This window comes from Engystomops pustulosus, chromosome 2 (assembly GCF_040894005.1).
Source record: "Engystomops pustulosus chromosome 2, aEngPut4.maternal, whole genome shotgun sequence".
Taxonomy (NCBI): Eukaryota; Metazoa; Chordata; class Amphibia; order Anura; family Leptodactylidae; genus Engystomops; species Engystomops pustulosus.
Window position 1 is genome coordinate 62,299,254 of NC_092412.1, and position 287,064 is coordinate 62,586,317.

Below are 287,064 nucleotides of genomic sequence, written 5' to 3' on the forward strand. Positions count from 1 at the left end.
CCAGTGAATAAATACGCTTCATATACGATCTGTCACGAAGCAGAAGACATTTTATTCCCTAGTGATGTGACATTTGGAGAACAAACTGTACTTCCCATGATAGACTAAAACAATTTGTGACTGATCCCAATAATAGGATAGTGTTGTGCTTCATTACAAATAAATAAGTCAATATGAATGTCTGGGGCCGAGATGTGAGGTGTAGAAAGTGCTGCTCAAAATGTCTAGACGATTCTAGTGATCAATTACAAGAGGATTAATCCCCATAATCCTTGTAATAAGTATTAATTACTGCAGTGCCTAACTGCTGCAAAAACTACAACTCCCAGCATACCCTCACAGTCAGCATCTTTCAAAGCATGCTGGGAATTGTAGTATTGCAGAATCTAATAAGCCACAGACTGGATATTTTTAAGAGAAGCTATATATTTGTAATTTTAGCGCTTCCATATCTGCAATCTGCTGTATAGTTTACATTATGTGCAAGGTTGCAGGGAATATATATGTATAATTTTATATATATATATATATATATATATATATATATATATATATATATATATATTCAGCTCTCTCTGAAGTCAGAATGTAAAGTTTACATTTACAAGCACTATATCTCATGAGAGAATCTTATCATAGGAAAGCCGTGTGACTGCAGGTAAACAAATATGTACCAACAGTCCCCGAGTAACTAGCAAGCAGGGCTGCATCTGCCCTGGGATGGAATGAGAATCTCGCCTCAGGCGGCAGATGTCCGATGTCAGATATATGGATGAATTGGTAATATAACGGCGAGGGGGGCTGCACATAAATATAATATATATGGATGTATGGATAATATAAGTGGGGAATGTAAATTATGTAATATATATGGCTGTATATATAACTGTATGAATAACTGGGGGGGCCATACATAATATAATGTATATGGATAATATAACTGGGGGACTGTATATAATATAATGTATATGTATAATATGACTGGGGGACTCTATATAATTTCCAGTATGTGGGATGCATGGGTATATATATATATATATATATATATATATATATATATATCCAAGAAAAAAATGAGACTGCACTCCAAGGTAAAATGTGAAAAAACGGATGGGAGCTTTATTAGCCCAAGTGCAACGTTTCAGACCCTGTTCAGGAAAAAGGATCCTGAACAGGGTCTGAAACGTTGCACTTGGGCTAATAAAGCTCCCATCCGTTTTTTCACATTTTACATTGGAGTGCAGTCTCATTTTTTTCTTGGATATATTCGTCTGGTGTGTCAAGACCAGGATATCGGGGTTTGCACCCACAAAGTTACTTGGCAATCTTGGTGCTGCTGGACTTTTCAAATGTTGTATATATATATATATATATATATATATATATATATACATATACATATGGTGCTGTACATACCATCATTTATTTTTGGGGGCTATATATGCATATATGTATTCATTTAGTCAATGTAATATATGATAATTTAATTAGGGGGGGACGAAGTACATATTCTAATATATTAGGAGGGTCAAACAGTGAATACTTTTAAAATGTGGGGTGTATATGATTTAGGAGCACTGTTATTTAGATTATTCTGTACATTAATGTGTTATATTATGGGCGCAATGCTGAGATTTGGTGTCTGGAGATGATGACACCTAGTGGCAAATTCAACAGTCATGGCCTGGAGAAGACACAATGCAGTTTTCTTCCTGATGGAGGAGATCTTCACCTGTGAGGTACTAGAGGCCACTGATGTCTGTGTCTAATGACTGGCTACTTTCTCTTAGCATGTGTAGTGCCTTCTGAAAGTGATGTGTTGTCAGCATTTTTTGATAATTTTTTCCTTGATTTGTAAATTCATTAGGCCGAAACCAGGGGTTGCCTGGTAAAGTTGGGGGGAGCAGCATTTAAATGTTCACCTCAGGCAGCAGAAAGGCTTGAATCTTTAGGTTTGTTCTTCAACTGAATTTGTATTTAAGTCGGAGCTGGTTAATTTTTAGAATTCTAGCTCCAAACAAAGGCTGTTTTTTTTCCCAGTGACAATTGGATTTTCAAATTTTGTGCTGTCATGGGATTAAGGATTATTAATTAAATTTACACCTTACAGCTGATTTTTGCAGTCTTGGACATCCAGAGAGCTTCTGCAGGGAGCACTGTGGGCAGAGAGGTCCATCTGTAAGTAGGGGTTGTCTGTAAGTTGGGTGTCCTTAAGTCAAGGACCGACTGTATATCTCTTATGCTAGGTATATTGAGGCTAATATATCACTCTGTCTGCGCCAGTTTTTTGGTGTGCAAGTAATAAATAAAAATCGATTTCTGGCACACACCATTACATTTGCAACTTTTTGGCCTTTATGTACTTACTGTTTGTTTGGGTTTGACAAGGTGGGGGACAATGTGGGTCACCACAGGAAGTCATGGCCAGCTTAAAGGGTTTGGTCACTTTACCTGTTTTTTTTGTAATGTGTGTGTGTAAGTGTGGGGGCTGGATATTAGATAGTTTACCAATATACATGTATTAGTAGTTCTGCACCACTTTCTTAAAATATGAAGTGAAGCCTCCTGTCTTTCACCTCATCAGCCAGAGATTCCTGTCCATAAAATATCCATGAGCAATCGCCAGTAAGAGATCACATGACCCTCCATCTGTGGCCATTTTATGTGTAGGAATGTCTGACTGATGAGGTAAAAGACAGGAGACTTTACTGAAATTTACGTTAGCTTGCAATTCTGGCAATCACCAGTCTCAACACTTTAGCCAGAGTGTTGCTCAGGGCTGTGGAGAGGATGGCAACCATTATGGTCACTATTGCAACACCTACGGATTTAGTAATTCAGTTTTTTAGGAGTATAAAGCTGGACTATAACGGCTGTGAGAACAGTAACAAGTGCCATATAGTTTGCCACCCAGATACAAATAAAAGTTATAATTACATAAAAATGGCAGTGTGACAACAGCCAACAGGCAAACCCACTAATTAGTTGCTTTGCAGTAATCACAGCACACCAGTAAATTGGGCTGGGATACACATGGTATACTAAGCCCAGCATCATACATTGGATAGTGGCAGTGCTTGGTATACCATGAAGTAGCCACAACCTGCAACTGAACGCTACAGTCTCCCTAAGTGCAGGTGTTTGGGTTCAGACATCTACTAGATGATCAATTAAAAACCCTCTGGAATACCCCTTTAAGGACTATCAAAATTTGTTGCCACAGTTCCTGTGTATGTAAAGTTTAGTAAAGGGTGCATGCTATAAACTAATACATGGCAAGGCATGAGTTAAAGAAAGACTGTGAGCTGTTTGTAAAATTCTAAGGACCTTGAGGACCTCTAAGCAGCTGGCCATGTTTGGAGCAAAAAGCTCAAGCCAGGAGGAGAGCTAAATACACTCTTAGCAGAGGAGAGGTTTGTGACACTGAGCAGATGGTGAAAATCCTTGAAACGCGCCTCCTTGCATGCTAGTGATGACTGGGGACAGCGCTCCTCCTCACCCTTCTTGCCTTTTTATAGTGATAAAGCTATTATTGGGTTGATATATGGAAGTGGAAGTCCATCATTAGCCATTGTAGGAGCTGTACCACATCATGGGATAATTCCCAGTGGTGGTAAGGGCCCTTCACCAAGCACATTTATGGCCTACATAAAAATATGTTCTGTTTCTAATGGGATAGCTCTGACAGATAATATCTGCGAGAAACCTAACTCTGAATGAAACACCTTCATAATATCAATAAAACAGATTTTTTTTTCAAAAGGTAGGCCTTCCCTGCCTGAGAGGTGTACATTTCCATTTTATTTTTCACTACCCACCTTCAAAAAACTGTAACTTTTTTTTTTAATCAAAAAGTGTATAGAGCTGTTTGGGGCTTGGAAATTGGGAACAGGACCCTCAGTTTACACAGAACATTGGGGCACATTTACTAAGGGCTTTGCGACGCACTTTAGTCGGACTGTTCACGTTCTTCATTACTAAAATGGCTTGCACAGGTATTTGAGAAGTGTCTGCGATGTAATTATGTCGCACCTGCAATGGCTTCCATGAGTCACAAATTAGGGTGGGTGCCGTCATTTGGTCTGACTGATTCGGACTGAGCGCCGTATTTAACTTGAAAATTGTGTCGCACTCCCTATGGTAAAGATGCACCACAAAAAAGATGGCTAACTCTGTCGGACCGGAGCGGGGAAGCGCCATGATTTCAGGCGCACAATCTTAGTGAACCCTCACACGCAGCATTATAGGCGGACAATGCACTTTCAGTGAGGTAAATTTGCCCCATTATGTTCAATGACGAGACAAACTTTTTTGTGAATGGTGAAGTTAACAAACAAAACCACTGCTATTGGTCTGACACTAACCCACAGTGGATAGATTCATGGTATGTTGTGGTATGTGTGTTACACAGATAGAGGGGCCATTCTCCATCAATGGAAACCTCAATGCCACTGGATATCTAAAATTGCGACATGATGATGTGTTTCAGTCTTTATGCACTGAAGATGGCACGGTCCCTGAGTTTTTCCAGCAAGATGGTGCCCCACCACATTATGGGTGTCAGGTCCGACCATTCCTACCTGAAGTTTCCTGGAAAGTGGATTGGTCGTTGTGGGACAGTTGAATGGTCACCAAGGTCTCCCGACCTGACCTCTTTACATTTTTATCTTTTGGGATCATCTGAAGGCAATTGTCTATGCTGTGAAGATACTAGATGTGCAGCATCTGAAACAATGGAAACTGAAAGCATGTGCTAGCATTTCTTCTGCGGTGTTGCTCTCAGTGTGTCAAGAGTGCTAATAAACTTATAATCACTCATGAAAGAATTAAGTCACACCGTTGTTTTTCTTGTGAAATTCTTAATAAGTTTGATATGGAACACTACCCACTTTGTATTGGAAAAAATAAAGTTTCCCCCCTCCCATATACTAATGTTCCACAAACAGGAAGTTGATATCACCAGCCATTCCCATTTTCTTTAGGTGTATCCATATAAATGGCCCAGCCTGTATAATGGTATAAGGGATAAATGGGTACATTGCTATCAAATGGATGATTATTAGTATTCTGCAGTTCACATCCTCATGGTTATATCAGCAGATAATCTGGACTTCGGCCCCTTACCCGGGCCATAACCAGGTCACAAGTTTTTATTTCTATGCCAGGTAGGACCTGGAGGCCTAAGTGGGGATTTCATCATAAGCCACTGCCACGTACGCTCAGCCTAGTCACTGCTGCAAAGTAGAATTAATTATGATCCCCAAGTATGGACTCTTCTAGGAAGATATGATCAGGATTGTCAGTCCCTTCTGATCAATGATTTCATTTTTTTCTCTCCACGTTGAATACATTTGCCCCCTATTCAACCTTACATCCCGCACTCCCTGAAACCACTAATTACTATGATTAATGTTGCTATTGAGCTGAATGGAATAAACCAATGATTAGAAGTGTTAGCCCCCACAGGAGATCAATATCGCTGGGATATTACCAGGATTAATCTTAAATTGAGAGCTATAATCAGGCAGCAATTATTGGACTATATTCAATTAACCCCTTCTAATTTGAAATCAAAATATATCTGTTCTCTTATACATCATTCAAAGGATGTCTCTGAGACCTGCACATAAAAGTACAGAGGGTCACTTCTTGAGCCCCTTCCTGTAATGTGAGATCATTCTCTCCCGGTATATCGGCATTACACAATGTACACAATATTTTGCTGAGCAATGCTGCTGTCCACAATTAAAGCATATTAGGTTATATATTACATTGTTCTTTGCAATCTAGGAAACAAAACAATGTAAGGAATGTACTCTCAAGAGCATGGACTCGCATTACAACCACATTTGGTGGCCATATCCATTTTGCAGTGGGCTAGTTGCATATATTTATCATAAAAGAGGTTTTGTAACAGAATGGAGGCAGCAGCCTATCCTTGGCCCCTTCTGACTTACCTCATGGGATAAGAGGTCATACAAAAACTCATACGACTGGATAAACTGATAAATATTTGGCACAGCATTTATTTATTACCCTACCATAACAAAACTTTGTAAAAAACCTCAATACATAAATCTTCATTAAAACCTCAGATAAAAAAAACAACAACTATTAAATTCAGCCATAAACGCAAAGCAATTTATTTATTTAAAGCATAATTGTAAAGTAAATTTACTGACAAAAAAATTGTATTGGCAAAGCTGGAGAGGGACTTTGATAACAATCCCAACAATGCCTGTATCATGCCGCTGGCTTCCTCCTATCCTGATATACAGCCTGGTTTATGTATCATCCCTTCTTATAAAATCATATTATATTCCTGAAGTGGGCACCGGTTCCTGGTTGTGATATCAACTAAGAGCAGTAAGTCCAGAGAACTGAGGGTATTCATATGAATCAGAACAGCATGTTTGTAATTAGATGACCTAAAGCATGTGATAAGTCACATACTTGTGACATCATTTAAGGTCCTCTTGGACTGCTCCACCCAACAAGCCTCTCCTCCTCCTATATGGTTTCCTCTGGTTACCAGAAAGCATGGCAAATGGAGAGCAGCCAGAGTGTGGGTGGGGACTCTCAAAGCAGAGTCATCACGATCTCTCTAGTGCTGTGTGCTTAGATAGATAACCAGATAAACACATAGATGAGACAGATCAGAGATGATGCAAGCACTTTCCTCTGCTAGTCTTAAAAACGCTGGGATCACCTAGAAAAGAAACTTATAATTAGCAGTACGGAGCACAGGGACAAGATGTCCAATGCTCCGGACTGCTAATTATGCACGCTCCCACACCTCCTTTCCCATGCTCCCAACACGGCCCTCGCATGAGAGGGAGGTCAAGCAAGGCGGAGGACAGCGCCGGGATCAACATCAAGAGGAGGTGAGTATTTGTGCATGTTTTCGATTTTTTTTTTTTATGGTAGACTTACTTTAAACTTAACTCCTCCCAATACATCATGAGGCTCCAGCCTCATGTTAAATCTGGCAGTCGGCTGTGCATTTCGTTCTTTGTAGTTATTGTGTGACCAAGAAAGAATGTTATTAAAACAATATCTTAAAAACTGTAAAAAAATAAATAAAAAATACAAAAATTAAAAAGTCCCAGAAAGTACTTTCTAAAACTGTATTTTTATTACACTATTTTTTTCCATTCAAAATACGACTGAGCCACCTCTATAGAAGAGGTCATCAGCTAACCCAAGTAAGGAAATGAAGATCATTAAGACAGTCTGACACATCCAGTAATCTATTATATTAACTTTTATTCACATGTTACAGGTCTTCTTATGCAACATGCAGTATAAAGTAAGGACAAATCCAACTCTTATACCACATCTACTGTGAATAGAAAATGTTCATGTTCACATGTCAGTCTTTACAATGGCTCTGAAAAATAGCATATTTTTCTGTTAGCATACCTGAATTATATTACGTAGAGAACACAGTGGAAATGTGGATTTCATGAGAACAAGGACTAAACACATGATGTAAGGGAAGAACCAAAACGCCTCAATTCTTCAGAGCACGTTGGTCTGATTTCCATTCCTGGAAGGAGAACCCTTCAAGCCCAGCTGAGCATTATACCGCTGCCCCCTCAAAGCAAAAAGGGTTAATAGCACAGAACTGTGGATGTCACTCCAGGCAGTGAGCAGATGGGAACATTACGCCAATACCCAGTCTCATTTCATTACATTTACTCCGTTTGTTTGTTAATCGATTCTAATTTGACCGCCGGGATCGTTTAAAAAACAAAAATGTGCGGAGTCTACTTCCCAAGCTGTTGCCTGCTCCTACCATGGACGAAACACAGCCACAGCCTCGGGGCAAATACAATTTCATCTAACAAATTGAATTTGCTTTGCGATAATAGTTCTCTGGCTGTGATGGGAAGTTATGGCTGTGAGCCCCGCATGAGGAGGAGAGAAACTCCACGTCACAGACCACGGCTCCAGACAGGAAAGACGCCTTTAAGATTAGTGTGAAGGTGGCATGCTGCCAAGGCAAGGGTTTACAAGTATTTTAATAATGATTTTGCTGCAAATGTGTTTCGCCTGCCAATATCATCAATTAAATTAGTATTTAGAAAGCGGCAAACAGATTGTTTTGCATTAGAATACACATGTGTATTAATTATTGCTCCATTCTTTATGCATATTATCTGGAAGGGAACAGATGACTTCATTCCCCATCTTCTAAAAAACACTACCGGGTTTTGCGTTGCGTTATCCTGCCTGGAAGCTTCACTTTATAAAAAGGTGTAGGATACATATAGAAGTCTGACAGATCTGAGAACACCATATAAAGAATAGCATCCCGGTCACTGTCAGGAGTTCTGTCACTTAAGGTGCCGAGACAAGAGAGGGTGAGAAGAGCAGGAATTCTTATATTAGCGAATTAGCACCCGCTGGTGCGTGTTAGCATAGCACTCTAGAGGTAATTATTAGCCAATTATTAAATCAGCTTCACATATACAGAAGTTGTCACATACAACACATAACATTGGCACTAGTTATATCTACTCTACTGTGACTGATTATACTCAAGAGAACAATAACCTGATTTAAAGCGTACCTCCAGGGATACCTTCGAAAAACCCTCTTAGTATATCCCATTAGGTTTAAATTGCAACTCAAAATTAGAGAAATTGAATAGTATGTTACAGTTAGTCCCGGGGTTATGTACAAGATAGGTTCCGTAGGTTTGTTTTTAAGTTGAATTTGTATGCAAGTCGAAACTGTATATTTTATAAAATTGTTTGCCCCAGTGACAATTGGAGTCTCAAAATTTTTGATGTAATGGGACTGAAGATTATCTATAAAGCTTCATTACAGACATCTTACAGCTGATCATTGCAGTCTGGGACTATAGTAAAGCATTCAGAGAGCTTCACCAGAGGTCACAACTAGGGGTCGTCTGTAAGTAGGGTGTCCGTAAGTAGGGGACTGCCGTTATTCGCTTATTCTGCTGAAGTTTCTGGAATGCCATACATTGACAAGTAATGGTATATAAAACACTTAGGGTATCACCACACACTGTGGATTATGACCAGATTTTAATGTGGAAAAATCATGTACATTAATAATCATAATGTACATTAAAGTGAGTGTGACTGGGAAAAGTCACGTATTCTGTAGAGCACTACAGGATTGTATGGCGCTATATAAAGATTATTAATTTAGACAATGCATATTTTTTCTGAGTGGAAATTGCTTCTCAATGCCGAAAACGAATAATGGTCTTATCACTTTTTTTTCATCCTTGTGGATTTTTACATGCATTCTATTTACATTGTAGTCTATTGGCAGGAGGACATCTTCATTAAAATCAGCATAAACTCTGGTGGGGCTTGGCCAGATTGTTTCTATGCTATGCTAGCAGTAACCAGCACCGGCTATTTAAGACAATACAAGACATGGTGCTGGTTGCTGATCATATGCGTTCCCATAGTAATACATATGCGATTGGCCCATGACACACACCTGCGCACTTTGATTCAGTCTCCAAACGGAGTTCAAGCACTCCGTCTGACAGCACCCTCAAGATACCTGCACAGAATTGTTGCAAAATTTGGTAGTGATAAATGGACATTAACATCTTTTTCGTTTTTTTCCCAGCCGACTTGCATCAGTTTTTCAAGGACCCTCATGAACTATATTCTACTTCATAGTCTATGGGTGATCCATTAAAAAAAGTTCTACTCATTAACAGATCTTTCACATGGTACTTTAAAATAACCGCTGTACTGTAGGTACTGATCCATTAACAGGTAGTGCAGCCATGTTCTGTCCATTCAAAAAACGGACTACACACGCTATGGCTTGTTTCACGCAAGTCAATGGAAGAAAATGCTTCAACCGCTTTTACTTTGTATATATCTTAACCAAACAGTGATTTACAAGTGGTTTGTGTCTCTATAGAGGCAACCCAATGGCAAATAAAGTGCTGTGATTACAGGAGCATTGGCGCCAATGGAGCAGGGAGCCTCTATATCAGTGATGGCGAACCTTTTAGAGACCGAGTGCCCAAAATGCAAACCAGACCCACTTTATTTATTGCAAAGTGTCATCACAGCAATTCTAGCATTAAATTATTAAAATCTGCTTGCTTCGTGCTATACCACAGCTTTTAACGGTCCTGAGAACACCAATATCATTGACAGAAGGTGGAAGAATTGCCATTGGAGCTTTCCTGAACAGGAAGAATTGTGGGGCCAAGAGCAGGAGCTTCAATGGCTCCAATGATAATCTGACCATGCCAACACCTTATCTTCCTGCAGTCTCAGGTAGATCCAGATGCTTCACGTCCTGGGCTACCTGGGTTTGCAGGAGGATCCGTCAAGTCCTGTCTGGTGAATTCTGTGCTGGGGCAACAGCCTGAGTGCCCACTGAGAGGGCTAAGAGTGCCAACTCTGGCACCCTTGCCATAGGTTCGCCAACACTGCTCTATATTATGGAAGGGTCAAGGTGGTGCCGAATTTGTTAAGGTAGAGGCCTTGAACACAGCACAAGCAGGACTGGGATAAAGCTTTATGGTAATATAGCATTCCTTTTTATCAAATTACATATTATACATTTAGAGAATAATGGCCAAGCTTTGAAGGAAAAGGCTTAAAGGTTATTGTACATGGGGAGTGAACTATACCTTGAAGGTTTTAAGTTTCACTGGAGGTACACTACGTTTTAGTCTACAAGACACAATAACAGAGGTCTATGCGATAAATGTTCTTCATGAATAATTATATAAAATAACTAAAAATACTGCAAAATGTCACAAACAAGAAGATGAGGTTGTTATGTTGTAGGTAGAAAAAAGTAACAAAATGACTGAGGTGGTACTTGCTAGTGAGTTCAAGATGGGAATGGAGTCCACACAATGGATGTTATTGCTTTTATTGACAGCCACTAGAAACGGAAGTCTACAGATGCCACCAAAACATTCTCCGCTGTGGCAACACTGTCTGTTTATATGGTCCTATATCCGGCTATCACACAGCAAAGTGAAACTGCTGGAAAGAGTCTGCATCAGACAAAAATAGAAGAGTAGAAAAAAGTTTGGAGAATGAGAAATGCATAGTAGGTAACGGAGAAGCATGTCCATAGTAAAAGATACAGACAGGATAAAGAGGGCAAAAGAAAGTAGCCTTCCTCTCAGAAAGTAACGATTTAACGTTCCTCAAACCCTGGCATAGGAAAGGCACGGGCAAATTTCTCGACACGCTGCCGGAGATCGGCAATACGCTGCACGGTTTCCTTGTCCTCCAGAAGGAAATTCTTGAAGTCTTGTAGTTTGGCTAAAAATATTAAAAAAAAGCAAGTGAATATAAATGTTAGTAGCTTTCACAAGTGAATAAACCTAGAACGCATCAACAATAAAACATCTCCAAATCAACAGATTTTGAGAAGGCCTCCCTGATCTACAGAGATTAGACTTTTTCCTTTTAGACTAACAAAATTTTTGCATGAATTTTCGGTGACTGCCTTCACATGCTAAAGTGCAGGAAATGAGTTGTAAGGATGGTAATTATCCCAAGACAAAGTATCACGTAGATACTGAGGAAAAACAGAAGAGGAGATTACAAGAGGCCAACCACTTCCGGAGCTCACGTGGAACATGCGTCAAGTTGTTTGGTTTCCCACAGAATAATTTGTTGTTCTAGGAGAACGTGGTTTCCAATGACCTGTAAGAGCCTAGAAACTACTGTACTTCTTGGCCGTATAAGTGTTTAGGTTTTCATCCAGTAATCACTCAATGAAATTGTTTTTCTTAATAGAATATTCTCACACGATTCCTTGTCTATGCAAAAACACCTCATAGCAGATTCTACTTCTAAATTGCAGCTTGGACTGGTTCATGGATTGTCTGCTCCTCAGATAGATAGGGACCTAGAAATGTCATGTGATGTTACTGAACCAGAAGCCTAGAAGTCAAAGGAGGCTGCAACGACTCTTAGCATAGGAATATGAGGGGCTGGGTGATGAAGACTACAAGTCATATAAGAAGTCCAGAAACAGTGATATGGAGTGGACTACAGATTAGTTGACAGTTTAAGTTCATGATTATTGTACACATTTGATTGCAATCAAAATATCTCTAAAATAGATGTCTCTATCATTTTGTTAAAGGGAACCTGTCACCAGGGACCTCATTTTCACTAAAGACAGATTGTAAAAGCCCATGACCATAACAATATAATTGTGTGTTATAGCTTACTCTTGCACGCTAACAAGATCCTGGGGTAGTCAAAGGGGTTGGGCTTTGGTTTGGATGCATTTCAAAAAACAACATGTGACTTGTCTGAACTGCAAGCTGCCTCCATCTTTTTGCTCCTGTACAGCCTGTCCATCCACCACTGATGTCAGGTTGACCAGGCTGTGACCTCTGAGAAGGAGCAGGAGGTGGAGCTATACAGGAGCACAAAGGTGGGGGCTAAGTTCTGACGAGTGAGTAGCACAGACAAGGCGCATGTTGTTTTTTGAAATGCATCCAAACCAAAGTTCAGCCCCTGTGCTTACCCCAGGATTTTGTGAGGGTGCAAGGTAAGTTATAACACACAATTATACTGTAATGCAAATGCTTAGAAAAGGCAGAAAGGCAGATTTGCACTGCAGTTGTGATGGGCTTATGTAACCTGTCTTTAGTGAAAATGAGATCCCTGGTGACAGGTTCCCTTTAAATGTCACTTTTAATTTTGACACAATCTATACAGTCTTCAGAAAGACAATAGTCCTATAGTTTCCAAGGACTATATAACCTGCTATTTATACACATTATCACCCACCTGTCTTGCTCTTCACATCAAGTCCAATCTGGATCCCTTCATCAATAAAATCAACCACTTTTTCAAAGTCAGGCTCTCTGAAATTGCGGGAGGTGAGGGCCGGGGCACCTTAAGAAAAGAAGGACAATGAGATAAATATTCCTAAGAGCTTCGTACAATATATATTCATTTGTATATATAAAGGATAGACTACCGCTGGAACACTACACTCTTAGGGCTCATTCACACGGCCGTTCATGATGACGTACATGCGGCAATGGCGGCCCGGCGGCAGTACGGTGCCACACATGTGGCACTGATCTGCACCACACACCGCAAAAAGATAGAGCATGCTCCATCATTCTGCGAATGTGCTGCCATGCGCCGCTGTTCTCTATGGAGGGAGGAGGTGTGAATGAACCCTTATCTATATAGTGTTAAGGCTGCACATCTGTACGCAGCTTTTCCCTACTAATATATAAGTAGGGGCAGATTTACCGATCAACCAATACAATTACTTGCTAACAGGAAGTCCTTGCATCATATTTATAAATTATGACTACCGTTCTGTACAAGGTGTGCAGGCCATGGTATCCACCCGACAGACATCCTGTTTCCACAGGCAGCAAACAATCGTGGCAAAACATGCAACATGGCTTACATGCTTTATTTTTCGGGTTGAAGATGTGCAATGTGGAGGGGGGTTTAAATAATTCAATATTAGCCAGTGTATACTGGGTCATGTATACAAAACAGATTAGTCATGTGACCACAATAGGACTTTATTTTACAGATGTCAGAATTAAGGAAAATGTAGTCAAAATCAGTATTGAATTCTTACATCAGTCTCACGAGACATCTAACAAAGGCTGGTAGATAAATCAACACTACAAGAGACTATAACACTAATCATGGGCTGATATATCCAGTGTTCCTGCACTAAAAACATATGGTTTAAATGAGAAGGGCCTTATGAATGCGTTTTAGGAGCTTGTGCTTGCGGTTCTTTCTGTAGCTAGAACACGGCCCCATTACTTTCATTGGGTTCATGCTGTGGGATCCTGTCTCTGTGCATGAACCAACAGTCTGGGCTGCAAAATATAGAGCAGGTCCTATTCCTGCCGGTCTTCTTCTTTTGTAATTAAGTGCTATTCACCCTCCAATGACAAACAGGCTGCAAACACCACACGTCTCCGTGCATAAAGCATAACTCTGTATAAAATGGTAAAAAAAAAGTTTGACAGATGGCGAAAGAATAGGCTTTTGGCATTTATTGAATGAATTTCACCTTATAAATACATTTGACATTTCGGCCAGGAACTTTCCCATTCTATAAGTCAATTGTAACACAATGTGAGCGGATTCTTACAAGGCCTTGTAGAGAGGAAAAGTTATCTCCAGCAACTATGACATATTTTATTATATTTATTTATTAATTCAATGGTGCTGTATAGAGATGAGCAAGCATACTAGTCCGAGCTTGATGCTCGTTCCAGTATTAGCGTACCCAAAACAGCTCGTTGCTCGGACGAGTATTTCGCCTGCTCGATAACGAGCTTTCACTTAAGGAAACACAGTGAAGAACACAGTGAACACAGGATCATTTAAGGATCATTAAGGATCATTTAAGTGAAGAACACAGTGAACACAGTGAAGAACACATTGCAGATGTTTCCGTACATCTGCGAACTTATCAGTAGACATTAGTGCAGAAAGGTGTTCTTCACAATAGTATGTGAAGAACAATATGTGTGAAGAACACATTGCAGATGTTTAACACGGGTCATTCTCCTTTTTGAAGTTCCACAAATATTCCATTTAAAAAAAAAAAAGGAAGAAACAGGACTAACTTCCTTATTTCTCAATAAAATTACACATTTTATTGGTCCCCTTGAAAAATGCTTGAGTCTCCCAAGTTTGACTTGAGTATTGAGCACTCGAGCATTTTAGTGCTCGCTCATCTCTAGTGCTGTACATTCAAGCATAACATCAAAAGCGCAAGTTTTTCCATCAATGTAGAACAACTTTGCCTATTCTCTTTGTTACCTATCCAGTAATTTCTTTTCTATCCCTCCTCAGTTTAGCCTGGCTCTATGATAGCTGGGTCTCCTGTCTGGTTACGCTTATGAACTTTACATGTATAAACAAGCTACAGAGTGAAAGAGGGGAGGGACTGCTGCTCCCTGCTCACAAAGGAGGGAGGAGGGAGAGATCATGTGACTGTGCTCTTCAGTGGCATAATTTGAAGCTACAAAGCCTCAGAGCAAAATGTATGCTAGGCCCCTAATAAAATGTATTGTTATAGTACAAGTCTCCTTATATAGGAAAGACACCAAATGGACCCAGTTGCAACTGCACCCTTTGCATCCCCGCAAGTTATGCCCCTTGTGCTCTCTGTGTATGTAGCAGAGCTGAATGTGTTAGGTGCTATGGATACAGAGGTCTCCTACACAGAATAGTGAGGTACAAGATCTCCCCCATTTCCTATCATTCCCTTTATCCCAGTCTGTGATTCTATAGAACTTTCCTAGTCTCTTTCTGCACCTCATGCTGCTCCCCTTCCCCACTATGAGCTCTGTGCAGAGATGATAACACTTAGATAACACTTAGTGCTCATGCAGCACAGACTATAAACTTCATTTAACTGTTTTACTTGTTTTACGATTTCTACTACAGGTGGTTCCCTACTTAATAAAACCCAACTTACAAACAACCACTAGTTAAAGATGAACTCCTCTGCCCACTCCAACCTCTAGTGAAGCGCTCCGAATGCTTTACTTTAGTCCCAGAATGCAACAATCAGCTGTAAAGTGTCTGTAATGAAGCTTAATTGATAAAAACAAACCTATAGAGCCTATCTTGTATGTAACCCAGGGACTGCCTGTACTTATTACATGTTCCTTGCTCCTCCATGTGATGGAAGCTACCAGGATGGTCACCTTATACATCCTGTGTGTTCACTATACAGTGTTCACTGGATTTACCTGTAGGAATATCACTGAATTTACTGCTCAATTACTTCATGAGAGAACACAAGATATCATGGGAACTGCGGGCAGACTGAATTGGACTCGGCTTCAGAGAAGGTTAGATTCTGTCCATTTCACCACCGGTGTGAAACATTTTTGTCAAACACTTTAACACTTTCAGAACAGAAAATATCATAACTTTGGAAAGATATAGGGTCAACAGCACTATATTGGAATCGTTCTGTTTGTTTTTGTAGGGCAAAATCACATATTCCAATTTGCTAATCTTTATAATTTAAGAGTTACGCTTTAAAGCCCACTCATGCCGCCAAAACAGCTCTGACCCATCAAGGCGTAGGCATTGGTAGTGTATGTGCACACATATTAGGATGCAACAAAGTTTTCTGATATCTACAGTATCATAACAAACATTAGCCTTCAACAATTTGTGCGATCTGTGGGATGGCACCGGACAGGCTAACCTTTGCTTAGCCCACACGATCAGTGCCAAAACCAATCATGGGTGTTAACAGGGGCTGTTTGTTATGCAACCAACTATGTATGAAGAGTGCTCAACCGTGAGACCTCTTCATACTCCCTTAATGGCATTGTGACGTACTATTACGTCACAGTTCGCTAAGGGGTTAAACAGGGGACAAAAAGGTTTTATGTCACCAATTCCCTACAAACACCTTTAGAAAACATTGTTTGTTTTCTAAATCCAGTATATAAGGCACATATATAGACATAAGGACATTTTACGTATACCCCAGCCACCTGTTAAGCAGGTGTCACATAAGTCAAGTGTTCCAGCACTCACTACGTAATTGTACCTTGTCTATGTTTCAAGGACTGCGCGTCTCCACTTTGCTGAGTTGGCTATGTGAAACCGTAATTGCTACTTGGATGAATTCAGCAGATGGATGATAACTGCAGCGTCTTATGAACAATTACAACTATTAAAAGCATGTACGAGATTTATGTTTAGATCGCCAAAATCCCCAGGGGAAAATTACAGAGACTGCTCCGTTTTGTAGTCTCTTTTTTTTCCTCTTGTTTGGTACAACAGTGACATCTGTCCAGATGCAAGTAATAATTACTTCTAATTTCGCTTTTATCATTTAAAATGTGTACAATGCAGAAAAGGCGTCCATTCAGTGAGACGACCATCATATTACTCATCTACTGAGCGACACCTGGAGACACTAGAGAGGTCGGGAGAGAGAAATCTAGGTTGGTAAAAAAAGGGCTTTAATATGGGAAATTCGTGGCCATCAGTCCCCCAAGATCATCTGCAGGAAAAATAAACCACAAAAATCAACAAGTGACAAAGTTATCGTTTAGAGAAACTGTCACTTATTCCGACTAATTGTATTTTCAAGTCTGACAAATTTCAAATATTTTTTCCTAAACCTCTTGTGTGATCCCTGCATTATTCCTTCTAGAGATGTATGAACAAATGGCCAACGTGCAATACCGCACGCCCCTACATATCCTGCTGTTGTCCAAAATGTGGCGACAATGACAGACTGTTTAGGGATCCCCTCTATATTCAAGATGTAACAACCAGGTGTCAGGTTATAAGTAAGTTTCCAGGATGGAAAAGAGGAATTGCACAATGCAGAGTTTTAAGAAACTGGATTCAGAATTCCTGTTTCATGGGTTATAAAAAATCTTTGACAGTCGTTACACCTTGCGCAAAAATGCCTTTTTATACACTTTGACATTTACATTTTTGCTGGTTTAGAAGCCAAAGTAAGAAGTGAAAAAATCTCTGAAAATATTAGTCGGAACTTAGTTGGATCTAAAAACAGCAAAAGTATAACATATGACCTATATAGTATAGTCTCCTTACTTCAAAATCAAGCACATCAGGGACACTTACTCATAGATCTGGGCACTGTAACTGTGGTAATCTCCTTATAGATTTGTTATCCATGGTCGTTCCTTCTAAAATCAACTTTCAAATTACACTAATGAGTCTGAGAGGCTACTGGGGCAGTTGCCAGCGCCCCTCCATGCTGCAGGTTCACAGGCTGTAAGACTGTTTCACCCTCCACCCTCTGTTCCTGTTTGAAACCTCCACCTCCCTAATGTTATCTCACTGCAGCACAGGAAGTTTCAGCTCACAGTGGGAGTGGGAAGTGCTCCTTGCACATTGTAGTAGGCTGTGAATCTTCAGCTTGGAGGGCCTCTGGTAATGCACTCTAGAGGCTCTCCTGCTCATTGGCATTATTTTAAGCTTTCATTTTAGAAGGAAGGACGCCGTGGATAACAAATATAGGAAGATTCCCCACAGTAACTGTGTCTGAATCTATTAGTAAATGTTCTTAGTTTATCAATGCTTGATTTTGATGGTTGCTTTGAGGTTGATTTCCTTGTATTTAAAACTTTTTAATGCGGTCAGTGGTACAGGGGTACCAATGTATGGACTTTATATCATGTTTCCTTAATGGCCAAGTGTGGCGACATCATCCAGAAAATGAACTTTAGACCGAGATGGAAATTCACTGTATAAAGTTGTGGAGAGCTCAGCACTGAAGTCAAGCTCTCCCCACCTACTGTGATTTAAATCATTCACCAAACTCCAGGCGAGTAAATTAATGTTTATCCTAGAGGGGGTATTCTGGTGTGAGGAGAGCTTGACTTCACTGCCACGCTCTCCTCCCACATAACTTATTACACTTTACTTATAATTTCAAAGTTCTCATTTCAAGTTCCCTTTAAAAGGTGCGTCAAATCTGTTGCATTTATTCAGGAATACACACAGCAGCACCGAGCGACAGAATGTGGGGGATTACAATGACGTACCCAGCCTTAGGCCACCAGGAGTGAGAGCGCTCTTATCTCCAGGACATGTGTTCTTGTTGGCAGTTATAGACACAAGTTCCAGCACCCTCTCTGCTCGGGCTCCATCCAGACCCTTGGGCCTCAGGTCTACTAAAACCAGATGGTTATCAGTACCACCTGTGGAGAAAAGAAAAATATAAGCAATTTTAAAAAATCCTTTTTTTTTAAAGCAAATTTATACCACAGAATTGATTGCCTCCCAACCCAGTCCAGATGCACGTCACTATAGATATGACACATTATAAAAGGAAACATAGGCTGATGGTCGCATTACCTGACACAAGCGTGTAACCCTTCTTGAGGAGGGAGGCCGCCATGGCCTTGGCATTTTTCAGGACCTGCCCAGCGTATTCACGGAACATTGGAGAACTGGCCTGAAGGTTCAAAAAGATTCAACTCAAGTTAATTCATCCCCAACATTATACAGAGAGAGAAACAAGACACAGAAATAGAGTTACACAAACTGCGTAAAAAATGTGAGCACAACATAAAAGCTTCAGAAATAGCAACCCATGGGAGGTCACCCATCCAACTTCATAGTCAGGGACACAAATGCTTCCTAGTTTTGAAGAAAAGTTGGAATTTGTGCAAATAAATAGTTAGAACCGCAACATCGTATCAGCACAATTCTGTAATTTTTATTTTATGCAGAATTGCATACATAGCCGATACACACATTTTTGAGTTCAGATTTTGTCATTTGTTCATCCCCCATGGATATCCAGAACGAGCAATACAATCATAGTTGGCATCACAACGTAGAAGCTTAAGATTCCTTCTTACTACATCTATTTATTATCTTAAAGAAAAATGGCCACTGCCTTTAAGACAAGGCTCCTAGTTGTACCTATAGTCAGCAATTAATAGTTTCTCAGGGTGAGGCGGTTGTTGTGGTTCTGCAGTATTCCCGGGCGCTGTCACAATGTGATTAATAACTGCATTTCCTATTGGAATCACCTGCTCTGTGGTTAGCGGCCAGCAGGTGCTTCACAATCTAGAAACTGCTACTCCATTTCACAAGGAAAAGGTTTATTAAAAAGAAAGGTCTACACTGTAAAACATCAGTATGGGCAAGTATTCACATAGCCCACATATACCAGGTCACTGCATATGGATCTGAAGGGGAATACTTAATGTAGATGGCAACTGCATCATAGAAAACATAAGAAAACTCAAAAATCATAAAACTGGCTCTAAAAAAATAGGAATTTACAAAGACATGACTTAGCAGGACCGCCCAATACACTCCACAATCAAAAATGTTAATGGCAGTTCTGAAGAGCTGTGTTAGTAGCAGCAGAACTGTGATAAATGCATTTGGGGGAGGGGTGGCTGTCTTGAAATAAAGAAGAAAATAATTAATATATGGATGGGGCACTGTAAATATAATAAGGGCTCTAAGGACCGATTTGGCAAGCTCTGTGCAGCGCTGCATAACCTGTGTTAATTATTATTAAGGGCGATGCCATACATGGCGTTTTTGGTCCGTTTTTAAGCATGAGTTTTCAGTCCGTTTAAAAACGCATCTGTTTTTGAGAACACATCCGTTTTTTTTACAGTTTTTGACCGTTTACCATGCTTTTGGCTGCTTACAACCTGTTTATTTATTAAGATAATTGGGAAAAGGGATCAAAAACAGATGCATTTTGAAAATGCACACATTTTTAGACGGACTAAAAACATGCTTAAAAACGGACCAAAAACGCCACGTGTGGAATCACCCTTATACTCCCCTCTAACTGGCAGTCACTACCAGACTTAGTATCTATACAGAGGCTGGTGGTGCAGTCCCAACCATAGATACGCGGCTTCTACAGCCCGAAACTCCTGCTGTAGTACATGTGCGGCGGTTGTTGGAGTGACAGCGCCGGTCTCTGTATTCAAACAAATGTTCGTAATGACGGCAGCAAATGGAGGGCCACGTGATCTCTGTCCATGTGCAATCATTATGTCACGTCCATTTTATGGACAGGAATGTTTGACTGATGATGTATAGGAAGTGAAGATAGCCCTTTTAAGGGCTAATACTCACGTCCCCGCAATATTTTACTAACTTTTATTTCATTAATATGTCAATTTTGTAAAGAGGCTACTGAGACGTTGAGTAACTGGAGTTGAGGCTACACGGCGCGGCTACTTCACGCCCCAGTAGCCTCTTTGACCCTCCTACCAGAAGTCTGCAGCTCTTCGTACAAGTGACTGCGGAGTCGCGGCGCGCCAAAGACTTCTGGTAGGAGGGTCAAAGAGGCTACTGGGGCGTGAAGTAGCCGCGCCGTGTAGCCTCAACTCCAGTTACTCCACATCTCAGTAGCCTCTTCACAAAATTGACATATTAGCAAAGTAAAAGTTGGTAAAATATTGCGGGGACGTGAGGATTAGCCCCCTAAAAGGGCTATCCTCACGTCCTATAGATGCACCTACCGACTGATCTACCTTTATAGGTAGATCCGTGATGGTAGGTTCCCTTTAACCTCCTAAAGTCTCACCTGCTTCAATGCTACAGCTACTGCGGCTATGGCATGGTTGTGGGGGCCGCCCTGGATTGAGGGGAAAACTGAAAAGTTGATTTTATCTTCATAGTTGTAGAGAATTTCTTTTCCAGTTTTCTTATCCACTGATTTTACACCTTTACGGTAAAATATCAGTCCAGATCTAATGTAAGAAAAAAAACATTGTTATTTGATTACTTTGTGAGTCTCATATGTGATAGTGATTTAGTTTAGTAAAACAATACAAATCATGAATATACTGTAATGATCAGAACTAGCAGTAAATTTATTATCAGAAGGTTATGTCACTCTTCTCCCACACCTCTACATCAGGCTCAGCCCCGCAGTCTGCTTTTCCACTTTCCTTGCTCGGCAGATATCAGGCATTTAGTAAGAGCAGTAGGTTGCATGCAGCAGATCTCAGGAGCGGAGAAAGGGTGAATGAAGCCCAGCGTGAGGACTGAGGAGTCCTGCTGCTCAGTTTCACACAGTTTCCAGCTTCGCGCTTCACTCCAGGGCGTGAAACTGACGGAAGCAAGAGAGGTGCCAAAAAATAATAATAAAGTAAACCTCCGAAGATCAGAAAAAACCAGGGGAGGTGAGGGCAGAGACATACGTGTGCTGAGACCTGTTTGTTAATTGCTTTGATTGGAAGGTGAAGAGACCAGCAGGAAGAAATGCTGCCAGTGTTCTCACCATCTCCTCCACATTATATCTGAACGTACCGGGTAGCACATCGCTGACAGCAAACTCCTGCTACCTTTTATTATTAGAATCCATTCTTGTTATAAGCCAGCAAATAAATAAAGATATTACTGCAGAAGAAGATCTACACCGAGGAGAGCTGCCAGGACTGCTCGCAGCTTCCAGGTAACAAGACAATGGATTTCGTCTTTGCTTCCCTGGGATAACATATAAAGAGGTTGTGCAGTTTCCAAAATAAATGTTTCTGATTTTATAATGAAAAGTATTTCAGGTCCACAAAAAAAAATAAAAAATTCAAAACTACTTCCTGCCCAGCTGGTTGCCCTGTAGCATTTGAGAAAAAATTAACCACATACGGGTGTCAATCGTTGTGCGATCAGTTAACTCGACAACCCCCTGTAAATCCCCTACATTATAGGGTTACTTCAACCAGTAGATTCTAAAGGTTGGGGGTGCGTCCACACATTCAGCTTTTCAGATGCAGTTTTTGAAGCCAAAAACAGGTGTGGATGATAATGGGTTGAGACAAATAATTTAAAGGTGCTGCTCCTCCTCTGACTTTTAGTCCATTCATTGTTTGGGCATCGAAAACGGCATCTAAAATAACTGAACGTGTGACTGCACCCTGAAGGACATCTACCACCAGATTACTGCCGGCACAAACAATATTATGGCTGACGTCGCACGGATCAGCCGCTGCTGGACGGATCGCAGAGATGACCTGTGGGCGGATGGTGGGGTGTTGGAAAGGGGCGCATTGACTTTTTTTTTTTTTTACTAGAATATAAGCCGAGTTTGGGCTTTTCAGCACATTTTTGCAAGTATATACGGCAAGTCTGTTTTACGAACACATAAATTGCTGGCTGTGTAGAGACAACAGGATGGACGTTAGGTCATCTCTACAGTTAGCGACTGGCACTAGACCATGGCCATGCAATGCACAAGACAGCATTTCACTTCATGTATATTCATGGCAGAACCACAACACAGACAGCAACTGAGCCCCAATTAAAGGAACAACTTCTTCTTGTGTTATAAATTATTACCTACCCAAAATATATGTGATAAGTGTATGATCACCAAGGTCCAGGCATTAGGAGCCCTACTGATCCCAAAACTCATAGAAGGGTCCTGCCACTTTACACAGCACCATCACCTAATTTTACTGGTAAACTTATCTAGATCCTTAACTTCACATTGTAATTGTCTTTACCTGGCTCCTCGGAGGGTCTTGTGAGTTGTTGTGGTGACCACATCAGAATAATCGAAAGGAGATGGAATAACGCCTGCAGCTACAAGACCACTGATGTGTGCCATATCAGCCAACAGGATAGCCTTCACCTCATCACATACCTGGAAGTAGGAAGAGATCATGAAAGGTCCATAAGAACTAAACTCCTGTCTTGAATTGCCATTTTGGTTAAAAAAACCCAATTACCCATGGTAAAAGGTATCTGCATTCCCTCCTGTATGGATGAGTGTATTATTGAAATCAAACCCTATGCACAGCATATATGGGCAGCGAAGAAGACTAGTCAGTCATCACAGACTAATGCATTGCATGGACCTTGACAGCAGTCTCCATGTAGTGCATTATGGTATTACCCCTTGGAGAGTGAAGGGAATATGGATAACTAATATAGAAGGATTGTGGCACTATACCACACTAGAACCTTTAAATCGTGGTGAATAATAGAACTATATTAACACAATCAACATACATAAAAAGTCATAAAAATGTAATAGCTGGACTTACAAAGGAACCTGGGTAAATGTGGCATCACATTCACAGTCATGTATAAGCGCAAAAAATAGAGCCCAAACAACTGCACAGGATAGCAGCAGTTAAAAACTCCTAAATAAAAATATTAGACTCAAATAGAAGTCAAAGTATGGCAGAAGGATAGCACTTGTAAAATGTTAGTGCATAGAAACAACATACAGACAATTTAAAAGCAATCGACCACATGGATTTATTGGTTTTAACCCAAGCTTACGTACACAATGGTGTCTGCCCCTTGAAGCAGTATCCATTCTTCATTCAGCTGATAATGTCTTATTTTTCATGAAAAAAGGACTTGCAAATGCACAAAGGACTTGTACATCACAGAAGCCCCTTATGGCCGCATTGAGTCACCGAATCTTTGATAGGGAAAGGGAGCCTGCCCCCAGTGGTATGCAGCCTGCCCCCAGTGGTATGCAGCCTGCCCCCAGTGGTATGCAGCCTGCCCCCAGTGGTATGCAGCCTGCCCCCAGTGGTATGCAGTTTGCCCCCAGCATTAAAAAAACTTATATACTCACCCTCCGGTGGCCCCGATGTGCAGCGCTGCTCCCCCGATGTCCGCACCGCTGCACATCGGGGCCACCAGAGGGGGAGTATATAAGTTTATTTTTTTTGAGTATTTTTTACTCTTGACTCGTGTATATTGACTCGTGTATAAGCCAAGGGGACATTTTTCAGCACATTTTTTGTGCTGAAAAACTCGGCTTATACACAAGTATATATGGTAAATAGAAGTTCAATTCTTTGTACATGTGTTATACGAGTGAAGAAAGCGTACAGTTAAAGTGTTCCAATTATATTCTCCTTCTTGCTCTATCAGTGGGCATGGAGAGATGGTTCAGCATGCTGGGCAGTACAGCTGATGAGGTAGCGTACAACACTCAGAGTACCTTTTCCAGTGTTGATCTAATTATAATTAAAATGCTACGAGTAAGAGCTGGGAACAGCTTGAAATGCGTCAGTGGAAGACTCCAACAATGACAAATTTATTACAGGACCTGATAAAGCTTCAGATTTTAAATTTTTGTGAAAACTGCCGCACATTACTCTAAAGGTGGATTTGGAGAGACACTAACCACAGCAACCAGTTCATTTTCTTATGCAAAATAAAGCGGACTAATTGGGCAACTTTGATAGACTTAACCCATTTTCATCATCAATTGCATGACACCCATAGTCTCAAGAATAATCATTATCAGTACCTTGAATCTCACTTAGCAATTGTCCCCGTTTTACCGCTGCAGAATTAAAACCAAAATTTACTTCCCTATATCAGCAGTAAACGTAATCTTAATTCAGTCTCCAGAGAGATGCAGTCTGGTGGCTCACAGGATGAGACTTCTCTGGTTTTTCTTATTTAAACTCCAGAGACCTTTGTGCCCAGACTGGCAATACTCTGCTTAAAATAACTAAAACATCCTTCTTCTGCCTTATGATTAATACCCAAAGGGTCTCAAGACAATGAAAGACTAACACAGCCAAGATGCTGTACCTTCTGTCGTCTCATTCAGATGAGAATTTCGGAGCAGCGGTCTACAAGCATGTATCAGGTCCCTCAGGTACTCGCTGCTGATAAACACACTATATTAGCCTAGATATCCAATCAACATGAGCCCGTCTTACTAATGTGCTCAGGAAGAGGATTTCCACAAAGGGTGAAGCGGAGGAGAAGAGCAGAAATAAACCATATTAGTGCTCCATCACTCTACATAATCATCCAGACATTGGAGACCATGAAAAAGTTACTCCAGGCAAAAAAAATGGAAATGTAGTTTCTGAATAAAAAGCCCTTCTCCTATATAAAGTCTTGCTTTCCAGGGAATGGAGCCCGGTTTGGGGTTATTTATGAGGTCTCCTTTCCAGTGACCAATCTGTGTGCTCATTACTGGATCTGTAATATCTCACAGATATTACAACTAGAGATAAGTAGACCCAACGTTCGGTTTGCAGGCCACGCGACCCAGACTTTTTTCAGATTGGCGGACAAACAGCCAGTCAAGCAAATTGACGCCCCTCGCAACTAGCCACGGCTATGATTGGCTAGCAAACATACGCAACCAGCATAAACGCAATCTCCCACAAATTTTTTGCAGCCTATGATATCCCTATGCCCCAAGATCTACTATTACAACTATGAGATCCTATAATATATTGTGGAATCATACTTTTAGACATATGTATCATCTTCTACACAAGCAGCATTACTATTCCCCAGGTCTCTCTGAGTGATATGTACTGTATCTAATGTTTGATTTTTTTTTATCCTAGGAAATTAATAATTTCCCCAGCAGAAAACTTTATAAAGTGCTACAAGAACATTGTAGACAAGAAAAAGGTCATGCACGTAATCACAAAAGAGCAATCAATACTAAAATAATAGAAGAGACTTCTGGTGGGCCTGCATCATTCCATAGATTCTTACAATGTGCTAGACCAAAAGAACTTATGACAATACAGCTATAAAGTACAAGGAAAACTATAGGTTAGGCATTACAATTACCTATAATTGTCAACCTTGCTCTGGGAGAGCACTGCAAGAATTTTTGGGCTGACCCCAACATATATTTTTTTCAAGGAGCTCCATATTCCCCCAAAACACAAACATACAATCTTGGATGTTCCCAGGTCACAGGCGGTTCATACGTTCAAATAGGAGATTCCTTGAGGCACTCGGGTGACGTAGCCCGAGCTCCCCAGACTAATTTGCATAAATTTTATAACTCTTTATTATATGAAAAGATGACTGAACGTCTTGCAAGGACACATCTACCATAATAAAACTGATGGTAGATGTCCTTTAAAGTAACGCACAATAGCACACAGAAGAAAACAACGGTTGTGTGCATGTATTTTAAAAATTTGGCAGATTCGGATGCATTCCACCAGCGTTGGGAAATTTACCCCATCTACTGGGACTTCAGGAGATTTCCCATTTTTCGTGAGCCGCCCAGAAGTTGCAATACAGTGGGCAAGTCTGTAATGGCCCAGACATAACTATAGGACACTGGCACATTAGAGCACGAGTTCTACCTACCTTCCTCATCCGGGCATAATCAATCAGTCTTGCATAGGCGCTCGTCCCGGCGATGATGAGTTTTGGACGGAAGAGTCGGGCTGTCACCTCCAGTTGGTCATAGTCAATCAATCCAGTAGTGGGCTTAAAAATAAAATAAGTATAAATAGAAGGATCATATAATTTTAACTGTTACTATACAAACGTTTGGAAAAACCTAAGGACAATAGTGTCCACTAATACCAATACTGACAACTTCATAAAACAAAAATTAAAATCAGCCGGGCAGTCACTTACAATACGACCAGCATAGGACATGGAAGGTGAGCAACGAGGCAGAGCAATACAATGACAATAAAATGAGTGTATGTGGCAGTCGGGAGTACTGCAGCCTCATAGCTGAAGCTCGGGAGGGCTAATGAACACACGGACAGGTAAGGTATGTCAGCTACTACTGAACCGAAATATTGGAAGCACAAAAAATACCAGGGAAAGAAATGACTGAACATTATGGCTGGGATGCTGCAAGTCACACACAATATCAGGAAGGAGTTGTGAATGACATCACGGAACAAAATTGATTTAATAGTCTTCCAGGTGACATATTTACAGCCTGAGAATACAGATCACTGATTTTGATGGGGGAAAAGTCGTAAGCAATAATAGCTTAGGTTTTCCAGACAGGTGCAGAGTTATATTATAAGAAATAAAATAGGTAAAAAAGTTCAGTGTTTTGATTTAAAAGTACTCCACATTAATCTGCAAAAAGGGCAATCCTATCATTGCAGAGGGAGCACAGTAATAGAATAGATCACAGGACCATTGTTTAATCAGCTCTTTAAATTGGTAAAGATGAGCAGACTCAACGTTCACATTTGGGTTCGGCCACAAGACCCGGACATATACCACGTGCCAAATTATTATGCAAATTATAATTTTCTCTGATTTTCCTTAATGTTTGATGCAAATGACAGTATAATAAAAGTAATCATCTGTTTCAGTATAAATGGAATTTTATTGAACAAAACTCCCAATGATAACAGTATATTCTTCAATATTAAAAAACTCAAAATGCAGTTCCAAATTATTCTGCACAGCAGAGTTTCAAAGCAGAGTTTCTATAGGTTGTAAAGAACTGAAAATATTGTTGAATTTGTTGAATGAGCAGCATTAGGAGGTCACATTCACTGAAATCAAAAAGTTATTTCAATCCAAAACATCCTAACAGGCCAAGTTACATGTAACATAGGACCCTTCTGTGAGATCACCTTTACAATTCTTCACATCTTGCATTGAACTTGTGAGTTTTTGGAAAGTTTTTGCTTGAATTTCTTTGATGTGAACTGCCTCCCACCATCATAGATCTTTTGCTTGATATTAGGGTTAGGAGGTTCAGACATATATGAAGACTCATTTGCAAACAGTCTTATTTACTGATGAGTGTCTTGCAATGGATGGTCTAGATGGAAGAAGTAGTGGATGGTTGGTGGGTCCATCTCATGCTGCAAAGAATACCTCTGTGTCATTGTCTGCTACAAGCATAACAATTGCCACCATCTTCCCCTGACATCAACCCTATAGAGACCCTTTGGAGTATCATCAAGCAAAATATCTATGAGGGAGGGATGCAAATCTAATCAAAACAGCAGCTGTGGGAGGCTTTTCTTAGATCATGCAAAGAAATTCAAGAAGAAATTCTCCAAAAACACATTAGTTCAATGGGTGCAAGAATTGTAAAGGTGATCTCACAGAAGGGTGTTAGATGTAACTTGGCCTGTTAAGATGTTTTGGATTGAAATAGCTTTTGATTTCAGTGAATGTGACCTCCTAATGCTGCACATTTAGTAAATGACCATTTTCAGTTCCTTACAACCTACACTCACCGGCCACTTTATTAGGTACACCATGCTAGTAACGGGTTGGACCCCCTTTTGCCTTCAGAACTGCCTCAATTCTTCGTGGCATAGATTCAACAAGGTGCTGGAAGCATTCCTCAGAGATTTTGGTCCATATTGACATGATGGCATCACACAGTTGCCGCAGATTTGTCGGCTGCACATCCATGATGCGAATCTCCCGTTCCACCACATCCCAAAGATGCTCTATTGGATTGAGATCTGGTGACTGTGGAGGCCATTTGAGTAGAGTGACCTCATTGTCATGTTCAAGAAACCAGTCTGAGATGATTCCAGCTTTATGACATGGCGCATTATCCTGCTGAAAGTAGCCATCAGATGTTGGGTACATTGTGGTCATAAAGGGATGGACATGGTCAGCAACAATACTCAGGTAGGCTGTGGCATTGCAATGATGCTCAATTGGTATCAAGGGGCCCAAAGAGTGGCAAGAAAATATTCCCCACACCATGACACCACCACCACCACTCATCAGACCAGGCAACGTTTTTCCAATCTTCTACTGTCCAATTTCGATGAGCTTCTGCAAATTGTAGCCTCAGTTTCCTGTTCTTAGCTGAAAGGAGTGGCACCCGGTGTGGTCTTCTGCTGCTGTAGCCCATCTGCCTCAAAGTTCGACGTACTGTGCGTTCAGAGATGCTCTTCTGCCTACCTTTGTTGTATCGGGTGGCGATTTGAGTCACTGTTGCCTTTCTATCAGCTCGAACCAGTCTGCCCATTCTCCTCTGACCTCAACAAGGCATTTCCGCCCACAGAACTGCCGCTCACTGGATGTTTTTTCTTTTTCGGACCATTCTCTGTAAACCCTAGAGATTGTTGTGCGTGAAAATCCCAGTAGATCAGCAGTTTCTGAAATACTCAGACCAGTCCTTCTGGCACCAACAACCATGCCACGTTCAAAGGCACTCAAATCACCTTTCTTCCCCATACTGATGCTCGGTTTGAACTGCAGGAGATTGTCTTGACCATGTCTAAATGCACTGAGTTGCTGCCATGTGATTGGCTGATTAGAAATTAAGTGTTAACGAGCAGTTGGACAGGTGTACCTAATAAAGTGGCCGGTGAGTGTATAAAATGTTTGGAAACTCTGCTGTGCAGAATAATTTTGAAGAATATACTATTATCATTGGGAGGTTTGTTCAATAAAATTTGAGCTACACTCTAATGGGTGATAACTTTTATTATACTGACGGTCATTTGCATCGACTATTTAGGAAAATATAATTTGCATGATAATTTGGAACGTGGTGTATTGCCGAACAAGCAATCCAGCAAACCACTAGCTAATCCGACAACCCTAGCCAGTCATAGCTATGGCTAGTCAATTTGCTGGATTGGCTCTTCGGCCGCCTATCTAGCAAGAAGTCTAGGTAGTCGAACCAACCGGATCCAAAAGGTCTGGTCTAGTAACAAGACGCCCTCTATTTACAGCACAAGAGATCCCAGTTGTGATAGGTAGCGGTCCAACTTTATCCAATCATAGAAACAAAACCCAGAATCTCCCAGGCTGCACTCACATGTTGTGTTCAATTTGCATTTTGAAACTCAATACAGCAGCTGAGAAGATATTTGCCTAATAATATTGCTGTTAACATTTGCATTTACAAAACTGAATTTTAACGTAATGTAAATGCACGCGTTAAAATAACTTTTTGTAAACACAGAGGTTAACAGCAATGTCATTAGGCAAATCTCCTCTCCTTAGTTGTATTGTTGTTGCAAGGTAAACCCCATGTGTGAATATAGCCTCAATATATGGAACAAAAATGTGTATATTTGCTGTATTAAATTCTATGAAACCAAAGGAGATAGCCAGGCACATAAAGGGATTTTCCAACAAACAAAAGTTAGGCCCTATCCACAGGATATGGCTTAAAGGGAACCTGTCACCAGGAGACCCATTTTTAGCACTCCCCCAGTCCCCAAAGAGCATAGTACATACACTGCCAAAGTGTATCCAGACCCTCCCATTTGGCAACTGCCTAGTCACACAGCAGATGCTAATGAAAAGGTACAATATAACATATCTTTTTTTCTGTAAAACCTATTTTTAATACAAACACTTTGGCAGTGTATGTACTATGCTCTGTGGGGACTGGGGGAGTGCTAAAAATGGGTCTCCTGGTGACAGGTTCCCTTTAACTTGCTGATCAGTGGGGATCTCCGTGCTGAGACCCCCACAGATCGCGAAAATGAGGGTTCCCACGTAACTCCGTCAGACTAATGGAGCAGACAGCCACGCATGACCGTTCCGCTTCATTCATCTCTATGGAGCTGATGGAGACTCCCACTGATCAGCAAGTTAGGCCCTATCCTGTGGATAGGGCCTAACTTTTGTTTGTGGGAAAACCCCTTTAAGGCAGAGGGGTATACGCCCCACCATGTAGCTTGCAGCCTGTGTAGGGTCTGATCACCCCACAGCAGGTCACTACATAACACAGGGGAACACTGCAGCGGTAGAGTCTGCCTGGTAAGGCAGGAGTTAATTGTTGAATGTGATGTAAAATGTGTTAACCAATCACAGCAGTTCATGTATTGCATCTGTAAGCTGGGATGCGATTGGAGGAGGAACCACCCCCTGACCAGTGGGAGTAATAAAACCCCTGGTCAGGAAAGTTCTAGAGTTCACTCTCAGATCAGAGTAGAGAGGAGACCAGAGTGCAGCCAGAGCTCAGCTCATTGCCTGAGAAGCTCTGAGGAGCTAGTTAGTGAGAGAAAGGGGTATCATCCTACCTTTAAGGGTGATATCTGAAGCACTCCAGGACAAGCTGAAGCATCCTACTAGGACACAGCTACCTCCCAGCCTGCCCTTTGCATCCATTCCTTTTGTTCCCTCTCCAACTGCAGTCCCAGCATTCTACCATTTGTCAAGGCACGTTGCTACTGTTCCTGTCGGTTCCAATAAAGAACTGCAAGTTATTTTTGTTCAACGTCTGCCTCCGTCTGGTCCCTGCTACTACGGCTGTCACCATCACGGGCACCCTATCCACCACACAGGGACTCATACTCCAGACACCAAAGGGTTGCCCCAGGGAGAACCGCTATAGCAGCCTCTCCCTCATCATTTCTTGCCAACACCACCTGCTGGAGACCTGCCAGGCTGTAGGGCAACCCACCGGTTTCCCATACCAAGCACCGTGACACTAGCGTGCATAGGCCGCAACCGCCAGCCACTCAGGTACTGCGGGCCCCGGCTGTCTCCAGGCCCCAAGAAAAAGGCTAGGCCCCGGTGGGGGATGTTGGAGGGATAACACCAATGATAGGCGTGTCACCCGTGGGTGATAGGTGCACAGTGTCCATGAGCCCGCTCCATGCATCCTTAACATATGTGACATGAAGATACGCCACATGTCATCAAGGTGGGGAGTTTCAGAGCTAAAAATATTAAGAAGTTACTCTGTGATGAGGGATGAGTTTCATTTGTGGGAAGACTTTAGAATTCAATGATGGAAAAAAGCAACATGTATTATAAACGGTTGGCAGCATGTTGCAGCGAAATGCACTGTGAATTACAACATAGCTTTTAATCCGCTTATAATAAGGCAGTAGGTGCACCCAGGAAGGAGAGCACATCCCAGGTGCATCACCTGCCTCATTAGCATACAGATTAAACTAGGAATTTCTGAGAAACACCACAATGGACAAAAATAATAAAATGTGTGTTAGAAATCACAGTGCATTTCTCTACCACATGCTACTAGTAGATTACAATACTTAGAGGAGGTGGTTAAATACAGATAATATTCCCCATAAACTAAATCTGCCACAGCCAGTTGTGCGGGATCTGCAGATGGTGCAGTATACTGGGTCACTAATCAATTCCTCCACTGACAAAATATAAAAATGTGAGAACAAAAAGCTACAATACACTTTCAAATGGAAGAAGTCCAAACCCACAGAATGACTATTGTACCCATCCTCATATTTTATTGTCTGCAATATAAAAAGAATTCATCAAATAAAGAGAAGACAGACAACAAGAGTCTGGAAAAGGCTCCCTCTCTGTAATGTAATGTGCAGATATTATTCTGTGTGTGCAAGCAGCTTCGCAGATAAAAAACTTATATACAGATGGATATCAATTGATACACAATAATAGATTTTCATCTTTTTTGCCAAGACAGATAAAAAAAAAATGTTGTTTATTTTAACATGATGGTTTTTGTATGACGTTTCACCTTCAGTTGCACACAAACTTCCATTGTCTGTGGAAACTCAAACCTGTGTGCAGGTCAGATCTCATGGATCGAAAACAGTGGGCAGGAGTCCTTGCATCACAGTGAAATATGATGAAAGGACTCCCCGTTAGCAGGCAGCAGCACCGATACAGTTATGATCCGGGTCAGCTGTTTGGCCAAGAGACAGGGACTTCTTGCATCAGATATTGCTATGACACAAGGACTCCCATCCACTCCACTTGGTCCGTGTCCATGGGATCTGTCCAACGCAGGGTCCTTTTCCACAGACTGACAAATTTGTGTGCAGAGGGCCTACCAAATATCCAGACGCAGCAGTTAACTGAGGGGTGCACAAAGCCCAAGACTGAAAACTTTTTTTTCATAGGATATATTTTTGAAGAGTTAATTTACAGAGTTATCCATAGCCTTTAACGAACAGAAACCCTGTCCCCCGGACATCAGGGCATGTGTTCTCCATGATGAAGAATACTGGTGCACAAAATTTGTTACAAAATGTCACAAAAGTGTAACAAAAATCCCTCTATTAGCATTTCCTCCCCCTTCAATGACACCTTTCATATATCAGTTTTCTATCTTTCTATTTTTTAGCTTTATTCATAAAGAACAGCTGGGGTGCTAGAACCTGTTCTTACCTGCCGGTGTCAGAACTGAATTACATAAACTTTTCAAGGCCATTGAAATAGTTTCAACATAATTTATAATCTGGATAAAACAAGTTTTTTTTCCCCAGTTGTCATCTTCAGTTTCAAAAGAAACTTTCTAAATACCTTGTATGTGTGTTCTGTAATAAAAGACTTAAAATAGCCCCGGGAAGCAAAAGCAGCGGGAAAACAAACGCTACATTATAAGCGCCAATAGAAGAATCCTGTTTACGATAGGAGATTGCAGAAAAGACGAGTATTTCTTTACACTTATTACAATGACGACAAATGATCCATCGCCACGAGATTCTATTCCTTTATTTTTCATAATAGTCCTTAAGTTGCCTTAGTGAACCTCTATTTTAGAAGTAAAGTGGCTATGCGGGGGAGGAGGAATGCAAACTAAAGACCGTTTTCTTCTGGTGCAGGTTACCGTATATATACTCGTGTATAAGCCGAGTTTTTCAGCACAAAAAATGTGCTGAAAAACGTCCCCTCGGCTTATACATGAGTCAATACACATATATATATAAAAATACTTAAAAAATAATAAACTTATATACTCACCCTCCGGTGGCCCCGATGTGCAGCGCGGCTAGTCTACTGGCTTCCGTGCCTTCTTTCTTCTCCAACATCATGCTGGGCGCCGCCATGATGAGACCTGCCAGGCTGTAGGGCAACCCACCGGTTTCCCATACCAAGCACCGTGACACTAGCGTGCATAGGCCGCAACCGCCAGCCACTCAGGTACTGCGGGCCCCGGCTGTCTCCAGGCCCCAAGAAAAAGGCTAGGCCCCGGTGGGGGATGTTGGAGGGATAACACCAATGATAGGCGTGTCACCCGTGGGTGATAGGTGCACAGTGTCCATGAGCCCGCTCCATGCATCCTTAACATATGTGACATGAAGATACGCCACATGTCATCAAGGTGGGGAGTTTCAGAGCTAAAAATATTAAGAAGTTACTCTGTGATGAGGGATGAGTTTCATTTGTGGGAAGACTTTAGAATTCAATGATGGAAAAAAGCAACATGTATTATAAACGGTTGGCAGCATGTTGCAGCGAAATGCACTGTGAATTACAACATAGCTTTTAATCCGCTTATAATAAGGCAGTAGGTGCACCCAGGAAGGAGAGCACATCCCAGGTGCATCACCTGCCTCATTAGCATACAGATTAAACTAGGAATTTCTGAGAAACACCACAATGGACAAAAATAATAAAATGTGTGTTAGAAATCACAGTGCATTTCTCTACCACATGCTACTAGTAGATTACAATACTTAGAGGAGGTGGTTAAATACAGATAATATTCCCCATAAACTAAATCTGCCACAGCCAGTTGTGCGGGATCTGCAGATGGTGCAGTATACTGGGTCACTAATCAATTCCTCCACTGACAAAATATAAAAATGTGAGAACAAAAAGCTACAATACACTTTCAAATGGAAGAAGTCCAAACCCACAGAATGACTATTGTACCCATCCTCATATTTTATTGTCTGCAATATAAAAAGAATTCATCAAATAAAGAGAAGACAGACAACAAGAGTCTGGAAAAGGCTCCCTCTCTGTAATGTAATGTGCAGATATTATTCTGTGTGTGCAAGCAGCTTCGCAGATAAAAAACTTATATACAGATGGATATCAATTGATACACAATAATAGATTTTCATCTTTTTTGCCAAGACAGATAAAAAAAAAATGTTGTTTATTTTAACATGATGGTTTTTGTATGACGTTTCACCTTCAGTTGCACACAAACTTCCATTGTCTGTGGAAACTCAAACCTGTGTGCAGGTCAGATCTCATGGATCGAAAACAGTGGGCAGGAGTCCTTGCATCACAGTGAAATATGATGAAAGGACTCCCCGTTAGCAGGCAGCAGCACCGATACAGTTATGATCCGGGTCAGCTGTTTGGCCAAGAGACAGGGACTTCTTGCATCAGATATTGCTATGACACAAGGACTCCCATCCACTCCACTTGGTCCGTGTCCATGGGATCTGTCCAACGCAGGGTCCTTTTCCACAGACTGACAAATTTGTGTGCAGAGGGCCTACCAAATATCCAGACGCAGCAGTTAACTGAGGGGTGCACAAAGCCCAAGACTGAAAACTTTTTTTTCATAGGATATATTTTTGAAGAGTTAATTTACAGAGTTATCCATAGCCTTTAACGAACAGAAACCCTGTCCCCCGGACATCAGGGCATGTGTTCTCCATGATGAAGAATACTGGTGCACAAAATTTGTTACAAAATGTCACAAAAGTGTAACAAAAATCCCTCTATTAGCATTTCCTCCCCCTTCAATGACACCTTTCATATATCAGTTTTCTATCTTTCTATTTTTTAGCTTTATTCATAAAGAACAGCTGGGGTGCTAGAACCTGTTCTTACCTGCCGGTGTCAGAACTGAATTACATAAACTTTTCAAGGCCATTGAAATAGTTTCAACATAATTTATAATCTGGATAAAACAAGTTTTTTTTCCCCAGTTGTCATCTTCAGTTTCAAAAGAAACTTTCTAAATACCTTGTATGTGTGTTCTGTAATAAAAGACTTAAAATAGCCCCGGGAAGCAAAAGCAGCGGGAAAACAAACGCTACATTATAAGCGCCAATAGAAGAATCCTGTTTACGATAGGAGATTGCAGAAAAGACGAGTATTTCTTTACACTTATTACAATGACGACAAATGATCCATCGCCACGAGATTCTATTCCTTTATTTTTCATAATAGTCCTTAAGTTGCCTTAGTGAACCTCTATTTTAGAAGTAAAGTGGCTATGCGGGGGAGGAGGAATGCAAACTAAAGACCGTTTTCTTCTGGTGCAGGTTACCGTATATATACTCGTGTATAAGCCGAGTTTTTCAGCACAAAAAATGTGCTGAAAAACGTCCCCTCGGCTTATACATGAGTCAATACACATATATATATAAAAATACTTAAAAAATAATAAACTTATATACTCACCCTCCGGTGGCCCCGATGTGCAGCGCGGCTAGTCTACTGGCTTCCGTGCCTTCTTTCTTCTCCAACATCATGCTGGGCGCCGCCATGTTTTTCTCCCGGGCAGTGCCTAGTATGACGTCAGCAGCGTCATACTATGCGGCTGCCGACCGGGAGAGAGCAATGTCAGCACCCAGCACGATGTTAGAGAAGAAAGAAGACCGGCACGGAAGCCAGTAGACGAGCCACGCTGACATCAGGGGAGCAGCGCTGCACATCGGGGCCACCGGAGGGTGAGTATATAAGTTTGTTGTTTTATTTTTTTTAATGCTGGGCTGGCGGTATACTGCTGGGGGCAGGCTGGGCTGGCGGTATACTGCTGGGGGCAGGCTGGGCTGGCGGTATACTGCTGGGGGCAGGCTGGGCTGGCGGTATACTGCTGGGGGCAGGCTGGGCTGGCGGTATACTGCTGGGGGCAGGCTGGGCTGGCGGTATACTGCTGGGGGCAGGCTGGGCTGGCGGTATACTGCTGGGGGCAGGCTGGGCTGGCGGTATACTGCTGGGGGCAGGCTGGGCTGGCGGTATACTGCTGGGGGCAGGCTGGGCTGGCGGTATACTGCTGGGGGCAGGCTGGGCTGGCGGTATACTGCTGGGAGCAAGCTGGGCTGGCGGTATACGGCTGGGGGCAAGCTGGGCTGGCGGTATACGGCTGGGGGCAAGCTGGGCTGGCGGTATACGGCTGGGGGCAAGCTGGGCTGGCGGTATACGGCTGGGGGCAAGCTGGGCTGGCGGTATACGGCTGGGGGCAAGCTGGGCTGGCTGTATACGGCTGGGGGCAAGCTGGGCTGGCTGTATACGGCTGGGGGCAAGCTGGGCTGGCTGTATACGGCTGGGGGCAAGCTGGGCTGGCTGTATACGGCTGGGGGCAAGCTGGGCTGGCTGTATACGGCTGGGGGCAAGCTGGGCTGGCGCTATACTGCTGGGGGCAAGCTGGGCTGGCGCTATACTGCTGGGCGCAAGCTGGGCTGGCGCTATACTGCTGGGGGCAAGCTGGGCTGGCTGTATACTGCTGGGGGCAAGCTGGGCTGGCTGTATACTGCTGGGGGCAAGCTGGGCTGGCTGTATACTGCTGGGGGCAAGCTGGGCTGGCTGTATACTGCTGGGGGCAAGCTGGGCTGGCTGTATACTGCTGGGGGCAAGCTGGGCTGGCTGTATACTGCTGGGGGCAAGCTGGGCTGGCTGTATACTGCTGGGGGCAAGCTGGGCTGGCTGTATACTGCTGGGGGCAAGCTGGGCTGGCTGTATACTGCTGGGGGCAAGCTGGGCTGGCTGTATACTGCTGGGGGCAAGCTGGGCTGGCTGTATACTGCTGGGGGCAAGCTGGGCTGGCTGTATACTGCTGGGGGCAAGCTGGGCTGGCTGTATACTACTGGGGGCAAGCTGGGCTGGCTGTATACTACTGGGGGCAAGCTGGGCTGGCTGTATACTACTGGGGGCAAGCTGGGCTGGCTGTATACTACTGGGGGCAAGCTGGGCTGGCTGTATACTACTGGGGGCAAGCTGGGCTGGCTGTATACTACTGGGGGCAAGCTGGGCTGGCTGTATACTACTGGGGGCAAGCTGGGCTGGCTGTATACTACTGGGGGCAAGCTGGGCTGGCTGTATACTACTGGTGGCAAGCTGGGCTGGCTGTATACTACTGGGGGCAAGCTGGGCTGGCTGTATACTACTGGGGGCAGACCTTGTTTCTGAGGAATATTGTGATCAGGAACTCCCTACCAACTAACTTACAAAAAGGGACTTTCCCCCATAATGTCCGGAGCTGCAGAACCTCCTCTCTGATTCTGACCACAGACAAGATACAGATCTCTAACACACAGCAGAAATATAACATCCCGAGGAACTTCTCATATTCCACTTCTAATATGGGCTACCTGATTGTGTGCACAAAATATCCTGTGGGCCTTTATGTTGGAGAGACAGGAGAAAAACTTAGAGCCCGGATGAAGTCATCACAACACAATAAAAGATGAGCAGAAACATCTACCTGTGGTCAAAAACTTCTGCAATCCTGGCCATAATACCATGGATATGAAGGCGAATTTGGGAATACACCCTCCACACAGGACTCAATTTATCAAAGGGATTCATCACCCCCTACATCTAACAAATGTTATCCTGAGATAATGGGTCACCAGAGACTCCAGAGTCATCAACTTAGAGGCAATAAACCATCGCACTGCCCAAGTCATCTAATTAAGGACCTGTTGTCTCAACTTTGTTATTACTATTGTCTTTTTGTTTATATTTTTTGCATCACTTTTCTATTCAATGTTTGTAAAATCTGTGCGACTTCAGTAATCCTGTTATACCATGTCTGATGAAGGGACCCAAGATGTCCCAAAAGCTTGTAACAGCTTATATTTCAGTAAGCCATTAAAAGGTATCACAATATCAAGAAGGTTACTATATTTGACCTATCAAAAGCAAAAGGAATATGTTTCTTGCCATTGACACTTTACTACTATTAACCGGTTGACACTTTTCCATACAAATGTCTAGACAGCGGTCAACTTCAAATGGTTATATCTCCTGAGCCCTGACACCTAGGATGATATCTGGATGCTTTACAGAACCAGAGATATTTTTTTCATTAAAGAAAAATTTAGATTTTTATATACAGCTTTCTATTTCCAAGATTTCTGACTGTAAGGCTGCTCTCACATCACCATCTCTCAGAGCGCTCTCAGGGAGGTGCTAGTCGCCTGGGGCGTGAATAGATTATGCTACCGCGGAGCCCGGTGGTGCTCTGCTCTGGAGCTAATTTGCATATATAAACAAAATAAAAAAAAACATTTTAAATTGTACATTTTTGCATATATAAACAAAAATATATATATAAAAAAATGTGAATGTATAAATGATAAATTTTTCTCATAAATGCGGCCATACAAAGTTATAGGAAATGAAGCTTGCTACACACGGGACATGGGAAAGGGAGGTAAGTAATCTACCATCAGGGAATCTGTAGCTACTTTTAACATGTCAAAAATGAAGAGAGATTGCAGGAACTCCAACAACCTGAAAAAAGCTGTCAATATATTCTATTCATTCATTGACTCGACTAGATGCAGGGAAGTTGTGGCTATTCATGTTCCTGATGTTATCCTTGCAGTACCCAGAGTAGAACTGAAGTGGCTTTCAATCCTTGGTACTTACATTTAACTTGTAAGGCATAGATTCAAAGTAAATGGAGGTAGCAGATATGCGTTTCACATCAGACATGTACCCATGGGTCAAGCTTGGAAAAATAAGACGAATGTGGTTAAAATAAAACCGTGGAAAAGCAAAGCAGTCTGAAGACATTGGGATAGTCAAAACAGCAGAAAAACATGTGACATCTATAATGCTATTAAAAAGGCATAAGAATAAAAGTCACACGTGTCCATAAATCTTTCATCTTTTAAAACCTAAAACTTTTAAAGGTAACCTGTTGCCACACTGGGGCACTGGAGTTGCCCGACATCGTACAAAAGAATAAAAGATGATTTTTCTTTTATTCTGAAACCTAGAAATATGCTAAAAAGACCTCCAGGGGACATGCACATTACAGAAGATGTAGTGTGTGTTGGCTCCAGGGGTTAGTGTAGTGACAGGTTCCCTTTAAAAGAAATCTACTATGTGGAATCTACTTGCTCAAAGGGAACCCATCATCGGCAACTGACCGAATAAACCACTACCAGAATATTGTCAAATAACCTAACACCTTTTAGTTTTAGTTTCTTCCATTACCTTGTGTGGTAGCATCATCCAGAAAATCAGCTTTGAAGTGAGATGTTAATTGGTTGTATAAAGTCACTGCAGTCAAGAGGGGGATCTCTGAACGCCTTCTCCTGATTGAGAACATGCATTGGACATCAGGAGATCTGATTAGTGAGGTCTCTGTATGCAGGACCATCAACTGCAGTGAAGGCGGCTTTCTGCGGAAGAGAGAGCTTGACTTCAGTGTTAAAATTTCCGCCTCCTTGACTTTATGCAACCAATTTACATCTCACTTCAAAGGAAATTTTCTGGATGATGTCACCACACTGGGTCACGAAAGGCAAATTTCTCATGACAGGTTCTCTTTAAGTAGATCCAGTGGTAGATTTCCCAAGGTACTGTAAAGCTGGCAGTAATATTGAGAAGTACAATTCTGGGCTACTTTAGGTGCAAAAAATATATTTTTTTAAATATGCCAATTACAAGTGCACCTTCATCTCTGTGAGCTCCAGGGGCCATGCACAGTCATGAAGTCTGTATAAAAATGGTACAATTGTGTTTTTGTAAATTTGAAAAAAAAAAATTAGTACATTGCATGGTATATTAGATTGCGTCACAAAGTACATTTTATCCTGCAGTAAAGAAGCCCTACAGCTCTGTAAATAGAAAAATAAAAAGTTCTTTGGTAGGTGGAGAGGAAAAATGGAAAAGGGCATTAATGGGCATCTAACTGATGAGACCCAAGACATGAATAGGATCTAATAGACGCCTCTAGAAAATAGCAGCGGTCAAGAATGCCAAAGTTAGCCAATGCCCTGCTGCCCAAGGGTCACGTGACCTGGGGCACCTGGCAAATTACACCTGGGTAAGTATAGCATGGATGTTACTGGATGATTACATGGATGATACTACCCTGTTAAAGTTTTATTTAATTGGCCAACCCCTTTAAGCTTTAGGCTTCTGACCACCAATGCAATGCTAATATTTAAAAAAAAAAATGTGCACCCAGAAGTGGAATCTCTGATGCAGGAACAATGACAAAATAGTTTTTCTTAAATCGCTGGTTTGATCATTGAATAGAAAATGTACTATTGACAATGTAGTACAGGATACTTACTGCCCTCCATCTGGAAGATCCAGTCCCATTAGACGGTCATGTGGTTGCAGTAGAGCAGTGTATGCTGCAAAATTTGCAGGAGACCCAGAATAAGGCTGTACATTCACACCCCACTTTTCTGGGTCCAATCTAAAGGCATCCAATGCTCGTCGCTGACACAGTAGCTCTATCTGATCCACCACCTCAGCCCCTCCATAGTATCTGAAGATAGAAAGAATCACAAGCAATGAATATTCACAGTACTGTCAGTGGTGAACGCAATAAGACTTAATATTTCCACATTAAAGGAATTTAAAGCCTTAGTTTAGCACTTTATGCCGTGGACATAAGAAAACACTGATTAAATCTACCATGAAAATCCATCATGATAGACCAGGGACACTTACTCATAGATCCAGGTACTGTGATAATATTCTTCTTTCTAAAATCAACCTGTATAATTATGTTAATTATTGGGTGTTTAGAGAGCCCCTCCGTGCTCTAGTTTCACCGGCTGTTACAATGGGAAGAGCAGTTTCCCCCTTCCCCTGCACTCCCTACTGCTGCTAGATTACACAGACAGAGGGAGGAGGGAGAGAGCAGCGGGTGGCGAGACATGCTAATGATTGCAAAGGGGGCAATGAGTAGAATATAACTTTACATTTGATTTTAGAAGGAAGGAGACTATGGATAGCAAACATAAGTAGAGTAATCACAGTCACGGTGCCTGGATCTACTAGTAAGTGTCCCTGGTATATCATGCCTGATTTTGATAGGTAGGTTTTCTTCGCACATTTCCATTTTCTCTCTCAGAATATATACATAATTTTCAAGGATCGTATACTCAGCCTATCCCATTTTCTTCAGGTTTGGAAAACCCAAATGGCAATAAAGTCAGCAAAAAAAAAGGGGGAAAAAAGGATTTTGGGGTAACCAGTGTTTTTCCTTCAAATGTTAAAACTTTTTTTCAGTGTGTCAGCGTTTCATGTGCTATTTTAATCAGTTTTTAATACGTTTTTCAAAAACACCTGATGAATGCAGTCTATGTTTTTCTATAGCAATGGATCAGTGAAAAATGAATTGCGCCCACATTGTGTTAGAGTGCAATGATGATTTTTTTTATGTGTACCCATAAACTTGTAGCGGTCACTTTTCAAACGTGCCACTAGCAAAAGTGCTGAGAGTTTCACTTGCATAGAGGCAAAAAATAAATAAATGTCCGTCAAATGCAAGTCCCAAGCGTGAAAAGGCCCCAAGAATTCAATGAACATTGAAAATATATTTCTACATCTCTTTTGATCGGGAATACTTGCTTTTAGTGTAAGACTAGCTTTAACTTGGCTAAAATTTGACTAGACACTGGCTAAAGATCACCAGTTTTAATAAATGTAGGCCAATTACCTTGGTGGCTTGACCTACATTCTCACACCTGATATCACTCTTTACCGTGCACATAATAAAACGAGGTGTGAAAAACTTCAGTGCATGTCCAGCGCCAGTCATGCCAAGAGAAGAATGGATCAGCTGAAAATGAACATCTGGCACAATCTGCTGGCATCCTCACAAATTATGCTGTTGGCAGCTCCTGGTGACATTGTAAGGGATCTGCTTACAAAATGTACACAAACAACTCAACAAGTGAGATTATTAAAGGGGGTTGGCCACTTTTCAATAACTCTGTCCCATTAGACAAGTCTCTGCATGTACAGTTTATGTCCCTGTACCTCTGCCTCCTTTGAGAGCTTTAGCCTTTCCCTATTGTGACCATGCTGCCCTCTGCATATACACTCACCGGCCACTTTATTAGGTACACCATGCTAGTAACGGGATGGACCCCCTTTTGCCTTCAGAACTGCCTCAATTCTTCGTGGCATAGATTCAACAAGGTGCTGGAAGCATTCCTCAGAGATTTTGGTCCATATAGACATGATGGCATCACACAGTTGCTGCAGATTTGTCGGCTGCACATCCATGATGCGAATCTCCCGTTCCACCACATCCCAAAGATGCTCTATTGGATTGAGATCTGGTGACTGTGGAGGCCATTTGAGTACAGTGAACTCATTGTCATGTTCAAGAAACCAGTCTGAGATGATTCCAGCTTTATGACATGGCGCATTAACCTGCTGAAAGTAGCCATCAGATGTTGGGTACATTGTGGTCATAAAGGGATGGACATGGTCAGCAACAATACTCAGGTAGGCTGTGGCGTTGCAATGATGCTCAATTGGTACCAAGGGGCCCAAAGAGTGCCAAGAAAATATTCCCCACACCATGACACCACCACCACCAGCCTGAACCGTTGATACAAGGCAGGATGGATCCATGCTTTCATGTTGTTGACGCCAAATTCTGACAATACCATCCGAATGTTGCAGCAGAAATCGAGACTCATCAGACCAGGCAACGTTTTTCCAATCTTCTACTGTCCAATTTCGATGAGCTTGTGAAAATTGTAGCCTCAGTTTCCTGTTCTTATCTGAAAGGAGTGGCACCCGGGGTGGTCTTCTGCTGCTGTAGCCCATCTGCCTCAAAGTTCGACGTACTGTGCATTCAGAGATGCTCCTCTGCCTACCTTGGTTGTAACGGGTGGCGATTTGAGTCACTGTTGCCTATCAGCTCGAACCAGTCTGCCCATTCTCCTCTGACCTCTGGCATCAACAAGGCATTTCCGCCCACAGAACTGTCGCTCACTGGATGTTTTTTCTTTTTTGGACCATTCTCTGTAAACCCTAGAGATGGTTGTGCGTGAAAATCCCAGTAGATCAGCAGTTTCTGAAATACTCAGACCAGCCCTTCTGGCACCAACAACCATGCCACGTTCAAAGGCACTCAAATCACCTTTCTTCCCCATACTGATGCTCGGTTTGAACTGCAGGAGATTGTCTTGACCATGTCTACATGCCTAAATGCACTGAGTTGCCGCCATGTGATTGGCTGATTAGAAATTAAGTGTTAACGAGCAGTTGGACAGGTGTACCTAATAAAGTGGCCGGTGAGTGTATACACTACTTCCTGTTTCTCACTGCTCCAGGCCATCCTCATGGCGTCTCCCACTGTGCCTTTTTCTCTAACAGTGCATCATCACTTCTAATCATGAGACCTCACACAGGTAATCAAAGATCCACAGAGAGTTTGCAGATAGCACTAAAATAAGCAGCAGGTATGCTGAATCACTTGATGAACATTCAGGGATTATTATTAAAGTTGTAAAAGTACATGTGCAACTTATTCAAGAGTGTCCAACCCCTTTAAAGGGGTTATCCGGGTTTTAAAAACTAGTGAGGGCCAGGCTGGGGAGGGCTAATTAAAAATAATAAACATCCACTTACCTCCCCGGGAGCCGCTGATGTCCCGCGCCGCGGTCCCTTCGCCCAGGGAGCTTCCCTTCGCACAGGGAGCTTCCCTTCGCACAGGGAGCTTCCTGTCCACGATGTGGCCGGGTCCTCCCATCCGTCCCCATCTCTCAGCGTTGTAAGCGCTGGGAGATGGTGTCGGATGGGAGCTTCCGGCCGCCCGGAAGCTCCCTGTGCGCCCTTTGTAATGAAACCGGCGAACAGAGAAGACCGGCCGTGGCGCAGGACATCAGCAGCGCCGGACGAGGTGAGTACATGTTTATTATGTTTAAATTGCCCGCTCCAGCACTGCCCTCAGTAATTTTTAAAACATGGACAACCCCTTTAATGTCCGCTCTGACCAGTTTGATTTTGCAGATTGGATACATATTATAGTAAAATCTGTTATTGTATAATGAAACGTTATAGAAATGATATAGTTTCATAGTAAACAGCTGACACTACCACTATCAACACCCGCTAGTCTATTTCCTTCTGTACTGAAGCACTTCTATTTACCCTTTGCATCTTTTATAGCTGCTGAAATAGCGCAGCAGCCAGAGTTATTTTTGCGGTTACAAATAACAAAAAAATAGCACTGGGTATGAGTAAAATCAAAGCCCAATGTTGACACTTTCTACCGTATATAAATAATTTTTACTCCTTGATAAGAGGCATTGATCACATATAAGAGCATGGCCAAGATGTGCAAAACATTTACTCATAGTACACCAACCAATAGACAACTATATAAAGGTGCCACACAAGAAATAGATCCTAAATATTAATGACACAGGGACATGTACAGACATTATATTTGTCACAGCAGAAGTGCAGAAACGTTTGTATTCAGCCTACACAATCCCTTGTGACCCAAAAGATGCTTATTTACCACTCTGCACTTCCAAAAAAATATTATAACTTTGCAACTAAAAAGTTGTAAATCTTTCTAAACATAATCTATCAGTACATCATATATATATAACATAAAGAAAAAAATACATAAAGAGAAAACTATTGTTGGAACTCATGGCTTACCTCTTCCCAGGGTAGCCCTCCGAGTATTTGTTGTTGAGACAAGATCCAAGAGCTTCCAAAGCGGCTCGACTGCAGAAATTCTATTCAAAAGATAAAAACCTAAGTATCGGTGTCATGGGGTTAATGTACAACAATTAATGTATAATTAACTTTCCTCTTTTATAATGCTGTAGAGGGCATCGCAATTAGCTCATAAGAAATAATGTGAATTTTAAAGGAAAACTACCACTTGAAGTGGCAGGTGTAAGATGGTGTAAGATGGGAATGCTGAGCACCAGCCCAGCTCATGTGCGCGCCGAAGCAGCTTCGGCCATAAAGTGTAAAAAGTGTTTTAAACCGCGATACGGTGGTTTAAAACACTAACAAAAATAAGCTCTGGCACCAGCTCACCCTGAGAAGGTGCTCGGCATGTCCATCTTACACCTACCACTTCAAGTGGTAGGTTTCCTTTAAAATGTGTGCCCTGGAGATCCGCCACCCCCATGTCCTCTGAAAAGCCCACCTTTGGTTAAAAGGCAACTGGCTCCAGCAGCAGCCCCCCAGCTAAACAACTTGAGTTTATATTGTTGGGTTTAGAGGAAAGCCATTTCTTTTAATCTACTATAAGCACTCCCCTGTTGTTCAGTTCTTATGAAAGCCCAAAAAGTGTAAAATTTCTAGAACTCAAAAGGTACACAACAAGAACCTGGGACACAAAAACCATAGGAGGCTTACCTCAGAGGCAATCATCTCCAGGCCACGGCACTGCCTGTCCTTCTCCTTCTGAACAAGGTCCCACATTTCAGGGTCGTTCTCGGCCAAGCTTTCCTGTCCATTCCACTGGTTCCCAATTTGAGATGCTGGTTTTGTATGCTGGGCTCGAATATGGCAACATCTTCTTAAAGGCTAGAAGAGATAGTATAATGATTAATCTGTTAACTATTTACTGTCATTTTAGGAGAATTATACTTTTCTATATCAACAATTTAGGAAAAAGAGGGATTTCAATTAGAATAAAAATAATAAGTAAACTTTAACAACAAATAACAATTTTCCCCCGGGGAAATAGCTGATGTCATCATAATTTTAATGGTATTGTTCAAGGTTGGACAAATTGTAGAAGCCAAAAAGACAAAGCATCAAAATATAGTTACCAAATTAGTTTTTGAACCGATTTAACTGGATCCCAATTTCTCCAGATCCTCCTTAGCATCATTAAAGGGATATTCCCATGAAGGAGATATTAATTGTGAATATATAAGATTGGTTTAACTATAGGGTAATTACAAACTTTGTTTAAATACATGGCATCTACTGCAGCGTCCAAGCAGCTTTTATGACATCCTGGAGCTTTAACACCCTGATAACCTCTGAACTGAAGACTGGTTTGTTCAGACCCCAAAGGACATTTGGTCTCCCTAGCCCCCCTCTTCTGCATCAGGATTTTGAAACAAAAGACTGTTTAAATATTCCTGGACTCATTAACACTTTGCCCAATCCTGAATGACCCTCTGGACTAATTAATGAATGGGGAGGTTCTGAAACCAGAACTAAGCAGAGATCTTATAAAACAATACGAAATACAGGAAATGGTGTTCACATTTTGGGGGCTGCTTGACAAGCTGATGAGTTCCATATTTCTCCCACCTCCAGGGATTCAGGATTTACTTTAAGTTGTAAGTTTCTGTTATTTTTCTCCCTTTTTATTTTATAACTGTTTTGCCGTGTTGTGTCATTTAATTTTGTAATTCTTTTGTTTTTAATATCTTTTTTATGCACTGATCAACTTTTTTGTAATTAAAGATTTTCACTTTAATTTTGGTCCCTGTATGCTCTGCGAACTCATAGCCTTGTAAAGTGTGGTTAGCGGTGTGCCAAGTGTGCATGTCTAGTGGTGTGACAAGGTGACTGCTTGAGAAGCAAGTGTTGATGTAGAGTGGGATACTTATTGGTCCCAGTATAAATGCAATAAGTGGTGGCAGCGGGTCTGGTGCTGGATCTGTATGAGGTGTGATTTATGCTCAATTTGTGTCCTGAGTGAAAGGTGAGCGTAAGTAGGCTAAATTAACCGTACAGTTGCACCCCACGTCACGTGACGAGGCGGCGGCGTCCTCGCCATGACAACAAGTTTCTTATATGTACTTAGGATAGCAAAATAACACACAATCTCTAATTCACTCTAATTTCACAGATACAAGTCCAACCTGTCTCTATCAGTCCTGCGGTACACAATTTCAGTTCCTCCTAGAGACGACCCTGTAACATCTGACTTTAGGGTCGGGGGCCATCTTGGATTTATGTGTGATAGCTGTGCTTGCTGAATTTCTGGGTCTTTCTGCTCTGAGCCTGTAGCCATGCCCCCTGCCCGGAGCTCACACTGACACAAACACTCATTCACTTCCTGCCAGCACATCGTGGGGATAGAAAAGCTACTAACTACAAGGAGATAAGTGATCCGAGGGAAGGGGGAGGCAAGCACATATCCGCGAGAATGGAGATGTAGCAGAGCTGACAGTGTAAAAGTCTGTCAGCCTCTGTCTGTCCTACCTCTGTGTAATAGGCATCTCATGCATCTCTGATCTGTCTCATCTCCCTTTCTATGTGTCAGTGTGTTAGTACAATGTCAGAAACCAGATGGAAGTGCATATACACCTTGTACCCTGATAATCTAACCACATTGTCACCCCACAGAACTAGATGGATCAGAATGTGTCTGCTTAGAGAGGCCCTGCCCCCCTGGGATTTTGAGCTGACCAGCCTAGGAAGTGATAGCAGCTGAAAGAGCAATAATACTGAGTATAATTGTAAAGTAAGGGGTTAAAATGATCTTTATTGTGTTAACATCACTAGGGGATTGAGATGTGAGAATTTTCTTTCGTGGGAAAACTGTACTCTGTATAAATGCATTATTTGTGCTCTTTGGTACCAAGTCTCGAGATGGTGGGATTATCATCAGTATAGATTCCTTACACATAATGCAAGGAGGAAGTAAACAATGCCTACCGAAATACAGACCAGGTAACCAAGATACATTTTTTAACTAAAGAATGATTTATTGTGTAGTTTTTTTAAGTTTCAAAATAATAAACTAGTGACATGCAGATGAGAACAACTTAAAAAGAAAATTACTTTGGCTCTACAAGGGTCCAGTAAAATATTAAAACATCACTTACTGCTCCATCATCTCCTTGCCCAATTACCACTATACTCTACTCTACTCTACAGGGGTTGAACCAAGTTTGCATATTATCCCCAATCCACAGGATTATGAGGGTCTCGCTAACTGATGGGACGGCAGGTTGAGCATGTATTCATCTGCTTCATTCAATAATGCTGAAGCATGGGAGATTGTGGTGCTCAGCTATCTCCATCACTTACATACACAGTGAATGAGAGTGCTAGAGATAGTCAAGCGCTGTGCTTAGCAATTTCTGACCTTCCAATCCAAATTAATAGAGTGGCAGAACACATGATGGACCTGCCATTTATCAAATAATCAGAATCGGTTTGCTTGGGTGTCTATTCTGGTTATCAGTTTTGGGAGTTTGGGTCCCAGCAGTTAGACCGTCACAGATCAAATTGTTATTCCCTATCCTATGTAAAGAGGATACCTTGGTACAAAGTAATCTCCCATCTCCCATGCATGACATATTTAATACACTCTATTAAACCTCTTTCCCACGACATATTTATCAGTCAGCTCATGCTGGTCTATAACATGCTACCTTCAGATAGGACACTGGAAATCTACATGCAGCATGATATACAGTATAGCAGAAGGACAATAACCCCTGTCCTATTGGCAGGCATCAAGCCATAAAGCAGAGCAAATGAGCAGATTGGACTTAATATTCTATCTATTCACCTGTTGCTGCTCTATAACATACTGTCCTTAAAGGTATTAAAACAGATCATTGTTCTAAACCCCAGAATTACTGCAGCCTGTGCTTGTATATGGAAAAGCTGTTCAGGTACATGGAGACCCCTGGATTGTTAGTTGCACATATAACGTTGCCTGAGTTTTCAAAAATAACTCTGGCGATCAAAACTGTAAGGGGAAAATAACAAAAAGTTCAAGACACAAGAACTTTTCAAAACGTTATTTTTGGCAAGTGCCTGCAGGACGTCATCTAGAATCCTGAAACAAAAAGCTTTATGTAACATGCCAGGCACGTGCTCGCTCTGTAATCTCCTCAGCTTCCTCCCCAGCCTAAAGGATCTGGACTGGTGATGAAACCAGCATCGTATATTGCATCAGCTGCATAAGGTCTATACAGGACTCCTCGCTTTACACTACATTCCTCCCCATATAAAGTGATCAAACACTACAGAAGTGATATTAGCAGCGCCACTATTACATAACAAGCGATTAGCAGCTGCAAAGAGTAGAGATAAGAGAAAAACAAAGTTCAACAAGAAGGCTCATAATATTTAACCTGAAGTGGAAAAGCAAACCAAACAAAAATGTTACAAAGTTACATAACAAAATAATAAGTAATACAGCAAGGTCAGTATAGCTAGAAAGATATGACAAACCAGACGCCGAACATGACAGAACACAGAGGGTGTAGTATTCACACCATCAAGACTGTACGGAGGAAGAATGACTGCTCTGCTATTGTAACCTGTCACCAGGTTGTACCCCACTAATCTACTAGCCCCCCTCAGGTAGGGTATGATGAGTCCTTTCTAGAATTCCTTCTTATGTGAAATCAGTTTACCTATAAAAAATTTTTACCCTACCCTACTAAACTACTAGAAGGGTATGAAAGAGGACCTGTCACCAGGTATTATCCCACTACTAGTATTTTAGAATTCACTCTTTTATGTGAAATCTCACCAGTTTACTGGCAAATATGACTCTTCTCACCCCTTCTAACCTCTACCAGCATAATGAATACTTGTAGATCCCATGATCAGAGAATCACGGGACATCTATTCTTATGACTTTACAATTGCCATTTTTTAGATATTCCTTAAAGTACTTTTTGAGTTGTTAACCGAGTGGGCGTTACCGTGTTGGGGGATCTGTCCCTCCACTGACAGATATCGTCCACTCAGTGTAATTATGTCGGAAAGTGCAGGGGACACGCTCCCAACTCCTAACACTTCACTCACTACCAGCAAGTTGTCATTTACCAGTCTGCACTTTATATCAACTATGAGTGAGCCAAGTGTCCACGGCCCGATACTGTCCAACCACTGCTGCCTGTATCACACATTGCTGGGACATCCCTTTCCGCCCTTGCTGAATGATAACCAATAACTTACTGGTAGTCAGCCAAGTACCAGCCAATGAGGGAATCCTGCCAATCCTGAGGGAATAATGTTAGTACTGCAGAGATTTTAGTTAAAAGATCATTAAAAGGGTTGTACAAACTATTTAAGTTATCTGCTATCCATGGGACATGAGAGTGTCAGAGAAAACCAAGTGCTGTGCCCATCAATTTCCTGCACGCCCATACTATTGAATGAGCAGCAGGACATAAACTCGACCTGCTGCTCCACCCATTTCTGAGAACTGGACCCCCTTTTCGGGATCGCTGTTGCTCCCAGACCCTTAGCAATCAGCTTGTTTTTTCTCTATCTTACATATGGGGGTGCTGTCCGTTTTTCATAGTGGTGTGAATGAGCCCTTAGTCTTTGAGATGTTTAATCTCCACTATTACATTGCATTTTATATGTATTTTAAAAAACTATAGTTTTTAGATCCAATTGTTTAGACCGATGGAATGGATTGCAAAGTGCCAAATAATGGATGATGGAACGCAGAACTCCCACAGTGCCATCCAATTACATAGAGCTTGTATGTCACACACCGCCATCGATGGCTACTTATTGACAGAGCGCCTCTACAAACAGGGCACGTTTCAACATCAGCAAATCCTTTCACTTGAGCTGTAACAGAGTTCAAGTCCAAAGAATAATAGCGAACCCGGTGTTTACTTCTTCAGCTCAATGACTGGGTGCAGCGTCTGCGCCGCTATTTCCCCCCTCCCACCCAGGGACCATGTACTAACAATCAAGGTCCAGCGCTTCGAGATAATAAGAAAATACACACTTGGAGCAGTTACACTGCGGCCGGCCAGCTGTGGCTGCTGGAAAATGACTTTTATGCAAGAGATGTGCAGACATACACACACAGCTGCAAGGTACAAAGCCAGCAAAATTGGGCTATAAAGTCAACGGAGCGTGGCATGTCTCTGAAGAGATCATAATAAACCCATTTCCAACCACTTACTCCAGCACATAACACTATGCCAATTCTGCCTGTACGTGCCACTCAGGTATCATTATTATCATTATTAACCCTTTACCAATGGAACACCAGACGCTGCGGATGCCGTGTAACATGCAGGGTGTGGAGGAAATACGAAATGGAAAGCTCATCATCACATGTGCCCCATGTTACTTATGGAGCGTTTTTTTAGATCATTTAATTTAGGGGCGGGGCTACACGTGCCGTTTACAAACGCAATGACAACGCCCGGGCCAGGCCTATTCGAATCTGTGTTTCCAGTGAAACGCATGCGATTGGTAACCAGCACCCAGTATTTTGTGGACACACACACAGAATGGAAGAACACTGGATGCTTGTTGCCGATCACATGCATTTTACTGGAAACACAGATCGTCCGGTGTCCCACCACAAGCGTTTGCATCGCATTTGCAAACGGCACATGTGGCCAGAAGGAAGATGTACAACGTACGACCAAAAGTCTCAATTAGACGCAAAAAAATCCCTAAGATACGCATCCCAAAGGAGTCCCTTCTTCTCCTCCGTTATCATGATCATAGTTTAACACTGCTGCTTAGCAGGGACGCTGTCCATCATATTTCACTATGATGCTTGGAGTCCCTGGACTGTGATCTACAGCCACCGCAAGTCCTGGACTGACTAGGTTGTCTGAAAAATTCCAAAACCATAAGATGCAGATTCCAAACCCCCAGCGTCAGCAATTCTATGATGCAGATTTAACACAGAAAATAGATGGAATTTCACAGGCTGTTAAACTGCTGGAGTATCTCCCCCTGCAACTGTGTGCTGAAACTTTTTCTACTGCAGAGAGAATTAGGGCGCAGTCACAAGTACCGCTAGCAATGCGTTTACAAATGTAGCGCTAGCATACAGGGCTGGACATCAGCCCAATCACATATGCAATCAGTAACCAGAACCCAGTGTCTTGCATTAAAACAACGCAAGACACTAGGTTCTGGTTACCAAATGTTTACATTTCCATATAAATGCATACGTTTGTAAATGCAGCAACAGTGGTATGTGTGACTACACCCTAAGGGTGATGTCACACATGGCGTTTTTTTACGATCAGAAACCGCACTAACTAAAAAAGGCCTAAAAACTTCATGTGTGACATCACCCTAAATCAGGCAGATGGAGGGGGTAGGGAAGTGCAGAGGGAGAGGGGGAGACTCACACACTGCATAATGAAACAGCCTGTGAAGCCAAATCATGGAGGGGCTCAAGAAACAACCTCGCAGTCCCTTCAGGCTCTTTAGCATAATATTGAAAGTTGATTTTAGAAGGAAGGAGGCCATGGATTACAAGTATAAAAAGATTAGCACAGTCAGACTGCCTGGATCTATGAGGAAGTGACCATGCTTTTGATAGATTTCCTTTCATGGATCATGTGATTGACCCTTTTAAGAGTAGACCATGTCCTAGTTAGAACATTTTTCACAGACTATAGTTTATGAGGATCCGTGAAAAGAAATGGATGCCTAGAAGCTGCAAATCAGCCAAGGTAGACAGAAGAAAATGTCAAGTTTTCAGAGGCAAGATTTGGCAGGTTTTACTTCTTTTGCACTTTTCCCTTCATTTTTGCCTTTCTTTCGGTTAAATAGACTCATGCACTGCTTTATTAGACCATGTTCACATAGATCTGTACGGTACATTCTTCTGCAAATGCAGATGAGTAACAAAATGTGGACCAACTCAGCCTAAACATCCAAATTATTCTAATGGGGTGCACTGGGCTTCTGTTGAGGATTCATTTACCTCATAGCAACTAATCAGAGCTCAGTTCTCTATTAATTTAAGTTCATTGGTAGATGAATTTTAAATTGGTTGCATTGGAAATTAAAGACGGCTACAAATAAATAAAAACAGGTTTAGCAGAAAATATTCCAGCAATTGAAGGAGAGGGAAGTTTTGTTTCTGTGGAGAGAAGAATGTTACTGTAACAAGGGATAAATGTAAGACAAGTAGTGACCCTTTTTCTTATTATTTATGTATATACACAATCCCATTATACTATAATTACATTGGTTCTTTATGTATATTTCATGCCATCATAGGATCACCCTTAGCATACATTGTATTAATGTTTTGTTGCCCTGTCATGTATACTTACCTTTAGCGATCTTCAATATATCCTGTTTCCACACTCTATGGCAGCACCTAAGATGGCGGGCGATGCGCATCTCTCCGGCGCACGCGCGGATTCCGGCGACGGACCCGGACTTCCGGTCAGCGATGACGCGCATGTATGCGTGTCACTCGCTCTCCGGAACTAGGGCCCGTCTTCCGGTGGCGTGCCTGTGGACCGGAGCGATGTGCCACTAATACACACCTGCCTTATTTATTCATCTTAGGTAAGCGACTCCATCATTGGTTTATACCGGTCAGCTGGCCATGAGTGTGAGGGTAGATATATCCTCCCCCCGCCTTGCCACAGCACACACCCCCTTGAGGAAGCGACGGCGAAACGCGCGTCGGGGTGCTGTGGTGGTGGTCTGGGGCTAACCTGGTCTGAGGCACAGGTATACTACTTTGACATTGTGTCTGATTTGATATTGAGTTGACATTTTCTGTGCCCGGTATAGCCCTTGTTTTCATACTTATGAATTGATGTTGTATACTATTATGACGTGGTATTTTTTATTATGGTTAATAGACTGACCACCACCATGCTGTTTGTTTTTGTGGTTTTAATGTGTATGTTTTTAATGTCCAATTTTTGATTGTCTATATGAATTAATAAAGGTGTATATTTTGAATTTATTTTTGGTACTTGGAGTATGACGTGTGATCTCATATGTTTCTTGTTGGTATTTATTGCTTGAATTACATAGGGATCGGTTACCAGAGAAGTGGGCACACTCATTGGTATTTATTATTTTTTATAAATGTAAGACTGTAACAATGTAACTACTTCCTAACCGCGTGTTATCTACTTGTTACATTATAAAGTGTAAGGGTACATTCACACGCAGTACGCCTGCCGTGCGGGCATACCGCCGTGTGCTGGAGAGGAGGAGGAGGTGACCCCTCCTCACTCCATAGAGAATAGCGGCGCACGGCCGCACCCACACGCCAAAAGATAGAGCATGCTCTATCTTTTTGCGGTGTGCGGCCCGGATCGGTGCCACACATGTGTGGCACCGTATCTGCGCAGTGCCGCTATTGCCGTCTATGGGGACATACATGCGGCCGCAGACGGCCCTGCAGACGGCCATGTGAATGTGCCCTAAACCTTTAGGTATATGGCTGTAGTTTATGAGCGAGTGAAGTCTATGGTCACTATCTTGCAGATCGGACAATCGGAACTGTTTACATGGACCAATTCACCCATTGGAATAAATGGGTCAGTAAACCATTACTGAGGGTGCGTTCACACAATCAGCTTTTCAGATGCAATTTTAAAGCCAAAAGTAGGTTGGGATCATAATGGGTGAGAACATATTATTGAGAAATGCAGCTCTGTGCCATTTCTGCACCCAATCCGTGGTTGAGTCCGGATGCAAATTTGGTACTGAATCAGCATGTAATACATTCAGATCTTGAGTGTTTTCTGCAGAAAGGAGAAATCCGCAGAAGAACACTGATAAGTTATCTTCTTTTTGGTAGCATTTATGCTGCTTTTATACCAACCCTTTCCCTTATCCTTGATGCTTTGTACCATTATCATAGCAGAGATGATCACTGGGTACATAGTATTACCAGGGGGTCCACCATACCTCCATCCAGCAAAGTGTCATTAGACTTCTAGTGCATGGCAGTAAAAATGCTACAAACAATAGTGTCACATCTGCCACAGCAAAGTGACAAAACTTATCCATATGGGTGCACTATAAATATCTCTCACTTTTATAGCACCAACAGAATCTGCAGATGTGTGCACAGAACCCATCACATCACTGCATTCTAGATATAATTATTTTCTAAATAACTGCAAAGAATTAAAATCACACAAAAGCACAAATAAAAATTATATAAATGCATTATAGGCCTGTTGTGTTCTGTGGTCAGAAGACTGAATGTATACTGAATACACACTGACAGCCTGGCACTGTATATAAACATAGGCTGGCACTGTATACTGAATATAGACATGATAGCCTGCCACTATATGCCGTATATAGACATATAGACATGACAGCCTGCCACTATATACAGTATATAGACATGCCAGCCTGCCACTGAACACTGTATGTACACATAGCCTGCCACTGAACACTGTATGTACACATAGCCTGCCACTGAACACTGTATGTACACATAGCCTGCCACTGAACACTGTATGTACACATAGCCTGCCACTGAACACTGTATGTACACATAGCCTGCCACTGAACACTGTATGTACAGACATGACAGCCTGGCACTATATAGTGTATATAGACCCGACAGCCTTGCACTGAACACTGTATCTGCACACATGACAGCCTGGCACTATATACTGTATATATACACACACACACACGACAGCCTGGCACTATATACTGCATACACACATGACAGCCTGGCACTATATACTGTATACACACACGCCACCCTGGCACTATATACTGTATACACACACGCCACCCTGGCACTATATACTGTATATACACACACAATAGCCTTGCACTATATACTGTATACACACACGCCAGCCTGGCACTATATATATATACACACACACATACACAACAGCCTTGGACGGTATACTGTATATACACAAATGCCACCCTGGCACTATATACACACACAACAGCCTGGCACTATGTACTGTATATAGTCACATGACAGCGTATACTATATGCGTACTATATACACTGACAGCCTGGCAGCGTATACTATATGTGTACTATATACACTGACAGCGTATACTATATGTTTACTATATACACTGACAGCCTGGCACCGTATACTATATGTGCACTATATACACTGACAGCCTGGCACCGTATACTATATGTGAACTATATACACTGACAGCCTGGCACCGTATACTATATGTGCACTATATACACTGACAGCCTGGCACCGTATACTATAAGTGTATTATATACACTGACAGCCTGGCACCGTGTACTATATGTGCACTATATACACTGACAGCCTGGCACCCTATACTATATGTGTACTATATACACTGACAGCCTGGCACCGTATACTATAAGTGTATTATATACACTGACAGCCTGGCACCGTGTACTATACGTGTACTATATACACTGACAGCTAGACTGTCCCCTGCTGCATCGGTGTCATCTGTGTGCACGTCTCCCCGCCGCTCACCTGGGCCAGGCGCCGCAATGAGAAGGGTAACATGATGAGTGAGTGCAGGTACCAGGAGCCGGGGCCTCCCGCACAGCAGCGATCAGCGGCAGCAGCACCGGGAACACGTGGGACTGAGGCTGCGCACTGTGACCTGCCACGCTAGTATGGTCAGGTGCTGCGCATGCGCACCCCGCAGTGCATGCTAGGAGGCAGCAGTAGTTGTCGGGGACAGCTGTAGCGCCTGTGCTGATGCTGCGGCTTCTCTCACAGAACCGCCCATAGTTATACAAGGGGAAGGGGGAATGCCTCTAGGTAAAGCAATGGCGGCTTCTGTGGGTTTAAAATGAACGGGGCATCGAGTGAAGGGTGAATGACGTGAGGGGAGAGGTGCAGAGGAGCTGGAGGTACATATTGTGCCTCACATAGTGTGTGCACCCAGTCTGGGATTACTGCATGCATAAGGCAGGAGGAATCTGGAATATTGTATGGATCATCTCATAATAACTGCTTGTAGGACAGTACAGTGTGTATGGAGGCACCATATGGCGGCACACAGCTGTCACATGTCACATCCTGGAAATGTCACTTTCCATTGAATCTATGTATTTGCGCATGAGGAAATGGCGCAGGAATCTGATTCCTGCAGTGGGTACTGACCCACATTGTAATGAATCAGATAACATGCAGGATTACAAGCCCCTGGACCCCTGAGCTGGAGCGGATTTCGTCCTTTAGTGAGCAGTAACGTTTACAATCGCAGCGCCAGCGTACGGGAGCAGGCCTCGCCCAATCACACATGGGTTTCAGTGAATCAGAGAGCAAATAAAATGGCATGGAGGAGAAATATACAGCAGTTGAACCCGTAAAAGTAAATCTATTTCTAAGGGTTATGCGAAATGTCCCGTTTTTGGACCGTTTTAAAGCATACGTTTTCAGTCTGTTTAAAAATGCATCCGTTTTTTACTGTTTATCATGCTTTATTAAGATTGACATGTGTTTGGCTGCTTTGAACCTGTTTATCTTAATAAAGCATTTTTAAACAGACTGCAAATGCATGCTTTAAAATGGTCCAAAAATGGGACGTGTTGCATCACCCTAATAACTCATGTGTTCACCTTGCATTAACACACGCGTTACCATTCCGTTTTACAGCTGTTTAATTAGGCACATTTCTCTTCAGCCATTGCAATTCATTTTTAAATACATGCATTTGACGCGACGTGTGACTGCACCCTAAATGTTGTGGGTTTTTTTCCCTGTGGGCCCATCCAATTATTTCAAACCTCCTGTACTGAACTTTTACTTTGTTTTGTGTGTATTTTGAAGCAAACAGACTTAACATTTTACTGTTCCACCCCAGAATACAAAATAAATTGCTGGTTTCCTCAGATAACCCTTTTATCAGACCAATCGAATATGACTGCTGCCGTGTGTTAAGGTTCAGTCACATTTCCTGCATTAAAGTCCCATGATTATAATCTATTCTCAAAGACTTCATTTGAAAAATCTAATTCCAAATCTGTCTGTAATCCTTCAACAAAGTTTGCATAAATCAAGTGCAAGTGAATACAAGTAAGCCTCATGTGCACAAATATACATTTTGGCCATGTGCTAGCCGTTGTAAGGACTAGAGCACAGCCTTATGTACTTGAAGGGGCTCACAGTCATGGCCATGGATCGCTATTGCATAGGTTCATACGTAGGTAGCCTAGCTTTGTAATATATCTTCTAACAGGAAAGGGCCTCTTTCTCAGATTATATAGGAAGTCTATGGGGGGGAGCAGTATGTCACTGCAGCAAATAATAGTTAGAAACTGCAGAAATTCTCCTGGAAAAGGAAGATTACTTAATGGCCCAAAATAGTGTTACTCATGATGTACATGCACCCCCAAGCTTTGTAAAGTTTGTTGAAGGGAGCCTGTCACCAGCTTTTACACCGTTAAAGGGCTATTACCATGAAGACAAAATTAAAAAATCTGTTTTGCTGATGGTAGTTGTGTCCTTCTAAGATGTTTCTCAGGAATTACATTTTCATAACTCTTTACGCAATGATTGCGGCAATATAGAGTGCTAAAAATTATGCTAATTGGCCTGTGGAGCTCAGGCTACGTCACCCGTGTGCCTCGGGGAACCGCATATTTAATTTATTCACTCCCCCGTTCCGATACAAGTCCAATCTGGTCCCACCATCAGCTACTGTAAGCACTGTGAACGTGCGAGACTTGTATCGGAACAGGGGCAGTCAATAAATTTAAAGACGAGGCGCTCTGGTGAGGTAGCTGGAGCGCCACCGGGCTAATTAGAATAAATTTTCAAACTATATATTGCCGCAATCGTAGTGCATAGAGTTATAATAAAAGAAGTCCTGAGGAACGCTGTCAGTAAAACTGATGTTAGATGTCCTTTATAAATACTCTCGATGGCAAAATATTCTCTAAAGCAATATTATTAACAGACGAGTGCAGCATTTCACCGATATAATACAAGGCTGTCTCTATCAGTATTGCTAATGTTTTTTTTTTAGTTGTCATTGTATACGAGTATAAACTGAGACCTGGCTATGGCAGGCCAGGTTTTCCTTTCAGGTCGTATTTCTCTCACATAAACACGCATCTACTGTACTGCAGGAGCAAGGGTGGAGGGGAAGACGGCAGAGAGCAGCAGAGCCAGCTCCACAGACAAGATAGCTTCTTGTGCTGATGTTGTTGGAGAAGGTCCTTATACTCACTTGCATTCACTCTGTCACGCAGCTGTATAAGAAATCTACACTCTGCTGCAGAAAATATTCTCCAAACCACTTTACTGACTTCTTTGCACACTTTGGATTCAATCTTTCCCCAGTTTTTCAACAATCATAATGGGGCACATTTACTTACCCGGTCCCATCGCAATCCCGCGGTGCATTGTCCGATGAGGATTCGGGTCCGGAGCGGTTCACTAAGGTCGTGTGTCCAATTTCCTGCAGGCGTCGCTTCCTGTGACGAGGTCCGCTGGAGTTCACCTTCTTCTTCCTGGTGCATGTGAGTGCTGATCTTGCGACACATCTCGTTTTTTAAATTCTGCGGTTTTTCTGAATCCGTCGGGTTGTCCGACATCCACGCCCCCGATTTCTGTCGCAAGCAAGCCGGCGCATTAGTAAATGTGCCCCAATGTTTCAAAATGAAAGTCCGTGCATTTGGCCACTGCAGAGTGGGCTTTCAGTCAAAACGCTCATGAACATTTAGACACTGTGTGATTACATGGATCATTGCCCGGTTCACTGTGCTCAACAATCTCTGTCGGCTCCATAATGAATGTAGCAGAACGGTAATGCACGGCCGTCTGCTCAATTACTCTCATGGAGCGACGAGGGTCCGACTGAGGGTACCCATTGGTCCCCTCGTTTTCGTGATATGTGGGGGTCTCATCACTGAGACCCCCACCAATCAGCAAGTTAGGCCCTATCCTGTATAATATTCTGAAGTCAGAATATTACACATGGTTCTGAAATTTGAAAATGAAATAAGTAAACAAAGGGACTTCATTCTCGAATAAATACATGTCAAATTAAGTTTGGTCAAAGTTCCAAAAAATTTTTATTTCTGTAAGCATGGCTTAAAGGGAACCTTTCATGAGGAGTTAGGCCCACGAAATAGTACCAACCTGTTAATAGAAGATAATGAGAGGATCACATTGATGTACTCCTTCTCATCGGTCAACTTAAATTAAGCCCCTGGTTTGAACCCAGGACCTTCAGCGTGTAAACAAATTAAGCCCCTGGTTTCACTGGGAATTGAACCCAGGACCTTCAGCGTTCAGCGAGTAAATAAATTAAGCCCTTGGTTTCACTGCGGATTGAAACCCATTGGTCTACACCAATGTGTAGCCATAAGGAATTTCAAAGCCTCTCGACTGACAAATTTTGTAGACCCTTCCCCCGGTCCAGAGTTTTTAAATGTTCTGCAGCTTAGTGCATTAATACTTTAAAAGAAAAAAAATTCTTATATTGGAACTATACCATAACTATGACATGGAGACAGGGGAAATCACTGTTCCCTCTTCTATAGCGATCAGTACTACTTTAAGAGCTGTAACCATAATCCAGATCTGAGTTAAATACTAGATAGAGATGTACGTATCCTATGAGCCATTATTCAAGGCAGGACAAGAGAGGCCTTGCCTCTATGGATCCTTTTTTGAGCAGCATTCAAAGTTATTAAAATGAATAATGAACATGAAGATGAACATTTGTCACTGTCTCTTTGTGCAAAATGCTGTATTTAAAGTTTAGAACAGACACAATGTACAGTAGGTTAACTAAACTTAGTGTGAATTGCATCCACTTTTCTCCTCAGTATTAACAATTCTTTAAACGATCGCATTACAACTGCCCTTGAATCTTGATATCAGCAACTGGTGTTAAGTAAAAAGAAATCTGACGCAAAAAAGGTGAAATTCTGTCTGTTTAAAATTTACACTATTTGAAAAAAGAGCAAATTACTTTCTGTTCTGCAGTAGTTGAGGAATCCCATTTCAGAGTAAAGTCCAGGAATAACAACTGTCCGATGGATTAGTATGCTAAAATGCAGAGTGAGTCTCAACATGCAATAGTAAAGAACATTTTATAATAATACCGTATTTTTTGGACTATAAGGCGCACCTCATTATAAGGCGCACCATCAATAAATGCCTGCTAAAACGTCTAAGTTCATATATGAGGTGAACCGGATTATAAGGTGCACCTGATTATAAGGATGAATGACCAGCAGGTGGCAGACCTGTGCACAGTTCAAGGCAGCTGTTGTCTGTGAGTACGGGTCATATATAAGGCACACTGGACTATAAGACGCACATTTGATTTCTGAGAAAATCAAAGGATTTTTTGTGCGCCTTATAGTCCGAAAAATAGGGTAATAAAAAAAATCCAACAATGACCCAGACATATTTAAACCAAGGGAGCAGAGCATGAGCAATTCACAGTTAAAACTATAAAAACATGAAAAAAAAAGCTGAAATTAAATAAATGTGCAATGTACATCCAAGGAGAAAAGAACTTACAAACATTTATAACTTAGAAGAGAAATGAGATGGAGCTCATTGATACCCATGCGATGGTACCACTCTGCAGACATGCTGGAATCTTCTCAGAAGCTGAGAGGAGGTTAGCTCACCCAACAGTGTTCATCATCTGAAGAGGAAATTCTACATGAAAACTGCACGTGTATGCATATTTGATGTGGGTTTTCACTCCTATAGACTAAAAGTGACAAAACTGAAATGATCATTTTATTTTTGCCATTTAGCAATAACAAAAGAAACTTTACTTTTCGCAAATCTTATTCACTCTAATACAATTGTTTTCTTGTCTACACTCCACTGCTGAGCTCGGTGGAAAAGGATATGGCGGAGTGGGCCAAGTTGCCCCTTTCATTGATGGGTAGCCTTGAAAATGGATATTCTCCCCAAAATTTTGTATGTCTTTCAAACAGTTCCATGGGCGGTGCCTGGCGCCTTTCTGCATAAGCTACGTTCCTTGGCCATGCGAGACAGGAGTGGGTCTCCGGGATTTTGCCCTGTATCATTCTGCCACGGTACTCGCTTGTATTCTTAACCTCCTACATGGTGACCGACATAGGCTGTGGGTGGAAATTGAGACAACCAGCAATTTTCCCCCTATTTTAGCAGCTTTGTGGATCCCTCCTGGACCTCATTCAGGGCGACTACACTTATCCCCTCTGTTTAATGTAGTCTTTCAGGTATGGGATGGGGTGTTGCCTATGGTCTGGCTTCTTACTGTTCTGGTCCGCTTTCTCCTCTGCCCTATAATCCAAACTTCCCATTTGGTGTGACGGACACCCTTATCTGGGACCTTAACGGTCCCAGATAACCCAATAATCCAAGTCACGTACTGTTCTCAACGATTCTACAGTCTGTGGGTGACATATTACTGTAAAATATGCCCAGGGATTGTAGATGGCTCTGTCTACATCAGATCCATAGGTTTTGCAAGGCCCTGGCTCCTCGGAGGGACCTCACCTGAGATCTCACAACCTTCGAGGAGTGGCGTATCAAGTCTGCTCCTGATGCGCATTTCATTTCAGCTGTCTACGGGTTTGCAGCTGGGGAAATGTCATGGGGTCGTAGGACCAGATTTCAGGAATCCTGGGAAAGAGAGTGCCACCAGGCGTTTTCGGAGGAGGAGTGGTCAAGATCTATGGTAGCCTTGATTTTTTTTGCCTATTGCTGGAGACAAGCTATAAAATAGTGTCATAAAAGTACAGGACACTGTCTGTTTTACACAGGTTTTACCTATCAATTGTAGTGTAGGTTGGAGGAGGGCCGATGCTCCATTTATGGTGGGCATGCCCTGTAGTCAAACATCTATGGGAGGTGTTTTTTGCACTACATGATAGATTGACATCTTCCTCTACCACATGTATTCTGTCAGATCCGGGCTTTTGAGCCATTTCGTTATAGCAATGAGATGTATAATTCCCAGATTATGGAAGACGACTACATCCCCCTCTAGGGCCATGTGGTCGGCGGAGCTGGCATACATTCGGAGGATGGAGGAGATGGTAGTGCTAGATTATTTCTGTTCCACATATACAGCTCCCAAAAGGGATTATAGGAAATTTGTAAAATACCAGGGGGACAAGGTGTCCCAAATGAAAATGGGACCACACAGAGTACCAACGCCCCCCCCTCCTTCCTGTGCCCCAAAAATAAAAGCGTGCCAGATATGAGTAGTAGTTATAACTATGTCCAGCAATAGGGCCAAAGAGGTAAGGGAGGATAGACAACAATGCAGATTCAGCCAATTCAATAGACCGGAGGTACCTTCCGGTATAGACAATTTTTTGCTTTGCATGTCGCACTTACCCGCAGGCATAATAGAGGCAGGCAGAGGGCAGTCAGAGGGAAGGCCAAGCAGCTACACCCCGACGCGCATTTCGCAGATGCTTCGTCAGGAGGTAAAGTGTGTGTGTTGTGTCCACCCATATATACACCTAGCCGGCGTATCTGCTTGGAGACGCGCCTATCACGTGACGCGTCAGTCCACTGAGGTTGTGCACCGGACATACGTCATCATGGTGCGCCCAACCTGATCACGTGATCGGGTCAGTGCTGCCATGGAGACGCATCCCGTCATTGTTCACTTCCCCATGGGCCGGCGCGGCGCACGCGCCTTGGTGCGTCAACAGGACGCCTTGATGCATATCTGCAGGTACACATAAATGGTTAAAATAAAATAGACAATAAAAACCAAATGCCTGTAGGTATGGATCAAACATGGAAAGAGTTTCAAAAGGTGGAAAAAAGATTGGCCAGTGTATATTGTTACATACGATACGGTATACATCACACAAATCCACATTTTTTAATCCTGCTCCCCAGACGTATATAAAATGGGTAAATGGGTGGGCAGCCATATTGTATACAAAGTAAATAAATAAATAAATACAAACATATTGTAAGGCAGTGGCTGGAAAGGTCCTCAATGGCATCTATATTCCAGCTAGGTTTTTCTCCAATGCTTGGTAAAGGGATGGCCATTGATGATTAATCCAGGTTCTAGTGCTTTGTTAATGGAGCTCGTTAGCCCGGACCTGGTCCAGGGCTTTAGAAACCCGAGCTGCATCATGAGAGGAGTCTTTCTGACCAGAGCTAGAGGTGCTGCTGTGCGTGATACAAGCCTGAAGGTAAAGACTGCCAATGCGTTTGTTTTTTATCCTTAGCTAGAGAGGGAAAAAGCTATTGTATTAGCTTTTTGTTTTGTATTTTATTTCTGTTCTTTATGAGCCTGTACAAGTTGGACTTGTGACCACAACTGACAATAAAGACTGGAAGTCAAACCAGTGTTTGGAACTAAAAGTTGGACCCAGCGTCTCTGTGAACTGTCTTGGTTCTCACCAGTGAGCTGAACCCCTACAATATATATATAGAGAGGCACCCTTGAGGTCATATGAAATTCATACATCTATCAAGTGGTCTTGATCTACATAGCCTACATGACATCGCACATCCCAGATATCCTAAAATATGTCCAATAAAAAGTGCCTTTAACATACATTATATCGTGTCATCACGAATAGAAATTGTTATTAATACCATAAGGTGCAAAATTGTAGACATAAATGTATGTGTAAACAATGAGAATAAAGTGCCCGTGCATTAGATAAAACATTAAGCTGGCGTGGCCGCATAAAATGTGAGGGCTATCGAAGTACAAAGCTGAAGATGAAAATATAGGTTGCCCTGTATGGGTTTGTACATACTTCAAAGGAAGGCGGGATGAAGAACTACATCCTTGTTATATATTGCAGTTACTACTTTATGATGTTTTTCTTATATATTGCATTTTCACCAGAGTTATGTGTTATTTGGATTATTGTTGCTCCTTTTTTCTGTAATATTCATGCTATGCATGTGTCTCATGGTGATTACAGTACTTATAACCGATGTTCATATTGGTTCATGCCTCCCCCATGCATACAGCCCCTCCTCCATTATGCTCTGTCACTTCCCCAGTATGCACAGAACCCCCTACCTCCCTAGTATACACAGCCTCCCCCAGTTTACTTGAATAATAAAAAAATACCTACCTTTGTTATGGCTCACACGCACCCGCTGGCATCCCCATCACTTCTCCCGCGGAATGCTCTGTCGGGTCACAGGTGGCGTGACTTCGCCATGGTCCTCCAGAGCAGCGCAGCCAAACAGGCCTGTGCTGCCTTGTTTATTAACCGTGTCTGTGTTTTTAAAGAGACAGATGCAATTAATATCATGGTGGGTGATTCGGGCGGCAATGGGTGGCCGAATGACCCACATTACACTTGACCATGCTGCCGCCCCCATCAGGGTTCGGCATCTCGCCTCATGGCAGATGCGGCCCTGTTGGAAGGATACACAGGTGTCCAAAGCAGGCCTGGCAGGATACACAGGTGTCCCCAAGGCAGATACACAGGTGTCCTAGGCAGGCTTGGCAGGATGTACGGGTGTTCAAGACTGGCTTGGCAGGATACACAGGTGCCCAGAGCAGGCTTGGCAAGATGTCAGAATTCTTTGGACCCTCTGGTCCACCGTGGGAGATGGTACTAGCCGACACCTGGGACCGGAATCTAAGTGGCACCTGGTTTTCACCAGAGCCTGCCGCAAAGCGGGATCGTCTTACTGCGACAGGGTGCCACCAGGTCTTTCGACAGGTGCGACTAGCGCACTGTGGCAGCCGAGGTTGTGGAACAGAAACGAAAGAAAGAGCAGGTACAGGAACTCACAGAAAGCTTTCTCTTAGGCTAGGTAGCTTAAATATCCCGCAGGGAATCCGGGGAACAGCCAGACTTTAAGGAAACCCGGAAGTGCCAGCGCTAATCGGGAGGGGTGGGCGCTGGTCCTTTAAATCCTAGAGTGCGGAGGACGCGTGCGCGGACCAGACCAGACGGGAGCAGGAGCGTGGAGAGGTAAGTATGCTGCTGAGGGTCGGGGGCAACGCCGCGGAGAGAGGCACTGGTGTGCCTGAGATCTGAGACATGGATTGTGGGGGCACCTGTGACACAGGATACACAGAAGTCCAAGGCAGATTTGGCAGCCAAAGTTCCCCAGATGGGGCTCACAGCCAGATCTCTAAGTCAGGTACCAGTCAGTCAGTATAATCCGCCCTGTGACACCTATGAGGCAGGAGTATATGCAACCCTATGGAAACACTCACCACAGCTAAAACAGCCCTGAGCTTACTTACAAGCAACTCAGCTTTCCAGAGATGAAGGAAAGCTGGGTGTCATTCACAAGCCTGCCAGAAGGGGGTCATGACAGTTCCTTTACTTTTTTCCTCACCTGCTTATCTTTTTGGTTCTTGGTCATGTAAAATCTTGATTGTCGCTTCAGTTTACCAACCTTTCCCAGCTCAATTTCTAGCTTGATCCTCTAAATACACTGCAAGTGGAAGCAAAATTTGTACCATATTATTGGAGTTTACTTACTTAAAGAAAATACTTTGAGGACTGTGAAGTATTTATTTACTACAACTGAGACTATAGAACAATAACTTGGGTTTAGTGTCAATATAAGAAGAAGTGCAATCCCTGCACTTCACACAAACTCTTTCCCTGCCCACTTGTGGACCTGTGCTAAATTGCAGGTGCAACTGGGCTACGGTCTCCACTGTGTTTGTGCACAGAGCAGTAAGACAAGCAAACATGAGTAATAATCCGATGGTCCAGCCAGATTCCAAAATCTGTACATAAAAAAGGCTGGAGGTGAGCTGGAATCCTTTTTTTTTTTGCTTTCAAGCAAACATGAGTGGTAGATAGCCAAATAGCAAGGTTAGGCAAACTGAGTCAAAACCAAGATGGTGTTTAAATCATAATTGTATAATTACAAGGTATAAAATTATAATGGTATAATTCCAACTACAATAGAGATTACAGATAACTTGAGCCAAGAGTGTGTTGTCTTACAGACATGTTTAAATAGAGTTCCTGGAAGCCACATAAGCAGATGAATGGTTTGGCCGTCTGTCATTCCAACAAGCACCTGTGACACACCCCCAGCTCTGAGATGCCACAAGATGAAAACTCTACATAGCCTGTTCTAATGTGTAGCCACATATAGCAGCATAATGTTGTCTCTTTATCTCCCTCTTGGACTGCTAAAAAAATGTCTTTGTTGTCTCCCAGATAACTGTTTAATCCCCATCCAATCTATCCTTGACTATGCTGCCTGGCTAATCTACCAGGAGCTTAGAACTATCTACAAAAACATGTCAGACTGTCCCCCCACTTCCAAAAGTACAAGAATAACTTGAAAACCCATCTATTCAGAATTGTTTTTAACGTGACATGGAACTTTTTATCTTTCTAAATATTCAGACCCGAGTTCTCATCTGGTAGAAGCTGAAACATACTCCAGATAGAAGAAGAAGAATTCCTCCAACCATAGACATCATGGGGCACATTTACTTACCCGGTCCATTCACGTTCCAGCAGTGGCTTCTCCGACGAGCGTTCGGGTCTTCCAGCGATTTATGAAGGTCCTGCGCCCGATGTCCACAAGGTGTCGCTGCTGTGCCGAAGTCCGCCGAGGTGCCCCTGAGTTCAACGTCTTCATCGTGGTACATGTGAGTATGGCCCGTGCGACCAATTTTTTTAAAAAAATACGGCGGTTTTTCCGAATCCGTCGGGCATGCCAGCGCCGATGCGCCACAAACCGATCGCGTGTGCCAAAATCCCAGGGCAATTCAGGGAAAATCGGCGCAAATAGGAAATATTCGGGTAACACGTCGGGAAAACGCGAATCGGGCCCTTAGTAAATGACCCCCCATGTGTGAGTTGCTGGATTTACAATTTATAATATATATACAGGCAGTATACTTTGCGGGTTACGTACAAGATAGGTTCTGTAGGTTTGTTCTTAAATTGAATTTGTATGTAAGTCGGAACTGTATATTTTATAATTGTAACCTCAGAGAACATATTTTGGGTCTCTGTGATAATTGGATTTTAAAAATGTTGTATTGTCATAAAGAACCAGGATTAACAATAAAGCTTAATTACAGACACCTGTGATAACTGTTATAGCTGATCATTGTAGCCTGGGACTAAAGGACAGTAAATTACCAACATCCAGAGGGCCGTTTCTAACGAGGGGTCATCCGTAAGTCAGGTTCTTAAGTTGGGGACCACCTGTATACACACACATGGCTTTCAAGATTCAAGTCAGAATTCTGTATTCCGGAAACTAGCTCCTAGTTGACATAGAATTAAGATTCTGGTGCACAGAAGGCAGGAGATGTGCCTAAATAATGCTGTAGGAAACACAAGTTTATACATCTCCCCATAGCTTTTATGTTTGAGGTATTTAGAAAACATGTTTCTGCATTATGTGTTACCATATAAAGTTCAGATTAGCAGAAACCTGTTTATTCACTCTTAATACTTGTAAGCTGTTGTTAGCACTATACATTTGTTCTCTGATCAAATTCCAAAGATTTAGCCTTGTAACAAAGTGACTTAATGCATCTACTAAAATAAACATTAATATTGTCTCCACACAAAGCATGACACCAGCCAAGCGTCCACCCTTGACCCTACGAGCTGCTGAATAAACCAAATAGCTTCATTTCTACATTAATACTTTTCTGTTCTGCAATTAGTAAACATTACTTATTCAATGGTAAATATTAAACAGGAACGGGTCACATAGCTAGCCAAAGATAGTGCAGTCAATGTGCGACTAAGGAGGGGCCACTGCCCCCTTTTCATCAATGGAGTATGCGTGTGATTGCTCTTCAAAGGGGTTGATTGAATTTGCAGAATCAATTTGTCAATACTCTGCCGGTTTTAAGTCTCTAGATGGATAGGATAAGTTCCAGGCGTCAGATCAAAGACCATTTATTTTATTAGGGCGAAAAGGGATGAAAAACATCACTTGCATCCTACACTACTTGCTGGCTGCATGTTAGTGTCTATTTATAGACCATTATATCAGACAAATCTAATGCCCGTTAAAGTATATTACTTAAAATTAAAATCATATAATTGTTTGACTTTACTACACAGCATTTTGCTAAATTTACAGCTGTCTCCTATAGACTTCCATTGTACACTTATTTACACATATACTTTTGCATGCAGTGGATTTGCACTCACATTACCCCCATTACTGTGTAACCCTGCAGTGAAGTTTCCACATAGAATCCACAAAAGAAATTGACATTATTGTGTTTTTGAAGATATGGAAAATGTGCATTTGTGTAAAAATCTGTAAGGCTATATTCACACGAACGTATGGGGGACGTATATACGGCCGACGTATATACGGCCGATATACGTCCCCCATACACTCCTATGGGCGCACGGCACCCTACGGGAGCGGTACGGTGCCGCACACGTGCGGCACCGTACCGTTCCGTACCCGGGAAAAAGATAGGACCTGTCTGCGCTCACCTCCTCCTCCTCTCCCCATACACTGCCGTTGCCCGCTACGGTACGGTACGGGCGGGCAACGGCAGTGTGAATATAGCCTTAGACTTATGGTTAGGACTACACATAGAAATCTACTTCACTTGCAACAGGAATTGCTTTCTCTGCTTCACACGTACATTCACCTAAAATGTTTTATTCCTTCACTAAATTGTAATAGACTTGATTGAGAAGCTAAATGTGTGTTGTTGAAATGTATTACGCTTCTGCTGTCCTCTGGTTACGTACAAGATAGGTTCTGTAGGTTTGTTCTTAAGTTGAGTTTGTATGTAAGTCGGAACCGTATACTTTATTATTGTAACCCCAGTCAAATATTTTTTGGTCTCTGTGACAATTGGATTTTAAAAATGTTGGGTTGTCATAAGAACCAGGATTAACAATAAATCATAATTACAGACACATGTGATAACTGTTATAGCATGCTTATTGTAGCCTAGGGCTAAAGTACAGCAAATTACCAAAATCCAGGGGTCCGTTTGTAACTGGGGGTCGTATGTAAGTAAGTTGTTCTTAAGTAGGGGAACGCATGTTCATGGTTTTTATGTACGTTATTGAAAATAGTCACAGCCACAGTCCTGTTATTTATATAACTGATAAAAATAGAATATATAAAGGAGTAAAAAGTATTCAATGTAGTATGTTATAAAATACAGCCCCTAGCCATACAGTCTGCCTTTACAAAATGTCTGAAAGAGAGAACTGATGGAACTTGGTCAATCCAGCAGTTTGATGGACCATTGTAATGGGGACACTGGACTCAGGGACAGCAGACAGGACAGTGAACCCTAAAACTGCAGCACCCCAATAGCCCTTCCTGCATACCTCTGCTTATCCAATGCAATACAGGACAACCATGAAGAGAATCCCTCCCTATGCCAAAGTGTGTACACGTAGCAAGACAGACAAACAAGTAACATAAAGTTGAAATTGACAAAGTGGCTCACAGCTGAAATAATTTATAAGGTACAAAATGATAGAGACAGAAGAATAGTCGTGAACATAAGTCAAATATCCAAAAACCAGAAGTGCAAGTGTATAGCAAGCAAAACACAGACAAGAAAGCTAGCAAGACAAATGTTTAACCAGTAATGGAGGATAGTACACACAGGGTTTTTATCAGAGCATTACTAACTGCCGGAGAGTGACAGATGTGGTACAAATCAATCATGGTATTCAGCAAACTTAAACTGCTGTTCACACAGTGATGTCAGAGTGAAACATAACAATCCAATCACCAATCTCTCAGCTATACTCTACGAAGAGAAGATGACAGCGGCACAGATATCACATACATTGTGGGAACTGTAAAGTTTATGCAGGGGGAGAAATAATGCAGTTAAGGAAACTTTTAATGCTTCATCATGCCAAGCGATTTCTCAGAATTGTATGCTTTAAAGTTTGGGAAAGGAACTTTTCTTTTCCAGCATGATGGGGCTTTAATGCAAAAAGCAGGGTCCATAAAAGCATAAGAGGAGGTAATTATGTCCAGAAACAAATGAGTAGAGAATGATCTGGATTTTGTGGATGTGTTAAAGACATTCGATAGGTGTACGCTTACGCTAATTTATAGATTTACATAATTTTCAGCAATACATTGTCATCTATATTTTGTTTCATGTATTGGAAAGTATGGTCTTTTTCTCACAATTATGTATTAGTCTCTGTTTTTCTGTAATAATGGAGTTTTGGATTTTGCTAACAAGACCAAAGCGTCCTGGATCGATACCTTTCTTGATATAGATAAAGTTGTGAGGGCAGGTTTATCATTCTATGACATCAGTTTTCAGGTGTACAAGGCATAAAATAGTCAACATTTTTTGAGCATGGTCCCAGAAGGTTCCACCCCCATGCTGCTGTCTTGAAAATTGGCAATGGCAGAGCAGAAGGCAGGCCAGGGTTGGGACACCCTGACGCGCCAAAATTACTGATGCAGATTATCACAAAAAGCTACCCAGGACCTGGCATAGATTTCATTATCATGATTTCATTTCATTTAATTTTTTTTAACTTACCGTATATACCGTGTATAAGCTTTAAACATTGCATTACTCGGGGAGGCTGTGACCAATACATTTTCCACCCTAGGCTTATATTCGAGTCAATACGTTTTTCACAGTTATTTGTGGTAAAATTAGGGGCCTCAGCTTATACTCGGGTCGGCTTATACTTGAGTATATATGGTATCAGTTTAGTAAAACATACTAATAAAGGGGGATTTAATTTTTACAAATTTTCTTTTTGTTGTATTTGTTAGAGCTGGTTGTTTGTATATTTAGTGACATGGTGATTTTAGATTTTATTTGTATATTAAATGCTATCACGTTGACAGAATGTTCATTATTACATAATATTGGTAGTTTTTTCCTAATTTTTTTTATTAATTGCGATTGATAACATTGTTTTCCACAGGATGATAAAGTTGTCTTGGCAGTTGCTGAAGTAAAATATTTGAGATGCAATTTATTTTTATACTTTTGGGTTTTCACTGTGTAATAATTCTAGTGTGTATGAGCTTAGTTTGTATTTTCTGTTTTCCTGTCTTTGATTGGTAATATCTGCTCTGTTCCCTTGGTGAGACAGTTTCACACATAAAGAAAATCTTAACACCGTCAACAAACGTGCGAACATCCAGCTATATTTCATTTTAAATGTAAGAATACATAAGACAAAGGTCTGCTCTGAAATTGTACTTGTTGGATGAGATCCTAAACTTAATAGTTACTATTGTTTCTTGATGGGAATTAGAATTAGAGATCATAACTGTATGAAAAATAAGAGGCAGTTGTGTTGGACCACCACAATTGTAACAAGTTTGTTAGGATGGTACTTTCTTATTGTTATGGTTGTATGGCCTTTATATCAGTACATATTTATATCAGGACAGCATCATGTATGAAGCTCTGGAATGCTTTATATATACACTCACCGGCCACTTTATTAGGTACACCTGTCCAACTGCTCGTTAACACTTAATTTCTAATCAGCCAATCACATGGCGGCAACTCAGTGCATTTAGGCATGTAGACATGGTCAAGACAATCTCCTGCAGTTCAAACCGAGCATCAGTATGGGGAAGAAAGGTGATTTGAGTGCCTTTGAACGTGGCATGGTTGTTGGTGCCAGAAGGGCTGGTCTGAGTATTTCAGAAACTGCTGATCTACTGGGATTTTCACGCACAACCATCTCTAGGGTTTACAGAGAATGGTCCGAAAAAGAAAAAACATCCAGTGAGCAGCAATTCTGTGGGCTGAAATGCCTTGTTGATGCCAGAGGTCAGGGGAGAATGGGCAGATTGGTTCGAGCTGATAGAAAGGCAACAGTGACTCAAATCGCCACCCGTTACAACCAAGGTAGGCAGAAGAGCATCTCTGAACGCACAGTACGTCAAACTTTGAGGCAGATGGGCTACAGCAGCAGAAGACCACACTGGGTGCCACTCCTTTCAGCTAAAAACAGGAAACTGAGGCTACAATTTGCACAAGCTCATCGAAATTGGACAGTAGAAGATTGGAAAAACGTTGCCTGGTCTGATGAGTCTCGATTTCTGCTGCAACATTCGGATGGTAGGGTCAGAATTTGGCGTCAACAACATGAAAGCATGGATCCATCCTGCCTTGTATCAACGGTTCAGGCTGGTGGTGGTGGTGTCATGGTGTGGGGAATATTTTCTTGGCACACTTTGGGCCCCTTGGTACTAATTGAGCATCATTGCAACGCCACAGCCTACCTGAGTATTGTTGATGACCATGTCCATCCCTTTATGACCACAATGTACCCAACATCTGATGGCTACTTTCAGCAGGATAATGCGCCATGTCATAAAGCTGGAATCATCTCAGACTGGTTTCTTGAACATGACAATGAGTTCACTGTACTCAAATGGCCTCCACAGTCACCAGATCTCAATCCAATAGAGCATCTTTGGGATGTGGTGGAACGGGAGATTCGCATCATGGATGTGCAGCCGACAAATCTGCGGCAACTGTGTGATGCCATCATGTCAATATGGACCAAAATCTGAGGAATGCTTCCAGCACCTTGTTGAATCTATGCCACAAAGAATTGAGGCAGTTCTGAAGGCAAAAGGGGGTCCAACCCGTTACTAGCATGGTGTACCTAATAAAGAGGCCGGTGAGTGTAGATAATAAATGTAGCTAATTTATTAAAAAAAAACTGTTACTATCTGATAATTAATAATAATTCCCTTATTTTTATAGCACACAGATAACATAGCGCTACACAGAACTTACCAAATCGGTCCCCATGTGGCTCACAATCTTATCAACCTACCAGTATGTTTTTGTGTTTTGGAGTGCAAACACAGAGAGAACATACAAACTCTTTTCAGATGTTGACCCTGGGACTTGAACCCAGGTCCCCAGCACTGTAATGCTATTCACTAAGCCACTGTGCTGCTCTATAGATAAATAATTGGTCTCTCTCCATTGTTTCATGATTGTTGGGCATCTGATATCATGCAGCTCTCTTTATAGTTACTTGGCTTGGGGCACTACACTGCAGGATTCGTTAGTGTCCCAGAAGTTGATGGTCACTTTATGTCTTAGTTTCTATAAACTGATTATAGCCAGGGGATGGCTTCATGCTCCCGCCTGCTGGCACATCCCCCCGCCCACCGGAACATGCACCCTCCTGCCAGCCGTCACATCCACCCTCCCGGCGGCCAGCACATCCACCCTCCCGGCGGCCAGCACATCCACCCTCCCGCCACATCCACCCTGCCTGCTTGCCGGCACATGCACCTGCCCGCCCCAGCCCAAAGTGCAGCCCCACCTGGCCGCTCTGGGTACCCCCACTCCGGGCATACCCCCCTCCGCTCCGGTTAGCCCATTCTGGATTGAAAATTTTAGCTTTATACTGCATGGCGGCACACTGTATGCATTTTATACTTTGTAGGGGCATCCTGTATGCAGTTTATACTACTTGGCGACACGCTGTATGCAGTTTATACTATATGGCAGCCTTCTGTATGCATTTTATACTACATGGCAGCACGTTGTATGCATTTTATACTACATGGCGGCAAGCTATATGCTTTTTATATTACATGGTGGCACGCTTTATGCATTTTATACTACATAGCGGTATGCTGTATGCATTTTATACTACATGGTGGCACGCTGTATGCATTTCATACTAAATGGCAGCACGCTGTATCTATTTTCTACACTGTATCTGATACATTGCATACAGTCCAATGGTGGAGCAGCACAGCGAGTATATTGGATTAAGTATAATGGTGGAAGCACACCTCCAACAAACCCGATCCACCGGTTTGTAAGATCAAATATCCCAAAAAATGCAATGCCTTGTTGCATTTTTTTAAAATATTTGATATATTGCATTTATGAGGGGGGGGGGGGGCGTCTCTCTATGGCTTGCCTCGGGCAGCAGAAAGGCTTGATTCACCCCTGACTATGGCAGAGACCAGTTACACAGCTTAAAAATTTACTTTTAGTAGAGGTCATGTTTCCATAAATCCCATCCCATATTTTCATTATAAATTGCTGTGGGCTGGCCTTTCTGCTGCAGTTACCCATCAGAGATGTGTACTATGGTTACATAGTGCTTTCCTTCCACTATATTAGTAGCACTATTCACAAAAACAATGGGAGAGATGTATCACAATGCCTGGTGGTTTGCATTATTTTCCCCTTTACACCTGGGGGCACTGTAGGCAGCGGAGTGGGCCGATGTGGTCCATACCTGCGTCTGCGCACTCGCTACAGCCAGTGACATTCAAGCCTGAGCAGTTGCAGGCAAAAGCGCAATTGTAGACCAGGGCCCAAATACTTTAATGGAATCCTAATGTATACACAAGTGCCCAATATAATTCTTTTAACCCCTTAACGACTTGGCCTTTTTTAGTTTTTTCACTTCCATTTTTCACTCCCCACCTTCAAAAATCTATAACTTTTTTATTCTATCTATAACTATTTTTTCCACATAAAGAGCTCTGTTATGGCTTATTTTCTGCGTAACAAATTTCACTTCGTAGTGACGGGATTCAATATTCCATGGCGTGTACTGGGAAGCGGGAAAAAAATTCAAAATTCAGTGAAAATGGTGAAAAAACACATTTGCGACGTTTTCTTGTGGGCTTGGACTATATTCTTTGGGTCGGTACGATTAAGGGGATACCAAATTTGTATAGGTTTTATAATGTTTTCATACATTTAAAAAAATTAAAACCTCCTGTACAAAATTTATTTTTTTTTTGATTATGCCATCTTCTGGCGGCAATAACTTTTTCAAACTTTGGTATACGGAGCTGTGGGTGGTGTCATTTTTTGCGACTTTTGATGGCGTTTTCATTTCTATCATTTTTAGGACTGTGCGACCTTTTGATCACTTTTTATAAATTTTTTTATATTTTCCAAAATGGCAAAAAAATTTCATTTTTGACTTTGGACGTTATTTTCCGTTACGGGGTTAAACGCAGTGAAAAACCGTTATTATATTTTGATATATCGGACATTTGTGTTTATGATTTTTACTGTTTATTAATATTAATATCAGTTCTAGGGAAAGGGGGGTGATTTGAATTTTTAGGTTTTTTTATTATAATTTTTTTTTTTAACTTTTTTTTACTTTTACTATTTTTCAGACTCCCTAGGGTACTTTAACCCTAGGTTGTCTGATCATTCCTACCATATACTGCCATACTGCAATATGGCAGTATATGGGGATTTTACTCCTCATTCATTACAATGTGCTGATAGCACATTGTAATGAATGGGTTAAAACGAGACAGCTTCGGGCCTTCGTGAGACCCGAAGCTGTCATGGCAACGGATCACCGCTCCCCGTGACGTCATCTTTTTGGAGCCTCTGGCAGCAGTGCCGGCGGTGATCGCTGTGAAAGCACCCGCGATCGGTGCTAGCATCGATTGCGGGTGTTACCGGTAAGCCTTTGCTGCAATATGCAGCAAAGACTTACCGGCTATGGAGAGGGCTCGGCCCGCGAGCCCTCTCCATGCATCGGGACCTGGGGAGCGCGTCGGGAAGGGGTTAATAAATTACTTGCAGTTTATTTAAATTAATTACTAATATTATTGTGGAACAACACCCTCAAAGCCACTGTGGTTACATTGAAAAAGGTTAAGAAAATGAACTGTTTCCATGGGAACATAAGGAGAATTGTACATGATAATATTTACAAGTTTCATTTTACTGCAGTGATTTAGGCTCATTCAGAATGATAGGGTTAATTGAAGTGATTATGAAGATCTTACATTGCTGATCTGCTAGAGGAGAGGGTATAAACACTGTGTGCTTACAATTGTTTTTCTTGTTAAGTCTTAAGACAACCTAGGGAAAATATCCAGCATGTTAAGAAATTGGGGCACATTTACTAAGGGTCCGAACACCGCATTTTCGCCGGGTTTTGCGATTTTTTCCGTTTTGCGCTTGATTGCCCCAGGTTTTTGGTGCACGTGATCAGATTGTGTCACATCGGCGCCAACTTGCATGCGACACAAATCGGGGGGCGTGGACGTCGGACAACCCGACTGATTCAGACAAACCACGGAATTTAAAAAGCAAATTGTGTCGCAAGATCAGCACTCACATACACCAGGAAGAAGAAGATGAACTCCAGCGGACCTCAGGGGGGAAGCGACAGATGCAGGAAATTGGACACACGATCTTAGTGAATCACGGCAGACCCAAATCCTCGCCGGACAACGCAGGGCGGGGATCGCGGCGGTACGGGTAAGTAAATGTGCCTCAATGTCTCATTTCAATTACATTTAATTTTTTATTGGGCAAAGTGACTTCAAGTGGGGAAACAGGGGCTCTTGGAATGAATAGGCAGATGGTTTTGACAGTATGGAAGTTGAAAGCTCAGTAAATTTCTCAAAGTATCTTTAATTTTATTAAAACTTACACAGAATGGTTGTTGTAAAACTAAAGATACATTTCCATGAAACATATTCAATTAGTAATTTATGTAACGCAATGATCAATTTACTGGATGTCAAAGTGCAGTCCAATTATTAAGATCTTCTAACACATCATTCGAGTAGATTTTCAGACTCCACAGATTAACAACTTACAGTATATATGAAAGTGCAGGTGCTGAAGGACTCACATAGTCAGATGGGTATGATGATAAATCTGATGTAATTTGGGCCGGTCCACATGTATCTTTCCCAACATATAAAAGGAACAGGGTTTCCTGCCCTCACTGTTATATTTTTTTTGTATGTCTTACTCTACTAATCTACCATCTGAGAGCAAGAATCATGCACAGCCTCCTCTCTGCCTTATTATCTCCTCTCTGGAGTCCCATAGTGTCAGTATGCTCTGTTATTTTGATATATGTGGGTACCAGAGATGGAAATTTACTGATCAGACATTTGTGATAGATCATGCGGTTATGCCACAAATTTTCAAATGAGAATGTAGTTTTGTGTTTTAGTGTGGCCCCTGAGAGTGGTACAATCGAGCTATGCAGCTCCAAAACAAAACAAGTATTATTAGTCAAAGGTATTTGACACGGTCCCTCATTGATGCTTGATGGATTAAATAAGGTTTATTGCTTAGCAGGAAGAGTCTGCAATTGGATTGAAAATTGGATCAAGGATCATATCAAGAGAGTTTAGGTCAATGATCCCTACTCAGAATGGTCACCAGTTATAAGTGCTGTACCCTAAAGTTGGGTGGTGGGCCCACTATTATTTATCTTCTTTATTATTCATATAGAATATGGGATTAATCTCTGTGTCTGTTTCTGCAGATGACACCATGCTGTGTAGTGTCATACTGACTCTGGAGGATGTCCATGGGCTGCTGGCTGACTTGAAAACATCTTGGGACTATCACCATGCCCAATCATTTGGCAGATACATTGCCTCCTTCACAGCATTTGTCATCAAACCCAGAAGAGGTGGTGAGATAAGAAGGCTTCTTTTGGATCAAGAGGCTTTTTGGATAATGCAACTAAATACCAAGTTTCCATTGGGTATGAACATAAGAAATGAAATGTCATTACATTATAATAGAAAGCAAAATGTGGCTAGTTAAAACATAACTTTTACTTATTTATTTTTAAAAAGAGAGTCCATAAAATCCTGTTGATCTATACTTGAATGGCGCCGCAATAGAAAGAAACATAATATGTCACACAAACCAGCATAACACAACAAGAGCAGGTGTGTGGTTCACTAAGATTAATGCAGATTCTTCTCGAAGAAGAGAAGATAACTTTGACTACTCTAGAGCGTAAATTGACTGAACAAATCGAACTAACTAGGAAATTTGAAAACGAACCCGAGTTTAAGACAAAGGAGACATCCCTACAGACTACTATTGAACGTTTCCAATATCATTTAAAAGACAGGAAACACAGACAATTTCTGAGAGACGTCCAGGACTTTAGGGACAATAAAGTATATACCTCTATTAATACAAAAGGGAGGATTGATACTGATTTATCCTCGACCGAGACTGATTATTCCGATACGGACACCTCGGCGAGACAAACATCACGAAAGACCAGGGGGAGAGGAAGAGGGAGGGGCCAATCTAGGGGCCGCCAAGCTGGCACCCCTGATTTTTTAGAACACCCCTACCAGCTAAGGACCAAGGGACAACCACCACCACCCCCAATAGTACCCAGATAATAAATCTCTCCCAACATTTACTTACCCCGCCTGAAACCACTTTATTGCAGAAGGGTCTTTCCTTTGCCCCAAGTTCAAACTTTGACAAATTTAATTTTATCAAAGACTTGCACCTTTTTGTCAGAAAAATTAAGTGGAGGAAATATTTTGCTAATAAGGCCAAGAAAGAAAGTAGAGATCTCGGGATACCAGTTGATCTTCTACCGGACGTAAGACTGTTAGCTGATCTTGCCGAAGGATTACCTATTGATAACGGTAAGGGACCTTTTACGGACCTTAAAATTAAAAGCAAGAAACCTCCTCCACTTATGGACGTCTCACCTATAGATGTATTTTTAAGACTAGTCACAGATGATGTCAAGACCATGGAGGCCCCCCATGTACCATTCAATTGCACGAAAGAAGAAATTACAGCACTGAACACTCTGCAAAAAAATAAAAATCTGATTATAAAACCTTCAGATAAAGGGGGCAACATTGTAGTGATGAATAGTGCAGACTACTGTAAATTATGTACTGATCTCCTGACTGAATCCCCTTAAGGGACGACCAATCGTGTCTGGAGTAGACAGTCTGACACAGAACCTAGGGATCTATCTGGATAAAGTTCTTCGTCCCTTCGTAACAGCCCTCCCCTCGTATACTAGGGACACACCAGATCTTTTACGCCGTCTGGAGGGCATTCATCTACAGGGAGATAACATATTGGGGAGTATAGATGTGGAGGCCCTGTACTCCTCAATACCACACTCCGCTGGCATTACAGCAATTGCCCACTATCTACGGTCGAGAGGAACACAATTCCAAAGACACAATGAATTCATTTTGAAAACACTAGAATTCTGCCTTAAAAGGAATGTCTTCCTCTTCAACAGTCGCTACTACCACCAGCTCAGGGGCACGGCAATGGGTTGGCCTTGTGCGCCAACCTATGCCAATTTGCTCCTGGGCTGGTGGGAGGAGACTGTGGTTTTCTCCGACTCTCCTGATCCCACCAGCGCAGCCATTGACATCTGGCTGCGCTATATCGACGATATCTTTATCGTATGGAGTGGTACGGAGGAAACCTTTAACTCTTTTGTGCAGAACCTTAACCATAACCCGATAGGCCTAAGGTTTACTTTTGAAACCCAATCAGAAAGTCTTGCATTTCTGGATGTTAGAATCTCCAAACATCCAGCTGGACCACTGGAAACAGAGGTGTACCGCAAACAGACTGCTACCAATTCACTGCTCAGGTGGGAGAGCAGCCACCCTTTCCCCCTTAAACGTGGCATACCGCGCGGACAATACCTACGTCTGAGACGTAACTGTTCAAGTGATCAAAAATTTAAAAGACAAGCCGATGATCTACGATTGAGATTTAGACATCAGGGCTACCCAGATTGGGTGTTGAAAAAAGCCTATAGATTCGCTTTGACACAAAACCGTGCAGACCTGTTGGAGACGAGGACACGCACAAAGAGTGATGTTCATACTAGACTTATAACGACCTTTGACAACGGGGCCCGAGCAGTACGTGAAATTATAACAAAACACTGGGATATCTTACAGATGGATCCTGATATTAAGGATGTGGTAGGACCTTCCCCCTCTATCACCTATAGAAGGGGTCAGACCCTACGGGATCGCCTAGTCCATAGTCACTTCATTTCATCCAAACAAGGGACTTGGCTCGAGCGACACAACACAAAAGGCACATTCCGCTGCAGCGGCTGTATTGCTTGCCCTTTCATAAAAACCTGCAAAACCTTTACCTCCAATGTCACAAGTGAAAACATCGATATCTTGACATTTATCAATTGTAAATCGGAGGGGGTCATTTATAGAGCCGTATGCGAGTGCGGCATGGAATATGTGGGCAAAACAATTATGGAGTTTCGGCGCAGAATAGGTGCTCACCTATCTGACATCAGAAACCACCACGATACCCCGGTAGCCAGACATGTCAATACAATACATGGAGGGGAGGCAAAAGTGCTTAAATTTCATGGCATTACGAGAATCAATAGACCGACACGTGGGGGCAACTGGGACAGAAAACTTTTACAATGTGAGACAAGGTGGATATATCGCCTTGATACGGTAGCGCCTAAAGGCCTCAATGAGACTCTTAGTTATGCCTGCTTCCTATGAGATGTATTATTACAGCTGTATAATTACCTGCGTTTAATAATCCTTTGCTTCTCCTTGCATTATCTAAACCTTTTCCTTCCTTTTCCTTTCTAAACTCCGATAAGTGCCTCATTAGTTCCACGGGTATAATTGTTGTGACAAAGTCACTTGCATATTTATGGGAGGTGATGGGAGACTATTGTAGTTATCTCACACCAGTGTAAACAGGTACATACCCATCCCGTGGCTTAGCGTGTCCGTCCGGCCCCTCTGTTGCTAGGACGCGACTGCGGTATCATAGCGCGTCATGACGGGGCGGGCATCGAACCAGGAAGTTCGCTATTTGAACGGCGCATGCGCAGTAAGGAGATGCGCACGCCAGCATCACGACCCGCACGCCTGACACGGCCGGGCCAGCAGGAGGAACGGCCACTGCCACTCCAGTCCAGTATCTTTCCCCGCTACCTGTGGGGGAGTATTTTTGAGTGAGGCATCGGGAACCTTTATCCCGTGCCCCTGCTTTTTGTGAAATCCCCTGATGAACCCCAGCGATTTTTTGGGGGAAACGCGTTGGGATATATAGTTTTTTTCCTGTCTCCTGTGACCACCTAGGGACAGAGCAGTCATTAGGGCGAGTGTGGGACCGTCCTTGTTAGGACGGGAGCAACGGACCGGGCGATAGGTACAGATACACTAGGGATGTATGAGAGACCATCATATCCCAGCTGACTTTCCTGTACCGTGAAGATCGCAACCATACAAACTACAAGAATTGGTGAGATCTTTCCATTTCTTCTTGTGTTACAATTTTCATGTGCATTTAATGTGGATAAAAAATACCTTTTTGCAAGTAGCTACCCTAATAGTGTCAATTTAAACGCTGACAACGGGTGACAGCTGTATAGGTATCCACTATACTCATGATATATGGTGAGTTAAATAGATTAACTATCACTATTCCACACACCTGCTCTTGTTGTGTTATGCTGCTTTGTGTGACATATTATGTTTCTTTCTATTGCGGCGCCATTCAAGTATAGATCAACAGGATTTTATGGACTCTCTTTTTAAAAATAAATAAGTAAAAGTTATGTTTTAACTAGCCACATTTTGCTTTCTATTATAATCTTTATTTCTATGTGGTCGGCACTGGTCATCATCTGGTAATTGAGGATAAGCACTGGTTGGCTTGCGAGTTGCAATACCAGTTTATGGTCCCCATATGTTGTGCTCATTACGCAATATCTATAGGGCCACCCTTGTGAATGACCAATACCTTGCTTACATTTCTGTCATTACATTATAAATAGAAATCTATGAAAAAATAAAAATATAATAATTGGCTTATATCCAATTCTAAAAATGATATTGGCTTGATTTTACTCATTTTGCTTTATTTTATTTTTCAAAATGTATTTTCTTTTTAATATACATTGCATTTGGCAATTGTGTATGGACAACATTTGTATAGCTTTCTGATTTGGGCTATTTATATCATGGACAATGTGTATATATTGGAAACGAACTTGTTTCCTATGTGGATGGGATCTGAGATGATAACACAGGGGTATGTTGATATCTTTTGTAGTTTATACTTATACTTATCCATGAGGTGCTCACGTCCAAAACACGTTGGAGGAGATGAACGATGTATTCTTTTTAAATCTGTTTAAATAAAAAAGAATTTTACTGAAACTCACGACTGGACCTGAAGAAGCTAGATCGTGGGGTTTCAATATTCGGCAGATAGACACAATGGGGCTTATTTAGTAAGGTTCCCGGGGCCACATTTTCGTTGGGTTTTCCAACTTTTCGGGGATCCCTGCAGAGGATTGTGTCGCACGAAATCGTTTTGTGACGCAATTGCGCCAGCTTTCACGCAACACAAATCGGAGGGTGGGCCCCAGGATGATCCGACGGATTCAGACTACACGCGGGATTTAACAATTTAATTTGTGTCGCAAGCCATGCACTTACATACACCGGGAGGAGGATGGTGAACACCGGCGGACCTGATTGGGGAAGCAACACATGCAGGAAATCGGACGCACAATCTTCATGAATCGCAGCAGATGTGCATTCCAAAGGATCAGTAAATGTGCTTCATTAAGCACCATCTCAGCCAGTTTTCAAGATTCCTTGCCCCACACACCACCCTTGGGCATGATGGGATGGAGAGTGGGGCAGACAGGAGATGGACATTTACAAGAATTCCCTGACCTGCTGTATTGACTATAGCCTCCACCAGAAGACCAGCGGAGGCTAAAGATAAAATCCCTGCCAGGTAAGACCTGGTATAAACGGGTCCAATCTGGTGGAGATAACTTCTGGCTCTAGTAAGAGGCTGCAGTCTGTAAATTAATCTGGCACCCTGTGCGCTGGTGGGGGTGGATATTAAAGGACATCTACCATCAGTGTCACTGATAATAGATGAGTAGTACTTCTACTATGTAAAATAGCCGGAGGCACTCAGGCGGACGTCACCTGACTGGCTCTGGGCATCACCAGCTTTTAATTTATTCATGTCCCGCACTGTAATAGTACTGCCTGCTCCATTTTTTTTAAACTCTCTTTCTTTGTAAGTGTCCCATTTCTTTATTCACTCAGAACAGTTCCACTTAGTGCATAAAGAAATACACATGTAAGCTTCACTGATGGTAGATGTCCTTTAAAGAACATATATCACCAGAATACTGGTGGTCGAGTGTCCTAATTAGGTTGCCCGTTACATCTAGGGGATGGGGGACAGTTTTTTTTTCCCTTGCATCTTTAATTCCGAAATAACAACCATGGAAAAGTGCCGGAGTCTTTCAGACTCCAGCCGGATTGTGATTGGGAACAAGAGGAGGCTTGCAGTGGTGGGTGTGCATAAATTAAAAGCCGGTGAAGCCAAGAGGCACTGTGGCGCTGTCAGCCTGAACACCTCTGGCAATTTTACAAAGTTTATATTTCCAAATTAAAATGGCAAGAAAACCTGTGAAAAAACAGTCCCCCATCCCCTAGATGGAATGAACAACCAAAATAATATGGTGGTAGATGTCCTTTAAGACTAACATGCAAACATCTAATTTAACATTTTAAATCCCCCACCATAGTGTTTCAGCATCCGCTTGGAAAATGAGAATCATTGTGGATAAATGAAAGGTCACCTGGGGACTAATAATCCACATGTAAATTATGTTTTAGGGAGAGTAAATGTGGGAGAGTCCCTTGGGTGTACTTGAACATACTCGTGGATCATAGATGAAATAACAGCATGCAATGTCAATCAGCTGCCTTCAAATCCAGCAGCATCTTGCCATGTATTAAAAGATGTACAGTATGGACTCTTGAGATAGGGCTTTAAACTTGAATATGTATCATATCCGCTGCAGATGTTTATGTGGTTTAACTATCTCTTATTTGGTTAATATGATTTAATACTAATGATAACATTCTTACATGGAGAAATGTCTTTCCTTTGAGTCCTTATGCATTTATATAGGTGAGGATTTCTTCATTCAGCCTGACAGTTTATCTGTTTCTCATGTACACTTCATTGTAAATACGGTGCAGTTTAATAGACCATTACTCTTGACTTAATGAAATTATATTTACAGCAAAATTGATTTTAAGGTCTAATTCTCTTTCATTTGAAATAAGAATATTCCAGCTTGCCAAATTCAGGAAATAACGTGATTACCTTACAGTATGATTAATGTACAAGTCCCACATGCACATTAATCTGAACCAGAGAAAGTGGTCAATTCCCAGACTAAATTTATCAGAGAAAGCCCATTGGTTTTCAGGCAGTGGAGTAATTTTATCTTGTCAAAGCATTGGAGAGACTATGAATTGATAAAAGATTGTCAAATCTGTAACAAGAATCAATTGTTGCTTTACACGTTTTTCATGAACCATGACCAAGGGGATCACTGGCCCAGGGAAAGCATTACTAGAAGGGAACATATTTTTGTTTCATTAATTTATTGCATTATTTAAATGGATTTTCTCCAACTTAAGGATTAATGGCCCAATTTTAATTTAGACCATCAATATCAGTTTGGTTGGGGTAAAGCCTTAATTTAAAAGGGTTTGCCCATGATAGAAAGTTCTTAAATTTTAATCCCCTAGAAATGTTTACACAATAAAGGTAATTTATAACCCCATACTTTACATTTTGACTCAGTTTTAGTGATGTTTTAGCTCCAATCACTCAGTGATGGTCATTGTAAAATCCCATCACTGCCATTGTTATTAACAAAAATACAGTATTTCACAGCTATAATTCTAACCTGTGTCTATCAGTCCTGGTGTATACAGTACAATTTTGGTTGTTCCGGGATCAAACCATAAATCTTCAGAATATGGTTGGATGCTGAGCAGATTCTTCTCATGAATAGCTTCTCTGTTCTGCACACTGCAGTGGTCTCTGCATCCAGTCCCTCCCATCTGCATTAAAAGACGAAGCTTGCTTACCGACAAGCAGTGTACAAAGACTTACTCAGGGGCCGCACCTCTGCTTCCGCCTTGTGATGTTACATCATTTGTGCAAAGTAAAACAAGGGAATACATTTCTCTCACACAGCTTCCCATGTCTCCTCCTCACACAGCCCACTTCTCTTCACACAGTCCCCATGTATCCTCTTCACACAGCCCCCCAATGTCTTCTCCTCACACTGCCCACCCATGTCTCCTCCTCACACAGTCCACAGATGTCCTCTCCTCACACAGCTGCTGTCTGTACTCTGCATTTCCCTGCGGGTCATGTGATGATGACATTATCACAGTTCCTATAGGGAAATGCAGTGGATGCACCGCACATGTCTCATTGAAGTTTTGCCACAAATTGCTGGACTGAGGAGAGGGCGGGGGGCTCAGTATTAGCCCCCAAAATACTACTTCTGGCATCCAGCACGGAGCATCTCCTGAGGCGATTTTCTCAAATCGCACCATGGGTGGTGCGTCCCTGTTCTTACTTTGTCCAAGGGAAGGTGTTTGCTTGTCTATTTTATGGCCTATTTCTTCATAAAAAACTTTTCTGGCTGCTCTTTTTTGCCTTTTACCCGTACCAGTTCTACCTTTATGAAATAACTCTGCATAAACCAGACTTTGGCTTTGCCACTGACCATGTTCCTGCCTCTCCCTTCATTGCCATGGACCAATGTTTCTTGACAAGGCCACTATTCTACTGGGACAACTCTAAAGGAAGCAACCTGGTTGTACCCCACAGATGACTGATCTTTATAAAGCAAAGACTAGGCGAACAACTTGGAACAGTAAAGTACTTAAGTAACAGTGCATTACATATATGATTGTAGTAACTTCCATATGAAGATCTCAAAGGGGCTTTCCCACGAAGGCAAGTTAGACCCTATCCATGAAATAGGGCCTAACCTGCTAATCAGTGGGGGTCTCAGTGCTGAGGGGTCCGACCGACCCCTTGCCGCACCTCAGACTAATGGAGCAGACGGCTGAGTATGACCGTTCTGCTCCATTAATCTCTATGGAGCTGACTGAGATCGCCGAGCGCCGCACCTGTTTTATAGCCATAAAATATTTGATAGACGTCATTTTATTAAACAGAACACTAACACAATGTTTTTAATGATAATTAACGGTTTTAAAGATTTATGATCTTAAACCAGACTTGTGTTGTTCACTATATGACTCATTTTCTGGAGTCATATTTGGAGCTCTGAATCATATGTAGGTTACATTTTTAGTGTAAGGCATGATAAATATTATTCTGCTGGCACAATATTAAAGTCTAGATGGTGAAAGAAGGACACTGTTTATTAGATAAAATATGAAAAGTCCAAAGTCAATTAAACTTTTATTATTTCTATTAGATTTGGTTTCCCATATAAAAAATAGGACTGGCTATATATCACAATCTGCACAGGAAGGAACAGACGGACTGTAAGACTTTATAGTATACTGTCGCCAACAATAGCTAAGTCTGGTACCATATATGCATGCTGACAAAGCCTAGCACTCTTTTTACTTTGGTGTTAATAATTCTATTATAACATAGACATGCCCAAAACAAGAAGAGTGACACATGGAGATTGTGTGTCCTCAAAGGGCAATATTATTGGGTCTATCCATCTCAGCCACAACCATTGCTTATGAATGCTTTACATCGGCAATTGGCCATGCAGTGTCTTTCGGGACACTTTTGTTGTTAAATGGGTTTTTAAAATGTGCCACAGTACTATTTTACCTCCATTTTAGTACACTTATGTGGTGGAACTAAATTTTAAGCAAATTGGGGCTGCATGCTTTTCCACCTATTTGCCTACAGTCTTTAGGACACACCTGAAAGCAATAGTTAGTTTTGTATATATGGTTATTGGCATAAATGCTTTTAGTTGATAATCAAAATTCTCAACTTACTAAACACACCCATACTGGGGTTGGTACATTCACTTTCGTTTTCAGACTGGAACACATGGTATTTGTCAGTGCTAATCTTTGAAGATTTAGGACAATACTGACATCTTTTGAACTGTTATCATTCTTGAATTTGGCTTGATAAAATCCAAGTTTAAACTCTTTGTTTCTCCTAATAGCAGACCCCAAACTCAACACACAGTACCAAGATCCTCTGAAGCAGAAACAATGCAAGAACTATTTTATTGTAAAATGCTGTACATGGATTGAGTTTCCAAGGCTGGGAAACCACAAAAAATGAACCTGGGATCAATTGAAGTCCCAGAAATCAGATTCCCATTGAGCAGCAAGTTATTGCTTAACTTAAAAACCAACCCTTTTAAATGCTTAGCATGTCAATTAATGCTACATGTTTTCACTGTGGATTTTAACATTTGCTATACATGGTTACCTCTTTTTATTGGAAAATACAAGCCATGGGCATGTAGCCTAAGTCTGGCTTTACCTCAGTGCTGACTAATGATCTGGATGAGCACCCACATTGCTATTTGTTCATTCAGTAGAGGAAATGAAGCGATGAACTTTCTTTTATTCACACACATTGTTGTGGAATGAAGAGTTTAACAAACAAATGAGTAATGATCACTTATTTTCACAATAATTCTGTAATATAAACTATTAATGATTACAGTAATGTGTAATTCCTCTAAGTGATATCGCTGTGAATGATGATTGACTGAGCTTCTCCAAATATCTTCTGTGTGTTGGGAAAGGTCTCTTATAGCATAACCTTAGAGCATGTCAGAAATGTTTCATAGGTCCAGGTCCAACTTTTCAGAACTTTGTATCCTTGTGTCTTTTATCTTTTGTTGAGTCTTTGAACCTTGCAGCTGCAAAGGAAACACAGCTAGATAGAAAACAATTGCAATTAAGGTCAAACTACAGTAAAAAGTCTTGTTTTACCACATTTTACCACCTAATGAAATAAATATCTGTAATTGTTCTGACTACTCTATAGACTTAGTTTTGCCAAACAGTAGTGTAATGTTCGTGTTTGACCCTGCTCCTTGCATTTCAGTCCTGCCCAGCAAGGGTTACTAGCCTGATGGACAGTTTCCCCAGTGTGCTGCTGGAGGCGTGTCCGGGAACGGCCTTATATACCTGCCTACTCCCATTAGACCTTGCTGGTTATTTCAAGTCTTACCTGTGTATCTAATGCTCTTGCTATCTTGTTTAGTGTTGTATTCTGTGTTTTGTATCCGATTTTGTACCTTTGCCATCTTGATCTTGTCCTGTCTCCGCTTGTCTGCATGTATGTGAACCTGACCTGTATATAACCCTCCTGTCTTCCTGTATATGTTGTTTGTCCGTCAGTATCGTTTACCTCCTAGTGTTATTCTGCTTTCCCTGTCTCAGTCCTGTGTTAGTATTCTGTGCACCAGTGTGAACACTGGTCTAGTCCTGTATTCCTGTTACCTGTCCACTCCACCATCCAGCAGCTGCCAGACGAAGTAAGTTTCCCCTGTCATCTTGTAGGGTCGCTCAGGGACCATCAGTTAAGGGCGAACCCACTATCAGGAACGGGCGGTTTATCTGCTTTAGGCAGGGCCTTAGCCCGCAGGGACGTCGCAGGGTGAGTTTGCCACCACTTACCTAGTCTGACAGCTAGCGCCAAGCCTACTTGTGGTTGTTCTGTTGCTGGACAGTTGCTGACAGGTAAACTTTGTTTTTCCATTAAAATGGATCTAAGATGCCAAACTGTAGCTGCATCCTATAAATAAATGTAACTGCATTCCAACCACATCATTAAATGGGTTTTCCCACAAAGCAAGTTAGGCCCTATCCACAGGCGCAGCCGGTTGCACATGGTCAGACTGCCCCTGTCATCTCTATGGAGCTGACAGAAGTTGCTGAGTATATATGGTGCTTGTCAATCTCCATCAGCTACATAGAGATGAATGGCGCAGCCCGTGCATGCACGACCGGCTGCTCCGGCCATCTTGGTGGTGCTAAGGAGGGATGTGAGAGGGGAACTCTGGACCCCCGTTCTAGTGATCTGTGGAATCCCATCACTGAGACACCCACCGATCAGCAAATTAGGCCTTCTCCTGTGGAGAGGGCCTAACTTGCTTTGAGGGAAAGCTACTCTAAGAGAGGGCTGTAGAATAAAGGATGTACAAGTTGACATTCAAGGATGCCAATAAACACAACACTATTGGTATTAAAGGGGTTTGCCCATGAAGGAAAGTTCTTAATCCCCTAGTGATGTTTACACAATAAAGATAATTTTAACCCCTTATTTTACAATTTTACTCAGTTTTATTGCTGTTTTAGCACCTATAGCTCAGTGATGGTCAGTTTAAAATTCCAGAGTGTGGGCTAGGATGCTGTGTGCTAACAATGTGCTCATGGTAAAAATGTTTATCTACACTTTTATTTAGCTTCTGAAGAAAAAGAGAGATGAGAGAGATCAGAGATGAGTGATGATGAGCTCCATGAGATAGATATAAAACACAATGACACTTTCAGTTCTGCTAACTCACCTAATCAACAAATCTCTCCTAATCAACAAAACACACAAAACGCTACCTCTGTAGCTTGTAGAGTAAGTCTCTGCACACTGCTGCTTGCTGGCAGAAAGTGTCTCAGCTGGTCTTGTAATGCAGGGGGATAGGCATTGTTATCCTGAGTATATTTAAGAATATTCGTGTGAATACCCCTTTAAGGATAGACACTCTTCAGGGGTATCATTTGGTGGATTCATCTTTTCTCTCCTTCTTTTGATGTTGGTAAAGGTTCTCTTCCTCTTTCGCTCTACACAGACCCTGTTAGACATACCATCAGCAGATTTGGTTTTCAATACTATCTTTACGCTGATGATACCCAAGCGTATTCCTCTTCATGTAACACTGCCCATGCACTACTACAGAACACCAGTGATTGACTTTCTGCTGTCTCTTAACTTTCCTTTTCCTATTCAAAGCTTAATCTTTCTCAAACTAAACTTCTTTCCTTTTCTGACATCTACTAACTCCCCTTACCCTGACATTAACATTTAAAGAAAATCAAACACGCACAAAACATTTTAACCTACAAATACTCACCGCCGCTCCTCTTAATCTTGATCCTAGTGCTATCCGTCGCTAGTCTTGACATGCTAGGATCACCTAGAAAATAAACTTATAATTAGCAGCACGGAGCATGGGGACAAGATGCCCAGTTCTCCGGGTTGCATATTATGCACCCCCTTTGTTTTCTAGGTGATCCTGGGTGTCAAGACTAGTAATGGACAACAGCAGGATCAAGCTGAAGAGTAGCCGAGGTGAGTATATGTAGGTTTTTAATGTTTTTTTGTGTGGTTGATTTCCTTTAACCCCTTAATGACCGCCCTATCGGGTTTTTACGGCGGTCATTAAGGGTACTTCTTCTGATGCGACGCCTTTCTACGGCGGCGCATCAGAAGAAGTTTTCGGGACACCGGGTCTCGCTGGTGCCGGTGTCGGGCTGTGATATCACAGCCCAGACCCGGCATGACCGCGGCGTGCAAGTGTGTCCCCCGTGGATCGGACCCCCCCGGTGTGCTTACCGGGGGATCCGATCCCTCCTGCCGCTGCCCCGGGTTCCGACGAGTGACCCGGGGCTGTCGGCTCCTCTTCTCACCGGGTCCTGCCTTCCTGGCAGGACCCGGCTGTAAGTAACTGAGCATGCGCAGCATGCTCAGTTACTTTCACTATACACTGCAATACAAGTGTATTGCAGTGTAAAGGCTTGAATAAGCGATCGGATGATCGCTTATTCAAGCCAAGAAGTAGAAAATGTAAAAAAGTAAAAAAAAAAATTAAATCTTTTTATAATATAATTAAATAAATAAATAAAATATAAGTCCCATAATCTCCCCAGTAACACATAAAATGCAAATAAAGTATATAAAACACAAAACACGTACATATTTGGTATCAACGCGTCCGTATTAATCTGTACAATAAATCTAAATCAATATTGAACCCGCTCGGTGAACTACGTAAAAAAAAAACTCGAAAAACTTCCCATAATATACAATTTTTCATCAAACACCATCACAAAAAATGTTCTAAAAAGTGATCAAAAAAAGTTACGGTACCTAATATGATACGACTGAAAAGAACAACTGTTTTCGCAAAAAATAAGCCCACAACCAGATCTGACAACAGAAAAATACAGAAGTTATGGCCCTGAAAAGTTGTCAATAGTAAAAACAATGCGATTTTCTCCAATACAGGCAGTCCCCGGGTTACATACAAGATAGGGTCTGGAGGTTTGTTCTTAAGTTGAATTTGTATGTAAGTCGAAACTGTATATTTTATAATGGAAGTTCTAGACAATTTTTTTTCTTTTGCCCCAGTGACAATTGGAGTTTCAAAATTTTTAGTGTAATTGGACCAAGAATTATCAATAAAGCTTCATTACAGACACCTTACAGCTGATCATTGCAGTCTGGGACTATAGTAACATCCAGAGAGCTTCACCAGAGGTCACAGTGGGCAGAGGGGTCCGTCTGTAACTATGGGTTGTCTGTAAGTCGGGTGTCCTTAAGTAGGGGACCGCCTGTATTGGTTTTGCTCAGGAAAATTGAGCAAAATAAGAAAAACTATATAAATGAGGTATCACCGCAATCGTAGTGAACCAGAGAATAAAGATAAAATATTATTTTTACGTTACGGTGAGCGGGGGGGGGGGGGGAATGCTCACAATCCAAAATAAAAATTGATGATTTTGTTTGTGTCCCCCTTGAAATAGTTAATAAAATCTCATGAATAAGCTTTAGACTCCCAAAATAAATTATTTATACATTGTATCTCATCCCATAAAAAATAAGCCCTCATATGATCGCATTACCAAAAAAAATTAAAATTTATAGGTCGTACAATGTGACAATACAAATCTGCTGTGGACGGCGCCTCCATTCATTCTATGCTCGGCCGTGCGCCCGTACAGCAGTTTACCACCACATATGTGGTATCAGTACACTCGGGAGGAATTAGGCATCAAGCGTTGCAGTGCGTTTCATCATTTAATTTATTCTGAAAATGTCAGTTTTGGCCTAAGTGAATGTATTTCCAAAAAAATTCCATAGTTTCTAAATCGCAGGTCCATATTTTTTAACCCATGTGAAACACTTAAAGGGTTAATGGACTAAATAGAAGTTGTTTTACATACGTTGAGGGGTGAAGTTTCTATAGTGGGGTAATTTATGAGGTTTTACTATTATTTAGGCCTCTCAAAGTCACTTGGAAGCAGAGTTGTCCCTCAAAATGTGAGTTATGGCAATTTTCATGAAAATAAGAAAAATCGCACCTAAAGTTCTGCACCTCATAACATCCTAGAAAAATGACCGGAAGCATAAAATATCATCCCAACATAAAGCAGATATTCTGTAAATGTTAATTATCAAACTTTTTGGGTAGTTTTACTTCCTGTCTGGAAACCAGAACATTTCAAACTTGGAAAATGAAGAATTTTTACAAACTTTTGCCAAATTTTCACTTTTTTTCAGAACGAAACGCAAAACTTATCACTTAAATTTTATAACTAACATGAAGTACAATGTGTCACGAGAAAACATTCTCAAAATCACCAGGATATGTTAAAGCGTTCCGAAGTTATAACCAATTATCGTGAGACATGTCAGATTTGAAAAATCAAGTCTGGTCATTGAGCTGAAAACTAGTGTCGGTGATAAGGGGTTAAGTCTGTGTTCTTACTGTCTTGGAGTTATGGTTTACTCACGTCTTTCGATTTTCCCCTTTATATTTAATTCCTCATGTCAGTACCTCCTCAGTAGACGCAAACTTTGTGCCTCAAAAACATTTCCAGAACCTACCCTTTCCTTACTATGGAATACTATATAATCCTTAGTATTGCTCCAATTCAATATCTCGTTGACTGCTGTAACTCCCTTTTTACTTACTTAACTCTTTACAGTACATCAGTTCCCTGAATGCAGCAGCCAGACTAATCTTTCAGTCAACTTGACACATCAGTTTTTCCTGTCTGTGACAATCGCTTTGCAGGTTGCCATCCAGTTTTCGGGTTTTCCGACATTTTCGAGGATTGCACTGTTGGGACAGGGATTTAGAAGGGGATTTTGGGGCACACGATCGGATTTTGGCGCAGCGGTGCCGGCGTTCATGCAACATAAATCGGGGCGTGTGCCATCGGGCTAAGCGCAGGATTTAACTTTAAAATTGTGTTGCAAGACATGTACTTACATACACCAGGAGGAAGATGGTGAACTCCAGCGGACCTGAGCGGGGAAGCAATACATTCAGGAAATCGGGCGCACAATCTTATTGAATACCTTTCGGGAACTCTGAGAGACTGGGTAAGTAAATGAGCCCCATTGTCTTATTTTTAGGGAAACAAATTATGTTATGTCCATTCTTATTTCTATATGTACCAAGATTTGGATACGCAAATATCCACATTTAATCAATAGAAACATAATCCTAGATTCATATGAAAATATAGATTGTTCACTTTCAGATGAAAAGCCCCTGAGATTCTAGGTGACAGGGATCCAAAGTTATAGCCCAATGAAGTATGCCGCCCCCCCAACCTCCAGATTCTTGGATGGCAGGCTGCAGGGAGAAGCTTGGAGGAGGGTGTACACAGGAGCTTCTCACAGCTGAAAGATCAAGTAAATATTTTGCAAAATTTTAATAATGTTAACTAATGTTCATGTTATCCCTCTCCTACCCAGTACAATATGAGAACACACATGCTACGTAAATTGAGTGGGAGGATGAACATTCGATCTTTGCCTGATGTGGCTACAAATTAACACCGCAACACAGAAAATGATATGTAACACGAAAAACACCCACACATTCCTGAATAAAGTTTTTATTTCACACCATTTCTTCATTATTTATACCTATGTTATGGGGTTCTTACTCAAATTCTTATGAACCATGGAAGGTTCTGTTATTGAGCTAATACAATGGCACACATATTACATCCATTTAAAAGCGACATTTGTTATCTCATTAGCTTGGTTTATGGATATATAATTTTTTTAAATTTGTGTTACCATTGTGTAAGGGAGAGTACAATAACATATCTGTGTGAAGATCAGTGCAATTTTCTCCAAAAATTGTTATGCGCACCCTGTGGATTTAACTTTCCCTTTGCTGCATATTTTGGTGATTATATACTTGTGTGGTATGTATCAACTCCTAACATCTTACTCATCTAACTGTTTATAGAAAAGTACATTTTTGTTATATAAGTAGTCTGGATTTGTACATATCTTAGTGACAATTTAACATTTCCATGTGATTTTTGCATTTTATCACTGCTACAAAGCTGCTAGAAGGTGGTTGTGTATATTAATTAATTATTTTTGTATAAATGGAAGACTGTCTTTTCTGAAAAAAAATTATTTTGACAGAATAAGAGCATTTTACTTTGTATGGTATATATTTTAAACACATTTGTAGATTGCGACCAATTATTGTATGGTTTTTGTTTTATAATTATTTTGGAGTGCAAATTCTTGTTGATTTATTATTTAGGGTGCTGCAAGGCATTTCATTATTTGGGGGGGCTCCAGGGCATTTCATTATTAGGGGAGGCTGCATGGGACATTTCTTTACTTGGGAGACTGCTGGGCATTACATTACTGGCTGTGACCAATGCATTTCCCACTTTAGGCTTGTACTTTTGTGGTAAAATTAGGGGCCTCGACTTATACCCTGGTCTACTTATACTCAAGTATATCCAGTATTATTGTGACAAAAAATTTTGTAAAAATGTATTTTTCTATGCATTTTCAAAGCATTATTTTTATTAATTTGTGTTTGTCGCAAATTTGCATGATGGTGGTGTAGGCTGTCAATGGTTAATCAAGACAAATGTAATCGCAAGGTTGTCTCCTTTCAAATAGTATCTATGTTTTAGGGATGCCTTTATGTTTTAATTAGTTTAATCACTATATTTTGCAGGTTTAACTGTCTTAAAATTTGCAGCTGAAAAACAGGATTTTTTGTTACTTCAATTTTAGTGATTTTATTAGGATTTATTTATGTGAACATATAACTATGAGGTATCTATGAACTCTACACATGTTCATCTATTACATTTAGGAGGTGTGAAGGTAATTATTTTCTGTTTGGGGCAGTTTTTTGCTATCAAAGTGTGAATTTTATGCATGTTTTATCGAAGTTACATTTTGAATTAAAATTGCATGGAAGTCCCTATGTCTATAAGCTTAATGCAGCAGGACTGTGAAAAAAAAGTATTTACAGGCGGTCCCCTACTTAAGGACACCCGGCTTACAGACAACCCATAGTTACAGACAGACCCCTCTGACTTCTGGGGAAGCTTTCTGAATGCTTTACTATAGTCCCAGACTGCAATAATCAGCTGTAAGGTGTCTGTAATGAAGCTTTATTGATAATCCTTGGTCCCATTGGAGCAAAAAATGTTTAAACTCCAATTGTCACTGGGCCCAAAAACTTTTTTGTCTGGATCTACAATTATAAAGTATACAGTTTCGACTTACATACAAATTCAACTTAAGAACAAACCTCCAGACCCTATCTTGTACGTAACCCGGGGACTACCTGTATATTCAAGGGTCACAAAGGAGTGCACCCGAATGCTCCAAGTCCAGCTACGATCCTGGAATATAACTGCATTTTTCACAGTCTTTTTGCTAGAAACAACATTAACAAAGGCGTAGAAACACAGATCTCCAGGGCTAATACCTAACACTATCTGCAGTCTTCGTCATCAGTGCTATCCTTTATAGTTCTAACAATAGAAATATAGTAAAAACTCAAATTTGCATATTGGGGGAGATTTACTAATCTATTTATGATGCACTGCTGTGACTAGTACAAAAGGGGCGTGGACTATGAAAATGGGGGAGTAGTTGTGTGCAAAAAGGAATTCTATCCTGACAGAATTTTATCCCAGTTTTCTGGCATAAAATACGCCAACTAATAGGAGGTGCAATGTATTAGTATAGTTCTAGACAACAGATTTATCATCTTGGGGAAGACTCTAGTATGAATCTTTTGATAAATCTGCCCCATTGTGTTCTGGAAGAGACATGGCTATTTTTAATATAATTATCCTGACCATTGTAAACTGGAATGGATCACTGGAGAAAGAGCTCTTTACAAACTGCTATATTGTGTATTATATGAGCACCTGACACCTGCAATACTTAATAATAATATCACACAACATTGTGTGGTGAAACTGCTCTTGAAAATATTAAAAAGAAAAGTGCATAAATAAATCAGGTTAGACTACTGCAAAAAAAAGTTTATTATCTGCAGAATATAACCGTCTTGTACACGTCCTCATGTCATGTTTTCTTTTATACAATGTCTAATTCCCATAGGATCTCTTTGCTTTTAAGGGGAAATAAAATAATTGACAAAAGGTTTTAATACTGAGGTCATCAGAAATGAGAGCACTTGGAAAATGATAATCTTAGTGATGGCATAAAATGACCTTGGTGTTCCAGTTCATTTACTGAGCAGGTCAGACAGTCCTCAGATTATCCGGGTCAACATCATGCACTTTATGTAATCTTAGTCTCATTTTGCACTGAAGAACACATCTTGATGTTGGATCTGTAGTAAATCTATATCAACCTGTTTCCATATTTTAGGCAAAACCGCAATGTCCACAGCCTCTCATAAGTTACATTTCTCATTCTCCCTCCCATATAAACTTGGGTGTTGACCTTATGGTCACTGCAACCGTCACCCAAAGTAAGGGTTTTCATTTTGAAAGTTATAATCTGGACACACCTTCTGCACCAGCTTGTAGTCAATACTGTAGAATGAGATGAAGATGCAGATAACCTTGAATGGTTTTGCACAAAGCCACGCAGCATGGCTCTGTGTGTGCTCCATATAGCAGTTCTTAGCTGGATCATAGAGGCAGGGTTTGTTCTTCAAGGCTTTGTTGGTGTTCTCATATTCCACTCTACAGTTGAAAGTCTTAGTTTCTCTGGTGTCCAAGGTAGATTGCTGCAGGAGGTCAAACTCTACCACCTTTGTAGGTGGGACAATACTGACAGACACATTACCAAGACTAGATGAATTGTGCCGAAAGTAGACACTAAACGTCCCATTTATGTGGTCAACAATCTTACCAGTGACCAACAAACTGAATTTGACAGTTTTTATGTTAAAGTAGAAATCCCCCCATCCAAAGATCTTCTTGGTTCTTCCAGTTTTCAAAGAGGGTTTACGTTTAGCTCTTTGACCTATGCCCCCAGAAAATAATGTTTGATTCTTGCTCCACTCCCATGGATTGATAGGGGATTGCATTGGATTTTTTGCTGCTTTAAATGGGTCACTGGTAAAGACTCTGGATGGATGGAGAGAGTGAGGTTTGTTTGTACCATATGGTCCATTCTTCACCATTCCTGTGGTCCCCATATCCAAGTATCCTAATGTTTTTGTCATGTGGCCTTCTAAGCATAGAACCTAGAAACACAAAATAAAATATAGTCAATTAATTAATATTTGTCTTAAAACAATAGGCAGTATGACTTAAAGGCTGTGTTCACAAGTGATATTTGAACAGAGTTATGAAACACAATGGGGTGGGGCTTTGCCCAATCGCAAATGCATTTCCACTGAAACACATGGTATCAGAAATGGGCACTGCAGGTTTTACAATGCTAAAAAGTAAACAATGCTAAAAAATTGGTGCTCATTCCTGATTGTATGCACCTCAGTGGAAATGAATATGCGATTGAATCAAGACCCATCTTGTTGCATTTCAATGGCATTTCAAATTGCAATTCAAAAACCATGGGGCACATTTCCAAATGGCTTTGTGTCTGTTTTCTGCACGTTCTTTTTGGTGAAAACTGCTTACACAGGTATTTATGAAGTTTTTGCGCCACTATATTGTGTCGCATGCAATCCTTTTGTGGCGCAGCTAAGAGCTCGGTGCTCAGTATGACCAAGTGCCATATTTAATATGCAAAGTCTGTTGCATGTTAAAGAGGACCTGTCCCTTCAAATTAGTGCCCCCATCAAAACATACCTACTGAATCTACTCCTCTGCCCCTTTCTAATGCTGCCCATTTCAAAGCCCTGCCATTAATCAAACTTCATTAATCGGTGCTTAAGAATATGACACATAACATACATGATGTCCGATCGATGGACCAGCAGTCCGGCTTATTCATTAGGGGGCTGTCCAGGCACTCTTCTTTCTTCACAGGCCGCCACTCCCCCAGGCACCAGTTCTTTTCCTATGCACTAGATGCTGATGATCGTGGCATCCAGTGCGCAAGTGCTGCCACTTCATGCTCTCTGCACTTACTGCGCCTGCACAAGCGTGACAATTAGAGCCTGGGGAAGGGGCGGCCTGTGAAGAAAGAGGAGTGCCTGGACGCCACCCTAATGAATAAGCCGGACTGCTGGTCCGTCGATCGGACATCATGTATGTTATGTGTCATATTCTTAAGTGCCGATTACTGAAGTTTGATTAATGCCAGGGCTTTGAAATGGGCAGCATTAGAAAAGGGCCAGGGAATGGATTCAGTAGGTATGTTTGGATGGGGGCACTAATTTGGGGTGACAGGTCCTCTCTAAAGGTGCACCACAAAAAGGTTGTTGATTTCTGTCGGGCCAGTGCAGGGAAGTGACAGATTCATGATTTCTGGTGCACGTTCTTAATGAATCTGGCGCACCTAACATTATTCACAGGCAGAGCACTTTTAGTGAAGTTTCTGACTTTCATAGTAAATGTGCCCCAATGTGTCAACACGGCCTGATGTGTAGCAATCCCACAGCAGTGAGTGAAGCGGCCATTGATGCCCAATGATAAATACATAAAGGTGTATGATGAGGGTGTTACTTATGTAAAATTAACACATAATTCCCAAAGGAAAGATTTATAAATACTGCATATTGGATTTCATGGAAAAATTGCTAGTAGCATCCATATTAAATGAGTCCAGCAAATATCCTATTCTTGACAATGAATTATTTCACAGTGTGTGTGATTAGGATTTCTAAAGTACAGGATATAAATATAGATTATCTCCCTATCGGCTAGGCTGATATTAAATAAAATCATAACCGTAGTAAAAATGTGTACTTTTTAAAATATGTATGGATTTTACAGCTCTGTCATTTCCATTTTCTAAATGCATGGAGTTCACCTAATTCTGTACTGATTCTGAATGTGTTGGTTTCTGCAATGGCTTTCAGGCATGATTTGCCTTTCCCTTGCAAGGGTTGATCTCCACCAATAGAGTCCACAGCAATAACTGACATGATGCGCTTTGTAAACCTGCAGGGTAATTCATTTTACACTACAGATGGGATGGGATATGTATGAAACCCATTCACTATGCTGCTAACGTACATCCCTCCCATCAGACCAATCGATCAGAATTAATGGCTCGACACTCTCCCTAGTCCCAAAAGTCCACTACCTTAGAGTTACTTTTGATTCTGCTTTAATATTTAAGCATCACATCAAAATCACAACAAACTATTGTCTCCTCCTCAAGAACAACTCTTACATCTGATCCTTCCGAACAGGTTTACCCTTAAAAATTAAATTGACCCTTTCAGTTTATGTCTTTTACCTGTTAAATTAACAAAACTGCACCTCAAAACTGGTTGCGGTACAGTTGTAACTGCAATTTTTGACTGCACTAAGAGTCTACAAAGTTGGTTGTCCATGCTATCATCATATCCCACTTTGACTACAGCAACATTCGTCTTTATGGTCTCCTTTCTAACTCCCTAAAACCCCTCCAATTAATTCTTAATTCTTCTGATCGGCCATTCCATCTCTCTCTCACATTTCTCATCTGTCTCCCCTCTCTCCCAATCTTTTTACTGGTTCCCGATTACACAATGAATTCAGGTTATTTGAATATCTATGGATCACAAAGTCACCCTGGACCTAATAACCCAACACTCACAAACGTTCTGCTTTGCTTCCTATTTTCAGTTCTTTTCACAACCATCTTCAAGACTTTTCACGTTCATCCACCATACCCTTGAACTCTCTCCCAAAGCATGTCGGACCCTTACACACATTCCTAAATGTTTCTGTAGTTACTTTGCCTGAACTTACTGTTTAAAGCTTTAATAAGCTTTGTAATTTGGCCAAACTTTGTTTCCCAAGAATGATCATTCTAGATAATTGTCTAGATAATTTAGGGCTGGGGACACATGGGAAGGGCTCACTCCTGGTTAGCCTTAGCGGAATTGTATTTGTGTAACCCACAGTTATTTATATTAGTAACTGAGTAGATAAAATTTATACAAACAATCTGCAATAAAAACCCACAGCAGAAACTGATTTTTGCTGCTTAGAACTGCAGCAGAAACCAGTGTCTCCTGTGCTGTGGATTCAGTACATAAATCATGTCACACTGCAGGATTTTATTGCAGAATGTGGATGAGATTTGTATAATTCCCATCCACTATACTGTGACTGTAGATCCCTAATCTCCATTGAGTTGCTATGAGGAGCATGAGCAGGCATTCATTGAGCGCAAATGTAGTCGGGAACAATCTCTGTTATTGCTTGATAAAGAGGGAGGTCCTCCCTCGAAAAGCATTACCCTTGGCTTTTACACTACCCCTGGTTTTTACCAAAAAAATTCCTAAATCTACCTATTGGATTGGTGCCTCTCGTCCGTTTTTTTTCTCCTCACTCATGACGTGCTTGATGAGTTGGCGGTTCATAAGGGCAGGGTCGGCTCTAGGTTTTCAGTAGGCCCCTGGGCGACAAACCCACAGTGGGCCCCTTTGCAGTGAACTCATAGGGCAGCATTCAAAATTCAGAAATTAAAAGAGTCTCCTGTTCCCTAAAATATTCCCTAGTTAATCATACCAAATACCCCCCATGGTTATTTTATATAAACGCCCCCCTCACACCCTATGGATTCATTAGATACAGCCCCCCTCACCCCCTTGGATTTATTATGTACAGCCTTATAGGGGCCCTCAGCAGCTCAGGGCCCCAACACTTGCCCAGGTATGCCCAGTGCTGTCACACGCCCTGTATAAGGGCCTTGTAGGCACAAGTGTACATCTAATAATAGTATTTTATAGTATGTGTTTATAGTACGGTATTTACACAGGATGATATTTTTGCAGATCCCTTTAGGAAAAATGCAAGAGTAAATCCAAACTGAAAAAGATCCTCAGTTTGGTGCCAATTGTAAATGTGGAGGAAAAGCTGCATGAAAAGACTGTATATTATACCAAATTCAAGACTTTGAAAGTCTGAATATGTTGCCTAAAATGTCTGCTAGGAACTGTTCAAGAAAAGGTAAGTAGTATAAACTAGACTGCTAGTAAAGTACCTGAAGCAGAGGGCAAAATGCTTCAGGGTCAGTGTCTAATAAGATTAATGCATGTCATCTTGTATTGCCTGTATGTTACACAAGTTGCAGACACAGAGAGAAAGTGATGGTGAATTTAAACTTTTCAGTTTTGATATTTAAGCATTTCAGTGGCTGCTGAAGTGAAAGATAATGTATACTCTGCAGGAATTCTTCCAGGGAGAAAATATAATGACTATTTTGCAATCTTGCATAATGCAAACCTCTGTTTAAAAAGGTGCAGAAGACTTTATTTGTGAAGCTCTTTCACTCCATCGCAAAACCCAGGTATGGCGATAAGTGGAACCACACCTTTAAATACCAAACCAGCGTCTCTGATCATCTTCCTCTCACACACTGCTAGCGCTGCGAAAACGAAATGACAAGGACGGGAAATAGACGACAAAAGGGAAAAGGTTACAAGCTCGCCTGTCTGATCTGCCTGGGAGACAGCGAGATGTAACGAGGGGACCTGAACGGTGGGTCAGCCGCTCATGAATTTCATGATTCCTGCACACGGCTCATTATGAGGGATTGATCTGAAACCTCTTAAACAGTCTCCGGAGAACATTAATGGGACTTGGCTGATATTTTTAACCTGTTATCTTCTATTGTATTGCACAAGCTAGGAGTTCTAAAATTTTACTTTTGTAATAAAGCTGGTTCATGACAATGTCCTTACCTCTAGTTTCTTCCCTATAATAATAATGTTCATCAAAGATGATATGCAAAAGATTCATCCTATCCTTAAATGGCCCTTTTAGTTAATATATTACTCCCTATAGCCACTTTTCCAATGCATGGGAAGGGATTGACTCAACTCAACTTGGTTCAGGTTGTTTTCCATTGAAAGCAGAGTCTCATTTAGCTGGTTGTCACAGTGATACAACTTGGAGCTGCATTAACATTTTGGAATCACTTTGGCTCACTTGGTGCCTAGTCTACTGTTGGTACTAAAGAAAGAATCTGGTACCAGATTTTGGTATTTCTTTTGCAGCAATCAGCCAGCACCAGTCAAAACAGAACTTATGACTACACTACAAATCGGTACCAAAAAAATAAATAATAATAATTTTCTTAGTTTTGTGCATCCTTATCCTAGAAATGAATAAAAAATTATTTGACAATTTCTAGGAGAAAGAACAGAAAAAAAAGTACGATGTACAGATCTAGGAAAATGATGATCCACAACTGATGAGTTGTTGGAAAATTCAAGTTCCTTGTAGCATCATTCTAGAGCCTCACAACATGTAAGGTAAAGGTGAACACACACAAGCAATGAAGCATGACACTTCTTTACTATCTTACTCCTATATATAAAAAGTGAAAGCCTATAGAGATACATACTGTACAAGTGCTCATGATCCATTGGAACCCTTTTAATGGCTCCATAAGTCCAAGCAGTAATTCATTTGAAGCTTCCTTCATGAATGAGTTGTTCTTAGACAATTGTGTTCTTAAAAATATATGCAATAGAAGAAATGGATTTCCTGTCATTATCATTCTAAGTCTACGAAAGGGTTGGCCACTAAAACAAACGTTTACCTAGGTAAGTACAAGAGCGGAATAGGGTCACTCATATTATACTGGTAAACTTTCTCTGTAGTCCGCAAGAGCCAAGTCAAGTGGCCTGTCAGCAGCAGGTCTCCTGACGACTTTTGGCGGATCATGCAGTTGTACATTACCGTATGCCTTGATATGTCCTTACAATGGAGGGATAGATCTTGTATGGTCATACAGAGGGATAGGTCATCTGGTTCCATTGACTATCCCCCCTGAAAGCCAATGGTTGGCTGCTGCAAGGTGTTTGCTATGTGATCTAACTGACCTTATATAAACCGTAACATATAAGACTGGTACCTGTATATGCACCTGGCACATTGGTGCTGATTGCCCCCCCCCCCCATTATGTTATTGGAGAATGCTGATTAATTGCCATGACAGCTGGGAGCCTGTAAGAGGCAGACTATTTTTAGAGAGGCAGTGTACTGTAAAATGTACACTTCAGGCCACATTTATCAGGTCTTGTATGCCTGACATCTGATGTACAAATCCTGAAATAAGCACAATTCCTGGTGCACAGCCAGGAATTGCTCCTGTGTGCCCATTTACACCACCCCCACGCCAAGTGTGAAAGGGGGCATGGTTTGCCAGGGCATCACAGCTGCCCACTGGGATTTTCAGGCAGGTGCCGTGGTGCGGGCACCATTTTACACTGGAGTACTTTGAGATGTTGGACACATACAAAGTTACATAGGCCAAAACTGGTTTCGTCCTGTAGAGGTTAAAAGAAAAACTCCCAAAACCGAATGTAAAACTGACCTAAAAACTTTAGAAGTTTAAAAATTTTAAAGATCTATTAGTAGATGGGCAGATGTTGCAAAGAGTGTGAGGGAATATTTTGGATCTCAGCCTTTGGATGCCACTTCAATAAATGCATTAAAGTGATGGTCTATATTCAATAAATCTAACACTTTTATAACAGAATATTTTCTGATCATTTATTTAGTAAGAATTTCAAGAAGCTGTAGAGACATTTTCTTTTCTCCATCACATACTCAACAGCTTGTTTCTCTGTGAAAGTACAGCAGGAGATGTTGATGGATAACTATTGCTGTGCAGTTTGGCAGAGTCCCTTGCCCATTCATTTTCTGTCTACTTTTTAGGTTTTATATGCAATGGTGTTAGTTCTGCTTTGGCAACTAAGTCCCAGATACTTCATCAATCAGAGATTCAGCCAATCCTATTTCCAAGTGGAGGTTGCATATGTGAAAGCCTGAAAAAACATGAATGAGGGTCCCATTGATTTCAGATATGAGCAGCTGTCAGCTATTTCAGACCTAAGTACAAGGCTTGAAATAATTTTTACTTAAAAACAACACTATAAAATAAATAGTTACGGTAATTACTGAAATTAAAGGTAAATCCTTTAACACAATACAATTGGGTATAATAACGCTGCTTGATGGCTCAAAAATATGTATCATAATACAAGTACCAAAATTGTATACCTAGATTTTTCTCTTGTAAAACTATGGGTTTATTCACATGGACGTGTTTACAGGGAGGAGCTGTACAATGGTGGGGGCTGAGTGCTGAGGAGTGAGCAGCACAGACAAGTTACATGTTGTTTTTTGAAATGCATCGGAACCAAACCCCAACCCCTGGGACTACACAGAGGATTTTGTTGGGAAGCCAGGTAAGTTACAACACACAATTATATTATAATGCAAATTCTTAGAGGTAGAATGGCATAATTGCAATGCAGCTGTAATGGGTTTTTACAACCTGTCTTTAGTGAAAATAAGATCCCTGGTGACAGATTCACTTTAAATTAATACTTGTCGTTTATGTTTTCTATAGAAATATCTGCTTTGTCTCCATCGACTGCATGAATTTCAGAGACACCCAAACAGATCATTGTATGAAGCTCAAGTGTTGTACCACCATCAATCGTATTGTAAAGTCAACAATGCCCAGATAATACCTTACAGAGGTTATCAAATGGAGTTAGCTTTATGACTATGCAGGACATTTGGAGCAGCATATCATAAGAAGGATCTCTGACTATATATGTGATTGAAGGATATGCATTGTAGAGTTTTATTAGATGGTGTGTTATGCTGTACATTTACTTACTTCCATTTTCCTATTCAGTATCAAACTATGGTCACTATGCGGCTTTTTACTAACTTTCTACAAACAAAACCATGTTGATAAATTATCTGAATAGATACATATCTGAGGGAATGAATAAATAAATAAATACATAAGTTACCAATATGAATTTACTATACTTAGTGGATACCATATACAAAAATGTATTAGGTAGAGACGGCTCTAATACCGATGGGGAAATCTGCCACTCCAGAGGGTCGGTCTGGCTACCGGCGCTTCTACACATTCAGATTTACTGAATGCAAGATAAAGCTATTTACATTGTAAAAATGTATCTGTAAATAATGATACATGTTCCCCTGGTCAGCAGCACTGTGATGTGGAAATATTATATTTCCATAGTCCTTGATGAAGCCCGGGCCTTGCCTGCCTTTTAACTTTCACAACATCTCCTGTTCAACATTTCCACAGTCCTATTTTTCATGTGATCATGGTCTAAGTATTAAAATGTATGAGGAAAGTCACAGAATCTTTTACTAGCAGAGAAGGAGGGGTAACAGATGAGCCTCGGCTTCCTGGTAAAATCTAATTGTATTGCAGCACCGAGGAGCGCCAGATGAGAAACGAGAAGAAAGCGTCCTGCAGAAGAGGGCGAGAGATGTGCCTCTAGTCCCTCACGTGTAATGTTGTTTTAGTTGTTCTTTGCCAAAAATTCTGAATGTCGGGAGACATTATTTTGTAAAATCAAAATTGGAATTTAACCTGTTAAAGGTGGTTTTGGGTATAGCTATATTGACAAGCTATCTGAATCGTATAGTAGATCATTCCCATATGGCAGTGGTGGCAACCTATGGTACAGGTGCCAGAGTTGGCACTCAGAGCCATTTCTGTGGGCACTCAGACAGTCGTCCCAGGATAGAGTTCACCAAATAGGATCAAATCTTCCTCCATTCCAAGGCAACTTAAGCCACACATCATTGGCTGTTTGGAACTGTGAGAAAAGTGAGAAGGTGAACTGCATTATCTTTGTAGGTCATCCTGCTGGACCCACCATTCTTTCTCTACAGAGAGACGCTGGAGAGAAGCTACAATGAGAGACTGATTTTTCCCTCTTTCTTTCAACTGTATTGGTGGCCTCAGGGGCTGATATGAATGAAAGATGTGGAAGAACAGGTAGCAATAAGTTACTGCTTAAAATGACATGTTGGCACTTTGCGGTAAATAAGTGGATTTTGGTTGTAGTTTGGGCACTCGGTCTTCAATAGGTTCGCCATCACTGCCATATGGGGTCTGACATCGGATCCCCTACATATCAGATGTTTAACAGCTCGAAAACAGAGAATGGAACAAGGTTTAGACAGCTCTTCTCCCAATGTAGTGGCCGAACCAAGTCACTGCAGCTTAGGACCCCCTAAAATAACCAGGTGACGGCACAGCATATATAGTATGTACTGGACACAACATACACATACTGGGGTAGATTTATCAGAAGTGTCAGAGAGCAGTTCCATTTGCCCATGCCAACCAATCAGAGTTCAACTTTAATTTTCCCAGCTGTTTATAAAATTACAGCTCAGCTCTGATTGGTTGCCATAATCAACTAGCACAGTTTTACCTCAGACACTTCTGATAAATCTCCCCCACTGTATACAGCTTTCTTTTTAATTTGTTTTTCTGGTGTGATATTTCGGTGCGTTTGGGAATAATTATTAGGTTTTTGCCTTGAGTTACAATGTTTTCGACCCTAGTAGTCTTAGAAGAAAGTAATATAGCAATCTGAGGGAGGGCCACAGTTATAGTATCTCTCATATAAAACATTTTATTTCAGTAACATAATTATAGTAGCAAATAACATATTATAACATATAGATATAGTTTTTCTTTCACTGATTTTTTCCCAGAGAAATATGAGAAAGTTACTGCTGTGTTTTATGTATTTTTCACACTGTTGTTATTAGGGAGAAATCAAATTAATTCCTGGCAGAATTTCTACAGAAATGTTGTGTACAGTGGAATAGGACTTGGCTTGTGGAAAAAGCAGAAGTGAAATGATTTACATTTGGCCTGGTAATAACATTATCAGTATTGCATAATACTGAAAATTATGTTAGGGGTTACTGCTGTTTCGGATGACTGTGGTCAGTCTGTGAGTCATTGACATGTAGTGGCAAGAATTAAGAGACTGACCAAAGGCGCTTGGGGTCCCGTACACCTATACTATTGTCAGTCCGTGAATCCCAACCACTGTAGGTTTGTTATTCATGGACCAACCACTTGTTTTAGCCCTGCTGATATTTTTTGATATTTTTCAGCTGCTTTAAAAAGTGTCCCCTGTATTTTGGGTATTCAGTCTAACTATGCAGTCACATCATCACAGATTTAGTTGAATGGAATTTGTTCTAAGACTGGGTCTGCAGGCAGCAATTTTCAACAGCTTTTTCTCAATTCTTTACGCGACTATTCCGAATGTGTAGTATTTGTGCAGTCATTGTGTGTGGTTTTAAGAAGGTGAACTCCAGAAGATCTCAGCGGGGGAAGCAACACATGCAGGAAATTGGACGCACAATCGCAGTGAATCGCGGGAGACCCCAATCCTCATCGGACAACGCACCCCGGGGATCGCGACAGGGCCGTGTAAGTACAGGCAGTCCCCGGGTTACATACAAGATAGGGTCTGGAGGTTTGTTCTTAAGTTGAATTTGTATGTAAGTCGGAACTGTATATTTTATAATTGAAGTTCTAGACAATTTTTTTTTCTTTTGCCCCAGTGACAATTGGAGTTTCAAAATTTTTGCTGTAATGGGACCAAGGATTATCCATAAATCTTCATTACAGACGCCTTACAGCTGATCATTGCAGCCTGGGACTATAGTAACATCCAGAGAGGTCACAGGGGGCAGAGGGGTCCGTCTGTAACTATGGGTTGTCTGTAAGTCGGGTGTCCTTAAGTAGGGGACCGCCTGTAAATCTGCCCCAATATGTATATATTTTTACATTTTTCTTTAGTTCCATTATGGGACTTGATCAAGTGATCATCTGTTCACTTATTCAGACTAATACACTGCTATACTGATATATGAAATGTATTATACCAGTCAGCCATAGATGCAGAGGATGACAACTGCACTGATGGGTCCTGCCCCTGGCAGAATCAAGCAGGCAGATACAGCTGGCAGACTTGTGGACCTCCATCAGAACTCGGGTTTACCGTGAAGATGAACAGTACCCCACGTACCCAGCACGGGAAGGGGGATGATAGCGACATAGAGAGGTGATGAAGCCCTATAGACACTGCTTCCTGCACAGAACGTACATGTAAATCCAAACTTGCAACACACCGCGTGTCCTGATGTGCATGTATGGCAGAATGCCTTTACACTTACACTTGAGTTTGTCATAAGGGACTGATGATTGAAAATGTGTGCTCTTACAGCATGGCAATAACCATGCATTAGCATTTAGACTATTGTTTTTCTTTATTATTGTCAAAAGGGAAAACACATCACAAGAAAGGAGCATACATTGCCAGATTATTATCTAGACAGACCATCAGATCAGTTATCTGTAAAACCATCTTGGGGGAAGTAGCTGCAGCCTGTGTGCCTGTATCTTAGTCTCCTTGTCTCCACACTCATCCAGCTCCCTCTCCCCTCCCTACTTCCTGCTATGTGCATTGAGCAGACAGGGGAGTGTGGGGGACGGTGTGTATGAGAGGAAGAATGCATGGAGGAGACTGTGACACAGGCACACAGGCTGATAGAGCCAGGTAATGCGAAATACATTTTTATAAAGTGGTGGCAAATGCATTTTTAAAATGATAAAGGCATTTTTTAAAATCAGCATTGCATAGGCTATTGAAACTGTTACTAGATAAAAATGACTTTCCTGGTGACAGGAACGAACAGCCTGTGTTTGCTCTATTACACAGGCAGTGCCACCTGTATCCTATACCCAATATAGATGACCATCATTATAATCCAGACACAGTCCTGGATAGGTTGATGGTGGTTTGCGAACCTGCAGACTGTAGAGATGGGCTCATATGTTCCGATCCCACAGATTGCAAACAAGACAGGACAGGAGTACTTGCATTATACAGACATATGGGGGCACATTTACTAAGGGTCCGTCGAACGCATTTTTGTTGGGTTTCGCAATTTTTTCAGACGTTTTTGGCGCACACGATCAGATTGTGGTACATCTGCGCCGGCTTGCATGCGACACAAATCGGGGGCTGGACGTCGGACAACCCGACTGATTCAGACAAACCGCGGAATTTAAAAACCAAATTGTGTTGCAAGATTAGCACTCACATGCATCGGGAAGAAGAAGGTGAATTCAGACGGACCTCAGTGGGGGAAGCAACACATGCAGGAAATTGGACGCACGATCTTAGTGAATTGCGGCACTAAATGTGCCCCATCATGTCTACCTGGACTACCTGTCTTCTGCCACAACTGCAGCACTGGCTCTATCAGTTAATACATTGCCAGAGTGCTGAAGTTCTTTCAATGCACTATTTAATAAGCAGACCCATCCTGTGCAAGGTGTGCAGCATACATTCATGTGCCTAAATCCTCAGGACAAGTTCCCTTTAAATCCTGATCTTGATCTGTTACTCCATCAGTCTCTACTTTCTGCTGCAGAAGTGATCCCTGACTGTACTGGGTCACTATGGAGGCGACATTTTTGTACATAAAATTTATGTTTTGTACTGAGCTGTTGTAATTAATATTTTTTATGTAAAACCCCATGAAGCATTTGGTCTCTGAATACCAATAAAGCAAATGGAATTAAGTTAAATACTTTAAAATTGCCTTTTCTAGATTCACCTTTTTAAATGAAGACTCTACTAGTATATGCTACCTTTTACAGTTGTACAGCTTTTACAATAACTCTACAACTTTCCATTATTGTACCTATATAATTAGTTTTGTAGATATAGAACTGTACAAGTTCATCTGCGATATACGTATAAAACTGTTTATAGAATGAAATCAGTTTAATTGACTACGTTACTCACGTCCCAACTGTTTTCACAGTGAATAATATGAGATGTTATGATGGATAATTTATGTGCTCCTTATAATGTATTATTGATGAATCCCTGATTATTTTACTATTTGACTATATTTTACGACTTTTGGTCATAACATGGAAGTTCTGTCAGAATGGAAATGTCTGAAATATCCCAATAATAAGGCTATATTCACACATTCTGGTTGATTTGATATTAGAAATGCACATCGACCGGTATGAGGAGTAGCTTGGCCCAATCTGATTTATCCCCTCACTGTTCTCAACCGTAGAGTGTGAACCCATCCTAAAATAGTTTCTACACTTTAAGGAAAATGGCCTATGTTCATGTATTCCTTAAGTGGGCAGTGGCCCATTGCATAAAGTCAACCCAGGTATAGATACCCAATATATATCCAATTTAGTCGCAGTTGGGGCAACCTATTTCACCAATGTATGTAAACAAATTATAGCTGTTCAAAGATTAGAAGATATAGAACTATCTCAACACATCCTGTAGTCATGGCAGCCTTGGTCCAAGATATAAAATAATCTCACCGGAACCTGTAGTCATTGGAACCTCGGTGCACGCCAGTATTCAACCCAAACACCAGCAGGCCGGGTTGCAGGAACAGAGGCCCAACTCAACTTTAGCCTCCTCCCATATCCAGGAGGGATAAGTTGAGGTAACTATTGCCACTATTTGTTTGTATCCCCTATGGACACCGATGCATCTGGGGGAAACGCATAGGGATCATATTAGAATCAGTTTTTATTTTTATGTACAGCGTAGCCAACAGGTGAAAGTCTGTGACAAGCCTTGTAAGGGTCAAAGCTAATATACGGAGAATATGGTCATTATCTTTTTATGTGACCCCCGGCATGGACCAAGGTTCCCAGGACTACAGGTTCTGGTGAGATTGTTTTATATCTTGGACCAAGGCTCCAATGACTACAGCATCTGGTGAGATCTTTGAACAGTTATATTTTGTTTGCATGTTATGGTGAAACAGGTTTCTCTACTACAGAGCAGGAGACACTTTGATGTCTACACCATGTCCCCTGCTTCAAGCAGCTCAGAACAGCTGCCGGGAGCAGGAGACCTGGTAGAATGACGTCACCGAGCCATGTCCTGCACACCTAGAGGAGGCACGAAGAGAGTTGAGAGTGAGGTGAGTATTACTGTTTATTGTTTTTTTTTTGTTCCTGGGGGGGCTGTGGGGAATGTTAGTGGGGGTGTGAGGAAATTGGTTAGTGGAAGTGGTTGTCCCAGGGACCAAGCTTTCTAGGGGGCCTATTGCCACCCAAACCACACACCATTTTTTTAATGAAAAGGGCTTTCACACATGAAATCATCAAACATCTGTTCCTGCTTTCAATACAGAGCCATTTCAGGACCTTTGAAGGTCCTCTAGTGGTCCTCTGACCGCAGATGGAAAGTAGGTAGAAGGGACGCATCCTCCATTCCTCAAGCAGCTGGATTCTAGTACAATATCAAGGAAGTGATTTCCAGACTTGTAGGGGCTATAATATTCATATAGCACAGGGCCCATGGTCTTAATCTGTCCCTGGCTACTACAGGAATGCAAATGCTACATAAACTGATTGGGTCTTATTTACTAAGGGTTGCACGCTGCACTTTTTTCGGGCTTTGCATCGTTTTCGGGTTTTCCATGGCTTTGACAGCTATTTAACAGGGGTCTGCGCTGGGATTGTGTCGCATGCGATTGGATTGTGTCCCAGCTGTGCTGCCTTCCATGCGATAGAAATCGGGGGCCGTCGGACGCCGGTATTAAATTGTGTCGCACGACCAAGCACTTACATGCACCAGGAAGAAGAAGGTGAACACCGGCGGACCAGGGAAGCAACAGATGCAGGATATCGGGCGCTCCATCTTAGCGAATCGAGTGCATGATCGTCGATTCGGGGAACACGCTGGACTGAGTAAGTAAATGTGCCTCAGTGTGTCTGGTAAAACTGTAATGGAATTTCACAATAGAAATTATACTCGGAGATATCCCTAATCCACAGTAAAACCTGTACTAAGATCCTCAATGAATAGCCATGTATTACGCATAGATTCACCAAAATATTGGGGCGGATCAGGAGTGAAAGAATACATAATTATGTGAATTTATTGACTGAAAAATCTATTCCGTTCATTTGTATGACATTGTATTCATATGTAGTTTTACAGGCCCCATTTAGGTGAATGGGACAAATCTGCCACATGTGTAGCTTTGTAACTGACTGCACATGGATGCACTACACTGATACACTGCAATGCCAAAACTCCTTCAACTCAGAACAATTTAAGGACCAGAATATTGAAATACTATTGGGATTTTCCTGTCTTATTAAGAAGAATGAGACATGTAATTACTAGATGTACATTAAATACTACTTTTTATTTTTATTTGTAATCCTTGTTGAGGCTTCTGACACCGAGCATTAGCCTCGGACAAATATGTTCGTAATCTTTTGACAATGTCATGGGACGCAGGCCTGTTTGTTAAACAGTGGTAATGCTGTCTGGTTTGATGTATGGGCAACTCGCTAGATACTTCTACTCACAGATTCCACCAATAAATCACACATAATGTGTTTGCCACGCATCTCTAGTTCTCTCTTTCCTTTCTAATATTTTGTCCTTTGTCTATTTTGCATCTCGTGCCCTTTCTTTGGCCGTCCACAGCTTTGTTTTACCATAAGTTTCATGAGCTTGCCTTTATCCGTATCACATTCTAATGGCAGCGATATTACCCCCTGTCCTCTCTCCTGCTTTATAAACTTATTTTGTTTTCAGTCCTCTACTCAGATTGTTAGAGTTTTATTTCCTATGTGCTTTGTTTTATTCTTTTTACTCTGTAAATTATTTCCCAGGATTTATTCTGCTGCTACCGTCCTATCTCGCTTCAAATGTTTCCCTTATGTCCTCTGTCTGTTGTGATCTCCATTTATTAATCTGGTTTTCTTCTACCATTCTGTTCTCCTTTTTTATGTTTTAATCATTTGAATTGTTGTTTTTTTATTGTCTTACATTTTCTATTTTGCAGTTATGTCACTTTTTGGATTACTTTTTATTTCCTTTCTCTATCTGTATCACATCACTTTTCAGGTGGCCATGATGCATCTTTATTATCCCTTTAGCTTCTCGAATAACCTAAACTAGCGTATCTATTTCACATGCGGTCAGAGTGGGATCTGCAGCTGTAATATGGAGCGTATAATACAGAGGGACTGTTTGTGCCAATGTATAAACGTATGGTTGTTTATTCTTATTGGGCTTGATGTATTAAGACAGGTACATTGTGATCAGTGCATCCAGCACGGGACATTCGAGAATTCCAGCCTCTTAGTGATTCTGGCATGGCACTCTCATGCAGGAACTGAAATCTACAATAGGTCAGGATTCCAGCTATAATCTGCAACAGGTTTTTCCTGGAGGTTAAGGTAAATTTGCCCAGTAAATCTGGTAACTTTGTTAATCACCTCATTTACTTTTTAAAAATGGCATACAAGGTGCAATAGGGCCAAAATGTAGCACATTAAATGACACATGCCAAGAATTGCAACATTTGCAAACCAAAAAAACTTGCACACACGGCATGATAAGCGTTTAAAATAATATATCCTCCTTTCCTATCTCTTTACAAGAACCAAGTTTGTGCAGGAATCATGAAGGTTAATATCACTTAGGAAATGATGAGTCAGGAAATAAAGTAATGTGAAGAAACACCTTGTGAAAAAAATGTAGTTCTTCAATGCGCATTAACCTCCAGTAGCCTTTCTGGTAGATTCACAAAAGTCAAATTTGTCAAAATCTTCAGCAACTGAAAATCTTTTTTAACTTCCACGTAATAAAATAGTCATTTAATCTGTGCCTGTTACTTCTCTCTTGTCCCTATTGTTTATCAGCTGAGCTGCCGGCCTCCACTACGGTACAGAAGCGTCGGAAGAAAGCTGATGCCAGAGCTGGTTCCTTTCATATTTGTAAAATAGTTTTGGCCACTGTGAGAAAAGCATGCATTTTGTGCCCCACTTTGAATACCAGATGGGTCCACTATTATGGTGGCTGCCAGAATTGTATTTTTAACCCCTTCCCCCTTTCAGATGTTCCTGAGTGTCCTGGCGCATGGTATATGTCAAGGTCTCGTGGGCTGAGTGCACTTTTTGCCATTTCAATATACATAAAAGTGATTAAAAGGTCATAGAGTCCCCACAATGGAAATATCAGCTCAACCTGCCAAAAATGACACCTTATGCAGCTTAGGACACCGAAGTATGAAAAAATACTTGGCATCAATACATGGAGAAACAAAGATTTTTTTTTTTTGCTTAAAAGATTTACATTTTTAAAAATCTCTCTCTTTCCTTCTCTCTCCTCTCTCTCTCTTTCTCTGTCTTTCCCAAAGAATAAAGGGGAGGTGTCATTTGGGGAGCACAGTGAAAGCCGTAAAAACAAAGACCATTAGAAAATAGAACAAATGTGTTTTTTGGTCAATTTTACTACATTTGGAATTTGTTTTCAGTTTCCCAGTACCCCACATGAAATATTAAAAACTGATACTGGGAAGTACAATTTGTTACACAGACAGCAAGCTCTCATATAACTCTGTACATGTCATGGATTTTTGAAGGTAGGGAGTAAAAAATGGAAATACAGAAACCAAAAAGGTCTGTATTAACTATATTAACCATTCATGCTGTTTGGTATCACTTGTGACCGCCTACTTGCTCCCTCTGTGCTTTTGCCTTCCACTGTCTGACTAAATCTTCTGGGGACAGTGAGTATCATCAGTACCAATACCATCTGGCACAGCACAGGAGGGGGACAGCGCTGAGGGAGCAGGGAGGCAGTCACTAGTGCTTCAGGGGGGAATGAAAGAGCCAAAGCCTCATTTGCATAAAATTAAAAGTTAATTGTGTAGATTTACCATCCTAATAGAACTTCTAATAAACACATTCAAGCTATTGGAGCTAATAAAGTTAAAAACCTGCGGTAGGATTGTAGACATTAAACTGCAACTAGTATAACATTATGTTAAGAAGTGAATCAGTTCCAGTGCCTAACAGTATATCCAACCTCAGCACCTCCTAAGAGCATAGGTGTTCAGGGTGCCACAAAACATCTCAAAGATGGAAACCTATGAGAAAAAGTGCTTGTACATTAAAAAATTCTACACTTTCTTTTATCTCCATTCTGATAGCTTTTCTGTACTTTGTCCCATTGCCAGGCATTAGCTGCATTGACATTTGGGATTTTACTAATGTTACACTATTTGCACAGCTTATAATGTTATCACTTCGGGTAGGGATGACACATTGATATGATTTATGTACAATTTATAGAAATTCCCCTTTTGTTAAAGTAACTGAAATGAATCTGGTACAATTTGGTTTTTAATCTTAATTGGTTTTCCTCTGGTGAAGCAAGTATGATATATACTGGAGTATAAGCCGAGTTTTTCAGCACAAAAAATGTGCTAAAAAAACGAAAGTCAGCTTTTATTCGAGTAAAAAAAACAAGTAATTAATCACCTTCCCAATGCCCCCTGCAGGTCATCTTCCTACTTCCGGCAGCAGCAGGTCCGTGTGCTGGCAGCGCACACACTATGACATCAGCCTTCAGCGGCAGCTGACTTTATAGTGTGTGAGCGGCCTGTCGCTGCCGGAAGTAAGAACAGGACCTGTGGGGGGTTTCGAAAAGGCGGATCTTGATTGTTACTTGACTATTTTTTTTATGTGCTGGGTATATACTGGTGTGCATGGCAGGGTGTCTGGCTATATACTAGGGGCTGGCTAGCTATATACTGTGGGGCATAGGCTGGCTGACTGTATACTGGGGGCAAAGGTAGGCTGGTTATATACTGTGGGGTATGGGATGGCTATATACTGTGGGCAGGAGACTGGCTAGCTATATAATGGGGGGCATAGGCAGGTTGGTTATATACAGGGGGCATGGGATGGCTATATACTGTGGGGCAGGGGGCTGGCTATATACTGGGAAGCAGGGGCTGGCTAGCAATATACTGATGGGCATGGGCTGGCACCAATGCATTTTCCCACCCTAGGATTATACTGAAGTAAATAGGTTTTCACAGTTTTTTTGCGGTAAAATTAGGTACCTCAGCTTATATTCGGGTCAGCTTTATGGGGAAAAATAGTACGCTTATTCACCGGTAATTGAGAGTTTAAACTGACTGAATCTAGCCCCAACTTCACATTCTGCTGAATATCTATTTAATTCTGTATTACCTGTCATATTTGTCCTGCCCTATGTCGAACCATCTGCCCTCCACTTTTCAGTAGTCTGCAGGCATCCCTGATGTGTGCAGGTAAAGCCTGCCAGAACTTTTCTCCCTTCTGCTGTTCCTACAAGCTATGAATGCTAGCAGGAGATCCGCGTACCAGCTGTCCATCTACATGGTTTGTACAATCACTGACCGCTATGAGCTGGGCACTGGGGCCAGCAGCAGGTAGTCTGAGAAAATAGCCCATCAAAATGCAGTTTACTGACAGCTCAGAGCCTTGCTTGATATAAAGTTGTGGAGGATTTAGCTTGTTCTCTACATATGATGGATCCTAAATTATGCAGCGCATATGGTTTATTTGCATACAACAATGTGGAGAAAGAGACCTTGCAGGGTGTTTTAGAAGCTGGTATACTCTACACTAATACTATATGATCGACAGTATATAAACTCATGTATGCAAAGAGCAAAAGCAGTAACTTACATTTTTTAATTGTTACAAATTAAAGTTAAAATTAGTCAAATTTGTATTTCTTTTGCAATTGCTTAATGTAACGGTGAAGTCTATTATATTCCAGGAAGAAACGCTTTGGTTTAACATATCCATCATATCCATACACATCATGTACATGTACATGCTGTTCTCATAGAGCCCTATTAACTGACACCCTTCCTTTATCTAAAAATTGTTTCCGTTAGCTCCCTATAAATCAGCTACATGTTATATTCCCTTGCATCAGAGGGGACATGTCCTGCTGGGTCGGCCTCTCCCATCTATTCCTCTTCATGTGCCTTGTCTTGTCTAAATATTTAACCCTTTATGTCATGTGACCAGGGTGATGTTATCTAAAGTCCTTTTAAATCTGCATCATCTACCCCATGTTTGTATCTGATCACACGAACTCACAGTATGCCTCCATGGAGGATTGGGAGGAGTAGAAGTTCATGGAGGAAGGGGAGGAGTAGAAATCAATGGAGGCATGCTATTATTTCATGTGATCAGATACATACATGGGGTAGACGCTGCTGATGTAACAGGACATTAGATGGCATCACCCTGGCCACATGACTTTAAGTGCCCAATGATGTAACAGAGCTATCTCTCAATGTTGCATACAGCCACATGTCCTGTCAATTCTGAACAAGGAGGCAGGACAATGCAGTAACCCCTGAATATGCAAGGCCTCATTAGATGCAGTTAGTGCCATTGGACTCACATCAGGTGAGTTGCACATACGTTTATAAACTGATTTTTTTACATTGCAGACATGGAAAGGAACCATTTAGGGTTAAGTTTTTTTAATCATAGTTTTTTTTATAAAGTATTTATTTTGGGTGGGTTAATTTCAATAACAGGTTGTACTCAACATTATACATTCTATAGGCTACATTTTTATCCATACCAATACTATTTTAAAGTGAGTCTACAAATCATCCCAGGACTTAAAAGAGCATTATGTAGGGACTCTATAGTCTATCTGTAAATTTAGAGAATTTTTTTTACTTTTATGAGATTCAGCTTATTTGTACATGCCCTTATATACAATTGGGGACTAGAATTTAGCGACCTGTCTTTCTTGCCTTTCTGCCAGTTATCTGCATCTAAGGGGATTTTCTTATTTGATAAATTTGGCATTTGAGGATTTATGGTACAATGTGAATTGTAACAAAAGAAAAGTAACAAAATAAAAAAAATCGCTGAATTTTGCTGAAATGACTTAAGTCTAATTCCTACACCTGCTGGAGGAAGGCATGGCTTTGCACTTAAATTTACAAATTTTAAAAAAGGACGCATGGCAAAAGCAAAAATTCCACATCTAGGACCTGGTGATAACTCAGGTGACAACACAGCCACGGTGATCTTATAAGGGAGATTGTCTTAGGAACACAAAAAAAGCGCAAATTCACCTAAAATCCTTGCAGTAAAAGAACAAAAGAGGCAAAAAAACACATGTCCCCTATTCTTAACATCCCACACAGGAATAACAATATTGTTAGGGTTGCAGATAAGTCACAAGCTCATGATGTCCATATATAAATTTGATGTATATATGTTCTAATTTTTTTTATTTAGATGCAAGAGATTTAACTGTGCAAACAATAAATTCTGCTCAGAAACCTAGGCCTCTGACATTCTGCAAGGAATAGTTCAGTACGAATAGCTGCAGCCTCGGGACCTGAAGGTTTGCCGGGGTATTTACGACCCCATAAACTTCAATGTGTTTCCTTCTCTTCTTTAAGGATTGTGGAAATAAAAATAACAACAACAACAGTAAAGAAGTAGTGGCTACCTAGGAACATGATATGCTAACGCAACTGCTAGCACAGCCCAGGGGCCTCATGGGTATTGTTATGTAGAGATATATGTACAGATGGAAGCTGTCTCCATAGGTCTAATGGAAACATGGAAAGATGTTCTCATCCTCTGTATTGCATTGAGAAATCCAATCAAACATTTTATATTCGGTAGCTATTCAGGGTTTACAATCAGGTATATATAACATATGAGGTACTTCTACTTCACTTTTAGGGAAATTAAATCTTTCCCAATGACAGAACTCCCCTCAATTTTTATGCATAGAACACTGATGACTTTACTACTGTAGTAGATCTTTTTTTAAGACAGGGGAGTGTTTCGATTCGGGGGTTGTTTATTAAATTTGAAGAAAATTGTCACCTCTTCATAATATTCAGAAATGCACCTGCTATATATCAAGTTTGCTCTATATCCATATATTTATATATTACAATATTATTATATAGACAAATAGATAAAGCTGATGTATTATTGAGGCACGGTCTGAATCCAAGTATGAAAACAAAAGATGCATACATAATAAAGTTAATATAATATAACATTTTAACATTTTTATAATCGCACAAAAAAATCCAAATGGCTTATTTACTAAGGGTCCGCGGATGCACTTTCGTCGGATATTCTGACGTTTTAGGGATTGCAGGGCTGTGACAGGTATTTAGCAGGGGATTGTGTCGCACACAATAGGTTATTGGCGCTTCTGCGCTGGCTTTTATGCAACAGAAATTGGGGGGCGTGTCGTCGGACGATCTGACTGATTCGGACTGAGCGCGTGATTTAACATTTAAATTGTGTCGCAAGATCGAGCGCTTACATGCACTAGAAAGAAAATGGTGAACTCCGGCGGACCTGAGTAGGGAAGCGACACATGCAAGATATCGATAGATCTTAGTGAATCACAGCACAGTGCATTATTGTCGGACAATGCACTTTCGGTGACTTCCTCCGAGGTAAGTAAATGTGCCCCATTATGTTTATAACAACTAAAAATAACATTTATTCACCAAAACAGTATATTTAAAAATTATACAAAAAAGCTCAAAAACAATGGCAAACATGCTATAATAAAAGATGTAATAAAAATTGTTAACATTTTATTGGTAGCAGTGCTACCAATAAAAACTACCACTACCCATAAAAAAAACAAGTCAACAAGACTCTCAGAACGAAATGGTTGTATTTCAAAAAAGTGTTCTTAAAGAACAAAAATGTATCATAGTATCATAGTATCATAGTATATAAGGCTGGAAGGAGACGCAAGTCCATCAAGTCCAACCTTCAAGAATTAAATAAATGTTTTATCCCCATAACCCGTGATATTTTTTCTCTCCAGAAAGTCATCCAGGCCTCTCTTGAACATGTACATAGAGTCGGCCATAACAACCTCCTGCGGCAGAGAGTTCCATAGTCTCACTGCTCTTACAGTAAAGAACCTTTGTCTATGGTGATGGTAAAATCGCCTCTCCTCTAGGCGTAGAGGATGCCCCCTTGTCCTGGTCACAGGCCTAGGTATAAAAAGATCTTTGGAGAGATCCTTGTACTGTCCGTTCAGGTATTTGTACATTGTAATGAGGTCTCCCCTCAGTCGTCTTTTTTCTAAACTGAATAATCCCAAATTTTGTAATCTGTCAGTGTATTCTAATCCCCCCATTCCCCTAATAATCCTGGTTGCTCTCCTCTGCACCCGTTCCAGCTCTATTATATCCTTTTTATACACTGGTGCCCAAAACTGTACACAATATTCCATGTGTGGTCTGACCAGGGATTTGTATAAGGGCAAAACTATGTCTTTATCATGAGAATCTATTCCTCTCTTGATACATCCCATTATTTTATTTGCTTTAGCAGCAGCCGCCTGGCTCTGGTCACTAAAATTAAGTTTACCATCCACCAATACGCCCAAGTCCTTTTCAGCTTCAGTTTTACTAAGTAATTGACCGTTTAGAACATAATTATACTTTTTGTTTCCATGGCCCAAGTGCATAACTTTACATTTATCTACATTAAACCTCATCAACCATTTCTCTGCCCATCCCTCAAGCTTCCACAAATCCCTCTGTAATGCTAAACTATCGACCTCAGTATTTATTACTTTACACAGCTTAGTATCATCTGCAAATATTGAAACTTGACTGTGTAAACCCACTACAAGGTCATTAATAAAAATATTAAAAAGAAGTGGCCCCAATACTGACCCCTGTGGCACTCCACTGGTAACATCAACCCAATCTGAGAATGTGCCATTAATGACCACCCTCTGTTTTCTATCACTAAGCCAATTACTTACCCAGATACACAGATTTTCTCCTATTCCCAGCAGTCTCATTTTATATACCAACCTTTTATGTGGCACGGTGTCAAATGCCTTTGAGAAGTCCAGATATACAACATCCACAGCGTCCCCCAGATCCAGTCTTGAACTTACCTCCTCGTAGAAACCAATCAGATTAGTCTGACAGGACCGATCTCTCATAAACCCATGCTGACGCTGGGTTATAAGGTTGTGCACAGTGAGATACTCCAGGATAGCATCTCTAATAAACCCCTCAAATATTTTCCCCACCACAGCAGTTAGACTTACGGGTCTGTAGTTTCCAGGATCTCTATTTGATCCTTTTTTGTATATTGGTACCACATTTGCTATGCACCATTCCTGTGGAACATAACCAGTCCTTAGTGAATCTTCAAATATTAAAAATAATGGTCTGTCTATCACCGTACATAATTCATGCAGAACCCGGGGGTGTATGCCATCTGGCCCCGGTGATTTATCTATCTTAGTGGTTGCGAGGCGGCGCCGTACCTCTTCCTGGGTTAAACTGTTGACATTATAAAAAGAATTAACATTATTCCTCATTGTGTCTTCCACCAGGGGATTTTCCTGGGTAAAGACAGTTGAGAAGGCGACATTCAGTAGATTGGCCCTTTCCTCATCTCCTTCCACCATGACCCCCATGTTATTTCTAAGGGGACCCACACTCTCTGTTTTTAGTTTCTTATCATTTATATACTTGAAAAATAATTTGGGATTATTTTTGCTCTCCCTGGCAATATTTCTCTCAGTCTCTATTTTTGCGTCCTTTATCTGCTTTTTACAGGATTTATTTTTCTCTCTATAATCCTGTAATGCCTCATCACTACCTTCACGTTTTAGCACCTTAAATGCTTTATCTTTCTCGCTTATTGCTTTCCTTACAAGACTAGTTAGCCACATAGGGTTTTTCTTGTTCCTTTTATGCTTTTTCCCATAAGGTATGTGTTTCTCACAGGACTTTTTCAGAATATATGAGAAAAAGTCCCATTTTTGGGGGGGGCTTTTGTCCTTGAGAGCATTATCCCAGTCTATGCCTTTAAGGTCTTCCCTTAGTTGCTGAAAATTTGCCCTCCTGAAGTTTAGAGTGTTGGTTGCCCCTTCACTAACGCTCTTAGTAAAGCGTAATACAAAATCAATGATATTATGATCACTAATTCTGGCATTCTGGCACTGACTCTGCAACAGATGATTAGTATAGGTGCCTAGTAATTTTACTGACAAAAATGTTCGACCCGGGGGAAACGGACGAGTATCTAGGTTTAATCCTAAGGACCATAAACAGTCTACTGGATTAGAATCCTTGCACGCTTCAGCTCAGCCTACTGAACGGTGAGTTTGGACGGAAATACAGAAAAGTTGCAAAGCAATGTGCAAATTCAAAACCGCTCAAAAATCTTTTTCATACTAAGAAAAATAAGAAAGAAGAAAAATAGATAAATCTCCTCCAAGCTCTCCAGCAGCTGCATTGATGGAAAAATAGAATAGGAACAGCTTCTTAACCACAGCAATGAAAATCCAATATTCTAGGATTATGTTCAGGGTGGGCAGGGGTTCCACACTTGATATCTGTTTTAGGAGACAGTAGTGTTCAGAGGGGTAGAGCAGGCTCTTCTCTCCTTACCAAACAGCTGAACTCGCTTTTGTAACTCAACTGACAAGTGATCAGGAAAGATGATGGGTGTCAGATCTCTGATAATCTGATATTGGTCACCTAAAGATAGGCAATCAATAAATAATAAGTTAGAACTATGTCCCAATAGAAGTTCAGAATGACACCCAGATAATTAGCTCTGTACATCATTTTTCTCATATTGGGGCAGATTTACTTACCCGGTCCTGTCGCGATCCAGTGGGTAAGTTCACTAAGGTAGTGCGCCCGATGTCCACCAGGTGTCGCTGCTGCGCTGAAGTCCGCCGGAGTTCACTATCCTATTCCTGGTGCAGGTAAGCGCGTGTCAAGCGACACATTTTTTTTTTTAATTCTGGGGTTTTTCCAAATCCGTCGGGTTTTCTGACGGCCACGCCCCCGATCGTGTGCACCAAAAACCCGGGGCAATTCAAGGAAAGACGGCGCAAATTGGTAATATTCGGGAAACCCGACTAAAAATAGCGATTCGGGCGCTTAGTGAATGACCCCCATTATGGCTTTATAGGTAGATCCGAAACCAATTACCTGGGATATATACAGTACTATGATAAACAATAAAAGTAAACCGATTTCAATGAATTATCAAGGACGTATTACAAACCTTTGAATATAGAACCTTAAGTTTCAGTTAAAAGGTTTTCCAACTTCTTAAAACTGACAATCTTCGTTCTATACTTCTGTGTAGTAAATCTTATGGAGCACAATGTCATAATTAAGAAGTTTCCTACAGCTGGCCGCGTTTGCAGAACGTAATATAGTAAAGCAAATAATAAGAATATTGAGGGTATCAATGTGATAACAAGAGAACTTGTAGCATTAGATATGGTGTTAAAGAGCCAATCTCATTTATGTCTGATTTAGCACAAGCACGAATCCCTGGGAAGTATTCACAACTTGTTTGCAGCTGTTTATTCCAAACGCCTTACAGAATTGTGCCTTGGGGTGCAGTACTTATGTACATTTCTTTTTTTTAATTGCATGAAAATGCCTTCCCATATTCTATAGATCTTTCTATGTGAGGCACCTTCTATTGAAAATATGGTAGTCCGAACTGTATAACAACCTGGAAAATGTTGGTTTCTTTACGTTACAGAAATATACTAAATAATTTGCTAAAATCTCCAAAAAATTTTCCTACAGGGGGAAATAAAACTAGCAAAACACAATGTTGCAGTGATTTTACTATAACTATTGAACTGCAGTCCCCGAAAGATGTTGTATTCCTGGCGCATTTGTATTTTTCAATAACAGTGGGGTTTTCTACCGAATCATTATAGAAACAAAATCCACAATTGACATAAAAGAGGACAAAAGATCGGAAATAGTGAAAACTGCACTATGTGTAGTTTGCCTGTGTAGTGTACAGGGGGTGCCAGATTCTGGAATCGTGGTGCCTGTTCTTTATGAGTCTGGCGCCCACTGCACTGCCCTGACAGATCACACCAACTTCTTTTTGGTGGACCTTCGACAGAAGTGTGTCGCACTCCCCATGTTAGACTTTGCATGTTAAATGTGGTGCAGAGTCCGACTGAGCACTGGAACGCCCCTTTATGTGCATAAATTTGTGTTGCATCGGGAATAGTGCGGCCGCAACACTAATGAGTTTTGTGCAAACATATGTGCCGCTGACACTTCTTAACCCCTTCACGACTTGGCCTTTTTTAGTTTTTTCACTTCCATTTTTCACTCCCCACCTTCAAAAATCTATAACTTTTTTATTTTTCCACATAAAGAGCTGTGTTATGGCTTATTTTCTGCGTAACAAATTGCACTTTGCAGTGACGGTATTCAATATTCCATGGCGCGTACTGGGAAGCGGGAAAAAAATTACAAATGCAGTGAAAATGGTGAAAAAACACATTTGCAACACTTTCATGTGGGCTTGGATTTTACAGCTTTCACTGTGTGCCACAAATGACATGTCTAATTTATTCTTTGGGTCGGTACGATCACGTGGATACCAAATTTGTATAGGTTTTATAATGTTTTCATACATTTAAAAAAATTAAAACCTCCTGTACAAAATTTTTTTTTTTGATTTTGCCAACTTCTGGCGGCAATAACTTTTTCATACTTTGGTGTACGGAGCTGTGGGTGGTGTCATTTTTTGCGACTTTTGATGTCGTTTTCATTGCTATCATTTTTAGGACTGTGCAACCTTTTGATCACTTTTTATTAATTTTTTTATATTTTCCAAAATGGCAAAAAAATGTCATTTTTGACTTTGGACGCTATTTTCCGTTACGAGGTTAAACGCAGTGAAAAACCGTAATTATATTTTGATAGATCGGACATTTTCGGACGCGGCGATACCTAATGTGTTTATGATTTTTACTGTTTATTAATATTAATATCAGTTCTAGGGAAAGGGGGGTGATTTGAATTTTTAGGTTTTTTTATTATAATTTTTTTTTTTTAAACTTTTTTTTACTTTTACTTTTACTATTTTTCAGACTCCCTAGGGTACTTTAACCCTAAGTTGTCTGATCGATCCTACCATATGCTGCCATACTGCAATATGGCAGTATATGGGGATTTTACTCCTCATTCATTACAATGTGCTGATAGCACATTGTAATGAATGGGTTAAAACGAGACTGCTTCGGGCCTTCGTGAGACCCGAAGCTGTCATGGCAACGGATCACCGCTCCCCGTGACGTCATCGGGGAGCGGCGATCCACGGCAAGATGGCGGCGCCCATGCGGCGCCATCTTTTTGGAGCCTCCGGCAGCATTGCCAGCGGCGATCTCCGTGAAAGCACCCGCGATCGGTGCTAGCACCGATCGCGGGTGTTACCGGTAAGCCTTTGCTGCAATATGCAGCAAAGACTTACCGGCTATGGAGAGGGCTCGGCCCGCGAGCCCTCTCCATGTACCGGGACCCGGCGCGCGCCGTACTAGTACGGCGCGCGTCGGGAAGGGGTTAAATACAGGTACAAGCAGTTTGCACGAATAAGAACGTGCAAAGTCAGACAGAAAACTTGCGCAAGGGCCTTATAAATTTGCCCCTATGTGTAGGACTTTTTGAACCCATAAAATCCTGGACACCATAAAGGAAACAAAATGATCCTTATTCTAATTATTGGGGTCCAATAAAGTCAATTTGTGTCTGTAATAAACGAGATCTATTCCCATTGAAATTCCATTTGGGACAAAACAGAGGAATGAAAATCTAGAGGAAAATGTGCACACAGAAATATTATACACATGTGTGCATGCAAGATGTTATGGTGGCATTTTTTGTTGAATGAATTAGGGATATTACTAGCATTTAGCAGATAGTATTTGATTGGAGTTCATAGGATCACAAGTTATAACAATTCTTTCCACAATTTGTCCCATTGGACTCCCCCCTCCCCTCCTTTCCTCTTCTCTGGGTGATTGATATGGCATCCAACCAGAAGCCTGCTACAGCTCTTACTCAGAGCTGAGGGGAGGAGCCATGGAGCAGATTGAATTCAGACTGCTACAAGCACAGGAGAGTGAGGAAACTTCGTGAGTGCTCCAAGTCTAGCTACAAGGGTGATTATATAGATCTCCAGTGCTGCCAAAACTATCACAATTTTATATGATTAAAACTATTGTGTGGGAGATTAATACAAAGGGGGAGATTTATTAGGAATGTCTTAAAGAACTTCTGGTGCAAGAATAGTGGCCTATTACACCAAATCTAGTTGTAGGATACTAGTTCGACAGCTTGTCAAAATTCTTCTTCTACTGTATAATGGACGGGGAGTAGAACATTACATGATGTAATTGCTATACTCTGGTAATTGCTGGAATTGCTCTAAGCAGGTATTCTCATTAAGAAGAACTGCGAGACCTAAACTGCTGAAGAATCATTGGTTAAAAGTCAGAAGACAATTCAATACTGTATGTCTCTTGGGTGAACAGATGGGAAATACTTTATTTTTTTCAGACTGTTTTGGAAAACCTATTATAAACCAGACGTAGTTCTTAAACAATAAATTTACTCTTCTGTCTTCGTATAATAATGGCTCTCACTCCAAGACACTGCGCTATAGTACATAATGAAGATAAAAGGTTATATACACCTGGGCAAAACTACCACCATACTCCCTACATGGAGCACATCTGCAAGCAAATGAATGTGCATTAGATGCTTCATTTTCTCAATAGCTTCATCTGCAGGTAGGAAAACTAACTGGAGCAATGGTGGACAGCCATGACATTTACTGGCTGACAGCCCCGGCTTTATAATAACTGACAGTGGAGGAAAAGATTTTCATGCAGGAATATTGTCCTACAATTATCCCGTTCCTGGCATTTGGCCATAGCAGAACGTTTCACAGAAAGGCTAATATAATTCTTTCTTACATCATTAACCTTTTTATTTCCAAAACAACCATGCTTCGTAAGCATTTCCCGTAAGCAAGGGCTTTACTCATTTGGATAGCTGGTCTGCCTGGGATTTAGCACCATCTGGGAAGAGAACTGGATGTTCCTGCCCAATTATATCTGCATCTTTACATCTTTTGTGCTATATTTTGTTGGTATCATCACGGCTTAGAAAACTAATTAATGCAGCGTAGCAAATAAAATCCAGCTAAATATTACCACTTACATGTCCATATTGTAATGAAGGGAGCCGATTTAGGAACACAAAAAAGACAGTGAGCCCTGACCCTGAACCCACCAAAGGCCCTACCTTCTTTCCTCATGTACCCTACTCCAAAGTGCAAAACATGGACACAAGAATAAAACAATACAATCATTTAAGAAAAGTCGACAAAGCCAAGTCTCAACAGGCAGCACAGTACAAAAACACAAGACAGGAGAGAGGTCAGAAGAACAAGCCGAACTCAGGATATCAGAAATAACAAGGAATGGTATGAAGCTGATGAGAAGGCTTCTTTAACCAACAGTGAATGAAGGGTAGGCAGGACTAATAGTTTATATCAAAGACCAGGCCTCCAAAGTTATTTGGCCAGACCTCAGAGAGCAGGCGAGGAGTGTAAAGTTATCAACCACTGGACCAAAGTAAAGATGCAGGGAAGAAAAAACAGATGTGGTGCCTAATCAAAATAGCACAGCAATTAAACCCATGTTCACACTATATAATACATGACAAGGAACAGAGGTAAAATCAGTGCCTTCTGAGACCCACACCACAGACTGAAGATGACCCTGACACAAATGTTACACACATAATTAGAGATGGATAAAGATGCATTGACAAGGTAAACAACTACAGCTCAGGTATCTTTGAACATTCAATTTTACAATATCTGAATGAAGAAGAGTTTTAAAAAGTAATTTCTATTGTAATGTACAGTTAAATAAAGTTTTGAGAGATTTACTTGTGCTAAGGCACAAGTAATCTGCCCTAATCTGCACCTGAAATTTTTTTTTTATGTGTGTCAACACCCAGCACCCACCTGCCAGCCTTCTGCTCACCACTCATTATACATGACTGGGTAACTATATTTATACCTCTGTTTACATTCTTTATGGGCTCCATGATAGCTGTGCCTCGATCCTTAGAAAGCTTCTATATTTACTTTCAGTGGACAGATATCTGACCATGGTCACACAGGTGCACGGCTCGTTATATCACAGAGAGTAATCAGAGCTGTGCGATATATAACGAGCCGTGCACCTGTGGGACCATGGTCAGATTTATGTCCACTGGAAATAAACATAGAAGCTTTAAATAGAATGACAGCAAGCAGTGATCTAGAAAACTGTGAGGAATTGATACAAAAAGTATATTTGAAAATTTCATAACTTTTCATTATACAAACAATAACATTTATTTGCTGAAATATTTACTTTTTCATGTAAGGCTGTGCTGAGTGGGATTAGAAAGTGCAGTGTTTAGGCAGTCCCCGGGTTACGTACAAGATAGGTTGCTTGGAGTCGGAGCTGTATATTTTATAATTATATCTACATTTTTTTTGTCCCAGTGACAATTGGATTTTCAAAATTTTTGCTGTATTGGGACCAATGATTATCAATAAAGCGGAGAGCTTCACTAGAGGTCACAGGGGGCAGAGAGATCCGTCTGTAACTAGGGGTCGACTGTAAGTCGGGTGTCCTTAAAGGGGTTCTCCTGAGGTTGAAAAACATGGCTGCTTTCTTCCAAAAACAGTGCCACAACTGACCATGGGAAGTGTGTGGTATTGCAACTAAGCTCCATTCATTTCTATGAGTTGCAATACCAGCACAAACCATGGTCAGGGGTGGCATTGTTTTTGGAAGAAAGCAGACATGTTTTTCAACCTTGGGAGAACCCCTTTAAGTAGTGTACTGTACTGTATGCCTGGAAAAGATACATCTGCAAAATAATAACTAGCATTTTGGTAGTATTTAGAAGTTAAGATAGTTATCCCCTTTACGACTGTCTTGTATAAAATTAATTAGTCTGTCCGAATTTGGTAGGAGAATCAATCGATTTGTCCAATTTGAGAGCAACTTAAAAAAATACATAAATATTGTTAATAGAACAAATAATACAAGTGTTATTTACTCAAGAAATGTTAATAACCAAGCCTGTTGCTTTTTGGGTCGTCCACACGTTTCACAGTTTTTCAGATGCAGTTTTTGAAGCCAAAAGCAGGTGTGGATGATAATGGGTTAAGGCAAGTAATTAAAAGGTGCTGCTCCTCCTCCTGCTTTTTCTCCATTCCTGGCATGGACATCAAAAACTGCATCTGAAAAACTGAACATGTGAACACACCCTTTGACTGGTTAGTTGGTACATTTTTGGACTACTTACTAGCAGACAAAGGGCAATATCAGTTTGTCATTTAAACCTTATGCTCTTTCCAAATAATGCTACACTATAAAAGTTTAAAGAGAACCCATCAGGCAAATTAACCCCCTAAACTAAATATATTTTCATAAACTGCCATTAGAAAGCATTGCCTCTATCCCTTCATTGCCCCTCTACATGCCTGTAAGCCTAAGCAATGAGGTCCTAAAGCTGTATGCAAATGACCTGTGAGATGTCCAATGAGCCCTTATCATATTCAAGCTGTCCAGTTTATTCATTAGTGGGAGGCACAGCCACACCCCCAGTGCTTGACTGACCGCCTGTATAATGGTGAGCGGTATAATGGTGTAATGGCGCCTCCATGTGCTTCCTGGTGCTGGTGGCCCCTGAAGCCTGTGTGTATGAGATACTCCTATACACATTACTGACAGTCTGTATAATGGTGTGAGGTATAATGGCTCCTCCATATGCTTCCTGGTGCTGGCGCCCCCTTCAGTCTGTGTGTATGAGATACTCCTATACACATGACTGACAGCCTGTATAATGATGTGAGGTATAATGGTGTAATGGCTCCTCCATGTGCTTCCTGGTGTTGGCACCCCCTGCAACCTGTGTGTATGAAATACTCCTATACACATGACTGACAGCCTGTATAATGGTGTGAGGTATAATGGTGTAATGTGTCCTCCATGTGCTTCCTGGTACTGGCGCCCCCTGCAGCCTGTGTGTGTGTAGGAGAGATACAACAGCTCCAGGATGCAGCCATGTTATAGCAGAACATGTCAGGTACTTGTGTAGCTGATGTCTGTGTCTCACACATGTGTATTAGGAGGGAGAGCATGTCAGCAGATAAAGCACAGACACTAGCAATGCTTTACTATACATTACACACAGACCTGAGTAGGGGGAGGAGAGGGAAGGGGTAACAGGGGTGACATCACTGCCTCTGGCTATGTGACCAGCCTCATTTACATAATAAAGAAAAGGTTATATTACAATGAATAATGTATGAATTGACTAGATAAAGGTTGGGATGGGATCCTTGTGAGCTTCTCCAACAGGTAGTGGTGACAGAATAAGTGACAGAGACCTGTTGACAGGTGTCCTTTAAAGTGGCATTGAATTTAATTCAAGTTCCCCCCTGTCCACAGAATAGGTGAATGGAATTCTTACTGTTTGTCTTTGGTACATCATCTCTGATGTGAATCTTTATTGATCTCTGATAGATTCGCCAACATTCACAATGTCAAAAAAATCCTTGTGTTCATTCCATTCCACCAATTTATTGAACCTTTTTCATTACATTTACAAGAGCTAGACTTGGTCTATCCATTGTAAGCCAATATATTAAAATTTGTTCCACAGACAACATTAGCGGGGAAGAAGAACTTAGCATAGATCAATTACGGTAACGTAATTTCCTTTGATTTATCTGGTTCCACTTAACCACAAAGTAACATTTAGCTCAGTCCATCACTCTCATTGTCAGGCAAATGAAATATTTTCTTCATAAATTCATTGGAAACCTTGGCATTGAATGAGTTAAATGTCAAGCTCTCTTGTTTGCACAACCATCGCTCTTCTAGAATAGATGGAAAAATGAAGAATGTGGCAGCGAGAACAAGAGACTGACAGAGTAAAACTATGCAAAAGAGTCAGTAGGATTCACCCGTGTAAATGTCAAGCTGAAAAGGAACATATAAAGTGAGGAAAAAGACTCTGAAGAGCCAGAGGGGGAGGGCGAGATGAAAACAGTCAAGGAGACCGACTTGTATAATATACAATTCTAAAAAGAAAATAAAACTCCTGCAACAAGGAAAAAACTCCTTTTTCATTGATGCTGCATTATTGAGTTTTTGGTTATTTGCTCATGTTGCTATGAACTTTTCTCCTTGCTAGTCCTCTTCTCATTTTTTCTCTGCCGAATGCTATCTAAAAGCCATCTATTTACATGACTTCTACATTGCTCATGAAATCTGTTGTGATCAACATGAATAATAAGAATAATTCCCTAGAGCCCCTGGATATCGCAGAGATGTGTAAATAGAGCCTGTTGTCCTTCTAGTCCCTATGGCTCTGTACTACAGAGCTATTACCCCTCAGTACACTGAAGAAATGCTCTCAAGGCTGTCATCATAACAAGCTATAAAAACAGAAAAAAAATATATGCAACACAATCCATGGACTATAACAGAAGGTTTCCCTTTAAATCAGGCGTAATTGTGCACTATTCTGCATCATTCTCTCCAGCTTTGTGAAATATGCTAATACGTTTTTCAGGATGGGATAAGGAAAACATTGCCTCTTAGCTACCTTGTAAGGTAGCCCCTTTAACATCAAGCATGACTTTTAGGAAGCCTAATGACATGATGTGGGATTAAAGCTAAACCAGTTTATCTATTCCAAAAGGAGGAGATTCCTAACTGTAAGCCATGTCATGTCATTAGGCTTTCTGAAATTCATGCTTGATGTTAAGGGGGCTGCCTTACAAGGTAGCTGAGAGGTAATTCACTGCATTTGGAATTTTTTTTCTGCTTCCTAGTACATGGCATGGAATATTAAATAGCATCAGTATAAAGTGCAATTTGTTATGCGGAAAATAAGCCCTTTACATGGAAAATTAAAAAGTTATAGATTTTTGGAGTAAAAAATGGAAATGAAAAATACGAATAAAGGCTTGGCCATTAAGAGTTTAAAATTTAAGACCTTTGTAAAGAATTTTAAAAAATCTAAGGGTCATAGCGTTTTTTAGTTGACTTTTGGGGTACAAGGGAATTACAGTACAGGCAGTCCCCGGGCTACGTACAAGATAGGGTCTGTAAGTTTGTTCTTAAGTTGAATTTGTATGTAAGTCGGAACCATATACTTTATAATTGCAATTCCAGACACAATTTTTTGGTCTCTGTGACAATTGGATTTTAAAAATGTTGGATTGTCATAAGAACCAGGAATAACAATAAAGCTTAATTGCAGACACCTCTGATAACTGTTATAGCTGTTTATTGTAGTCTAGGGCTAAAGTACAGAAAATTACCAATTACCAGAGGTCCGTTTGTAACTAGGGGTCGTCTGTAAGTCGGGTGTTCTTAAGTAGGGGACCGCCTGTATTCATTATCTAATTTCTTTTGTGTGTAAGTAATATTTCCTGGATGGTTTGAGTAATATTTTAAGTATCATAGTTATTACAGTAACCACATATATATTTTTATAATTTTTTTACATCTTTATGGAATAAGATAAGAGATAAGATAATCCTTTATTAGTGGGGAAATTCACAAAATTCATAAAACAACTCTGAAATCATCTGTTAATATAGTCAATATTCCAGTGCATTATAAGCTGTCAGCCAAAACAGATTTTAATAGGTATTTACTCATATCTCATCTCTTTTTGTACTTTGGCGATTTGAAAGATCTCCGGTTGCAATGAGAACCATGGGAGCCCTGCAATCCCGGTAGCGGAGGAGAGAAGCCCCTTCAGTTTAAATACAGCTTTCCACATTAACCTACAGGGTTAAATGTCTGGGATCAGTCTGTCAGTGGTGGTGATTGTACCTGCGATGAAGGTACCTGCTTACCTGTACAGTTATATCCAGGGGTCTGTGGGAGTTAAAGGCGAAAAGCCTATTTGTCTAAGGAAATTAGAAACTTATAAAGCTGGTTTCCTGGTTATTGGAAGGGATTGCGTTTTGCTCGTCATCAGATTGTTAGTTGGAAGGGATCTAACATCCAGCACCCACCACCAATTTCACAATCAATCTGTGACACTTTACCCTATCATGAAATCATCACTTTGGCCAATGTTTTATAATTTATACATAAGATCCATTTCCTTCCTGCAGCAGTTCTGTGTTATTTCCTGGAGACACATAATTGGCCCTGGTGTGAGACAGGTTAGAAACTTCCATTCTGATTTGTGTTATTATTATGTGTGTTCCTGTGTATTGAGCAGTACAAAGGAAAGGGGAAAGCAATGGATGAAAGTAACAAAGCTAAATGTAAGAGACTTTAGTTTAAAAAGGTAGACGTGACGGAATAAAGCTCCTGATTAATTCCCATCTCTTTCTGTTCTCCCGTCTAACCCCTGTAGCCTCCGGAGAGGTGCTAATTAACTTTCCACAGTACCTGCCCTGCTCGGCTCCCCACTGCAGCCAGTAACACGGACCTGATGTGCCTGTGGAATTAAGCTTTCTGTTTTTGACCTGGAACATTTTTGCAGAGGAGGACCAACTACTGTCTCTCCAGGCTCACCTTTATTTGTGCAGACACCGCTGTTACTCTAATTCTCTGGAACAAATAATTGGTGAAGGGACATATAGTACCCACAATGAATGTGATGTTATCTTCTGCATAGAGCTCTGATATTCACACGTTTAATAAAGATGACCAATTTGTTCTTCACAGAATCCTACATTATCTGATCAGAGGTGTAAGACCTTGTCTTAGTTTGTACTGTAAAGAGATCCTTAGGCTAGTGGCACATGAGAACACCTGGTCCATAAAAACTGGACTGTCTGCTGATTGCTTTCCACAGACCGAACACATGGCAGGGACAGGACTCCTTGCATCATGGTGATATAATCACACATCAGTGCTGCTGTTCCGCTGGCAAGCAGGGACTCCCGGCATCAAATATATCTATGATTCAAGAAGTCCTGACCCTGGCACTGAGCTCGGTCCTTGGAATCAAAGCAGTGCACAGTCTGGTTTTCAGGGGCAGAATTTGGTTGTGTGGCGTCAACCTTACACTTAGAGATTGCTAAACACTTGTTTAGTGAGCCAAAAACTATTCCTCTCTATCCTTCACTAACATAAATGTTAGCTGAGCATGTTCTTAAAAATGGAAAGCCACTGACAGACACATCTGATGGTGGCAGAGGAAGGATTGGGCATCTTTCAATCTAATGGTATTAGCATCCCTTTTCCCTAACATTGTCATTGGGGAAGGTTGAACACGTCCATAAATATGGTAATTTTTTACATCAGTCTAATATGTAAGGTCACCTTAAAGTTGGCTGCACAGGGGTGTAACTACAGCCGTAGCAGCTGTGGTGGCTGCCCACAAGGTCCAGGGGCCCGTGTATTATCATACAATCTGGAGTAACATCATTGCAGGCACCTGCTTTCTGGCAGAGAGGAAGAGTGTATGCTGTATGTTTGTGTATGATGTAAGGTATGTATATACTGTATGTATGATGTCTATATACTGTATGTATGTGTTTATATGCTATATATATGTTTATGCGGTATATGTGTATATGGTGTGTTTATACTATATGTATGTGTATAAAGGGTCTGTATATACTATATGTCTAAGTATATTATGTATATATGCTATATATGTTCATAATGTATATGTACTACCGGTATACAAAATGCGTGTATAAATGTATTTCTGTGTACATAGTGGGCCATAATTATTGATAGTGAGGCAAACGTCACTATGGGATATTTATCAGAAGTGTCTGAAAGCCCATGGCAACCAATCAGAACTCAGCTTTTCCCAGAGCTGTTTATAAAAGCTGAGCTTCGATTGGTTTCCATGTGCAACTAGAACAGTTTTACCTCAGGCATTTCTGATAAATCTTCCCCTATGAGTTTGTATATAATGTATGTATGAGTGTATTAATATATATATGAGTACATAAATGTGTGCATATAAATTTATACATGCATGTATGTGTAAGAGTGTATTAATGTGTGTATGTGTGTATATAAGTATAAAAATGTATGTTATTTTACTAATTGGTATATTTTTAAGCGGAAAGGGGCCCCATGCAGAAATCAGCTATGGGGCCCAGCCTCTTCTAGTTACCCCCCAGCAGTGACACATATTGGCCAGATTTCAGAAACGACTATTATGCAGAAGATCATCATTACAGTTTGAAGCTGCTGTTCTTTGGGGGAAAAGGGACTCCTCCCAGGATGTATGGTGCCATCATTTATGATGCTTGGAGTCCCTTCCTCTGTATCATGGTCGTGTGCCGACAGCCTAAAATGTTTGCTATAAAATGTAAGTATTTGCCTTTGGAATAAAATCCCCTTTTAAATATCCAAGCAGCTGAATCTTTGTTCTCAGCACAGTACATTTTTATATTTTCTTAATGGTTAACAACAAACATAGAAAAGTATTAAAATCTGATGAGCTACAGTGATCTGGACCAGAAAGCTACAGCCAAATTAGGCTCAATAGGTTTTTTTTAAAGAAAATATGGAAGCTGAATATTCCAAGAGTTTAACATGGACTTTCCTCAGTGATTAGTTCTATTATCCATGTACCTACAGTAGGTCAAGTAGAATTTACACATTATGCTCATGATCCACTTTAATCACTGAACAATTTCAATCAATTGGATTTAGTTGAACCTATTTCCCTTGTAGGTCAAACTGTAATAACAGTTAAAGCAAATCAGAAAGTTAAATCACAATTAAAGAGAGCAAATCATTGAGAAGGTGATTATGCAGTTCCTCGTTTCCCATGTAATACAGGACATGCTGAGAATATTACGCTCTTGTGCACCAGAATCAATACTAACATGAAGTGCCCATTTTTCAGGCCCGTCCTGCATGAAAAAAGGTTGTGTGGCCATTTTGATCTTGAATCTCCAGACTGTAGCGGTGCCGCGTAAAGTGCATTGTCAGCTTCAACAGTATTCATTTAAATGGATGTTAATGAAATTCAAAAAACTACAATTCTCTTACATGTACAGATTCTGCAATCTAACCCACCTGCTTTTAGGCCCTTGACAAAAACTCAGCGCATTGTCCATGAAGGATGTGTTACAAACTATGTAAGTTATCAGGTCCTATCTGAAAGTCCAGTAGCTTCTTGTTCTACACTATTCCCTTACTGTAGGGAGATTGTGACAATTTTTGCAACTTTTTGAAAAAAGTTGTTTTTGATACATCTGTAGCAGATCAGCTTAACATGCTAATATTTTTGTTCTCCCACCCAGTTTTTAAAAGTAGAGTAAAAGTATAAAATGTTGGAAAATGTTTGCACAAAGAAAAATGGTTTTTGAATGTTTTTTTAATTCATAAATTATTCTCAAAAGTTCTAATATTATTGCTGGGTACTAAGACGTATACAAAAATAAATATGGCAGTAAATGGGAGACAAAATTCATAATAGATGGCAGAGTAGATGGTTGGCAAAGGTACTTTTGGTTTGTGGGGGGAACGGAATTTGTCTGCCAGTCATAGCAATCACTAGACAGGATTTATCAAGGGTTGTCGAATTGATGTTCCCTGGCACACACATTGCTCTGGGTATACTAAAAGGCTTTGGACCTGGTGTAGAATTGCACTATAATTGGTGTTAGGAACTAAAGCCTGTGTGGGGCATCCCACGGCCCACCCCCCTATGGCCAATTCCAAGCCCCTCCCAGCCCTTTTGGTGTGGAGGTGGCACAATGGGGAAAAAGTCACAATTCCTGGCCTAGCACCAGGAATTGCAACTTTTTCTTGGCTTCTATTAATGAAAACAAACACTTGAAATAGATGAAGGATGGGACTGGGCTTGTTCTCCAAGGGCTATACAGGCAGTCCCCGAGTTACGGCGTTCCGAGTTACGGACATCCCGTAGATACGAACGGGGCACTCGGAACGCCGCACATGCGCAGTCCACTTCCTGGTTTTGCTGCTTGACATGCCTCCTCATGCGTCCTCATTGGGCGGGCGGGTGATGACGGGGTTCAGTGGGCGGAGCTAAAGACTGGTGCCGCCATGGAGCGTCCTCATTGGCCGGGCGGGTGATGACCGGGTTATGTGGGCGGAGCTAAAGACTGGTGCCGCCATGGAGCGTCCTCATTGGCCGGGCGGGTGATGACGGGAGTCCGTGGGCGGAGCTAAAGACTGGTGCCGCCATGGAGCGTCCTCATTGGCCAGGCGGGTGATGACCGGGTTATGTGGGCGGAGCTAAAGACTGGTGCCGCCATGGAGCGTCCTCATTGGCCGGGCGGGTGATGACGGGGTTCCGTGGGCGGAGCTAAAGACTGGTGCCGCCATGGAGCGTCCTCATTGGGCGGGCGGGTGATGACGGGGTTCCGTGGGCGGAGCTAAAGACTGGTGCCGCCATGGAGCAAAATGGAGGTGACGGGTGACGGTGACATGCTGATGTATACTGTAAGTAATTGCCAGCAGTATCGCAGGGTACAGGTAACTAAGGAAGCGTTCGCTGGTGCGATCTCACGCTTCCTTAGTTACCAGCCAGTGCACTAAAAGAACTGCAAGCCGGAGATTGCAGGTAACTAAGGAAGCGTGAGATCGCACCAGCTAATGCTTCCTTAGTTACCAGCCATCTGTGGGCTGTACTAAATGCAGCAATTTACATATTTGGGCAGCAACAGCTATTCTGTACAGAAGTGCATGAAGAAGTACAATCTGCTAGTATCAGAGGTGTGGTTATGGATGTGAACTCACGATTTAACCCCTCCTTTTACTCACAACCTCCAATACCAGCAGATTGTACTTCTTCATATGCACACTTGCAGGGGACATTTATTTGGTGACTATTTTAGCCCCTGCTGTTCATGATGACAGGTAACTAAGGTTACTTGTCCTTGGTTTTGAATAACAGTTACAGCTGCATCATTCTTGACTAGCCTGTGCATCAAGTAGCCTGCCATCTCTTCTTAGAGCGCCCAGACTTACAGCACAGTATTCTACAGTCCTTCTACAGTGCCCAGGCATACAGTACTTCATTGAATACTACCTCAGTGGCTAGTGTTTCTTCCTGGGTAGAATAAAGCTTTGCTAAGTGGTTACAGAACAATCACTCCAGGGAGCCTGGAGGTGACAGCTTCTTCCACATTAAGGGTTACAGTACAGTACTGCATATTTTTTACCCTGCAACAATGCCTCCTAAACAAAAATCTGATGGAAATGATGGTGATACATCGAAAAAAAGAAAAGCCATCACAATGGAAAATAAAGTAGAAATAATAAAGAGATCAGAGAGAGGTGAAACTCCATCATCCATTGGCAGAGAGCTTGGTTACAGCCGGTCTACAATTGGAACTATTTTAAAAGATAAAGTCAGAATAATGGAGCATGTGAAAGGCCATTCTCCAATGAATGCTACGATCATTACCAAGCAACGAAGTGGCATAATTATAGAAATGGAACGGCTGTTGATAATTTGGATAGAAGACCAAAATCAGCGTAATGTGCCTATTAGTCTTTCCTTAGTGCAAGAAAAAGCACGAAGCCTGTACAATGATTTAAAAGTGACTCGTACGGAAGGTGAAGATTGCAGTGAAGATTTTGTTGCAAGTAAGGGCTGGTTCAATCGCTTTAAAGAAAGAGCTCATTTGCATAATATTAAAGTTCAAGGTGAAGCAGCAAGTGCCAATATAAGTGCTGCAAGTGATTTTCCCAAGATATTGGAAGATATTATTGATGAAGGAGGTTATTTGCCAGACCAAGTTTTTAATGTAGATGAAACTGGATTGTTTTGGAAAAAAATGCCCGACAGAACCTACATTTCTAAAGAGGAAAAAAGTGCTCCAGGACATAAGGCATCAAAGGACAGGCTGACTTTATTACTTGGGGGTAATGCATCTGGGGATTTAAAGCTCAAGCCTTTGCTAGTGTATCACTCCCTAAATCCCAGGGCACTGCGTAATGTCACTAAAGCATCTCTTCCTGTTATTTGGAGAGCAAATTCAAAGGCCTGGGTTACAGCAGCAATTTTTGAAGATTGGTTTTTGAACCATTTTGTTCCTGCTGTTAAACACTATTGCTTGGGTAAAAACATTCCATTCAAGATTCTCCTTCTCCTTGACAATGCCCCTGGACATCCAAATACTTTAGATGACATGCACCCAAATGTAAAGGTGGTATTTCTACCCCCCAACACCACATCAATAATTCAACCAATGGACCAAGGAGTCATAGCCTCCTTTAAGGCCTACTATTTGAGAAGGACATTCTCTCAAGCTGTCAGGGTTACCCAAAACAACGAGATAACCTTAAAGGAGTTCTGGAAGAATTATAACATTTCAGATGCCATTAAAAATATTGCGGATTCTTGGGATGAAGTGAGAGAGACAAATATGAGAGGAGTTTGGAACAAGTTGTGCCCCCAATTCACACAGGAATTTCTGGGTTTCACAGATGATGAAATAGCTGAAACTATGAAAGCTGTGGTTGCTATTGGAAATAATCTCCAGTTGAACATCAGTGAAAATGATGTTGTAGAGTTACTTGACTCCCATGGCAAAGAACTATCAAACGAAGATCTTATGGAACTAGAGCAACAGAGCTTGGCATTTACTGAGGAAAACCAGGAAATGGAAACTCCAAACCCCAAAAAGTTTTCTAAAAAAGAACTAGCCAATGCTTTTAGTCTCATTGAAGCAGGCATGGCAAAGTTAGAGGAACAAGATCCTGATACAGAGAGGTTCAATAAAGTTTACCGTACAGTTACCGAAGGCCTGAGATGTTACAAGGCTATTTATGATGAGAAAAAGAAAAGCTCAGTGCAAACTTCCCTTGATGCCTACTTCAAGAAACCGACTCCAGCAGCAGAATCGGACTCTGACTCCCAGATACCAATCCCATCCTCTCCAAGTCCAACATCTTCTATCATGGTTGTTTAAGGTTGTACTTTATGGTTCATATGTATTTGAAAATGTTTAAGCGTTTGCATACCCAGTGTTAAAAAAAAAATAAAAAAAACATTGTTAAGACAAACTTGTCCAAGTTGCATTTAATTTCTACCATGCAAATTTTTCTTGGTTTTGGTTTGTATTTTGCAATCTTATAGCCACTGAGGTTTCATCTCACTTTCTGACACAACAAAAAGTCAGTCTCCATACCCCTAGGGTAAGAGAAAGTTGTCAAAGGTTATCAAAATTTGAAAAATCCTATTGTTACAGTGACAGAAAGTGAAATAAAATCATCAAGGGCATCAAAACCAACTTGACAGGGTTCTTCACAGTATCCTATGCCACACAAAACAAAAAAAAATTGTCAGGAGTTACTGTACATTACAAAATATACCAGTTCCGACTTACATACAAATTCAACTTAAGTACAACCCTCCAGTCCCTATCTTGTACGTAACCCGGGGACTGCCTGTATAGCAGCTACATAATGCACAAGGGCATAAGGGAGAAACGTCTGACCTCCACAGCAATGTATAAAAAAGATTACTCCTTTACTGTCATCTCGCGGTTACAATTCTGATGTTCATATGTCACAGAGGGACTTTAGGGGCCCTTGTGCACCAGGGATCATATACAAATGCTACAGCTGAATCTAAAGTTATGGACAGGGATCCTATCTGACTGTTACATAAATAATGTCCAGATCATATAATAAAAATGGCTGAATACGGTGTACAGAATATTGCGTTCCGATCATCAACAGTTGCCTCACATCAACCCTGGCCGGAAATGTTGGAAACTGTTTAAATTATTAAAAAACATTTGTAATCTGCAAAATATAGTGAATATATTACTGCAGTGCACTGCGGGCTATGAAAAACTAACACTTCAGATTTTGACAGACTTCATTATTGTTTTTTAATGTCTCCATCTCCTTAGACTACTTGAGTGTTAGATTCAAACCATATTTTTTCGGTGACAAAAACACGTGAAAGAAAGAAAATGTTTAAAGAAAAAACACAGCAAAATAATTGTGGGCTTTTTTCTAAGTTTGTGAGCTTTTCTCTATTACATTACAGGTCAATGCAGTCATGCAAACGCCAAATGATTCATTCAGATCAAGAAATTCTGACATCCAAAAAAGTCAAAATGTCCTGAATATCACCACTTCAACTAAACTATCTAAACAAATGCTAAAAAGAATCAGGAAAAAATGGAAAGAAACTATTAGAAGTTAGAAGAAATATTCATTAAAAAGAAATTGGACGAAAAAATGAATACCCCGCACAGTAGAATCACTGGAGTAGAGATGTTGATTTGATTAGTGAAATAAGCTCAATTCTACAGCAAGTAATGATCTTTCATCAGCATCAGCATCATTCCCATAATGCAATCCATGCAATTGCTTGGGCCATGGAGACTAGCACCAGTTGGCACCACTGTATAATAAGGACATGCAGTAGACGAACTAGAGCGGATGCAAAGGAGAGCGACTAAGGATATAAGAGAATTGGTGGATTAGAATACAAAGACAGTTAATACAGAGGGTTTAATTTTTGGTAAAAACATGTTTATGGGAGATTATGCGAATGGTCAGTACAGCAATATTTCTGATGATCTTTTAAATTTTCGCTTTGTGGTAGGATTGCTTTCTAATTACTAATACATTTTAGTTGCAGTTATGACTTTTCATGTTTTCAATTTTTTTGCAATTTTCTTTTTTATGTGTTCAATACTTTTTCACTGCTTCATTTCTCATTATTACACATAACTTAAAGGGAACCTGTCATCAGAAAACTGGCCTAGTAAACCACTACCATTGTGTTGTTAAGTAGTTAAACAGGTTCTAGATCATGTTTGTTTCATGACCCAGTGTGGTTGCATCATCCAGAAAATGTACTTTAGGCTGAATTCACACTGACGCGTGCCCGCCGTACCGTATCGCTCCATACAGCGCCGCGCACCCATTGCCGACCTATGGGGGACGTATATCCGTTGTATATAGGTGGCTATATATACGTCCACCAACGGCTGTGTGAATGAGGGCTTAAAGTGAGATGTAAACCCTATAAATGATATAGGTTGATGGGTAGTATGACAGTCACAGGTACTTAAATACATGAAGGATACAATGGTTCTAGTATGGTTAATGTTAAATATTGAATAAATTATAATAAGAATCAGAAGAGACAAGACAATCAGGACTTCAGGACTTCTATCAAACTGGAAGGCCAGACGTCTCTGGGTTTTATGAGGTAAAATGTAGTAAAACGAACGGCCCCAAAGCAGTTACCATGATCATTCTCTCTCTATGGACTTCAGTTTCGTATCTCACCCTTGACAGCCCCTCCTCTCGTGGTTATGCATGCGGGGAAGAGATAAAACAGAATCATAAAGTACTGGCAGCACTTGTAGCAAAGAAGCCATTATCGATCTTAAAAGTATATCTTTTTTTGTCTTCTTTTCAAGCAGGTGCCATCAAATTGAATGGTTTGAGGTGAATGATAGAAACGTGGAAGAAGAGTTAAAAAAGCATAGCAAAGAGTAAAAGATATGGGTACAGGTATGTAAAAAGACAAGGAAAAATAAATGGGGCTATAAGGAAAATACAACACGGGAAAGTGTGTGGGATGTGCGATCTCTGATCTGAGACCGATGACAGGATAATGAACAGCAATCACTTCCGTTCTGGGATATTCTTACTTCATGTACCCACAAGAGTGATGACATAATTAGGGAGAAAATTGCAGAAGAATAGCGTAAAGCAGAACTTTTGTAGCAATTGGAAAATATGTGATTTACAGAGGTCGACTAGGGCTGCCAGTGGTGAAGAGAGAATTAGAAATGGATGACCTTTGACCAACGTTTAGGTAGCTATAAAACAAACCAATCCATTAATTCTGATGGGAAGCAAGTAAGAATCATTACTAGGTGGTTAATGAAGCCAAAAAGTTTACATGCACAAATTGGCAATTTGTGTATTCTTCTGATTGAACAATGGCAAAAATTCTGTAGGTGTTTTATAAATACCATGGAAGGATAATCATTAAGGAATGAGAGTTCACAGAGGTTATATGTCCTTCCGCATGTTGTGATCACAGAGGATAAGACTCTATTGTAACAAACACAGTAAGAATTGTAATAGAAATACATTTTCACCTACCTACAAGGTAATTCACTACAGGGACAAAGTATAACCAGTAGATAACCTTGGTTTAACCAATTTTTTAATCTTCTGGTTAAAAGTCTTTCTCCAGCTTGTATATAGGCTACTCCTGCCAAGTACAGCTCTCACCCAGGAGAATTTAGAGCTGGTTATATTATTCAGCTCACGTGATGTCTCTTTCATTTCCTGTTGTCTGGATCGGTCAAGATATGTGTGCCATAAGATAGGAGGACAACCCCCTCTGATGGAGGGAATACAACATAAAGTTGAATTACGGTGATGTGAGGGAAACTATTTTTAGCTAAAAGAAGAGTGTCAGTTAGTTATTAGTAGGCAATGGCAGAAAAAGAGAACAAGGAGGAAACGCTAATAGTGTGAAATCATTAGGATCAAAATAAACATAAGGGTGGAAACGTGCTCACCGTTTCAGGTTGTGCTATAGATAGGCACAACGCAAGCTGGTGCCGCCTTCAGATACAGGTCGCTTGTATCCAGTAGCCACACTGGACAGGGTGCTTAAGTGGAGTATTGGAAAGTGGTCTAAACAAATGACGCACTCAGGTACATGAAATGGAATAGAAATAATTCTAAACTTTTATCAAAAAGGTCACAACTCGTTTCAGGGTGAAGTGCGCCTTTCTCAAGTGAAAAAGACTGGCGCTGTGATGTTCTTTATCCAGTCTTTTGCATTTGAGAAGGGCATAGCATACTTCACCCCCAAACACATGTAAATGTGCCCCACCCGATTAGATAACTTTCCAAAACTCTATTTATGTAATAAGACTCTATGGGAACCTGTCACTAGCTGTATTTGTGAAAATGTGGTGACAGGTTCCCTTTAAGTTGCAAAACTCCCCTTCTCTTATTTTCCACATCTTTCCCAAATTTCTATCATATATTTATTGTCTTTAGTATAAGTCTGATCCTAGAAACTTCTAGACTTGCACTCCGTAACCCCAATTAATACAGGATCAAAGTGTTAATTAAACTTTAAAACTCTCATTCATTATGTTTTAATCAGCAAGAAGGTTATACAGAGTATACAGTATGTGACTGCTACTATGCCAAAACTATACTACGTCTTACTGCATGGTGGGTTGTGAAATTAAACAATATTTAATTAACTTACAGTAAATACAAAACTAGTAATAATAATAACGGTTATTTTGCTATATTATCATGTCTGCATATATAGGTATGTTTCATTAGAATGCTGTATCAATATCTGAAGAACAGAACATTTATATCAAAGGCTTGCTACGGATAGACACTGAAAGCGTGACAGAGCTCTATTAATCTTTATCTACAACTTGGGCACCTCAGCCTCTACAGGGAGAGAATGGCAATGAAAAATCTTATTTTCCAGTCTAGGACAGCCCAAGGATTACTGCTGGCCCTGCTGCTAATTGTTTTGTTTGTGTCGTATGCCCTTGAGCCATGATAAAAATACACATAGAACTGTGCAGAGATTTATCAGAGGAGAGCAAGTAACCTGCACATTGGGGTGCGGGTGCTCAGGCTCTGTTCACACTGCTGTATTCACTGTGTTCTGTATTGTCAGATATGCATCACATATATTTATCATGAATATATCATGTTTCCATTTCTTTATGGTGACAAGCATAGCATAGTTTGCAGTCAGATTCAGGTATCCCAGGAATCAGGTATTTTGGGGTTCATTGATTCCTTGAAAGTGAAAACAACATAACAGTAGACATTGAATGCCTTGCCACTAGCCTTAGAGGTCAAAGTAAATATCTTTCTAAAAACTGAAAAGTGCTTGCTGCCCTATTGCTAGGCTATGCCATCACTTCTCAGTAAGACAAGCCATTCCCACATTGGTCTAACATGAGGAGTTGTAGTTGTACCTGGGCCCAGGGGGCTTAGGGATTCCATAAAACATCTCATCCTAAGAGTGGATTCACACAAATGCAATGGGGACCGATATCTGTATGTAAATGGTGCAGCTGGAAAATGGCCCCCATTGATGCCTATGGCGCAAAGTCACGGTGAGGTAGCACACATTGTCTCACGGCACCATGACTGCACATGGAGAAATATAGGACATGTCCTATATTTCTCTGTGTTATGGCGCCGGCCCTGCTCTTCTCTATGGAAAGGAGGGGTGAGCAGCGCTTATCCCTCCTCTTCTTCAGTGCACTGACATGTGCCAGTTGTAGGCTGTCCGAGTGATTCCTTAGACAACATGCACTGAATTTTTTTTCCGTGGATGGGACACTGACACATTAATTTCAATGGACCCATGTAGGTAGATTTTTTACACATTCATGTGGAGGCTGTATGAAACTTAGAGCCGGCCCTAGTCCTGAATTTCAGCCGTTCCCATAAAAGTCTATAGTAATGTGAACAATACGGTTGCCAACAGGTGTCATCTGTGTGTCGTCTTAATAAGCGGATCAATTTGCAGGTAACGAACATGTGATCCTTGACATAGGATATTCTGGAGCTATGGATGACTCACATTTTTGTTGAGCTTGGAAACAGATTACACTGATAAAAAATTAATCGCAAATATGTTACACAGATCTGTCACAGGAGAAGAAGAAGACATGTTTATTTGCAGATAGCCTTATCTATGTACGACCACCACGTCTTTATTTTGACATATTAGATTCCTCAAAAAACTGTGGAAAGGTAAGTATAGGCACATCATCACTTATAAAGGAAAACTCTTAAAAGTTGGAGATTTCCATTAAACATATGGCATGGCAACACATGACCATCCCTGCCTAGCAGCAGACGTTGACTTTTGTTCACACCATTTTAAAGAGACATGATACCCACAAGTAAAACAATGATAATACATTTTTATTAAGATAGAACATACTAATTTTATTATGGCCTGTTCTAGATATTGGGTTTTATAGATGTCCTTCTGTGGGGACTTTGGACAATCTCCGGAATGTGATTCTACATTTGTAATACCTAACAGGGATATTCAGGATAAAAGATACAGTAACCCTCTTACACATACAGACAGCATATTGCACACAATGTAAACTTAGTGAATGGAATGAAATAAGATGGTACATAAGATACAATGATGATACAATATGCTGCCATACATGCACTGGTGGTCTCAATTACATGAATGGGTCTTTTTCACCCTACCATAAGATGTAAAATCCCTTGTTTCCCAGAATATAAATGCAATAGTTATATTAAGGTTTTTCTTAAAAATTAATGGATACTGTCAAATTACATTACAGACATGTAAACCGCCCCCCTTCCCAGATCAACGGATGCCATGTGGATGTGGATAAAATACTGCACAAAATTACTCTGGGCTCAGACATCACCTGAAGGCGGCACCAGCTAACACCTAATTGGGGCTTTGAATAGTGTTGTGCCTATCTATACCACAACCACAGACTATGAGAACGTTTTATCCCGTACTTCTGTTTTTTGGTCCTTATATTATAACACTATTCATGCTTCCTCCTTGTCCTTTCTTGTACCATTATATACGGTAATAAACTTTAAAAAAGGACAAGCACCAAATAACACCCAAATGAGAAAAAAACACACAGGGGGGTAATTTATCTTTAGTCTGGGTCTCTGCCTGTCTAATTTTTCCTCGTTTGGGTTTTGGGCTTATCTAATTTATCTTAGGAGGTGATATTTTTGTAAGTTGCACATACCATTCTATTGCCTATGTCTGATTGGGACTGAAGTTGATTTGTGCAAAAATTGCAACTTTTTACTGCAATTCCACAAAAAAACTGTCCACATCTGGATTTTGAAGATTTATTAGGTTCAACGCTGAAAAGAAAAGGTTGCAGCAAACTATTTAAATGCGTCAAAAAGGCGCAAACATAAGAGAAAAATAAAGAAAAAATTTTAATAGTTTACCCCCATGAACTAAGATCAGTCAGTATGTTGCCCTAAGAAATTACAGATAACTTATTGAGAAGAAAAATGGTGTCTGAGTCTTTTCTTGTTTTTTTGATTTGTGCAGCATTTGTAGCTAAATTTGTGACCATGTAAGCAAAAAAATAATAATTGTCTGGAATTATAGCTATGGAAAAAGGTCAAATGAAACTATTTATGTTGTTGTTTGTGTCCACCATTAGTAAAAGGCTTCCATTTAGTCGAATTTTTTATGTAACGCTAGAAGACACCGAACTTTCTCTGATGGTTTCTCACCGCTTAGCCCGAGTTCCTATATTTCTTATCTCTGCTTTCATACTGTGCCCTCTATTACTCTCCCTTGAGCTCTATTCGTGATGCTCTGGTTGTGGAATATAATTCAGAGAGACAGGATCCTGAGCTTTTGCCACTGACCTTAATCAGTTTACTCAACTTTCAAATTGTTCTGTCGACAACAATGATCATAGATACACCAGGTCCACCCGGGCAAAGAAGCTCAGTGTAACAACTAAAGGTGCCTATTGATTACAAATATCACTTTCTATATATTGTCTGAGCCATTAAAGATATAAGAAATGGAGCAATGGGAATATTGCCAGAAATTGGATAACCCTGTACTAGATCATTGTCATTTGATACAAGCACACAGCTCTAGGGTGCACGGCAAAATGTTTGCTATAATAGGTTGTACAGATTGGTGCTTTTACATTATTTCTAAAATATATTAGCATCATTTTACATTTGTGTCACAGGACCTGTGAAGAAACGATTGTGGAGCCAGCTGGTCAAGAGCCGATCCTGCACAGGTCACATCTGCGTCCAGCCATTGGTTGCAGCAGTCATGTGATGTATATTGATGTCCTTGACCAAGACCAGAAGGGATGGAGAATAGGCTGCCACTACTGGGCAGGAATGATAGTTAGTAGGAGATTGATTTTTGTTTTTTTCAAGGGTCTGTCTTTATAGAAATAGTACAGGTTACTCTCCAATATCCTTACAAGCCTCTACAGCGTACTCTTTGTCTGCAGTCAGGTTCCCAGTCTCCTCCTCCTCCAGCCCCCATTAGGTGCGGTTATGGGTCTCTGAGCACAGCTTGCACCAGTATATTTGTTCCAGGCTATCAACACTTACCTCTGGCTATACAATTAGGGGCGTAACTAGGAGAGGCAGGGCCCCGTAGCAGACTTCTGAATGGAACCCCCTTCCCGCTTAAAAATATACATATTACACACATATATACACACATAGATGAACCTATCTAAATAAACATACAGTTCTTTACTCATACACACATATTTATACACTCGCACACACATATGCACACATATAGAGCATATGCATATCACATTAACACACAGTTTCATATACTATACTCACATACAGTATATACACACCATACACCAAATGCACATCCAGCATATACACATAACAGATACACACATATGCAGCATATACACATCACATATATGTTATATACATATTATGCTATACAATATGCAGCATAATATGTATATAATGGTCCTCTATTCCTTAGTGTCAGGTCAGATGATGGGCCCCATTGACAGTGTGGACCCCATAGTGGCTTCTATGGCTGCTACCACTGTAGTTACACCCCTGTATACAGTCCAGCATTCCCTGTTCCTCAGCACATGAGCAAAGGTCCCTAGCTAGTCTAGTCCTGCTGTACAGTGTATCTGCTGCTACTAACTACTAATGTCTGACCCTCTGCTTGTTCTGTGACTACTTTTCTGATCTGTGTCCCTCCATGTATGACCATGGCTTTATCCTGAATCTGTGTTGCCCGCCACGATCTTCTACCTGTTATCCGCCATTGATAGTTTGCTGCCTCCTCTGACTGAGAACTGTTCCTGACTATTTGGTTGCCCGATCCCTTGGTTGTATGCACCGGTGTCTCTGTGTCCATTGGGCCATCTGCTATGCTCCTGGGAACACCAGCAGACATCTCTGCAGCTATGTCCAGATGGAATGAAAACCGGAGGGTGGGGAGGGCAAGGATAACCTTAGTGTGTGTGTGTGTGTATAGTCAAACAAGCAGGACAGCACAGTGGGTTCACAACCTCCTGCTTGTTACAAATAGCCATGCTCCTTCAAGGCTCAGTGGGAGGAAGTGGCCAATGAAACTGGGTAAGAAATGGTGGACAGAACTTCATGGACATGTCAATGGATCAAGACACTGTACCTATAAGGCTTTCTGTTTGGTTGTGATCCAACAAATGAAACATTATTTACTAAGGGTCCCACGGCCGCATTTCCATCAGATTTTCTGACTTTTCAGGGATCTCGCCTCTGGGGCAGGGATTTAGAAGGGGATTGTGTTGCACGTGATCGGATTTTTGTGCAATCGCGCCAGGCTTTGAAATTGGGGGCGCGCCGTTATGAAGGATTTGGACGAACCGCTGGATTTAACTTCAAAATTGTGTCGCAAGACAATGCACTTACATGCACTGGGAAGAAGATGGTGAACTCCGGCGGACCTGATCAGGGAGCAAAATTCATGGCGCAAAATTTCAGTGAATTGCGGCAGCTGTATATTCTCATCGGGGAACGCACCTCGGGAAACGTGCATGGACGGTTAAGTAAATGTGCCCCATTCTCTTTGATATCTGGCCCTCAGTGATATCAGTATTACTAAAAAAAACCTCTCTCTCTCTCTCTCTCTCTCTCTCTCTCTCTATATATATATATATATATATATATATATATATATATATACATACATACACTTTTATGAACCTAAGAGTTTAACAGTTTCTACAGCAATAGAGTTTTTCTAAGCACTTGCCTCTTGTGGAGAAACACAGACTGTGTCCTCAAGAACCTCTTCCCCAGCTGTCTCCTAGACTATAGTTCTGACAGGTACATCACACTTGCATACAACAGCAAAGTTTTTCTATTTTGCAAGTATAGCAAATTCTTTACAAGGTTTAGGCAGCGCAGGTACCAAAAACTTGTGTGTTGTGTCAGTGACAATCTGCACGACAAGTGCAGGAATATAATTAGGTGAAACATACTGGCATACTTAAAGGGGTATTACTTTAACCATTTTACAACCAGACAACGTAAATATACATTTATAGAAATATATTTATAGGGAAGAATTATTATTATAAATAATCTATATCTATATATACACAATATAGTTTGCAAGACATTCAATGCTGAACAAAGCAAATAGGAGACTCAATATGAAGATATACTACGTAATGAGACTAACTGAGCAAAAATAGTTCTCACGCTTGTGATTATTAATTTTACTTTGAAGCCCATGTTTCATCTGGGATCCATCACTTTTTCTTCTATAAGGACTGATGACCAGATTCCAGAAGGGAAAAGCGTAGTCCGCCCCCAACTCCAGAGCAGAGCTTCGCAGTTAAGTAATTATTTTGATAAACTCCCCGTTGTGTCACTGCTGGAGTCTTTTATTACAGAACTTCATTACACCAGAATTACAAATGCCGTTTTCTTATACTGGCTAGAATTATCTGTGCAAGTGAGACTGGATAACATCGCTACATAGTGCAGTATTAAAAAAAACGTTTGTCAATCGAGTTTGACCAGGGGATAGATGGAGAGGGATCTCAAATGACCCCTGGACAGGGCTATACAGGACTGTACAGGACTATACACCCTGTACAGGTGATACCTTTATTTCACTTTTGTTACTACACAACTGTATGGCAGTCTATTGTAGAGATACTGCTTCTATATTGCAGTCTTAGACAGACTGTAATATAGAGATCGTAATGACTGCTATGGGAACCTTTAACAAGCGCCCAACTGTTGTTGCACCGATCAATACCCTCTAAAGACAATTTAAAGATGGTGGTGCCTTGGAGCAAACCTGTGCCACTATGGTCTCTGCTGGCGGAGACTATAGCTGAAATCTCTGCCAAGTCAGACATGGTATTTACAATGCCAGTTCTCATGGATTACAACTCTAATAATATTTCTGTCTCTAAGTTGTCGCTCAGACATGCCACATATTGCACCTTATTGGCCTCTAAATGGTACCAGCTTTAAAGGGAACCTGCCACTACCTATGCACATGTAAAGCCAGTGACAGGTTCCTATGGAGCTCTATTAACTGACTGACACCCTTCTTTTAGCTAAAAATTGTTTCTCATACATCCACATAAATCTCCTTTTATCTTATATTACCTGGCATCAGAGGGGGCGTGTCCTGCTCATCTGGCCCCTCCCATCTAATCCTCCCCATGCCTTATGCCTCATCACTGGTCACAGTTCATGGCATGTGACCAGAGTGACATCATCTCAGGTACTCTAGCCTCTTAACAATGCATGCATCTGACTACATGAAGTCACAGCTGCCTCTATGGACCTCTACTCCTCTCCATCCTCCATGGAGACTGCTGAGATTTCAGGAAATCACATACATGGTGTACAGTTTGCTATTCTTAGAAGGCTAAAGGACCTGTGATGATGTCACTGGTCACATATCATGAATGTAACACAAGGCACTGTGTAAAAAAATGTACACAATATTTTCCATCTGTACATAGAGCTTTGTATGTCTGTAGTTGAATTTTAGCAGACAGTCCATAAGTACAAGGAGGCAGAGCAGTGATTTAAGGAGACATAGAGCTGTCAGTCAAAATAATGGTATGTGGTCAGCTTGAGAGAGAGAAGAATCACAAAGACCAGACATGAGTCACTAAAGCTAATTTGAAAAACATCTGTAATTAAGGTACAGTTTTTTGGTGATATGGGGAAGACTTGTAACCCTTTATCAACAGGCATTGTTACTCAGGGTGGTCAAAATCTGGTGACAGGGGCTCTTTAAAGAGCCCACATCTGCCATGTATAACCTTAACTGCTCAATATTATACAAATGCAATTTAAATAATCCAATACAACTATTTACCATGCCAAGAATATTTTCACTTCTGAATTTTAAAAAAAATTAGTATATTGGAATTATTTTACTATATTGGAACTGTCTGGGTTAAAAAGCATGTTTTAAATTTAAAAAAAGGGGACCTTAGATTGTGATCTTCTTAACACTTCCATAATGCACTGTTATAAAGGCAGTCCCTGACATAAGGACACCCGACTTACAGATGACTCCTAGTTATAGACGGACCTCTCCATTTATTGTGGCCTATGGAGAAGCTCTCTGGATGCTTTACTTTAGTCCCGGGCTGCAATGATCAGCTGTAAGGTGTCTGTAATAAAGCTTTATTGATAATCCTTGTTCCCATAACAGCAAAAAAAATGCGTAATTGTAACAAAAAATTTTTTTAAAGAACTTATCCTGCACATAACCCAGGGGCTGCCTGTACAGAGTAAAGCTTCTGTGCCAGCATGATCGTTTTACTGTCGCTTTAAACCTACAGTTATGTCAGTATGTGGGAAGGGGTTAAATAATACTATAATGCTTTAGCAACACAGTGAAATAACACCGTATACCATCCAATACCAAAGTAATACCCCTGTGCTCTTCATAAATACTTCTACCATATATTGCCCAAATAACATTGTTTTTTATTTCCAACATTACCTTTCATTTTCCATATAAAACTGGTCTATTTCCATCAGCGCTCAAATAGAGACGTGTTTACAGGTGTTTTCAGAGAACAACATCTTTTTTGAGCCAATAAATAGTTTCTAAATATGTTTAATTTTTTCCCACTTTTACAATATGGTAAAAAACTATACTTAATTGCTTTTGTTTCTTGGCAAACGGGTGAGACCATAGTGGCTTGGGCTGTCCGAATGAATTAATTACAGCCAGAATCCCATCATGGATAATTGTTTCGCTAACAAGCCGCAGTTAAAGAAAACCTGACAGCCGCACACATATAAGATTAACAAGACACACAAGTCATTTACCACCGGACTTCACAGTAGTAATGAGCGCTAACAGGTTTTTTCCTTGTCTATTTCTAAGTTGCTTATTCAGTTGCTGTTGTCACAGTTTTTGCAGCTGCACATGGAATTTATGAAATGACATCTATGAAAGGACAATTAAATTCTGTAGATGATAGATTGTATGCACAAGTAATAATGTGACAGTGATAGCATCAAACAATGGCAGGAGCCAATTCACATGACTGTTTTTATTCCCTTTATTCTCTTACATTATAATAACAGTAAAATAAAAGACCTGTTAAAACTTCAATTGATTTCAATGAATTTAGTAATAGGTTCCATAATAAATGTTTTTTTTTTCTTATTGGAAGTAGTAATGGAGGCTGTTGTACTAAAATGTAAACTTAGACCAAAACCTAATGCAAACAAAGGTGTACATTTTACCCATTACCAATGCTTGCAGCCCGTCTGACATCGGCGGGTGAGCACCAGGCCACAAGGACGGGAAGAAATAGGAGATATAGGTGGAGATTCGCCACCTTCCCAGCGCAGCGATGCACTATACTGCACGTAAACATGCCCAATAGAAGGCAATGGCTCATCCATGTGCATGAGGCCCTAGAAGAAGGGTTTTGGCTACTGAAATGATGTGGCGCCATGGTATGCACTTCAAAAACCCCAAAAATTTCATTGGAATGTGACCTGTGCCATTTTATGGAGTAAAAATGAATAGTCATATCGCATTATCCTTGTCATCCAGTGCTGGTACTCACACTGTCCTTCGGATATTTGTGTAAAGATGAGCACTGCGTAACATCTGCAGACAATTCGGAAATCTGAGACATGACGCCTGTAATGAAAGATGTGAATGCTGTAGCCGCTGGTGTGACTTATGTGGCCAGTCACATGTTACCCATGAAAACACATAGACCCAAAAGGGGGTGAGTCTGCTGGATTGGGCAAATAAGAGAGTACTGATTTCTTTGTTGTTATTTTACAATTGTTTTCCTAAAAACTAGACAATCCCTTTAAACAAAGTATTAAAATGATGCTATCTAATAGAAAATACAGGATTTGTTACTTTTCATGTAGGGGATTTAGGCATACAAGATGAAAATGCTGATGATGGTATCACTAATAATAAATGCAGTATATTTACACAAATGCAGTTGTTCTTATTACATTCATTGTATTTCATCTTGTTGAATTTTCTTAATTGGCTTTCAGTAAGTCGGTGAAAAGATTCTAGCTGAGATTACATAACGTCTAAGTCTTTTGCATTTGTTTTATGCTTTTATGGCTTTGCATTGAGTTTTGTTCTTAAGTGTACTAATGTGAAACTTATAGCTCAAGAAACAAATCAAAAGTATTAAATGTGCTGGACTATTTGAGCTATTTGCAAGTTTGCTATAAGGGCCTAAATGTGAAATCTTATCGTATCCCTAATAACTACATTGTACAGGAAATTAGAGGAAAGAAGAAAAAGTAGATTTTTTGTTCAACAATAAATATGAATTACTTTTCATGGAAATATAAGACGTCCCCTGAAAATAAGACCTTGTGCCTCCTTAGGAGATAAAATTAATAAAGGACACTGTCTTATTTTCGGGGAAACAGGGTAATGTGGTTGTGTTTTATTTCAAGACATTGGGGCACATTTACTTACCCGGTCCGTTCGCGATCCAGCGGCGCATTCTCTGCACAGGATTCGGGTCCGGCCGGGATTTGTGAAGGTAGTTCCTCCGCCGTCCACCAGGTGGCGCTGCTGCGCTGAAAATCATCTCAACGCACCGGAATGCACCACCTCGGACCAGGTGAAGGTAAGCGCTTCCCGAGCGACACTTTTTCGGTTTTTAAATGCGGCGGTTTTTCCGAATACGTCGGGTTTTCGTTCGGCCACGCCCCCCGATTTCCGTCGCGCGCATGCCGGCGCCGATGCGCCACAATCCGATCGCGTGCGCCAAAAACCCGGGGCAATTCAGGTACAATCGGCGCAAATCGGAAATATTCGGGTAACACGTCGGGAAAACGCGAATCGGGCCCTTAGTAAATGACCCCCATTGTGTTTTATCTTGTCTAAGTTGTTTTTAAAATAAAGTGGGGGTCCATCCTATATCCACATGCATGTCAGTCTGGGTAAATGGAGCCTGGAAACAGATAATCTGTTGGAAACCTGTGAAGTACAACAGGAGGTATGGACTCTAAGATGTGTTTGATGCAAGGTATTAGACCCCTTACACATGAGTGATTGTGATGCATCCAACTCACATCATACTCCAGTGTGTGCTCGCTGGAACGTCCTGCCAGAACGCTGAACAATCGGAACTGAACTCGGTATGTCAGTTCAGTTCTGGTTCTCAGTGTTCAGGATGTGTAAGGGTCCTCAGGCCTGCACTAGGATAGTGAACTATCCAGCTGTATATTTAGAGCCCGACAGGCATAGGATTTTATTTTAGGTTTCTCTTTGGTGCTAGAACCCTGGAATAAAAGCACAGCCTGAAATGTAACCCTGCTGTCTAAGTAACCTCTATCATCGCCGCCCCCTCCATTGGAGCTAAAACCCTACAATATATATAATTCTCTGCATCTGTGTAGAAGTATGACTTTCAGATGAATGTCCTTTCCAAACTTAAGTATTCTGAAGAGAAACTACTAAATGTTTCATTTGATAGTGAATCTCTGCTGTAGAGATCCATCTGTCAGAAAGATATTTCCCTATTAAGGTCAAATTTTAAACCGTCATTTCCATATTCTTCAGATTACAGGGAGTTGTGTGTCAAATATTACATCAAGTGTCATTTGTGCTAATCTATTGTAAAGCTTACAGATTCTCTGAGGACCACTTGATGTCACAGGGGTATGTGATAATTCCTTTGGTTGAATTTTGATCTACCTTAGGCTACAACTCTCAGTGGCCATGGGATCTGATGAAGAAGGTGGTACACCTTTTAAATATTCTATCTGTATGAAAATAAGCAGTTGAATCTTTTCTTATGTGTCAGATCCCATTCTCTGGTGCCGAGCATAGTAACACCCTGTTGTCAACTGACTTAAAAAATCCTAGTAGAAATACGTGGAAAAGAGCACATTCCAAAGAAAGATGTTTCAGAATTGTTACTTCATACCAAGTACAAGTATTTACCGAAAGGGATAGGTCAGGAGTCTCTGACCTGGCCTTCTTTGGCACAGAGTAATATACTGTCATATCTAGAACCTGAATAGTAACGACTTAACAAATTTTAGAACAACTGAAAAATTCTTAATATTCAGACATCCTATGTGGCACCATGAGTCTCTAACTGTTAAGAACCTTACAATGTACTGTACAGATTTTTTTATGTAAAACATACTGCACATCATAAACTTATACATAGATGGCAATTAAGTAAAATATTGTTCTTCACTACTCATCAGCAATAGACCCCCGCAGAAGATCTTCTTTTGATACAACACCTTAGAGCTGTCTGTAAATGAGCTTGACAAGAAAGCAGAGAAGTAAATGTCATAGTGAATTACTTTCACTATAAATAGATGGAGAAATTTCAGTGTCACTTAAAAGTTCTGCCACTATTATCAGAGTCATTTTCTATGTATATTTTATAGTCAAATGTATTACATCTTCCAAGTCCACATTATGTCATGTCAAGTCATCTTGTTATTGTATCCAAAGTTGACTTCATGGCAATCAAACATTTGGAGTTAGTCTTAGTTGGCCATTAAGTGGTTAAGTACCTCCCTCTGCGAGAATGTTCTAGGGTAAAATAGAAAGATCCTCCATTCCACAGGTACATCAGGTCCTCATTAAAAGCTGTGGATGAGAGCCCAGCGGGACAAGACCTGGGGGAAGTTAATTAGCACATCTAAGAAGTGTTCCCCCTCTCACTTCCAGCTCTTTTCTGACTTCTATTCTTCTTTCTCTCTGTGTTTTTGTACCAATTTTTGCAAATTAAGCCCGGTGCACACTGCGTGTGATCTCTACATTTGGTGTATGAACTGTGAAAAGCTCCTATCTATCATACATATGATCCTGCATGTACCCTATGGGAATCAGCGTTGTGTCCTTTTGGCATCATTGGACCGGTATTTATTGTGATACTTTAGCTTTTTTTCTACTGTATAGGAAAGTGCAATGGACTGTGGGGTGGCAAAAGACAAAGTGTACCACGTATGTGCTGACCTTTCACAGGAAGTATACATCTACCTTATTAGCTGCTTTATATGGTAAGGGAAGCAAAGAATACATGAACAACCCAAAGCAGTTATCACAGAATAACATACATTTATGATAAATGATAACAAATAAGCCTATGTTCACAGCCATGAAATCCAGGTTAAATTGATGTCCTCCTTTTGGCAACCAATTATTAGTAATTTTAGTGCTTTGAATACTGTCCCCTTATTTATTTTTGTTTTTTTTTTATGGTACCAGCACTCAGGCCCAGGTATTTTTAATTCGTAGGAGACTCAATATAGTGGCTATCTACTTTTTTCAGAGACCACATGGAATGGTGAGCATTCAAGACCTGTTCATATGGTGCAGTACTTCATGGAGTCTTCTTTGGTGCGCTGCATGTGAGGGCCCAAGGCTCAGAGCCACAGGGGCTTAGCCTTCCAGTATGGGTAATGGGGGGCTGCTGGGTCTTGGTCCCTGCTGGTGCCATGTTACAGTGATGTGGACACCATTTGATGGTGCACCCACTAAAGCAGGGTCACCATGAAGCAGTTACTGGACGTATGCAATTTTATTAAGATGTAACTAAGAACCTTGAGTTTGATTAATGTGGTCCTGTAAACTTAACTATACTCAAATGTTTATAGGGTGCTGATCTGTTTCTGCTAGAAATGAGGTGTCTACATAACGCAAGTGGCATCTGATACCTAATAAAATAGCTGTATTGAATAAATTCCATAAAAGTTACAGGTAGTAACAGGAACCTTCCCTCTTGGAAATGTGTTATGTGCTATAAATCTGTACAGATTACTGTCCATGTCCAGCCGTAGTCTGTAAACTTCTTAATTCTATTTCTGCAATCTAAAGATTTATTATACATTGACCCCTCTTCATGTACCTGTCCTTTTACCCCATTACCTTTGGTGTTTTTCAGTAAATAAATATTAGACATATTTGTTTTCCACCAGTCTCGTGTAATGAAGTACCTGAGACAGCTCAGCACACGCAGTCCTAAGAACAGACAATACGAAAAACTGACAAAATCCTCCTTTGCTTTAATCTTTGTCTTTCATCTATCCCTTCCCCTTTATCTTCACATTCCTTGTAACCCACTGTACACAGCCCTTCATCAACAATGATGTTGGTAACACTTTCCTGCAGCGTCCCACAGAGGACGGCATCACTTCTCTCCTTTGAAATATAAGTTGTGATGAGTTTAGTCTTTTCTTAGGCGTCATCATCATGGGGAGTTATTTTCTCTCTTTTAATTGGTGTTCAACCTTTTCTCAGCTGGAAACGCAGACCCCCTACATGTGATTATGAAGGAAATTAAAAAGTCCAACTCTGCACCCTGCCTGGTACGACATAAAGCCCCATGACATAAGAGGAGACTGTTCAGCTTCTGGTAGAGATTGCAGGCAATGCTCATCTTTCTACATGGTAGCCATGGACATTTTTAAAATGTGACACCTATCAATATGTCTCAATGTGTCTAATACATTAGTAGTTGGATACAGTCTGTGAATGAAGCTTATCTTATTTAAAGCACACATGATAATACAATGAATCCAATTCTTGATACTATTTTTGTCTTTTTGTGCAAGTCACAGACAGCTTTAGGCTCAGGCTTCTGTAAACTTCTCCACCTCTGGGGTTAACAAAGCATTTCATCTATTGCGGATGCTGAAATATAGATTAGTAAATCACTCACCAAGTGCAAGACTTTAACACATGCTCCTGGATGAACGGCACCCTCGTGCTTCATAAAACAAGAGCGTCAACATACATGACATCAAGGCGTGGACAAGCTGAAGGATATTAATAGTCCAACTTTCACTTCACTTCAATTTTTTTATTTTTTATATTATACTGTAATTTTATAAAGTATAGTATCATGCTCAGTGTCATTTATTTAATAGCCATGCAAAACTGCTCACTGCCCTGCATAGAGATTGAAGAAATTAGGCAAAACTGTTTTTAGGCTAAGTATATTTGAGGGTGAGCTTTCGAGAATATTAGTTGTCTACGTCAGACATGATGTTATGCATGAAACAGAAAATTCACAGCATTTTATACACACTAAACAGTGATCATCAAAGGATATTAAAAAAAAACCTTTTACTGCCATTCTTTCCTTTCCCTTTGTGTTTTGAAATGCCCCATTAAAACAGTAATCAGCAAATCTTCAATAATGTGGTCTTCTCTGGAGTAATGTCTGGCCACTGGAAGATCTTTCCTTCTGATTTTAATAACATATTTGTGCAAGTTCATGCACTGTCTCTGGCCGCTTCCCCAACATAAAGGCCTTTGGTTGGACACTGTTCTCACATAAGAAGGTATAACCATATTGAGAGACCTGCAGGAAAATGTCCCATTGATTGTATATACCTGCTGTGATTGTGTTACAGCTACATGATCACAATCATGCCAACATGTTATGCAACGGTTTTGCACGAAAGTTCCATTTCCTGATGGGGGCTTCAGGGCACTCAGGACATTGAGATGTTTCAGGTTTGGTGGTTTTTGGAAGGACAGGAGAGGAGAGACTGGGGATATTTCTTTTAGTCTTGTATCTTTATAAAAAATTGGTTCCCGGTCAATACGACATAGGATATTACTTGATCATCAGCCACTTTTAATAGATAGCTTAACTGTATATAAAAGATTGATGGTAAATTTGTTGTAAACCAGGTGGAATTGAGTCAGGGCCTCCTCACCTGCAGTCCAGATGACCAGAAAGTCATCAATGTAACGGAGGTAGATCATGGGTTTTATGTAGATAAGTAAGCGCCTTCCAGTTCAGCCATGAAAAGATTTGTATACTGTGGTGCACACATTGAACCCATTGATGTTCCCCTACACTGTAGGTACAGATCCTCTCTAAATGAGAAATAGTTGTGGGTGAGTACAAATTCACAATTTACTTGGTAAGTTGTCCTTCTCCATGTGTGCCTCTGACATGACATGCCACTTTTCCATCTTTGTGGGGAATGTTTGTGTACAAAAATTCCACATCCATGGTGTCCAGAATTGTACCATTAGGTAGTGGGCCTACAGCCTTAAATTTATTTAAAGGTCAGTAGTTTCCAGGATGTAGCTGGGAGTATTTCTGACCAGGGGTTTTAAGAGGTTTTCCAACCAACCAATGCCAATGCCAGAATTGCCATCTGTGTGGATCTTGGGGAGCATATAGAAGTAGCCTGGCCTGGGATTCTCTGGGATGAGAAGTTTGACCTTGTGCTGGATGTCAGTTGAAAACTTTGTGGTCATGTAAATGAGTTGTTTCTTGTAGACCTTTGTAGGGATTACAATAATGGATGGGGTTGGACAGCTGTCTGTTTGCTTACTGGAAATAGTAGGAGGTGTTCATTATGACTATTGCACCCCCTTTGTCAGTAGATTTTATTATGATATCATAAAACCTTGGATAGGAGCCAGGAAGAGGCGGTTAAACTTACCTTTTGTGGTGCTTCTATTTTCTGCAATTCGATATGGGTTGTTTTTTTTTTAAATTATGGCTAGTGTTCTGACAAGTGCTCTGTTGGGGGGCTCTTTCTACACAATGCCTCCTCCCTGCTCCAGAGTGGTAGCTGCATTAGGTATCCTGGCTTGTCACAGTGCAGAGGTAAGGGGCAATGAAGCAGCTTAAAGTAAGAACTAAGTGCACTTTTGGGTAAGTAGAGAATAATAAAAGAAGATATGTTTAACTACCTCTACCATCCTGTATTCTGCTTGGTATTACTAAGATTGTTAGATATCTCTATCATCTTTAGGGTTCAGATTTTTAAATCCAAGTAAACAAAAATGAAAAATCTGTATGTTTTAGTAATATGGGCAGAAACCTGGGTACCCAGAGGAAACCTACACAATGGAATAGCACACATACCCTGTAAAGATGTTGCCTATTTAGGGTTTGAACTCAAGACCCAAGTGCTGTACAGAAACAGTGTACTGGAGGTTTTAATTTTTGTAAATGTATGAAAACATTATAAAACCTATACAAATTTGTTATCCCCGTGATCGCACCGACCCAAAGAATAAAGTAGACATGTCATTTGGGGCACACAGTGAAAGCCATAATATCCAAGCCCACAAGAAAACGACGCAAATGTGTTTTTTCACCATTTGGAATTTTTTCCCCCTTCCCAGTACACGACATGAAATATTCAATGCCATCACTATGAAGTGCAATTTGTTATACAGAAAACAAGCCATCACAGAGCTCTTTATGTGTAAAATTAAAAAGTTATGATTGAGACCCACATCCCAGCATAATTTCTCAGAATCCCCTAGGGGAGCATCCATGGCTATAAGACTCCACTTGCCTACACGGCGGCCTTAATTGTTAGTCTTCGTAAGGAAAACTCTTACTTCCCGACCCTTATCACAAGCCGTCTACAGTTGAGAGTCTGTTCCTTCTGGAATACATGTACTGGTTTGGTTTTAATCCTGCATCATGTCATAAGGCCTGTAGCTAAAAGAGGCATGGTTTTCCTTATCCCAATATGGAAAAATGTGCATATTTTATCAGAGATAGAGCTCATTTCACTCACAATCTGGCCATGCCCTGACTTTCATAATGACACGTTAAACATTATCCTGGATTTTGAGTTTGTCTTCCATTTCTCAGAATGAGAAAGCATATTGTTCCTAGCATCTGTGTCTAGTTTACCAGTCTATTTGCTCTTCCCCTACACGTGCAGATGATTAAGGCTGGCATACTGTATACATATGCAAAAACCCTCAAACAGTAAATACGAGATCACATGCTTAATGTGCGATTTATGATACGATTAGACAGCAATTACAATATGTTCTAAAAAGAAAGTACTCGGTACACTGTGTTAAATTGTGATGGTTAACCTGACCGATCTGTTTCTCGGCTGAAGTGCTGTAATGGGCCATGATTCACTGTCAGAAATGAGCATCTATTATGTAGGGGGCACAGTATATGCGGGTAAGCAATCTCCTGTAGTGATCTATATTGCCATATAACATTAGCCACAATTTCGGGAGCTCATTAGAGCTCATTAAACAGCAAAGCACCTGACGGGGCTCATTAGCTTATGGTAACCAAACTCCAGCAGGTGCCTGTATGATATAGCAGCCATGCCTCAATGCTCATTAACACACAGTACACCTTGCATGTTCATCAGTAATAGAAGTGTTTCCTAGGGGTAAAGAGTTGTTAATGCAATTAAGCAATTCACCCAGAAGATCCATGCATTCTTCCTCGTAATTCTATAATGAGCTCGGCAGACACTTCTCCACTGGCCGGCCCTCTACTGATCGCAGTGAGAGGAAGGAAGACATTGTCGGAAATCTGTGATCAATATTTGAACAAAGACACATCAGACAGTGATTTTCCGGCTCTGTGCATCCGTTTCTGTGATTAGTGCTCTTTATACCAGGAACTCCTGGTCACCCAGAGAGAGGACAGACATAGGTGTTCCCTGGGTAATACCCACTTGATGCTGGCATACATCTACCTGTTATTTCCTAAACATCATCCTATACATTAAATGTTAAAATAGTACATATTACTCTTAAAGGAGTTGTACAAAAGGTATAAAAATAGTGATGTGTGTGACTGGTAGAGAGGGTGGGTTGGGTGTGTTATTGGCTGCATTAAAAAATAAACATGTACTCTTCTCCTTGTTTCCTTCCGATGTCCCGTGCCGCGGTCTGTCTGTGCCATGCCCCTGTTTGTTTACAGGGGCACAGAAGCTCTGCTCAAGAGCACCCACCCCTGTCCCAGGAGCCAGAAAAATTGTTCCCTAAAAAAGTATTTTGCTAAATTTACTTTAATCACCCCTACTATTCATTTCTGAAATTTACAAAAAGTTTGTTTTAACATTCTGTTTATTCTCCAATTTCGCCCCCAAGAAATTATTAAGAATAAATTAATCTCTGGTTGAGATGTGACCTTAGACACTGACCAATCAATGCTCAAAGTATAAAACTGAATATGAACCCGCCCCTTCAATAATGAAAATGGAAACACCCTGCGTACACTTTATTAATAAATATTGAAGTGGAATGACAAACTATTCAACACATATTTATATGAGAACAAACAGTCCGATTGTGGAGCAGCACAGCGAGTGGGTGCACACCTCCAACAAACCCGATCCACCGGTTTGTAAGGTCAGATATCCAAAAAAATGCAATGAGGCAGCACTCCAGTAAGTATAAAGGTGATCTTTATTCAACCATGTTAACCTTATTTTGCCATGGGTGAATAAAGATAAAAAACTGTGAAAATGGCCCACATCGGTCTTTAATGACCTAATGGGTTATGTATAAAGTAGAAAAAACAGACATTTTTATAAATAAACATTTATATTTCCCAATAAAATAAAAAAAATTCCCTCTCTACATTACAAAAAACATAGCCATAGTTGATCTGTTGGTCCAAGACTATGCATATTATATATCAAAATGACCATCACATATTCGGGAATTTATTTATGATAGCAATTTTAAGTTAATTTGTAAAATAAAAATATATATGGTTATACTTTAAATCCACTGATTGTATTACAAAAAAACGTAGCAAATTTAGTAACCCAAAAAATAGAAGTTATGGACCTTAAACCAATAGGTACAAAAAATTGCTAAAAATTCTCTTGTCTTTAACCCCTTAACGACCTGGCCTTTTTTTGTTTTTTCATTTCAATTTTTCACTCCCCACTTTCAAAAATCTATAACTCTTTTATTTTTACACGTAAAGAGTTGTGTGATGGCTTATTTTCTGCATAACAAATTGCCCTTTATAGTGACGGTATTTAATATTCCATGCTGTGTAATGGGAAGCGGGAAAAAATTCCAAATGCAGTAAAAATGGTGAAAAAACGCATTTGCACCATTTTCTTGTGGGCTTGGATTTTACAGCTTTCACTGTGCACCTCCAAATGACATGTCTACTTTATTCTTTGGGTCAGTACGATTATGGGGATACCAAATTTGAATAGGTTTTATAATGTTTTCATACATTTACAAAAATTTAAATCTCCTGTACAAAAATGTTTTTTTTTTTTATTTTGCCATCTTCTGGCGCCAATAAATTTTTCATACTTCATTGTACGGAGCTGTGGGTGGTGTCATTTTTGCGACTTTTGATTATGTTTTCAATACTAATACTGTGCAACCTTTTGATCACTTTTTATTGATTTTTCAAAATGGAAAAAAAGTGCCATTTTCGACTTTGGGCGCTATTTTCTGTTACAGGGTTAAACGCAGTGAAAAAACGGTTATTATTTGAATTTTTAGGGTTTTTTTATTATAATTTTTTTTCCTTTTTTCTATTTTTACTTTTACTATTTTTCAGACTATCTAGGGTAATTTAACCCTAGATTGTCTGATGGATCCTATCCTATACTGCCAGAATACAGTATGGCAGTATATGGGTATTTTCCTCCTCATTCATTACAATGTGCTGAAGACCCGAGGCTGTCATGGCGTGGATTGCTGCTCTCCAATGACATCACGGCACATTGCTAGCGGCGATCAGCGGGAAAACACCCGCGATTGGTGCTAGCACAATGCAGCAAAGACTTACCGGCTATGGAGAGGGCTCAGCCCGCGAGCCTTCTCCATGCACTGGGACCCAAAGTGCTGTACCAGTATGGCGTGCATCAGTAAGGGGTAAAGGGAACCTGTCACCAGGGACCTCCTTTTTACTAAAGACAGGTTGTAGATGCACATCACTCCTGCAGTGCAAATCTGTCTCTCTGCCTTTTCTAAGCATTTGCATTACAATATATTTGTGTGTTTTAACTTACCTTGCATCCTGACAAAATCCTGGGGTAGTCACGGGTTGGGCTTTGGTTTGGATGCATTTCAAAAAACTTCATATGACTTGTCTGTGTTACTAACCCCTCAGATCTTAGCCCTCACCTTTGTGCTCCTGTACAGCTCCTCCCTCCCCCACTGATTTCAGCTCACCAGGCTGTGACCTCTGTGAAGGAGCAGGAGGGAGGAGCTGTACATGAGCACAAAGGTGGGGGCTAAGAGCTGAGGAGTGAGTAACACAGACAAGTCACATGTTGTTTTTTTAAATGCATCCAATTCAAAGCCCAGCCCCTGTGACTACCCCAGAACTTTGTGATGGTGCAAGGTAAGTTATAACACACAATTATATTGTAATGCAAATGCTTATAAAAGGCAGAGAGGCATTTTTGCACTGCAGGTGTGATGGGCATCTACAACCTGTCAGGTTCCCTTTAAAGCCTTATCAGGCCTCCTCATTAGCGGTTTAAGACCAAAATAAAACAGCAGCATTGAAATACGGTGGTGCTATATAACATATCTAACGTGTAATTAGAAATGAGAGTCATCTACCTGGCTGCTGGTACATTGTAATGTCACGTAACATACACGTATTACCCACATATAACTTTCCACCTGCCTCAGCTCCAGGTACATATTCCCAACATATACTAGTAGACATTTCATCATGGCCATGAAAGTTGTATAAAGACTCATAGATTTGATATGATATTGGTTATTAAAAGTGAAATAAGGCCGTTGTACATTCCATTAGTGCTACTTACAGCTCATTAAGAAACAGAATCACTTGTGCAAACAACCATTTGCTATTAAGAACATTATATCAACGAATGTCAACTGAACGGGAATAACCCAATTTGTAATCGTACCGTTCATATCACATCTCACCAGTAGCAAATACTGACCAACATATAAATGATGTCAATCTATTATCCAGATGCATTGACATGTGCCAAGGAGGTATGAGAACACATAATTATAAACTAAATTATTAATAGGCAATCTGCAAGGGACAAATTACTGATATTATAATAGATGTATGCAGAACTGAAGGGCACTGTGTAGGAGATGTGATAAAGTGTTACAATGTAATACATTTTATTTCAGAACTGTTTGAGTAGAGCGTCCGTGGCTTCACACAACAGAACTTTTCGTTGCTATATTCTTTATAGCATTTGTTTTTTTCTTGGAAACATTGAAACTTTCCCCAGAGGGGGCATTATTTGTGCTGCTTTTAGTGTTTTTCCACTCTTAGACCTATATTAATTTTTTGTGATTGATAGAAAAAAACACAATAGAAAATGTACATGTACAGGAAAAGATTTGTTCAATAGAAGAAATTTGTTGAAAAGTGTCCAACCCCTTTAAATCAGATCATTCTTCTATGAGGATGTCTTTAAAAGGAAAACTCTTTACCTTCTAGGATACATTAAGATATAGGAATGAAAGGCTTGTTGGGTTTAGAAAACCCATTTACTGGTAATAGAGAGCAACTGATCAACTGTTAAGAGCACTAATCTATCATCCACAGAGAAGCGCCTCTACAATAAGCTTCTATTTATCTGGAGGACTCAGCATGTGTATGCGTATTACATTACATTGATTTAAATGGGAGCCATGTAATGCTTCATTTCCCCTGGGGTGGCGCTGCAAAAATACTCAACACTAGACCTAAGCAATTGATTGCAGCTGATTGATAAGGAACACTATGATCAATTTATCATTCATATTTTCATGTCCATTCAGTGAAGTCTCACCCACACAGCTTCCTCCAGTACAGCCATACATTTTAGCACAAAAATTGTTATGTATAAGAATATACTGTTCATTTGCTACATCAAAATGACTGACCAGATTTTAAGCCATTAACTAGCACCCCCAGAATTATTATAGTATTCAATGTCCTTTCTAGAATTCCCTCTTTTATGTGAAATCTCACCCATTCTCCTAGTTGAAAAAAAATCAGCTTCAAAATTGCACGTAATTGCCTTTGATTAATCATTTTTAGAGGGAGAAAGAGGAGAATTGCTTCAGACCCCCCTATCTTCATATTGCAGCAGGTTTGTGGTTCTGTGAGCTACAGACAGTTATAGACATAGTTGAAAATTTGATCTGTAGAAAAAAATCCAAAAATGTGTGCTCACAGGGACCAGATACCGGGGAAGCACAGGGCTGGTTGGAGAAGGGAAGGATAGTGAGCACTCCTCACCCCTCCCCTCTCGATAGAAACATGAGCGGTCATGACCATCTGTGTACTCCATGCACTGTGACTGGGTGCATTAGACTTCTATTATGGCTGTGATCTGGCCTGACAAATTCTGCACTTATGACTGTGTGAATAGGGCCTAACTTTATCTGCCTGTATCTCCAGTTCTGTAGATCACAGATTCAGATTATCCTACCACGCATAGACAAATAATTGATGTGCTTGAAATACGTAGCTGATACTGCTATGTAACCATTGCTATGATACATTTAACACTACTATTTTTAATGGATAACAATTAATTAGTAGTTTAATGAATGAGTAAAATCTGGTGACAGACTCACTTTAAAGGGGTTGTCCACTTTCAGAAAATAATTGATGTTGTTTGTGTAAGTTATACAATTTTCCAACCCCTTTAAGGTTCCATGCACACGACCATATTGGGGGATGTGATAGAGGTCTGTGGCACCCGGTCACAGTATGGTGAGCACTCTGTATCTCACCGCACCATGACCTGGCCGGGCAGCTGTTGTGCAAAATATGGGACCTGTCCTATATTTTACCGTATTATGGTGGCACCCAACTCCTATAGAAAGGGGTAAAGAGTTGTCAGCCCTCCTCTCTCCTCCATCCAGCTCCGTGTTCACTTGGGTTATGGCCCGGGTGCGTACATGGCTCTGTGTTTGAGGACTAAGGATGGGATGTCACACTGTACTGTGATTAATATGAAATAGCATTAATAAATTAATAAATAGCATTATAGCAAAATAAACATTATTTTGCAATAAAACAGTTACATATTTGCTGCAAAACCACAATGGGAGGACTGAGCTGTATATACACTCACCGGCCACTTTATTAGGTACACCATGCTAGTAACGGGTTGGACCCCCTTTTGCCTTCAGAACTGCCTCAATTCTTCATGGCATAGATTCAACAAGGTGCTGGAAGCATTCCTCAGAGATTTTGGTCCATATTGACATGATGGCATCACACAGTTGCCGCAGATTTGTCGGCTGCACATCCATGATGCGAATCTCCCGTTCCACCACATCCCAAAGATGCTCTATTGGATTGAGATCTGGTGACTGTGGAGGCCATTTGAGTACAGTGAACTCATTGTCATGTTCAAGAAACCAGTCTGAGATGATTCCAGCTTTATGACATGGCGCATTATCCTGCTGAAAGTAGCCATCAGATGTTACAGGGTACATTGTGGTCATAAAGGGATGGACATGGTCAGCAACAATACTCAGGTAGGCTGTGGCATTGCAACGATGCTTGGTACCAAGGGGCCCAAAGAGTGCCAAGAAAATATTCCCCACACCATGACACCACCACCACCAGCCTGAACCGTTGATACAAGGCAGGATGGATCCATGCTTTCATGTTGTTGACGCCAAATTCTGACCCTACCATCCGAATGTCGCAGCAGAAATCGAGACTCATCAGACCAGGCAACGTTTTTCCAATCTTCTACTGTCCAATTTCGATGAGCTTGTGTAAATTGTAGCCTCAGTTTCCTGTTCTTAGATGAAAGGAGTGCCACCCGGTGTGGTCTTCTGCTGCTGTAGCCCATCTGCCTCAAAGTTCGATGTACTCTGCATTCAGAGATGCTCTTCTGCCTACCTTGGTTGTAACGGGTGGCGATTTGAGTCACTGTTGCCTTTCTATCAGCTCAAACCAGTCTGCCCATTCTCCTCTGACCTCTGGCATCAACAAGGCATTTCCGCCCACAGAACTGCCGCTCACTGGATGTTTTTTCTTTTTCGGACCATTCTCTGTAAACCCTAGAGATGGTTGTGTGTGAAAATCCCAGTAGATCAGCAGTTTCTGAAATACTCAGACCAGCCCTTCTGGCACCAACAACCATGCCACGTTCAAAGGCACTCAAATCACCTTTCTTCCCCATACTGATGCTCGGTTTGAACTGCAGGAGATTGTCTTGACCATGGAGTTGCCGCCATGTGATTGGCTGATTAGAAATTAAGTGATTTTAATCTTATGGCTGGTATATGAAAAATATTTATTTAATTGCTTTTGAAACTTGGTTAAGGATGGTGTATTCCATGTCGGGAGCTTTCCATGGTAATTATTGTAAGTCCCCTCCCTGCTGCACCTGGCCATGCGCTACGCCTGGGTATAGCCCAGGTGAGCACCAGGCTGTCTCCAAGGGGCATAAGGGTAAGAAAATGACCGTTGTATTGATTCTTGCATGTGTGATGTTGCTGGAGCTATGAGGCTAGGTGGGTGAGTGTTGCTAACCCCCTCCTCTTTCTATAGTGATATATGGCGCACCGCGCCGTATAACGGGGAAAAATAGGACATGTCCTATCTTTCTCCCTGCTATGGAACGGTACAGTGCCGTACGTGTGCGGCACCATACCGCTCCCACATGGCTCCGTGCGCCCATTGCCCTCTATGGGGGACGTATATATGGTGTATATACCTGTATATCTGTATTACATTGCAGCACCATTACTTCTGCTTTTGTTTGCCCTTCGTTTAGAGTAGAGGTCGTAATGTCATGACTAATCTTAATCCGATAAGCCATCTCTGAGGATGTGGAGAAAAACACAGAATCTCATGCATATTTTCATTTTTCTAATGACAACAGGCACATTCTGCCAGGCAGCACAATACAACGCGAAGGAGACAGCAAAAGCCATCTTATAGGCAAACATGAAAGCAGACATTGTAGCAGACAGCTTGTAGAAAACTAACTTCCAGCCGCGCTTAGACTATGCAAAAATGTGCTTTCATTAGGAAGTTGAGAAAAGTTCCTTGCCCTCCCGTTAAAAATGTGAATTACTCATCAATATCAGTTTATCAGCTATCCCTGGTGGGTATGACTGTACGCGAAAAATAATTACATGCAAAATGCCAACAAACTCCATTTTCTCCTTTCGATATCCTTGTTAAAAATGTAACCAATTTTCTGACAAAGAGTTGCAGGAGATAATTGCATTGTTACGTGGCCAGAAAGGATGTAGAGCCGCCTTGTGCCATCACCTGATGCTCTTTCATCCATCAAACTCCGCAATGCACATAATTAATTACCTCCTGGCGTCTCCTGGCACCATGAAGAATACAACAGCTTGTTCCTCGTAAATTTCTTGTCTATACTTACATGCGTTCCCATCACAATAAACATTTATTTGTGCAGGTAATGTAAGTAGGTAGAGGGGGCGGTCATAATTAAATCATATACAAATATTGTTAATATGTTGTTGACTGCTGAATTTTTGAGATAAAAGGTCAACTATCATCAAAATCAAGTATGATAAACCAGGGGCACTTACTCATAGATCCAGGCACCGTGACTGAGGTAACATTCTTATATTTGTTATCCATGGCTTCCTTCCTTATAAAATCAACTTTTACAATTATGCCAATTAAACCGTAGGCCTCTGGGGGGGGAAATCTGCTTTGTTGCTGTGAGATTACATAAGGCAGAGGGAGGAGGAATGTGCTGAGGGAGCAGGGGGGTCGGTGAGACTGTCTAACAACCTGTAAATCTTCAATATGGAGGGGCTCTAGTAATGCCCCCAAGTGCACTTCTGTCTCATTAGCATACTTTTAATAGTTAATATTAAAAGGAAGTAGGCCATGGATGACAAATGTAAGAAGATGGACACTGTCACAGTGCCTGGATCTATGAGTAGGTGATTTCCTGGCTGGGTACAGTGAGCGCAGCGAGTGATCACCGTTCTCTATTCTGTTTATACGGGAAAGCTTGATGTGGCTGGACAACCCCATTAATGTGGCACAGTGGGGTCATAGAATATACTATAAATATAGGATGAGTAGCAATGAAAGCATCTACATACAGGGTCTTTGCCCGGTAACTTGGGGCCTATAGGTGACTGTAGGATCACTTATATTGGAAACCAGCAATCTTGACGTCTAGTAACATGTATCATCTACACATGTACATCTACTATACTATTGATGTAAATGGACTTATATACTGCTGTGGCAGGAAAGGGTTTATCAGTACAGGCAAAATAAAAAAAAAAATCTTGCATGTAATTTTAATCACCGAAAACAAACAACCCTTCCTCCACGTAAATACCTCTTCTCTCGGAATTAATAAATATGCAAATATGCAGGGTTTTTATTAACAACCTGGCAGCTCCTGACTAATAAATATTTCAGCTTTCTTCATCGGCTTGTCCTCTGCTCCGCACAAAGCAGGGAGTCCGTCGCTGTTCGTGTTTACGCATTGTTGTGCAGGAAGACTTTCATTTCCAAAGAATGTAAGTAATTGGTAAATGCGCACAGTTTGTCAGATTGTCGCTGATTGTCTCCGGCTAACGAGGAGTCTAATTAGTGCCAGTGACAGGAGGGCTTAACGGAGGTGGGCACCTGTCCATTGGGAGTTTCGCTGTGACAAAGAAAGAATACAGCGCCATGGCATAGGACGGGGAAATGACAGACTGTATCACAACAGCTCAGCGAGTGCGGTAATATTCCAAGCCACAAGTCTATTAAAGCACTCAACTAACAAATTGGAGAATAGCAGTGTCCAAATAAAAAGGTGCATAGCAGCCAATTTATAACCGCTGGTGCTGTAATGCTTATATACATATATATATATATATATATATATATATATATTTAAATTTGATGGTACCTTATAATCAAACTATGTCATTTTCCCCTACCCCCTAAAACAGAAGTGGCAAAACACAAAGATAGAGGGCAGTGCCTATAGGAGTTTGCCCTAGTTAACTGATTAAAGGGCCATATCCATCTCATGTACTTATAGCATATGTCATAAAAAATGGTGCATGTCCCACCTCTGGGACCTACACCTACTCTAATGAGACTGAATGTCTTTAGACCTTAGTTTCATTAACTTTATTGAATGGAATGTCTACAGACTGACTGTACATTATCCATCAAAGTCAATGCAAACACCAAAAATAGCTGAAACCTCTAACTCAGCTAATTCCACCACTCCCATTGACTTGAATATAGTGCACGTGGTCAGTCTAACTACTGATCCAGGCAAAAAGTGAGTGAGGCAATGGTCAAGAGACCTCCAATCTCACAATAGGTAGGATGATGAGAACATTATGAAAACATAATTTGCACTTGATTTATTTCTTACAACCGTAACATCCTCCAATTCCACAAACCCTTTTGTACAGAGGATATATCTGAGAATTTTTTTTACCATTTTCTAAAAGATCAAACCAGAAAAACACACCCCAGATTTCCCTAAAAAAATCAGTCTGTACACTGCATAGCAGAGGACTAGTCACCTTCAGGCTTCTAGCAGACTATACACTTCGGTGTACCTGTAGGAAGTCCACGTAACCAATTGGAAAAGATATACAGTTCCATGCAGATATTGTCCTTGATAAAATTAAATCTACCATCAAAATCCATCATGACAAACCACGGACACTTACTCATAGACCCAGGCACTGTGACTGTGGTAATCTTCTTATATTTTTTATCTATGACCTCCTTCCTTCTAAATTCAACTTGTACAATTATGCTAATGAGCCTGAAAGGCTACAGGGGCACTAAATAAAGATTTATTGTTTTTATGAATAATATTTACCGTATATACTCGAGTATAAGCCGACCCGAGTATAAGCTGAGACCCCTCATTTTACCACCAAAAACTGGGAAAACCTATTGACTCTAGTATAAGCCGAGGGTGTAGTATACAGCTAGCCAGCCCCCATGTAGTATACAGCCAGCCCCCATGTAGTATACAGCCAGTCCCCATATTCTATACAGCCAGCCCCCATGTTGTATACAGCCAGCCCCCATGTGGTATACAGCCAGCCCCCATGTGGTATACAGCCTGCCCCCATAAAGTATGCAGCCTGCCCCTGGCCAAGCGTATAAAAAAATAAAAAACTTAGTACTCACCCTCCGGTGTCCGGATTGTTGGCGCGGGTCCCGATCTTCAGTGCGCGGTACCAGGTGGCGGCGGCTCCTCTTCTCTCTTCTTTCTTCTGTAGCCGGCAGATCGCGTCCATGTGCATGGACGCGATCTGCCGGCCACAGAAGAAAGAAGAGGAGCTGCCGCCTCCCGGTACCGCGCACTGAAGATCGGGACCCGCGCACTGAAGTTCGGGACCCGCGCCAACGATCCGGACACCGGAGGGTGAGTATTAAGTTTTTTATTTTTTATTTGACTCGTGTATAAGCCGAGGTGAGGTTTTTCAGCACATTTTTTGTGTTGAAAAACTCGGCTTATACACGAGTATATACGGTATATAAAAACATCATATTCTGCCACACTATATAGATCGTTGGATGCATTTACAGACAAAATCAGACATAACAGTAATAATGTGGTCAGGTGAAACAATAGGAGTGACAAGAACTTTCAATCTATGAGGGGTGAGGGACATAGGAGGTGACGGTGCCTGCCTAATGTTCCAGCCATTCTTTATAAGGGATCAAAATAAAAAAATAAAATAAAATAAAATAAGAGTTCAAGTTGAAAAGGACTACAGCATAACCTATTTTGGTATTTAGTAATTGCAGGATAACAGATGGGAGGAGTACACAGATATGGAAATGGAGAGGTCAGGGTGGGGTTGGCTGGTAGATGGCTGAAAGACAAGAAGTTTACTTCTTGAAACTATAAAATAAAACTTTATTTCACATTACCTGGCATGTCAAGAGCATGTTGAAAGTTTTAGGATTGGGGGGGAGGGGGACAACTGCAGCAGCCTGTGTCCCTGTAGCTCTGTCTCCTATGCTACTGGCAGAGAGACAGGTATTGTAAAATAAAGTTTTATAAAGTAGTGGCAGTATTCAGCTAATGCTGAAGACAACCACATTAGTTCTGTAGTATGTGTAATATCATATTGATATTGCATGTAGAAGTATATTCTTGGGAATCATGGGCATAAATATGATACTGAAAACCAAATCTGATGATTTGTCAAATGTAGCCAGTGTATTATTTTTCTGATTATCATCGGTTAGATTTGGACTGAGGACAACAGCACTGCAAGACAATACTAACACTGTGCCAAGAAAAAATACTCTAGTATAAAAGCTTAACTGTAATGTTACTTGACAAAAAGTAGTTTTAGCACAGCTGGAGAGCACCTTTGACAACGATTCCAATGATACATACATCATGCTTCCGGCTTCTTCCTATTCTGAGATATAAGGCTAATAGATAGATGAGGCTCTCTGTAATATGCTCTCTGCTTTTCCTGAAGTGGGCTGGACTTCCTGGTTATGACATCAGCTGCACCCAGCAGCTACAGATCGTCTACTAGTGCCCTCCATATAGGATCTACCCATCCTCCTCTCCTTTCCAGAGTATCAATACTGATTCCCATAGCAAACATTGTATACAAAGTGAGAGAGAGCAGCTAGGAGGACAAGGTAAAACCCTTGCTAGCAGGCAACTGTTGGAGATAATGAGAGTATATTGCAGATTGCTTATATTAGCTCAGTGTAGAGTTAGGCAAAAGTTTTTATACTTTACAATTGTTCTTTAAAAAGGAAAAGTCTTTTATAATGCTTCATTTACTGAGTATAGCATGTGGCTAGTGGTAAAACATCTTCATGGTTTTGAGACACATACAGTTTTTTACATATCATGGGTAAATAATTGATGTAAATAATTAATCTTGCCATCCGTGATATAAAATTCTATCTGAAGTCCTTAGTAACAGACCACAACATTGTTAACATGTTCTTCTGTGAACTTTGTCAAGCTGCTGTCTGCTGCTAAGGAACTTCCAACAGAATTTTGAAGAATTTTGCTGCAAATTCTCACAAAATAAAAGCTGAGAAAGGAGAAAGCTTGATGAAAGAAGATAGCAGTGAATGTATCAAGATTGTACTATTTGGGATTTCTCAGTATGGTGCGCTGCTTCTGATACATAGCTAGATGTCCGTGTCTAGGAGGGTAAAGGGTTACCGTTGACAATAGGGATAAGTCAATCAATGAACATAGAATATTCAGTTTCAAGAGACAAACCACCCTAATCAATATAGTAAAGCAGCTAAGAAGCCTCTCCCCACCAAAACAGAAGTAGACCTGGGGGACTATACTTTATATGACATTTAATCTAATATGATGTAAAACAATGTAAGCCCTCATGCACATAACCTGCTGGCCGTTTTGTCTACAACAAGCACCCCCTCCCCCCCATTTTCTGCTATGGACTTATACACAAGTCCGTGGAGCCCACGTATGAGCTGACTGACTGGGTCACAAAAGATATGGCAGTCCCTTTTAGAATTGACATTGGTGGGTGTGCGGCATACATTCACCAATGCCACACAAGGGCCTTACACAACCGTTGCCTGTGGCCCATTGAACTGCAAACATAAATATGTTGATATATTTTCCACAATGTCAGCTATATCAACTGCAAATGGATCACTTAACAAATTGATGACTTGATTATTAAGGATTAGATGACTAAAAATGTTCACACTTTTATTGTATGTGATGTGGATAGTTAACAGCCACCTATGAATCTAATGGCATTGGTATAAGCTGGATGAATATCCCAGAAGGTTAGAACTGTAGAAAACCTAATTACTCAGCTGAACTCTGAAGAAATCTAGTTAACTTATTACTGCTAAGTATAAAAAATCTTTCTGAACTATAAACTGTGCTCACTGGGCCCTATATTGCCCATTGCATTTAGAGTTTGGTTTTCTTATTTGCATTAAATAAATACAAATTATACTATCCCAGGGCCAGATTCTAATGAATGTGGATGAACATGCTCATATGAAGGCTGTCTAAAAATGAGTAAGAGAGACTAAAAAAGCCATCAAGTATCAATATCTATGTCCTGGAAAACACTTTTAACGTGATTGGCTATTCGAGTTATATTGTCCTGAGATACCATTAAGCTCCATGGTTGGGATCAGCGTCTTTTAAGCCTACATTTTGTAAGCTACATCACCCCCTGTGAGTAGTGATTGCCCCTAAGAGTTTGACATCACCATGAAGCCCTACCCATCCGCCAGCCAAATCTCAAGCCAAAGTCATATTTTGGCATGATGACTATATAACTAGATGAAATTGGTCCCTTTCCCCATGATTAGTTTAGATAATTTTGCATACTCCAATGTAGTGATTTAAAGGGGTTGTACAAGAGCATAAAAAAACCCTTTTGTGGCTGGGATGGGGCGGGTTAAAAAAATAAACATGTACTTACCTCCTGGCATCCAGCACTGCTATCTCTAATGTCTGTTCCCCATGTAAACAAACAGGGGCACAGAAGCCACGCTGCGTTCAGCTTCCAGAAGGCCGAAGTCTCCCATGTAAACAAACAGGGGCACAGAAGCAGTGCTGCGTTCAGCTTCCGGCTGACCAAGGTGGCCGGCCACCTTGGTCAGCTGGAAGCTGAACGAAGTGCTACTTACATGCCCCTGCTTGTTTACATGAGAGAGGGACCGGAGAGATAGCAGCCCTGGACACCGGGAAGGACCACGGAGGTAAGTACATGTTTTTTTTTTTTAACCCGCCGTAGACCAGGCACCCAAGAGGTTTTTTATGCTCTTGAACAACCCCATTAAGTCTATAAGCTTAATTTTAAGCAACAAAAAGATTAGTGGGGGACACCATAGAAAAGGTAATTGCTTCTTTCCTTTTAAATTCCAGGAGATGGTAGATGGCCAACTTTTGGTTGAGAAGACAAGATTGGCACACTTTTCAATTCTAAAACACAAACATTAACCATGTAGACATAGGTATCATATGTCATCTTTGATATCTCTTCAGCAAGACTCTTTTATGCTAAACAAAGTTTTGCATAATGAAATTCCTGAGAAATGTAGAGCTCATTGGAAGCGAGAGGCAGGATTGGGCATGGGTTGAAATATGCTGCCTCATCACCAAAATATTCCTAGAAATAATTCTATAATGGTGCCAATTGTGTCATTCTCATTAATCTGCTATAAACAGAGAGTCACAGGACACACATCACATAGCAAACATATTCGTAACTCATTCCAACATTCAATATTCCCCCAGATTTGGACAACATTGCAGTTTATGAATATGTTTTTGCAATTAGAGCATAGTTGGAAATCAACATTTTAGCTCTTATGACAATCATTTTACTAGTCCCAGGTTAACACAGAAGTTTGGGGTCCTGTAACAATATACATAGCCCCACTTCTGGCATTGATAGGCACCGGCTCACCCATGACCTACTGTGACAGGAGGACTTGATGGTTCCTTTGCCATCGTGATTTAGTTGACTAAACACATTCTGGCTAGAAATGTAGAGAATAAGCTAAAAACTTTTATTCGTGAAGAAGGACCTCATTCCTATTTATTTTATATTTTACTGAAACACATCCAAACTTACAACAATACAATAACAAACATTCAAACCCCCTTTCTCATCTGCCAGAAAACCCACCCTACAAGCTTGAAAAGCATCAAGCCAATGCTGTGCAATCAACTTGTGACCCATATAGAACAGTAGTGCCTCCACAAACTTCCTAAACTCATAGGTAGGTAAGTCCTCCCGATATCTCAGCATCAACATATGGGGTAGTCCATGAGTAAAAAGAAAAGAGTTGGATTCAGCTCACCTCCCTGGAGTGCAGCGTGTCAGTACTGGAGCGATGATGCACGGAGAGTTTGCATGGGCAGCAAACTAAGTGGAAGACTTGCAGAAAAAATAGAAGAGGAATCTCCAGCATCACAAAGGTAATTGAATTAAAAGTCCATGTTTATTTGGGAAAAGTTAAAATTGTTACAGCATAGGGTTAAAAAAAAAGACGTGTTTCGGACGTTTACCGTCCTTAGTCGTAGCATAAAACATAATGACCAGTGCAAACAATATATAGGAGGAGAGAAGGTTGACACCTTCACATAGCTCCACCTAACATCCGGTTAGCAATGAAACAGGTGGTATCAAGGAAAAGTCAAACGGCATAGCAGGTAAATGGGAGAAAGGAAATACATCAATATAGATAAAGCAAATCACTTTTGTAATTTAGCCCTAATGGCGATCGTGTTTGTAAAGCCAGAATCCAAAAAGCCTCCCGAGACAGAAGATTTTTGAACCAGTCTCCGCCTCTACGGGGGCGTGGTATTCTCTCTATGGGAACAATGTGTAAACTTGTGAGATCTCCCGCATGTGTAGATTTAAAGTGTTTGGACAAGCCTGAGATGTTTTTGTTTGTGATTATGTCTGGTCTGACAAGTGAATCGTTACAATGTTCATAGATCCTTCTTTTTAATTTGCGTGTGGTACACCCAACATATTGTAGTTTACATGTGATGCAAGTGGCGACGTATATAACATGGTCACTTTCACAGTTGAGATGGGTAGCGATGTTATATGTTTTGGAAGTGACCATAGAAGTGAAATGTGAAGTTTTGTCTAGAAATTTACAAGAACTGCATCTCAGAAAACCACATTTAGTACTGCCTTTATGTTTGAGCCAATTATTGGTGGCAGAGTTGGAAACAAATATAAACAATATGGGGTAGTGTTACTTGCATCAAAAACACCAGAGCAAGCAAAAACTGAGTTGCAGTGTCTGCACTACACCTCAGGTGGTATCTTGTTTCCCCACTGACCCCTATTATATGTAAGAACTGTCGGGTAAGGTATACTCTACACATTAAATAAATAGGAGACAGTATCTTTGCTACTGTCAGCCAACCACCCATTATAACAAGGTATTCAGCACCTTTGTAACAAGAACCCCATAGGGCCATCCTGAGATATCCCTATGGCACATAAGCCCATGATGCCAGCTGCATGTGTGGTGCCTGAATACCATTCTTTAAAACATATTCTGAAGTAATAATGTTAAACTCTATTCATATATATATATATATATATATATATATATATATTAGCAAACAGGGAAGGGCGGCACAGTGAGATAGCGGATTGAAATCCAAAGTGGGTGCAAGCTCGATAGGGTCTGACTTCAAGACCCTGGAACTCCAAGGGAAAATGGCAGGTGAGCAGCACTCCGTTGAATGAGCGACGTTTCGGCTGACTCTATGCTTGAGAATGGCTGCATAGAGTCAGCCGAAACGTCGCTGTATCCACTTGTGAAATAATAAAACACTCAATGGAGTGTTGCTCGCCTGCCTTTTTCCCTATATATATATTGTGTGTGTGCTGTATGTCTAGTGGGCCATTAAGGCAATTAAATATAAAATTCAACCTTTGTTGCTCCTTTATCTCGATCCACGTCCATGTCTCGGTTATGTACATGCTACCAGGTTAGCTCCTTACCCGTTATGTACCAGGGTTTTATGAAATGAGAGCTGGTGGCAGTTTACTGGGCTGATAAGGTTCTGTTCCACTGAAGCTATTGATAGGGGTCTTTCAGACATTCAGGGTTGTGAGATAGTGTTGTGTTAATAACCGGAGGTTTTGTGGACCACCCTAACTCACTTCCTGTGCCTCCCAGAACCCATGCGTTCAGGGAGTGTCTATAAAAATGATAATTAATTAACCTTGCATACTCCTTAGGGATCTGGAAAACATTACTTTTCATCACATTAATTTGATGACGCTTTATAAATAAAGATTATTATTATTATTGTCCATTAGCTATTTCAGTGCATAAACCAAACCTCTAGATGCTACATTAACGTGAAAGAACAAAACCATCAATCTCAAATTCCGTAACATGTGTATAAACTAACGTCAGATATGGCCTAAAAGAGTAGAAGCTAGTGAGCTGAACAAGCCAAGGTGAGACAAGGCACAACAGTTGGCAATGTAAATCACAATGGAAATAGATAAGCATGACAGATCTGCTATGTTTGTCTCATTGGTAACGTGTGTAAATCATGACGTTCTCACTATCCTGGAACAAGGAGAAGGGTAATTTATAAAGGTGAGCAGGTATATGAGCATTGACCTGTAGATATAACTCACATGCAACACATTGGAGAAGACATATGAAGAAACGCTTTCTCCATCACATAACTACAGTTCCTCGGCAACACATCTTAAGTTTACGAATGAAGACCAGCGGTTGTGTTAATATCTCCAGCAATCTAATGAGATTGTGATGACTAATTTTTGCACAGTAATTGATAAGAAGTTGCAGGTACATATAATATTTTTAATAGTTACAGATTTTTAGTATAATTTTTTTTAAGTTTCAGAACCTCCATATCATATTGGGGCTTCTATTGAAGTGTCTATACAAACTGGGCACAAAAAAACATTTGACCCCATTGCTTATACATTGATCCCAATCCTGGTTAGGTGCAGGCAATTATTTACAAAAATAATTATGCACCAAGAAGTTGTTTGAATCAAATGAAAATTTGTATGTGTCATATGATGATATATGTAAGTAATTACAATATTAGAGGGAAAGCTTAAGCATTTAACTTAAGCATTTAACAATGTCCGTAGTCTCCTGTTTGGCCTCCTTTAACCTCAGTCCAAGATAAGATATGGTTGGGCATGGCAGCATACCAGTTCCTATCGGCCCATAGATGTTGTAGCTGGGCCTGTAGATCTGGCAGGCTCATAGGATACCTACGCTGGAATCCACACTGGTCCTATAAATGGTTGGCAATTAGTCTTATAACTGGGTTGGGCAAGCAAATGTAGCCACCTGGTGGAGATATTTCTAAGATATTTCTATATATAGGCTAACATTATCCTGCTGAAAATGCCAGTAGGAAACTCTGCCATAAGAAGGAACATACTGTATATGTAGCCATGTATGTCTTGCATATTTCACTGAACTACTGAACTGTAAATGGCTGTTGTATTAAATGTGACTATTTTATCTGATTGCTCCCCAGATTATCACACACATTGGCTTTGTGTAGCTTCTTAGCAAAAACAGGATTAAAGTGTGCACTAAAAAGCTTCCATACTCTAACCCACTTGGTGTCAAATCCAGTGGCGTAACTTGAAACTGATGGGGCCCAGTGCAAAGTCTGTTCCAGGTCCCCAACTATAACGTATGTTTTATAGTACTAGTCTTTTCATATGGAAAAGTGACACCTTATGGGCGCCTAAGCCTCTATGGGCCCAGTTGCGACTGCACCCCCTCAAATTACGCCCCTCATCACAAATCTCAATCTGGGATCAGATTCTCTGTTGTTTTTTTACTATTGTTAGCGACAATCATGCAAAACTACAACTCCTGGTAAGCTAGACTGTAGGTAACATATGAGATGCCTGTAAATAATTTTGAGCTGCAATACTTGACATCAACAAGAATGGTTTCGTTAAAGTATTATAAGCTGAGGACAGTTTTTGCCCAGAGTGAATGGCAAGCAATATGACAAATGAATCAGTGCTCATTTCAAGGGCCTTTTACATGGCCTTATGCTCACTGTGTGTAGAGGAACAGTGATTAATATGATTACTTGGTCCCAAAACAAATTACATGCTGTCAGCAATACATTTCCAAGTGTTAAGACTACATTCATATTTAGTTTTTTGGATATGTTCAGCCTATGCAACAGAAAACTCCAGAGCGTATCCATAGACATTTACTGGCAGGTGGCAGTATACTTTTTTTCTTTTCAAATCAATTTTTATTAAGCTTTTTTAAAATTTAACAGATGATGAAAACACTGCTAAGCAGATCTCATACTACAGTAGACTATAGGGGCTGGATAAAAATGTATGACATCCATCCCCCGCCTCTGCTGCCTGTACACTTTGGGAAGTAACCAGTGATGTAACTCTCTATATAAGGACAAAAGGCAGGGTTTTCACATTGTTTTTTTCCATATGTTGTAAGAACATATGGGGCGGATTACGACATGTCCTTACAGCATATGACACAAATGTATCCCACTGTATGCTTATAGAGTGGAATACTTCGCCCGGTGACTCTTCCAGTCCCCTGACTGCGGGGGGAAGAGTGAGCAATGGCAGAGGCCAGAGTTTGGCTGCAGCTTATACATGGGTGTTTCTCCAGTGATATCACTGTCCTTACACGTGACTTCATCGGTGTTCTCCCTCCTGCTTAGTGATGTATCTGCTCAGCAGAGGCTAGGGGATGTTGCATCCAATCTCCATAGGCTTCTGTTTCCTCCGCTGAGTGTATTATGTTGCTCAGCAAGAGGAAGCAGGATGGAAAGGCGTAGCTTTCTATATCTTTCTATCCTGTCTTTTTCACAGTATATGTGGTATACTGGTCAATTATGCCTCTGTTTGCCGGTATATGTCAATGGGTAGGCTCAATGTATACGTTGGAAGCTTTCCTGAAGTGTATGCTGAGCGTATATAAAAAACGTGATGTGAACCCAGCCTAACGCAGTCACATGGGACAAACCCTGAACTTCAGCAGCAGAAGGGAAGGGGTGAACAGGAGGACACAACCCACTGTATTAACTAGCCCTTCATTGTAAGGATAAACAGGGCAAAGATGCAATATGAGCATAGTTTTACATGGACAATTAAAAATAGGGAAATTTAGCATCAAGTTTTACATGGGTAATTCTGAGAGACCCCTTTTAACTAAAGGCTGACAAAAGGAAAGAGGCTTCTGTGCCAGTTGTGTTACATTCAGACCAGGGAGTCAGAAAAAAAAGTCTTAATTGAACTCCAGAAAAAAAGTTTTCTTACAATTTCTAAAGAAGATTTTTCCAAATGTTTTGAATTTAAATTATAAAATGACAGAAAATAAGATCAAACAAAAAGAAGGCAGGTAGTGCTGAGATATATCCTTTTTTATTTTTGTACATGTACTATGTTGTATCCCTTTAATTATGAAGTTGTAAATCCACATGCTGGGTAAATTCTCATTATACAGTGAATCTACATCATGAGGTTACATCATTGGCCGAATTTCATTTTATTAGTGTTACTTTGCAATTATCTTCTATGTAAATTGCTGCAGATCCTTATGTAGTCAATGTAACCTCTACTGTTATATTATCTCTGATATAGGGAAACATCCAGTTATCATTACTGTAATAACCTTCAATTATAAATGATGCTATATATATATATATATATATATATATATATATATATAATGTTCTGTCTTACAAGCTTATCGCACTTATAATAATGAAAAGCACAACCTCAAAGACAAGACACTAAACATTCATTACTTGTATTAAGCGTTCGGCATAGATCCAGCGATGTGACAAATGACTTTCCAATGCAGGGACCTTTAACACATTAACCCATTCTGTGCTTGTGTTTGAGAATTGCTAAAAAGATGAGACAAGATGATTTGCTTTATGAAGCCACTGCAAACACACTGTGAAAATATCTTTATTACAAAGTATGAACTTTTCATATGGCTTTGGGCGTTTGGTATCCTATAATTCTTTTACTTGCAGATTATGTCTCGTGCGTGTGTTTATTTCCAAGTCAGATTACATTTTTTTTAAATATTTTAGGTGAGATTGAATTTAGTTGAAAGGTTTAAAAAGAATTTCGAATTTTGATCAATTTTGGTTTATCATATTAGAGTTTTATTTCATTTTGTAAGGGTCAGGATCTTGAACAAGGGCAACCTCGGAGCTTGCAGCCCCCTGCTCTATATTCATACTCGGCAAGCATGCCACTTTATTATTATATCATCTGCTGATATATAGCCCTCAGAACCTGCCGCCTGAGGAAGTCACTTTTATGACGCTCGGTATGGAAATGTAATTTTCCGGGAGCATAGAGGTGTTTATGAAATCTTATCAGCAGGATCATGAACAGCACACACGCCCAGTACCAGATTCTCATTACAAGCTCCTGAGTCATGGCGACTACATCCACAACTCAAGAAAATTTCAGACAGTGAAAGATGGAGGGTGGAACCTAAAGATGGAGGAACTTCTAAGCCACCCAGCAGTGTCCTTTTATTACATTTTGTTATTGTATATTATTTTTTAATGTAATAAAAACAAAAAAATAGTTTACCACAAAAAAAAAAAAATGTTCATAATGTTTGGCTCTTTAGGTATTACAGCCTGACAATATATTGTGTAGTGTAGTAAAGCCTCATTCATATTGCTATATTAAAGGAGTCTTCCATGAATATGACCCTTCACCGGCCGAAAGCTTACCTGGCTCCAGCTTTCAGCTCCTGCACCTCTTCAGTACTTCTGGTTTCAGGCCCTGCACCCAGGGGTGATCAAAGGTCCACTTCATTCAATGGCTTCATTGTTCCTCCTCCGTTTTTCAGGAGACTTCATTTCCTGTATTGTCCAATGACCCACCAGATTTCTGTTAGGTCAGAGGGGCTCAAAATAGAATTGCCAAAAGCAACCAGCAGCCAGACTAGTTTAAGTATTTTTTCCAAAATGCATGGAAAACCCCTTTAAAGCTTAAGCTTAAGGACCAGTATGATGCTTCTGCAGACACCTTGGCTTGACTCAACATGCCTGACACAATGTACCTCATGGAACACTGTAGGAGCTGTAGACCCTATAAAAAGTGTTTTTTTCCCTCAAAGCTTTGTTTCACAACCTCTAAAATGCTAATTGTTGCTCTGATTCCCTCTTGACTAGACCACTCTCACTCCCTACTAATCGGTCTTCCAATCACTTCTCTCCCATCTATTCTTAATGCAGCAGCCAGGCTTGTCTTTCTGACCAAACACTATGGATGGGAGGAGGAGATAAGCTGTGACATCATCTATTGTCAGTAGTGATGTAATGATGGGTCAGTCTTTTCTATATAGAGGTCGTTGTACAGGGAGGGGGAGGAGATAAGCTGTGACATCATCTATTGTCAGTAGTGATGTAATGATGGGTCAGTCTTATCTATAAAGAGGTCATTTTACAGGGAGGAGGAGGAGATAAGCTGTGACAGCTATTACAATCCTGTCTGTATCTAGTGTTTACCTGTATATAGTGAATCCTGGGTGTAGCCATGGCAACCAGAATAAAAGTTATAATTCTTTACATTTCTGTCTGCAATCAGAGATCTAGAAAACTGCCACGTAGAAAGAAGGTTGTAGTGCTAAGTAGCTTTATTTATAGAAAGTGTTGAAAACTATAATATAATCTTTTAAACCCCTGAAACCATCGGTGGTGTTGTCTATTAACCTCTTAATTACCTAGACAACGAGAAGGCATAGTTTTAATCCATTTAGCTACAGTACCAGCAATAGAATAATAACCCCCCTATTCTAGGCTAGAGACACGTGAATCTCATTTGGTGCAAATCTGGTATTTTCAGGGACCAAATCCAAATCTTTCCTGATTCTCTTCGGATGATTCATTCAAAATAGCGGATAGCTAACAATGTAATGCACCCTAGAGCTTAGGGAGTGGGGATGATAAGGGGAAAATGAAATCATTTGTATAAAAAATTTACAAAACGAAAGAGGACTTTTTAATGAAAAATCTGTGATTTAAAGGAGTAGAGGGGTTATATACTAAGTTTTTGAACAACTGAGACAACGTCACTTCTGACCAATATAATATGGACTGAAATGAATCTTTTGAAAAATTTGACAAAGCTTACATGGATCAAAACTTAGATAATTTGCTCATCTCTCTTCTTGGTTTTGTGAAATTAAGTGAAAAGGGTGGTTTGAACCCATTAAAATGTGACATCCCTAAATTTCCCTACGTTTCTCAAATGCTACTCATTTGTAGGTAATACCATTTCATTGCCATTTTGAAGCTGGTGAGTAATTTTAATATTTGGAAGAACTTTTCATGAATTGGCTGTGCATAGCCAGTGTATAGGAAATATGCTTTGTGCCCCAATCTGTTGTTTCTGCTCTAGAGCCCTGTTTACATGCCAAAAAATGAAGAACCTAGACAGTACCCTTGGATATATACTATAAAAGAAGGCTAAAAGACCTTCCAATGATGTCATGATCATGTGATCAAACTATTCAGGCTAAAGCCTCATACTCCCAACAGCATTTAGGGCCACAACTTAAAGGAAATCTACCATTTGTTTTCATACATTGTGAACCAAAGATACCTAGAGAATGCTGTAGCTACACTGATGCAGAAACATATCTTGTTTAATCCCTTATCTGAGTGGTTTGACTCAAAAAACAATTATAAAATTCAGCACCTTGGGAAAGCTGGGTTATATGCTGGTTATATGCTGTGATAAACACATTACACAGAGTTTCCTGAACTGTCAAGACAGGACTAATCAACCTGAGGTGGATGACTTATGTGAAGGAGCGGAGGGGATGGTGCAGTGATTTATTACTTCTGCTAGTCGGGGACAACAAAGTGATTAGATCATTCACTGGAGCAGTCCATAATTAGGGTAAGAGGAGAAGCACTGGAGTAGCCACAGGAGCGACATAGCCTCATTATCATAATTTTATAATTGTTTTTTCAGCAAATGGAAGCGGGAGGGTTGAGAAGCATCACTCCCCCTTCTCCACCTGGCCATGGTTCCAGCCCAGGTGAAGCACACACTGCACACACAGGTGAAGCATGACTGCCATGCCTGTGGTGGAGAATAGATGTAGGATGCTGGAGCTGAGGTTTGTCAGACTTGTACTGTAAAACCATCATAGGACAACTGAAACCAACATAATTTAGAGGTTCCATTTTACTTTTCCCTCCACAAGTTTCCAAAAAACACAGTATTTTATCCCTAAACACTTAACATGACCTGCTCCACAAACTGGTCAGATTTAATTAGAAGAAGAAAGCAATCATCTCCTTCTATCTACATCTTTCTTTACGATACTTGAGATAATAGAGAACAACTACTTCTTAGATTATATGTCAAAGAGCCATTCATTTTCCTGGTGCAGTGCCCAGTAACTGCATATATCACTCATTTACCTATTTACAAGTGCCAGTTAGACAAGTCTTTTGGCTCTTTTAAGATTGTGCTTCACTGTGTTGTGCATGAACCCAGTCCCGGTAGGGACCATTGCCCAGTTGGCGGCTCAATTTAGCAAGCAGACAAGAAAAAAAGAGGTTGTGGGAAGCGCAGGACTTGTACTTCTTTCCTGTCTTGTCTACACATATGCCCTATATGCCACACAGAATTTTTTGGTAGTGTATCATAACTGAGACTGTTTTGTTTAAACTAAACCAGCCAATTGCAGGTGTAAGGTCAGACTGGACACTTTGTCTTAAGTTATGGCAGATATCCTTTCTCCAATGAAGTAATTTTTCACAGTTGGCCATGTACTCATGTTTATGGTGGTGTCTGGAGAAATAGCTTTATCAGCTGACAGCTATGTTATGTTAAAATATGTTAAAATAAAGCTGCAAAAAAGACGGACCTATGCGTTACAAGCTCTTTATATTTATCTCTTAATCATGGATCTGAATCTAAAGAGCTCAAAACGTGTAGGTCTTTCTACTTTTTTTCTTGTCTTTATGGAAATTGTCTTATTTTAATATGTAGCAATAAAGAGAGCTTATATATTTAACCTATTTTGTATATGTGTTGGAGGAAAATTGTCTACTACACTTTCAAGCACCAAGAACGATGCAGTATTTTCCTTCTATCCCAAACTTCTCTCCTCCATGCATGCTATATGAAATGCATGAAGTATGGCTGGAAAGACTCTGGTGAGCTTACATTCGCCTTTTAGGTTTGCGTCATAACTGAGACACATATAGGCAGATTTTTAAGTCTGTTTATAATTTGTGCCTAGAAAAGCTTAAAACTTATAAAAGGGGCAATACCTCACCAAAGGCTTATGTGGCCCCAAAAGGTGCATCACAATTTTTTATTTTATTATGGTTTAAACTAAACCAACCAATTGCAGATGCAAGGTTAGACTGGACACTTTGCCGCAAATTATGACAGATATCCTTTCTCCATTGAAATCATTTTTCACACTTGCCCATGTACTCATGTTTATGGTGGAGTCTGGAGAAATAGCTCTATTGGCTGACAGCTATGTTATGGACGTGGTAACCTAATTTGATTGCCTCATTGCTTTTCTATTCTAAATCTTTAAGCAATGCCAAAGTATGTAAGCTGGTTACAGACTACAAGAGAAATCCTTTGTGTAGTCTGATCCTATAAGTCACATGCCATACAGTGGCAGTCTTTTTCGGTAACCGGTTACTATGGGGACTTTTTAGATGGCCTTTGTTAGGATTCTTTGAATGGGTTTGGATTGAAAACTTTTGGGCTTGTAAACCACACCCAGTGCTGCTCTGTTGGGCTGTGATTGACATCCGTTACCTTGGCTGAGCTGAGTGTGTATTCTCTGGAAAACTGGGTGGTGTCATCTTGGAGTTCAGTGCTAGCCTTGGTTGTGGGTCAAGCGATGGATACCCGAGCCAGTTAACTCCAGGAACTTCTTTAAATATTTTCTCCATTCCCACTCAACTTGTTGGTTTTACTAGTGTTTGTTTGTCATCTGTTCTGAGCACATACCCAGATCACAGATAGTCTACAGGTTATCCCTAACTGCTAGTGTAAGACGAGACAGTAAGGTAGGGACTGGGGTTGTAGGTGACCTCAGGACCTGCACCCCTTTGTCTGGCCTTGGGTAATAAAAATGATTGTAAATCAGGTTAAGAAAACCAAGCCCCAAGTTATAGGCTGCATTATTATTATTACATTTATTCTACTTTCACTGGGTGCTGCAGTACTTTGGAATATTTTGATTTATCATATGGTACTGTTACTTACCATGTTTATTAAAAAATAAATAAATGACACTTAAATGGCATCTACCACCAGGATGAAAGATTGTAAACCAAGCAAACTGACATACTGGTGTGTGCCCCCTCTGGCATGATTTGCTCTTCTTATGCTATATTTTAAAAGGGCTTTTAAAATTATGCAAATGAGCCTGAGGGGCCTGGGCTCCACGAGTGTTAATGCAGTCAGGAGCACCTCATGCTCATTTGCATAATGTTTAGAACATTTTTTTCTTAAAAACCTGGGCATAAGAAGCTAAAAGGAGAGCAGATCCTGCCAGAGGAGGCACACCCCAGTATGTCAGTGTGCTGGTTTACAATCCTTCATCCTGGTGGTAGACAACCATTAAAATAGTCTTTATAATAGTACTGTAGCATGGAGACAGGACCCGGCTTACAGTTTAAGGCAAATGTACAGCATGTGGTTTTCTGTATATTACAAGAATGGATAAATGTATAATTCTCATTTAGCTGCAATAATCTATTATATGAGATTAACTGTAAGTAATAGGAAAGTAGTCCAAGATCAAAGGATACTGTCTCAGTTGCTGTTCGGGTGAGAAAACAGCACTAGGAACCTATTGCTTTTCTATTGTCCAGGGATTATGGTGGATTTTATGTGCCACAGCTGGAGATCTACATTAATAATTATACTAGGTCAGATTTCCTTTAACCAATCTACTTTTATAAGTCAAATTTCATTTTCCATCTCCAGGCTTCTTATATGTGATCTAAATAGAACCCAATGGTAATCATTATTATTTTCAATTAAATCTAATAAGACTAAGCTCCATTATAATGCACACGCTTATTTTTCTTCAATATTTTTAAAGCTATGCATGCTAAAAAAAATTGTTAAAGAAAAGTTTGGTGCATATGCATCATTTTTAGTAGCACAGACAGTAAAAGTGATGCATGATCCATAAAATGTACCTGAAGTTCAGGAAAAGCTGTATATCAATTTTATTTGGCCGGTGCCCATTTGAGCCCTGTTCGTTGAGTATGTGCATATTTCTTGGTGTCTGTGCATCCTAGTTATGATGCATATGCAGCATTTTTAAAGACTGTGTCATTAAAATGACTAATCATCCTTCACACATTTACATCATTTTTTATAAATACCATTGAATTAGCTATGGTTTGTATTTGCAAGTAGCCCGGAAATCACTGGCACATACCCAGGGCATGTTATTTCTAACAGATGACAAAGCGCTACATCCTGCAACTGAACATACAAGATCAGAAACAATTCTAGACAGTCCTATACCCCTAACTGATGTGTGACGGCTGCAGGTATATGAAGAGGGCTCACGGGCTAAGCCTTCTCCATACAAGGTGGGTGTTTGCTGCATATGTCCAAAATACTACTTTTTTGCCATTTTGCAACGCATATAAATTACTTTAATAAACAGTGAACAAAAGGTTGTACAGTCCTCAAAATGGTACAAATAAAAATTGCATCTCGCAAAAAATTACACCTCACACAGCTCCATACACCAATGAAAACATTATTTATTAAAACACAATAAAACGTATATAAATTTGTTGCCCCCGTGATTGCATCGACCCAAAGAATAAAGTAGACATGTCATTTGGGGCACACAGTGAAAGCTGCAAAATCCAAACCCTCAAGAAAATGGTGCAAATGCGTTTTTCCAACAATTCTACTTGCATTTGGAATTTTTGTCCTGCTTTCCAGTACAGAGCATTAAATACCGTGACTATAAAGTGCAAGCCTCAGAAAATAAGCCCTCGCACATAGCTTTACATGGCAATTTTACAGATTGGAAACGCTATAAAAAAAGGACCTGGTTGTTAATGGGTTAGCAGTCGGTTTGGGTTTGGTTAGTTTTTATTCAAGGTTTGCCAGAACCCGATCGGGTATGCTAATCCCTATTGATGATGTATAAAATTATGTCTAGAAGTTTATTAATGATCTAAACATATACAGCCGAGGAACCGAGGTTTCTGAGAAAGCCAAATCAGAAATAGAAAATCTATGGATGGAACAAAAGCTCGGGGTTCCTAGAAGAACCACATAGAACCTTTAGAATGTGAAGAATGGGCCAAAATCACACCTGAGCTATGCATGTGTCTAGTTTTTCCATACTGGAGGTGCCTTGAAACTGTCATCACCAACAAAAATTAAGCTAATTTCTGCAGAACACGGTTGGGGTTTCTCATTTTTCCAAGATACAGTTGAAATTTATACTTTCCTGAGGATACAAATTTGGCGCTACATATGATGCTACAATATTGTCCATTACATACTGCATTGTTCTCATTCTCTTCTTATTCTTGCTCAGTTCTGACCATAATATTATTCTGTTAAAAGATTTTACCACTGGCACTGGCCACTACTCCAAATTAAGCATATTGATTCCCCATGATACATTGTTATCTTCTCTGAGGTCAGTCATCACATAAGATGTAGGGAGCTGCCATACTAATGAAATTCTGCTAGCACACTGTCTTGTTATTTTCAATAGATTTCTTTATGCAAAAGAAGGGATTTGCACTGGTTAAAAGGAGAAAAGGATAAATGTTTGAGTCAGTGTTTTACTTTGTCCGAAGAAGCAGAAGGTCATTAATTGCCATAACTGCCTCAAGAGGAATCAGCAGGTTATGAAACTATAAGAAATTGAATAAATAGGATTTGTAATATAGAAGCCGCATTTTCATGGGCCAAATATTAACTTTTGATTTTAAAGTTAATATTTAAATATTTAAAAGTGTTTGAACGTTTAATATTTTTTTTTTTAGTTTTAATCAACAATGAAGGATTTTTTTAGATTTAATATTTTATACATATTGTAGAAATAGTCTTGACATTGGAAAGCCCAATTTAAGATAGTACAGCCATACGTTGCTCTCTTTGCTTTAGGGCTCTTTCACAGAAAATAGAAGTCTATGGGTTCACAAAAAAAAAAAAATGATAACAGGTCCGTTTTTTTTCACTGGTGAGGCTGAGAAACCGGGTGTTATGTTCATAAACCTTCAGTTTTTTCTTGCGGACGCGGAGACAAAACAGAAGTAAAATGGAGACACAACTGAGACAGAAAGTAACGGAAACGCACCACCTCGTTGACCCATGAGAGTAATGGAGCAGATGGCTGCACATGACCAGTCTGCATTTTATGTATATAACAAATATGTGATATTTATATGCTGTATATGTGATGTGTATATGCTGTATGTTTATAGTGTGTAGTGTCTGTATATACTTTATGTGAGTATACATGCTGTATGTTTGCATATGGCACTGTTTGTGTGTGTATATGCTCTATATGTGTGCGCATGAGTGTACAAATGTGTGATTGTAACTTGCATGTGTAAGTTTATAAATATGTATATTTTTTAGGTGGGAAGAGGGGCCACATTCAGAAGCCTGCTAGTTATACCTCTGCATAGGGGACTTTATCAAGTTTGGTGTTTCCTAGTCCTAAACTAGTCTTGATCTTCTAAGTATTTCCACATGTGTGCGCCAGAAACTCAGATACAGGCAGTGCCCGGGTTACATACAAGATAGGGTCCGGAGGTTTGTTCTTAAGTTGAATTTGTATGTAAGTCGAAACTGTATATTTTATAATTGAAGTTCTATACAAATTTTTTTCTTTTGTCCCAGTGACAATTGGAGTTTCAAATTTTTTGCTGTAATTGGACCAAGGATTATCAATAAAGCTTCATTCCAGACACCTTACAGCTGATCAGGGCAGCCTGGAACCATAGTAAAGCATCCAGAGAGCTTCATCAGAGGTCACAGTGGGCAGAGGGGTCCGTCTGTAACTATGGGTTGTCTGTAAGTTGGGTGTCCTTAAGTAGGGGACCGCCTGTACATAGCTGGCTACAAGCTGGAGCACATCAGAATTTAGGTATGAATTGTAGTAAATTTGCCGCATTGCAGCACCCTCCTAGTATTGGAATAAAATTGACAATTTTGTCATAAGTGCAAAAAACAAAAACAATGGCTTATTAATGGCAGAAAAATGGCAAATATCAATATAAATTCCCACTATTGTCTTTCAGATACAGAAATGCTTTCAGAATAAGAGGACAGGAGTCATAGTACTCTACATGTAACATTTAAGGGGTTGTATGATAATCATTTTTCTCTGATTATTTCCCCTTGGATGATGTCAGCACAGCCATTCATAGGCATAAGTGACACAAATGGCGTGTCATGTCAGGTCACTACTGAGACCTGCCCAAACATAACATCACTGTCGGTCAGAAGGTAGGTAACAGAGTATCCAAGGGCATCAATCTGCCGAATTGGCTATTCGGCCACCTAGCCGGCAATACGTCCGGGTACATCCTTTTGTTTCTAATCATAGCCTATTTATTTACTGTACAGCAAGGTTTATCAATTGTCTAAATGCCTTTTTATATTATTTCCTTAGATTTAGATCATGAATCAATAGTAATATAATACAAATTGGGAATGTGTAGTCAGGCCAGTAAGGCATTGGCAGGCATCTCCTCTAGTCACAGGACTGTTATTACACTAATGCCATCACTTATGCCAAGTACAAGATTACATATTTTGCAGTCATTGAGTTTTATTTACTTGGCATTAATATATATATACAATTATAAGTATAAATTTTATGTCTGTGGTGTATTACCATTAATTAGTATGAAATAATCTGCATAACAATTATGCAAGTATACGGTAATAATACTTGAAAGTCTGTCTGCAGCAGGGATCTGATAGATGACTATGGGCAACAGTTTCACTGCTTTTTGAATTATTTTGCATAAATAGGTCCCGTTGGATTTAATAGAAGAACACAGAAACAGACTGGTGAGACTGGACTACAGGCAAGAGCAAGAGATTCCTCTAACAACTAATTTTATACTTGATTTTGTTCTATTTTCTAATAATATGAAAACTTACAAGTAATCGCAACCAAAGAGCACACCTCAGTATAGCAAAAAAAGAAAACAAAAAAAACACAGGACATGTCACCTGTAAAAACTGTCACCGTCTGCCTATGGAGTGGGAAGGGCGGTCCGGGGGAGAAACAGTGCCTCGGACCACCCCCTCATGAATACGCATACCTCCCAACATTTGGGAAAAGGAAAGAGGGACAAAATGGCGGCACGCGTAGCGTGCCGCGGCGAACCCCCTAAGCCACACCCCCAATCACTCCCTGGCCACGCCCCAAATTTTAGCCATATTAAAAATAATAAAAATCATAATTTAAAAAAAAAAAAAATAAAAATATTATCCTCATTGGGATTTGAACCCAGAACCTGCAGTGTCCATGTACAATAATAACACAGCGCCTCAACCCACTGAGCTATAACCTCAGTGATTAACAAGTGGAGAATTTTGGTAACTAAGAACTATATACTGCCTTGGTATATAGGGAGGGATCTTCTCAGATTATTGTAATTATTGAGACTATTATTATTATTATTATTATTATTATTATTGAGATGATTATTATTATTTTTACCATTATTAATAATCATCTCCATAATAATAAAATTTATAATAATAATAATAGTCTCAATAATTACAATAATAATCTCTGAGAAGATCCCTCTCTATATATCAGTGCATTAGTCTGTGTCACAGTGTAAATGGCAGATAACATGTCTTACTTACCAGAAATCCTCAGCTCTGTATCACTGGGCTTATAGCTCAGTTAGTTAGGCTCCTGTCTATGGTGCAGAGGGTCCCAGGTTCGAATCTCAGCCTGGCCAAAACTTTATGTAATTTAATTATATAAAGAGCTTGTGTCTGGGGAATACCTGGAGACCATATATGGACAGATAGAGATCTGAGCTGATGACGTGGTCCCTGCTCTCTCCACTAAGCCGACACTTCTCTGAAAAGGATTCCCTGCCCGATGTCTGCTCTGGGGAACCCTAGTGACCATATATGGACAGATCTGAAGCTGATGACGTGGTCCCTGCTCTGCGCTAAGCCCGACACTTCTCTGAAAAGGATTCCCTGCCCGATGTCTGTAGAAGCCATTCTGTACTGTGAGTTCAGACTTTCAAAGTATTTACTATGCGGACACAGCAGCGGGACACAGCGGGACCTGGGGGGAGAATCCGTGACAATATCATAGCTGCCCGTGACGCGGGGCAGGGGTACGAAAAACGGGAAAGTCCCGTCAAAATCGGGACGGTTGGGAGCTATGAATACGCCCTACCGCACTATCCTGTGTTTCTATTGTACAGCGCAGCAGTGTCTGTTAGCGTTATTGGAGGTTTCCGATAACGCTAGCAGTGTAACACTGCTGGGTCTGTTGTAGCACTAGGAGCTGCTTACTTTACAGGTGACAGGTCCTCTTTAAACCCTTAAGGGCACAACCAGTTTGTATGTTAAGGCTTTGCCCTTTTTTAAAAAAAAAAATCTGAACAGTGTTGCTCCCGATGATGTCACTGGGGAGTAACATTTCTCCCCAAAATAGCAGCTATTTCATTTGTGCTTTTTTTAATTCTCTAAATCCAAGTTTTTAAGTCTAAAAATATATCTGGCTTATAAAACTTTGAACAGGCTCTGTTCATTCTGCTGCATATGATGTTATCATGCATAGAGGCAATTATACTGCTGTTGTACCAATTGTGCAACGATACAATATACTGTGCTACCAATTCTTGAGTGAGCAAGGCAGGCTAGGACAGAGATACCGTAGCCAGCCAAATTTACTATACCCTGCACCTAAAATCTGAGAAGAGCTGGATATACTCAGATATTGGAAACTCTGGTATGTCGCACACTAGGGGCACTGCTTATTAATACATGAGCCCCATTGTGTTTTTATAGTTATCTGTGCTGGCCTTGTAGAACTTACAACTTATGGCAACATATTACCATTAATGTACCATACACAGTGCTGCAAACAGGAGTTAAAGGCGTAGGCCACAATTATAAAACTTTACTAGGGTAAGTTCCAGATCCTAATACGGTCATAGTACTTACTCTGGTAGAGTTTGTCGGAGCTGCCTTCCTGTGTCCTGCTGCCTTCTGGTGAATGGAGGGGGCATACAGACATACCTTCTGAACGCCCCCTGCATCCTAAACACAGCAATAGCATTTGCTGAAGGAGCATGTAAATGTCCTTGGCATGCCCTTTCAACCACTGCTGTGGGAGTGGTTATGACAAAGAAAACTTGCAGTTATGTCTGCACACTCTCTCCATCCGCCTAAAGGCAGCAGGACACAGGACATCACAAGAAGTCCCAAGTCCTGCTCACTGGTCCTTACACAAACTATACCATTTTGTAATAATGGCCAACCTCTTTTTTTTCCAAATAAAACTTTATTTAAACAACTTTTCTTCTTGAAACAAATAATTACTTTCTTTCAGGACCTGGTGAAATTGTCATTAAGTAAGTTGTAAAAGTTTCTCAGCAATCTATAGGAATTTCAATTTCAATTTTTATATCAGGATGTACCGTATTTTTCGCCCTATACGGCGCACCAGACTATAAGGCGCATTAGTCCGATGCGCCTTATATATGTAATAATTCCATATATAAGGCGCATCGGACTATAAGGCGCGGGGTCCGGGGGCGTAGCGGAGGTCCGGGGGCGGATCGGAGACCCGATGGGACGCGACGCCGAGACGCGACGGGACGCGACGCCGAGACGCGACGGGACGGGGAACGCGGGGAAGGTGAGCGGGGAAGGTGAGGGGGAGGTGGAGGAGGGCAGCGGACCATACTTACATAGGTCCCCGCTACCGGAGACAGCAGTTCTCCAGCGGGAACTGCAGACCACGCGGCAGAAGTTGTTCGTGCTGCGTGGTCTGCAGTTCCCGCTGGAGATCTGCTGTCTCCGGTCTCCAGTGGCGGGGACCTATGCAAGTATGGTCCGCTGCCCAGCGCCATACATAGGGCGCACCAGACTATAAGGCGCACTTTGGATTTCCACGGAAATCCAAGGCTTTTAAGTGCGCCTTATAGTCCGGAAAATACGGTAATGTAACTCTGTATTGCTGTTTCTTTCCTCATCTATACCATTCCCATTAATCATGTGCCTCTCAGAACAAGCCAAAATGCTGTGCCATGCACCACCGTAGTAAACTATTCCACATGGAACACATAGCAGTTAATATAGATGAGTTCCCAGGTTATATCTTGCAGTAATAAGCAGGCTATTTATGATGCTATTTTGAGCTATGAAAATCACACATACACAATAAAAAGAGTTCACTTGTAACCAGGGTCTTCTTAAGAATATGATTATCCATAACTCTTTGGCAATGTAGGTAGAGTAGATACTGGTGGGTTTAACTACCATGAATAATCCTATTTTCAATATGTGCTAGAATACTGGATGAATGTAGATTACCCAGGTCACTGATCCTCTAAGGACTGCAGTGTTTTCATTCGATGAAGCCTACAATATCTAGAGTAGCTTGATCTCACTGAGTCAAGTTAAGTCAATGATGGTGATTGCATGAAATAGTTATTTCCCATCCTCCATTTACAGAAGTGAAAGAGTTAAGGAAGTGGCCTGTTTTTCTGAGACCTTGTGGAAAAGTTGAATTGTTAGGGCTGTAATTTTACCCAAATAGCTAGCCTTTCATTACATTAGGCTAGCCAAAACCAACAATTTCAGCAGGACCTACCTGGACATCTAATTTGTATGATGGTTTTGTATATGCAAGAATCCAAATTAAGATTATAAAGAAAGGGGACACTGCTTCTTTTTAGGTAGACAAACCTTAAATTCGGTAGAAGTCATCAATTTCCCGGAAACTTATTTATGAATGATATGTTGGTATGGAAGAAAGGAGCAAATCATTTAACTGCTGAATACAAATAAGTCAGTTTAATGAAAAAACTAAAAGACATTAAGTAAAGTAAATTGTAGAAGGAAACTGGTGATGTAGAGGCCTAATATAATCCAATTGTCATTTCAAATTGTTTTGTCTGATTGGAAGATTTTGAGCTCATAGCAATGTATTGGGAAGCCCAAGTGATCGAATAGACATATCAAGGGCTTGGCAAGAACTTGGCAGCTGTTGAGTCTTCTCTCAGTAGCATTTCTTCTAAGGGATTCTCATGTGCTCTGAAAGCTGTGTTATGTTTACTGATCTGGAGGAACAAGCTCCTGCCGCAAAGATTGTTTAATTTTTCAGCTTTGCGTTTCATTTTACCAGCTAAGTGCAGTTTACAAAGCTGTTCTCTGCAATCTCTATGCAGTTAGGAAGAAAGATGAACCACTAATACTAGAGGGTACTCAGACTTTTATTTATAAATAAACAGCATGGGCAGTCATAGTCTTCGTACTCGATGCAGTTTATTAATGGGGGTACTTAAAAAATATAGAAAGGTTCTTTGAGAAGCGGAACTTATCTCAAAGTATAGGGCCAATATACACAACATATGGAATGCTAATGGTTTTCATAGTTTCACTTCTCCTGGCAGACATGACTATCAAGTTACTTAATGTCCTTTCTGGTCATATCCACACTAAAACACATATACAGTACATATACAACATATATACACACAGTAAATACATACCATAAACACGTATACAGCATATACACAACAAATATACATACAGCATATTAACAGCATATACACACATACAGAAAAAACACACATACAAACATTTACTTTCACACTTACATATTCACTGAGCACAGCATATACTAAAACCGTCACATACATACTAACCTATGTTCGCTGATCTGACAGATGGCCTCACCCCCACCACCCAGGGCATCAGTGGAGAAGGTCAAGAGCCCATGATGTCTCAGAAACATAGGAGGAGAAGGGAAACACAAGACATACAGAAACGTACAGCTTCCTGATTTGCATGTGTTCCTCTAGCTTCAGGTAATGCGCCTCCTCCAATTTCTCTTCCCCGACAGCTTCAGGAAGCAGGTACAAAACAGAAGAAGAGAGGACAGACAGCAACACAGAGTACACTTCCTATTCTCCCCTCACTGCTGCTCAAAGATGGCACACGGTGGAAAGGGAGCCTGATTGTAGTCCAGCTTCTCTCTAGCTCGCCAAGCTGGCAGAAAAAGTAACAAGCGGCTCACATGAGCCAGAGAGAGCCGGTGGGATCCCAACTCTGCTTCTAGCAATGGGCCAGATTTATGAAACTGTTCTAAACACAAAACATTGTTAACTAAAAGAAAAATCGCCACTCTTTATCCAAATTGTACAGTGGTTTTTTTACATGCACAAAAATTGTAACATAGTTTTTCATGTAATCTGATCTATATTTGGTGTGAATTTAGACAATACGAGTCTAAATTTCTTTACAACAAGTACTGTAAAATATGAATGGGAACCGAGATGGTAGCATTAAATCCATAAAATATCAACCATCAATTCACACAGAGATTTCTAGGAACCAGCTTTAGCTATCATGATTTTAAGGAACTAGTTGTTAGATATATTAGAGAATAATATAGCACAATTCAGCACAAAAAAAACACAGTTATTGTCTTTGTCACCTAGCTACATTCATTCACAGTTCCTACACTGCCTTTTTGGTAAGTACGGATGGTGGCACAAAACTCAGTTTTTGCGCAAATGGAAAAGAAAAAGTAGCAAATTAATGCTTTGAGTCTTTTTTTCTAAGCCAAAAAGGCTCTGATAAACACTCCCTTCTGTAGCACACAATTTTGAAATCCTGGGGTATAAGGGGCCCATATTTTTCATAGTCTACTGGGCTTGGAGTAGCCCGGCCAAGCACCAGGGGCTAAGGCTACACCACGCCCGTGTAGCCTCTGAAGTCTTTCTTGGTGCAACCCTGGAAGCGCTTTTTGGCTGTTCAGCCTTTTTCCCTACATGCACAGTAACTTGACTCACTGTTGAAAAGAGCAAGAATTTATCATGCATGGGTGGGCATAGCTGAATAACCAAAGAGCACTACGTGCCCAAAGGTAAGGATTCAGAGGCTACAGGGGTGTGGTGTAGCATTGGACCCCGTCTGATTGTAGGTTTCCTATAAATAATTGTGATCTTACTCCAGATTTAGAAAGTTTATAACATGGCTTAAAAATGGAAATAGCAAATAATGCAATTGGTGCTATATCATAGCTACCTCCTTCACTCACAAATAGCAATAAAGCTGAATTCACATTTCAGTGAAGTGTCTATATGTAAAGACTAGAGATGAGCGAACATACTCGTCCGAGCTTGATGCTCGTTCGAGCATTAGCGTACTCGAAACTGCTCGTTGCTCGGACGAATACTTCGCCCGCTCGAGAAAATGGCAGCTCCCGCCGTTTTGCTTTTTGGCGGCCAGAAACAGAGCCAATCACAAGCCAGGAGACTCTGCACTCCACCCAGCATGACGTGGTACCCTTACACGTCGATAGCAGTGGTTGGCTGGCCAGATCAGGTGACCCTGGGATAGACTAGCCGCTGCCCACGCTGCTCGGATCATTCTGTGTCTGGATGCCGCTAGGGAGAGAGCTGCTGCTGGTCAGGGAAAGCGTTAGGGTGTTCTATTAGAATAGTGTTAGGCAGGAGTGATTCAACAAGAACCCAACAGCCCTTCTTAGGGCTACAATAACGTTATACTTTTTTTTTTTTGTTTGCTTGTGGCTGGGCTTGCTGGCACTAGTAGTGCAGCTAGTACCATATTGTGAGGAATTTGCAGGGGGACTTGCTACCGTTGTGTTTAGCTCTTAGTGACACACATATCCACCTCAAACACCAAAGTGGGAAAATTTATTAGGGGTTTGATTTCAATTAGGCACAGTCTGCCATTTACTTTTTATTTTACGTTTATTTTTTCATAACTCAGCGTCATCTCATCTGGCATAGCAGTGTGCTTTCATACTTGGCTAGAAAATAGCCATAGGAGAATCCAAACGGCTTACTTACGCCTACAATAGCGTTATATATATTTTATTTCTGGTTGATCTGCTGGTGGCTGTCCTTGCTGCAGTGCATCTACTAGCCAATTGTGAGGAATTTGTAGTGAGACTTGCGACCGCTGTGTTTAGCGCTTAGTGACGCACATATCCATCGCAAAGACCGAAGTGGGAAAATTTATTAGGGGTTGGATTTCAATTAGGCACAGTCTGCCAGTTTATTTTTATTTTACGTTTATTTTTTCATAACTCAGCATCATCTCATCAGTGTGCTTTCATACTTGGCTAGAAAATAGCCAAAGGAGAATCCAAACGGCTTACTTACGCCTACAATAGCGTTATATATATTTTATTTCTGGTTGATCTGCTGGTGGCTGTCCTTGCTGCAGTGCATCTACTAGCCAATTGTGAGGAATTTGGAGTGAGACTTGCGACCGCTGTGTTTAGCGCTTAGTGACGCACATATCCATCGCAAAGACCGAAGTGGGAAAATTTATTAGGGGTTGGATTTCAATTAGGCACAGTCTGGCAGTTTCTTTTTATTTTACGTTTATTTTTTCATAACTCAGCGTCATCTCATCAGTGTGCTTTCATACTTGGCTAGAAAATAGCCAAAGGAGAATCCAAACGGCTTACTTACGCCTACAGTAGCGTTATATATATTTTATTTCTGGTTGATCTGCTGGTGGCTGTCCTTGCTGCAGTGCATCTACTAGCCAATTGTGAGGAATTTGTAGTGAGACTTGCGACCGCTGTGTTTAGCGCTTAGTGACGCACATATCCATCGCAAAGACCGAAGTGGGAAAATTTATTAGGGGTTGGATTTCAATTAGGCACAGTCTGGCAGTTTCTTTTTATTTTACGTTTATTTTTTCATAACTCAGCGTCATCTCATCTGGCATAGCAGTGTGCTTTCATACTTGGCTAGAAAATAGCCATAGCAATAGGATAGCATCGTTTGGTTTTAAAAACTAAAAAACGCAAAAAAAAAAAAAACACAAAAAAACACAAAAAAAACTTAAAAAAAAATTAAAGTTATAACTTTCATTTTCAAAATGTTTAACCCGAGGGCTAGGGGTAGAGGACGAGGGTGGGGACGTGGGCGTCCAACTACTGCAGGGGTCAGAGGCCGTGGTCCTGGGCGGGGTGAGACACCACCTGCTGATGAGGGAGCAGGGGAACGCCGCAGAGCTACACTCCCTAGGTTCATGTCTGAAGTTACTGGGACTCGTGGTAGAGCACTGTTGAGGCCAGAACAGTGCGAACAGGTGATGTCGTGGATTGCCGACAATGCTTCGAGCAATTTGTCCACCAGTCAGTCTTCCACGCAGTCCACCCATGTCACCGAAATCGGCACTCCTCCAGCTCCTGCACCTCAGCCTCCTCCCCCCCAGTCTGCCCCCTCCCAGGAAAATTTGCCATTTGAACCGGCATACTCTGAGGAACTGTTTTCTGGACCCTTCCCACAGTCACAAACCACTTGTCCGGTTGCTGCTGAGCAATTTTCCGATGCCCAGGTTTTCCACCAGTCGCAGTCTGTGGGTGATGATGACCTTCTTGACATAGTGGAAGAAGTGTGTAAAGAGGTGTCCGACGATGAGGAGACACGGTTGTCAGACAGTGGTGAAGTTGTTGTCAGGGCAGGAAGTCCGAGGGGGGAGCAGACTGAGGGATCGGAGGATGATGAGGTGACAGACCCAAGCTGGGTTGAGAGGCCGGGTGAACACAGTGCTTCTGAGACGGAGGAGAGTCCTCGACCAGAACAGGTTGGAAGAGGCAGTGGTGGGGCCAGACGGAGAGGCAGGGCCAGAGCAGGTGCATCAGCGCCAAATGTGTCACGTAGTGAAGCTCCCGTGGCGAGGGCTCCCGCGGCGAGGGCTAGATTTTCAGAAGTCTGGAGGTTCTTTAAGGAAACACCGGATGACCGACGGACTGACTGTGGTGTGCAACCTTTGCCAAACCAGGATCAGCAGGGGTTCCACCACTACTAGCTTAATTACCACCAGTATGCGCAGGCATATGAATGCTAAACACCCCACTCAGTGGCACCAAGCCCGTTCACCTCCGGCCGTGCACACCACTGCTCCTTCCCCTGTTTCAGCTGATAGTCAGCCCCCTGCCCAGGACCCTGGCACAAAAACCCCATCGTCGCCTCCACGATCCTCCACAGCATCCACCAGCGTTCAGCTCTCCATACCCCAGACGCTGGAGCAGAAACGGAAATATAGTGCAACCCACCCGCACGCCCAAGCCCTTAATGTCCACATCTCCAGATTGCTTAGCCTGGAGATGCTGCCCTATAGGCTAGTAGAGACCGAGGCCTTTCGCAACCTCATGGCGGCGGCCGCCCCTCGGTATTCGGTCCCCAGCCGCCACTACTTTTCCCGATGTGCCGTCCCAGCCCTGCACCAGCACGTGTCAGACAACATCATCCGTGCCCTGACCAACGCCGTTTCTGACAAGGTCCACCTTAACACGGACACGTGGACGAGTGCTGCCGGGCAGGGCCACTATGTATCGCTGACGGCACATTGGGTTAACTTGGTGGATTCTGGGACCGAGTCTGACCCTGCGGCTGGTCATATACTGCCGACGCCGAGGATTGAGGGGCCTACCTCGGTCCAGGTCTTTCAGGCCTACTATGCCTCCTCCTCCTCCCACCCCTCCTCCACCTCCTCCTCCGAACTACCATCCGTGGGCATGGCGCCATCAGTCGCTAGCTCTAGGCACAGCAGCAGTGCCGTCGCTAAGCGACAGCAGGCGGTGCTCAAACTGCTGAGCCTAGGCGATAAAAGGCACACCGCCCAAGAGCTATTACAGGGCATCACGGCGCAGACTGATCTGTGGCTGGCACCGCTGAACCTGAAGCCAGGCATGGTTGTGTGTGACAACGGCCGTAACCTGGTGGCGGCTCTGCAACTCGGCAGACTGACACATGTGCCATGCCTGGCCCATGTGTTAAATCTGATAGTTCAGCGTTTCCTCAAGACATACCCCAATCTGTCTGATTTGCTCACGAAGGTGCGCCGCATCTGTGCGCATTTCAGGAAGTCCAGCACAGATGCTGCCACTCTCAGAGCAGCGCAGCGCCGCCTCCAACTGCCCGCTCACCGACTGTTGTGCGACGTGCCCACGAGGTGGAATTCAACATTAACCATGTTATCCAGAGTTTACCAGCAGCGCAGAGCGATTGTAGACTGCCAGATGTCAACTTCCACCAGAACTGGTAGTCAGGTCAGTCAGCTTCCTCAAGTCTACAATGAGGAGTGGACGTGGATGTCTGATATCTGTCAGGTGCTGAGTAACTTTGAGGAGTCAACACAGATGGTCAGTGGCGATGCCGCCATCATCAGCCTCACCATCCCGCTGCTTGGCCTGTTGAAAAACTCTCTGATCAGCATGAAGTTGGAAGCTTTGCGCTCGTCACAAGAGACGGGGGAAGAAGATTCCCTTGTTGATAGCCAAAGCACCCTTAGGTCTGTTTCTCAGCGCATATCGGAGGAGGTGGAGGTGGAGGAGGATGAGGAGGAAGAGGAGGAGAATGTTGGCGAGACACAAGAGGGGACCATTGTTGAGTCCTTCACTGTTCAGCATGTATGGGCAGAAGAAGAGGAGTTGGAGGAGGAGGAAATGGACAGCCAGGCCAGTGAGGGGAGTGAATTCTTACGCGTTGGTACTCTGGCGCATATGGCAGATTTCATGCTAGGCTGCCTATCCCGTGACCCTCGCGTTCAAAGAATTTATTCCAGCACCGATTACTGGGTGTTCACTCTCCTGGACCCACGGTACAAGCAAAATCTTTCCACTCTCATCCCTGGAGAGGAAAGGAGTGTGAGAATGCATGAATACCAGCAGGCCCTGGTTCACAAGCTGAAACACTATTTCCCTTCTGACAGCGCTAGCGGCAGAGTGCGTAGTTCTGCGGGACAAGTAGCGAGGGAGAGTAGGCGAGCAGGCAGCTTGTCCAGCACTGGCAAGGGTACGCTTTACAAGGCTTTTGCCAGCTTTATGTCACCCCAGCAAGACACTGTCACCTGTCCCCAGTCTCGGCAGAGTAGGGCTGATCTTTACAGAAAGATGGTGAGGGAGTACGTAGCTGACCATACCATCGTCCTAAATGATCACACAGCTCCCTACAACTACTGGGTTTCAAAGCTGGACATGTGGCACGAACTGGCGCTGTACGCCTTGGAGGTTCTTGCCTGCCCTGCCGCTAGCGCGTTGTCCGAGCGGGTTTTCAGTGCAGCTGGTGGCATCATCACCGATAAGCGTACACGCCTGTCGACTGACAGCGCTGACAGGCTGACGCTTATTAAGATGAATAAAGCCTGGATTTCTCATAATTTCCAATCTCCACCAGGTGAAGGAAGCTCAACCTGAATAATTTATGCACTCCTCCTCCTCCTCATTTTCCTCCTTCTCCTTCTCTTTGTACACTAAAGCAGAGGAAACTGGCTATTTTTTGACAGGGCCCACTGGCTCTAGCTATAGTACTTTATGCATTTAATTTTTCTGGAGGGCCACCTACCCGGTCCTCTGTTTTAAACAATTTTTGGGAGTGCCACATACAGGCACTCAATCTATTCAATTTTTCTGGAGGGCCACCTACCTGGTCCTCTGGTTTGAAATTTTTTTTGGACTGCCACATACAGGCACTCAATCTATTTCCTTTTTCTGGAGGGCCACCTACCTGCTCCTCTGGTTTGAAAACTTTTTTGGACTGCCACATACAGCCACTCAATCTATTTCATTTTTCTGGAGGGCCACCTACCTGCTCCTCTGGTTTGAAAACTTTTTTGGACTGCCACATACAGGCACTCAATCTATTTCATTTTTCTGGAGGGCCACCTACCTGCTCCTCTAGTTTGAAAACTTTTTTGGACTGCCACATACAGGCACTCAATCTATTTCATTTTTCTGGAGGGCCACCTACCTGCTCCTCTGGTTTGAAAACTTTTTTGGACTGCCACATACAGGCACTCAATCTATTTCATTTTTCTGGAGGGCCACCTACCTGCTCCTCTGGTTTGAAAACTTTTTTGTACTGCCACATACAGGCACTCAATCTATTTCATTTTTCTGGAGGGCCACCTACCTGCTCCTCTAGTTTGAAAACTTTTTTGGACTGCCACATACAGGCACTCAATCTATTTCATTTTTCTGGAGGGCCACCTACCTGCTCCTCTGGTTTGAAAACTTTTTTGGACTGCCACATGCAGGCACTATCCAAATTAAATTGTCTCCATAGCAGCCTCCACACGTTGTCTCCATTGCTACCTCCAAAAGTCATCCATATAGCTGCCTCCATACATCGTCCCCTTATCAAACGAGGTGTGTCAGGCAGAAATTTGGGTTGTTTTCATGGATTCCACATCAAAGTTGTTAACTTTGTCGCCACCCTGCTGTGTTATCCACAAAATATACTGGCAAACTTTTATCATTTACCAATATTATTTCAGCGCTTCTTGCGCATCTGTTTACATTCCCCTCACCCGCCATATCCTAAACTTATAAGAACGCTACTACACTTGATCTTATACAAAAGGTTCTTAGAAGTGCTGTTTGGGGAGTAGCCTAGAGACAGGGGCTTGGATTGGCGAAAGCTCGCCTGGCAGCGGAGCGCCAGCTCCATGCGCATCATGCGCTTCTTGCGCATCTGTTTACATTCCCCTCACCCGCCATATCCCAAACTTATAAGAACGCTACTACACTTAACTTGGTGCAGGCTGGGACCGAGTCTTACCCTGGGGCTGGTCATATACTGCCGACGCAGAGGATTGCGGGGCCTACCTCGGTCCAGGTCTCAAAGGCCTACTATACCTCCTCCTCCTCCCACCCCTCCTCCACCTCCTCCACCTCCGAATTACCATCCGTGGCCATGGCGCCATCAGTCGGTAGCTCTAGGCACAGCAGCAGTGCCATCGCTAAGCGACAGCAGGCGGTGCTCAAACTGCTGAGCCTAGGCGATAAAAGGCACACCGCCCAAGAGCTATTACAGGGCATTCCACATCAAACTTGTTAACTTTGTCGCCACCCTGTGTGTAATCCACAAAATATACTGGCAAACTTTTATCATTTACCGATATTATTTCAGCGCTTCTTGCGCATCTGTTTACATTCCCCTCACCCGCCATATCCCAAACTTATAAGAACGCTACTACACTTGATCTTATACAAAAGGTTCTTAGAAGTGCTGTTTGGGGAGTAGCCTAGAGACAGGGGCTTGGATTGGCGAAAGCTCGCCTGGAAGCGGAGCGCCAGCTCCATCCCAAGATCCAACTAACATAGTTTTAACTGCAGCACCTTTAATCTACTACTAGTTCACTGCCTCCATAATAATAATAATAATAATCTTTATTTATATAGCGCCATCATATTCCGTAGCGCTTTACAAATCATAGGAAACAAATACAAATGTAATGTAACAGAGCACAACATTTGTATGGAACAACAGGAGTGAGGTCCCTGCTCGCCAGAGCTTACGGTTTATGAAGATGATGGGGTAACACGAGGTAAAAGAATATTTAATGGTCAAGCCATTCTTCTTAGGGAATAGAACAAAATATAATAAATGGAATTGCTGTCGCTTGAACCACTCAGCCGTCATCTTATATACCAGGTCCAGGGTGAATGGGACTGCAGAGAAGTCTGGTGCCTGTTGGTTGCTGGATAACAGATGGGAGGACGACACAGGACGGGTTAGTAGAAGAGTTAAAACTTCATGCAGTTAATGAGTGTTATAGGCTTGCCTAAAGAAATGGGTTTTAAGAGCACGTTTGAAACTTTGGAGGTTAGGTATTAGTCTGATAGTCCGGGGCAGAGCATTCCATAGAATTGGTGCAGCTCTAGAGAAGTCTTGGAGACGCGAGTGGGAGGTCCGCACTAGGGTAGAGGTTAATCTAAGATCACTGGCGGATCTAAGAGCACGGGTTGGGCGATAGACTGAGATAAGAGAGGAGAGGTAGGGGGGTGCAGCATTATACAGAGCTTTATGGATGAGGGTTATTATTTTAAACTGTATTCGAAAGGAGACTGGCAGCCAGTGCAGCGACTGGCATGAACTGTAGGCATACATGGTCCCCTTATCAAACGAGCTGTGTCAGGCAGAATTTTGGGTTGTTTTCATGGCTTCCACAACAAACTTGTTAACTTTGTCGCCACCCTGCTGTGTAATCCACAAAATATACTGGCAAACTTTTATCATTTACCAATATTATTTCAGCGCTTCTTGCGCATCTGTTTACATTCCCCTCACCCGCCATATCCTAAACTTATAAGAACGCTACTACACTTGATCTTATACAAAAGGTTCTTAGAAGTGCTGTTTGGGGAGTAGCCTAGAGACAGGGGCTTGGATTGGCGAAAGCTCGCCTGGCAGCGGAGCGCCAGCTCCATGCCAAGATCCAACTAGCATAGTTTTAACTGCAGCACCTTTAATCTACTACTAGTTCACTGCCTCCATACATGGTCCCCTTATCAAACGAGCTGTGTCAGGCAGAACTTTGGGTTGTTTTCATGGCTTCCATGTTAACTTTGTCGCCACCCTGCTGTGTAATCCACAAAATATACTGGCAAACTTTTATCATGTACCGATATTATTTGAGCGCTTCTTGCTCACCTCCTTTGGTTCCTCTCTGCCACCCATTGGTTTGAAGCCTGAGTCCATTTAGGGTATGTCGCCATGCCACTCTCTAGCCTGCCGCTGCTGCCGCTGCCTCTGCATGCCGTCCCCTATAGTGTCAGGGTCAATTATTGCATGTTTTAGATGCTATCTAGCTTCATTCTGTCACTCTGTCATGGCCATGCTGTTGCCCATAATTTTGGCATAATGGTGCGATTAAGCAGCCTCAGAGGCATCCATGCATGCTGCCCCTGCTGTTTCCTGTCCATTTCCGTGGTGTTTCCATCCTTTTCTGAGGTTCCCAGGTGACTTCAATGGGGCTCGTTATTCGAGACGAGCACTCGAGCATCGGGAAAAGTTCGTCTCGAATAACGAGTACCCGAGCATTTTAGTGCTCGCTCATCTCTAGTAAAGACCATATATGTTAAATGTATTTACAGGCCTTCATTTACCCAAAAGTCATTAAAAGAGTATTCTCTTTACCTCCATCAGACTGGTATACTGTATATGTTGTACTTGTATAGTGGAGCCTTTGGTGCCATTCCACACCATCCAGAGAATAATAAAATGTATTACACGATATTGGAGGCTATACGGTAACATACTGCATTGTATAGAAATCATGTACCCAATGTTAAACACAGAGCACGTTATTACAAATAGCTTATACAAAGTAATATATAAATATTACATCCGTAAAATAGGACATCAATATACAGATGCTGTGGGACCAACCTCAGGACCCCCAACAGACCACGTATCATATGTCTTTCATTGATCTCAAAAGGTGCACTGTTACACATGTGCCTGGTACTGGAGCTGGTACAAGGGCCTTTAAGTTGAGCATACTCTACATGCTGTGTAACATTATTATTAATACTTTCCAATTTTTCTAGTAAAATGTTCTTCTAATTACTGTTCCATTCCATGTGGTACAGGATATAATATATTACACTAGAAGATCTACAGAATTTCTGCTTGACAAAAACCATTGCTATTGAAAGAATTTTTTCATTTTTGTTAAAAAATGAAAGCACTTGTGAAATCAGGTATAAATTTTCATGTGAATGGTTAACAATACACTTATGCCAAAGGACTAAGCTTGGACACTCAACACATCAATGAATTCATCCTATGACTGGATCCTGGAATCAGGAGAACACTTTTAGATTTCATTTATGCCATAAACTTGAGACACATTGTTCCTATTAGATGCTGGTGCCTTTGATCTCGAAAACCTGTATGCTCCTGCTTTCCATCGTCTTGTGGTTTTATGACAATATTGCACTCTAGTGGTCTACTGAGGGGAGGCCATAGTACAGCAGATTAGCTGAGGGATGTACAAACCTTGGGAATACATGTTTGCTTTCGATGATCCATGAGTGAATACATTTACTAACAGCCAGAATGTGGATTTTGCTTCATGTATCAAGTCTACTGATGTTTGTCTTTACACGTAGAAATGAGTGAAATTCAGAAAATAATAGGATTATGGGGTACAGTGCTTTGCCCATTTCCATATCAGTTTGTTAATAAATATCATTCACTTGGTAAATGCATCACCATGTTTGGGGGTCATTTATCTTATTTTCCCTTCCCTGAGCTGTTTTTGCGCCTTTTGCACCTGATTTGTCTTTGGCAAATAAAGTTTTTTTGCGCCTTAATAGGCGCAAATTTTTTAAAAACAGCTAATTTTGTTGCATAAATCATTCCATTGCCTTTCTTAAGCATGGTCTGAAAAGGGCATGTTATTATGCAGTTATTTGCACCCATATAGGCACAAATCAGTGTTAAATAAGGTGCAAACATATGTAAAAAGGTGCAATTTAATGACAAATAGGGCGCAACAGCACACAATGGTTACACAGCATATCGAGTCATAACATTCCAAAAAAACCGCAAGTTGCACAAAACAGCCATTATGCAGCAAAAATGCACAGAAACATCAGTGAAAGGAAAAGATAAATGACCCCCAAAGCATTTTACTGTAACTTACTTTTAGTTCTGGACTCTACTTTCTCATTAAACCAATTTTACATAACATTATTAAATAACAACCAATCCCTGGAGAGTCTACTGTTCTAAAAAGATACAATGGGAAGACACATAGGAACATAGATGTGGATAATAAATATTCACTATGATCCAGCTATTCAGTCCAGGTGTCAAATTTCATAAAAAAGCTGTGTTTATTTAATCAGTTTAAAAATATACATTGTTAACATCCAACGTGTTTCGGACGTAACTACATCCTTAGTCATGGATAACAATGCATTGCACTGAATAACATTTAAATAAGAACATGATCATCACATAATAATAACGTCACCAGGGAAAGAGGTGTTACAACAAATGTCATGTGTCTATAGTATTTTAATCACATGACCTATACCGGCTGCTATCATTGAAATGAACAAATATATCCAAAGACATGCAAGCTGATACATTCAACAATAATAATACAGTTAGCCATAGATACACCATATGCATATTCTCATGTGAGTAGATATATTGGTAAGTCTTCATTATGTGATTAAAAAAAAACCATATCACAGGTGTATATTGATTATTTAATTCATTATATGGTGTTACTACACATATTATATATTGTTAAAAGTTTATACAAATACAAATAGTTAATTTAATAGAAGTAAGCAAATAACTAACACCAAAGAACATTCAGGATCTAGAACAGGAACAGGAATTTAGTATTTAGCTGCATTATCCAATAGGCTTTGTGGTCAAATAGAAGTCTCCTCATATCTTCACCTTTTTGAGGTAAGTAAATAGTAAGACTGGAGATTTGTGCACAAGTCAAATTATTCTCCCTTCTTGTGCCTAGCACACAACACGCCAGATATACTAAGAAGCTCTGACCTCTCAGTGTATCCGATGCCCGATCATGCACAGTTCTTCTCCAGGCAGGACCAGTATCCTGGCACAGGCTATAGTAAATTTAGGCACTGGCATTTTCTGCTCCCCATCCCACCATGGCCAGTTTTCAGTAGCTTGGAGGTGGTAAACGAAGGGAAAATTCGCAATTACAGTCCATACACGAGGCATTGTGACTTTTCCATGCCTTGTGCCCCCGAAAGCTTGTGCCACAAAAATGGCTCAGGAGTAAGAGGTTATAAATTGGGTTTCCCTATGTTTGACTTTTGGTGCCTTTTGTTTTTCTAAGTTAGACGTTTGAGCCACAAAAGAATCATCTGTCACTTTAATCCAAAACTGAGGTTATCCAAGAAAAGGATTCGGAAGCACTTAGTATTTTTGTCCATAGCAAAGAGTTCAAACACTACCCGATGCAAGAAGTAGTAGGGTGTTCCCTCACTATTGATAACCCTTTGTAGATAACTGTCCACAGCCCATCTTGGGCTGTGTAATATTATTGGGATAGTGGGCACAGTGTGGAGTTGGTAAAGGATGTGTATTATTAGGAGATTACAATGAAGCTGAAGAGAAAATGTATCCTGACTTACAGCTGTGTCTGATCTAACAAGAGAAAGAGGATGACGGCTATACCAACTACTACAAGCGTGGGAGTCTTTAGCTATAAGCAACGTGTTCTAATATTTTCATCTAAGCTCTGGTGACATCTAAAGAAGAATGCTAGAACCATCTCTGATATATAATAATGTTATATTGTGCACACCATGGCTAAAGCAGGTTCAGAAAATTGGAAATGAAATGTAATGCATGAAGTATGTAATAAAATAGATGGACTAGATATAGTGAATGTTGACAATACGAGCTGTAAAAGCAGCATCACTCTTATTATCAGCAAGTAGAGCCATTGGCAAACATGATATTAGTCTCTAACGACTTCTAATTTAGCCTTGTTTCAATTCAGTAACATTTACAATATACTGCATGCTAGGTGAATTGCTGGCTGCCTCCATGTCTAGTCGTTGTGGGCCATGATGAGAAGTAATGATTGGTTTTAAAAAAATTTTGTAAATTAAGAGCAAGATCATTGGAATGCACATCTTCTGTGGCTACTGTGTTCAATGTTTGTCTTAGGGCATTCAGACGTTGAGTATTTGCAGTGAATATCTGTGCTAAATCTAGATTGAAATCAGTCTGTAATATGATCTCATTTTACCTCCCTCAAATAGGGTTTCCGCTGTTTCATTCACAAGTAGAAAAAAGATTGATGCAGATTTTTCATTGAGCTGCCATTTCTAAGAATATTGAGGATGTTCAATATACATAATGATACTTCACAGAAAAGCCCCCTATGTGAACCTATGAATTCTGCCATGGATTTTTAAATAAAAATGTATATCTGCTGTGAAATCCTTAACAAGTGACCTTAGACTCACAGCCATGTCTAATGGAACTAAAATATGAAATGTTCTCTGCCACTTTAGTGACACAAAGTGTGAATAATGGCGGGTGAGAAAGAGCATTGTTCAGATGGGATGAAGTCCTCAGCCAGCGTCTCACCTCACTTTCCAGAATTTCATGCTACTAAGATGCTACAACAGTCTCTGTACTATACAGGAGCAGGAATCCCCTGGACAAAATATATAACTATAATGTTACATTCCTTCATGGGCGACAGCCTGCCCTGGATAAAGCTGTTAATGTTCCCTAAGAATGGAGTTTCTTGGCTTATAGAGTGCCTTGTATGTAAGGGAAAAGCATAGCAAGAGACATTTCATGTAGACAATCATAAAACAATCTGGGAACCTAAAATGTTCAGGGGTTATTAGAACTGAAAATTCTAAATGGCACAACTGTATTTAACCAAATACGATAAAGATCATTAATTTCAAAAATTTGGGAATTCGATTGCAATGATAACATATCATAAAAGTATGGAAATCTAAACAAATTATTGCCAGAAATGAAATAACTCTATGTTTCCACACCAATAATATTACTTCTTGTATGTAAAAATGTAAATTAAAAACATTTGCCCTCTTTATGAAATGTGACGGCAGATGAAAATTCTGTAGATCTAATTGACCGGAAGATACCACAAATTTGTAAATATTGGTATGAGGCAAATAAATATTTATCTAAACTAGATATTGTTTTGATTTTTATATGATATTAGACTTTGTGATTTGTTTTTGCTTATCGAATCGGTCACCACAAATTATACAATAAAACCCCACACACTACCTTATACAAGATTGTGAGGTCATCTGAGGTCATTTAGCCTTTTAAATTAGCAAACCGTACTCCATGCATATATATCATCACATGAAATCACAGCATGCCTCCATGTGCATGCAGGCATGCTGTGATTTCATGTTATCAGATATATGCATGGGGTACAGTTTATTAATGTTAGGTGGCTAAAGAACCTCTGGTGATGTTTCCCTGGTCAAACAACATTATTTGCTGAATGCTGAGAAGGCATGAGGAGGAGCTGCTGGATTCAGCCCTAAGAGGCCATTCTCCCTGAGGCAAGATTATAAAGATGATTATATCGTGATCTGAGGGAAACAATTTTTAGCTAAAAGAAGGGTGTCACTTAGTTTATAGGGCTCTATGGGACCCTGCCAATAGCTGTATTTGCGACAAGTTCCCTTTAATAATGAGATGTTGAAGACATTGAATGACATGATAGTAATTAAACTGAAGTGTAATATCTTAATTGCCTGTAATATTAAGAGATACAATAATATCAATATGTAACTACGGTACATAAAAATAAAACCAAAAAATGGAACTCATAAGTATTAAAAAACTATTAAAAATGTTATTCAAATATTCAAAATATACTCTATAAAGCATCTTTTAGCTTCAACTGGCCAAATCTGCACACGGGATTCTCTCAACTGCATTATGAATGTTGTAATTACACCGTCGTGTACGGAATTGACATAAAATCTTCCATCTGGCTGCTTTTTAGTGTGAAGGTAATATAGTTGATGCCATCTCCACCCTATTTTGTTAGTCTCATAAAGAAATATGACTATATACATAGCGCAAGATCTCCTGATGGCAATCATTTATCAGCCATCTGGCAGGTAGTGAACCTCATTGGACAATAGGATCAATTATCTTCCTTAATCCCATTATGCGTGGCAATATTGTGGTTTGAATAGGCACTTTTCCAGACCACAAACAGTGATGTTAAGTGTTAACAGAGCAATGACACAGCACTATAAAACAATGAAAGACTTAATTAGAAATCAGTGATCCTGAGCTTGTAGTCGCGGCACTAGATAAACGTGTGCGGGAACAGACTGGGCCGTATCGCAGGGAATGAGTCATTCAACATCATGCAAAGGCTCATTGCATTCTCTCTGCGCACAATAGTGACAATAGGCACTTATCATTACTTACTCCCTTACTGGCCCAATTGTAACCCACACTGCATTATGTATCTGTGCTCTTTACTATGACATAAAACCCATTTAGAGACAACACTATCATTACAGATAGCGGGATAATAAAAGGATGCTTGTTTGAACACGGTCTCCGGTGACCCACAAACAGCCACTAGACAGTGCGGCACTTGGCGGGCACAGCATGAGAACGCAGCAGTCTTTTCACTAATCACTAATCGCCCACTAGAGTCTGTGGATTATTGGGTTTTACGTAAAAAGGGGTTAATGAAATCCTGCAGCTCTTTGATGAGATCAGGAATCCTGCTTACAGGCAGTGTACGGATGTTAGCACATTTCACTCACTTGGTCCTTTTAAGAACCCAATTGCTTCTAAAGTCAGCTTGTTAATATCAGCTTTGCGGGTCCCCCCTGGGTTAAACATCAGATGGGCTGGACAGATTTAACTTGGATTACAAGCGGCCTTAAAGCTCTGCAAGAAGATCTCAGTACAAGCTCTTTAGCAGGTTGATAGACAGGGCACGAGGAGAAGCAAGAGGATATAAGGAAATAGGGTTACGTATTCACCAGATAATCAATGTACAGATTACATTTATATAGTACGTGTGAGGGTCCCAAATCTTAGACCACCAGAGAAGATATTCTCTGCTGTATCATAAGGATGCAAGAAGTTTCTTTAACCTAAGAAATTATTTGCACCATCATAAGATGTTATGGTGGATGTAGTCTCTGGTTTTGAGCTGTAGAGGAAAATTATCCATTCACGTCCATTACTATCCCAGTGGAATCTAGTCCAGTGTGAATTTCCTGAATATACACAATATGGCAGATTTCATACCAAGACCATATGTTTTAGTGTAGAAATAAACCCATGTGAATATGCTTTGAACATACATTACTTTTACATGTCTTATCAACCTCTTACTCCTAAGGGTGTACAAGAACATTGCCAATGATATACCAGCATGTTTATTGTCTGGATGGTAGTGTGAGATGAATCGACTCCATGCACAGCAGGTGCAAGATGTGTCATAATTACGATTTAAGGTGTCACAGTCAATAGCAACCATGGCATCTGTGGGGTTAGAAACAAAGGGCTCCATATTTTTGATCATGCACTCCCACCCGAGGAGCTTTCTTGGCTGCCAGACCTTCCATCTTAGTAGACATATTACAACAAGAGTTGCCCAACTTTTGTTTCACAGCTGTGATGAGCAGAGAGGTTTAGATAATCTCACACGTGCCTTAGATGTGAATGGAGAGAGCCATGATTGCAGATGTGTGTCCTACCAGACATTTTTGAGTGAAGTTTAGATATGATGTCTCAAGGCTTGGAAATGGAAGTGACGCTCAATGGATCATTGGGGGTACAGGATGCCCAACCCATACTAGAAAACATCTTATGTATCTATCTTTTGGCCTATTGTTTATGTTTATTGTCAATAGAATAACTATAGAATAAGTTCTATAAGGGTTGGATTGTGATCCAGACATCCAATATTATAAGGGTAGAAGAGGCTATTTCATTTTTTTTATACCTACAATCCTAAATTCTGAGCAATAGACGTTTTAAAAGTCATTTTTCCAGTTCTCTTGGGCTTATCACCTGGTTGTATAGATCAGAGGGCTACTGTTCATTTGAATTTCTTTTAGTGATAAGCGTAGTACAAATGAATATACAATCTCTAACTAATGGCTATTTGCATAATCCCTGGGGAAAAGATGATAGCTGTATGATCCTTGGTAGTGTTTGTACTTACAGATCACTGGTAAAAGGAAGCGCTCGTACCACTCGGATAGTCAGGCGTTTTGTATAAAGTTATGTGGTTTGCGCTTGAATTTAATAAAAGGTATAGAAAAAAAGAGAAATGTTTGCATCATCTTTCAACTTTCTACTTGTTAGACTTATCATTGGTTCCATATTTGGTGTTGAAAGGTCTACATTTTGAAAAGTCCCCAATAATCTAAGGGATTGAGTTAATTTTATAAGCATCATAACCTCTATAGTGGGATCCCTACTAATGAGAGATAAACATTGGAGCAACCTGAACTTCTTGGATCGTAAAGCAAAAGCTTAAAGGAAATCTTTCATCAGAATCATTGTTAGAACCCTAACACTTACATGTTCTTCCAAGGCAATGGAGTCCTAGGCTGAGTTTCTTATATCCAGGAATGGCCACAATTTCTAGGGGCATTTTAGAAAATATGTAAATGATCCTGAGGGCCTCTGGGTGCATCAACGAAGCCTCTCAGCTCACAGCAAAGGACTACACTTCTCTGACGAACATGTAAGTGTTAGGGGTCTACCATCAGTGATTCTGATGGTAGATTTTCTTTAATTATTGTAACTAAAGAGGAGAAGAAGTTTAGGCAAGCCTCCATTTACACAAAGGTAAAGAAAATGGGAGTGTTGGGAGTCCGGCACTGAAATCAATCCTCTTCACTGTGGTTGCAGTTCCTGCATCCAGGAAGAACATTAAAGGGAACCTACCACCACGAATCTACCTATAAAGGTAGATCGGGTGGTAGGTGGATGTAAGGGACGTGAGGATAGCCCTTTTTAGAGCTAATCCTCACGTCCCCGCTAGCCTAGCATAAACTTTAATGCCCTAATATGTTAATTTAATTAAGCGGCTACCGGGGCGTGGAGTAGCCGGACACGAGGCTACACGGCGCGGCTACTCCACGCCCCAGTAGCTGCTTTCCCCCGCCTACCCTGTGATCTTCGGCGCGCAGCTCCTGGCAGCTGCGCGCCCTCATCGGAGAAGCCGGAGTTCTGCGCATGCGCAGTAACTCCGGCCTCGTTCCCGAGATCGCGCATCTTGGCCGGAGTTACTGCGCATGCGCAGAACTCCGGCTTCTCCGACGAGGGCGCGCAGCTGCCAGGAGCTGCGCGCCGAAGATCACAGGGTAGGCGGGGGAAAGCAGCTACTGGGGCGTGGAGTAGCCGCGCCGTGTAGCCTCGTGTCCGGCTACTCCACGCCCCGGTAGCCGCTTAATTAAATTAACATATTAGGGCATTAAAGTTTATGCTAGGCTAGCGGGGACGTGAGGATTAGCTCTAAAAAGGGCTATCCTCACGTCCCTTACATCCACCTACCACCCGATCTACCTTTATAGGTAGATTCGTGGTGGTAGGTGCCCTTTAAACATGTCTAATGAATTTGGTTCAAAGGGTCAATCCCAGCAGAGGGGGTGTTCGAAGGCAGGGAGAGCTTGACTTTAGTGCCGAACTCTCCTCCTTCGTGACTTTACACAAATGATTTACATCTCAATTCAAAGCTGGGCCATAAAAGAAACTTGAAAAGTGCTAAGCTGCTGGACAACAAACTAGTAATGGTTTACTAGGTCAATTTCTGCAAACACGTTTCCCTTATGGGTTAGTTCACATATCAGCTGCTTAATCCATGAAACATAGACGGTGTATAAGCAGAGAGAGTGTATAAACACTCCTCCAGTCCAAGAATGATATTTGTAAGTTACATATTGATAGGAGTCCCCAAATTCCCACAGTAGGTTGGACTCAATAGTTGGTCCATGAAATGCACCCAACGCATTTATGAGAATAACCCCTAACTGGTGCAAAAAACTGATGAAATAACTAATGTGGGCACTCACCCTTACCATAAGATTGTTGAGTTTCAGTCCCAATGATAAAGATATAAAATGGTATCAGTAATCAACAATATTCTATTCTACACTTTTTACCCAGCTATTTCTATATTCCCCATCACTTTCCCATTCACTGTATTTATTATCCATAGCATTGTTATATTGTAACCACTGTGGACAACATTTCTTCTTAGCTTAGCATAATTATATAGAAATCAGAATATTTGTCCAAGGAAAAATATGTGACCCATGCTTTCCCAGAAAAGAAACATTGCTTATAAATTGGTTAAATTTTGCATAATCATTTCTAAAAATCCCAAATCTGCTTTCAAGTCAGGAGCAGCCTAAACATCTAAACAAATCAGTGCGGGGCCATGTGAATTTGACATATTTAGTACACAATACACATTCATAACCACACCATTAAAATACTTTGTACACTTGACGGGCGGTAAGCTTTTCTCTTCCTATCTCCTTGTAACTAGATAGAAAAGCATTCAAGTTCTTTCTGTCAAAGAAACCACACAGCTTCTCCGGCAGCAGAGGCATTAAAATCTACCCAGTCAGCCTTTGTTTGAATTAGATAGGGCTGCCTTCTTCAGATAGCAGTCAGCTGGATGATGAATTGTGGATATCCATCATTGTATTTTCTCCCAATTATATTTCCAATTCCTCATCATTTGCACACAATGGTGCTGAGTGTGCAGTTACCGGCTCCATAGCGCCCGCTTGCCCGCTATGAATGACTGACAATACACAAGATCATACCTCAATGCAAGCACAAGCCCCTATCTATTTCATCAATGTGACACAAGTTCTGAGATATACTGCGCACAACACACCGAGGGATGGACATAAATATATACCTGCAATGTGGGGAATGTGGTTATTACACAGCCATAACCTTTGCACTCTTGCCGTGTTCTCTGGGTTACACTTCTGCTATCCTCGAAGAGAGTCATAGAGGAATTCAATTTATTGCTGAAATGTGAGATCTCCAAGAAGCTGATGATATATACCAAAATATGGAAACTGGCAACTTCATGGTGTAAGAAATGCACAGTTGGAAGAAAAAGAAGGAAGAATATGGGCAAAAGATTTTAAAGGAAACTGTTTGGTGAGAGCACAATGAGTTAATTAATATACTGTCATTTAAGCAGGAGTAAAAAAAAACAAGTAAATTCTGACAGGACTCCTTAGAAAGAGAGCGAGAGTCCTGCTCATCCCACCCACTCACAGTGATTGACAACCTCCTGTATACATACAGATTCTGGCGGGAGGGGTAATCTAGACTCTCATTTTATATTGTGTCAGTACCCTGTCTGATTATGTATACAGGCAGTCCCCGGGTTACATACAAGATAGGGTCTGGAGGTTTGTTCTTAAGTTGAATTTGTATGTAAGTCGAAACTGTATATTTTATAATGGAAGTTCTAGAAAAAAAAATTTCTTTTGCCCCAGTGACAATTGGAGTTTCAAAATTTTTGGTGTAATTGGACCAAGAATTATCAATAAAGCTTCATTACAGACATCTTATAGCTGATCATTACAGTCTGGGACTATAGTAAAGCATCCAGAGAGCTTCACCAGAGGTCACAGTGGGCAGAGGGGTCCGTCTGTAACTATGGGTTGTCTGTAAGTCGGGTGTCCTTAAGTAGGGGACCGCCTGTATATCACAGAGCTTACAAAGTTCCTCAAACATATTCTGATCAAACCTGACAGGTTCACCTTAATATATTGTGCATAATTAATGTACCTTATAACATGACGTTATTTATTGATAGGTAACACTATCAATTATTATTTATGCAAAAATTCATATCAGCTTTAGCATTTAGATAAAATATTATACTCCCTTAACACAAATGAAGACAACTAGGGAGTAGAGATCTTCGGGTTCAGGGTTTGGCCGCCCAACCCGAACATGTTGCCGGTTTGGTGGCCGAACAGCCAATCATTCGGCCATACGTCTGGGTCAGCCGGCTTACCCTGAGCAGGTTTACTAGGAAGGAAAGAATTTAGAAAAGTTGGTGGCTAGAGCAAACTATCAGATACAAGAATCCATTTCTGATGGGTTCTTTGGAATATGACAGATGCTATTTCATCAGTATCAATAAAGAACTGCTCCATCCTAAAATTATCGTAGGCTGTGATGTACATAAAAAATGGATGGTCAGCCCCTTAGCAAAAAAAATGTGTCCCCTTACAGATGTTGGGTTACCCACCACATTTCAATGGACAGAATACACTTTCTAATTCCTTCTTTGATAAGATTGTGTGCCCGTGAACACTACATCTATGTATAACATCTCCCCTACCAGGCTGAGTGAAACCGAATGAAGGCAACTAGGAATCAGTCTGCTCTCGAAAACTCTAGAAGTTGTTGCTTCAGAGAATTGGATTTAGCTTTAGTAGAAGTGCTTATGTGCTTACAAAGAATGCACCAAAATATGGTCCCATTTTTACTGGCATAAACTATTGTGAGCCAACTAATAGGAGATATAAAGTTTAAATAGAAGGGAGTTAGTGGTAAGAAAAAAAAACAGAATACAGAAATGGAGTCTCTGCTCATACATTAAACACAGGATTCAGATAAACCAGGCTAAATGCACTAGACTTAGGCCCGTTCCACACTTGCGAGTGTGATGCGGTGAACTTGCATCACACTCGCAACGCATGCTGCCGGGAACGCACGGCCCAAACGTTGCACCACCGGAGTGAACTGACATGTTGAGTTCACTCCCTCGGTGCAGCGTTCGGGCCGTGCGTTCCCAGCAGCATGCGTTGCGAGTGTGATGCGAGTTCATCGCATCACACTCGCAAGTGTGGAACGGGCCTTAGGCTGTGGTTTTGTTTGAGGGTGTGTGGCTTCAATGAAAATGGGTGGTCTATGTTTTTATTCTGTGCTATATAAAGGCACTAAAATTCCAATTTGTAGGCATAAACTAAGCCAACTGCCTAATTATATAAGGCAGTTACTGAATTAGACATTACAGTTTACTTAATATCCCTTCTAATAAACCAGGAAATAAATCATTTTAGGAGCTTTACTTTTGGGGAGTTCTTCTTTGTACTGATCCTTAGGTGTGCAGTTTACTACCAATAGAAATCCAAGCATAGAAACTGCTAACAGAAGGTTATGATACAGCCTACATCTCACAGTACGTGGTAGGTCCAACCATTTATCGTATACATCCTAAACCCCCTGTGCCTTTCTCCTTTGGTTTCTTGTAATTGTTTCCAGTTGCAGGTAAACTATCTTATCTGATTATCAATATATTATAAAATTCTTTAGTACTTTATTCAATTTTCCCCAAACATGGAAGTAGATACAGAAAATGTATATGGAACAGGGAGCAGCTGATAAAGGGAAAGTTGTAATATCTGCCTTACACGTATTATGGCAAGAGAAAGCAGGTTTCTTGCTCTGGTATGCAGAGGACTGCTGACAGCCATTGATTTATAATCCACTGATCTTACATTCAAACACCTTTACGTAGAAGTTATTTTAGGATACATGTCCAGAGCCTATTTTTAATATTGTGTAAAGACAGACTCTTAGCACACCTAGATATTGACAGAATCCCACTGATCTGAGGAAGGGGGTGAGGAACCACCCTGAAACGTGTTATCTGGCTGACATCCAATCAATAAGGAAAGCATCTTAGTAGACATCACCGGGATTCAGGAATTGTTGAAAATTATTAACAGAGTTTTAAAGTGTTTAAAGTGGGAGCAACATCATAAAACTGGATTTGTATATCCTTAATATCTACGATGCTCCTTTTCTATTATGTGCTGTGTATTCTCTGACAAACAAATGGTTACAGCACCAAGGTAGTGGTAGAGCCTTCTGGAAGAGAATTTTATCATATACCATATCATATACATGTATCATGTCTGCTGCTGTTATGTTTAGAAACAATAGTGCATCTTATAGGTGAAGTATTATATGTTTTACTAATACAGGCAGTCCCTGGGATACATACAATATAGGGTCTGTAGGTTTGTTCTTAAGTTGAATTTGTATATTTTATCATTGTAATCCCAGACAGAACTCTTTTGGTCTCTGTGACAATTGGATTTTTAAAATGTTGGATTGTCATAAGAATCTTGTAGCCTAGGACTAAAGTACAATAAATTACCAATATCCAGAGGTTCGTTTGTAACTAGGGGTCGTATGTAAGTAGAGTGTTCTTAAGTAGGGGACCGCCTGTATGGATGTTTTTTAGTGTGAATTCAGAGGTCCACATGAAGCAGGCGTGAGCTAGCCACAAAGACGGCAGCTAGCGCACGGCCGACATGGATGTGTATTGTTCACATTTGCCCACAATTATTATTAGTGAGGCAAACTAATGTGTAGCAGGCGCCATATTAATGGAGACCAGAGCACGGTGCACTGTTTAAGGGGCATGCGCCACACTTCAGAAATGTGGCAACCGGTGCGAATCTGCACCAGAACGCCCCTTTAGGTGAAGGGTATTGTGTTGAGGTGTGTATATTGCAGCCACGACACAATACTAGTGCAAGCACTTCACAAATATATGTACAACCAGTTTGCACTGTGTCCTAGCTCTGTAGCCGTTCCGTAAAAGTAGGATCTATTCCTGGCCTGATTTGCAGAGCAGCCGCTTTGCTCGCTATGGAGAAGAGAGGGGTGAGTTGCTATAAACTAAGCCAAAAACATTCTTACACTGAGTCAGATCTACCATTAAGCATAGAGACAATGGTAAATCTGGCGCTGTGTGAGACTATCTAGTCTAGTTTTGAACTTTTCAAACTTTGAGACACTTTTAATAAATCTGCCCCTAACACTAGTTTTCAGCTAGTATTAACCAAGGCCACAAACCTTCAGCATTTTATATAACATGATATCTTTGAGAGATACTAGAAGTACTAATCTACTTTTACTAAAAATGACTCTATGTTATCTGTATATATATATATACACTATACTGCCAGCTTATAAAACGAATAATAACTAAAAATAATATTGGGCTGTACTGTATTAACAACGTCACTGTTGTAGTTTATTAGGGAGATAATGGTTAGCATCTGTATTATTTTAAAGCTAATTTGTATTTTATATTCTGGGCGTAGATTTTTGCCTCTTTATTATACATCATTCATAGTCGTGTAAGTGTTAATTGGATCTGTATTCATTACAAGAGAAATAAAAGAAAATGAGATTTGGCTCTTAATAAGCCTTCTTAGCATTCTATGGCACTATTGTTGCCGTCTGAAGCACCGGTCGGTTTCTCATGTTATTACATCGCGAGAGCCATATATCACTGCCATCACAACAAAAACACCAATTCTAGAACAATATTAAGCCTTAGATATTCTTTAAAGTGCTCTAATAAAACAACTTACACACTAAATGGAGCAGATTTCACTGTTCTGCCATCTGAGATTAAATATTAAAGGAAATCCTTTAATACACTTTCTTAGTGGTAGATTAACCATTAATGCTGCTAGATCCAGTCAGTGTGAAGGGAAATATAGGTGTATTGGGAAGGGTGCTGGTGACCTCCCCTGGAGCACTTGTGAGTTATTACCATAAAGATAAAGTTATTTTTTAAGAATCTAAGCTCCAAATACACAAATATTTCCATTCACCCTGCTAGGATCTAGCAAATGCTGAAGAGGACCTGTCATGTTGACTTGGGACCCTTAAACTAACTACAGGTCCTACTGCGCGGAGTGAAGACAGGGTGTACTACTTTGGTTTTAGGTTTAAGGTTTGGATAAAGTTTAAGTTTTTTTTTTAATCAATCTCCTAAAAACCATAAAGGCCAATTTGGTCCATAAGTACCTGTGGGTGGTTTAGTGTCCCAAAGAGCCCTGACAGGTTCCCTGTAATGGTTAATCCACCACTAAGGAATTGGTACATTTCTTTTAAAGGGACTTTCCAGGCTAAAAATATGGATGATGGATCCTAAGAATAAATTAATAAAGATGATACATAAGATTATAACACCCAGCACCCCACTGATCAGCTGTTCTCAGCTGATACAGAGAATGGAACAGGAATCTTCATTTTAGTAAAGGGGTAAAACAGAGTCACTTCATCTTAGCTTCCATTCAAATAAAGCTGGTCTGCGTTAACGTAGTCTGACCACTACAGTGAAAATGGGGCTGTCTACTTCCTTTTCCATTCTCTCTTTATCAGCCAGTGAAAAGAGCTGATCTTTGAGGTGCTGGACCGCACCAATCTGAAACTCATGAGCTATTCTATATGTTAAAGCAGAATATACCTTCATAATGAATAAACTAAGATTAAGCACAAATATATACTACCTTTGACCAATGGTATAACCATACTTTTCCAAACTTCTGTTGCAGTAGCCAACCTAATATATTATACCAAAGTCCAACACATAAGGTGCATTCGTACTTAGAAAACCTATGTACTGTAATATCTGATGGAGCATGTCACAATTGTTTTCTGGTGAGTTGTTTCCATACAAATAATAAAATCCTCCTTAAAGGGCATCTACCACCAGGATGAAGGCCTGTATGCAAATGAGCCTGAGGGGCTCCAGGCTTCGTAGGTGTTAATGCAGCCTGGAGCCCCTCAGGTTAATTTGCATACATTCTTTCATCCGTGGTATATGTCCTTTAAGCCTTCATCTAAAATTTTCAGCATACAGAGGTAAGGCTACATGCTCTTGAAAGTGGTCTGTTTTCGAGGTGGTCTATGTGCCATCAGTGAGAGGTCTGCTCTTATACCGATGTATGCAAAAAAGACCACCCAAGCCAAGAAACCCAGAGCTGCTCCAATCCCTGCTTGTGTTGATGCTAATTGTGTAGTTCTCTGATATAATGTAACTACAAATACCAAAGTTCTGGCCATTGAAGAGATATAAATTACTGGTGTTTTCACCCACTAATAATCATAATTTTTGTCTTGAAAATAATGTGACCAGTGTCAATGAAGCTTCATCCTCTGTCTAGATCAGTGGTGGCGAACCTATGGCACCGGAGCCAGAGGTGCCACTCAGAGCCTTCTCTTTGGGCACCCAGGCCATCACCAAAGGTCTCCATTCAGGACTCAAGACCTGGATCAAGAAGGTGTGGACAGAGCTTGATTATCTGTAGCCCCTTCTCTGGACCTGTGATTCATCCTGTTAAGGGGACTTTAGAGGGAAACTACAATAATAATACGAATTTCTCCTTCTTTCTCCTATATTGTAGTCCTCAGGCCACCAATACGTTTGAAACCTGTTACTTTAAATTGGCATTTGGCTCCTTGTGAGAAATATGTGGCTTTTGCTTTTAGTTTCGGCACTTGGTCCCTAAAAGGTTCGCCATCACTGGTCTAGATCCAAAGCCTGGATGAAGGTCAGAGGTCATTCATCTTCATATTAGTATGGACCTCAGATGTCTCAGAAGAGCTGATTCTATGTATGCATGGCATATCTTGTGCAACGCGCCAATGCAGTCTAACTTAGGGCTTCCCCTTAGGGCATCATACAAGCTATCCCTTGTATGTTCCCCTTTCACACACAACAAAGGAGACCAATATAATATTACACAGGTGATTCTATGACTGAAGAGTGTATATCACACAGAATAGTGATTCATGGATATAGTCAAATTCTCAGATTATAAAACCTCAATACGTTATAATTTTTCTACCCAGAACGATGTTGATGTGATATGTGATAAATCCCAGCACATATGGCATTAACCCAACAAATGTCTTAGATTTCCATATGGTCTGTCTTATCGTCACACAAATCCCACTGAACAAATAAAGGCGATTTCCAATCCTGACACTTTTATTAGATGGATCTGACTTAAGCTTTGAGTAGAATTGGAGCTTTAGGGAATAATTGTTTGGGAAGAGAAACAACTTGGGGTCATTGTGTAAAAATGAATCAAAATAAATGAAATGTGATATCTTATGAAAATGTTTAGAATCAACAGTGATGCTTAGAAAAGAAATACTAGTGGCCTGAACTCAGTCGATGCATGAATAAAAATAACATAGTACTGTTAAAGTGTTATTACTTAAAGAACATCTACATTCAAAATCCATCATGATAAACCAGAGGCACTCTTATATTTGTTATCCATGCACTACTTCCTTCTAAAATCAACTTTTAAAATCAGGCTAATGAGCCTGAAGGGCTCTGGGGGTGTTAACAGAGCCCCTCAGTGATGGAGATTTACAAGTAGTTAAAATGAGCAAAACATATCTCACTCAACCCCCTGTACTCTCCCTCCTCCCCCTGCCTGTGAAATTTAGCAGTGGCAGGAAGTGCAGGGAGAGTGGAGACCTGCTCTTCTTATTGTAAGAGCCTGTGAAGCAGCACTGAGGGGCTCTGGTACTGCCATCAGAGCCCATCAAGCTCAACAACATAATTTTAAAAGTTGATTTTAGAAGGAACGAGGCCATGGATAACAAATATTACCCCTGTCACAGTGCCTGGTACTATGAGTAAGTTTCTGGTTTATCATGCTGTATTTTTATGGTAGATTTCCTTTAACCATTCCTGTCTGTATGCCCTTTGGACCTCACAGAGGTGGCTTAGGGGGTAGACCAGTCCACTCTGGTAGTAGTGGCCAGTCCACAACTAAAAGAACAACCAGTGGTATAAAGGCTAACCCATGAATATGCTTTGATATCTACCTTTCCAATTGGTTGTATGCTTAGGGTCATTGTACTGCTTTGCAGTTAACCAGTACCCCAGTCTAGAGTCATTTACAGCCTTTAAAAGGTTTTTTAAAACTAAAATACAGAAAATTCACCAATGGAAAGATAACAAAACAAACCTGAAAAATGTAATTCTTACTTTATTAATCGATATGAATATGTAATATATGTACACTGAAAAATACTCTGGTGTGGGACTTCCTCTCTAGATGTGTAACATATAGCTTGAAGTGACTACATACACATCTGTAAAATATCACTCGAAAACAAGAAAAAGGGAGATGTGGAAAAGCCTCAATAATAAGCGCTGGTCTATTGCAAAAGCACAACTAGAACTTTATTTTTATAGCACAGACAAAAATAAAACCACATATAAGCGTAAATTTATGTGTAAATAGTATAGTATGAAAACTAAATTTATACTACCCTAATTCTAAAGGATCATCTAGCCTGTACCTGGCACACAGATGCAAAATAGATGCATACAAGGATGTAACTGTATGGAGCCTATGGGGTAAAAGCTATAAGAATCTCGAGAGACCTAGATCTAATGTCACAGCAACACTGAGGGTGTAGTTTTGCAGCAGGACAACAACCCTAAGCATACAACCAAAGCTACAATGGAATAGCTTACATCAAAGCATGTCTGCAATTACCATTTAACTTGCTAGTCGTTGGGGGGCCCCCCACAGATCACGAGAATGGAGGTCTGTTGTACCCCCGTCGGACCCTTCGTCTCTACCCAAGATGAGTGGAGCAGCCATGGGGTATGGCCGGGCTACCCCGCTCATCTCTATGGTGAAGAAGATTGCAGAGCACCATACTAGGCAATCCCCGCCATGCTCGACCGGTTGCTCGGCCAGCTGCGTTGGAGAGCGACGAGGGGTCAGATGAGGCTACATAATTCAGACCCCTGTTCTCATGATCTGTGGGGATCTAATCACTGAGACTCCCACCAATCAGCAAGTTAGGCCCTATCTTGTTTCGTGGGAAACCGTAGGAAATCTGAGACCCAACCTGAAGAGTGCTACTCACAAGTCTTCTCCAATCTCACACACCAATGGAACATGGGAAGCAAACCACAGGTCTGTTGTTTGCGGTGTGATATAAGCACACCACGTCTGTGTGTGGTTAGGGATAGACTGACAGACATCAAGAGAGATTACACTGTTCTGAGAGGGCCTTGCTTATACAACCATAATAGCTACACCACCAAGAAAGACTATAAATGGTCAATTCTTGATACATAATCCAGTCTGTGGGAATTATCTGCTGGTTGAGATGGTAAAAGTTGTGTTCATGGGGACATCCTATAATAATAAACTATGATTTATTGGAGATTGCTAGGGTTTATTAGCAGGTACAGGTGAAGATTGACTGTAGTCAGGTAAACATGAAGTCAGTCTATTAATTTACTATTGCAGTCCTGTGGATTCCTCTGTAGTGTGAATTTATAGCTGCAGCGACTATATGAAGCGGTGGATATGATTGAGTTTTGATTACAAATTCTGCATTTTATATATTATTCTGCTGCAGCTTATTTGCTTTTGGTTACAGATTTACTGCAAAGGGACTATAAAACTTAAACACAATATTTTATGAGAAGATCAGAAATCATTGTGTATTATTTTTAATAATTAAAAAACTGCTAAATAATCAAGTAACTTTTCTACAAGAGACATCAATTTACTTCTTAGGTAAAGTATTATAGAAAGACAACTTCATGGGTGTTTGAACATGATGCCGTAAAGTGCGGTGTATCTAAGATCTGTGCGCCAGTGGCACACTTGGACATGCTAGGTACAGTAACTGCCTAAAGAAGCGCCTAGTTTACAGCAATCACTATCCGCACAGTAAACAAACTGATATTCATCTAACACAATGCCATATATATTCGGCCATCAAACCATACACCTGAGACATACATTTGGATATGAGTAGCTATGTAGAAATACAGTCACTAGGACTATTGGCATCCATTAGGGGGCATTGACTAGTTTTTCTGTTCCAAATGATAGAATTATTAAAGTGAACCTATTCTAATTGTATAATTGTTATACAACAGCCTAAGGCCTCATTCACATGGCCGCCTGGGGGGACGTATATGCGGCCGCAAATTTGCTATACATAGACGGCAGTGGAGGCCCATGTGTGGCACCCATCCTCAACATACACGGGGAAAAGATAGAGCATGCTCTATCTTTCCCCGTGTCTGTGGCCGTGCATCGCTTTTTTCTACGGAAGGGGGAGGGGTTCAGCACACAGCTGTATGCCTGACCGGCTGCGGCCGGGCGGGTATACGGTTGTATGAATGTACCCAAAAATGACAAACCCAGACATTTTAAAACAGTTAAAACTGTGTAACATAGTACATAAAAATCACATAAGGTTGGATGCAATAATAATCCCCAAATAACACTCTCGGAACCAAATATGATAAATGCGGCCTCATACTAGTATCTATGTAACAACAATAGATAATTGAAGTGAAGTGAAAAGTACAACCTGGTTGTAACACAGGGAACCACTGTAAAAAAGGAAGAGAAAACTACCTAAAGACCAGAAGCAAAACAATACCAAAACTTCAGATGAACGAGGCAAATTTCTACTATCAACAGATACCTCAGTGATACACTGATGTCTACGTGCCTACACATCCCCCACTTTTTTTCACTCCAGGTGCACAAGATAATAGAAAGCTTTGTAATGTATTTTATTGAAGAAATCTGTGTTTCTGTGTCCTTATTTTTCTCCTTCCTTTCTTTTTTTTATCTAAGTAGGTGTTGTAAATCAGATACCTTCTTGTATTTACAGACAGCTAAGAGATGAATGAACCTGATGAAGTGTTTGATGACTTAACTCTCTACAGACAGACCCTGGATAGTCTAATCTCCTGAGAGAGCTCAATCATAGAGGTAAAAAGCCTGCTTCTCCATCTGAAGTAGAAGGACCTCATAAAGCTTTCAGATACACTGCTCACTACTGGAGTAAGAAGCAGAAAAAGGGACAGAGAAGCTGCTTTCCTTAATGAAGTAAGAATGTTCACTATTATGACTTGCCTTATTCATTTAAAAATGTTTCAAATATTTAGTTACACTTTAAGCTTCTTAAATCTACTGCTCTGAATATTCCAAAATGTCACAGGAACCAGAAGATGGATTGCCCATATATACATTTATAAAGAGCTGTACCTTGAGCCGGTTGTAGAGAGTATAATATAACATTATAATATAGGCAGGCAGGGCGGTATCCAGGGCCCAAGTCTTCAGAGGGGCCCATGGTCACCCAAACCACCCAACAAATTTTATACTGAGAAGGACCATTAGCCATGAAATCCTTGTTTATCTGTTTCTGCTCTCAATATACAAATATAGGCAGTCCCTGGGTTACATAATTTATAGGATTATCAATAAAGCCTCATTACAGACACCTTACAGCTGATCATTGCAGTATGGGAATATAGTAAAGCATTCAGAGACCTTCACCAAAGGTCCCAGTGGGCAGAGGGGTCCATCTTTAACTATGGGTCGTCTGTAAGTCAAGTGTCCTTAAGTAGGGGACTGCCTGTACACAAGAAGCTTTGAAGGTCCATCAAAGGGACACATCTTCCATACCCCAATAAGCTTGATTTTAGTACCATAAGTAGGAAGTGAATACTAGACTTGTAGGGGCTATAATATTCATACATCCCAGTCTTAATCCACCCCTGGTGAGCATGGAGCCTTAGAGGTTACTTCCATGGGGACAACATGAGGAGACCAGTACTATAAATAGCACATTATATACCTCATAGTTAGGGGGTCTTTTTTGGCCGGCAGCTCTGTGCTCATGCACCATTGAAGCTGACGATAATATACCTGGTTCAAATACGCATTTGAAGCTAAAGGTGTAACTCAGAGAAAGTTCCATTTATGTCTAAACAACACATTTTCCAGGTTGTAAGTCATACATTATCAGGCATTTTCATATTGTGAGGTGGTCACAAAGACTTCAGTATGCCACACCAGTTCCTCATTTCCAATCATCATAAATGACACTTGTCCTCAAATAAAACCCAACGTAATAGCTTCTGCAGTGCTAACATTTTGTGCAAGTTTTATTACACTATGTTAAATTGTCTCTTCCATATTTCAGGCATGAAATGGTAATTTAGACACCTAAATTTCACCTTCCCCTTTTGCCTATGGGCGTTGCAGGAAAGTGTCGTAGTCCTAGTCTATATAATGCAGCATGAAGACAATCTCATGAGAGACATGGTATTTGGTATTCTGATTATGGTTATTGGAAGTAAAAGTCCTTCTATTTGCTATGTCACCCTGAAGGTTAATGATAATTATGAACATGAGTATGTGTCCGCGCTTAACCAAGGCAAGTGTTAAGTTTGCTCGAAATTGGTTCCTTTGGAAAAACGCGCTTTTAGCCTCACCTTTACACTTTTAAATGAGGCGATACTACATGCACCCTTTTGTGTCCACACATAATTTTGGATGACCCAGCCTACCCCATCAACCTCTGCCTGTTTTGAAAGGAATGGACCTGCTATGACCTGTCATATTGAGCCAAAGAGATAGACCAGTGAGCATGGAAGCAACAGCACAGGAGCACCAGTGAATTGGTGAATTGTGTTTTGTTATTTTAAAGCACTGTACATTTTTCAACAAAACTTTACTGTGGGTAGGCAAATCCATAATTTATTATGATTACCAGTTCCCTTATTACAAAAATGTGAAATTGTTACAGCACCAACTCTAAATAGCCACACATTTGCAACTTTTTGGAACTATCTTTACCAAAACACAAATATCAAAGAAGTAACCCCTCCTGTTCCAAAGATTTAACTTTATTCCTTTTTACGCAGATGATAACTAGCTGGTTACTAGTGATCAGACCATAGAAACCCTGATCAAAAAGTGAGGTCTCGTTTCCTGTTCTGAATGGAGCTATAAGCCAAGAATGTCCACTGTTGAACCATTCTCTTTCTATGGAACTGCTAGAGATATCTGAGTGCAGGATGCTGGCAATCCCATGGAGAATAACTAGAGTAATGATGTGCATTTATGACCTCTCGCTTTATTTATCAACAAGTTACTCCCTATCTTGTGGGTGAGCTTTAATTATAAATCTGCGACCAACCCCTTTAAAACATGCTGACTCAAGAACAACATTAAGAAAGCCTATTTCTTTCAGCCACAATTATTTTAAAAATTGGGTTTGCACACCCCCAGATTCCACATTGGTAGCATCATAGAGAAGTTCTGCTTTGCCATAGATAACAGTTTTTATCGAAAACTGGTGTTGTCTGTTTATGAGTCACTGAGACTCAAATAATAGAGTTGTATCTGATATCATTTCAGGCTCCATTGTGTTATATTGTCTACGTTTGGGATCTTAGAAATTAGGAAAAAATATGGCGCTAAATATGGCATGAAATTATATTTTAAACAGGGTTTTGCTTATTTGTGAAACAGTGCAGAACAGATCCCTCTGCCTGATTCTGCAGATTATTACTTATTCACTCATCCTTAGTTGCTAATTGAAAAACTGCAGTAGAGTCTCTTAAATTCCACAAAGTAAGGGCTCTTTCACGTTGGTTTTTTTTACATATCAATGATTTTTTTACTGAAGCAATTTTGGCTCATGGACGCATACAGATTGGTTTTCTTTTCCTGGCTTGAGTGATTTATCACTAATGCATTACTGACCCATTCTTTTCAATGGGCTTTTTCACACTTCAGTTTCTTTCCGCTGATTCAATATTGTCAGTGAACAAAACAGGAAAGGCTCTAACTTCTTTTCCAACTGACCACTGGAAAAAAAACTTAAGTACATTGAAAAGCTGAAGCCATGAAGAAAAAACTAATCTGTAGAAAAATCAGTGATGTGAAAAACACGCCAGTCTGAGTCCACCCTAAAAGTCACTGGGGAGTATCAGAAGGCACATGAATCTTCCCCTCTCTGCCATATTTTGGGCTTCTGCAAACCCGCATGCTACTTGTGGAGGCAGAGAGTGGACATGGGGCGGACCAGAGCGTAAACAACTGCCACAGACTGCCCGGCGAAGACTATACCAGAAAACTCCACTAGTTCATATCTACTCTGCAGGTCCAAACTGGTGGAGTTTGTGCTGACATTTACTAAGACACAGGAGCCTATAAGTAAATGCGAGTGCAGGATCACCAGTGGGAGGATTCTTCCCACAACTGAGAGTTGTACTAATAGATCTAGTGCTTTATTGCTTAATGAGTTTTCCCAATAAGACAACTACTCAGATTGAACCCTTTCTGTGATCTACTGATCAGTGAATGTCTAACTCTAGGGCTCTTTCACATTGGCGCTGTTTTTCACATCCGTGGTTCACTGATTTCCACAGAGCCATTATTTTTAAGGGGTGTTTTTACATTGGCTTACTTTTTCACTGATCCATGGAAAAAAATTGAAAACATGTGTATTGCTGTTCACAGATGCGGATAATAGAATGTGATAGAAGTCTTTGCATCCACAAAAAAAACTGATGAAACCTAATTTTTTTCACTGATGAGGCTGAGATGTGATGTTTGCAGTTTTGTGTATGCAGAGACACAACGGAGACAAAACGCAACGGATGTGTAACAGAAGCGGAGCACACAAGCCAATGTGAAATCACCCTTAGAAGAAGCTGCTACAGGTCGTAGCTTTTTGATGTTTGATGACGCCTACTGTTACATAAATATAGAATTACATCCCAGCCATCAAAATAACTGGACCAGAAGCAAGAATACTTGAAGCTTTGATGAAATACAAAATCTATTCCAGGGTCTTCAACTGTTATGTGTCCTTTGTAGTAGCAGACCCCAACCTTTTTTCCTTCAGGAAACTGTATGGAGCACAGAAATTTTGTGGCAAATTTAGGTGGAGATTGCATGGTCGGGGGTTGTCCTTTGGGGGAAATGCAGACTGCAAAATCAAGAGAGGCTTAAGACTGCTATGGGCCCTGGGTTGTATGAATACTTTAGCCCCTACAAGTCTGGACTTTCTAAATATGGTACTAGAACCAAGCTTACTTTCTATCTGCGGTTTCAGGACCTCAGGAAGACCTTCAAAGATTCTGAAATGTATTTTACGTACATGTGTATTAAGAGCAGGGACAGATGTATGAGGATTTCATGGGTAAAGGTCCTTCTCAGTATAAAATTTGGCAGGTGGCTTAGGTGGCTTATTGGGGAATGGAAGATGTGTCCCTTCTGCCTGCTTTTAATCAGTGGTTTCAGGACCTTTGGATTACCTTCAAAGCTTCTTGTGTATTTGTGTATTCAGAGCAAAGACAGATAAATGAGGATTTCATGGCTAAGGGTCCTTCTCAGTATAAAATTTGTTGGGTGGTTTGGGTGACATGGGCCCACTAGAAGGCTTGGGCCCTGGGCTACCACCCAAACCGCCTGTATTATAATCCACCACTGTGCAAAATAGTACCAGGCCATCTGTAACAATTATTACTATGTCTATGGAATTCTCTGTAAGTGCTATTTCACGCACAGCATGACCAGCTTGTTATCACGGACGTTCAGAGTCCTGTGTCGCGTCATAACTACATTGTAGAAACAGGATTTCCTTGCATCATAGATTGATATGATGCAAGGAATTATTTTACTACAGAATGGTCAGCCTATGACACAGGACTCTGAATGGTCCATGATCAAGGGCTGATGATGGTGTTTGTGAAATATCCCTAAGCACTCAGTCCTGGAAATGAGGCACAGACTGAAGTAGTACTTTTTACAAATGGCCAGTACTAAATGATCCTTGTAGCAAAAAAGTGCAAACCCTGCCAGATACCACCAGCAAAGAGGCTCTTTTGGTCTCTGGTAAGTGGGGTCTATGGTTCTGTTTAATGTATGCACCAGGAACTTTCTCAGCGTATACAGTAAACTAATAGAAAAATGTTGTTCTTCTATGACATCTATATGGCATATTGTAGGGGCATCTTCAAGAAACAACTCCTCTTAATGCTTTGTAATATTTGGACCCTCAATACAATAAATGAAAGTCTCTTTTACAATACTTTTATTTACACTGCATTTAAATATTGTTCTCCTCTCCTACATGTCGTGAACACTATTATAATGTATTCCATAAAACCCTATAAAACACAAGAATAGCTGTAGGACACTGCACCTACTTATAGTATTGAGTCCTGCAGGGATATTAATGCTCGGTGATTCAGAATGGTTCTGACACTCAACATATACACTATAGTGATAATGTATTAAAATACAATACCCTGTAATACTTTTCAAAGAGCAGGTCACAGATATCCAGCAGAGTATATGACTACAGGCATCTGTAATGGCATTGCATGCTAGACGCCGTACAATACAAATAAAAATATCACAAATTATAATGCGCCATGCAGAGCGGAGTGCACATAGCGTTTATTGCAGTTTATGGCAATGTAGGAGCGTTATATTAGCATTACCCCCCACTTCTTTTTATAGATTCTTGAATGCAACGTTATTGTCTCATAATAATCAGAAGACTTACACCGCCCCACAGGGGTGCAGGTGAAACCCCTGGTGAGACCCTTGTACCCTACCTCCAGGACACTCAATGCACTACACACAGGTAGGCTGTGTACAGCATGATAAGCAGCTTTACCCTCCAAATAATAAACCTGGTCAATTATTTAACAAACTCCCCCATTTATGATAATACACACACATTAGGGGCTGGAGCTAGGCAGTGGGGTACAGTTTCAGGAATTGGCAGACAGGTATAGGTAGTATTTGCATGAATTCATTTTACCGGTGGCACCTGAACATCTGATACTGATAAAGTAAAATATCAGTATTGTATTCTGCAAGAGAAGGAACCATAACTGTGTACATCCTGGACCTTCTGGCTCATGGACGGCCACCTACCAAAGCAGAAAGACGGCAGAAGCACTTTAGATTGTCAGACCCTGTGCCACATTTATCACACAAAGTCCAACAGAAATGTGTCACAAGTTAAAGGTGCATCAAAAAAGAGTTGTGCAGGGGGCACCAGATTCATGCAGAACGGGTGCCACAACTCACGAATCTGGCGCCCCCTGCACACTACACAGGCAAACTGCACATAAATGATAAATGTGGGCCATAGTGTATTGAAATGTGTACACCAAAGAATTGATATTGTTTGTGTAAATGTATCAATTCCTTATGGTTTTCTAGATCTCTGCTTGTTGTCATTGAACAGGAAGCTTCATTGTTTACTTCCTGTGGATAGCTGCTCTCTGTGCACCTGTGTGACATCACATGACCAGGGATGTTTTTTATTCACAGGAAGGAACCCAGGAGAAATTGATACAGAAAGTATATTGGAAAGCTGTACATTTTCATTACACATACATATAAATACAATATCAATTATCTGTTGAAAGTGGACATCCCCTCTAAAGACCTTTTTCTCGAGCCTCAACTAATGCAAAGAGTTGGGGTTAATAGAGGTTGTGAAAGTTAATCTTTAATTGTCTTTAAGAGTGGAACATATTGATATATGTTATTATATTATTTTTATACTTTTGTTGGGAATTCACCATATTTGAAGTAGATGTGTACTTGGCATAGCCTCCATGCACAGCCCTGTATACTATCTATACTGGAAATACAAAATGAATGTGGATCCCAGTAACTATTCACAGTGATAAATGAAACCAGATCTATTGTTTGACCAGTTTGGTTGCAGAAGGTTGCATGACACGACACACATTCTCTGTCTTCTTTATAGAGTGTATTTTAGAGCGGTTACAACAGCTGGATATTAATAACATCAACGACTGACTGTGGGGGGCTATTCCCAAAACCCTTATATCACAGGAATAACCACACAGTCAAGGCATTTCAGAGTAATATAATGCTGACTCTCCAGGCAGCACAATATGGTGGTAGCCCCACAACAGCGGCAGCCCTTATTACATTACTGTCTCAATAAGATTACGGTGTGTACAGAACAAGTACCGGATACTCACAGCATACAAACTAAGTTGTAGAGTCAGGGCACAGTATGTAACGTGAACATGCTGAGTCCCCAGTTCTCCGACATTGCACAACATCATCTGAGCTTCCTGCTCAACATACAAATGATATTACCTGTCACATTCATCTTACAGATGTCACCTTCAAGACTGCCCAATGGCTCCCCCAATAATATATAATCCTAGCAAACCTCCTAAAACATACTAATAATGTAAAAACATAAAGAAATATTGCATTATTATCTTAGTTAAGTTTAGAAACAAACAGGAAGAAACGGTGAAACTTCTCTATACATCGTGTTGTGGGTTTCCATAGCGTTAAAGGTTAATTTAGTGAGTTTTCTTAGTTATTAGTGTCCAAAGACAAACATAAATGAATATTTCCCATAATAAGCCAGCCGAGGTATTAGGTTCATCTCAAATGAAGTCTCAATTCACATCCTACTTTGCATCTTGCTTGGGTGTACATATGTACCTACAGTATGTCTTTATATGCAGTACATATCATATCAATGGATGTTTATAGGATTGCAAGGTTGCAACTCTAAAAAGAAGCTGACAAAATGTAAGTCAAAATTCTATCTCTGCCCCTAACCACTCCCCCATTGAAAAACAGATGAAAAAAAACATAGCTTCTAGATAACAAGGTAGACAACAGATATGTCTCTTTGGATGTTATTTTCAGTGTTTTGTAAAAGTACTTATCACCTTTTAATTCATCAAAATTATAAATTATTTTGGGACATATTCCAAATTTTGCCGATATATGGATCTCGACCCCAATATGGAGGAAAAAGATAGGAATTCAGCACAACTATAAATACCATATAGATATAATCTTGACGCATGTCAGTCTTTATTCATAACATTAACCCCAATATGGGCTGCATGACACTTTAATACTCCCAAATATAAATATTCCTTTCGATCACTGTAATTCATAGACCATTTCAATACATTAAAAAAACATTCTATGGAGCTTGTGTACAAAGTGTAGTTTTACTCCTTTCAGTATCTACAGTGTAGGACCACTTCCATTCATGTCTGTCCTGTCTCCAATAGAAGATCAAACCCATCAGTATCAACCATGTCAATACTAAAGGACCACACCCATCAGTGTCTATCCCGTCACCATTAATGGACCACAACAATCAGTGTCTATACTGTCACCACTAGAAGATTACATTCATCAACGTTTGCCTTGTGAACCTATAGGACTACATTCACCACTTTCTATCCTGTAGGACCACATCGATTGGGGTATACGCTGTCACCAATAGAAGATCACACCCATCGGTTTCTACCCTGTCACCAATATATTATCTTATCTATCAGTCTCTTTCCTCTCACCTATATAGGACCAATTCCATCAGTGTCTTCTACATGGTCACCACTAGAAGATCACACCCATCAGTGTCTTCTCAGTCATCAATAGTAAATCGCAACAATCAGTAACTACTCTATCACTACCAGAAGATCACATCCAACAGTATCTGCCATCAGAAGATAATGGCCATCTATAGAACCACTATATGATCACATGAATGACTATATATTTTTTCCCGTTATCACATGCTATAGAGCGTACCCCATCAACACTAAAGGATCATGTCCATCAGTGTCTGCTCCAGCAACATTATAGGATCAAACCCATCATTCTTTTCCTGGTATCACACCCATTAGTGTGTACCCCATCTCCCATCTCCACTAAAGGATTGTGTCCATCAGTGTCTAACCTAGCACTACGATAGGATCAAAACCATCGGTCTTATCCCGCTCACCGCCATAAAAACACATCAATCAGAGAATAGTCTGGTACCACAATAGCAGCACAGCCTAGATTGTCTATCCTGGCACCACTACTGGATTATACCCATCAAAGACTTCCTTTTAACTATAACCTGATGAGACCTGAGCACTGTATAATTTACATTTAAGTACAATAAACGAGTCATTTGAAGAACATTTTAAGGTGTTCACATGGTTTTAAGACTTTCTTCTAGATTATTCCCTGCATTGCTACATTTTCAAGAAAGGAGTCAATTCCTACTAGAGTCCACGCACTGTATTCTGTACTAAAATACATGGGACTTCTACTGTTTGTTCAATTTCCTTCTTATATTTTAAGGCCTCATCAAAATATTTTCTCTAATTTAAAAACATCTGAAAAAAATGCATTCTACACATCCATTGTCTTTCTTCTCCGCAAGTTTCATGGTGTGTTCAAACATTATCCATTGGTACCAAGTATTTCTACATTTTTCCCGTGCCTGGGGTTTCGGCACACTTGTTTAGATGTATAATTGCCAATGAAATACTTGACTGAAAACAAAAATGTTACCCAAATCACTGTTACACAGTAAAGAGTTAATAAAGATAATAATACTGGGGTAAAGCTATACGTCCTGCATACCTGCCTCTAAAATACATGTAAAAAAAACCCATAAGTCTCTTAAATAACTCATGACTATACGATTTATTATTTTGCACTTAGCTGTTAAACCATCATTTTTGCCCCCAAAAAATAACAATATTTTAAATCAGATTCTTGCTTCTCTTTGTACAGCTCACGTCACACAATCATTTCATAAACGGGAAGCAAAATTCTGACCAAAAAACTACAATGACCAAGAAATCAACTTTTATCTATCGTCCATGTGGAAAATTTTTGCTTAACTGTTCCATGGTACATACATATATTTATACATATATATATATATATATATATATATATATATATATATATATATATATATGTATAAATAAAGTATTAATAGCATCATGTATGAAGAGCTGAGCATGTATGATAACCAAAAGCATATATGATGGTCAACAACACAAATGGAGGACGCAAAGTACATGAGGAACTGGCGCAATATGACACATATGGACTTACAGTAACAAGTTAATAACCAGCAGGCATTGCTGATGCAGAACCAGACCTGGATTCACTGATAAGCTGCATTCACATCAATGAAATGAAATGATAAAGTATATTGCATTTTACCAGTCAAAAAAACTGTCTGGCACAAAAGTCGCCGTACAATAAAATCTAGAAAACCAGTTACCCGCTGATTCAGATAGTAAAGAATGACCCCAAGAGCTGACAATCTATATGGATGGATATGCCGCCCATCCAGACACATTATAATGAGCATTAAGATTACACAGTTCACGATAGTCTTCCCTAGAGGGAATAACACCATCTCTAACCTGTGGATATAAGACAATAGATCCATAGAAAAGTAATGGCCGTTAATGATGTAGTGTGCCTATTATTACAATACAATCCAACCATGTAGCAGGAGAAGACAGCGTGTGCGCAGGCTATGAGAAATCTGATTAATTTATAATTTATGTTCACCGAGAATATAAATTATTTTCATGATAGTTACACTGATGCCGCTCCTGCAATGAGGGCTGATTTAATATGAGAGCAGCGATACTAACCCAGCTCTGCTCAGTGTCTAATGCACCTTTATTGCTGGGAATAGCAGGCGCTCTGACTTTTTTTTACTTTACAATAAATGATAAAAGTTTTCTTATGCTATTGATCTGAATGAAGATGAGAACATATAGAAACTTCTATTGTATGGTGTACTCTATATAACAAGTGCCTATACGTATTTATGCTTATATCTCATCCAATTATAGCCAAATTCCGACGGACTCCGAATATCCAGCTGTGCGTGCAGTTAACCCCCTCTATTCACTGGAGTTTAGATGCTGAAATATGGAGAACTACTTGTTGGGCATCTTTGCCGTAAAGCAATGTCATGTAAAAATGCATGTTATAATTTTTAAGAACTGGTCTTTATATGTCAGGGAATAATAAGCCAAAAGCAGGTACCTGCTCAGCAATATCTCAGCATCTATTGAGTATGACTTTTGGAGGAGGGGAGTTTTGAGATGACCTATACCCACTCCTACCTGGTTTTAATGTGTAGACTATATTATGCTAATCTACTAACAATAAAATCTCAATAACCTTGACAACAGCTCAGCTAATGGTCACTCCACAGCGTTCACAACAAATTTCCTGTGACACAATGAGCCCTGGATACAAAGGCACCTTTTATCCAATATCCAGTCTCCAGTCATTTGTGCCCCGTGGGCCTATAAGTGTTTGATCTACAGTATTTTTATGCTAAGAAGTTAATACCTCTCCTATTAGCATTCATGTCCATGTGCAGGTGGCACCCTGTTACTGTGAATAATTCACTCATTATAATAGGACGCAGGGTATAGTCTTAACTCTTTATTCCCCAGGGTGCACCGATAACTTTTAACACACATTTCCTTGATTCGCCACTATATAAGATTTGTATACATTGAATGGAATGATCTCTTATGATAATTCCTAAATTAGTAATAGATATATTACTCTGCAGTATAAGCTTCTGCAATGTCCCTCTAGGACAGGAGACCCGAAGCTTCTGTATCTTGTAAGTCACATTGTTTTTAATAAAAGCGACAGTATTACGCGTAATCATCTGCATGTGAAATTTGTATGACCCAATGCTACAAAATAACAAAAAAAAAAAGAAGGCAAATTAATCCATTCACAGCTGGCAATGCAATGTGTCAATTCAAGGGTTAATACAAGTATGAGTAGAAGCCACCACAATAATATATACACATATGTAAATGTCTCTGTAGGTTCGGATGAAATGGGGATCACAGGTTGCACATTTTCCTGGACTTTCTGCCTGTAGGGGATCATTGTAGACAGACTTCAGGGAGAACCTACTTGTAATTGTAGAGTCACAGAGGACTGGAGATAAAAGACATAAGTTGTAGTGTTATTTTCCAGGGCACCAGGTATGGGCACTACAGGGAGTTAAAGAGGGCATCCTATAAATACACTCACATGCCCAGCAGGGTGTGCAGGCTCAGCAGAGTAGTCACAAGCTAGTTGGATATTACTCTAAACTAACAAACAAGTAGTACAGCAGATTCCATGCCAATAAACCTGAGCTCATGTACCCTGAGCTCAGTGTTTAGTCTCAGATGGAGAAGCTGCAGCCCACACACTGAAGACTTCCAGGCAGGAGGCTGCATCCCACACCTACTTCTTTCCTGCTTTTTTACTCCCAGTTTTCTTCTCAAACAAGTTTTTTAGCTGTAACATCTTTTCATGCATTCAGAAAAACAAGGTGATCACAGCCTGTCTCCCACTCTCCTCCATTAACCCTACTACTGCTGCATCTCGCAGCACTTTCTCCACCACCACCTGGTCCTCCTTACCTTAAGAATCCACTGACAGAAGAAAGCAAAAGCCAAGCAGAGGAGATCCATTCTTGTCCTAGGGACCGGCTCCCCACTTAGTGAAAAGATGCAATTGGGGTCTTCCTAGCTCAGGGAGCAGTGACCTGTCCAGAGTGTCTTTATTGTCGGATCTAGAGCAGGGATGAAACCTTCCCCCATTGAATCAGCCACTTCTGTCTATAGTGAAGGTGAGAAGGTGACAGTGAGAAGGTGGGGTGCTGGAGTTTTGGGAAGGTAACAAGGGAAGTATGAGATTCTCCACTTGCTTTGAGGTTGTGGAAGTGTGATGTGTTACAGGAGAAAGTCCATAGAACGAGTTTCAAGGTCCATTGCCACCCCCAGCCCCTCCAGTGGTGAGCAGGAGAGACCCCCTCCTTCCATCATTTCATATTCCTCCAATCCTCCTCTGCCTGGCACAGGCTTATCCTAGCCCCTTGTTCCTCCCATCTCTGTATTGTCTGAGAAGTACATTCCCTGCTCTCTCTCCTACCTGGAGCAGCTATAGGGATAGATCTGGGATGTATGGCTGTGACACTGTATAAGAAGATCCCTGGGGTGTCCTCTTCTCTGACCCCATGCGCATGGAGCACCATATGTGTGATGGGTATATACATGTGTGCCCCAGAATAAAGGATTGGCATTGAAATAGTTTAGCCACAGGCTGTGCTCTAGTGAATGAAGTTCTGCTGCCATCTCTCATTGCCTGTTGCATTAGCAGCAATCCCTTTGTGTCAAGCCACCACATTAACCATACTATCTGCACATTAGGAAAGTAATAGCATAGAAATAAGTTTAGCTCCAGGCATGAATCATATCGATCTTCAAACCAATCTGTTCATTCCTGATACAAGTGCAATGTTATGTGTCAGATGAATGAATCACAGAAGCCTGCAATGCTGGATAATGTGTATCAGAGGACATCCAGCTGTCTGCATAGCCAGGGCACCCTCCTGTCCCTACAGGGGATGGACTATCTGGATTATGACACAAGAAGCAAATCTTCATCTCTTGCAGAGTCTGTTGTCCATTGGTTTGATTACAAAGACTCCAGAAAGTAATGAGGTTTATTCTCCCTCCAGGAAAGAAGAAGAATCTACAGAGTCTCGGTTCTGCTGATCCCTGGAATAATATTTTGGATGCAATTCCCTTATCCCCATGCAGGGCAGTGGGGATAAATGAATGTGACTCTCTCAGCTCAGACCAATTACATTGCACCGCACCTTCTGCATAATAAATCCAGGATTGCACAATGCTCATGTTATTATCCAGAAAGAAGCCTTGTCTGTGCTCAGGACATTACAGCCTCCTGATGAATACACATCTCAAGTAATTATCAAGGCAAATGAGTCAATTCACCTCCCATGAAAGAGTCAGCACCAGAGACAAGGAATAATATTAGTGGATCTATTGTATCCTTGTTATCCCTCTGATCACATTGTCATTGATTTGAAAGCTTTTCTCTGCTCCAGACCCTGATGTTAATGGCCACAAAATGAAAATATTATAGATTGTTAACACGTCAGGATCTGATCTGCCATCCTGTACAAGTAATAGGATATCAGCCATGTGCTGCTGAACATTACACTTATAGGACATTAGTCCTGTAATGAATTGTAGCTAAGGGTATAACCATAGACCTTTTATTGGGATTACAGTGACCTTGTACAGATTAGCATTGGATATATAGATTATAGACACATTATATAGAGTGACAAAGAATATGTGTTATACAGACACCTTGACAGAACAGATACTTAATAGACAAACTACACAGATTGACATTATATGCATATTGTAAGCATACATTGTATAATGTATGTGTAAACTAGTATATTATCACTATACTCATAATCGCTGGCTATAATAATAATAATAATTCCTTTATTTATATAGCACAGTTAGATTATGCAGCGCTACATAGAGTTTGCCAAATCAGTCCCTGTCCCCAATGGGGCTCACACACTAAGCACTATATGCAATATAATCATTGTAATCACTATACACAGACTAATGTGTTACACACAGAAGGGAAGTATATATATATATATATATATATATATATATATATATATATATATATATAGCGTTACCTTACACAGACGGGCACCTAATATACATTATATTTATCTAGACAACATTTTAGATAAGTACAGTTCCCTTTCACTGACTTGACTTGGATAAACCTTTGCACCTCCCATACTGAGACTGGGAATGCTACACTTTAACCCTAGGTAGTCTGGTACTGAATCATAAACCAGGCTGTGGAGCCTGTATACATTACAAGCATAGAAGCTTATACACATTAAGAGTAAGACTTTAAAAATGTATACATTAAAAATGTACACATAAAAACCAGAGGGCAACAGATCATGTGAAAATATATTATTTGTGTCATTCCCAAAACTTATGGCCTTGACTGTATACCAGTAATGTATACAACTAGTGTAATTCTTTATAAGGTAGTATATATCTGTAATATAGAGAATTACACTGGATCATGTATACATTACAGGTATACTACCTTGTAGAGACTGATGCTGGTTGTATAAGCTGCAGGTATGCTAACATATAGAAGTACACCGTAGGTATACATTACAGGTATACTACCTTTAAAAAAATTATGCTGGGTGTATACATTACAGGTATAGTACCTTATAGAGAATAATGCTGGATGTATGCATTACAAGTATAGTACCTTAAATAGAATTACATTGGAAGTATATATTACAGGTATACTATCTATAGAGAATGACGCTTGGTGTATACATTACAGGTATACTAACTTATATAGAATCACACTGGATGTATATACTACAGGTATTCTCACTTATATAGAATTACACTGGTTGTATACATTACAGGTATGGTACCTGATATATAATTACACTGGAAGTATATATTACATGTATACTAACTTATATAGAATGACACTGGATGTATATATTATATGTATAGTAACTTATATAGAATGACACTGGATGTATATATTATATGTATACTAACTTATATAGAATGACACTGGATGTATATATTATATGTATACTAACTTATATAGAATTACACTGGATGTATACAATACAGGTATGATGCTTGATATAGAATGACACTGAATGTATACATTACAAGTATGGTACCTTACAGAGAATGACACTGGATGTATACATTACAGGTATGGTACCTTACAGAGATCTGGATGCATAACAGCTGAAGCACCTTACACAGACTTACATAAGAAACTGGCGATGAATAAATAAATGACTCGTTTTTCTAAGGCTTTTTCGTTAAATGCTGCAAGTGTATTTATTATTAATGAAGAAGTGACGAGATGGAAGTGTCTCCTGCATATAATGTATTATCATCCGCTCTCTCCGTAGCAGCCAGCACCATGGACAGTGAATCTCAGCATCTCCTCCCAGCTGCACATAGCCAGCAGAGGGTAGACTGTCAGCAGTATACAGCACAGCGTATGCCTGGATGGACCGAGTGCCGGAATAGAATATTTTACACTGACAGATGATGCATTGAAGTCAACACTTTAGATAGATACAGATTAAGTCCACGCTACAAACAAAAATAGAAATTGTCTATTCTAACTTTTGCAGAATAGCCTCTATAGGGCAGATTTATCAGGACTTGTACTCTAGCTTTCTGGCATACAAGCCTTGAAATAGTCACAATGCCTGGTGCACGGCCAAATGGGTGTGAAGGGGCATGGAGGGGGTCATGCTTGGTGCCCAAAGCAGTGCAGGAACCACCTATAGCCTGCAAGTGACCAAGTGCAGGGGGGGGGGGGGCATAAGATCCCTACATAAAATCCTACATAAACAGACTATATCAACTAAGTGATAATAATATTATTACCTGTCTGCAAAACGAATGGTTTTTCTGGAGATCGGAGAGCTACACTGAACCCTAATCCCACGCCTCATTTCCGTAGTTATAACATGTAGTGTTACACATTTGGACCTCCATCCTCTGTTTTATAATTCCTTTTTCAGTCCTACCACCACATACTTGTGTCCACACTACACTCAATGCACAATGTGTTTCAATTCTACATTGCTGGTTGAAATGGAGACATCACTAGAGCTTGGCGCTTCCAATTCCTTCCCTATTCCTCAATCCAAGATAGACTTGCCCAATAAATCCTTTTTTTCATTCCCCCAAGAAAGAGTTAATAGTCAATAGGCTTTAAGTACCCCAAATTGATGGAAATAAAATGTTACTTTTATTTTTAATGTTGCCAATACTGCCCTGTCCTGAAGGGATAAAGGTCATGCCATAGCATTTCAAATGGATTGTGGTCAGGATTTTACAACATAATTTCTCAGCAATTTTGTTGTAGATTGCTAGAATTTTTGGTCCTGTTCAATGACTTAGTTTCATCCCAATTTTATAAATCAGGTACAGTATCCCATTTGGACGATTTTGGCAGTTGTCTAGGGCCCCATCAATCCACAGAAGTTGCCTCCGCTGCCATGTCTTTACTGCATCTGGAAACACTACCAGTCGAAGCATGGTTCCAGAGGAAGGTAGTGATGGCAAATCTATGTAGTAAGCTTGGTTCTCTTCCTATATCTATGTAGTAAGCCTGGTTCTCTTCCTATATCTATGTAGTAAGTTTGGTTCTATTCCTATATCTATGTAGTGAGCTTGGTTCTCTTCCTATATCTATGTAGTAAGCTTGGTTCTCTTCCTATATCTATGTAAAAAGCTTGGTTCTGTTACCATATTTATTTAGTTACCCTGGTTCTTGTACCAATTTCGTAAGCCATGTAGAAAACTTGGTATCGTATGATAGTAAAACTTTTTGTAAGTAGTTTCTGCTGATCCGGGGAGTTATTTTGACTGTAAGGGGTCAGGAGGATATTTTTTCCTGTTTTGGGCCAATTGGCATCAGGCTTGAAGGGGTTTTGCCTTCTTTTGAATCAACACGGTATAATTTAATAGGTTGGACTTGATGGGCTAATGTCTTTTATTAACCTTATTTGCTATGGTACAGTATCTGTGCTGTAAACATGGTTTGCATTCCGTTTATACAGATTTAGGCTCCTTTTGCACTGCTGTTTGTTCGTCCGGCCGTGCACAAGTTGCTGGACAGGAGGAGCTGTGCTCACCCTGTGATGCACAGTTCTCAGCCTTATGTACAGGGATAGAGCATGTTCTATCTTTTCCCACACACAATACGTTATTGTGCCCTATGTGTGTGGCGCCGTACCGCCACCAGGCACTATATTCATCTATGGAGACAGATATATGGTCCCATATCTGCCTTGTTCAAGGGGACTTACCTTGATTTGGTACTAGTGCTGTGATAATTATATCACTTTGAATCTTTTTCATACCGCGCAAGAGCACTGTGTGAGAAAGTAAGAGGTATTGTGTGGGAAAACCGCTATCTGTCCTACAGGCAGATGAAGGGTGTGTGGTAAAAGCCCTGGGTTTGTCTGCAGTAACCCAAGGGTTAATGCAGACATGATAAGCAGGAATAGTCTGTTTTGTCTGTGTTGGCCTAGCTAACACAGACACATTTGTAATGTCCGTACTGGGCCTGCTTATTATGGAGTAGGGGTAGGCTGGTAGTGGGACTCCTACTCCACCCGGGCTTCGGTCCTGGGCTTTTGTATAGCCCACAGGTGCGGGTCACAGGCCTCGTTAGGGCCTGATTTAGTCTGCAGGCCAGAAGCAGTAGGAGAGGCCCTACCTGGAGAGCTGAAAGCGAGATTGCATTCTCACAGCAAAGGTAACTGAGGGTCTCCTGTCTTGCTGCTGGCCAAGAGCGGGTGCCAGGCAGCCTGGTACCCGGATAGCTAGGGTCCTCCAAATGTATTAGACAGTGCCTAGCCGGGCAGGAATTACTTTTGTAATGTTTTTTGCATGTGCCTAAGCCAAGGCTGAATTTGTATTCTGTTTTGCAAGTGTGAATAAACACTTAAGTTGGACTTTTAAACCTGCGTGTGTCACTGCTTCCTGCACTGCTACCAGTCATTTACCAGAGCAATTCCCCACACATGGTGGATGGGAGCGGGCAAAGTGCAGTGAAGTATACACTAGTGCATGTCCTGGAAGTTGACAGCACTGAAGCTGCAAGCCACAGCCATGGAGGAGTTAATCAAGCAGCTTGTCCAGTCCAACGTGCAGCAGCAAGAGACAAACAGATTGCTGCTCCAGCAGATAACAGCCCTGACCGCTGCTCAGCAAAGGACTGTCCCAGCAATGACGGTGAAGGACGCCAGGAAAGAGGTCCGCAAAGCAATGACCAAGATGACCGCCGAGGATGATGTGGAGGCCTATCTGACAGGCTTTGAGAGGGTGGCCACCCGAGAGAGGTTGCCACAGCAGCACTGGGCAGAGGTGTTGGCCCCCTTCCTCGTCGCTGATCCCCAGCAGGCATACTATGACCTGAGCGAGGAGGATGCCCGGGACTTCTCCAAGGTAAAGGCAGAGATCTTGGCCCGACTAGGAGTGGATCAGCATCTACGCGCTCAAAGAGTGAATAGCTGGAGATACTAGGAGGCGCTACCCCCGAGGGGGCAAATGCACCAACTTGTTCACTTGGTCCGCAAGTGGCTTCAGCCGGAGACATCCACCCCAGCCCAGATGGTCGAGAAGGTTGTTTTGGACCGTTTCCTGAGGGCCTTGCCGGGTGAGATCCAACAATGGGTGGGACACGGGGACCCGTCTGATGCCGAGGCGCTGGTGGGGTTGGTGGAGAGGTTTTATGCCACTCAGGCCCTAACAAAGAAAGCCCCTTATACCCAGGCGGGCCCTAACCCACGGAAGGTCGTGTCACCCACAAATTCCCGGGGCAAGACAACTCCCAATGTCCGGGATGTACCCCAGGGAAGGAGGAGGGGGGAGGCTCCCACCTGTTGGACCTGCCATGAGCCAGGTCATATTGCAGCCCATTGCCCCAATTCCTCAGAGCCCATGGACTGCAGTTCCGCCAGAAGGGTTTCTCTCTATGCTGCCCCTGTCTACACAGCTACTAGCCCCGACTCTGCTGATGAGCGCCACCTGTGCCGGGTGACTGTGGCAGGGCATCCAGCGTTGGCCCTGCTGGACTCAGGCAGTCGGGTGACCTTGATTAATGGGTCCCTCACAGACCCCAAGGCGGTCACAGGGCGCACAATTGGAGTCCTGTGCATCCATGGGGACGTAAAGGACTACCCCACCACAGTTATTAACTTCCAGACCTCTTGTGGAGAGACACTACATGAGGCAGCGGTTGTCAAGAACTTGCCCCATGACCTTATCTTGGGACGGGACTTCCCCATGTTCTGGACTCTATGGTGGGGAAACCAAGAGTTGGGGGGTTGTTCTCCTGTGTTGTCTGGTCAGATCTCTGAAGCCGAGCCTGATGACCCAGACTCTGGAGTTCCTGCCGTAGGGGTGACCGCCACAGAAGATGGAAGTGTAATGTTTCCCCTAGATGTTATGGCAGGCGAAACTGAGGAGGTAGTGACAGGACTGCAGTTGTCTGATTTGGAGGTATCCCGTGACAACTTTGGTACTGCCCAACTCCAGGACCCCACTCTGGTCCGCGCCAGAGAAAATGTGGTAGAAATTAATGGCGTACCTCAGCACCCAGGTGCGGATAAGTTGTTCCCTCGTGTGGTGGTAAATCAGGAGTTATTGTACCGCATTGATAAGGTCCAGGGTGAAACCCGGGAGCAGTTAATGGTACCTCAGCCATATCGTCAGATGGTGTTAGACCTTGCACATAAGCATGTGATGGGAGGGCACCTAGGTACCACAAAAACTCTAGAACGCATCTTGCAGCGTTTTTACTGGCCAGGAGTATACGATAGGGTAAAAAGGTATTGTGAGACTTGCCCTGATTGTCAATTGCATGCTCCCATGGTACACTTTCGAAGTCCGTTGGTACCTCTGCCCATTATTGAGGTACCCTTTGAAAGGGTCGCCATGGATTTGGTTGGTCCTTTGGTTAAATCTGCTCGGGGGCATCAGCATATCCTGGTAGTCATGGACTATGCTACCCGATATCCTGAGGCCATCCCACTACGGCACACCTCGGCGAAACTAATTGCTAAAGAGTTGTTTGCCATGTTCTGCCGGGTGGGACTTCCCAAGGAGATCCTCACAGATCAGGGGACTCCTTTTATGTCAAAAGTCACCAAGGAGCTATGTCGGCTCTTTAATATTAAACAGTTACGCACCTCTGTGTACCATCCTCAGACGGATGGATTGGTAGAACGGTTTAATAAAACTTTAAAGAGTATGCTAAAAAAGGTGGTAAACAAGGATGGGAAGGACTGGGATGTACTGTTGCCATATTTAATGTTCGCCATCCGAGAAGTCCCACAAGCCTCTACTGGGTTCTCGCCGTTTGAGTTAGTGTATGGCAGACATCCCAGGGGTCTCCTGGACATAGCCAAAGAGACATGGGAACAAGAGCCCACCCCCCACAAAAGTGTAATAGACCATATCGCAGATATGCAGGACAGGGTGGCAGCCGTCATGCCCATTGTCAAGGAGCATATGGAGGAGGCACAAAGAACCCAAAGCCGGGTTTATAAAAGGTCAGCAAAAGTAAGGACCTTTAATCCCGGTGATCGTGTGTTGGTGCTAGTCCCCACTGTAGAAAGTAAGTTTCTCGCTAAATGGCAAGGACCGTATGAGGTTATAGAGAAAATAGGAGAGGTGAACTACAGGATACGTCAGCCCGGACGGAGAAAACCCGAGCAGACTTATCATGTAAATCTGTTAAAGGCCTGGAAAGACAGAGAGAGTCTGCATACAGAGATGGTCCTGGCTAGTCCACCTCCTGCGATACCCTCACAGGCTGCAGATAATCCTGTGCCGGAGGCAGAAGTGCGAATAGCCGATACCCTTACCAAAGAGCAACAGCGAGAGGCTCGAGAGTTTGTAGCAAGAAATACAGATGTGTTCTCAGAGTTGCCAGGCTACACATCTGTAATTAAACATGATATTGTCACTGAGCCAGGGGTAAAGGTAAGATTAAGGCCGTACCGAGTCCCTGAAGCTCGTAGACAAGCCATATCAGAAGAAGTTCAGAAGATGCTGAAGCTAGGGGTTATTGAGGAGTCCAAAAGTGAGTGGGCCAGTCCAATTGTTCTAATTCCCAAACCGGATGGGACGTTGCGATTTTGCAACGATTTTAGAAAATTGAATGAGGTGTCTAAGTTTGATGCCTATCCCATGCCCCGGGTGGACGAGCTTATTGAGAGACTAGGGGGTGGTCGGTACTTCACCACCCTGGATCTAACTAAAGGATATTGGCAGGTACCCCTGACAGATAGGGCTAAAGAAAAGACAGCCTTTGTTACCCCTGAGGGCCTTTTTCACTATGTTGTGTTACCGTTTGGGCTTCATGGGGCCCCCGCTACCTTTCAACGGTTAATGGACATAGTGTTAAAGCCACATAGGAGATACGCCTCTGCCTATCTAGATGACATTATCATCTACAGCCAAGACTGGGCGAGTCACTTGGCCAAGGTACAGGCCGTAGTGAACTCTCTAAGGGCAGCGGGCCTGACTGCAAACCCCAAGAAGTGTGCGCTAGGAATGGAGGAGACACACTATTTGGGGTATGTGATCGGTCGAGGTATAATTAAACCTCAGGTCAACAAGATTGACGCTATACAGGGTTGGCCTCAACCAGTGAGCACAAAGCAAGTCAGGGCGTTCCTGGGCATTGTCGGGTACTACAGACGGTTTATACCGAACTTTGCCACCGTGTCCGCTCCCTTGACAGACCTGCTGAAGGGTAAAAGGCCTGTCATGGTGCGGTGGAATGAACAAGCAGAAGGTGCTTTTCAGGCATTGAAGTCTGCGTTGTGTGGATCTCCCATCCTCATTGCGCCAAATTTCAAGAAAGAGTTTATTGTGCAGACGGATGCGTCAGATGTAGGACTGGGAGCTGTCCTGTCTCAGGAGGTGAATGGCGAGGAACACCCCATTACTTACCTGAGCAGGAAGCTCACGCCAGCTGAAAAAAATTACAGTATCGTAGAGAAGGAATGTCTGGCGATAAAGTGGGCATTAGAGTCCCTACGGTACTACTTGCTGGGACGACAGTTCCGTCTCATAACTGACCACTCTCCTCTCACGTGGATGAGTAGAACTAAGGAGAAGAATGCCAGGGTCACTAGGTGGTTCTTGTCCCTCCAAAATTTCAGCTTTACGGTGGAGCACAGAGCCGGGAAACTACAGGGCAATGCGGATGCCTTGTCCCGAACGCATTGCTTAATGTCAGGAGTTCGCCCCGGTGGGTCTGAACTGAGGGGGAGGGTATGTGAGAAAGTAAGAGGTATTGTGTGGGAAAACCGCTATCTGTCCTACAGGCAGATGAAGGGTGTGTGGTAAAAGCCCTGGGTTTGTCTGCAGTAACCCAAGGGTTAATGCAGACATGATAAGCAGGAATAGTCTGTTTTGTCTGTGTTGGCCTAGCTAACACAGACACATTTGTAATGTCCGTACTGGGCCTGCTTATTATGGAGTAGGGGTAGGCTGGTAGTGGGACTCCTACTCCACCCGGGCTTCGGTCCTGGGTTTGTGAATTGCCCACAGGTGCAGGTCACAGGCCTCGTTAGGGCCTGATTTAGTCTGCAGGCCAGAAGCAGTAGGAGAGGCCCTACCTGGAGAGCTGAAAGCGAGATTGCATTCTCACAGCAAAGGTAACTGAGGGTCTCCTGTCTTGCTGCTGGCCAAGAGCGGGTGCCAGGCAGCCTGGTACCCGGATAGCTAGGGTCCTCCAAATGTATTAGACAGTGCCTAGCCGGGCAGGAATTACTTTTGTAATGTTTTTTGCATGTGCCTAAGCCAAGGCTGAATTTGTATTCTGTTTTGCAAGTGTGAATAAACACTTAAGTTGGACTTTTAAACCTGCGTGTGTCACTGCTTCCTGCACTGCTACCAGTCATTTACCAGAGCAATTCCCCACAACTGGTAAATAAATATTCCAACTGGCTTTATAACCTTTCCCAGAAGGATAGATATAATTATTTTTATGATGTCTTCTACCCTTGAAATTATGTTAACATACCCCTGTATGCTGAAGGCTAGCAAACTGCCAAAATATCTGCTTTTATGTAGGTGGCCACACTTGCTATTGATCAATTCATCAAGGGTTTTTGATAAGCAGCACTTAAATGCTGCTTACAATCTTCATTTCTATAGAAACATTAAAGGTGTAATATATTTTTTACACACTGATATAAATTTTAGTAGCAACATTTTGCAATAGAAATATTTTGGTAGCAACATATAAATTTAAAACAAATCTACCATAGGGAATCTACTTTCTGAAGTAGTTCCTTCCCTGCATGATCCCCAAATTGTTTTTAGCTAAAACTTTTATTCTCCCATTCTGAAATAAAACTTTATTTACTCTTTATGCAAATTATTTGCTGGGGCTACTGTGGGCGTGGAGATAGTAGATTCCCGACGGTAGATTTCCTTTAAATTTCTCTGGATAATGATGAGTTTGTGAGTTTACGCACAGAAAATAATACATGTAGCATATTCACCCATATTAGGTCTCAGTTACTAAAATGTAAAAAAAAGTGGAGACTTTTTTTTATTCTTGAATAGAAAACTCTATGCATATACATAGTACTGAAAAACACAAAATTCACAAAAATGTGAGTAATCATGTTTTTATATTCTATAAAACCACCATCAAAGGTGACCTCAGTTTAGTTTGAAAAGAGTTAGTAAAAGTATTGACAATCCTAATTTTACTTGGCCTTAATTCGTTTTCCATTCTTTGCCCCTGTGTCTATTGGTGCCAACATGGCTGAATTCCAAAAGCAATGACTCAGTGGCTGGCAGCAGGCAATAGATCAAAGTATTATAAATGTCTAGCTTTTCTTGCCGTCCTTTAAGTTATGTAGCTTTGTGTATGTCCTTTAGGACATCAATATGTCTTTTTGATGTACAAAAATGAAAATTGTTGCAATTATTGTCTTCCATTAACAAAGTCAACACAGTTATTGAACATATACCCCAACTAGTACACGTCACAGATGGAACTTGTATGTTAGAGAAGAACTCTGTAACCCCCTGATGAGTATCCTTCATCTGTGCAGCTTTTTTAGTAGTACATTTATTCCCCATGAAACAATCATCTTCTTTTTCTTGAAGCATCTTCGGAACTGTAATTTGTGATGGTCATTACCCACAAAATGTATGCCTAAATGAGAAAACGGGTGTTACCATTTCCCTTGTCAGAACAATGCTAAATTGGACAGGGACAAACTCACAGTTACTTACTCCCCACCTTACAAAGTCCTCATTTTACAAAGCCATGCGAGGGCTTGTTTTTTGCAACCATGTATAAGGAACCTAGACAACAACTCAAAGACACATTTGCTATATTTTGTTATGGGTTTGCAGTACAGCTCTTCTGCTACAGCTGCAGAGTGAGGAAAACACAGATGTAGCAACCTATGAATCATAGATCATACGGCTTGTGTCAGGGGCTCCCTGCTTGCATCCTCTCCCATTTTATAGTATCTGCATCGTAAAGACCCAGATACCATTAATTCTCTCTTTGTATATATGGAATGGCCAATCATTTTTGGTTGCTCCAAACCTAGCGTGAGGCAACACAAATGGGGCCCGCAAGTCCGTCACTACCATAGAGGCATGTGATCTATGGTATTGACAGCACACCACTGTCTGGAAACTTGGCTTTGCCTGCAGTTCTTGTTCTATTTTTTCACATGTTTTTAACAATTTTGCAAATAAATACTGTTTTTATGGGACTGTTGCATCAGAAACTGTATCATTCTTTTGATGTCTGCAAACTTGCTCTGATCTCATAGAAGTAAATAAAAATTGAGTTTGCAGTTTGAGTTTTCCTGATCACTATGCAGTGTATACAGCTATAGTGTTGGATGCTCAGCTGATGTTGCTATAGTAGTACTTATTCCCACACAGGCATTACTAAAATGTCTACAAAAGTTACATTGACTTTCAGTCAACGGAAAGGGAGAATACTTCAACCTTGAAGGAATGGTGTACATGTAGATTAGAAACCAGAAGAATCTCCTTGCGATGGACATCCCTGGAAGAGTTATGTTCTTATGGTAGAAATGACTTAGTTAGAAGGTGACTGCTATAACATGAACATCTCCCATAGGCTGCTTCACATATTCTGGAACCATGGACTATTCTTTCAGGGCTAATATTCTCATGGCTTAAATTAGTTCCCTAAAAAGTCACAAGCTGGGGCAGCAGAGGATGTTTTATGAGGAATCTGTCCTGAGAAGATTTATCTGAAACCTAGCATTTTCTACAGGGCACGCAGACAAATGAATAACAAATGCAAAATTACAGTTGCCGCCTGCCAACCCTGAAAGCAGAAGGATTCAATAAGTCTTTATCATTGAGACAAGGTCAAAACTTACTATTAGTTTTGTGAAGGGGCGACTCAGGATTTCCTATTTGAATTTGGCAATGACTGGTCTTCTCTTAAGACCCATTCCCTGGTCTGGTAGCACAATGACATCGATATAGCAAATGAACTATTACCCAAGTCTAGTCATAGATCAGAGAGAGACAGGAGCTCCGGATCAATTTAAAAAAAAAAGAAGATTAACTCTTCATTGTAGTTTAAGGGAGCCAGAAAAATTCATACGACTGCTGTATCATTGTGAGAACACAATCTCCATATTGTGAATGTGTAATGGTTTTCCATAGGACAACTAAGACGTAATGTGCATATCAACAGTACGACTAGCTACTACACATTTTGGGTTGTTACCCACACACTACCTGTCTAAAATATCCCAATGAAGAATACTCAGGAAAATGAGACATCTGGAACATTAAAATTATGCATTTGGGTACAGGACCACATCTATCAGTTGCACAAATGGGGAATCACAAGTCCCCCCTATCTGCTGCATGCCACCTTACTTTGGGTTTCAGCTGTCCTGTATGCTGTTCCGGAATTCTTATAGAAGTCTTAGAAGCACATGGCTGATGTATGAAACATAAAGAGAAGGGTTGGGCTGCCCATGTTGGGGGGATTTATTAAGACTGGTGTATTGAACATTACTGCAGGCCAGATATACTAAGAGGCTCCAGTTTCTCAAAGGGGTTGGCCACTTTATCTCCTGTCTTTTGTAATGTGTGTGTAATTGTGTGTAGCAGGACGTTAGGTAATTTACCAATATACATTTATTAACAGTTCAGCACTGCTTTTTTATGTGTCTTTTACCTCATCAGCCAGACATTCCTGACCATAAAATGTCTGCAGATGGAGGGCCATGTGATCTTATCTGTCCACGGACAAATGCCCTGCCAGGTCCTAGCAGGGTGGTTGTTCATTAAAACTAGAGATCACCCTCCGTCTGTGGCCATTTTATAGTTAGGAATGTCTGGCTGATGAGGTAAAAGACATAAGCCTTCACTTAACAACAAAGCAGAGCAGAACTGCTACTACATGTATATTGGTAAATTACCTAATATCTTGGCCTGCTCCTGCCCACCACAACTTTGTTTGTAATGTGGCTTTTTACATGCCTTTTCTCCCCCCATTGTGTTTCTAAATATTGAAAAAGACATTTAGGAAGATATATCACTATTCTGTCTGACTTGCTAGTAGTTGTGTGACTTTTTAGGCTTATGTACAACTTGTTAGAGTGAAGAAATGAATGACAGTACAGTGCGACTATAATGTCACACAGCAGTGGAGTGCGTCTGGATAAATGTGGCTCTATCCATTATGTCAAAGTTAAAGAGATCATTCAGCTGTACTCAGTTCTACTTCCAGGGGCCGGTTAGATCTACCCTCATTGTATATTACTCCTAAAAATTCACAAAATGTGGCCTTGTGCCCTGACCCACCACACCAACTTTTTTTTTTAATAGTGCAGCGTGGGATTCCTAAGTGCTACAGGAATTGTAAGGTTTTTCTGCCTTGAACACCAAAAAACTTGTGATTATATAACTGTTATGTTTTAGTGGAGATTTCCATGGGACTGCAGATAAATCTGCTGCTATGTCTTATATTGGGGACTGACCACAGTGCACAGTAGGAAACATGAAGTTCACTTTAGTTCTGCTCCATCTATAGAGCATATGCACATTAGATAACTACAGATCTACACATTTCTGCTTATGATAGTATTGGCAGAAAATGACTGATCAGCTTGTGATCACCGGTGATGTACTACACAAGTATTTTCATGCGCGCTGCATTGTTTCTGTACTGTCTGTATGCAGAGTGTAATATCGCACCATTCCTGCATTTGATGTGCATTGTTTTACTCAGCACATAGTGCTGCCAAGGGAGGCTTTCTCTAGGTCTGGGCTAGCAAAGGATCATCTATCTTTTTTTCCTCTAGTGACACAAAGTAGGAAATTATGCAGAAATTTTCTATGTAACATTTTTTTGTGCTTGGTTCTTTCCGCCAAGAACATATATTATATTCTGGGTTGATGACAGCTGATAGATTGACAGCGGTGAAGACTGAAACTCTTGAGTAGTATGCAGAAGGCAGTCCGGGTGAGAGACAAGGGCAGCACACTCCTGCTCTTCTAACACTCACCTGCCCCAGATGGTCCTTCCACGCAGAGCAGACACGGACAGCAGTGAATGGCATGGCGTGACCTCTAAGGATGTTTACGCATAGATTATAGGTCTGCAAAGTGTCTACAGTGCTGAATGGGAATATTTTATTTCACATCTTATATTTTATAAGATCCGTTTAGAAATCTGTCTGTTTTGTCATTTTATAAATTTGCCATTTATTTGGACCATCTAAATGATTTTAAGGGAAATACATCAATAAGTAAATGATAAGGGATTACCCTTTTATCAAATATGGGGCCCCAGGGGATGTAAATTTAGCAAATTAGCTTTATTCACTCCAGTGCGGTGCGGCACCTCCCAACGTCTGGTTTAATACAGGTGCTCGGAGCTGGCGCAGTGTTGGCAGTCTTTTGGCACATCTAGTTTGAGACAAAAATTTCCAAATCACTTAGGAATGGTGTTTTGAATGGTCTAAATAAGTCAACTTATAGGTAGCATAAAGTACACGGTCTAAATATCCACAAAAGTCAGATATTGATTGGTTCATTTTTGTTTGTTCTGAAATATGTTGGCTGTACCAAGGAAACATAAGTGTTACCTTGGTACCTTGTTACTGCTGCAGTAAATAAAACAATCTTTATAGTATAAGATAGGATGTATATGATTCTTGCTGAATATGATGAACAAATTACAGTGAATAATATCTCATTGTATGATATTAATGCTACATCACCTTGTGGACACTATTGGAAGTGCAGTTGTTCTCTTTACCTGACTTCTAAATAGCAAACCTCTAAATGTATAGCTAAGGGCCTGTTCACATCTCAGGTATTTCATCAGGTTCTTTTGAATCAGTTATTGTGAGCTAGTACCTTATGATGACTTCTCTCAGCTGTGAAGATTTCGCTGTCAGATGTCTTCAGCAGTGGCATAACAAGGCCTCAGTGAGCCTCATCTGAGCTCCCCATACACCTAAACCCTCGCTGTCGACCCCATCCTGCATGTCATTCTTCAGAATACACATATAGCATATATACTCTCCAAAGACATAAGCACACATACATTACATATGCGTAACACACATGTATAAACACTGCACCATTTATACTATGCACACACTATATACATGTTACACTTAAAAATACATACACTGTATATAGGACTGTATGCAAATGAGCCAGAGGGGCTCCAGACTCCATTAACACCTATGGAGTCTGGAGCCCCTCAGGCTCATTTGCATACAGTATTTCTTCCTGTTGGTAGATGTCATTTCACTCATTTGCTTCCATAAACCATCAGCTCCAGAAAAAAAGAATCTTGGTAAGATTAAATGTACCTAAGGTGGTGATGTTGTTTCTGCATCTTGATGTCAGCAATATCATTGATAAGTAATGCCATATGATCCTCACTGATCAGTTTGAGGCTGGATTCACGATGTTCCTGATCTGTGTTGTGTCATGTGATATATGGGGTTTTTGTTTCCAGTGTTGGCTCTGCTGCATATTGGGGAAACAAGAACTCCATACGTCATATATCAAAATTATGCACACAGCAGTGATCTCGGTCCATGCCACTGGACTCATCACATACAAGTCCAGCAGCAGCATAAATCCACTCTAATACTGAGTCATGCTGACTGTACAAACAACTGCACCAGTGATCATCTCCAGAGGGTCTAAAAATAATAAATTATAAAAAGTTTAAAGTGAAATAAATGAACAAAAAGAATCTTTTTCTACATAAAGTAATATTAGTTTGCCAAATATATATTATAATATGTAATAATATACATTTCTATATGATATAAAACATTACCTTTTTTAATAGCAGTTTAAAATAACACATCTATAGAGTTTTTCATAAAGATGCATTGGTGTGTTTGGAAAGAAAGAGGATAGGTATATATAGCTAAATATGGAATAGATGATATATAGATAATAGAATAATACAAGAAGATATGTAGTAGAATAATACATATATTTAGATAGATAGATAGATAGATAGATATTTTTCTCTACATAGCTTGGTGAAGCTAATTACATCTGTGAACATGTGATATAGCATCTAGCTGAAGCCCCGCATGTATTATTGCATTAGGGATGTTCTTAGGCGTTCACAACATGGAGGCATCAGCTTATTCCCACCCACTGGGAATCATTTAATAAGACAGCAGGTGCTCCACAGATGTTGAGATCACATAATTTAGAATATGTGACTCTATAAACCAAGCACAAAATACTGAAATTTAGACTTTTTCTAAGGCAAAATCAGGAAGATAAATTTCCATTTATTCATAGGTAATGTCTATTTTTTACTACAGTTTTCATCTAGTTATAGTTAAAAAAAAAAGGTATGTATTTTTCACTCCATTTAGTATGTACTTTGTGTGAATAGTACCATTCTGCCTTTAGTGCCTTAAGGTCTGTGTTGGACCCTAAATGGTGAAAAAATAGTCCCACAAGTGACAAGTGACTACAAGAAACTTTGTCATGTATTTCATCAGATAAATTAGCTTCTTGCTCCACTTACTCCACCTCCCGCCATTCAATTTACGGTCTTTAATGTTGAATGGACTACCCCAGTATGACATCATCACAATCTCTAACTGGAAGGATCAAATGGGTTTGGTGCCTTATTCACATTATAGTGCTTCTATACACAGTTATTATTATCTGAATATCCTTTTCCAGTACAGGCGGTCCCCTACTTAAGAACACCTGACTTCCATACAACCCCTAGTTACAAACGGACCTCTGGATTTTGGTAAGTTACTGTACTTTAGCCTTAGGCTACAATAAACAGCTTTAACAGTTATCAATGGTGCCTGTAATTAAGATGTATTGTTAATCCTGGTTCTTATGACAATCCAACAGTTTTAAAATCCAATTTTGACTGGGGTTACAATAATAAAGTATACGGTTCCAACTTACATACAAACTCAACTTAAGAACAAACCTACAGAACCTATCCTGTATGTAACCCGGGGACTGTCTGTGCAAGCTTATTGGTTGCAGCAAGTCATGTAAAACATAATATTGGGTTAGTATTGTCAAATTCTGATTTTCTTTGCCGTTAATGCTGTGGGTTAAAAGGCCAGTGGTTAAGTTCTCTTATAAATTATCCTATGATAAATATAATTTTCATGAGATGAGAAAAAGTGTAACATCCTCGTCATTGTCTTCCTGTGTTAGTGGAGTGCGGCTGAGGAGGAGCTGATTGTGTTTTTTTGAATGCTATCGGTGTGAAAACGGGTTTAGGCTTGCTGGCTGTTCGAATTTTTGTGCACCACATCCCCAAGCTTGCCTATGGTTCATTGATAGTTAACCTGCTCTTATTGACAGGTTCTTGCTCTACTCCTTGCTCCTCTGTTTGATCCAGATCTCACTGAACTAATCACTGTTTAGCTGGGATTCTGATATCACATAAGAGTTCTGCTGACCCTGGTGCTGCAGACCTGATTCTGATATGGTATTTTGAATTTTGCTTGTGTTTTGACTATTCTCTGCTCTTGTGATTTGGTACCATGCATGTCCTCTTGGTTCAAAGGCAGCTCTGATTACTTCTCTTCTTTGTTAACATTGTCTTTTCCTGTCTTTGTGTTTTTACACTTTAGTGCAGGAAGGTAACATTTGTCACTTACAGCTAGGATTTGCAAGGCTGGGAAGTGGGCTTAGCATCTGTTCCCAGAGCATCCATTACAGAAAGGTTTGGATTTGATACTACCAATCCTGCTGTTCCCCTAATATTAGTTTGCTCAATTTACAGTGTGGACAGTGATCTACTGTAACTATTGTGAGAAGGCTATGTGCAATCTTTGTGAAATGACTGTACAAGACTTGATTGGTAAGAAATATTTATAAAAATGTAGATTGTCAGTAGAAGACAACTTCAATGGTAGAGTATCTGTTACCACTCCTGACATCTCTAGTATTCATTTAAAAATTACAGTTCTGTAGCAATGTTTCCCATTCATACTCTTCATATGGGCAAAAAGCCCATATGGGACCCAAGAGGCTTTGGCTTGGGGGTGACTGCACCCTTTATACCCCTTGAAGTTACACCCTTAGACTTTAATGTGCAGCAAAATTGAACTTAAGAGAAAAAATACAGCATTACTATACCGTACTACCTCTAATGTCCTAGCGCATGTACAAGCTACAGTATCCATTGTCCAATTATGCCATTGAGGCACCTCCACTCATTGTCCTATCTGGTAACTTTGTACAGTATACTGAGAATCAAGAGTTGCAGCCAGGGGGCGTGGCTTAAGCATGGCGGAGTGAAGACGCTCGTTTTAGGAGCTCCGCACTAGCAGGCGCCTTTACGAGTCCGGCAGCATCGCTGACATGTCGGGAAGGAGGGGAAGGAGCACGGTCCGGTCCGGGAGCTCAAAACCCCGTCACCCGGCACCAGAGCGGAGCCTTGACAGGTTTCGGCATCAGCCGCGGGAGACGGCAGTCCCACCTGTCGGCTCCAATATGGCGCACGCACGTGCTGCGCTGAACCCCCCTAACGGAGGCGAAGGGGACACCGGCCCCGACGACACACAAGTGTCGGGCAGCTCCACTCACCCCAGGGAGCCGTGGGACGCAGCCGAATGCAGCCAGCATAGCTGGCAGGTAGATCCGGACCCGCTGCCAGATTCCAACATGGCGCCCGCCCCTGTCAGAAGCAGTGCAGAGGACAGGAGGATGCCTGCCACATGTGAAGGCTCGAGCTCCTCTCCAAACCCAGAGCCAGCCCAGTCACCAAGCCCAGGTTGGGTGAGCAGGTATGGAAGCCCCCAGAGTGCCCAGGCTTCTCCCACCCCTCCCCCCACAGATGCACAAGGGGGCACAATTCATTCTGAGTTCCAGCTCCTTAGGGAACTGATACAGGCTCTCCCCACAAGGCAGGACTTAGATTCTGTGATTCAAAGGGTGGAAGCCGCTCACCAGCAGGCACTAGGAGGCATTAGAGAAGATATTGAGACACTTACAGCCCGTACTGTGAACACTGAAAATGCTACTGTCTCCCTAAATGAGAGGGTCTCTGCACTGGAGCGGGAAGCCAGTAACTCAAGACAGCACATGCAACATCTGGCCCTCCTCTTAGACGATCAGGAAAATAGAGGCAGGAGAAATAACGTCCGTATTAAAGGTCTCCCTGAAAATCTGCCTAATGATAACTTATCTGAAAGGGCAACGTTCATTTTCAACAAATTACTTCACCGCCCCTCAGATACAGAGTTACTTATAGACCGCATCCATAGAGTGACAAGGATGTCGTCCGCGGCCTCTCCAATGCCCAGAGATGTACTCTGTCGCTTGCATTATTTCTCCGATAAAGAAAAGATTATACGAGCGGCATGGTCTGAAGATACTGTCCAGATAGAGGGATCTGAGATACACATTTACCCAGATGTCTCCACCCGCACTCTAAACATGAGACGTTCACTACAACCGCTGCTGCATGGCATTAAAGAGCGAGGGGCTACTTATCGTTGGGGTCACCCCTTTCATCTAATTGTGAGACACGACGACCAAAACTTCTTCTTGAGGAGGCCAGAAGATCTCCCTGAATTATTTCTGTTCCTGAACATGCCTCCTATGGAAGTCCCTAATTGACTCAGTCTCGACAACATGCGTATGGGCCCCTCAACTGCTAGGAGAAGGAGGGATTCCTTGAGAAGAAGAATTCCTCCTCCTGCCATTGCCCCCGCACCTCCCACCGCGGAATGGATGGAAAACGATACACCTACGGGTCCGGATCTTTCTGTGCCTTTACCGCTGGAAGCTTGAGGAGGCGACCCTACTTTCTACATCTCGCCTGTTTTGAAACAGCTTAGTTTGCCTACGGAACTATTGGACAAACATGGTTCTGCTCCTGATCGGTCCTGCTCTGATTTGTTCTTCCTCCCCAGCGTTAGGACCATGGACTCAGGTTACTCGTTACGATTTCCTTATTAATGTTTTATAATTGCAAAACTGTAACCAACTTGTTTTCTTTCCAGTATGGGCTAAAGGGGGAGCCTGGACTGGGGTTGCACCGATCCTGTGGGCCTCTCCATCAGTCTTCTTGCTGGTCAGTTGATTGGTGTGATTGTTTCCCCCTAGTGGTTTCTTGGTGTGACGCCAGCACAGGTCCTAGCCCTGCCCATTACATACGTATGTATAATTCTGGTCAATTTGACTAGTTGTTTCTAAACCCGGCCTCACCTCTTATTGAAAATGCCTGTAATATGTACCCATTTACCATCAAGGTTCCCTCCTACATGGAGAAAGTGTTTTAAGTTAAAGCCTCCCCCTCCTCCTCCCGGTTGCGGCCTCACGTGGTTGGCGCACCCGGGGGCACGATGGGGATGATGCTGCCGGGCTACATTATTTGTTTGTTGTTGGTATTCACTGCCTGTTAGTTCGTAAGCTCCGCTCACGTTTTTCTACGCTTCCCACACACACCAACTTTTGGTGTTCCCTCGTGTACTCACTTGGGATATAGGGGCTCACCCCCCTTGCATACGTACCTCCCCTCTATTACTATTTGTTCTCTCTATTTGTATTTTTTATTTTCTTTTTTTCACCCCTCGTGCCCCGCTCTATTGACCTCTTATCCCTCCCCACCCTGCCCCCCTAACGAAGGTCCCCTTGCCTCTTTCTGTTCCCCCCCACTTACCCCATCCGCGATTGGCAGAGATGCCTCTCCCGGGCAGATCTCGAGATGTTTTAACCATAGGCTCCCTCAATGTTAAAGGGCTACATAGCCCGGAAAAACGCTCTATCCTGTACAACCTGCTTAAACGTAGACAGATTCAAGTGGCCTTCGTTCAAGAGACACACCTTACTGAAACGAGGCCTTACAATTTCAAGAATAGATGGTTTCCACATACCTACCATAGCTACTCGGATGACGTAAGATCCAGGGGCACGTCTATTCTTATATCAAACACGATTCAGTGGGAGCTCATAGATTCCCGCAGCGATGGTGATGGCCGCGTAATTATGGTGAAGGGCAAGATAGGAGACAGTGTATACACTTTTGCCTCTATGTATCTCCCGAACACAGGGCAAGCCCAGGCTATGAATTCATTCCTCGAAATGGTGGACGAGTTTGCAGAGGGCACAGTTGTAACTGGGGGAGACCTTAATGTAGCTCTTGACCCTGCAGTAGACACATCAGTGGGATCCTCTGCCCTCACGCGAGCTAGTTTGCGCAGAATAAAAAGTTTACTACATGACCACCAGTTGATAGACACATGGAGATTAATGCATCCCTCGGACAAGGACTACACGTTCTACTCCACACCACACGATAATTATTCCAGACTGGACTACTTATTTCTACGACACGGAGATTTGGGACTGTTGCGCGAAGCCAACATAGACAACATCAACTTCTCGGCCCATGCACTGATCTCTATCTCGATATTCCTCCCGAACCCTGCTGACTTTCAATGGCAGTGGAAGCTGAACGCCTCCCTTCTGGAGGATCCCCTAGTGATAGATGACATTAAAAATTCGATAGCCTCTCATTTCGAAAGGACCACAGCTGATGACATTAATCCCTCTATAGCGTGGGAAGGACACAAATTTAACGTACGCAGCATTTTGATTACTCACGGCAGCCGACGTAAGAGGGAAAGGGCTCAAGCCGTTACCGACTTACTGAGTCGCATTAAGTCTCTAGAACTCTCTCATAAGAGATCCCCCACATCTGATAACCGGTCTGCCTTACTTTCGGCTAGAGAATCTCTGCGGTCCCTTCTTATTGACAAGGCTAAAAGCACCTTAGCTAAGTGTAGCAGACATTTTTATGAATACAGTAACAAGTGTGGTAGAACACTGGCCAGAGCCTTGAGGGAACAACGATCCCACACCTATGTCCCTAAAATCACTTCCCCGACAGGAACAACCCTCCATCTCAGTCGAGACATAGCAGCCATTTTTAGGGACTTTTATCAGTCTCTTTACAATTTACCTCAACCAACATCTCACCGCGCCAGGGAGGAACTCAAAGAAAAAATGCGATCCTACATAATTGAATCCGGTCTCCCGACCATGTCGGATGATGAGGCAGAGGCCCTTGAGGCCCCCATAACAGGGCTTGAATTCCAGACTGCCCTACAGGCGGCACAGACCGGTAAAGCCCCTGGCCCCGACGGTTTCTCACTGCCATATTACAAGACGTTTGCTAAATTGCTTGAACCCCACTGGACAAGTGCCTTTAATTCTATAGCCTCTGGCTCCCCACTCCCAAACGAGGCTCTCCAAGCTACGATTACCGTCATAGCTAAGCCCGGTAAAGACTCGACTCAATGCTCTAACTACCGTCCAATTTCATTGCTGAACCAAGACCTTAAGATCTTCTCTAAGATATTGGCGATGAGACTGGCCCCTTTACTGAAACATGCCGTTCATCCGGACCAGGCCGGTTTCATACTGGGGAGAGAAGCCAGGGACAACACTACTAGGGCGATAAATGTGATACACAAGGCCCGCTTGGATGGGCTCTCTCTAATGCTTCTGTCCACAGACGCGGAGAAGGTATTCGACAGAGTCAATTGGTCATTTATGTCTGAAGTCCTTCGTTACTTTGGCCTGCGAAGTCGCATGCTTGCTTGCGTGTTGTCCCTGTACTCCTCCCCATCGGCTTCGATACGGGTGAATGGCATACTGTCTGACAGTTTCCACATTCAAAACGGCACGAGACAGGGTTGCCCCCTCTCCCCTCTATTATTCGTCCTGTCTATAGAGCCTTTCCTCCGTAAGATTCGCTCTAATCCAAACATATCGGGCATCACGGTTAGAGGGTCAACTCACAAAATAGCTGCCTACGCAGATGATCTTCTCTTTTTCATCTCAAACCCACAGATTTCACTGCCCAACCTTATGTGGGAAATACGACAGTTCTCTCTGCTTTCCAACTTTAAAATTAACTGGTCAAAGTCTGAGGCCCTGAATGTGTCCCTGCATGCTTCTCTTAAAGAAACGTTGCAAGCTTCCTTTAGTTTCAATTGGGCTGAACAAAGTATAAAATACCTCGGAATCCGTCTTCCAGCAGACTTATCCAAATTATATACCCTGAATTTCACAACAGTCCTTCAAAATGTTCAGAGGGACTGCTCCAGATGGTCCAAGGGTCTTTTTTCGTGGTTTGGTAGATGTGCCATTTTTAAAATGAACATCCTTCCACGGCTCCTATACTTATTCCAGGCTGTCCCGGTCCATTTACCTACGGCCTTTTTTCGCTCCTTAAATACCATACAACATAGATTTGTGTGGGCAGACATACCGGCAAGAATCAGCCGCAATACTCTGTTTAGACCCAAGAGGTCTGGGGGACTGGGACTGCCTGATTTCCGGAACTATTACAATGCGGCACATTTGGCAAGAGTTTTAGATTGGTGCTGCAATCAAAGCACCAAGCCCTGGATCCATCTGGAGCAGTCCTTCACACAAATACCCCTCCAGGTTTTACCTTGGTTGGAACCCTCCGTGACTATGTCTTTGAAGCGTCACCCCACCATTGGCCCTACGCTCTTAATCTGTCAGTCCAAACGCACTAGGGAAAGACTCCTACCTCTAAAATCTCCTCTTACTCCGATTCTTGGCAACCCGGATTTCACTCCTAGCATAGAAGACCAAGTCTTCCAGCAGTGGAGAGAGGCTGGTAGGTTCAGAGCGGAGCACTTCATCAAAGATTCAGCTTGGATGACGTCCCAGGACATGACTGAGTTCACGGACCCGTGTCCCCTAGGGGTGTGGAGATCAGGTCAGCTACGACACTTCTTAGTCTCCTTATCTCCCTGTGAACAGTTCACAAAGGAGAAAACTACTTTTGAATGTCTTTGTGGCAATGCAAATGGCTTACGACACACTTTATCCTTAACATATTCATGCCTACTCTCAATCCCAGATGACCCTGGCCCTCTCTACCTTTCTCAATGGGAGGAAGACTTGAGCATCTCTCTGACCACAGAACAAAAGGACAGGATATTCGAGCTATGCCACTACGCAACCATTAGCTCCCGCTACCAAGAGGCCGGCTACAAACTGCTGGCAAGATGGTATAGGGTCCCTACCAGACTACACACAATTTTCCCACAGGTTCCAGACACTTGTTGGAGATGTGGGGAAGAGGAGGGATCCTTTCTGCATGTGTTCTGGTCCTGTAATGTCTTGACCCCTTTCTGGCAAGACTTGGACAGAACTATATCTCATCTGTGTGGGGAATCATTCAGATTGGAACCCTCTCTTCTCACCCTTCACCATTGCGATATGTCTGCCAAACGATATAAGAAGTCACTACTGCGGTTCCTCATCATCGCTGCGAGGGCGTGCATCCCGATACTGTGGAAACAAACTGTACCACCAACCATGGCAATGTGGGTGACAAAAGTCAACGACCTGATGTACATGGAAGAACTTACTTCCTCTGTTCATGGTACCTACGAAAAGTTCCACAAAACATGGCAACCCTGGATTCAATTCAAATTGTCTCCTGAGTACGGAGACTTGATATAAGCCTGGAATTACTATATGCTTCAGCTGACAGTGCTCTGCCTCCCCCCCCCCTTGATTTCCCCACCCTGTATGTACCACCCACACCCTTTTTATCCAAGTCTTTTTGCTTTTACTCTTTCTGTTCCCAGATTTAAATTTAAAACAGGCTAGTAGAGCGGGTGTGAATTCAGAGTTTATTTATAAAGATTAATTTACATATAGACATGTTAAATTTGTTTGTCTCTGGTTAATACAATGTTTTTCCTCTGATGTACTGCTATGGCGCTGAGACATCGTGATCTTTTGTACTTGACATGTCTTTGCCCGATGGAATCTCTGTTTCTTTGTAACCCGTTTTTCTACCTGTACTTAATAAAAAGAAATTATAAAAAAAAAAAAAAAAGAGTTGCAGCCAGGGTTGGCTACAAGTTTCAATAGGCCCCTGGGCGACAGAGCCTCAGTGGGCCCCACTGCAGTGAACTCAAGTGGCGGGACTAAACAGTCAGAAACTAAAATAGTCTCCTGTTCCCAAAAATGTTCCAGAGTTTTTCCTCCCAAACTGTCCCCTCATGGTTATTTTATACACATCCCCCTATGGTTATTAATATACAGCCCCATATTGTAAATACCAACAATTGGTCAATAATAGTACCACACGTCAAAAAAAGCATACCATGTACAACCAAACAGTGTGACGTGCCATAGCTACTAACTCCATACCAAAATGAGTAGAAAAAAAAACATTTAAAAGCACTGTCATGTGCATGTTCCAGTACAAAGCAACCAAAAATATCTGTGCAAAAATAGGCAATGGTTGCTAAAGCAGCCATACAAATCTGTGCAAAATAAACATTGGTTGCTTAACTCCCTCTCTCCTGTTATTGCCCAACGAAAATGGCTAGCTCCTAACCTGCAAGGGCTGTTATACAATATCACAGATCAAGCAACACAATAGATAGATATATATAGTAATAAACAGAGGATATCACCCGGGTATCAGGAGGGGGCTGGGCGCCCAATCGTTCCGCCACCTAGTCTTGTGGCTTCTTCAGGGGTATATTAGACTGATCCATATATGGCCCATATTTATAGGGCTTCACAGATTGCTTACCTGATTGCTTAGACTGCATGTGTTATGGAGCTCGGCGTATGCTCTGACCTACTGCGCGTGTGCCCGCCATATTATAATAAAGATGTACAAATTTTCTACAAATTTTAGTATTGAGTTAGTGCCTATAGCACGTCACACTGTTTGGTTGTACATATTATACAGCCCACCTATGGATTCATTATGTAAAGCTTTATGTAGGCCTCCCCAGCAGCTCTGGGCCCCAGCACTTGCCCAGGTATGCCCTGTGCTGCAGCCGACCCTGGTTGCAGGAGGCCATATCCTTAAGATTACTATACAGAGTTTGTTTGCCTATTTCACTCCACTCAAATCATGGGGACCCTGACATTGAGCTATAAATAGGTATACTACTCCATAAATCCAGCATTGCAGATTAGTAGGACCACGCTTACACTCAATAAATGGGTGCAACGCAGCTGAAAAATCAAGCAGATACTTAATAATTCCACATCTTATTTCTTCACAATGTGTATCTGATAAAAAAAAAAAAGGATTAAAACGTCGTCTCTCCAAGTGAAGAGAATTTTTTTTCTCTCTTTGATGTTATAATAATGTGTTGAAATGATTTTGTTACTGTCCCGAGCTGCATAGGCGTATTTTCTCTACTCCTGGTGGGGCGGGAGAGACAGGTACCTACAGCAATTATCTTGTTACGAGTCATTTTTGAAATAATTTCTGACAAGCATGGCGAGAAGAAGAGAAACAATTGTTTACGGCTCGGCTCTGCACCGCATTGTAATTTATCCCTCTGCATTGCGAACATCGAAATATCTTTTTTTGATTTTGTTTGCGTAAAAAGCTTGTGATATGAGGACTCTCTCAATTATTTGTATGTCAGCCAACATGCCATTTTTTATCCCAGCGAAAGATAGGCAGCAGCTTTGATGTAGTGAGCGCTTCAGCCAGCACTTACAGGCTTGTTTAATAGGATTTGAGCCTCTCCTACACTCCAGTGAAGCCCCCGCGTTCTATTCAGGGCTTCATTCTCACAAAGTACCAACCTAAGATTAAATTAAAAGAGGCACAAACTTAAACATGCCACATTCTATAGAACAGAACAAAGGGAAACCAGGACCTGAGCTGTAGTAATGCGCTATTCAGATTCTCCACATCATTAATGTCAATGGATAAGAGGAGCTCACAGTCAGTAAATGGAAGCCATGTCTGAAATTATGTCACCGAGGGGAAGGGGGTTCTTTATAGTGGTGCTAACCTGAGGTTGGGCCTTAAAGATGACTTTTCACCACCTACAATAACTTCATTTCTTTGAATCCTTTAATGGGCTGAGATACTATTATTCAAGCACCATAAGTGCGGGCAGCCAATATTCTAAGTAGGGATTTCCTCACAAATGGTGGCGGCTGAACTAAAAAATTACACCAGAATTATTGAAACAGAGTTTATTAATTCAGACAAAGAGTTGGAGTTGTTATAGGTGGTAAAAGGTCATCTTAAAACTGGGCCCTTTATGCCTATCTTGCTGAAGTACTACAAGATATGCGTGTCTTCCAAGAGTTTCATCTGGACTGGTCTCTTCCTCATTTGCAAGGTGGGCAGAAGTTGTTAGAGCCAAGGTGCCTTCTCCTGTAAAGAAAATAGAAGCATGGCACTGAGAGACAGCAGCGCGGGACACTAGGAAAGGGTTAGTACAGGTTTATTTTTTATACAGCCCCCCAGCCACATTAACTTTTTTTAGAATGTAAGCAAACTTAGACCTCCTCGATTTGTCAGAGATAATTTGCAAGTGACTACACATCATATTTAAAGTAAATTGTTTTAGGCAATAGAGAATCACAAAATTGCTAAGGGCACACTGTTTGGAACATACCTCCTACACTATAAAGCAGGAGTGCCAAGTTGGAGACTGCCAACACCTTCCATAGTTATCCATCAAAAATAAATATACGTGTAGGACCTTCCTTGTAGAGAAAGCTAACCAGAATTTTATCTGCTGGCCGATCTTTTAACTCCCGCCGAGACATGATAAGGAATTGTAGGGCAGGCAACGGGGGTTAGGTAGGTGTTAACTGAGATAAAGGGTAATCAGTCAGGGGGATGTTATAAGTTATTTTCTTGCCAGAGCAGATTGAAGGAGCAGTTGTGAAAGAAGTGGAAAGCGGGAATGGGTGACTCTCCCACTCCACATGGCACCAAACCCAAAGCAGCCTACCCATTTATCCTTTCATTGGTTGGTAGTTTGGGAGTTTTTTTGAATCCACCTGAGGAGGTTATCTGTCACAGCAGCCTGGGAAAAGAGACCATGTGTGCCACTCAATGAGATGTAGGGGGTTTATCAATGATATGATTAGCCATATTGAGTTGTGTGTTATGCTCACTGACTGGTATTGTTCCCCTTGGGGGTGGTTCCAGGGGACTGGTGGTTAAGCTGAACTGAGCAGATGAACCAGTGTGACTGCGGGCTAAGTGATGCTACAGAACTAAAGGGCCATTCACAACCCTTCCAAATGTTTTTTGTTCCGTAGCCAGCCCCTTCTGTCTCCATAGACATGCACGCAGCACGGCCATGCACACAGGGAAAGCTGGGACATGTTCTATCTTTTCCCTGTGTACGGCTCCATGCATCTATTGTCGTCTATGGGGGCCGTAAATTGCCCCCCCCCCCCCCCCCTCACGTTCATGTCAATGCAGCCTTAGCGTCCAGTCAGCTTAATTCTTTTAGAAGTGGGAAGGAGAAGATACACATCTGTAATACTCGGAGTAATGTCAAAATGCATGCCTCGCTGTCTACATCAAGCTTTCTAGACTAATGCTAAATTCCATACCTAACTCTATAACCCACATTTAGAGCAATCAACCTACCACTAAGATAACTCCATTCACACATGTCAGATTTATTCTAATAATTCCCTAAAACATATGAAATAACTGAAAGCAAATTGTTACCATTTCCCCTGGTGAACGGGGTGCAGCCTGAGGAGCAATAATCTGACAGAGTTGCCAATTGACACTTACCTGGTTGTCAATGTACAGTTGATTTTATCTTAGGAATACTGCAGCATAGTAAAAGATGCTCCAGAATTGTTATTTCATGTAGAATTCAATTATTTAAGACATCACCAGGAGACATGACGGTCCATTTTTATGTGCCCTCAGAGACGAATTTCATGTCCACTAAAAGCCAAGATCTACTGGTTTAGGCAACTATATCGCTGATTTTAGAATCCGTTACTATGTTTTATGCTTAATTTCTCAGGAAACTATTTTAATTTAACCTGAATATAAAAGAGGTAAATGGAGAAGAATGGGATTTTGTAGGAGTTCCCACCGGCACTTGTCACTAGACAGTTCCATATTACATTCTCCGCTGCTGGGATGTACAGGAGTGCCAGTCACCGGAGTTTATTGTGTGTAAGAAGTCTCATAAAAATGTGTGTAGCCTCAGGTTAGAGCTATGTGAATAAAACATGGAACGTATTTGCAATAATCTCATTTCACCGGAGCACCTGACTTTAGCTTGATCTGCGTATATTCCTCTATATTATTAAGAAATGTAATTTGCCAATAATTATGATTATGTGTGAAGGTAATGATAGGTCATACTTATAACTTATTTATCAGTTGCCCTTTACCACAATCCCTCTCTGGCTATGTTAGACCGAGATATGAAATAACATCTCTACATAATAGGCTGCAGCCTGCTCTTATAGATCCATTCAATGATGACTTATTTTATTATCTTTTTCTTTTTTGGCTATATTTGTTTGCATTTAGGATGATATAATAGGAAACTTTCTCCTATATTTTCTCCTATATTAATGTGTTCTAAAAATGGATTTATCTGTGTGTATTCCCTTATCCATATAAATAGAGATAAGTCTCTGTTTTACAAATATTTATGGGTCTCACCGCAGAGACCTTTTGTGATCACCAATAAGTTTTAGAAAAACCCAGCAGTGATCCAATCGCTTTATCTGGCTGATCCAGAAGTCTCATAGAAGTGAACTGATTAAGCGGTCATGCAGGGTCGGACTGTCCCACCACAGTACCAAAGAAACCTCTGGTGGGTCCAGGCTGTAACACATAATAATGAGCCCCAAAGATTCAGGAGAAGACAAATTCCTTTTTGAGGTGACTGGGACAATCACTTGAAACTAAGATTATGATTTACAAATAATATGGAATATTAGATCTTGTTGATGATACATCCTCATGATAATTTTATGGATGGAAGTTGGGCCTTTATAACCACCACTTCTGGTGGGTCCAGTAGATCTTTATTTAGAGGGAGAACTTGTGGGCACTCATGAACTCCCATTCTTGGATTGCTCCCATGAGTCCCATATTCCTGTGGATAAGTGGTAAGTGCATGATATGGAAAACTTCTGTAATGCATAAGTAATATACTGACAAACCTCCATTCAACTGTGCTGAACTTTCCAGAACCTTCTTTTCCTCTAATAGACAGCATGCATTATTCTAATATATTAATTGCACTTGATATTCTCTTATGCCATACCATTGTTTTTTGTAAATTAGATAATACACATATGTGAGTAAAATGCACTTAAAAAAAACACAAGCGATCCTAAAAAATCCTGACAATAGCCTAACTCTTGAACATGGGACCCATTGTATGTGTTAGTGAGGTGAGGCGGAGGGTGTTTCCAAATGCCTAATAGCTGACCTAGATTACTAGATGGCCAAAAATCTGGGAGGGTGGAGAGAAACTATTATTCCCACTACTTGACTCCATGTTAGTTTGTTTTTGAGACCCCCCTACTTCCTATTGAACCCCCCAGACGCCCTCCTACTTCATTATTCCTTTAGATGGCCTACTTCAGTGGTTCTCAACCTGTGGGTCGCGACCCCGGCAGGGGTCGAACGACCAAAACACAAGGGTCGCCTAAAGCCATCGGAGACACGATTTTATTGCATTTTTTGGCACAAATACAATATTCTTGTACATGGTTTGGGGTCACCGCAACATGAGGAACTGTATTGCGGGGTCACAGCATTAGAAAGATTGAGAACCATTGGCCTACTTGAATGTGGTCCCCTTCTGCTTCCATCTTACCCCTTCTGGGGCCCACCTATTATATACATTCACTGCTCTAGATTATCTGTTTTCATCAATCCCTCTTTGTTGGAAGGGAAACGTCATGATAAATTGATTACAAGATTGCCAACGGGGTCAGGAACTAATATATGGGTGACCCAGTAGTAAGTGTCAATTTACTATAAAGTGCTACCAGAGGAAATGAAGCAGGTCTGAGGTCACACACCATGGTAGTTGCATTAGTAGCAGGTATGGCTTTCTGTTCCCAAATCCACTCTGACAGATAAGGCCAATTAGTGGTGCAGCTTCTTATGTCAGATCCATGTAACCTGTCACAGCAACTCCAGACACTTGCTCTACTCCAACCACTACCTGCATCACAACTCCCAGAGGCAAAAAGCTGCCTTATATTTAGTGTCTAACCCCAACCCCCACAAAATGCCCATGGGCCATGCGTTATTATACAGCCTATATGCACTCTAGTATACATACTGCATGGAAAATAACACAGCATACCATAACCAGTCACAAAAGTCTTTATCAAAAAATGCTTAGACACAGCTTAGACATGTACATGTAACTTTAGGGGCAGCATGGTGGCTAGGTGGTTAGCATTACAGCCTAGCAGTGCTGGGGACCTGGGTTCAAGTCCCAGGGTCAACACTTGCAAAGAGTTTGTGTGTTCTCTCTGTGTTTGTGTGGGTTTCCTCCGGGTCCTCCAGTTTCCTCCCACACTACAAAACATACTGGCAGGTTGATTAGATTGTGAGCCCCATTGTGGACAGGGACCGATTTGGCAAGCTCTGTACAGCGCTGCGTAATTTGTGTGCGCTATATAAATAAAGAATTATTATTAATTATTGCATCTGGAGGCTCATCCTTCATCAACATCTAGGAAATAGACCCTAGTAGCCAAACTAGGTCTTTGGTGAATCTCTGGTGCCTAATAAAGTCTTGGTCTACTAAAGGAAACCCACGTAGAGATGGGCAGCCTTATCCTGGGCATGACATATGGTTTCTGCTTTTAGGTGGTTTGGCCTTAGCATTCCCTTATAACATAACTCATAAACTATGTGAAATTGCTTTTCTAAACCATAAAATACCATTGATGTAAGAATACATTCAGTAAACACAACAAATCATTATTTGTGGAGAAATAGTTTCGGCAATCATGCACTTTGCGTTTAGAGATCGTTCATTCTCCCGTACGCTTTTTCTCGTTTGTAATGACCCTTGTTTTTAACTGAATATACATTTTTGCAAAATTATGCAAAAACTGCTAAAACGGTACAAGACTGAGTAAGCTTTCCCTACCACGGCTTTGAAATTCTAAGCATTCTTGGCTGCAGGCTATGGTGCATGATTGAAAGGAGTATCTTCTCAGTAAATGTTAGTGATCACAAGACACAGTGGGAAGGGGTGTGCATACATTGAGTAGCGTGTAGCAGAACATTATTCTTCCCGGGCTAATTTATGGTATTCAGTGGAATATAATAAAGGTGATCCGCCAATCTGTATAGGAGTGCTGAGAAGACATAGGTCTTTGTGTAACAAAGGTTGAGCGCATCTACCCGACTGAGATTTCCCAGAAACTGAAAACATTTAAATCTTGAGACTGCTGGGAAGTAAAATAAGCCTATGCAACACAGAACATTTGTCCCAGCTGGTGGGCAAAATGGATGTTGTCTAATTCTAATAAGTACTATTATCATTATGTCTTATGTCCAAACTCACCAGTTCTCCTTCCTTTTAAAAAAATAAAATAAAATCTAACTACTCCATTTAGTCCACACAATATAAATGAAGAGTAATCTTTACAACAATGAAGGCGATGGAGATTTTTCTAGAACTTGTACAGCCGCCGCTTCCTATTATCAAACAGAATTGCACTAATTTTAATAGCACTTCAAGTACTATGCAGAGGATTTTATATTATGTTTCCATTCATTCTTTATTCTAAACCCCAGATTATTTCTTTTTAATCCTGTTAGTTACGCAATATTCATGAGTTTTTATGGTCCTGGTTGTACGTGTCTTTCAGACGTGGTTTCACCAGCTTGGGCAGTAGCCATTAGAAGTCTTCCATGTAATTATAGAGTTTTAAGTTATATAAGCACCGTGACTCTGCAGCCTTATACCAGTTTTCTCACTTTGGAAAAGTTCCCAGTGGGCAGTGGAAAGCACCATAAGATGAGTAAGGCTAGCCAGGGAAGAACCACCCATTCTCCCTGCACATGTGCTGCACCTCACCTATTATATAATGTGTACACAATGGGGCTCATTTACTAAGGCTCCGGGGACCACGATTCCGTTGGGTTTCCCGAATATTTCCTTATTGCGCCGAATTGCCCCGGGGTTTTGGCGCATGCGATCGGATTGTGGAGCATCGCACCGGCTTGCATGCAACAGAAATGAGGGGGGGGGTGCCGTCGGATAACCTGACGGATTCGGACAAACCGCGGAATTTAAAAACGAAATTGTGTCGCAAGAACAAGCACTCACATGCACCGGGAAGAAGAAGGTGAACTCCGGCGGATCTCAGTGTGGAAGCAACACATGCAGGAAATTGGACGCACGACCTAAGTCGGACAACGCACCGCGGGATCGCGACAGGACCAGGTAAGTAAAACTGCCCCAGTGAAACTGATTTGTGGGCCCCTGTCTTCATTGAAGAACCTATCTCAGATAAGTATAATGGTTTGTTTTTTGGAATGCAAACACAGACTGCTTCCACGGGGCCAATTCTAGCATTTTTGCTGCCTGAGGTGAAAATTGAAGTGCTGCCCTCCCCCATATATAGACTCCCATATATACACAGCCTCCCCCCCAGTATACACAAAGCCCCCCTGTATACACACAGCCTCTCCTCCCCAGTACATATGCAGCCCCCCAGTATATACACAGCCTCACCCCCAGTATATACACAGCCTCACCCCCAGTATACACAGCCTCCTCCCCAGTATACACAGCCTCCCCTAGTATATACACAGCCTCAACCCGTATATACACAGCTTCCTCCAGTATATACACATCCACCCCCAGTATATACACAGCCTCCCCCGAGTATGCACATCGCCTTCCCCCCATTATATGCATACCACCTTCCCCCCATTATATACACAGCCTCCCCCAGTACATACACAACCCCCCTAGTATATACACATCCTCCCCCCTGTATACACAATCTCCCCCCCCCAGTATACTCAGCCTCCCCCAGTATACACAGCCCCACAGTATATACACATCTCCCCCCTTAGTATACACACAGGTTCCCCCGAAGTATATACACAGCTCCCCCAGTATATACACAGTCTTCCCGAGTATATACACAGCCCCCACAGTATATACGCAGCCTCCCCCAGTATAGACAGCCTCCCCCGAGCATATACACCGCCTGTGTCTCAGTATACACAGCCCCCCAGTATATACATAGTACACAAACAGGCTCCCCCTCAGTATACACAGCCCTCCCCAATATATACACAGACTCCCCCGCAGTATATACACAGCCTCACCCTAGTATATACACAGCCTCCTCCCAGTATATATACAGCCTTCCCCCAGTATATACACAGCCTCCCCCAGTATATACACAGCCTCTCCCCCTATACACAGCCCCCAGTATATACACAGCCTCTCCCCACATACACAGCCTCCCCCCAGTATATACACAGCCTCCCCCTAGTATACATAGCCTCCCCCCAGTATATGCACATCCTCCCCCTGGTATTTACACAGCCTCCCCCGAGTATACACAGCCTCCCCAGGATACATAGCCTCCTCCAGTATACACAGCCTATGCCTCAGTATACACAGCCCCCAGTATATACACAGCTCCCCCCTTAGTACACAAACAGGCTCCACCTCAGTATATACACAGCCTCCCCCTAGTATATATAGCCTCCCCCCAGTATATACACAGCCTCCCCCGAGTATGCACATCGCCTTCCCCCCATTATATGCACACCACCTTCCCCCCATTATATACACAGCCTCCCCCAGTACATACACAACCCCCCTAGTATATACACATCCTCCCCCCTGTATACACAATCTCCCCCCCCAGTATACTCAGCCTCCCCCAGTATACACAGCCCCACAGTATATACACATCTCCCCCCTTAGTATACACACAGGTTCCCCCGAAGTATATACACAGCTCCCCCAGTATATACACAGTCTTCCCCAGTATATACACAGCCCCCACAGTATATACGCAGCCTCCCCCAGTATACACAGCCTCCCCCGAGCATATACACCGCCTGTGTCTCAGTATACACAGCCCCCCAGTATATACATAGTAAACAAACAGGCTCCCCCTCAGTATACACAGCCCTCCCCAATATATACACAGACTCCCCCGCAGTATATACACAGCCTCACCCTAGTATATACACAGCCTCCTCCCAGTATATATACAGCCTTCCCCCAGTATATACACAGCCTCCCCCAGTATATACACAGCCTCTCCCCCTATACACAGCCCCCAGTATATACACAGCCTCTCCCCACATACACAGCCTCCCCCCAGTATATACACAGCCTCCCCCTAGTATACATAGCCTCCCCCCAGTATATGCACATCCTCCCCCTGGTATTTACACAGCCTCCCCCGAGTATACACAGCCTCCCCAGGATACATAGCCTCCTCCAGTATACACAGCCTATGCCTCAGTATACACAGCCCCCAGTATATACACAGCTCCCCCCTTAGTACACAAACAGGCTCCACCTCAGTATATACACAGCCTCCCCCTAGTATATATAGCCTCCCCCTAGTATATACACAGCCTCCTCCTGGTATTTACACAGCCTCCCCCGAGTATACACAGCATCGCGAGGATACACAGCCTCCTTCAATATACACAGCTTATGCCTCAGTATACACAGCCCCCCAGTATATACACAACTCCCCCCTTAGTATACAATCAGGCTCCACCTCAGTATATACACAGCCCCCCAATATATACACAGGCTCCCCTGCAGTATATACACATCCTCCCCCCAGTATACACAGCCTCTCCCTGTATATATACCACCCCCTGAGTATATACACAGAATCCCTCCCACATCGTCTGCCTCAGTATACACAGCTCCACCAGTATATACAACACCCCCAGTATAAACACATCCTCACCCCATATATACACAGCCTCCCCCAGTATATACATAGCCTCCCCTGCAGTAAATACACAGCCTCTCCCCCATAAACACAACCCCCTAGTAAATACCCAGCCTCCCTAGTATACACAACCTCCCCCCAGTATACACACAACCTCCCCAGTATATACACAGCCTTCCCAGTATATACACAACCTCCCCCAGTATATACAAAGCCTCCCCCTAGTATACACAGCTTCCCCCAGTATATACTCAGCCTCTCCCTAGTATACATAGCCTCCCCCAGTTTACATAGCCTCCCCCAGTATACACAGCCCCCCCCCCAGTATATACACAGCTCCCCCCAGGTATTTACACAGCCTTCCCCCGGTATATATACAGCTCCCACCAGTATATACACAGCCTTTCCCCCCAGTATATACACAGCCTCACCCCCAGTATACACAGCCTCCTCCCCAGTATACACAGCCTTCCCCCGGTATATACACAGCCCCCCCCCCCAGTATATACACAGCTCCCCCCAGGTATTTACACAGCCTTCCCCCGGTATATACACAGAATCTCCCCCCAGTATATACACAGAATCTCCCCCCAGTATATACACAGCCTCTCTTCCAAATATATTTTCATCCCACCTCATGACAAATGCAGCCCTGAGCTTCCATGAAGATTTGGGACACTTCACCTCAATCTATAAGAACCTGTGGGTGCATCAAATCTAGGTAAAATGTTTCCTTTATGCTGTTGCAGTAAATAGAAATCATTGCTGTTATGAGTTGCTATGACAATTATTTGCTATTAGAAAATATTAGTTATTGAAAAAGGGGTTAGACACCCCAAAACGTGTCTAGAAACAAATACAGACAGACCTACCTATCATTGTTTTATCTCTGAGTTCTGGTTGATGCAGTAAATCAAGTGAGAGACAATTATCTCAAAAGGAAGCCGGCTTCCATCACACCAGCCACCAGCACTAGGACCTGGAGTAATTCAGCTGTGTGCTCCAGCATGCTCCAGCACACATCCAGTCTATCAGAATGTGGGAATAGGAAGGAGAACATGAGTACACCGCGTCCCGAGTCAGTAGTGGTGACATAGCACAGTGGAGGCATTGTGGCAGCAAAAAACTGATGCAGGTAATACATAACCTATAAGGATATTACCCAACTGGAATAACCACAAGTGACCTAAGGGGCAAATGCTAAGCTGTGTGAAACAATCTATGGGAGACAGCAAATATATTGTTTACCAAAGATTGGAAGTACAGTAGTAACATGTCCCATATCCTGGTCTGGATCTCAGTTATTTAGTGACTATTTTTATCAGTTACATTTTTATCTGTTTTATTTGATGACACCATCTGTTTATGTACTGCGCTAGTGTTCACACACTGCTATATACTGTATAGCACTAGTAGTGGTGCAGGTTGCAACCAGGCACAATGCCAAAGGTGCCATTTGACTCCAATACTATAACAATACAAAGCAAGATCTAATATTACTTACCCAATACTATCTATGGTGATTTCACACTGATATTATATATAACAATATGATTTTATGTTCAATTTTATGTTTAATTTTATGGTTCATTTTATGATATGCAGAACAATTGTTAGAGTTCAGCTTCTTCTAGTCTACTCTAAAATGGGTGTTGTGATTTTTAGTAGGCCGTGTGTGTAGGGGCAAGGGCTCAATAGGGTTAGGTAAAGCAAGAAATGTACCCAACCCTCCCTGTTTATAAGTTTAGCTATGTTGTGTTTGACTAATATGGATTGCAGCTATAGATTCTTGTCCCAATGACCCAAATACCAGCTAATCTCTTCCCATCTGAACATATCAGCAAGGCAGGGGAATGGCTGACACACCAGCTTGTGAGCGCTCCTGTAGAGAGGCAGTTAATCCACCCTTTCTCCTCCTGGAGATGTGGACATACAGAAGCAAAGCACAGTCCTCCCCTTACAATGTGTTGTAAGGGTTAAGCTAGTTATTTAGGCCATTTCATGCAGATTATAAAGCCATACACAGAACTGCATTGTCTCGTCTATCAGATTTTATGTAGGAACAGAGGATAATTTGAAGTTTGTTTGTATGTCTTTTTTCTTCCTTAAACCAATTTCCCTTCGAGATGTTTAGATGTAATTTGATTTGAGTTTTATTGTCAGGAGTTAAGTGGTTTATTCTCACTGCGGCTGTTAGGAATATAAGGTTTGTTTCCTGCTTACTTTTTACTTCTTGGGCTTGTTACAATGTAAGTAGAGAACACCTCGAGTGGGACAGAAGGAGCTAGATGGCCGTTGAGTGCGCTGGATTCCCTTTCAAGTGCATATTAAACATTTTAAGTGACAGATCATAAAATTCTTAGAAGCACTTAGCTGGAAAATAGGACAAGATACCAGGTGCAGAGGCATAGAAATCCTACAAACACCAGAATGGTTAAAGAACTAGACAACTCGTGTCTCTTCAGTGACAGCGGTGAAAGGACAAGTTCCACGATGCCCAGAGTTCACCAAAGATATTTTTTCCTCTGGGCATAATCTACAGATATGTAGCATCTACAACCTTTGTGTAGCCTCCCCTATTTGTATACTGCTCACTAATGTTACTTCTGCCTTTGGTTAGTTTTTGTATTTGTATTCGCTTTTAGCTGTATTCCTGCATTGACGTCATTATACTGTATACCATATATACTCAAGTATAAGCCGACCAGAGTATAAGCCAAGGCCCCTAATTTTACCACCAAAAACTGGGAAAACCTATTGAGTATAAGCCAAGGGTGGGAAATGCATTGGTCACAGTCTCCCAGTAAATAGACAGCAAGCCCCAGTAGTATACAGCCAGACAGCTCCCTTTAGTATACAGCCATCCCCCTGTAGTATACAGCCAGCCCCCTTTAGTAGCCAGGTAGCCCCATTTAGTAGCTAGTCAGCCACCTTTAGTAGCCAGCCATCCAGCCTTCTTTAGTAGCCAGCCACCCAGCCCCCTTTAGTAGCCAGCACCCTTTAGTATCCAGCTAGCCCCCTTTAGTAGCCAGCCACCCCCCTTTAGTAGCCAGTCAGCACTCTTTAGTATACAGCAAGCCCCCAGTTTGCCCAGAACTTCAACCTCAAAATCAACTTACATACTAACCTTCAGGCGGTACCGATGCTCAGCACAGCTCCCCGATGCTCCTGTCTCCACGTCTCTTCTTCTGTCTTCTCTCTGATGTAACAGCATGCAGAGATGCGACCATGCACTCTGCCAGCCGGCACATAATATGACGTCCTCAGCGGCAGCGTCAGCGCCGGGCACATTTTTGAGCTGAAAAACCAGGCTTATACACAAGTATATAAAGTAGTTTTTGGTGGGCAATGCAATATATCTCACATCGTCAAGTGTGTGTCCCTGATATTTATTTTGTACTATTTTAATTGTTTTAATGTAATGCATTTAGTGGATTTAAAGGACATCTACCACCAGTATAAAGGATTATAAACCATGTACACGTGGTTTGTGGCCCCTCTGGCAGGATCTGCTCTTCTATTAGCTTCTTATTCCCTTGTTTTTAGGGCTTTAAAACGTATGCAGATGAGCCTGAGAGTTAAAGGGGTTGTCCGAGAGTTGCTAAAAAAAATAAACGTGTACCCACCTCCTCTATCGCTCCCGATGTTCCACGTCGGGGTCTGTCTGATACATGACCCTGTAACAGGGGCACAGAAGCTGAGGTGGCCGAGGTGGCCGACCACACCCAACTGTCAGCATATACCAGCGCCTGATACAGAAGCTCCCCGAGCATAACTTCCGTGCCCCTGTAAACAAACAGGGGCACAGATCAGACAGACCATGGAGTGGAACATCGGGATTGACAGAAGAGGTGAGTACACGTTTATTTTTTTAAAACGTCCGCCCCAGCCCGGCTCATTTTTTTGCAACTCTCGGACAACCCCTTTAAGGCTTTTTTTTAAAAAAAACAAACAAGGGAATAAGATGCTAAAATAAGTGCACATCCTGGCAGAGAGTGCACACACCAGAATGCAAGTGTGCCTGGTTTACATTTCTTCATCCTGGTGGTAGATGTCCTTGAATAAATATGTTTGTGATACTGTTCTTATATTTTTTCATGTGTGCACTGGTTGACATATAGATATATAGGTGGTGCCAGCCCATTCTTTTGTGGTTTATTGATAGAATGTGTGATAAAGGCTTCAAACAGAGTCTCCAACAAACATGTGAACTTAGCCCTTAGGCTACTTGCACATGAATGTTGTTTTTGCCTGTGTGCTATCTTTTTTCTTTAATGGATGGCACGCTGACACATTCATATTAATGCGTAACTGGGATAGGGAAAGAGTGTCATATGCAGCTGCAAAACTATCCAACCCACTAGAATTGAAGAATATCTACCTTAATGGACAGTATAATGCTCCATTCCTCTGACCAGACCCTCATGAACCCATATACAGTTAGGTCCATAACTATTTGGACATTCACACAATTTTTTTTCCTCTTTACTAAAACATATTCAAGTTAATGTGACATAATGGACAATTGCATTTTAGAAATGTTGGATTCTCATAAGAATCAGGATTAACAATAAAGCTTAATTACAGACACCTGTGATAACTGTTACAACTGTTTATTGTAGCCTAAGGCTAAAGTACAGTAAATTACCAATATCCAGAGGTCCGTTTGTAACTAGGGGTCATCTGTAAGTCGGGTGTTCTTAAGTAGGGGGCCGTCTGTATATATATGTATAACGTCCATACTGAGAATATCCACTTAAAAATTGTGAGAACGGTTTAGGAGTTTCAGCTCTTTCATGTGCCACCCTGTTTTTAACCCCTTTTTTCTTTTTGTGTTTCTATTTTTCACTTCCCACCTATATAAATCCAGAACTTTTTTATTTTTCCATGTACAGAGCTGTGTGTAGGCTTCTTTTCTCTGTAAACAAAGTGCTACAAAGTGATGTAACTTAATATTTCATGCCATGAACAAAAGTCCAAATGTGGTGAAATTGGCGGAAAAAACATTTGCGCCATTTTCTTGCAAGCTTTTACAGCTTTCACTGTGCGCCACAACTGATATGTCTCCTTTATTCTTTGGGTCAGTTCAATCATGTGGATACTCATTTTACATAGGTTTTATTGTGTTTTAAAATATTTAAAAAATGTAAACCTTCTGTACAAAAAAAAAAAAAAAATTTTGCTATCTTCAGACACTAATAACTTTTTCATACTTTGGTGTACAGAGCTGTGTGAGGTGTCTTTTTAGCAGCGCAAGATGTTTTCTCGCTAAAAGTTCGGGAACTGTATGACTTTTTGATAAATATTTATTTAAAAAAAACTATTTTAAATGGCAAAAAAGTGGCGTTATGAACATCTAGGATGCTGTTTTCCATCACGGGGTCCAACAACAGGAATAACTGTTATATTTTGGTAGATTTGGACTTCTGGGATGTGCTGATACTTAACCCCTTAACGCTCTTTATACAAGGGTGGGGGTTGTGGCTCATTGTAATGAATGACCGTCAAAAATGCCATATATTGTAGTATATGGTAGGAACGATCTGACCATCTAGGGTTAATGTACCCTAGAGGGTCTAAGAAATAGTGAAAAAAAAAGAAAAAAAAGTTTAAAAAAATAAAAATTTTTATAAAATATTTAAAATTCAAATCACCACTTTCCCTAGAACTCATATAAAATATAATAAACAGTAAAAATCACTAACACATTAGGTATCGCCGCGTCCCAAAATGCCCGATCTATTATAATCTAAAAACGGTTACAGCCATGGGCGCCCAAATGTCCGAAATGCGACTTTTACACCTTTTTACATCACATAAAAAATGCAATAAAAAGTGATCAAAATGTCGAACAGACCTCAAAATGATAGCAATGAAAAAGTTGGCTCATTTTGCAAAAAATGACATCTCCCCCAGCTCCGTACCCCAAAGTATGAAAAAGTTATTAGAAGATAGCAAAAAAAAGTTTTTCTTTTTTTGTACACATTCGTTTAATTTTTGAAAATGTATTAAAACGCAATAAAACCTATATAAATTTGGTATCACTGCGTTATTTGGAGCACACAGTCAAAGTCGTAAAAACTGATCCCACAAGAAGGTGCAGGTTTTTTTCAATTTTTCCACATTTGGAATTTTTTTTCAGCTCCACAGTACACGGTATGTTAAAATAAATAACAATACGGGAAAGTAAAATTTGTTATGCCCAAAATAAGCCCTCACACAGGTCTGTACACGTAAAAATGAAAAAATTATGGATTTTTGAAGGTGGAGAGTGAGAAATGAGCAAAAAAAAAACCCCTGCGCCCTCAAGGGGTTAACATGTATATGATTTTTACTGCTTATTTATTTTTATTTCAGTTTTAGGGTAATTTGAACTTACAATATGCTATATCTATGATAAAGACCCTTGATCCTTATGATATCAGTGTGATCAATTATCATAACCATTATGGTGGCGCCAATGCAACGCTGGCTTTTGACTGGACATGGTGGCTTTGCCTGTGGCAATACATCACTCGTCAGTAAAGGGTTAAAGGGATCAAAAGTAATTGGACGATTGGCAGGGCCGGCGCTATGGGTAGGCAAAGTGGGCAATTGCCCAGGGCCCCCTGAAAGGATAATCTCTTCTTTCAAATGAATCTTGAATTTTGTTTCTAGGTGCTATGGATCCAGAGATATTCAGGTTTAAAGTGAGAATATCAGGTGCCATTTATATATAGAAAAATTACTCCCAGCGGCAGTTTAACAGTTAATAGCTCCATTTTCCTGAGACTTAGAAACACAAATTTAGATTCATATAAAAGAGGAGACTCTCTTCTTTCATAGGAAATAAGTAGTGTGGTTCTATGTGTCACAGACCCAGAGATACAGCCCCCTGAAGTGTAGCCCCCTCCAGATTCTTAGCCAGCAGACTACAGGGAGAATTTGCTGCACACAGGAGCTGCT

General features: G+C 41.2%; 2 protein-coding genes across 2 annotated transcripts; both read right to left on the bottom strand.

Moving 5' to 3' along the window:
* Positions 1-10,877: 10,877 nt before the first annotated feature.
* Positions 10,878-57,234, bottom strand: SHMT2 (serine hydroxymethyltransferase 2). The gene is made up of 12 exons (XM_072134912.1): positions 57,013-57,234; positions 46,224-46,394; positions 45,510-45,589; positions 41,158-41,358; positions 39,498-39,579; positions 26,592-26,714; positions 22,988-23,127; positions 21,067-21,232; positions 18,855-18,954; positions 18,542-18,697; positions 12,783-12,890; positions 10,878-11,294 (listed from the first exon to the last, which is right to left on the bottom strand). The coding sequence occupies exons 1-12, from the start codon at positions 57,043-57,045 to the stop codon at positions 11,167-11,169; spliced, it is 1,488 nt and encodes a 495-aa protein (XP_071991013.1). The 5' UTR covers positions 57,046-57,234; the 3' UTR covers positions 10,878-11,166.
* Positions 57,235-97,383: 40,149 nt separating this feature from the next.
* NXPH4 (neurexophilin 4) lies at positions 97,384-243,512 on the bottom strand. Its single transcript, XM_072134913.1, has 2 exons — positions 242,824-243,512; positions 97,384-98,576 (listed from the first exon to the last, which is right to left on the bottom strand). Exons 1-2 carry the CDS (start codon positions 242,872-242,874, stop codon positions 97,845-97,847), a joined length of 783 nt encoding a protein of 260 aa, XP_071991014.1. The 5' UTR covers positions 242,875-243,512; the 3' UTR covers positions 97,384-97,844.
* Between the last annotated feature and the right edge of the window lie 43,552 nt (positions 243,513-287,064).

Coding starts and splice junctions, on each gene's coding strand:
- NXPH4 (XM_072134913.1), bottom strand. CDS start 242,874: ATGGATCTCCTCTGCTTGGCTTTTGCTTTCTTCTGTCAGTGGATTCTT. Junction 98,577..242,823: donor TCTGTCAGTGGATTCTTAAG/GTAAGGAGGACC, acceptor TTGTGTTTCTAG/GTTCTATGCTTAGAAGGCCA.
- SHMT2 (XM_072134912.1), bottom strand. CDS start 57,045: ATGTTACCCTTCTCATTGCGGCGCCTGGCCCAG. Junction 26,715..39,497: donor CTATGCCTTACAAGTTAAAT/GTAAGTACCAAG, acceptor TTTATTTTTAAG/CCCACTACTGGATTGATTGA. Junction 12,891..18,541: donor TCCTGGTGGCCTAAGGCTGG/GTACGTCATTGT, acceptor TCTTTTCTTAAG/GTGCCCCGGCCCTCACCTCC.